General features: G+C 47.1%; 1 protein-coding gene across 2 annotated transcripts; it reads left to right on the forward strand.

Moving 5' to 3' along the window:
- The first annotated feature begins 56490 nt into the window (after window positions 1–56490).
- On the forward strand, window positions 56491–222449 carry slc4a11 (solute carrier family 4 member 11). 2 transcript variants are annotated; one of them, XM_085975597.1, is made up of 20 exons: window positions 56491–56668; window positions 77144–77188; window positions 89145–89300; window positions 96528–96571; window positions 123301–123523; window positions 127681–127762; window positions 132846–132969; window positions 154916–155119; window positions 179128–179212; window positions 185334–185459; window positions 192469–192582; window positions 195489–195621; window positions 198770–198843; window positions 201663–201855; window positions 204477–204583; window positions 206447–206615; window positions 207189–207362; window positions 217701–217896; window positions 219813–219982; window positions 221164–222449. In XM_085975597.1, exons 1-20 carry the CDS (start codon window positions 56632–56634, stop codon window positions 221225–221227), a joined length of 2520 nt encoding a protein of 839 aa, XP_085831723.1. In that variant the 5' UTR covers window positions 56491–56631; the 3' UTR covers window positions 221228–222449. The 2 variants fall into 2 exon arrangements, with proteins under 2 accessions (XP_085831723.1, XP_085831724.1); XM_085975598.1 differs by lacking the exon at window positions 77144–77188.
- Window positions 222450–288358: the final 65909 nt, after the last annotated feature.

The following is a 288358-nucleotide window of genomic DNA, read 5'->3' on the forward strand; positions in this document are numbered from 1 at the left end:
ACGGAACTACGCAAGTTATCGAAGCACTACCAGTTCGGAGCAGGACTGGCAGACACCTTGCGGGATAAGTTTGTCTGCGGGCTCCAGAGTGAAGGAACCCAGAAACGACTACTTTCGGAAAAGGACCTGACGCTAGAACAGGCTTTCAGCGTGGCAGTATCCTACGAAGCAACAGCACGGGGAGCTGCGGAAATACAACAGAAACCACAGGAATACAGCGCTAACGAAATGGCGTATGGAGCAGAAAAGTGCTATCGCTGCGGCAGAACAACCCATGATCAGAAGGACTGCTGGGTTAAGGACAAAGTATGCAGGCAATGTGAGAAAATGGGACACATAGCAAGAGTCTGCAGGTCGGGAAAGAAAACCAACACTACAAGAACTACTAAGGAAAAGTACAAGAAAGTAAAGAAATTGACAGACAGTAGTTCGGAAGATCAGGAGAGTGATAAGGACTCCGGGAGCAGGAGACTAAGTTGTCTAAAGTTACACAACGTGATCGCAAAGGAGGATCACCGAACCATTTGGGTCAACCTCATGATAGCAGGGTCCCCAGTAAAGATGGAATTGGACACAGGATCAGCCCTAACTGTCATGAATCGATGAGACTATGAGCGGCTATTCTCACACACACCCTTGAAGGACACGTTCATTGTATTGAAGACATACACGGGGCAAAAAGTCTACCCCAGAGGAAAAATAAGGGTGCCAGTTGAATACAACGGCAAGGAAACACAGAAACTGTATCTATATATACTACCAGATGGAGGACCACCATTATTGGGATGTGAATGGATCCGAAAAATACAATTGGATTGGCATTCCATTCAGGCGCTAATTGTGACTGATAAAAAGGATGATGACGTCACACCTGGACGACTGTCAAAAATTCTAACTGACGCGAAAGAGGTGTTCCAACAAATCAAAATCAAATCAAAATCAAATCAAATCAACTTTTTATTGTCATTGTTAGTGCACAAGTGCAGTACAACAAAATGTAGGCTTGCGGCTCCCGAGAGTGTACATTTGGATTAAGACATTTAAACATTCAACATACATTTGGCTTGTACTATATTAACATAAATATGACCATAATAAAGTGCATTGGCAGATGTGCAGGCTTTAGAGTTTATTTGTGGAGTTCAGTAGGATGACAGCCCTGGGAAAGAAGCTGTTCCTAAATCTGGTCGTACGGGTGTGAATGCATCTGTAGCGTCTCCCAGATGGTAGGAGGGCGAACAGACTGTGGCTGGGGTGGGTAGGGTCTTTGATGATGGACCGTGACCTCCGTAGACAGCATTTCTGGTATATGTGCTCTATGGTCGGTAGCCGGGTGCCGGTAATGCGTTGGGCAGTTTTGACTACCCGCTGCAGGGCTTTCCGGTCATAGTAGCTACAGCTGCCATACCATACTGTGATACAGTTTGTCAGGATGCTCTCTATAGTGCAGCGGTAAAAGTTAGAGAGGATCAGGGGTGACAGATTACATCCCTTCAGCCTCCTTAAGAAATATAGGCGCTGCTGGGCCTTCTTCACCAGAGAGGAGGTGTTGAGGGACCAGGAGAGGTCTTCCGTGATGTGGACTCCGAGGAACTTAAAGCTGTCCACCCTTTCCACCACAGCACCATTGATGTGGATGGGGGTGTGACTTCTGCCTTTGGACTTCCTGAAGTCCACAATGATTTCTTTTGTTTTCTTGGTGTTAAGGGCCAGGTTGTTATCGGCGCACCACTTCACGAGATGCTGGACCTCCTCCCTGTAGGCTGACTCATCGTTGTTGGTGATCTGGCCTACTACCGTGGTGCCATCCGCAAACTTGATGATGGTGTTGGAACCATTAACAGCCACACAGTCGTGGGTGAAGAGGGAGTAGAGGAGGGGGCTCAGCACACATCCTTGTGGGGCCCCTGTGTTCAGGGTCAGGGGGGGGAGGTGTGGTTACCTAATTTGACAGACTGGGGTCTGTTTGTTAGGAAGTCCAGGGTCCAGTTGCAGAGGGAAGTGTTCAGGCCAAGAGTTTGGAGTTTGGTGGCCAGCTTGTTGGGGACGATAGTGTTGAATGCTGAGCTGTAGTCTATAAACAGCATTCTGATGTAGGTCTCCTTACCATCTAGGTGATTCAGTGCCGAGTGTAGAGCAGTTGTGATTGCATCCTCCGTTGATCTGTTTGCACGATAGGCAAACTGGTGTTGGTCAAGGGAGGCAGGAACACTGGCTTTGATGTGGGCTAAGACCAGTCTCTCGAAACACTTCATTATGATGGGTGTGAGTGCGACAGGTCGATAGTCGTTCAGGCACGTCACAGCTGTTTGTTTTGGCACAGGAATAATGGTAGCGGTCTTGAAGCATGTAGGGACTACTGCCTGGGCCAATGACAGATTGAAGATGGGGGTGAAGACATCAGCCAGCTGATCAGCACATTCCTTGAGTACCCGTCCAGGGATGCTATCCGGTCCAGCAGCCTTTCGTGTGTTCACTCCGCGTAGAACACCCCTTACATCGGAGGTCGACAGAGTGAGCACCTGGTCTTCCGGGGGTGGCAAGGCTTTGGTAGCCGGCTCCATGTTGTCCCTGTTGAAGTGAGCGTAGAAGTTGTTAAGCTCCTCCGGAAGGGAGGCATCGCTAACCGGGAGACTGGTGTTTTTGCCCTTGTAGTCAGTGATGGACTGGATGCCTTGCCACATGCGCCGGGGGTCCGAGTTGTTGCGGAAGTGATCCTCTATCCGCAGTGTCTGTTTCCTTTTGGCAGTCCTGATACCCTTTTTTAGGTTGGTCCTAGCTGCACTGTAAGCCGCCGTGTCGCCAGATTTAAATGCTGCGTCGCGTGCTTTCAACACTGAGCGGACCTCTCCGTTCATCCAGGGTTTCTGGTTGGGGTATGTCCTGATATTTTTATGGGTCGTGACGACCTCGACGCAGCTGTTGATGTAGAATAGCACTGTGGATGCGTATTCCTCGATGTCATTATGGGCAAACATGCCCCAGTCAGTGCGTTCGAAGCAGTCCTGAAGCTCCGATACTGCCCCCTCTGGCCATACTTTCACTGCTCTCACAGATGTTCTCCCTCTTTTGATGAGCGGTTTGTATGCCGGGGCTAGAAACAGGGAGAGGTGGTCAGACTTCCCAAGGTGGGGGCAGGGAATGGCCTTATAAGCGTCTACAATGCTCGTGTAGACTTGATCCAGTGTGTTCGCCCCTCTTGTCATAGAGTCATAGAGTCATAGAGTTTTACAGCACAGAAAGAGGCCCTTCGGCCCATTGTGTCTGCGCCGCCCATCCATCCCTGTCCAGTCTAATCCCATTTTCCAGCATTTGGTCCATAGCCTTGTATGCAATGGCATTCCAAGTGCTCATCCAAATGCTTCTTGAATGTTGTGAGGGTTCCTGCCTCTACCACCCTTTTGGGCATTGAGTTCCACATTCCAACCACCCTCTGGGTGAAAAGGTTCCTCCTCAAATCCCCTCTAAATCTCCTGCCCCTTACCCTGAATCTATGCCCCCTTGTTATTGACCCCCCTACTAAGGGGAAAAGTTCCTCTTTGTCTACCCTATCTATGCCCCTCATCATTTTGTATACCTCAATCAGGTCCCCCCTCAGCCTTCTTTGCTCCAAGGAAAACAACCCCAGCCTGTTTAGTCTTTCTTCATAGCTGAGGCGCTCCATCCCAGGTAACATCCTGGTGAATCTTCTCTGCACCCTCTCCAAAGCAATCACATCCTTCCTATAGTGAGGCGACCAGAACTGCACACAGTACTCCAGCTGTGGCCTCACTAGCGTTTTGTACAGCTCCATCATAACCTCCCTGCTCTTATATTCTATGCCTCGGCTAATGAAGGCAAGTATCCCATATGCCTTTTTAACCACCTTATCTACCTGTTCCGCTGCCTTCAGGGATCTATGTACATGTACACCGAGGTCCCTCTGACCCTCTGTACTTCCTAGGGTCCTACCACTCATTGTGTATTCCCTTGCCTTATTTGTCCGTCCAAAATGCATCACCTCGCACTTTTCAGGGTTAAATTCCATTTGCCACTTTTCCGCCCATCTGACCAACCCGTTTATATCGTCCTGTAGCCTGAGGCTTTCCTCCTCGCAATTGACCACCCCACCAATTTTCGTGTCATCTGCGAACTTGCTGATCATACCTTTTACATTCTCATCCAAATCATTTATGTAGATCACAAACAACAAGGGACCCAGCACCGATCCCTGAGGTACCCCACTGGACACAGGCTTCCAGTCACAAAAGCAACCTTCGACCATCACCCTCTGCCTCCTGCCACTCAGCCAGTTTAGGATCCAACGCGCCAAGGCACCCTGGATCCCATGGGCTCTTACCTTCTTGACCAGTCTCCTATGCGGGACTTTGTCAAAGGCTTTACTGAAGTCCATGTAAGCCACATCCACAGCATTTCCCTCATCCACCCCCCTAGTCACCCCCTCGAAAAATTCAATCAGATTTGTCAGACATGATTTACCCTTGACAAAGCCATGCTGACTATCCCCGATTAATCCTTGCCTCTCCAAGTGGAGACTAATTTTGTCCCTCAGAATTTTTTCCAATAATTTCCCTACCACAGATGTTAGGCTCACTGGCCTGTAATTCCCTGGTTTATCCCTGCTACCCTTCTTGTATAATGGTACTACATTAGCTGTTCTCCAGTCCTCTGGTACATCCCCTGTGGCCAGAGAGGTTCTGAAAATTTGTGTCAGAGCCCCTGCAATCTCCTCCTTTGCCTCCCACAGCAGCCTGGGATACATCTCGTCCGGGCCTGGGGATTTATCCACTTTTTGGCCTGCTAAAACCGCTAGCACCTCCTCCCTCTCGATGCTAATATGTTCAAGTATGTCACAGTCCCCTTGCCCGATTTCTATGTCTGCATCGTCTTTCTCCATAGTGAACACAGATGCAAAAAATTCATTTAAAACCCCGCCTACATCATCTGGCTCTACACACAGATTGCCACTTTGGTCCCTAATGGGCCCTACCCTTTCCCTGGTTATCTTCTTGCCCTTAATATACTTATAAAACATCTTAGGATTTTCCTTTATTTTGCTCGCCAGTGTTATTTCATGGCCCCTCCTCGCCCTCCTAATTTCTTTTTTAAGTATGCCCCTGCACTTTTTATACTCCTCTACGGCTTCTTCCGTCTTTAGTCTTTTGTAACTGCCAAAAGCCCCCCTTTTATTTCTAATGCATTTTTGTATATCCCTTGTCATCCAAGGTTCCCTTTGCTTGTTGGTCCCACCCTTGACCTTTACAGGAACATGTTGGCGCTGTACTCTCTCTATTTCCCTTCTGAAAGTCTCCCACTGTTTTGATGTGGATTTTCCTATAAGTAGCTGCTCCCAGTCCACTTTGGCCAGATCCTGCCTTATCATATTAAAATCGTCCTTCCCCCAATTTAGAACCCTTATTTCCGGGCCGTCTTTGTCTTTTTCCATGACCACCTTAAATCTCACCGAATTATGGTCACTGTCGCCAAAATGCTCTCCTACTGATACTTCCACCACTTGCCCGGCTACATTCCCCAGAATTAGGTCCAGTACCGCCCCCTCTCTTGTAGGACTTTCTACATGTTGGCTCAAAAAGCTCTCCTGGATGCACTTTAAGAATTCTGCACCCTCTAAGCGTTTCACACTCTGACTATCCCAATTTATATTGGGGAAGTTGAAATCCCCCACTATTATTACCCTATTATTTTCGCACTTCTCTGAGATTTGCCTACATATCTGTTCCTCTATCTCCCCCTGACTGTTTGGGGGCCTATAGTACACTCCCAGCAAAGTGCTTGCCCCCTTTTTGTTTTTAAGTTCTACCCATATGGCCTCACTTGAGGAACCCGCTAATATATCGTCCCTCCTTACAGCAGTAATTGACTCCTTAATTAATATTGCAACACCCCCTCCCCTTTTACACCCCCCTCTGTCTCGCCTGAAGATTCTATACCCCGGAATATTGAGCTGCCAGTCCTGACCCTCCCTCAACCATGTCTCCGTGATAGCAACAATATCGTACTCCCATGTGTTCAACAACAACTTCAGTTCATCCACCTTATTTGCAAGACTCCTTGCATTAAAATAAATGCCTTCCAGCCCTGCCATATTCCCTTTTGCCTTCACATATTTGCTCTGCCTTCCCAGCTGACTTGTTTTTTCCTCTGTATTTGGCTGTAAATCACCCCCTACTATAGCTCCACTCTGTGGGGCAGGAGACATTTTGGTGGAATTTCGGTAATACAGTTTTTAGGTTTATGTGATTGAAGTCCCCCGCGACGATAAAAGCTCCGTCTGGGTGCGCAGTTTGTTGTTCGCTGATGGCCCTGTAGAGGTCCTTCAGTGCTAGTTTGGCATTAGCGTGTGGTGGGATGTAGACCGCAGTGATGATAACAGCCGTGAATTCCCGAGGCAGGTAGAAGGGTCTGCACCTTACCATGAGGAATTCCAAATCAGCCGAGCAGGATCTATCAATTATATCAGTGTTAGTGCACCAGGCATTGTTAGTGTAAATGCACAAACCGCCTCCCTTGCTCTTACCGGAGTCTGCAGTTCTGTCGGCGCGGAAGACCATGCGTCCTTCTAGTTGTATGGTGGTGTCAGGGATGCCGTTGTTCAGCCAGGTCTCTGTGAAGATCATGGCACAGCATTCCTTTGTCCTTGGACTTGGGACTCTAAGAGGAGTAATGGCAACGATAAAAATCGAAGATAACGCAAACCCAACATTTTTTAAGGCCAGACCGGTACCTTACGCGATCCGCCCAGCCGTTGAAGCAGAGCTGGAGAGTCTGGAACGTTCGGGTGTGCTGTCCAAGGTGGACTGGAGTGAGTGGGCCACACCCATCATTCCTGTAATGAAGAAATCATTGAGCAGCACGCCTGGGGAACCGAAGAAGGTTCGCATCTGTGGGGACTTCAAGGTAACTGTGAACCCAGTCCTGCACACAGTACAATATCCACTGCCACGGATAGAAGATATTTTCGCCTCACTATCTGGAGGGAAGCGCTTTACAAAGATTGATCTGGCCCAAGCGTATCTACAAATGGAGGTGGAAGAAGCGTCTAGGAAATACCTCACGATAAACACTCACAAAGGCCTTTGCCAGTACAATCGACTGCTATTCGGGGTAGCATCAGCCCCGGCTATTTGGCAGAGGGCAATGGAACAAGTCCTGCAAGGGATCCCGGGGACCCAGTGTTATTTGGACGACATCCTGGTTACGGGCGAAAATGACAGTGAACACCTTGCCAACCTGGAGCAGGTGCACACGAGATTACAGGAATATGGGCTACGAGCCAACCGCCCCAAATGCGAGTTCTTCAGGAGACAAATCTCGTATTGTGGCCACATGGTTGATGAGGGAGGGTTGCATAAGTCGCCGGACAAGATTGAGGCTGTAGTCAAGGCTCCAGCACCAGAAAATGTGTCGCAACTGAGGTCGTTCCTCGGGTTGGTGAACTACCCGTTCTTGCCGAATTTATCTACAATTCTGCACCCACTGAACGCCCTGCTGCAAACTGGAGTAACATGGAAATGGAGTGATGAGTGTAAGCGTGCCTTTCAGAAATGTAAATGCCTAATCACTTCAAAAGAAGTATTGGCCCACTACAATCCAACACTGCCGATTCAGTTAGCATGTGATGCGTCTCCCTACGGCATCAGAGCGGTGCTGTCACACAAATTCCTTGACGGTTCAGAGAGGCCAATAGCCTTTGCATCGCGCTCGTTAACCTCAGCCGAGCGTAACTACGCCCAGATTGACAGGGAGGCCCTCAGCCTGGTGTGGGGGGTAAAGACGTTCAATCACTATCTGCACGGGCAGAAATTCACCCTTCTGACTGATCATCAGCCCCTGGTCTCCATTTTTAACCCAAAGAAGGGCGTTCCGGTGATGACGGCGCAACGGCTGCAAAGATGGTCACTTTTTCTAGGGGCACATCAGTACGACATAGAGTACAAGGGTACGAAACAGCATGGAAACGCTGATGGGCTGTCGCGCCTACCGTTGCCTACGGTAGAGGAAGCACCTGCAGTGGACCCTGTTGAGATATTCCATGCGACCATAGTCGAATTTCTACCTGTTACAAACTCAAGTATAGAGAAGGAAACCCGAAATGACCCGACACTCTCTCGGGTCTATGATTTGACGGTGAAGGGATGGCCAGCACATGGCGACTCACTGTTGCCAGCATTCTCACCAAGGAGAGAACAGCTGTCAGTGTGCCGGGGGACCTTGATGTGTGGATCCCGAGTGGTAATTCCACCCAAGTTGAGAGATAGAGTGCTCAATGAGCTTCATGAGGATCATCTGGGAGGGGTAAAAATGAAGAGCCTAGCCAGGGCGTTTGTGTGGTGGCCGGGAATCGATAAAGAAATCGAGGATATGACCAAGAGATGCACAGGATGCCAGAAGGTCCAAAACGCTCCACCACAGGCCCTGCTACATCCATGGGAGTGGCCCTCATCTCCATGGCAACGGGTACACATTGATTTTGCTGGTCCATTTATGGACTCAATGTTCCTAATCGCTGTGGACGCCCATTCGAAATGGCCAGAGGTCATCAAAATGTCCTCCACCACCACGGAGAAAACTATTGCAGTCCTACGGACCATCTTCGCCAGGAATGGCTTGCCAGAACAGATTTGCTCTGACAATGGGCCACAGTTTGTGTCAGAGGATTTCCGGAGGTTTCTGAGGAATAATGGGGTGAAGCATTACACATCTGCCCCATATCATCCAGCCACAAATGGATTGGCTGAGAGGTTTGTTCAGACCTTTAAAAAGGCCATAAAGGCAATGCATAATGACGACATACCACTACAACACAAGGTGGATAATTTCTTGTTTGCTTACCGGAATGCGACACATGCAGTCACCAACCAAGCTCCAGCCATAATGTTCTTCAACCGAAGGCTAAGATGTCGCCTGGATTTGCTCAAACCAAACATAAGACGAGATGTTGAGGATAAGCAATTCCAGCACATAAATGAGAAGCCAACCAGGAGCTTCAAGATAGGGCAACCAGTCTTGGCCCGCGACTACCGAACAGAAAAATGGCAGCCAGGAACGATATGCACACAGCAGGGACCACTAATGTACACAGTGGACATTGGAGAGAGCATCGTGAGACGCCATGCTGACCAGATTCTAGAGTCACAGGAACAAGCCAAACCCATACCACGAGCAGGTGCACCTGGTAATCAACCCAAGTACAGATTGCGTCTACCTCAGAAGCAGTGGTATTGGAAGCTGACGAACCAACCAATGACAATGAGCCAGAATCGACTCCACCGCAAGAACAGGATACTCGAGAAAGGCGCTATCCAGTCAGGATCAGGAAGCCTCCTCAAAGACTGAACTTATAAATGATTATTTCAGTTGATGTATATAGTACAGAGAAAATTGTAATTGTAATTAGTTATTATTTAGTTGTTAAATGAATGTTATGTACTGTTTATCTAAAAGGGGAGGAATTGTTGTGTATGTGCCTTTAAGAGAAGAACTGATTCTATACTGCAGTACCGGCAGTGACCACCCCTGTATATAAAGCCATAGCAGGCTTCTGTATTTCAGTCTTGAATTACTCTCTGTTCAGTAAATACCTGTTTTATTGTTCTCCTGCAGTCTGAGTATTATTGATCCTCGGATACTACATCCAAGGTCTTCAAAGACTACTGCAAACAAAGAAGAATTGGGTTAGAGCACAGCACGCCACGTCATCTGCAATCAGCGAGGCTGGTGGAACATAAAAACCAGGAAGTAAAAAAGCTATTGGTCAAACTGTTGAGAATCAGGGGAAATAAGTGATCCACCGTAATTCTGGAGGTGCAGCTATCTCTCAATAATATGCCCGCATCTGCGTCAGGGACAGTGTCCACTAAAATTCCATATTATCTGATGTATGGGATTGAGATGCATACACTGCTTACCCATGGTTCTTTTATTGCCTCTACACTCTCTGAGTCCTTGACCCGACAGCGAGTTAGATTTAAAAAAATAAGTAACAGAGGAGGTTCATCAAATTGATCAGAGGATAATCGAGGCAAATAGGCAGAAAAAATTGACAAACAAGGCATGGCAACCCCTAGTAGGGGAATGGGTACAGGAAAAGAAGTTTGAGCAAAAACCTGGTTTAAGACTGAAGTGGAAAAAACCTGTTCAAATACATTCTGTTATTAATGAAAGAACAGTTCAAATACATATTAACCAGCCGAATGGCAAGCATAGTTTTAAAACTGTCTCCATAGACAATATCAAAAGATGGAGGAATAGTACAAGGTGCAGTCATACACTGTCTTTCAAGACCCAGCTTGGAGCACGGCACAGGAAATGGATGCGATCGAATTACTGACGACGGTCAGTCAGACGGTGTCGCCGACTCCTCCACACGATGCCTGGCAACGCCTCAGGAATTGAATTCGCGAAAAGCAACAACTGAAACAAGGAAAAATCAACGAGTTACTTCAACGAAGGAGGAAGACACCGCGGATGAAGAAGGAATCAACTGAGCGCCTGGCAAGGCCTTTACAAAAACAAGAATCTGTCCACACGCCAGATTGAAGGAACAGCGTGTCAAGCTTCAGCTAGTTCCAAATGACGTCTCCTTGACTCGTATGAATAACTCACCTCCACGGAAAGTACATCTGCCGATTGGACATTCTAAGTACATGTTGTTTTGCTAATTGCATGAAAATGTACCTATCATCCTTTTAAATTGTGTTCAATTTAAAATAAGGCAAAACATTTTCCTAGGATGACTTAAAAGGAATTTTCATGTAGCACATGATTGTGAATCTTGTGAAATTAATGTGCTATTGTAACTTTATTTGTAACATTGACCAAACTCTGTCTTGATGCTCCATAGAAGATAGAAGATAGGAGCAGGAGTAGGCCATTCGGCCCCTCGAGCATGCTCCGCCATTTAATGAGATCATGGCTGATCATCCAAATTCAGTACCCTGTCCCTGCTTTCTCCCCATATCCCTTGATCCCTTTAGCCTTAAGAAATATATCTAACTCCTTCTTGAATATATTTAATGAATTGGCCTCAACTGCCGATTGTGGTAGAGAATTCCACAGGTTCACCACTCTCTGGGTGAAGAAATTCCTCCTCATAATAACAACAGAAAAAGCTGGAAAAACTCAGCAGGCCAGGCAACATCCATGGAGAGAAACAGAGTCAATGGGGCAGAAATTCCTCCCCAAACGCGTGAGTACGGAAGGGGTACTCACGCGTCTGGCCGGAGGAAATGCCGGTTTTCAGCATGCACACGCTGAAAACCGGCATTTCCTCTCCTCCAACCCAAGAGTTGAAGAGGCTAGCGCGTGCGCTGTAGGGGGCAGCGCGTGCGTCTTGGATTTCCTCTGTTTTGGGGGATTTGCGCATGTGTAAAGGCCTCCGGTCTTTACGCTTGTAAAAAGCACACGTAAGTATTTATTTTTACAGGTAAGTGGTGTTTTAGTGCAATTTAGAATTTTTTTCCCACAGGTTTATTATTTTAAAGAATCTACAATAAGGTAAGTTTAGTTTTAGACCCTTTTTATTAAAAATTTATTTAAAAAAAAAAAAAAATTATTGTTTAAATTATTTTTTTAAACTTATTTATACTTAATTTAATGATTGGGATGTTTTTAAAAATTTTATTTAAAGTTTAAGTAGTGTTTTGGGGTGCAGTACTTCTCATGAGTTTGACAGTTCTTACTCTCAAACTTATGAATGAAGTTTCCCCTCCCCTGATTGGCTGAACAGTGCTCACCTGATCCCAGCCGGCACATCGCACTAACTACGCCGCTGGGTCAGGTTAGCACAGCGCGCTGACATCAGAACCGGGCCACTGACAGGAAATCCACTGCGGGCCAGGTTTCAGATGTTGGCGCGCATGGTGAGCGCACATCGGGGGCTTGCACGCACGGCAAGCCCCTGACACCAAGTTCTGGGCCAATGTTTCAGGTCGAAACCCTTCTTCAGAACTGAGAAAAAAAAGGCAGGAAATGAAACAGGTTAAAAGGCAGTTTGGGGGCTGGGAAATGGGGGAGGGGATGAAAGAAGAGACATTAAGAGATATTCAAGACGAGACGAGATGGTAATAGGACAGGTAAAAAAACAAACAATGGCTCTGGATGAAGTGTGAAATGCGCTGGCAGAGTGAGAGACAGCTGCCATGTGGGAGAGAGAGGAAAAAAAGGAAAATAAAAATAAAAAGGAAAAGGCACAAACCAGAAGTGTGGATAAAAATTATAAAAATATAATAGGGGCCGAGGTTATGACCTGAAATTGTTGAACTCGATATTGAGTCCGGAAGGCTGTAAAGTACCTAATCGGAAGATGAGGTGCTGTTCCTCGAGTTTACGTTGAGATTCCTTGGAACAATGCAAGAGGCCGAGGACGGTGAGGTCTGAGTGGGAAAGGAACATTGAATTGAAATGACAGGTGACCGGAAGCTCGGGGTCACCCTTACGGACTGAACGGAGGTGTTTGGTCTCCCAATGTAGAGGAGCCCACATCGTGAGCAGCGAATACAGTATACTAGATTGCAAGAAGTACAAGTAAATAGCTGTTTCACCTGGAAGGGGTGTTTGGGGCCCTAGACAGTGGGAAGGGGGGAGGTATATGGGCAGGTATCCAGCGCTTGCACGGAAAGGTGCCGGGCGAAGGGGAAGGGGTGCTGGGGGTGATAGATGGGTGGACTAGGGTGTCTCGGAGGGAGCGGTCCCAACGGAATGCTGAAAGGGGAGGTGAGGGAAAGATGTGTTTGGTGGTGGGATCACGTTGGAGGTGGCGGAAATGGCGGAGGATGATTTGTTGAATGTGGAGGCTGGTGGGGTGAAAGGTGAGGACAAGGGAAACCTATCGTGGTTCCGGGAGGGAGGGGCAGGGGTGAAGGCAGAAGTGCGGGATATAGAACGGACACGGTTGAGGGCCGTGTCAACCACGGTAGAGGGGAATCCTCGGTTGAGGAAAAAGGAAGACATGTTGGAAGCACTGGTGTGGAAGGTGGCATCGTCGGAGCAGATGCGGCGGAGACGGAGGAACTGGGAGAATGGAATAGAGTCCTTACAGGAGGCTGGGTGGGAGGAAGTGTAGCCCAGGTAGCTGTGGGAGTCAGTGGGCTTGTAGTGAATGTTGGTCAATAACCTATCCCCAGAGATGGAGACGGAGAAGTCGAGGAAGGGAGGGGAAGAGTCGAAGATGGACCATGTGAAGGTGAGGGAAGAGTGGAAATCAGAGGCAAAGTGAATAAAATTGTCAATTCAGGGCGAGAGCAGGAAACAGCACCGATACAGTCATCAATGTAATGGAAAAAGAGGTGAGGGAGGGGACCGAATAGGGCTGTCCTACTCCTCATCTCTGTCCTAAATGGCTTACCCCTTATCCTTAGACTGTGACCTCTGGTTCTGGTCTCCCCCGCTATTGGGAACATCCTTCCTGCATCTAGTCTGTCTAGTTCTGTAAGAATTTTATTAGTTTCAATGAGATCCCCTCTCATTCTTCTAAACTCCAGTGAATATAAGCCCAATCGAACCAATCTCTCCTCATACGTCATTCCTGGCATCCCAGGTATCAGTCTGGTGAATCTTCGCTGCACTCTCTCCATGGCAAGAACATCCTTCCTCAGATAAAGCGACCAAAACTGTACAAAATACTTGACATGAATCAGCCATTCATGTGGAAATGACTTATGAAATAATACTGAGCGGCCTGCTGGTGGCGCTGTCCAGAGAGAGTATAAATACTCGGGCATGGGCCCAGCTTGCTCAGGACATTCTTTTACAGGAACTAGTGAAGGACACAACTAGACCTCCATGTTGTAAAACAGCTGATTAAAGCTTTGTTTAACGCTTAGACCAAGTGCCTAGTAGTTTTCTTACATCAATACTCAAGGTGTGGTCTCACCAAGGCCCTGTACAACTGCAGCAAGACATCCTTGCTCCTGTACTTGATTCCTCTCGCTATGAAGGCCAACATACCATTTGCCCTCTTAACTGCCTGCTGCACCTGCATGCTTACCTTCAGCGACTGGTGCACAAGGGCACCCAGGTCTCATTGCACTTCCCCTTCTCCCAATCTATTGCCGTTCAGATAATAATCTGCCTTCCTGTTTTTGCTACCAAAGTGGATAACCTCGCATTTATCCACATTATACTGCATCTGCCATGCATCTGCCCAATCACCCAACCTGTCCAAAGCATACTGGAGTTTCTCGGCATCCTCCTCACAGCACACACGCCCACCCAGCTTTGTGTCGTCTGCAAACTTGGAGATATTACATCTAGTTCCCTCGTCTAGATCATTCATATATATTGTGAATATCTGGGGTCCTAGCACCGATCCCTGCAGTACCCCACTAGTCACTGCCTGTCACTCGGAAAAAGACCCATTTATTCCAAATCTTTGCTTCCTGTCTGCCAACCAGTTCTCTATCCAAGTCAGTACCTTACCCCCAATCCCATGTGCTTTAATTTTACACGCTAATCTCTTATGCGGGACATTATTGAAAGCATTCTGAAAGTCCAAATACACCACATCCACTGGTTCTCCCTTATCTACTCTATCAGTTACAGCCTCAAAAAATTCCAGTAGATTAGTCAAGCACGATTTACCTTTTGTAAATCCATGTTGACTTTGTCTGATCCTGTCACTGTTTTCCAAGTGCTCTGCTATTACATCTTTTTTAATGGACTCCAGCATTTTCCCCACTATCGATGTCAGGCTTACCAGTCTATAATTTCCCGCTTTCTCTCTACCACCATTTTTAAATAGTGGGGTTACATTAGCTACCCTCTAATCCATGGGAGCTGTCACAGAGTCTATAGAATTTTGGAAGATGACCAGCAATGCATCTACTATTTCTAGGGCCACTTCCTTAAGTACCCTACGATGTAGATTATCAGGCCCTAGGGATTTATCGGCCTTCAATCCCGTCAATTTCCCTAACACCATTTCCCTACAAATACTGATTTCATTCAGTTCCTCCCTCTCATTAGCCCCTATGTTCCCCAACATCTCTGGGAGGTTATTTGTGTCCTCCTTTGTGAAGACAGAACCAAAGTATGTATTTAATTGGTCAGCCATTCCTTTGTTCCCCATTATAAATTCCCCTGATTCTGACTTCACCAATCTTTTTCTCTTCACCTATCTATAGAAACTTTTACAGTCAGTTTTTATGTTGCCTGCAAGCGTATACTCTATTTTCCCCCTCTTAATTAATCCTTTTTTCCTCCTTTGCTGAATCCTAAACTGCTTCCAATCTTCAGTTTTGCTGCTTTTTCTGGCCAATTTATATGTCCTCTCCTTGGATCTTATGCTGTCTCTAATTTCCCTTGTTAGCCACGGTTGCGCCACCTTCTTTGTTTTATTTTTATGCCAAACAGGGATGAACAAATTCTGCAGTTCATCCATGCGATCTTTAAATGTTTGTCATTGCCTATCCACCGTCAACCCTTTAAGTAATGTTCTCCAATCCATCCTAGCCAACTCACGCCTCATACCATCATAGTTTCCTTTATTTAAATTCAGGACCCTAGTCTCTGAGTCAACTACTTCACTCTCCATGTTAATGAAGAATTCTATCATATTATGACCGCTCCTCCCCAAGGGGCCTCACACAACAAGATTGCTACTCAATCCTTTCTCATCACATAATACCCAGTCTGAAATGGCCTGATCTCTAGTTGGTTTCTCGACATATCGGTCCAGGGAACCATCCCGTATACACTCTAGGAATTCCTCCTCCACAGTATTGTTACTAATTTGGTTAGCTCAATCTATATTTTGATTAAAGTCACCCATGATAACTGCTGTGCCCTTATTGCACGCATCTCTAATTTCCTGATTAATGCCATCCCCAATCTCCGCATTACTGTTTGGGGGTCTGTATACAACTCCCACTAACGTTTTCTGCCCCTTGGTATTTCTCAGCTCTACCCATACAGATTCCACCTCATCAGAGCTAATATCCTTCCTTATTATTGTGTTAATCTCCTCTTTAACCAGCAATGCTACCCCACCTCCTTTTCCTTTTTGTCTGTCCTTCCTGAATATTGAATACCCCTGGATGTTGAATTCCCAGCCTTGGTCACTCTGGAGCCATGCCTCCATAATCCCAATTAGAACATATCCGTTTACATCTATTTACGCAGCTAATTCATCCACCTTATTATGAATACTCCTTGCATTAAGACACAAAGCCTTCAGGCTTGTTTTTTTTAACACTCTCAGTCCTTTTAGAATTATTATTTACTGTGGCCCTGTTTGATTTACACACTTGATTTCTCTGTCTTCCACTTTTGCTTTTCTCCTTCCTGTCTTTTGATTCTATACTTGCTTCCCTTTCCTCTGTCTCCCTGCACAGGTTCCCAAACCCCTGCCATTTTAGTTTAAACCTTCCCCAACAGCACTAGCAAACACTCCCCCTAGGACATCAGTCAGGGACAGGACGGTGTGACTACGAGTGAGGAAGGTACAGGGATCCAGGATGTAGTGTTGAAGGAGCCACAGCCCTTGCTCTTGTCAAGCAGGATCGAGCTTCTTACTCCCTGAGAGGGCGGGAGCAGGGACTGCAGGGAGGATGAGCAACCTGGCCACAGCTCCATGGTACAGGGGGCCATTCAAGTGGAGGGAGTAAAAAGAAATGTTGTCGTGGTAGGGGATAGTATCATTAGGGGGATAGATAGGGTTCTCTGCAGTCAAGAGCGGAAGTCCCGAAGGCTGTGTTGCCTGCCCGGTGCCAGGGTTAAGGACATCTCTTCTGGGCTGGAAAGAAACTTGGAGTGGGAGGGGAGGATCCAGTTGTCGTGGTCCATGTTGGTACAAATGACGTAGATAGGACAAGGAAGAAGGTTCTGTTAAAGGAGTATGAGCAGCTAGGGGTCAAATTAAAAAACAGAACCTCAAGGGTAATAATCTCTGGATTATTACCTGAGCCACGAGCGAATTTGGCTAGGATAAATAAAATTAAAGAGTTAAATGCGTGGCTCAAAGACTGGTGTGGGAGAAATGGGTTTTGCTTCTTGGGACACTGGCACCAGTACTGGGACAGGAGGGAGCTGTTCCGTTGGGACGGACTCCACTTGGCCAGTGCTGGGACTAGAGTCCTGGCGAATCATATAACTAGGGCTGTAGAGAGGGCTTTAAACTAATTAGTGGGGGGGCGGTTTCTAGAGAGCAAATAACAGAAATGACAACGGAGAAGGTCATAGACTTAGGTAGCAGTGGTGAAATTAAAAAACAGAATGTGTCAGGAAGGGACAGAAGGTATGGAGTAAAAGGTAAAGTAGTAAAAGGGGAAAAAACAGGAACTAAGTGTCACAAAACATATTTGAAAGTTCCTTACCGGAATGCACGTAGCATTCGTAACAAAATGAATGAGTTAACGGCACAAATAACTACATATGGATATGATCTTGCGGCCATTACAGAAACATGGCTGCAGGGTGACCACGACTGGGAATTAAACATACCAGGTTATTTAACAATCAGGGAGGACAGGCAGGAAGGGAGGGGAGGTGGGGTGGATATGTTAATAAAGGAAGGAATCACTATAATACAGAGAAATGATATTGGGTCAAAGGAGCAGGATAGTGAAACAGTTTGGGTAGAGATAAGGAATAATAAGGGGGAAAAAAACACTAGTGGGCGTAGTCTATAGGCCTCCAAACAGTTGCAACTCTGTTGGACGGAGTATTAATCAGGAAATAGTTGAGGCTTGTAATAAGGGAACAGCTATAATTATGGGGGATTTTAACTATCATATTAACTGGACAAATCAAATTGGGCAGAGCAGCCTTGAGGATGAGTTCATTGAGTGTATTAGGGATGGGTTTCTTGAGCAGTATGTAACTGAACCGACCAGGGGGCAAGCAACCTTAGATTTGGTCCTGTGTAATGAGACAGGATTAATTAAAAATGTCCTAGTAAAGGATCCCCTTGGAATGAGTGACCATAACATGGTTGAATTCCATATTCAAGTAGAGGGTGAGAAGGTTGGATCTCAAACAAGCGTGCTGAGCTTGAATAAAGGAGAATATGAAGGTATGAGAGCGGAATTGATTAGAGTGGACTGGGAAAATAGATTAAAGGGTAAGACGGTACATGATCAGTGGTGTACATTTAAGGAGTTATTTTACAACTTCCAAAAAATATATATTCCACTGATGAAAAAGGATGTAAAAGAAAAGATAGCCATCCGTGGCTAAGTAAAGTAATTAAGGATAGTGTCCGACTAAAAACAAGGGCATATAAGGTAGCCAAGTCTAGTGGGAGGATAGAAGATTGGGAAGACTTTAAAAGACAGCAAAAAATAACTAAAAGATTGATTAAGAAAGGGAAGATAGATTATGAAAGTAAATTAGCAAAAAATATAAAAACAGATAGCAAAAGTTTCTATAGTTATATAAAAAGAAAAAGGGTGGCTAAAGTAAATGTTGGTCCCTTAGAGGATGAGACCGGGAAATTAATGGTGGGAAACATGGAGATGGCAAAAATGCTGAACAAATATTTTGTATCAGTCTTTACGGTAGAGGACACTAAGAATATCCCAACACTGGACAAACAGTGGGCTCTAGGGGGAGAGGAGCTAAATACGATTAAAATCACTAAGGAAGTGGTACTTGGTAAAATAATGGGACTTAAGCCGGATAAATCCCCTGGTCCTGATGGCTTACATCCTAGGGTCTTGAGGGAAGTGGCGGTAGGGATTGTGGATGCATTGGTAATAATTTTCCAAAACTCCCTGGACTCAGCAAAGGTCCCGGCAGATTGGAAAACTGCTAATGTAACACCCTTATTTAAAAAGGGTAGTAGGCAGAAGGCTGGAAACTATAGACCTGTTAGCCTAACATCTGTGGTTGGTAAAATGTTAGAGTCCATTATTAAGGAGACAGTAACGGGACATTTGGATCAACATAATTTAATAGGACAAACTCAGTATGGTTTCATGAAGGGGAAGTCATGTTTGACAAATTTGCTTGAGTTTTTTGAGGAAGTAACATACAGGGTGGATAAAGGAGAACCAGTGGACGTAGTGTATTTAGACTTCCAAAAGGCATTTGACAAGGTGCCACACAAAAGATTATTGCTCAAGATAAAAAATCACGGGATTGGGGGTAATATTCTGGCATGGGTGGAGGATTGGCTCTCTAACAGAAAGCAGAGAGTTGGGATAAATGGTTCATTCTCAGACTGGCAATCAGTAACTAGTGGTGTTCCGCAGGGGTCAGTGCTGGGTCCCCAACTCTTTACAATCTATATTAACGATTTGGAGGAGGGGACCGAGTGTAACATATCAAAGTTTGCAGATGATACAAAGATGGGAGGGAAAGTAGTGAGTGAGGAGGACATAAAAAACCTGCAAAGTGACATAGACAGGCTAAGTAAGTGGGCAGAGATTTGGCAGATGGAATACAATACTGGAAAGTGTGAGGTTATGCACTTTGGCAGGAAAAATCATAGAGCAAGTTATTATCTTAATGGCAAGAAACTGGAAAGTACTGTAGTACAAAGTGATCTGGGGGTCCTGGTGCACGAAACTCAAAAAGTTAGTATGCAGGTGCAGCAAGTGATCAAGAAGGCCAATGGAATGTTGGCTTTTATTGCTAGGGGGATAGAATATAAAAACAGGGAGATATTGCTGCAGTTATACAAGGTCTTGGTGAGACCGCACCTGGAATACTGCATACAGTTTTGGGGTCCTTACTTAAGAAAAGACATACTTGCTCTCGAGTCAGTACAAAGAAGGTTCACTCGGTTAATCCCGGGGATGAGGGGGTGGTCATATGAGGAGAGGTTGAGTAGATTGGGACTCTACTCATTGGAGTTCAGAAGAATGAGAGGCGATCTTATTGAAACATATAAGATTGTGAAGGGGCTTGATCGGGTGGATGCGGTGAGGATGTTCCCAATGATGGGTGAAACTAGAACTAGGGGGCATAATCTTAAAATAAGGGGCTGCTCTTTCAAAACTGAGATGAGGAGAAACTTCTTCACTCAGAGGGTGGTAGGTTTGTGGAATTTGCTGCCCCAGAAAGCTGTGGAAGCTACATCATTAAATAAATTTAAAACAGAAATAGATAGTTTCCTAGAAGTAAAGGGAATTAAGGGTTACGGGGAGCGGGCAGGAAATTGGACATGAGTCTAGGTTCGGAATGGTCATGGCCCTGTGTGTAGTGGAGCAGGCCCAGGGGCCGTGTAGCCTGGTTCTGCACCTACTTCTTGTGTTCTAATTCTGTGTTAGATTTCAGGAGATGGTTTTATTCCTGTTCCTGGCTGGGGTGGAGATCGCCTTTACAGAAGGTAAGTACTGTAGAAAATATAGGGACAGAGTGATCTCCTGGAAGAGTTTCGATCGCCTAGATGGGTCGGAGAGGAATTTCCCAGATTTTTTCTCCCAAATTGGCCATTGGGTTTTTTATCTGGTTTTTCGCCTCTCCCGGGAGATCACATGGGTTCGGGTGGGATGGAGAGTGATAGAAGATTGAGGTTAGGATCAGATCAGCCATGATCTTATTGAATGGTGGAGCAGGCTCGAGGGGCCGATTGGCCTACTCCTGCTCCTATTTCTTATGTTCTTATGTTCTTATGTCCTGCCCAGTTGCAAACCGTCCAGTTTGTACTGGTCCCACGTCCCCCAGAACCGCTTCCAATGTCCCAGGAATTTGAATCCCTCCCCCTTGCACCTTTCCTCTAGCCACGTATTCATCTGGAATATCCTTCTATTTCTACTCTGACTCGCACGTGGCATTGGTAGCAATCCTGAGATTACTACCTTTGAGGTCCTATTTTTTAATTTACATCCTAACTCCCTATATTCAGCTTTTAGAATCTCATCCCATTTTTTACCTATATTGTTGATACCTATATGCACCACGACAACTGGCTGTTCACCCTCACCCTCCAGAATGCCCTGCAGCCACTCCAGTTCATTTTTTGGTCAAGAGGGTTGTGTGAAGGAATAAGCCTTATTCAGAAAAATACACCATTCTATAAAATAATTCTGGCTTTTGTAAAATGACAAACTGGGCTTGGAAATCTAAAAGCCTTAACAATGGAGAAGCTGTGAACAGCATGCAGGCTATTGAGATAAGATAAGTTGTTGACACTGAATCAGTAGCCTTGTTGAAACAGGAGGTTGGAGGTTCCTGATAGTCTGAAGCCTTGGAAAGAACACAATGGTATACCCTGTTAAGGTGTTATAATTACACTTCAGAAAGAAACACATGAAAATTAAGAAACATATGCCTTCATGGGAATGGCATCAAGTAGGGGAGGCACCAGCCGTCACATTGTTTTTGTGTTGAACTTGGAACACCTAGGAGGCACGAGTCTGTGTTGCAACCAGCTGAGGTGACTTAAGAATTGCATAGAAGACTTTGGTAAGAATGACATCAAATAAATACACCTGCTGTTACATTTGAACACCTAAAGGAGAGACACGAATCTGCTTGCTACAAGCTGATCTAACTGTAAAAATAGCAGGGGTCAGCAGAAAAATGACTAGAGATAATTAGCTTACATCAGCAGAAAACTTCAAAGGAAATACCACTGAGAAAGGGTATAAAAATTGAACTTTCAAATGGGAAGATAGATTCGCTGTAAAGGGACAAAGTGATTCTTGGCTTCAGAGGCAAGCTCTGTAAGTCTACAACATTTTGAGTCTCGGGGATCAACGGTATTCTATTTGATTTTGGTGGATATCCTGGAATAAACTAAGAACTGTAAAACTAGAGAAGTTAAGATTTGAGAATAAGGATCTCTGATAATAGAATTGTAAGATTTCTGTATTTGGAACTGTTAATGTTGCGATTGAATCACCAACTGTAAATGACATGTCGGTTCTTTAATAAATCTATATATTTTTAGAATTGTCTCACATGGTACTTCTGTATCAAACTCGCGAACTCAATCTCTGGACACTCTTTGTTGAGGAGTTGCAGAATTCTGGAGGAGTTTTCTGAACCCTCATAATATCCAGAATGTTACAGTCTAGCTAAACTTATTAAAAGTGCTATCTGGAGGACGGTAACATCTTCAGGTTGTTCCTTTCCTTTAGGGAGAGATAGTCTGGACCTTTAGACCCAATTAAGCATCTTTAGGGCTTGGCTACCTCTAACTTTAGTTGAAAGTGAATGTCTGGGGAATACACCTGATCTGGGGTAGCCCTAAAGGGGCTAGGACAATTAATTATTGCTTGAAGGTGGACGTAAAAGATCCCACGGCACTATTTTGAAGAGCAGGGGAGTTATCCCTGGTGCCCTGGCCAATATTAATCCCTCAACTAACATCACTAAAAGCACATTACTTAGTCATTATTCCATTACTATTTCTGGGAGCTTGCTGTGTGCAAATTGGCTGCTGCATTTCCTACATTACAACAGTGATTATACTTCAAACGTATTTAATTTACAGTAAAGCACTTTCGGACATCCTGAGGATGTGAAAGGTGTTGTAGATAAATGCAAATTCTTTCTTTCTTGTAAGAGGGAGCTGATAGATTTTTTTTGTCTGATGGGTGTGAGAGATAGTGTGATTATTTTTGAACCTTGAGACCAGCCAGACGGACCACAATGGTCTTTTCCAGTTCTGTATGTTTCTGTACAACATATCAAAGTTTATCTTCTTAAAACCATAGAATAGTACAGCACAGAAGGAGGCCATTCAGCCCATCAAGTCTGTGCCAGCTCTTTCGAAGAGCAATCCAGTTAGTCCCACTCCCCCGCTCTTTCCCCATATCCCTGCAATTTTTTCCCTTCAAGTATTTATAGAATTTGAAGGCTACTATTGAATCTGTATCCACCACCCTACCAGGCAGTGCATTCCAAATCCTAACCACTCGTTGCGCAAAAAAAGTTTTCCTCATGTCGGCTCTGGTTCTTTTGCCAATCACTTTAAACCTGTGCCCTCTGGCTATCGACCCTTCAGCCATTGGAAACAGTTTCTCTTTATTTACTCTATCTAAACCCTTCATGATTTTGAACACCTCTATCAAATCTCCTCTTAGAGTTCTCCGCTCTAAGAAGAACAACCCCAGCTTCTCCTGTCTATCCATGTAATTGTAATCACTCATCCCGGGAACCATTCTAGTAAATTCCTATCTTCATGGAAGAAGATGCAAAAAACCTCCCGGAAATAGTGGACAACCAAGGGTCTAGCAAGAAATAGGAACTGAAAGAAATTAGTATTAGTAAAAAAATACTACTGGAGAAATTAATGGGACTGAAAGCCAATAAATCCCCTGGACCTGATTGGCCTACATTCTAGGGTTTAAAAAGAGGTGGCTATAGAAATAGTGGATACATTGGTTGTCATTTTCCAAAATTCCATAGATTCTAGAACGGTTCTCGCAGATTGGAAGGTAGCAAATGTAACCCCATTATTTAAGAAAGGAGGGAGAGAGAAAATGAGGAACTACAGACCAGTTAGCCTCACATCAGTAGTAGGGAAAATGCTAGAATCTATTATTAAGGACGTGGTAACAGGGCACTTAGAAAATAATAATATAATTGGGCGGAGTCAAAATGGATTTATGAAAGGGAAATCGTGTTTGACGAATCTGTTAGAGTTTTTTGAGGTTGTAACTAACAGAATAGATAAGGGGGAACCAGTGGGTGTGGTGTATTTGGATTTTCAGAAGGCATTCGATAAGGTGCCACACAAGAGGTTATTAAACAAAATTAGAGCTCATGGGATTGGGGATAATATACTAGCAATGGAGTGAGGATTGGTTAATGGACAGAAAATAGAGAGTAGGAATAAACGGGTCATTTTCAGGTTGGCAGGCTGTAACTAGTGGCGTACCGCAAGGATCAGTGCTTGGGCCTCAGCTATTCACAATCTACATCAATGATTTGGATGAGGGGACCAAATGAAATATATCCAAGTTTGCTGATGATAACAAGCTGGGTGGGAATGTAAGTTGTGAGGAGGATGCAAAGAGGCTTCAAGGGGATATAGACAGGCTAAGTGAGTGGGCTGGAACATGGTAAATGGGAATATAATGTGGAGAAATGTGAAGTTATCCACTTTGGTCGGAAAAATAGAAAAGCAGTGTATTTTGTAAATGGTGAGAGATTGGGAAATGTTGGTGTTCAGAGCGACCTGGGCCACGAATCTTTGGAATTCTCTACCCCAGAAGGCTGTGGCGGCTCAGTAGTTGAGTACATTCAAGACAGAGATCGCTAGATTTTTGGATATTAAGTGAATCAAGGGATATGGGGATAGTGCAGGAAAGTGGCGTTGAGGGAGAAGATCAGCCATGATCTTATTGAATGGTGGAGCAGGTTCGAGGGGCCGAATGGCCTACTCCTATTCCTATTTCTTATGTTCTTTAGGGAGAGAAATTCAGTATCGCCCCATTTGGGGCGCAATTATCGGCCGGGCGCAAAGATTAGCGCCTGCCGCTAATTATCACCTCAGACTGCAAACTTGGCTTTTATCGCCCCTGGAGGTGATTGGAGCGCTAAATCAGGCGCTTCACACCTGTCTTAAGGCGCAAAGGCCGAGGAGCAAGGCACTACCTCAGAGCGCTGGCGAAGCTCATGTGATGTCAGTCAGCAATGGAACACAGACACACTGGCGCCAGCTAGTTCTTAAAGGGGAGGGTCGATCTTGCTCTCCATCCACATCCTGCTCATTGGAGCCTTGAATCTCGGCCCGGAGAGACCTGTACATCAAATCTGCTGGAAAGAACAATGGAGAGACCCAGAGAACGAGCTCAGAGTGCAGCCCCCACAGTCCCTTCTAAATCGATGCTAGGAAGGGCAAATCAAAATGAACCTGCAAAGTGCTGCTCAGTACCCAAAACTCCTTCACACAGCATTGAATCTCTCCAGAAGTCTCTCTCTCGCTCAGAATGCGTGGTGCAAAAATGTCACCAACAAAAAAAGGCAGGAAGTGGTCGGCTTTAAATAGCGCTCCCCTAGTCCCTTCCTGACTGCAAAACACTCCCCCTCAACCTGTCGTTGCTAGCGGCAGGCGGTAAGGCAGGGGGCGCCACTCAATATCCAGTGTAGGGTGCTACCAGGGCGTTGCGCACTCGACTGACGTCACGATCTGCCGACGCAGGAGATCGTGACGGTAGTGTTTAGCGCCGCCGCAAAATGTCTAGATAATTTCGTGAGCGGTGCAAACATCGCCACGCACGGGCGCTAGTTGCTTTGCGCCCCATTAGCGCCCTCTTAAGGCGCTAACGGGAGGCGCAAACCAACTGAATTTTTCCCCCTTAATCTCTTCTGCACCCTCTCCAAAGCCTTCGGTCCTTCCTATAGTGTGGTGCCCAGAATTGGACGCAATACTCCAGCTGAGGGCGAATGTACTGCAGGCCCCAATGACCCAGGTACAATTCAAATACAATTCAACCCACACCAACAGGATGGGACCGATCATATTTTAACTGTTAAGGCAGGAGCTTCTGGCCAGTTTTAGTATGGTTGGCCAGCCTCAATAGAATGGTTTTCTTGCTTTGTCTCAGAAGTTTATAAAATGTTTCCTGCCATACAGGGAAACATAATGAGTGAAAAAAAATTAATTCTAATGTTGAGGTAATGCGGCACGAGTTAAAACAAAAGTGATATTTCATCTTAAGTGACATGCCCGATTGTTTGAGACATACTAAACATCATGATAAAGCTCCTGTGAAGTCTCTCATGTGTCTTCTTCTTTTTAGGCAGTCGCTCGGAACCAAGGATGACTTGCTTCCACATTAAAAATTAGTTCTCAGGTGACTGATGAGTCCAATGCGGGACCTACAAGCCTGGATTTTGATTCAGGGGCGGGCTGGGGTCGTGTAATCCGCATTTCGTGTTAGCCACCCGATTGTAAATCGATGTGGGACAATGATGCGATTTTAACTTAATTGGCCAATTGAGTTCCAACGTGTGGGAACCCATGGCAAATGAGTTTTTCCAGTCTGAAAGTCACCACCGATGACGTCATCATTGCTGCTGCATTTAAGGTCTGCAACAAGCCTTGCTTCTTCTGCAGACTGCCAAGCTTTTGGCCTTTGCATTGAGAAGGTCCTGGAGGAAGAATGGTCAGCCAGAGACTTAGGTCTGCACCCCGCTTCGAAGACATTGCCCTGCAAGCTTTAGTTGAGGGAGCAAGAGCACATAAAGAGGTGCTCGTCCCTTCTTCAGGGAGGAAGAAGCCTCCCCAGCAGACCAAGGCTGCGTGGATCCAGGTGGCAGAGGAGGTCAACTCATTGTCAACAACCCGCAGAATCTGGCTTCAGTGCAGGAAGAGATTTCATGACCTTCTGCGCACTGGAAAAGTGAGTATGAATTTCCCATCACCCTCAATCTGATCCCCATTGCCTCTCCTCACCAGCACTCAGCTTTAGCAATGGTCACATTCACCTAACTATTTGACTATGCAGCCCTCACACTCCCTATCACTGTGATGCTATGAAAACAACTGACAACACACAGGGAGGGCCCTTGGTCTTGCCACCTCACTCCATCTTTGTCTCCTTCTAAGTATCTATGCTATGGATTCTCTACACTCACTCCTTCATTCTCACTCAACCTCCACTTGTCTCCCTCATTGCAGGAAAAGAGAGCTTACAATAAGCAAGAAAGAGCGAGGACAGGAGGAGGGCCGCCCTCAGTAGCCCACCTCACCCCCTGGGAGGATGCGGTCCTGGAGATCGTGGGAGTGGAGGAAGATGCGCAAGTGGGGGACAGACAGGTGCATCGCAGCAAGCTGGTGACAGAATAGTTTTCCATCTTGCTCATTGACATTGCATGAGTCACTGATAATGATTCTGAAGCTCTAACAGATGGACTTACGATCATCTGCAATATGCAATGTGCATGTAACCTTGGCATCACATCTCTGACTCTTTCCTTTACTCCCCCACAGAACCATCGAGAGCCCCTGTCCCCACTAGCCAGGAGGAAGAGTCTGAGCATCCAGACTCCTCAGAGGAAGCTGCAACCTCTGAGGGCACAGCGTCAGCAGAATTCACCGCACCCAGCACCAGCGCAGACACTCACACCTCGGTGGGACCATCGTGAGATAGAGTAGTGTTGTCACCTGGTGTATCACAGCTCACAAGTGAGCATCAGCAGATTGTGGAGACAGGGAAAGCAGTGGAGAGTCCTAGTCGGAGGGCGCAGGACTCTGCCAGCTTGGCTCAGCTGCATGTCGACCCTCTGCCTCTGGGTCCATCCATAAGATCAGCGGCGCTGGAACTCCAGGAACAGATGCAGGAGTCTCTGGCAGGTTTTGTCTCCAGGGTCGCTGTGAGTGTGGAGCGAATCGAGGAGTCCATTGCGAACATGAGCAGAGCCTTTGTGGAGTCATTGGCGCATGAACGCATCACCATGGAAAAGATGGCAACCTCCATGGAGGTGATAAGTTGCCAGAGTGCAGAAAACATGGTGAGTGTTCTGAATAGAATGACATCTCTGGAGGAGCGATGGTCATCTATTGAACAAAGAAACCAGACCTTCATGGAAGTCCTTCTGAGTAGGACTGCCAGTGCAGATATGGGTCCCCATGGCCCCCCTGATGTACAGCAAGGTGCTCTCGAGCCACTTGCAAGCGCTGAGGGGGACCTAACCCATGAGAGGGAAGTTGGTGGCAGACATCAAGGAAGTGGGGGCTCCTCTCCAAGTACTCACACTTCCATGCCACTGCAGAGCCCTCGGTCAGAGCCCCACCAGAGTCCACACCCAACTGAGATCGGCGCCTCAACCCCTGCACAGCCGCAGTAGCAGCAGACTGTTGACGAGCCCTCACAGGTTCGCAACCCCAGAGGACGCCCGCCAAAGGTGTCGAGACAGGAGCAGCAGGAAAGTGAGCAAGGGGCCTCCACATCTGCTGAAGCCACAGGGGAAGCACCACGTAGGAGCACGCGTAAGAGAAAGATACTGCACAAATAGTCACAACGGTAGTCACTTGGGTGAAATTTGATGTTTTATGTGAAAAAGCCATCAGATGAATAATGTAAATAAAAAATCTGATGGCTACTGCTGTAGTTGTGGTGTGTGTCATTTCGCAAATGGGACTTTCACATTGAGGGCTTAGGATTACTTGCAAAAGTATGGTGGTCAAATTGCTAGGAATCTGCTGGTCCTTGGCCATTGTCGATGCTCAGGTAAGAAGTTGCGAGGCAAAAGTGCTTGATTGGCTAGGCTAAGCAAATCTGGCCAAGGTGAATGCATTCCTTGCATCCCGGGCAGCAATGTTCTCGCGTACTGCTGTCGCTGGTTGATGGGCCTCTGCAAGATGTTCATTTTCGCTCTCCTCCTCCTCCTCCACATCTGAGGAGGATATCTGACGAGCCACTTGTTCCTCAGCAATCTGCAAGCCACAACGCTGTGCCATGTTGTGAAGTGCGCAGAAAACCACGACGATTCTGGAGACCCTGGCTGCTGAGTACTACAAGGCTCCACCTGATCTATCCAGGCATCTGAAGCGCATCTTCAGCAAACCGATGGTTTGCTCGATTATGGCTCTGGTGGACATGTGGCTGGAGTTGTAGCTCTCCTCAGCTTCATTGGATGGGCTCCTCAACGGCATCATTAGCCATGTCCTCAGGGGATAGCCCTTGTCTCCAAGTAACCATCCGTTAACATAGAAACATAGAAACATAGAAGATAGGAGCAGGAGTAGGCCATTCGGCCCCTCGAGCCTGCTCCGCTATTTAATGCGATCATGGCTGATCATCCAAATTCAGTACCCGGTCCCTGCTTTCTCCTCATACCCCTTGATCCCTTTAGCCTTAAGAAATATATCCAACTCCTTCTTGAATATATTTAATGAACTGGCCTCCACCGCCTTCTGTGGTAGAGAGTTCCACAGGTTCACCACTCTCTGGGTGAAGAAATTCCTCCTCATTTCTGTCCTAAATAGCCTACCCTTTATCCTTAGACTGTGTCCCCTGGTTCTGGACTCCCCGACCATCGGGAACATCCTTCCTGCATCTAGTCTGTCCAGTCCTGTCAGAATTTTATAAGTTTCAATGAGATCACCTCTCATTCTTCTAAACTCCAGTGAGTACAAGCCCAATCGACCCAATCTCTCCTCATATGTCATTCCTGCCATCCCAGGTATCAGCCTGGTGAATCTTCGCTGAACTCCTTCCATGGCAAGAACATCCTTCCTCAGATAAGGCGACCAAAACTGCGCACAATACTCGAGATGTGGTCTCACCAAGGCCCTGTACAACTGCAGCAAGACATCCTTGTTCCTGTACTCAAACCCTCTCGCTACGAAGGCCAACATACCATTTGCCTTCTTAACCGCCTGCTGCATCTGCATGCTTACCTTCAGCGACTGGTGCACAAGGACACCCAGGTCTCGTTGCACTTCCCCTTCTCCCAATCTATTGCCATTTAGATAATAATCTGCCTTCCTGTTTTTGCCACCAAAGTGGACAACCTCACATTTATCCACGTTATATTGCATCTGCCATGTTTCTGCCCAATCACCCAACATGTCCAAATCATCCTGGAGTTTCTCGACATCCTCCTCACAGCACACACGCCCACCCAGCTTTGTGTCGTCTGCAAATTTGGAGATATTACATCTAGTTCCCTTGTCTAGGTCATTAATATATATTGTGAATAGCTGGGATCCAAGGACCGATCCCTGCGGTACCCCACTAGTCACTGCCTGCCACTCGGAAAAGGACCCGTTTATTCCAACTCTTTGCTTTCTGTCTGCCAACCAGTTCTCTATCCAAGTCAATACCTTGCCCCCAATCCCATGTGCCTTAACTTTACATGCTTAGCTCTTATGCAGGACCTTATCGAAGGCCTTCTGAAAGTCCAGATACACCACATCCACTGGTTCTCCCTTATCTAATTTACCAGTTACATCCTCAAAAAATTCCAGTAGATTAGTCAAGCATGATTTACTTTTTGTGAATCCATGTTGACTTTGTCCGATCCTGTCACTGTTTTCCAAGTGCCCTGCTATTACATCTTTATAATGGACTCTAGCATTTTCCCCACTACCGATGTCAGGCTTACCGGTCTGTAATTCCCCATTTTCTCTCTACCACCTTTTTTGAATAGTGGGGTAACATTAGCTACCCTCCAATCCATGGGTACTGTTCCAGATTCCATCGAATTTTGGAAGATGATCAGCAATGCATCTACTATTTCTAGGGCCATTTCCTTAAGTACCCTAGGATGTAGATTATCAGGCCCTGGGGATTTATCGGCCTTCAATCCCATCAATTTCCCTAACACCATTTCCCTACAAATACTGATTTCTTTCAGTTCCTCCCTTTCATCAGGCCCTATGTTCCCCGGCATCTCTGGGAGGTTATTTGTGTCCTCCTTTGTGAAGACAGAACCAAAATATGTATTTAGTTGGTCTGCCATTTCTTTGTTCCCCATTATAAATTCCCCTGATTCTGACTGCAAGGGACCTACGCTTGACTTCACCAATCTTTTTCTCTCCACATATCTATAAAAGCTTTTACAGTCAGTTTTTATGTTCCCTGCAAGCTTACTCTCATATTCTATTTTCCCCTTCTTAATTAATCCCTTTGTCCTCCTTTGTTGAATCCTAAATTGCTCCCAATCCTCAGGATTATTGCTTTTTCTGGCCAATTTATATGTCCTCTCCTTGGATCTTATGCTATCCCTAATTTCCCTTGTTAGCCACGGTTGAGTCACCTTTTTTGTTTTATTTTTGTGCCAAACTGGGATGAACAAATTCTGTAGCTGGTCTGGTAGACTGAATAGCGGAGGCATACGAGACAGGCGCAGTATGAAGGAGTCATGGCAACTGCCAGGGTACTTGGCACAAACATGCAAAATTTCCTTCTTGTGGTCACACACCAGCTGAATGTTAAGGGAGTGGAAGCCCTTGCGGTTGACAAAAATACCTGGTTTGCGATGGGGTGCCTTAAGGGCCACATGTGTGCAGTCAACGACGCCGTGCACCCTTGGAAAGCCTGCCAGATTAGCTAATCCAACCGCACGCACCGTGACACTTGCTTGATCCTTGGTGAAATGGATGTGATTGTGCGCGATGGCAAAGAGGGCATCGGTTCACTGCATGATGCAAGTGTGTGCGGCCGCCTGGGAGATGCCGCTGATGTTGTAAGGGGTTTTAGATCGCAGAGGTTTCTCTCTCTAGAGGCCTCTCTCTCTTGCACAGTAAAACCTTGAGTGGTTCGACCCACTCGCCCCTTTGGGGCAGGAACTACAATGTAGAGAAAACTCTTGTAGACCAAGTTTGATGAAACGAAATGAAATTTTATTGCATATGGAAAAATAAATCAAATGCAAGCAGATAAGAGAGTACATGGGAGGGAAAAACACAAACAAATCATAACGACACAGTACTAACTAAGGCAAATACAGGCATCTTATACTCTACAAAGATCACCATGAAATAAGGAAACACACGGAACATCGAGGGACAACAACTCATGTTAATTGTACCCTTAAATCCACCCCCTTAAACCTATCTAGATCTGATTATGGAGGGCCAGAAACATGCTCACCAATCCAACTAGGAAGTGCAAGGTTTTGAACCAGTCTGCGTTTGATCCTTTCAGGTGTCCCGTCTCCACGTGGATCGTGGAGCCCCAGCGAGCTGCGTCACACCTCTCTCCTGAGGTGGGGGTCGGGGGCGGTTGGACACCGGCTGCTTCTGTTGTTTTATCTTGTCTCTTCTCCTGAGCCGGGAGAGGGCCTCTCGTTTTTGTCAACGGCCCGGGGTTGGTCGATGATCTCCCGATGTTTGACCCCGGGGCGGGGCGGGGCGCCGGCTCAAACGGTCTTCTTGATGATGGCTTAGTCTTCTTCTTCTTCCTCCGATGGTGGAGAGGAGTTCGCTGATCTTCTCCCAAACCAGCTCCTCTTTACCCAGCTCAAAAGCTGGACCGGCTGCCAACGCTCCAGGGCTGAGCTTGAAAAGCTGAGGCTCACCCCACCGCTCCGAAGAAGCTCCGACTCCACTCCAATTCAACTCAGCAACCGCCGAATTCCACTCTTCCAACAACTTCAACTCCTCCAATTATACTTTTCCTTCAGAAGCTTCCACTTCCTGCCCAAAATCAGGTTAGTCTTTGTTTAACTTTTGGCGGGCTGGGAGCACAGCGGGGTAGTTATTATATTTTAAAATATTTTAGATGGCCGGTAAAGGCCCATCTCTGGTCTGGAATGACCTTCATTGTTTTTAATGTCCTGCTGATCTCGTTATCTAGTCCTTGCTGCTGTTCTCATCAACATGAAATTGTCCCCTTTTGTCTGGGTCAACATTTAGATGGCCTCTGTCTCCAGGCCGATCTTGACTGGATCTGCATCTAATCCATATGTATACGTGTGGGTCTGGTTTCGTTCTCTCAGAAACGGCTTCCAGAACTTACTGTGGGTTGAATCCACAAAGCTGTCTGAGGATTCGCAGGAACCATTTAAAAATGTTCCAATAAGCCGGTCACGTGGTATGGTGGCCATTTTGTATGCCCCTTTTTCTGGGCTTCTTTTAAAACAGTCTTTAAAAATCATGGCCTCTTCTGCCATTTGACCCTTTATAATACAAAGTTCAATTTTGCGAATCCTACAATGTCTGCTGCTGATCCCTGGAATGAGCCTGAGGCAAAAAAGTTGAGTGCGGTGGTGACTTTGATGGCCACTGGTAAGGGTTGTCCACCTGCTCCTCTGGCCTGCGGGTGTTGTTGCAGCATTGGGCAGATGTCACCCACTACCTCTCACGAAAGTCGGAGCCGTCTTTGGCACTGCTGCTCAGACATGTTGAGGTAGCTGACTCTGTGTCTGTAGACCCTGTTTGGGGGGTATCTCCTGCGCCGATGGGCTTCCATGCCCTGGCCCCTTCTGGCCTGTGCCGCTTCAGGTGGGTGAGCAGCAGCTTGGCGCTCCTGTTGTTGCTGTTGCTGTTGTTGCTGCTGCTGTTGTTGCTGCTGATGTTGGTGCTGCTGCTGTTGGTGCTGCTGTTGTTCCTGGTCCTGCTGGTGCTGCGGCTGGTCTTCGTCCTCATCTGATGTCCAGAAGGGAAGGAAATAAATGGCTCCCATGCTTCTGGTATATGCCTCAGTTGAGGAAGCGCTCAGTGAAGGTGGCGAGAGGGGTTTCCCAGGAGGTCACACTGGAGATGGGTTTCAGGCTCCAAACTTCCACAGCTGTGGTTATGCCTTCTAAAAGTTCCCCCAGACATGAGACAACAAAGTCCTGCCACCTGCAAATGATGGCTGATCAAATCTCCTCTTTAATGGTTGAGCTGCAGCTGACAGTCAGCAATCCAATTGTGCTCCCGCCAGGATTCACTGTCGTGTTTCAGAACAGGCGTGCTTCACGTGGGAAAAGGGTTAAAATCGCAAAGGCCTATCAAAATGACATTATAGAGGCAATTTAATGCTTGTTGAGGGCCTTAACGGCCTATCCCACCTCTTGGAGGCGGGACGGAGGCGGGACTATTAGACACGATTTAATGAAAATTGCTTGGAGGCGGAATGGAGGCGGGGTTGGGCCCGCCCGCCAGTTTTTGCAATTTTAACCCCCCACATGTCTCCAATCCCACCTCAACGGCCTGATGAAAATCGAGCCCACAGTCTCTGTCACAGGTGGGGCAGACGGTGGTTGAAGGGGCGGGTGGGTGGGGTTCTTGGGTTGATGTGCGCTCCCTCCGCTGTTTGTGCTTGGCTTCTGCTTGCTCCCGGCAAAGAGACTCGAGGTGTTCGGCGCTATCCCGGATGCTTCTCCTCCACTTTGTGCGGTCTTGGGCCAGGGATTCCCAGGTGTCGGTGGGGGATGTTGCACTTTTTCAAGGAGGCTTTGAGGGTGTCCTTGAAGCTTTTCCTCTGCCCACCTGGGGCTCTCTTGCCGTGTCGGAGCTCCGAATAGAGCGCTTGTTTTGGGAGTCTCATATCTCATGTGTAACCTATTGCGCATCCACATCATCCAAATAATCTACCCTTGGTTTACATTACACACGGATATGGGGGTAGGAATTTGAACTCGTTGCACCAGTTTCACAGGCGCAAATTGGGTGTGATGAAGCCCAATTTGTGGGGGGGCGGGGGGGAGGTGCAGCATCTTGTGTCCCAAGGACACCTGAAAGACATCCCACCTGAAATTGGTTCGGGCTGTTTTGATGGCCTCCTTGGCTGCCGCTTAAAACAGGAGCCTAACGCCTCAATTTAGGTTCCCTCACCGAAACTGGGTTGCAATGTGCGGTGCGGGCGTCGGGTTCGCGGGATATCCACCCCTGGAGACCTAGAGGGTGAGGTGCACCAGGTAAAACAAAGAGCACAAGTGTGCCGGACCTGGTGGTGGCACATGAGCTGTCGGGGGAGGTGGTGGCGGTGGTTGGGGGGTGGGGTGATAGACGTTGCTTGCTGGAGGGTCAGGAGCCATTGTTTCTTGGCTAAAGTGTCTTTGGATCTACCATTCACAGAGCCACAACTGTGAAGGGCAATGCTGGCACAATGCCCGTGAAGGCACCCAGAGAACGTGTGACGTAGGTGGCAGCTCGGGTGGATAAGCCCACCAGCAGCATGCGTGACACATTGGAGGACCACTTAACAGCACTCGTGCCCACCATCGAGGTTTAAGAGTTCAAACGTCACATAGAGGCGCCAAGAAGCTTCACAGTGATAAGAAAACGTAGGCACGCACACACAGTATGGGGTGTAGAGCAAATGGTGGCACTATCGTGTGTGCCAGGCATTGTTCTTGGCCAGGCTTGGAAGTGGCATTGATGAGGTGGTCCATTGATGAATCAGAGTTGTGCGAGTTGACGTGCACAGAACAAGGTTATTAATTATTTGTGTTGGGAAAGGGGAAGGATGTAGACAGGACTTACCCTGCAGTGGACAGATGTGGTAGTCAAGAGAAGGTCTCCCATATCAGAGTGGCATGAATGTCTCTTGCAGCTGGAAATGGGTTGTTCTCCGCTTATTCTTCAGCCTGCAGCCCTGCTTGATGATGCACTTGCTCCTGATTGGGGGCTTCCATCCTCCATGGTCTCCAAGAGGCAGCGTCTTTGTAGGGTTTAGTTCTACAGCATGCAGCACATCACCACAATCCTTGAGATCCTCAATGAACTACACTGTAGCACGTCCCTAGATTTATGATGCATATGCCTGTGGTTTGTTCACTGATAAGTCTGGTGCCTGAATGGACCTTGTTATGGTGCTGGGGTCCTGGCAACATGCACCAGTGTCATCGGCTACAGCTGTAGAAGATAACCTTGGTGTCCCAGGAGCCACCCAAAGACTACCGTTTCTTTTAAAATTCTCATCCTCGTGTTCAAATCCCTCCATGGCCTTGCCCTTCCCTATGGCTGTACCCTAGTCCAGCCCTACAATCCTCCAACAACTCGGCATCCTCCAATTCTGACCTCTTGTGAATCCCCAATTTCCTTCGCTCCACCATTGGCGGCCATGCCTTCAGCCGTCTAGGCCCTGAGCTCTAGAATTCCCCCCCTAAACCTCTGCCTCTCTCTACTTCTTTAAAACCTACCTCTTTGACCAAGCTTTTGGTCGCCTGTCCTAATATCCCCTTATGTAGCTCGGTGTCAGATTTTGTCTGATAGCGCTCCTGTGACACAGTCTAAGGATAAGGGGTAAGCCATTTAGGACTGAGATGAGGAGGAATTTCTTCACCTAGAGAGTGGTGAACCTGTGGAATTCTCTACCACAGAAGGCAGTGGAGGCCAATTCATTAAATATATTCAAGAAGGAGTTAGATATATTTCTTAAGGCTAAAGGGATCAAGGGATATGGGGAGAAAGCAGGGACAGGGTACTGAATTTGGATGATCAGCTATGATCTCATTAAATGGCGGAGCAGGCTCGAGGGGCCGAATGGCCTACTCCTGCTCCTATATTCTATGTTTCTATGTTTCTATGTGACGTGCCTTGGGACATCTCGCTGATTGTTGTTATTGTTGTAGAGTGCTTGCACATTGGAATTCCTTGAAACAAAAGCATGGTGACGGTTGCTGGGGAAGTGAGCGTTCACTTGCACGATGGCATGCTGCTGGTTGCTCATCGTGAGTGTGGTATCTCTTCCTGTGGATGTGCGCCTGGCACATTGACGAAAGGAGCGCGCGTGGACGTGTGGCTGCAGTCTGTGACTCCACGAGCCTTAGAGAATCCAGGCACTCCGTGCACTGTCATGTTGCCTCCAGTTCTCCATGGGAAAGGAGATGAAAATGTTATCTCTAGGGGACAGTCCACCTGTGGCTTGCTTAATACATCTGTGCACAGCTACTTGGCTCATTTTAAAGGCGCGCCCAGTGGCAGCCTGGAATCATGACAGGGCATTGCGGTTAAGAGCACTTGTGAGATTTGTGAGCCACTTGTATGTGCTGGGATGGGCATAAGGCCAGTTTGCACCAGCAACAGTCTCCTTTGTAAAGCAAAGCCTCTACAGGCGCTGCTTCTCCACGTTCCCCTCCAAGTCACACAACATAGAAACATAGAAACATAGAAGATAGGAGCAGGAGTAGGCCATTCGGCCCCTCGAGCCTGCTCCGCCATTCAATGAGATCATGGCTGATCATCCAAACTCAGTACCCTGTCCCTGCCTTCTCCCCATATCCCTTGATCCCTTTAGCCTTAAGAAACATATCTAACGCCTTCTTGAATATATTTAATGAATTGGCCTCAACTGCCTTGTGTGGTAGAGAATTCCACAGGTTCACCACTCTCTGGATGAAGAAATTCCTCCTCATCTCTGTCCTAAATGGCTTACCCCTTATCCTTAGACTGTGACCCCTGGTTCTGGACTCCCCCGCTATCGGGAACTTCCTTCCTGCATCTAGTCTGTCTAGTCCTGTCAGAATTTTATAAGTTTCAATGAGATTCCCTCTCATTCTTCTAAACTCCAGCGAGTATAAGCCCAATCGACCCAATCGACACCATCCTAACTTAGAAGTATATCGGCCGATCCTTCATCGTCGCTGGGTCAAAATCCTGGAACTCCTACCCTAACAGCACTGTGGGAGTACCTTCACCACACGGACTGCAGCGGTTCAAGAAGGCGGCTCACCACCACCTTCTCGAGGGCAATTAGGGATGGGCAATAAATGCTGGCCTTGCCAGCGACGCCCACAGCACTTAAAAGAATTTTTTAAAATGCGGGCAGGAGGGTCTCTGCCTGTATACTCTGGTGTCGGGGTTATTGATGGGCCTGCAATGCCATCTGACCACACTGGCATCACTCTGTTCTTCCTACTCTTCTCCCAAGGGAGGATCCTCAGTGGGAAACTCCCTGTGCCCTGTCTGAAAAGGAGTGTGCACGGACACATGGCTGGAGTCTATTACTCCTGTTGGGGGTCAATTGAAGTCCCACAGCGAATGGTAGAAAGACAGAAGATGCCACAGTAGGTGCAAACAGCAAGAAAGCTCCCACAAAAATAACACAGTAATCAGGTAGTAACAGCAACAACTTACATTTATATAGCGCCTTTAATATAATAAAACGTCCCAAGGCGCTGCACAGGAGCGTGATCAGACAAATTTTGACACCGAGCCACATAAAGAGATATTAGGACAGGTGAACAAAAGCTTGGTCAAAAAGGTAGGTTTTAAGAATCGTCTTAAAGGGGGAGAGAGGGGAGAAGTGGAGAGGGGAGAGATTTAGGGAGGGAATTCCAGAGCTTAGGACCTAGGCAGCTGAAGGCACGGCCATCAATGGTGTGGCGAAGGAAATCGGGGATGCGCAAGAGGCCAGAATTGGAGGAGCGTTGATATCCCAGAAGGGCTGTAGAGCTGGAGGAGATTACAGAGATAGGGAGGGGCGAGGCCATGGTGGGATTTGAAAACAAGGATGAGAATTTTAAGAACGAGCCAATGTAAGCCAGCGATCACAGGGGTGGTGGGTGAATGGGACTTGGTGCGAGTTTGGACACGGGCAGCCGAGTTTTGGATGAGCTGAAGTTTGCGGAGGGTAGAAAGCGGGTGGCCGGCCAGGAGTGCAATGGAATAGTCACGTCTAGATGTAACAAAGGCATGGATGAGGGTTGCAGCAGCCGATGAGCTGAGGCAAGGATGGAGACAACGACAGTAACTGAACAAGCTTATCCCTTTTAAACCTATTTCTGCTTTCAGGGCGTAGAGCTCGATGCGAGTCTTATACAGGCGTGATTCAGACTCAGAATAAACGAGGCAGAAAATAGTAGGAAATGGGACACATAAAAACCGGCAGATTCTTCATGATTCATAAAGAACATGATTGCGGCCAATCCGGCAGCTGCTAAAGTGGCTGGGAATCCAGAGTAAGAGATCTTTGCCCTACTTGTCTGATTACTACTCCAAAACCTTAGGCAGGGGGCTTGAACCCACAACCTTCTAGCTTAAGAGGCAAGAGTGCTGGCGCTGAGCCTAGCCGACAGTGGGCAAGTTTGAGCTGGCTATTAGCGGCAACCAGCATAAGGTATGTTACTGGACTAGTAATCCAGAGACCTGGACTAATGATCCGGAGACATGAATTCAAATCCCACCACGGCAGCTGGGGAATTTAAATTCAGTTCATTAAATAAATCTGTAATAAAAAGCTAGTATCAGTAATGGTGACCATTACACTACCAGATTGTTGCAAAAACCCATTTGGTTCACTAACGCCTGGACTCCAGACCCACAGCAATGGTGGTTGACACTTAACTGTTCCCCTGCCACTCAGTAGTATCCCAAGAAGGCAGCTCACCACCACCAATAAATGCTGGCCTTGCCAGCAATGCCCACATCCTGTGTATAAATTAATAAATAAAAAACTTTGACCTTTCAGTTAATTTGGAACGGGTGATATGTACGCTATGCATTGCTACTTATTTCCATTATAATTGTAAAAGGTATGATTGATACTGAAAATCCAGGGTACTTTGGCACAAAGCTATCGTAAGTTCAGTGGATCTGTGCCAGATGGACCAGAAATTAGGCTGGGTCCTGGCCTAACGTTGGAGTATCGAGGAGGGTTTATTAGCACATCTCGCTGCTTCCACCAGGAGGCCTCTTCCTGTGGCATTTGAGCACCATCGAGCTCGATGAAACTTAAAGTGCTTAGGTCGCCTCGAGGATTGGAAATTGGAAGTTGGAGAGGTCAATAAGACCGTTGGTAGTTAGCAAAGCCTGGAGATTTGAGGGAGTTAGCAGAGCTAATTAGAGAGTGTTGGATAGAAACATAGATGATAGGAGCAGGAGTAGGCCATTCGGCCCCTCGAGCCTGCTCCGCCATTCAATGAGATCATGGCTGATCATCCAAATTCAGTACCCTGTCCCTGCCTTCTCCCCATATCCCTTGATCCCCCTAGCCTTAAGAAATATATCTAACTCCTTCTTGAATATAGTTAATGAATTGGCCTCAACTGCCTTCTGTGGTAGAGAATTCCACAGGTTCACCACTCTCTGGGTGAAGAAATTCCTCCTCATCTCTGTCCTAAATGGCTTACCCCTTATCCTTAGACTGTGACCCCTGGTTCTGGACTCCCCCGCCATCAGGAACATCCTTCCTGCATCTAGTCTGTCTAGTCCTGTTAGAATTTTATAAGTTTCAATGAGGTCCCCTCTCATTCTTCTAAACTCCAGCGAGTATAAGCCCAATCAACCCAATCGCTCCTCATACGTCATTCCTGCCATCCCAGGTATCAGTCTGGTGAATCTTTGCTGCACTCCCTCCATGGCAAGAACATCCTTCCTCAGATAAGGCGACCAAAACTGCACACAATACTCAAGGTGCGGTCTCACCAAGGCCCTGTACAACTGCAGCAAGACATCCTTGTTCCTGTACTCGAATCCTCTCGCTATGAAGGCCAACATACCATTTGCCTTCTTAACCGCCTGCTGCACCTGCATGCTTACCTTCAGCGACTGGTGCACAAGGACACCCAGGTCTCGTTGCACTTTCCCTTCTCCCAATCTATTGCCATTCAGATAATAATCTGCCTTCCTGTTTTTGCCACCTCGCATTTATCCACATTATACTGCATCTGCCATGCATCTGCCCAATCACCCAACCTGTCCAAATCAGATAATTATAACTCTCATTCAACAGATGTAATTTGGGATGTGAACAGATTGGAATTGAAGCATTTAACAAAGCTTCGTATCAGAGAGCCACATCATTTCAATTGGTAATCTAAAGGAGGTGCTTGATAAATGGATTGCTTATTTTGTAGATGTTATGCTGCACATCAACATAGAGCAAATATAACGAGAATAGATACCTCCTGGGACTGACTCAGGTGGTTGTAGAGAGTACGAAAGCTATGGGGAATTTGCTGGAGAGGGCAAACCAGAACCTTCTGGTTGTAATGCACACTCCAAACACCCTGGTTTGATGAAGTGATGATTAACTCTGTGGTGGAACATCTGCTTACAACAGGAAAAATGACTCATTTCCAGAGATAGTCCCACCTTTCACTGTGAACAAAAATGTAACCGCTTCAAGTGTCAGCTGTGGCTCCCTCGCCTCTGAGTCAGAATGTTGTGTGTTCACGTCCCACTCTAGAGACTTGAGCACAAACATCTGGGCTGATCCTCCAGTGCAGTACTGAGGGAGCGCTGCACTGTCGGAGGTGCCGTCTTTCGGATGAGATATTAAACCGAGGCCCCGTCTGCTCTCTCGGGTGGACGTAAAAGATCCCATGGCATTATTTTGAAGAAGAGCAGGGGAGTTATCTTCCCGTGTCCTGGCCAATATTTATCCCTCAATCAAGGTCTAAAACAGATTATCTGATCATTATCACATTGCTGTTTGTGGGAGCTTGCTGTGTGCAAATTGGCTGCTGCGTTTGCTATGTTACAACTGTGACTATAGTTCAAATAGTACTTCATTGGCTGTAAAGCTCTTGGGGATGACCGTGAAAGGCGCTGTATAAATGCAAATCTTTCATTTTTTCTTTTCAGTGTAAATGAGTAACCCCAACTATAATCATTCCAATAGGTTTCTAACCAAAGGTCCAGATTCTCTCAATAACAAACAAAATCTTGCTGTTTCCTATAATATGACCTTGGTAGTGCTGCAAATGATAATGATGTCTGGGAGAGAAAGCGCCACAGACAGCACAAGCAGTATGTAAAACATCTCTGCTGGTATTCTGCAGGGACGGTTATTGGGCGGATACAGAATGTTGAGTCGTAGCTGCAACAATCTTTGTGTCGCTTGTATATACATGGAGTTCATCGCCTCCCTCGCTCTGCCCCTGACATTGCAGTGGAGTTCACGGTTCTGGCTACATCTCTGTGACGCCACGCCAGACGGTGTACCTCGAATGACCTTATAAATCTCCAGTTCATGGTGCTCGCTCGGAAGAACTTCATCCAGTCTAAACACTGCTCTGCTTAACCTTGTAAAAATTCATCTACAGACTCTCCTGGCTGTTGCGAGCGGGATCTTAGGAGATGTCTGGCATACATTGAATTTACTGGGCTCTGGTACTGCTCTTTTAGCAGGTCGAGGGCCTCCTCGTATGTAGTAAGGTCCCGGATGAGTGCAAATACTTTAGGGCTCACCTGGGCGGTCAGAACTCTTAGTTTGTTGGCTTCCGATGGCACGCCGGAGGCTACCAGGTAGGATTCAAAGCAGCTCAGCCAGTGGTCAAAGTCGAGGGCTGAATTTGCTGCCTGTGGATTTAGATCCAGGTACGGCGGTCGGAGGGCTCGCAGCCAAGTCGGCTGTTGGGGCTGGTCAGTCATTTCAAAATTTAGCCAATAAAATTGATATACCTATCAATTCATTCCATGAAAAGCGACGAGTTAAGACAGTGGCCTAGAAATTGAGTGGGCTTAGCACCCATTTTGCGGCGCTAGAGGGCATTGCGCTGGACTTACAGCTGGTTTTGAAATTGACTAGGGCCCAACATCGGCGTTACACCGGTAGCGCTGCGCCGGCACCAATGACGTCATCAGTGTGCGCAGCGTCCCGGTTGCCGTGGTGACGGGCCCCAGCGCCGAAATTCAGTTGCGGCCGCCTCGCCCGTGGCAGCCGCAACTAAGACTCTGGCAACAGAGTCTTACACGACTTTGCGCCGGCGCATAAAGGTGGAGCGGCGGCCGGCCGCTTTCCCGCCGGCCGCCTGCCCGCACCTCCCTCCCCCACCCCCACCCCCGCGGAACAGATGCTTCTCGGCTGCGAGCCCGGCACTTCCCCGAGGTGCCGGGCTCATTTTTGTGGCGATTTAACCGGCCAGCGGGCGGGTGCAGGCAGCTCCTCCTTAACTGAAGGAGGAGGCCTGCACTTCCCGAGCCTGCCACACCGCATCGGGCGCCGCAGCGCCGGAATAGCGCCGCAATGCGGCGCGTAGCGCCAGTTTTCAGGTGCAAACAGCCTTCAGTAGCGCCGGCAGCCGTTTGGGCGCGGCGCTACTGAATTTTTGGCGCGCACAGCGCGACTTAGCACCGGCGCTAAATTTCCAGCGTTAAGCCCCGGCGCAGCGCAAACTCAATTTCTAGGCCAGTAACTATAGGTTTTTATTGGCTAAATAACAGAGCCCACCCTCGTGGGTGATCGGTTCCAGCAAGGAAGAATACTAGCCAAGCAATCACCTTTATACCTGGGCAAGCAGGCGGAGCCATGGGCGGAGTCAGCTGAGGTATGCCTAGGTATAACAGCGTGCGAGGCAAGAGGTAACCTTGTGCAGGTGATAACAACAGTGTAACAATAACAGTGGTTTACCACACCCCCCCACAAGAACACTTTAAATAAGCTCTGGACAGCACAAAGGAAGAAATGGAGTTAAGGAAATCCAACGCCCCTTTGAGGAGTTGAACAGGATCGAACCGACAAATACCCTGTTGGAAGACCCAGCCTCGCAGTTGTTATTGGAGAGACAATGAATTATTCCAAGATATCGGCTTAGAAAGTCAATGGGCCGCGCCCCTCTTACAGACGTAAAGTACGGTAGCACAGTGGTTATGTTACTAGATTACTAATCCAGAGGCCTGGACTAATGATCTGGATAACATGAGTTCAAATCCCACCACGGCAGCTGGGGAATTTAAATTCAGTTAATTAACTAAATCTGGAATAAAAAGCTAGTATCAGTAATGGTGACCACGAAACTACTGGATTGTCATAAAAACCCATCTGGTTCACTAATGTCTTTTAGGGAAGGAAATTTGGCCTATATTTGACTCCAGACCCACAGCAATGTGGTTGACTCTTAACTCCCCTCTGAAGTGGCCTAGCAAGCCGTTCAGTTGTATTCAAAAAGGCGGCTCACCGCCACCTTCTCAAGATCAATTCGGGATGGGCACTAAATGCTGGCCTGGTCAGTGACACCCACATCCTGTGAATGAATGAAAAAAGGGCGCCTAAACATTCAAAATGGCAGGAGGCGCACGCACAGCTCTCATTCCATGCTGGAAGTGCGCGCCCGCCATACTGGTAAAGGGTCCTGCATAGGAGTCCATGGCACAGGCCTGAAACAGGCCTGCAAACTGGGGGCCTATCACCTGCTGTTTGAGGCCCTTTTTGAATCTCTTCTTCTTCTTAGGCAGTCCCTCGGGACCGAGGATGACTTGCTTCCACACTAAAAATGAGTTCTCAGGTGACTGATGAGTCCAATGTGGGACCTACAGTCTCTGTCACAGGTGGGGCAGACGGTGGTTGAAGGGACGGGTGGGTGGGGTGCTTGGGTTGACGTGCGCTCCTTGTGCTGCCTGCGCTTGGCTTCCGCTTGTTCCCGGCGAAGAGACTCGAGGTGTTCGGCGCCTTCCCGGATGCTTCTCCTCCACTTTGTGCGGTCTTGGGCCAGGGATTCCCAGGTGTCGGTGGGGATGTTACACTTTTTCAAGGAGGCTTTGAGGGTGTCCTTGAAGCGTTTCCTCTGCCCACCTGGGGCTCTCTTGCCGTGCCGGAGCTCCGAGTAGAGCGCTTGTTTTGGGAGTCTCGTATCGGGCATGCGGACAATGTGACCCGTCCATCGGAGCTGATCGAGCGTGGTCAGAGCTTCGATGCTGGGGATGTTGGCCTGAGCGAGAACACTGACGTTGGTGCGCCTATCCTGCCAATGGATTTGCAGGATATTGCGGAGGCAGCGTTGGTGGTACCTCTCCAGTGCTTTGAGGTGCCTGCTGTACATGGTCCATGTCTCTGAGACATACAGCAGGGCAGGTATCACTGCTGCCCTGTAGACCATGAGCTTAGTGCCGGGTTTGAGGTCCTGGTCTTCAAACACTCTCTTCCTCAGTCCTCTTTGAATAATCAGTCAGTGACCGAATGCTGTGGTCAGTATTCTCAGGCGCTTGGCAGCCAAGCCAGCGATCCTTAAAGACTGCCTCTGCAAAGGTAAGTTTTACATATTTTTTTTTACTTAACCTTATTGTGGAGCTGGGAGCAGCTGGAATGCTCCTTCCAACTCCACATTAAACCAGTGGCCGTTGCCGGGCACTGCTCCTCGTGCCTTCCATTGTTTATTTCCTAATCCTTCCACCTGATTGGTTCAGGAGATACTTTTTGATATATGTATTACCGACCTGTGTATACAGGACATAATTTCAAAGTTTACAGTTGACACGAAACTTGGAAATTGTAGTAAACTATGAGGCGGATAGCAACAGACTTCAGGAGGACATCGACAGGCTGTTGAAATGGGCAGACACATGGCAGATGAATTATAACGCAGAGAAGCGTGAAGTGATACATTTTGGTAGGAGAGGCAATATAAACTGAATAATATAATTTTCAAGGGGGTGCAGGAACAGAGAGACCTGGGGCTGTTTGTACACAAATCTTTGAAGGCGGCAGGACAAGTTGAGAAGGCTGTTAAAAAGCATATGAGATCCTTGGCTTTATTAATAGGCATAGAGCACAAAAGCAAGGAAGTTATACGAAACTGGTTAGGCCTCAGCTGGAGTATTGAGCTGGATATTCCGATTCCCTACAGGTGGGTATGCGCTGTGTACCCACCCACCCGTAGGGACATCGGAAATGCACTGCCCATGCGCTGGAAACCGGCATTTGCGATCTGTCAAGAAAGCTCTTGACAGATCCTCCGGCTGCGCTGGAGAAGGGCCTACTGCGGGCGGAGAGTTCCGCTTTTTGGAGACCCTCCGCCCGCAGAAAACACTTACAATTCTTGCGCCTGGTAAAAGCAGGCGTAAGGCTTGCTTTTACCAGGATAAGGGGGAGTGGGCCTTTGGCGTAGCGGTAGCATCCCCGCCGCTGGGCCAGAAGGCGTAGGGTTTCGAACCCCGCTCCAAACAGTCCCGGCAAGTGGAGTCGGAGCTCCGGCTCTAAATTCTGGGTTGACATCCAGCGGGATACTTGCATCCGTGGGTGTGGGTGGCCCCCCCCCTTGTAAAACCCTCCCGCCATAGGACTAACCACCCTAATGGCTGGTACGAAGATGGTTACGGTCACGGAAGAAGCATTAATCGCGGCCAGAAATCCTTCCACCACTTCATACAGTTCCCCAATGGGAACAGTGTGAAGACATGTACGATGACGGCCAGGATAAGAGTTGAAAAAAGAAAAAAAAAAAAATTCCCACTGATTTATCATTTAAAAATACTTTAAAAAAAGTTAAGTTTATTTTTAGCCCCATTAAAAACTTTAACTATTTTTTCAAAAATTTAAATTTTTGTTTAAAATGGTTAATTTATGTAATTTCAAATCATTTTAAAAATGTGATTTAAAAAAAAATTTATTTGAAGTTTTACTATATTTTGGGGGTGATCTCTATTCATATATTTGACAGGTCTTCCTGTCAAGTGTATGAAGGGAGATTCCCTTCTGTGATTGGCTCCCCATGGCCCACGTGATCCCAGGGACGCTGCGAACTACCTGCGCCTCTTGAATACGTGGGCCCTGCGCACCGGCAGTTTGGAGAGGGCCAGCATCGGAACTCTGCGCCTCCCGGGAGCCCTCCGGTAAGGGCGCAGACTTTTCCAGACCGCAGCCCTCCGCCCGCGGGAGGCCTGCGATCGTAATATCTGGGCCATTGTGTCCAATTCTGGGCACCACACTTTAGGAAGAATGTCAAGGCCTTGGAGAGGGTGCAGAACAGATTTACTAGAATGGTACCAGGGATGAGGGAATTCAGTTATGCGGAGAGACTGGAGAAGCTGGGCTTGTTCGCTTTAGAGCAGAGAAGGTTAAAAGGAGATTTGATAGAGGCGTTCAAAATCATGAACAGCTTTGATCGAGTAAATAAGGAGAAACTGCTTCCAGGGTCGGTAACCAGAGGACACAGATTTAAGGTGATAGGCAAAAGAACCAGAGGCGAAATGAGGAAACATTTCTTTTACACAGCGAGTTGTTGTGATCTGGAATTCACTGAAAGGGTGGAGGAAGCAAATTCAATAGTAACATGCAAAAGAAAATTGGATAAATACTTGAAGGAAAAAAATTGGCCAGGGCTATGGTGAAAGAGCAGGGGGAGTGAGACTAGTTGGATTGCTTTACCAAAGACACAGGCACGATGGGCAGAATGGCTTCCTTCTGTGCTGTATCATTTTATGATTCTATACACAGAAAAGCCAATGAATCCGGCTGTTGCGAGTGTTGCAAGAACAAGTTAAAAAAGCTTAAGGTCCTACTTTGTGCATATACAAACGTGGCAGACGGTTATGTTACTGGACTAATAATGCCTAGAACGTGTGTTCAATTCCTACTGTGGTAGTTTGAAAATTTGAATTCAGTTTTTAACAAGTTGTCACCCCCCAGTAAAAGTGACCATGAACATAAGAACATAAGAAATAGGAGCAGGAATAGGCCACTTGGCCCCTCGAGCCTGCTGAAGCTGTTAGATCATTGTAAAACCCCCAACTGGTTCACTTTAAAAAAATAAGGACTTCCATTTCTATAGCGCCTTTCATGACCTCAGGACATCCCAAAGCACTTTGCAACCAATTAAGTACTTTTTGAAGTGTGGTCACTGTTGTAATGTAGGAAACGCAGCAGCCAATTTTCACACAGCAAGCTCCCACAAATAGCAATGTGATAATAACCAGATAATCTGTTTTTAGTGATGTTGATTGAGGGATAAATATTGGCCCAGGGCACCGGGGATATCTCCCCTGCTCTTCTTCGAAATAGTGCCACAGGATCTTTTCCGTCCACCTGAGAGGGCAGATGGGGCCTTGGTTTTAACGTCTCATATGAAAGACGGCACCTCCGATGGTGCAGCGCTCCCTCAGCACTGCACTGGAGTGTCAGACTAGATTTTTGTGCTCAAGTCTCTGGAGTGGGACTTGAACCCACAACCTTCTGACTCAGAGGGAAGAGTGCTGCCAACTGAGCCACCGCTGACTCTCCAGGCTGCCACTTAGGGAAGGAAACCTACCGTCTGTACCCAGTCTGGCCTATACGTGCCCCCAGGTCCACACCTCTGAATTGGCCGAGCAAGTCACTCAGTTGTGTTAAACCGCTAAACCGCAAGAAACACAGAAAGCTAGCATGCAAGCACAGCAAGCAATAAGGAAGGCAAATGGCATGTTGGCCTTTATTGAAAGGGGGTTGGAGTATAAGAGTAAGGAAGTCTTGCTACAATTGTACAGGGCCTTGGTGAGACCACACCTGGAGTACTGTGCACAGTTTTGGTCTCCTTATCTAAGGACCTAAGGAAGGATATACTTGCCTTGGAGGCGATGCAACAAAGGTTCACTACATTGATTCCTGGGATGAGAGGGCTGTCCTATGATGAGCGATTGTGTAGAATGGGCCTATACTCTCTGGAGTTTAGAAGAATGAGAGGTGATCTCATTGAAACATACAAGATTCTGAAGGGGATTGACACGGTCGATGCTGAGAGGTTGTTTCCCCTGGCTGGAGTGTCTAGAACTAGGGGGCACAGTCTCAGGATAAGGGGTAGGCCATTTAAGACCGAGATGAGGAGGAATTTCTTCACTCAGAGGGTTGTGAATCTTTGGAATTCTCTGCCCCAGAGGGCTGTGAATGCTGAGTCCTTGAGTATGTTCAAGGCTGAGATCGATAGATTTTTGGACTCTAGGGGAATCAAGGGATAAGGAAAGCTCCTATTTCTTATGCTCTTAAATGCAGCGGTTCAAGAAGGCAGCCACCACCATCTTCTCAGGGCAACTAGGGATGGGCAATAAATTGCCAGCGGTGCCTACATCCTGAGAATGAATGTTTAAAAAGGCAGAACACAATCGACTGTCCTCCCCTTAAAGGGGGGAGCACCACTAATACCCAAAGCGAGGACTGGCTTATCCAACGTGATTTTATAGCAAAGAATTGACAAACTAAACTGAAATGGTGCGATCGGGAACATTGAGATGGGAATTCCATGTAAGAGCATCCAACGAGCTGCTACTTGTTTTATATAAGGTTTCCGCGGTGTGTTTTACTGGAGTGTTTGCATTCTGCACTTTCAAACTGCTTCCATGAGTCGCGTTGCTGATTCTGAGGCACCGGCCACACCGTTAAAAAAAAATGATTGGAATGTGGCAAGGCAAGTTTTACCGTCCATTGAATTGTGACATTAGGCTAGACTGGGTGGGGAAGCTGGGTTCCCTTCTCTGAAAGACATTTGATTCTATAGTGATTTTCTCCTACAAATTACCAGATTTATTGAATGCAGTTTCACAACTAGATATTGGCAGGATAGGTGCACCAACATCAGTGTTCTCACTCAGGCCAAGATCCCCAGCATCGAAGCTTAGACCAGGCTCAATCAGCTCCGATGGACGGGTCACTTCGTCCGCATGCCCGATACGAGACTCCCAAAACAAGCGCTCCACTCGGAGCAGCGACCCGGCAAGAGAGCCCCAGGTGGGCAGAGGAAATGCTTCAAGGACACCCTCAAAGCCTCCTTGAAAAAGTGCAACATCCCCACCGACACCTGGGAATCCCTGGCCCAAGAACGCACAAAGTGGAGGAGAAGCTTCCGGAAAGGCTCTGAACACCTCGAGTCTCTTCGCCGGGAGCCAAGCGGAAGCCAAACGCAGGCAGCGCAAGGAGCGCACGTCAACCCAAGCACCCCACCCACCCCTGCCCCTTCAACCACCATCTGCCCCACCTGTGACAGAGACTGTAGGTCCCGCATTGGACTCATCAGTCACCTGAGAACGCATTTTTAGTGTGGAAGCAAGTCATCCTCAGTTCCGAGGGGCTGCCTAAGAGAAGAAGAGATATGTTAAACTTATATTGCACCTTGGCTGGACCACACTTGGAGTGCTGTGCACAAGGTCTGGTCTCCATATTATAAAAAGAATAAGGTGCTAAAAAAAAGGTTCACAAGGATGATGCCAGAACTGAGAGGTTATACTTATCAGGAAAAAACGAACAGGCTGCCGCTCCCTTCTCTAGAAAGGGGAAAGCTGGGGGTGACCTAAGGTCTTTAAGATTAAGAACGGGTTTGATAGGGTAGACATAGAGAATACAAAAACAAAATACTGCGGATGCTGGAAATCTGAAATAAAAACAGAAAATGCTGGAAACACTCAGCAGGTCAGGCAGCATCTGTGGAGAGGGAGAAACAGAGTTAATGTTTCAGGTCGATGACCCTTCGTCAGAATATAGTAGACGTAGAGAAGATGTTTCCACTTGTGTGGGAGTCCAAAACTAGGGGCTATAAATATAAGACAGTCACCAATAAATCCATAGGGAATTCAGGAGAATGTGGAACTCGCTACCACGGAGTAGTTGAGGAGACTAGCATAGATGTATTTATGGGGAAGCTAGATAAGTAAGAAAGTGATAGAAGGATATGCTGATAGGGTTAGAATCATTGAATGACACAGCACAGTAGGAGGCCATTCGGCCCATTGTGCCTGTGCCGGCTCTTTGAAAGAACTATCCAACTAGTCCCACTTCCCCTGCTCTTTCCCCATAGCCCTGCAAATTTCGCCCTTTAAAGTATTTAGATGAAGAGGGATGTGAGGAGGCTTGTGTGGAGCATAAATGCCGGCATAGAATCGTTGGACTGAATGGCCTGTTTCTGTGATATAGATTCTATGTAACTTGCTATGGTGGGATTCTAAACTCTAAACATATAAGATTCTGAGGGGGCTTGACAGGGTAGATGCTGAGAGGATGTTTCCCCTCATGGGGGAATCTAGAATTAGGGGGCATAGTTTCAGAATAAGGGGTCGCCCATTTAAGATGGAGATGAGGAGGAATTTCTTCTCTCAGACGGTCGTGAATCTTTGGAATTCTCTACCCGAGAGCTGTGGAGGTGGAGTCATTGAATATATTCAAGGCGGAGATAGACAGATATTTGAGCTACAGGGGAGTCGAGGGTTATGGGGAGCGGGTGGGAAAGTGGAGTTGAAGCCAAGATCAGATCAGCCATGATCTCATTGAATGGCGGGGTAGGCTCGAGGGGCCGAATGGCCTACTCCTTCTCCTATTTCTTATGTTCTTATGTTCAGGACACTTGGATTGTTTGATCAGTACTACAAGCACCTAGGCTATCCTACACAAATTTATGTGATGTTATCCTTTTAAGGGGAGGCATTTGATTGTTTCCCTGTAGGATTAGGCTTGCGTCCAAACTTGCCTACTTTAAAAACATGGAAACAAAAAAACAAAAAAATCCTTTTGCTAATTCAGCTTAGTTTTATGCTTGTGTGTTACTGGCGCAGTGACAGCTCTGCAAGACCCCTTCAGTGCCTTCCTTTGTGTCCCTTACGTCCCCCTATAGGACTGGAGTAGAAGTGCAGGGAGAGTTTTAAAAAAAAACACCGTGTTCAGTCCCCTGAAGAATAAAAACAGTTTTAAGCATCAAATCTTATCAGACGGAAGCAGATGCTGCACTTTTTGGAGCCCAGTCAACATAACCAAAACAAAACAACCCAGAGTCTTTGGTTTCCTCACCCATTCTACTGCAAGACACTGCACCTTTGAATGCAAACCCTGTGAGCAAGGCAGCATTCCCACAGGTCCTAGTGCCGGCCATGGTAAACAGGCTCTTTGGCAAGTTACATAATAGTTCCTATATGCAACACCATTGAACGATGCAAGAGTATGATATACCTTGAACTTTGGGACTGGCCACGTGGTTTTTCTTGGTCCTGTACATGTCTGTGTTCCTGTTTAAAGTGTAGCATTTGCTATATCAGTTCTGAGTTCATGAAGAGAGACTTGCATTTCTATAGTGCCTTTCATGTCCACCGGACGTCTCAAAGCGCTTTACAGCGGTGCCAGTTTTTGTTTGCTAACGCTCTTGTGAAGTGCCTTGGAACATTTTACAACATTAAAAGGGCTATATAAATGCAAGTTGTCGTTGTGAGTTCTAAACCCTAATATGAACTTCTGTACAGAACCTAAATAAAAACTTGCATTTATATCGCGCCTTTCACGCCCACAGGACGTCCCGAAGCGCTTTACAGCCAATGAAATGCTTTTGAAGTGTAGTCACTGTTGTAATGTGGGAAACTTTGCGCACAGTAAGCTCCCACAAACAGCAATGTGCTAATTACCAGATAATCAGTTTTTGTTATGTTGGTTGAGGGATAAATATTGGCCAGGACACCGGGGATAACTTCCCTGCTCTTCTTCGATCTTTTACGTCCACCTGAGAGAGAGAGAGCAGATGGGGCCTCGGTTTAACGTCTCATCCAAAAGACGGCACCTCCGACAGTGCAGCACTCCCTCAGCACTGCACTGGAGGGTCAGCCTAGATGTTTGTGCTCAAGTCCCTGGAGTGGAACTTGAACTTCTGAACTTCTAGACTCAGAGACTTGCTTTGCAATATAATACGCTGGGTGGAAAAAGCACTTAGATATAGCATAGGAATGTACAGGACCGGAGAATTTATGGCACAGAAGGAGGCTATTCGACCCATGGGGCAGGATTTTCATTGGGCCGTGGAGGTGGGATTGGTGTCGTGTGGGGGGGTTAAAATCCTGAAATCGGGGGGGCACGAACCCATCCCGCCCCAACCCGCCTCCATGCCAGTTTCAAAGGAGGTGAGTACCCGACCCGCACTGGGACCCGCCTTCCTGAGGCGGGAAGGGGATTAGTGCCAATTAACTGCCTGTTAACAGGTAGTTAACAGGCAGTTTTTAGCCTAATCCCTATTTTCATTGGTGAAATGTGGGATTCCCAACGGCTCCAAACCACGCCAAGTTAGCGAGGCGGGCCGTCGGGGTGAAGGGCTTGGAGGGGTCGAGATGTCTGGTGTTCAGGTGAGTGATGGGTGTATGAGTGCAGAGGTAAGTGTGTTTGGTGTGTGTAAAGTGTTTAAAGAAGTTTTACGTACATGTACTTACCTTTACAGCCTTCCTTCCTTCAGGTCTCGGGAGTCCCTCATCTCACCGGCACAGAAAGCAGAATGGCCGCGAGCTGTCAAAAGTTGCAGCATTCAGCTTTCTGTTCCGGAGAGATCTCTAAATCATCCTGAGAGGAAGGAATTAACCTGGAGTACAGGTTGTCAGTGTTTGACAGCTTCAAACAGCTGTCAAACGCTGATATTTCATCTGTCAAAAGGTCTTGACAGATGAAATATCAATCTGTGACGTCATCTGTTGCTGGGTGGCCCTTAATTGGCCTGCTGAGCCCGCTGGGCGGGCTCAATAAGGTCAATCAAGTCAAAATCGCGTGGGTTGGCTAGAACTCGATGGAGGCGGGACTACAACCCCGAAAGTTGTAGTCCCGCCTCCTACCCGCCTCCTCAATGAAAATCCAGCCCACTCATGTGTGTTTCGTTCTCAGAGCTCAAAAGCAGAATACACAGCCCACCACCCAGTAATTTTCCCATAAGACATAAGAATTAAGAGTGGTAGTAGGCCAATACGGCCCCTTTGTGCCTGTTCCACCATTCAATAAGACCATGGCTGATCTTTGACCTCAACTCCAATTTCCCGCCCGATCCCCATATCCCTTGATTCCCCCTAGAGTTCAAAAATCTATCGATCTCAGTCTTGAATATACTCAAGGACTCAGCATCCACAGCACTTTGGAGTAGAAAATTCCAAAGATTCACAACCCTCTGAGTGAAGAAATTCCTCCTCATCTCAGCCTTAAATGGCCGACCCCTTATCCTGAGACGGTGCCCCTTAGTTCTAGACTCTCCAGCCAAGGGAAACAACCTCTCAGCATCTACCCTGTCAATCCCCCCTCAGAATCTCTGGCTGGAATTTTGCCGTCACTCAGGGGGCGGGTTTGGAGGCGGGACATCCCGGCAAAATCGCAAAGATTGACAGCGGGTCGGAAACCATTAATTTGTCACATGTATGCCTTGTGATTGCTGCTAACATGTTGCAAGCAGTTTCTCACCTATAGGTTGCATGTGTATCTGCATCAACAGTTTGTGATAACGCCTCATTAACAGGTTATAAGTGTCCTCTGGGTTTGTGATAATACGTTGCATATATGTCCTCTTCTCCCTATTACAGTAACTGGTTATTTGTTTCCTGGTATCCCCATTATCAGATTACAGGTAAAATGACTTCAACTGTACCCATTAACTGGCTTCAACTGCACCCTTTTATGCGAATAAAGGCAAATCATGTTTAACTAACTTGATTGAGTTTTTTGATGAGGTAACAGAATGGGTTGATGAGGGCAATGCAGTTGACGTACTGCACATGGACTTCCAAAAGGTGTTTGATAAAGTGCCACAGAATAGGTTTGTCAGCAAATTTGAAGCCCATGGAATAAAAGGGACAGTGGCAGCATGGATACGGAATTGGCTAAGTGACAGGAAACAGAGAGTAGTGGTGAATGGTTGTTTTTCGGACTGGAGGAAGGTATACAGTGGTGTCCCCCAGGGGTTGGTACTAGGACCACTGCTTTTCTTGATATATATTAATGACTTAGACTTGGGTGTACAGGGCACAATTTCAAAATTTGCAGATGATACAAAACTTGGAAGTATAGTGAACAGTGAGGAAGATAGTTATAGACTTCAAGAAGACATAGACAGGCTGGTGAAACGGGCAGACACGTGGCAGATGAAATTTAACGCAGAAAAGTGCGAATTGATACATTTTGGTAGGAAGAACGAGGAGAGACAATATAAACTAAAGGATGCAATTCTAAAGGGGGTGCATGAACAGAGAGACCTGGGGGTGTATGTGCACAAATCGTTGAAGGTGGCAGGGCAGGTTGAGAAAGTGGTTAAAAAAGCCTATGGGATCCTGGGCTTCATAAATAGAGGCATAGAGTATGAAAGCAAGGAATTTATGATGAACCTTTATAAAACACTGGTTTGGCCTCAACTGGAGTATTGTGTCCAATTCTGGGCGCTGCACTTTAGGAAGGATGTGAAGGCCTTAGAGAGGGTGCAGAAAAGATTAATAAGAATGGTTCCAGGGATGAGGGACTTCAGTTACGTGGATAGACTAGAGAAGCTGGGGTTGTTCTCCTTAGAGCAGAGAAGGTTGAGAGGAGATTTGATAGAGGTGTTCAAAATCACGAGGGGTCTGGACAGAATAGATAGAGAGAAACTGTTCCCATTGGCGGAAGGGTCGAGAACCAGAAGACACAGATTTAAGTTGATTGGCAGAAGAATCAAAGGCGACATGAGGAAAAACTTTTTTATGCAGCGAGTCGTTCGGATCTGGAATGCACTGCCTGAAAGGGTGGTGGAGGCAGATTCAATCGTGGCTTTCAAAAGGGAGTTGGATAAGTACCTGAAGGAAAAAATTTTGCAGGACTACGGGGAAAGGGCGGGGGAGTGGGACTAGCTGAAGTGCTCTTGCAGAGAGCCAACACGGGCTCGACGGGCTGACTGGCCTCCTTCTGTGCTGTAACCATTCTATGATTCAACTTCATAGGTTGTAAAGTGCTTTGGGAGGTCCCAAGGTCATGAAAGGCACTATAGATATCCAAGTCTTTCTTTCTTTCTCTATCCTCATTAACTAGAACAACAACAACAGCTTGTATTTATATAGCACCTTTAATGTAGGCAAACATCCCAAGGCACGTCACAGGAGTGTCATAAGACAAAAAATTTGACACCGAGCCACATAAGGGGAAATTAGGGCAGGTGACCAAAAGCTTGGTCAAAGAGGTAGGTTTTAAGGTGCGTCTTAAAGGAGGAAAGTGAGGTAGCGAGGCAGAGAGGTTTAGGCAGGGAATTCCAGAGCTCAGGGCCTGGGCAGCTGAAGGCACCATCACCAATTGAGCGATTATAATCAGGGATGCTCAAGAGGGCAGAATTAGAGGAGCGCAGATATCTCGGGGCGTTGTGGGGCTGGAGGAGATTACAGAGATAGGGAGGAGAGAGGCCATGGAGGGATTTGAAAACAAAGATGAGAATTTTAAACTCGATACCCTCATCTGTGCACATATGCCCCTATTGAGTGGCCTCAGCCATGTACTTGTACCCAAATTAATTGGGCCCATCTGTGCCTTAGTGTCCCCATTAACCAGTCCCATCTGTCCTCTGATGTCCCCGTTAACCACTGTATCCCAGTGTTTTCCCATGAACACACGTGTCCTAAGTAACCAGCATCATTTGTGCCTGAGGTCCCCATTAAGAGGTGTGTGTGGTCTTGCACATGATTTCTCCTGGCCTGACTACTGAGGCAGAGAGTTGGTGTGATGTGTAAAGAAGCTGGGTTCAAATACTGAGCAGACCCCGGCAATGGGAGCGGACTGCAAATACAAGGGATGTCACATCGAGTTCCACATTCAAAATATTTCTACTGACCTTACACAAGGAACTGCACCATCTTGCTGTCCGGAGGAGGCCGGGATCCCCGATGAAGGGCTCTCTACGCAGGAGTCCTCCCTTTATCTATTGGGGACTTGGCCTGGAGGGTGTTGCACGGAGCAGTCCCGTGCAATAAGGTTTTAAGTAGGTTCACAGACTCCCAGGCTGCCTGCCTTTTCTGCAGCTTGGAGGAGTCCGTGTTCCACGTATACATGGAATGTGAGAGGTTGCAACCCCTCTTTCATTATTTGAAGGGGCTGCTTCTCGATTTTTGGCTGTGCTTCAGTCACATGCTCCTGATCTTTTGGTCACCCGGTACGGAGGGGAGCGGGCAGATCAGAGGACCTCCTCGTAGGACTGCTCCTGGGCCTGGCCTAAGTGGCCATCAACTGGTCCAGGCAGCGGGCAGTCGAGGGGGTCGTTCGGCCTGACTGCCTGTCTCTCTTCTGTGGCCACGTTCGCGCTCAGGCGACCCTGGAGATGGAGCACGCGGTGTCCGCCGGCACGCTCGAGACCGCCGCAGGGACTGGAGTGCATCATCACCCCTGGCAATGGAATTTTAATTTAATTTATTAAGTTTCCTTTAATGTTTTAAGTTACAGTTTATTTGTTTACAGCTTCACCAGAAGAGTTCACAAGGCACTGAGTTTCCCCCCCAAACAAAGCTTCACAATCCCTGCGACCTACCCTTAATGGTTAATGAAAGATATTTTACAATAATTTTTTTTTTACCCCCGAAAGTTGTAAAAAAAATTAAGTAATTTTTTTTGAGATTTGAAAATGTTTTCACGAGCTTAAATTCCTGATTTGTAATTGCCAACCTCTCCTTCTAATCGCCTATTTCATACAGAAGCAAGACACGTGGTTTATCTATTTTGTTTAAGGTAAATGCATTTTGTTTCCACTCCCCCCCCCCAAAAAAAAACTCTTGTTTATTAACTTTACTATTATGAATTTGTTGATTGGTGAGGGGCAATGGAATAGGCGGAGGTTCGCAGCTCTGGGCGTTGCTCCCTCAGCCGGCAGGACTCGAGTCAGCTTCACGCCGCCGGGGCTGCGTTTAAAAAGCGCTGGTGCAGGAGGATGAGCGGGTGATGGTGAGGGGGGTGTTACTGAAGCACAGAGGATTCACCACAGCCGGCCGGCATGGATTCCACGCGGGTTTTTCATCTGCAACCATGTGGTAAGAAGGATCATTTTAAAAGAAATCCTTTATTATAATAATAGCGGGGTGAAGGAAAAAAAAATGCAAGTAATTTACAGACAATTTAATTTCAGAGGGGGGGGGGTGTGGCGAAGGAGGAACAATTTGCAGATTATTTCAGTCGGGGAAGGAGAAGACTCGAGACCGCTGCTACCGTCGTTTTTAAAACTAGCGTTTATCAAAGGTAGTGAGTAGATGCAACTTAGTCACAATGCAATGTATCGGGAGTTTAAAAAAAAAGATACTCTAAGGTGGTTATGGCATTTTTGCAACAGGCTGGGGGAATCTGAGTCTAGCCATTTTTTAATTTTATATATATTATTTATATATATATATAAGATACTTTCTTGCACAATCGTCGCAGGCAGGTTAATTAGGGTGAGGCAGCTCTCTGTCTTTTAAAGGTATTTTAATTCTGAGCGTTCTGGCGCATTTTGAAGACATTTCAAGTGTGCCGGCTGCACTTGGGGCGCCGCTTTTTTTGGGGAATCGATTAAGGTCTGGCAAATATCGTGATATTTTGGGGGTTATTGGCAGCTGTGAGTGATGCTACCATTTTTTTAAAAGGTTGACCTGATCGAGAGGTCTTTAAGAGCTCGATAGGGTAGAGGTAGAGAAGATGTTTCCACTTGTGGGGGAAGAGACCAGAACTAGGGGTCATAAATATAAGATAGTCACTAATCAATCCAATCAGGAATTCAGGAGAAACGTCTTTACCCAGAGGGTGGCGAGAATGTGGAACTCGCTACCACGGAGTAGTTAAGGCGAATAGTATAGATGCATTTAAGGGAAAGCTAGATAAACACACGAGGGGGAAAGGAATAGACGGGTGAGATGAAGCAGAGTGGGAAGAGACTGGTGTGAAGTGTGAGAGCACCATCAGTTGGGCTGAATGGCCTGTTTCTGTGCTGTGCATTCTATGTAAAACAGCAAATTATTTGTCAAACCCTTTTTTTAGTGAAGAGGGTTTTTAATAGGCTGGATTTTGGGGGAAGGTTATAGCACTCTTTCTGTATGCCTCAGAGACATGGACCATGTACAGGCACCTCAAAGAACTGGAGAGGTACCACCAACACTGCCTCCGCAAGATCCTGCAAATCCATTGGCAGGATAAGCGCACCAACGTCCGTGTTCTCACTCGGGCCAACATCCCCAGCATCGAAACTTTGACCACGCTCGATCAGCTCCGATGGATGAGCCACATCGTCCGCATGCCCGATACGAGACTTCCAAAACAAGCGCTCTACTCGAGCTCTGACACGGCAAGAGAGCCCCAGGCGGGCAGAGGAAACGCTTCAAGGACACCCTCAAAGCCTTCTTTGGAAAAAGTGCAACATCCCCACTGACACCTGGGAATCCCTGGCCCAAGACCGCACAAAGTGGAGGAGAAGCATCCGGGAAGGCGCCGAACACCTCGAGTCTCTTCGCTGGGAGCAAGCGCAAGGAGCGCACATCAACCCAAGCACCCCACCCACCCGCCCGCCCCTTCAACCACCGTCTGCCCCACCTGTGACAGAGACTGTAGGTCCTGCATTGGACTCATCAGTCACCTGAGAACTCATATATTTTTAATGTGGAAGCAAGTCATCCTTGGTGCTGAGGGACTGGCTAAGAAGAGAATTTTTTTAGTGAAGAGGGTTTTTAATAGGCTGGGTTTTGGGGGAAGGTTCTAGCACTCTTTTTCTGTCTGTAGTAGCACCTGGTTGATTTCCCATCTTGAATAGTGAATGTAGTTCATAAACAAGCATATGAGGAGAAACTACATCGATCAGACCCATCAATTAATTGTCACCTGAATCTGTAGACCAAGTACTCAAAGACCCCAACAACTAGTAATGTTCGTTCCTGTGGGAGAGAAAGATTATATATGCAAACAGTGATGGACAGGGAAATACCCACTGGTCCATCCAGCCTGTCCCATTCAACAGGATGCCTTCTGCCCAGGTACCCAGAGTTGATCAAAATGGGGAACTGATCAGCAGTACTAAAACTGCTCTTGAAATGGCATTGCCTGTCTGGTACAACAAAACACATCTGCACCATTTGAACAACATGGGCATGGTAGCATAGTGGTTATGTTACTGTCCAGAGGCCTGGACTAATGATCTGGAGATGCGAGTACAAATCCCACCACGGCAATTGGGGATTTAGTTCAGTTAATTAAATAAATCTGGAATAAAAGGCTAGTATCAGTAATGGTGATCCTGAAACTACTGGATTGTCATTAAAAACCCATCTGGTTCATTAATGTCCTTTTTTAGGGAAAGAAATCTGCTGTCCTTGCCCGGTCTGGCCTATATGTGACTCCAGACTCTCAGCAATGTGGTCGACTCTTAACTGCCCTCTGAAATGGCCCAGCAAGACACTCCGTTGTACCAAACCGCTATGACAGTCAGCACTGTGGGAGTACCTTCACCACAAGGACTGCAGTGGTTCAAGAAGGCTCGCCACCTTCAAGGGCAATTGGGGATGGGCAATAAATGCTGGCCTTGCCAGCGACACCCACATCCTGTGAACAAATAAATTTATTTAAAAAAAAAAAACCAAGCACGTACTTGCATTTATACAGCGCTCCTCACCTAAAAAGCATTGTTTAACAAAGTGGACGGGTGGGGTGTGGCATTAAGAAACGAATGGGAAAGAGACCGAAGACCCACTCAAAGTAGGGCTGGAAGTGAGGCAGTTTGGTTTTGGGAGTGAATTTCCGAGGGTACAGCATAATGAATGAACAATCCAAGTGTGGAACAGGGAATGCACAGTATTGCAGAAGTGAAGGGTATGGGGAGGCTTACAGGGCTGGAGAAGATCGTTTTGACGGGCTGGGGTGAGTCCATGGAGGGATTTAGAGAGTGGCCCATGGATTTTGAAGTCTGTTCATGGGGCATAGTGGAGCCACTGGAGCTTGCCAGGGATGGGGAGTGAATGGGTGTGACGTGGAAAGTGAGTGTTGCTGTAATTTAAGTAACAGCTGCTCAATTGGTAAGAGTTTAGAAATGTGAATGTAGCAGAAGTGTGCTCTGCAAGTTTCCTTGATGCTTCAGTTTGTAACGGCAGTGTGTTGTTGGAGAGTTTGCTCCCCAGTCTGTGGTGAGTTGGTTGAGCTCGCCTAGAGTGGCAGTCAAGGTGCTGTTATTGATCTCGATACCAATGGAGTGGGGAGATCAGCCAAGAGTCCTGCTCCTATTGCTGTTGAGTGATTCTCTCTCAGAGAGGGGGTGGGATGGAGAGATAGATATAGAGAGAGAGAGAGAGAGAGAGAGAGAGAGAGGAAACAGACATTGGCTGAAGATTGGACATGGCTCAGCCATGACATCTCTTCCAGGCAAATAGTCTGCTGGTACCTGCCATTGGGTTCATGCCTGAAGGGTGGTCATTTGGATGAGGCACACGAGAGAGTGCCTGGTATGTGTGGAATTGCTCCCCAACATGAGTTGGTGCCTTCAGGTCATGGTCTTCGGATAGGGTGCTGGCCATTTAGGACTGAGATGAGAGATTTCTTCACCTTTTTGAGAGTTGTGAATCTTTTGGAATTCTCTGCCCCCACAGGGCTGTGGTTGCTCAGTTGTTGAGTATACCCGAGACTGAGATCGATAGATTTTTGGGCACTAAGGGAATAGAGGTATGGGGACAGGTTGGGAATGTGGAGTTGAGATCGATGATCGGCCATGATCTTATTGAATGGTGGAGGGCTTGAGGGGCCGTATGTGCTACTCCTGCTCCTATTATCTTGTGTAGGCGAAAGAAAGACAGGCATGCATTTATATAGCGCCTTTCACAACCCCTGAATGTCCCAAAGTGCTTTACAGCCAGTGAAGTACTTTTTGAATTGAAATCATTGCTGTAGGAAATGTGGCAGCCAATTTACATACCACAAGGTTCCACAAACAGACAGCAATGAGGTAATGACCTGATAATCTGTTTTAGAGATGTTGGTTGAGGGATAAGTATTGACCAGGACACCGGGGAGAACTCCACTGCTCTTCTTTGAATAGTGGCCGTGGGATTGTTTACATCCACCTGAGGGGGCAGACGGGTTTAATGTCTCATCCGAAAGACGGCACATCTGACAGTGCAGCACACTCTCAGTACTGCGCTGGCAGTGTCAGCCTTGCCTTTGTTCCTGTGGCAGCCTGGACAGACTTGGCTTTAGAGTGGGGAAAGAGAACATCAGGGAGATTCTATGCTGGCAGTTGTGCCTACCTCGCCAGTATTGATTTTACCAGACACTAACGATGGAGAATTTTCATAATGATTCACTTAGTCTCATGTGGTTTGTCCACTTGTGAATCATAAATTCACTCCCTGGTGCAGCCATAGTGACTTAAACTGGGGGGAAATGCCTGTCCAGTTCTAGCTGGTTGCAGCATTTATTGCACCAATGAAACAATAACTTTTTTTAAAGCAGAAATACCTGCAGCACATTTGATTATGCCAATATATGCAGAACTTGAAGATGACCAAAACAAATGGTGTGGAATCAATGAGGGGATGGATGGGGTGTGATCTGTGGAAGGTTTGGTAGAATCATACAGAAGGAAGCCATTCGGCCCATCTTGTCTGTGCCGGCTCTTTGGCAGAGCTATCCAATTAGCCCCACTCCCCCACACTCTCCTCCCATAGCTCTGCAAATGTCTCCCCTTCAAGTATTTATCCAATTTCCTTTTTGAAAGTTACCATTGAATCTGCTTCCACCACCCTTTCAGGTAGTGCATTCCAGATCACAACAACTTGCTGTGTTTTTAAAAGAAGAAAGTTTTCTTCTTTTCCCCCTCCTGGATTTTTTTTGCCAATTACCTTCAATCTGTGTTGTCTGGTTAGAGCTTCTCCTTATTTATTCTATCAAAATCCTGCATAATTTTGAACTTGGGTAGGGTGATTGGGCTTTTTAAAATAAGTGGTGTGTGCGCGTGCAGGCACGATGGGCCGAATGGCTTGTTGTCATTCTTGGGACTGTGATAAAAGAAGCTTGACTACCTCAGTAAGTTTCCCCCCTCCATCTTTTCTGGGGACCACTAGCGGAGTAAAGAGCTAGTATTGGCCCGGTGGGCCGAATGGCCTCCTTCTGCGCTCTATTATTCTATGTGAGAAGTATTGCTCTTGGGCTGCTATTGGTATATCGTGATACCCAGGTTATTTTGCTGCTTTCATGTCGCACTCAGCCCTGTCATGGTGGACCTCCTTGCATTTATGTAGCACTTAAATACCAATAAACATTCCAAGATGCTTCAGCGGTGTGAAGAAAATGGATGGCGAGTCACGGGTGGACAGTTGGCCAAAGAGCTGAATCTTCGGCTTGGTAGCGCACTCTCCTCAGAGTCAGAAGGTCGTGGGCTCAAGCCCTGCTCCAGAGACTTGTGTACATGATCTAGGCTGACACTCCAGTGTAATATTGAGGGAGTGCTGCACCGTTGAATGCTGCACCGTTGAATATGCTGTATTTCGGATGAGATATTGGCCCAGAAATTCGGGTCGGTGGCTTCCCGCGGGTGCAAGCCCCCGACCTGCACTTACCTAGCGCGCCGGCCGTTGAGCTGTGGGCCCCCGTGGAATTGCGATCCTGGGCCTCCTCCAACTGCTGGCGCGCAGTGCTTGCGTATCCCAGGGGCGCAGTTCGATGCGTCCCCTGGGATCACGTGGGCCATGGAGAGCCAATGGTAGTAGGGAATGCTTCATAAGTTTGACAGGAAGGGCTGTCAAATTGATGAATACTATAAGCCCCAAAAATCACAATCCTCAAATAAATAAAAAATCCAATTTTTTAAGCTGTAAATTACATGAAATAGCTATTTTAAACAATTAAAATTTTTGAAAATAATTTTATTTTCTAACGGGGCTAAAAATAAACTTGCCTTTCTTTTAAAGTATTTATAAAAATAATAAACCTGTGGGGAAAAAATGTTTTAATTTTAATTAATTCACCACTTACCTTGTAAAAAGCAGGCCTTGCGACTGCTTTTTATATGTGTAACTTCTGGAGGCTTGCCCTCCCGGGAAAACCTGCAAAAAAAAAAAAAAGTAAGTTCGATGTGCACGCGCTGCCTCTCCTGCGCCCGCGTTCGACCTCTGAACCCCTTCTTTCAGGGGAACCGAAGTGCCGGTTTCCCGTGCATGTAGGAAACCGGCACTTCCATTGGCCTCGCGGGTGAGTACTCCGTGCGTACTCACCCGTGGAGACCCGAATTCCTGGGCCAATAAACCAAGTTCCCGGCTGCCCCCTCGGGTGGATGTTAAAAGATCCCATGGCACTCTTCGAAGCAGAATGAGGGGAACTCTGCCGCGTGTCAGCATCACTAACAGATTATCTGGTCATTTTTCTCATTGCTGTTTGTGGGAGCGTGCGGTGTCCAAATTGGCTGCTGTTAATGTACATTTATACCAGTGACAACACGTGTACTTCATTGGTTGTGGTGTGCTTTGGGATGTTAAATGAGCCATATAAATGCAAGTCTTCCTTCAGATATAGAGATAGAGATCATTTAAAAAGTCCCTAACTTTGCTCAGTTCTGAGGCAATCTACTTTTTAAACATTACTTTACACCGGACTGTAGTAATATTGCGGTCAGCGCGAAACCCTGGTAACGTGTCGCTAGAGGTGTTCGCTCACTTCTGTTTTAGTGCAGATGGGAGTCAGACTGCCAACTTGACATCCCAGTTACGCTGCTGCTTTTGCATCGACAGTATAATAACATCTACTTGCCTTTGATGTTCGTTCACGTTTTATCCCACAACCTGGAATGAATGGTCTGTTGAAATTCTTGGCTTTTTTTAAAACACTAGTCAAGCCTGTATTGGGGAGGGGTGGGGACAGGGAGGGAAGAGCAGATGGCCAGGTTTTTTTCTTTTTTTTTTTGTCCCCATCCTGTGAAGGCATTGCTTATTCACGTCCGGTGTCGAGTTTGGTGGTCTGACTGGAAGCTGACGGTGCTCACTGCTGGCTGAAGCTTGCACTCGGAAAGGCAGCTCGCCACAGGTTAGGATGGCTAGATTCCACTACAAATATTGCACTCCCTAATAAAATGACAATTTGCTAATTATTTACTGCGTGGTTTGCGCCCCAAAAATTCCCTTCTGTTCTTCCTTTCCCTGCCCTTGCCTTCTCCCACCCTGCTTGCTTGAGGTACTACTCTAAAGCCTGTCGGCCATTGTCTCCTCTACCTTTTCTCTGCCCCCCGCCCCCCAGCATCAAGAATTTCTGTGTTTTTGTACAGTGTACAGAGAGTGGGTCAGCTCACCTTTTGTGGAGTTTGTATGGTGTATTTTTTTTTTTTTTTTTAAATATCTTTCACAATGGAACAAATAGCCTTTACCTCTGATGCCAACTCTTAAGAGCTGGTTTGGCTGCCACGCGAAGTCTAAAAAAAGTTTTGAAATGAAAACAAACATTTGCTGGCACACGATTACATGTAGACTTTTTTTCTTGTGTCTTTTGGAATAAAGTCCAGAGGCACGAGTGGTGCGTGGCCGGTGGGATTTGGGTTCAAGCGCAGCGTTGATCTGATCTTCTGCTCTGCCACAGAGAGGTGTGGAACAGCGCTAGGGGTCGGCTGGAGAGGGAACGTGATGATAGAGCTGTATTGGCTGAATGTCACCCTTCCCCATCAGCTGGGGCATCATGGAAACATAGAAAAGTAGGAGCCGGAGTAGGTCCTTCGAGCCTGCTCCGCCATTCAATATGATCATGGCTGATCCTCTATCTCCATACCATATTCCCACTCTCTTCCCCATGCCCCTTGATGCCTTTTGTGTTTAGAACACTATCGATCTCCTTCTTAAATATATTCAGTGACTTGGCCTCCACAGCCTTCAGTGGTAGAGAATTCCACAGGTTCACCACCCTCTGAGTGAAGACATTTTTCCTCATCTCAGTCCTAAATGTCCTACCCTGTATCCTGAGACTGACCTCTTGTTCTAGACCCCCCCAGCCAGGGGAAACATCCTCCCTGCATCCAGTCTCTAGCCCTGTCAGAATTTTATACGTTTCAATGAGATCCCCTCTCATCTGAACTCTAGTGAATACAGGCTTAGTCGACCCAATCTCTCTTCATACGACAGTCCTGCCATCCCAGGAATCAGTCTGGTGAACCTTTGCTGCACTCCCTCTATGGCAAGTATATCCTTGGGTAAGCAGACCAAAACTGCACAGAATACTCCAGGTGTAGTCTCACCAAGGCCCTGTATAACTGTAGTAAGACATCCTTGCTCCTGCCCGCAAATCCTCTTGCAATGAAGGCCAACATACCATTTGCCTTCCTAACTGCTTGCTGCACCTGCATGTTTGCTTCCAGTGACTGGTGCACAAGGACACCAAGGTCCCTTTGTACATCAACATGTGAGTGACACGAGAAGCCTGAATGAGGCTAGTCTATCATTTGTGATCAAATCTATGGGGGGTGGTGTGCGGGGTTAGGTGGAAACTGTTTGGGTGCTTGCTGTGCCCCATGCCCCATTTTTTTTCTTCCACGGTTTGAGGCTGAAGCAAATATATTGAAGTCGACCATTTCTAATGTAAAATATCTTGCTGTGATAATGTACATTATCAACTGCAATATATTTACCAATATACTGAATCTACTGGCTTTTTTTAATTTTTGGGCTAATTTATTTCCGTGCAGAGCAACCACAAGTCTTGCCTTGATGCATGTTGTGTGCATTTTGGTCGGGAATGATGCTGTGATGAGGCATTTTACTTGAACACCCAACATGTATCACGCAAATTCTGCGTGTTGCTAATATCTAACGGGATTTGCACCATGCACCTTCCTGTCATTCTCCAGCTGCCAGGTTTGTACCTGCCTCGGGTGATGACTGACATCAGTCACCTGCTAGCATATCAAGATGTCTCCTTTGTCCCCTGCCTGCTGCTCCCTCTTTAATGTCAGCGCTTGTCTCTGTTGGGAGTGTTGCCCAATACTGCCTGGTACAACCCAAGAAAGTTGCCCCCCTTGCACTTGTCATTGGAAAGAAAGAACTTGCATTTATATGGCGCTTTTCATGACCTCAGGATGTCCCAAAGCACTTTACAGCCAATGAAGTACTCTTTGAAGTGTGGTCACTGTTGTAATGTGGGAAACGCGGCAGCCAATTTGCGCACAGCAAGCTCCCACAAACAGCAATGTGATAATGACCAGATCATATGTTGATTGAGGGATAAATATTGGCCCAGGACCCTGGAGATCACTCCCCTGCTCTTCTTTGAAATAGTGGCATGGGATCTTTTATGTCCACCTGCGAGCAGATGGGCTCTCTGTTTAACGGCACCTCTGACAGCACAGCGCTCCCTCGCCACTGCACTGGAGTGTCAGCCGAGACTTTTGTGCTCGAGTCCCTGGAGTGTAGACTTGAACCCCCCCAACCTTCTGACTCAGAGGTGAGAGTGCTGCCCACTGAGCCATGGCTGACAGTGCAACATGAGACCAAATTAAATCAAGTAAATACACACTGGTCATTGGAGTCATCAGATCATAAAATAGTTATGGATGAGACAGACCATTTTAGCCTATCTTAATTCATCCATACAGAGATCCTGGATTTCCATCCCCCCCCACCCCTCTTCCTGCATCTAAAACTATTCCAGGGATTTTCCCCTCCACATTTCTTCTGGAAGTCTGTTCCTCTCCTTTTGTGAAGAATTTCCTGATGCCATCAGTTCTAAATTTTCTGTTTTAGCCGTTTGGACCTGTCTTGCCAGTTAATTTTAAAGTAATATTCTGGATCTACCCTGGACGAGGGACTGAAGAAAATCGGGCACGATCCCTATCCTTTCTCAACTTGTTTGAGATTCGGCATGTTGTACATCTACATCTTATTGTCCCAATTGCAAACTTGAGCGCAGAAGGGGGCCTGTGTAACAGTAGCACTGATCAAAGGCTCCCTCACAGCCCAGGGCACTGATTATAATTTTGGTGGCAGGTATGCTAATGGTTTTTTTAATATAAAAATCATTTTATTTTTAAAGGCATTTGGCTGAATTCCAGTGAGGGATCCCCTTGTGTGCTGGAGGAAGCTTGTGCCTGAGATTGAATGGGAAGGCGCACTTTTTTAGTGGTCATTTTGTACATTAATATTTCCGTGGAACATTTATGCAGCCGTGTGAGATTTTTGTTACCTGTTGCTCGCTTGCTTCCACGCACTGATACTGACCTCTTCATCATCCTCCTGGTACCGTCGGGGCGGGGGGGGCTTGCTAATTGCTTGGCAATCACTTTGCAATAGAGGCAGCCAAAACCAGTGCCAGCAGTGAACTTCACTGCAATATGAGGAAATAGTACACTTATTAATATCCCCAAAGAGGAAGAGCCTTGCTGATTTATGATCTTAAGACTTTGTGATCGTGTAAACTATGAATTTTAATTTGCATGTGTGTGGGGGGGGGGGGGGAGTTTTTTTATTGGTTAAAATATGCTTTGAATATTTCAATTGTTTCAAGTTACAAACCCATGGGAGTTGGATGTCCTGTTCCATGTTTTGAAAGTTGTTTTTCTGTTCAATATTCAATTTACTGCAATGCAGGTAATTGCGATTTAAGACTTGTTTTGGGGATTATTTTCTCTCTGTAGATAGAGAAACTGTTCCCATTGGCGGAAGGGTCGAGAACCAGAGGACACTGCTTTAAGGTGCTTGGCAAAAGAACCAAAGGTGACCTGAGAAATTTTTTTTTTTTTACGCAGCGAGTGGTTAGGATCTGGAATGCACTGCCTGAAAGGGTGGTGGAAGCAGACTCCACCGTGGCTTTCAAAAGGGAATTGGATAAGTACCTGAAGGAAAAAGATTTGCAGGACTACGGGAAAGGGCGGGGGGGAGTGACTAGCTGAAGTGCTTTGGCAGAGAGCTGGCACTGGCTCGACTTGCTGAATGGCCTCCTACAGTTCTGTAACCACTCTGATTCTGTGTCTCAACCCCTTTTCTTTCTCTCCATTGTGTCAGCTGCGGCTCAGTGGGCAGCACTCTTGCCTCTGAGTCAGAAGGTTGTGGGTTCAAGTCCCACTCTAGAGGCTTGAGCGCAAAAGTCTAGGCTGACACTCCAGTGCAGTACTGAGGGAGTGCTGCACTGTTGGAGGTGCCGTCTTTCAGATGGGACGTTAATCCGAGGCCCCATATTCTCTCTCGGGTGGATGTAAAAGATCCCAAGGCACTACTTTTGAAGAAGAGCAGGGGAGTTATCCCTGGTGTCCTGGCCAATATTTATCCCTCAATCAACATCACAAAATCAGATTACCTGGTCATTATCACATTGCTGTTTGTGGGAGCTTGGTGTGTGCAAATTGGCTGCTGCGTTTCCTACATTGCAACAGTGACTACACTTCAAAAAGTTCTTCATTGGCTGTAAAGTGCTTGGGATGTCCTGAGGTCATGTAGAAATGTAAGTCTCTTTTTTTTGCACTTCAGATTTATACTGTGTGTCTCTCTCTCTTCTTCCCCCTGCCCAATTTCTCCATTTTGGACAAGGGTTTAAAATATCAGCTAGATATAAGCCTTTGTGTTTATAAAATCTATTCCTTATGCCTTGGCAAAGTACAAATATCTTGTTGCTTGCTGTGAGTGGGAGGATATATTGCAATATTTGAGGTGCAGTGAAGTAAATATATATGGTGAAGCGCTCTTGGATTTTTTTTGTTCTGTTTGACCGTGGACCACATTTCTTCAGTGAGAAACATGTTTGACTTGTATACAAACCGCTAACTCGTGAGTATTCTCGAGTCTGAGATAACCATGATGTTTAGCAGCTAAATTGACTGCTCCTTAAGGTCAGGGCTCGTACTGTCTAGGCAAATCTTGGCAGTTGCTTGCTTGGAAGCTGACTGGGTCAGAGGCTAATCGCAGTTACTTGTAGAACACACGCTCCAAGTCTCACAGACATGCACTAATGCAAGATATATACCTATAATAAAGTCCTGAATTTGTATACACGTTCTTCCTGTCGGCACACTTTGTTGACTTGGCTCAAAATAAAATCACTGCAAATCCAAATTGGAAGAGGTAGGGAATAGATGAATCCAAAAGCATGATAAACAGCTAGAAAACTGCCCATCTGAAACTACTAAGGACAGGAGGGGGAGGGGGGGGGAGAAACGAGAAGTCTTGATTGACCAGTCAGGATGTGGAGCTAAGACCGGTAAATGCAGTTGAGCTATGGATCAGCCATGATGCAATTGAATGGCGGAGCCGGCCCGAAGGGGTTGGGTGGCCTATTTCTGTTTCTCTGTTCCTATGTACTGTAAAACACTGAGCAATACCATGGAAGATCCGAGTGTTCTAAATGATGGGGTGGGGGGACATTTGACCCATCTAGCTATTTAAACATATGGTGGCCCCATCACTGGGTCTAACTGCCCCTTGAATAACGCCAGACTGTTCCCCTAACCTGCCTAGAGTTTTTCATCAGTCTTTGGGTGACCAAATGGTTCCTGACACATGTTCTGAACTTAACTTTTACTAGTTTGTGCCTATATTTCCTTGTCCTGCACTCCTGGTTTAACTTTAAAACATTGCCCCTTTAGTGCCTTAATATGCCTCAATAAAGATCCCTCTCATTTGCCTCTTTTTTTATTATGTTTTAAAAGACTGAGCCATTCCTCATAACTTGGTTTTCCTACACTACAGATCAGCCTACTGTGCAACCTCTGGACTTTGAAAGTTCTCTTGTGTCTTGGAGTTTCAACATGATGGGGTAGAAATTCATCTTGGCAGTAAACAGGCATTATTGCATCTACCGCCATATATCTATATATATCCTGCCTGACGTTCCGTTCTGTTGAAGACAATGAAGCTGAATATCGGGTGGGGTGTATAACATAAATAGGAGTAGGCCATTTGACCCCCTCGAGCCTGCGCCGCCATTCAATAAGATCATGGCTGATGTGGGCTTGGCCTCAAATCCACTTTCCTGCCCACTCCCCATAACTCCTGACTCCCTTATTGTTCAAAAATCTGTTTATCTCCACCTTAAATATATTCACTGACCCAGCCTCCACAGCTCTGTGGGGTAGAGAATTCCACAGATTCACAACCCTCAGAAGAAATCCTCCTCATCTCCATTTTAAATGGGCGACCCCTTGTTCTAGATTCCCCCACGAGGGAAAACATCCTCTCTGCATCCACCCTGTCAAGCCCCCTCAATCTTGTGTTTCAATAAGATCACATCTCATTCTTCTAAACTCCAAGGAATATAGGCTCATCTCAATAATTAACTTGGTGAACCTTCTCTGAACTGCCTCCAATGCAAGCATATCCCTCATTTTTTAATGAGACCAAAACTGCACGCAGTACTCCAGATGTGGTCTCGCCAACACCCTGTACCGTTGTAGCAAGACGTCCCTGCTTTTATACTCCATCCCCCCCCCCCCCCCCTTGAAATAAAGGCCAACATTCCATTTGCCTTCCTAATTACTTGCTGCACCTGCATGCTAACTTTGTGTTTCATGTACGAGGACCCCCAGATCCCTCTGTACTGCAGCATAACAGGCAGCTGATATGATTGCACTCCCACCCAAGACTAATTTCTATCCGGACGACTTCAGATTTGTAACCCAGTGACCTGGCAGTTTGGCTCAGCGTTCTGTTGGCTTGGGTTGTTGCTCCACAAAAAGTAGACATGCTCATGATATGGAGGTGTTGAGAGTCAAGATTGGAACTTAATTTTCATCAACAAAATAAACATCAGAATTCAAACCACTGCTACCCTCTACCCTGACTTTACAAATGAAACTAAGACTGACTTTCATTTGTATAGTGCTTTTCACAACCTTGGGATGTCCCAAAGTGCTTTACAGCCAATTAAGTACTTTTGAAATGTGGTTACTGTTGTAATGTAGGACAACGAGGCAGCCAACTTGCGCACAGCAAGCTCCCACATAGCAGCATGGGAATAGGAGTAGGCCATTCATCTGCCATTCAATGAGATCATGGCGGATAATGACCAGATAATCTGTTTTAGTGATACTGATTGAGGGATAAATATTGGCCAGGACACCGGGGGAACTCATTGCTTTTCCTTGCAATAGTGCCATGGCATCTTTTATGTCCACCCGAGTGGGCAGACAGGGCTTGGTTTAAAGTCTCGTCCAAAAGGCGGCAGTCCAACAGTGCAGCTCTTCAGTACTGCACTGGGAATGTCAACCTAGACTTTGTGCTCAAGTCCCTGGGGTGGGACATGAACCCATGAGCACTTGACTCGGGTGAGAGAGATACCACTGAGCCACAGTTAACATCTTGCCGTTTCCCGATCTGGCTTTGGCCTTTGCAAAAGTCTCTTTTAAACCCTAGCTGTACATCGGTTTGTAGCTTGACCCCTCTTCGTGTCTGTCTGCTTTTGTTAACCTGCCAACAGCAGGTCTCCATCGACAATAACAACTTGCGGTAATGTCCCAAGGTGTTTTGCGGGAAGGGGCGGGGGACAAAAATCAAATAGGAATAGATAATCGACTGGCTGCTGGGCTTTGGAGGGAGAGATTGAAAGGGGTGACCAAAAGCTTGGTTGAAAGGATGTCTTGGCCCATGAGATGGGTTTTGAGACGGTTTTTGAGGAGAGGTGGAGGGGTTTGAGGAGAGAGTTGTTCTGGATAAATGAATTAAGATGGGGTGAATGGCTTTCCTCATCTGTAAATTTCTTGTGTGGTTGAACAGGTTCACTGGGATTATCTTTTTTTTTTACCTTGCCTTGATTGAAGAGCGTACACAAGTCCGTGATTGTGACTTGGGGATATGTGTGTGATGAGCAGAGAGTCTAATGATTGAGTTTGTTGAACATTTGACAAGGAGACATGATTGGAGTTTATCAAGTACTGTGATGAATGACTTGCACAGTGGACTGTCAGGACAGAACAAAAGGAAATTGGTAACGAGCCTCAAGCAAGACCTGTCACAGTGGCATGTTTAAACCCCAGAGAGCTGCTTGTATAATCGGAAGCAGTTGATGTGTTCATTACCACGTCAGAGCTGAATGAATTAATAATTTTGAAACATTAGAAGATAGGAGTAGGCCATTCGGCCCCTCGAGCCTGCTCCACATTCAATGAGATCATGGCTGATCATCCAAATTCAGTACCCTGTCCCTGCCTTCTCTCCATATCCCTTGATCCCTTTAGTTTGATATTTTTCTTAATCTTGGGAGAAACTTTGCAGGATCTTTCCTCAGAAGGTTAGGTAGATTGTGGCCTAATATCTCTTTGTGGCTCAGTGTCAAATTTTGTTTGATAATGCTCCTGTAAAGCACATTGGGACATTTTACTACGTTAAAGGCGCTATGTATTTCAGTTTTTAAAAACATGCATTGTTTAAAGCTATATTCTAAGACGTGTACGTTGTCTGTCTTTTGGATGAGACATTAAACCGAGGCCCCGTCTGCCCTCTTGGGTGGATGTAAAAGATCCCGTGGCATTTTTTTTTCTCAAAGAAGAGCGAGGGCGTTCTCCCTGGTGCCTTGCCCAATATTTATCCCTCCGCTAACATCAATAAAGGAGTATCCGGTCATTATCACATTGCTGTTTGTGGGAGCTTGCTGTGCGCAAATTGGCTGCTGCGTGTCCTACATTACAACAGTGACTACATTTCAAAAAGTACGGTGGCATAGTGGTTAGCACTGTTGCCTCACAGCGCCAGGGACCCGGGATCGAATCCGGCCTCGGTTGACTGTCCTGTGTGGAGTTTGCACATTCTCCCCGTGTTTGCGTGGGTTTCCTCCGGGTGCTCCGGTTTCCTCCCACAGTCCAAAGATGTGCGGGTTAGGTTGATTGGCCATGATAAAAAAAAAAAAAAATTGGCCCTTAGTGTTAGGGGGGATTAAATACGTGGGGTTACGGGGATGGGGCTTGGGTGGGATGGCTGTCTGTGTAGGGACTGGGTGCTAGGGTTTGGATGATCAGCCATGATCTCGTTGAATGGCGGAGCAGGCTCGAATGGCCTACTCCTGCTCCTATCTTCTATGTTTCTATTTCATTGGCTGTAAAGTGCTCTGGGGCGTTCTGAGGTTGTGAAAGGGAGCTATAGAAATGCAAGTTGTTTCTTTCTTTAAAGCCACGTTATATTGTTTTTATACCATGTGGTACGTTAATACATTCCCGCACCTGACTAGATGGCCCATTCATCAGACTTCGGGGGGAGGGAATGGCTGCCAGGTGAGCCTGCACCCAGGTGGGGGGTGGGAAGCAGGGTTGATGGGCAGCTCAACTGGTCAGTCCCTAACACTAACTGTGGGAGGGTCGGAGATCAAACTTTTAGTTTTCTGTCTAAGGGTGCAGGACAGTCTGCAGAAATTTGGAATGGTGATGGTGGCAGGGGACTCTCTCCTTTTTAAGTTTACAGTCAATCAGGTCAGTGAATTCTGATTTGAAGTGAATCTAGGCCTGCATCAGTTTACATAATTTGTTGTATTACAAGGGGTGATCGATTAAATTTCACTGCAAACTATATTCATGTGAAGCGAACAAGTTTGTTGGTATACAATTAACCTCCTCTTGCTAGTATTCTCAGTCTGCTTTTGGGAAGATAGGAGCGAGAGACACACTAGGGTGTGAGGTTATGGTATCCAGTTCACACAACCAAGGGTTTCCGTGTTACAAACCCCAGGATCACCAGGGCTGAGGGTTTTCAGTTATGTGGCAAGACTAGAGAAGCTAGGATTGTTCTCCTTGGAGCAGAGATTTGATAGAGGTGTTCAAAATGAAGAACAGTTTTGACAGGAGATAAGGAGAAACTGTTTCCATTGGCAGGAGGGTCAGTAACCAGAGGGCACAGCTTTAAGGTAATTGGCCAAAGAACCAGAGGGGAAATTAGACTTTAACGCAAGGAGTTATGATTTGGAATGCGCTGCCTGAAAGGGTGGCAGAAGCCGATTCGATAGTAACTTTCAAAAGGGAATTGGATAAATCTTTAAAGATTTGCAGGGCTACAGGGAAAGAGCAGGGTAGTGGGACTAATTGGATCACTCTTTCAAAGTGTCGGCACAGGCACAATGGTCCGAATGGCCTCCTCCTGTGCTGGATCATTCTATGATCACTCTATCATATGACTTGGATATTTAATAGCAAGAGTAAACCCCTGATCGTAGGGGTCATGGAGTCTATTTACGGGAATGATGGGTGATGCTGAACCTGAGAATATATATCATTTGTTTATGGGATGTGGGCGTCTCTGGCAAGGCCAGCATTTATTGCCCTTCCCTAATTGCCCTTGAGAATGTGGTGGTGAGCCGCCGCCTTGAACCGCTGCAGTCTGTGGTGAAGGTCCTCCCACGGTGCTGTTGGGGAGGGAGTTCCAGGATTTTGACCACGCGACGATATCTACTGCAGACCCAAAATTTGCAACAGTCTTTAAAAGTTTTACATAAAATATATGTTGTGTATTAAATTTTGTAGTGTGCAGAAATAATCAAAGTTTGTGCTTTTTCCGGTTCAGAAAAATAAATCTTGGTCAAAGAGGTGGGTTTTTAAAGTGAGGTAGGGCAAAAAATATCATACAATGTAAATAACTGTGAGAGCAGGAGTGGAGGGAAGAACCAAGTTGCTAACATCTTAAGTTTTGTAAACTAACAACAACTTGCATTTATCTAACTCATTTAAAGTAGCAAAACGTCCTAAGGCGCTTCACAAGATATCGCTTAAACATTTTTGACACTGAGCCACAGGGGAGCTATCGGGACAGATCACCAAAAGCTTGGTCATCGAGATAGGTTTAAAGGAGGGGAGAGAGAGAGAGGCGGCGATGTTTAGGGAGGGAACTCCGGACAAGGCAGCTGAAAGCACGGCCGCAAGTGTTGGAGTCAAGTGAAGTTACAGGTAGTCTTGGTGATGTGTCCAGGTAAATAGTATTACAAATAGTTGGGCCTGTATCTTTCAGTATCGGCAATGTGTTTAGTTTATTTTTACCCTTAAATCATGTGATTATGCCTCCACTTCTTGGAGGCGTAATCAGGCGAAAAATGGATGTTGAGCCACAGGAGGACATATTGGGTGGGGTGACTAAAACCTTGGTCAATGAGGTGAGGTTTTAGAGAGACTTGGTGGAGAGGCTTATTACTTTTCGGGAGCAAATTCCAAAGCAAGGGGGCCTAGATAGCCATCAGTGGTGGGATGAAGGGGTGGGGAGGGGGCTGGGAAATGTGTAAGAGGCCAGAGTTGGAGGAATGGAAAGTTTGGAAGGGAGGGGAGGGAAGAGTTGGGGTGTAAGGCTGAAGGAAGTTGGTGATGGGAAAGTGTAAAGCGATGAAGGGATTCCATTCTTGTCTGTCTAATCGTAACCAGAGAATCACCTGCAACGGCTTCTCTACCTGCATCGTTACCTCTAGTGTTCTCCAAGGATCTATCCTTGGCCCCCCCTCCTATTTCTCATCTACATGCTACCCCTTGGCAACATTCAGTTACCACATGTACGCTGATGACACTCCGCTCTATCTCCTCGCCACTACTCTCAAACCCCCCCCACTGTCTCTAAATTGTCAGACTGGTTGTCTGACATCCAGTACTGGATGAGCAGAAATTTTCTCAATTAAATATCAAGATTGAAGCCATTGTTTTCAGGCCCTGCCACAAACTCCATTCCCTAGCTGACTTTAATCTAAATATAAATTGGGCTAACCAAATTAGTAACAATATTGTGGAGGGGGAATTCCTGGCGTGTTTACGGGATGGTTTCCTGGACCAATATGTCGAGGAACCAACCAGAGATCAGGCCATCTTAGACTGGGTATTATGTAACGAGAGAGGATTAATTAGCAATCTTGTGCGAAGCCCCTTGGGTCGGAGCGATCATAATATGATTGAATTCATTAAGATGGAGAATGAAGTAGTTGACTCGGAGACGAGGGTCCTCAATTTAAACAAAGGAAACTACGATGGTGTGAGTTGGGTAGGATTGATTGGGGAATGTCACTCAAGGGTTGACGGTGGATAGGCAATGGCAAACATTCAAAGACCGCATGGATGAACTACAGCATTTGTTCATCCCAGTTTGGCATAAAAATAAAACAAAAAAGTGACTCAACCGTGGCTAACAAGGGAAATTAGGGATAGCATAAGATCCAAGGAGAGGACATATAAATTGGCCAGAAAAAGCAGTAAACCTGACGATTGGGAGCAGTTTAGGATTCAACAAAGGAGGACAAAGGGATTAATTAAGAAGGGGAAAATAGAATATGAGAGTAAGCTTGCAGGGGACATAAAAACTGACTGTAAAAGCTTTTATAGATATGTGAAGCGAAAAAGATTGGTGAAGTCAAGCGTAGGTCCCTTGCAGTCAGAATCAGGGGAATTTTATAATGGGGAACAAAGAAATGGCAGACCAATTAAATACATACTTTGGTTCTGTCTTCACAAAGGAGGACACAAATAACCTCCCAGAAATGTTGGGGAACATAGGGTCTGATGAAAGGGAGGAACTGAAAGAAATCAGTATTTGTAGGGAAACGGTGTTGGGGAAATTGACAGCATTGAAGGCCGATTAAATCCCCAGGGCCTGCTAATCTACATCCTAGGGTACTTAAGGAAGTGGCCTTAGAAATAGTAGATGCATTGCTGGTCATCTTCCAAAATTCTATAGACTCTGGAACAGTTCCCGTGGATTGGAGGGTAGCTAATGTAACCCCACTATTCAAAAAAGGTGGTAGAGAGAAAACGGAGAATTATAGACCGGTAAGCCTGACATCGGTAGTGGGGAAAATGCTAGAGTTCATTATAAAAGATGTAATAGCAGAGCACTTGGAAAACAGTGACAGGATCGGACAAATTCAACATGGCTTTACAAAAGGTAAATCGTGCTTGACTAATCTACTGGAATTTTTTGAGGACTCTCTCTCTCTCTCTCTCTCTCTCTCTTTTTCTCTTTCTCTTTCTCTTTCTCTCTCTTCCTCTCTCTCTCTCTCTCCTCCTCCAGCCCCACAACCGCTCCCCCCCCCCCCCCCCCCCGAGATATCTGCGCTCCTCTAATTCTACCCTCTTGAGCATCCATGATTTTAATCGCGCAACTGTCGGTGGCCGTGCCTTCTGTTGCCTAGGCCCTAAGCTCTGGAATTCCCTGACTAAACCTCTCTGCATCTCTACCTCTCTCTTGAAGACTCTCCTCAAAACCTACCTCTTTGACCAAGGTTTTTGGCCATCTGCCCTAATTTCTCCTTATGTGGCTAGGTGTCAGATTTGTCTCCTAACACTCCTGTGAAGTGACTTGGGGCGTTTGCTATGTTAAAGGCGCTATATAAATACAAGTTTATTTTTAAGATGATGAGAATTTCTAAATTGGCTCCTGGTCCCCCAACTCCACCAATGTAGGACAGGGGCGATGGGTGAGTGGGACTTGGTGCGGGAGAAGATGCAGGCAGCAGAGTTTTGGATGAGATGAAGTTTTTGGAGGCTGGAGACTGGCCAGGAGAGCTCTCGCAGAAGAGACTACTGCAGCCCTCTCGGATACATGTGACTTTACACTAATTTGTGCTGGAGTTAAAGTCTACTTTTATTTATTTTAATCCAGATACTCCAACCCCAACTGTGAACGGGTATTTCTTCCAAGAAAGTGGTGAGTGAATTAAATGAAGTGTTGCAGTTACCAGATGCGGAATGTAAATAATTTATTTGGACGTTAAAACAATATCTGTTTTTCCGGAGGGGAGGTACGGAAAGTATGCGTATGTTAACTTTAAATATTTAACCCGGCACGTGTAATCCTGGATTCTGGGAAAATGAGCCTTTTTAAAAAAAAATAAAAAAAATATTGGCTTCACTGTTTATGGCTCTTAGCGTTGTAACCTGTTGTAACCTGATGTAGGAATGCATTTGTTTTTCGAAGGGAGATTGATTTGTAACGAGTCTTGCAGCAGTATTTGCTTGCGTTACAGTTGCTGTACTTCAAAGTAGTTCGCTGTATGTGAAGCACTTGGCGATGTTTCTGGAAGTTGTGTGGTGGTGGAAAGGGCAAATCGAGTCTCTAAGCCCAGATTCTCTCTGATAACCAATGATTTAGTTGATTTTAAACTCAAAAGATGTGGGTTGGGAATGTAAACTGATGATTCTCTAACAGTTTTTGTCCTTTTTTGGGGGGCAGGGGAGAGAGAGATCCTGATGTGGACATTTGTTCTTTACATTGGCCAATAGTGGGTGCAAATAACTTCAGAGCAAAGATGCAAGAGCTAAGATACAAGAGAACCAGACAATGGATGGGTTTGGAAAGATTTTATTGAAGCTGGATAAAGAAGTTTCCCCCCCCCCCCCCCCCCCCCTACTGCTTAGAAAGTGAGAACTTGCCTTATGAATAGCACCGTTTCTGCTGCTCCAGAACACTTCAGCCATTTGGTTACTTTTTTATCTTTTTTAAGTGTGGGGAGAAGTGGCGGCTAATTTGTACACAGCAAAATCCTGTAAACAGTAACAACAACTTGTATTTACGTAGCGCCGGTATCTTAATAAGACGTCTCAACGCGCTTCACAGGAGTGTTATCAAACCAAAGTTTGACACCGAGCCATACAAGGAGAAATTAGGGCAGATAACAAAAAAAGCTTGGTCGAAGAGGTCGGTTTTTAAGAAGGGTCTTAAAGGAGAAGTTAGAGGTAGAGAGGTTTAGGGTTTGAACAACCCGTTTAATCTGTTTGGGGGGTAAATGTTGGCAAAGTGATTGTGCCTGGGGATCTTTCTGGCACATGAGGCCTTGGTTTAATGTCTTCATCTGAAAGACAGTGCAGCACGGCACTGAATTGTCAGCGCTCGACTTCTGGAGTGGCTCGGAAGTTTTAAACAAAGCTAGGCTAACGATTAATTTACTCCTTTTTCTGCCCCACTCGCCCAGCAAGTAAATGTAGTTTTTTCCTGGACTCTGGTAACTGCTATTTTGAGTCGCAATTATTTAACACTATCTCCACTGGGATTCTCTGAGTGGCCACTTGAGTATTACAGATTGACCCTCCATGCTGTTCATGAACCTCTGTTGGTCAGTAGGTGTCTGATCTCGGAGACCTTCGCACAGTTGAGTATGCAGCTCTTGCACACTCGTGTTTTTATTTGTTCTTGGGCTGTCTGTGGCACTGACGAGACAGTATTTATTGGCCAATCATTGTTGCCCTGAGGGCATTGAGTCAATCCCATAATGTGTGACTGGAGTCTGAGGTCAGACTGGGCAGGTTCCCTTCCCTGAAGAACATTTAGTAAACAGTTGGTTTTTTACAACCTGGCCATTTTTATTTCTAACTATAGCCCATTGAGTTCGATTTCACAACTTACTGGGATTTGCACTCGTGACCTCTGGGTTGCTAGGCCACCAAAACCCTGTAATATGAAATATTTGACACTTGCTGAAGTAAATACTCAAGCTATATCATTCACTTGCTCTGCTGTGTGCTTTTGAGACTTTGTTTTAAGTGCTATAGTAAAGCATTAGCTCTGTTAATTGCACTCTCCCTCTGAGTCAGAAGGCCGTGGCATCAAACCACACCTTCAAAATCTCACTAAAACTCTTTTCGGTCGAAACCTTTTGAAACCACCCCTGTGTCACCATCTGGGTGGGAAAAATTAATACTGAACACTCTCTGCCTCTTTTTTAATCAAAATCTGCTGATGATCGTCTCCTACGGCCACACTCCATTATTCCACATTTCATTTTCTGTGCTGGTGTGAAGTGCCATAGTGCATTCAGGGCCATGTACCACCGGGCACAGAAGCATAGTGGTTATGTTACTGGACTAGTAATCCAGAGGCCTGGACTAATGATCCGGAGTAGTGAGTTCAAATCCCACGGGAATTTAAATTCAGTAAATTAAATTAAAAAAATCTGGAATAAAAAGCTAGTATCAGTAATGGTGACTATGAAACTATCTGGTTCACTATGTCCTTTTAGGGAAGGAAATCTGCTGTCCTTACCTGGTCTGGCCTATATGTGACTCTAGACCCACAGCACTGTGGTTGACTCTTAACTGCCCTCTGAAATGACCTAGCAAGCCACTCCGTTGTAAAAAAAAAACCTACGAAAAACAATAAGAATAAAACTGGATGGACCACCCGATATCGACCTCCGTACTGGCTACGGACACGACAACGGCACACCCAGCCCAGTTGACCCTGCAAAGTCTTCCTCGCCAACATCTGGGGACTTGTGCCAAAATTGGAAGAGCTGTCCTACAGACTAGTCGAGCAACAGTCTGACATAGTCATACACTCGGAATCATACCGTTTAGCCAATGTCGCAAACTCCGCCATCACCATCAATAGGTATGTCCTGTCCCACCGGCAGGACAGACCCACCAGGGGTGGTATACAGTTGGGAAGGAGTGGCCATGGGAGTCCTCAACATTGACTCTGGACCCCATTTGAAGTCTCATGACTTCAGGTCAAGCATGGGCAAGGAAACCACCTGCTGATTACCACCTACCACCCTCCCTCAGCTGATGAATCAGTACTCATCCATGTTGAACACCACTTGGAAGAAGCACTGAGTAGCAAGGGCACAGAATGTACTCTGGGTGGGGGACTTCAATGTCCATCACACAGTGTGGTTCGGTAGCACCACTACTGACCGAGCTGGCTGAGTCCTGAAGGACATAACTGCCAGTCTGGGCCTGTGACAGGTGGTGAGAGAACCAACACGAGGGGGAAAAACCTACTTGACCTCGTCCTCCCCAATCTACCTGTCGCAGATGCATCTGTCCATGACAGCATTGGTAGCAGTGACCACCACAGTCCTTGTGGAGACAAAATCATGTCTTCACACTGAGGACACCCTCCATCATGTTGTGTGGCACTACCACCATGCTAAATGGGATAGATTTCAGAACAGATCTGTGAGCCATCAGCAGCAGCAGAATTGCATTCCACCACAATCTGTAACCTCATGGCTCGGCATATCTCTCTCTACCATTACCATCAAGCCAGGGGACCAACCCTGGTTCAATGAGGAGTGTAGAAGAGCATGCCAGGAGTAGCACCAGGTGTACCTAAAAATGAGGTGCCAACCTGGGGAAGCTGCAACACAGGACTACATGCACGCTAAAAAGCAGAAGCAGCATGCTATAGGCAGAACTAGGTGATTCCCCCACAATCAAGGGATCAGATCAAAGCTCTGCAGTCCTGCCACATCCAGTTGTGAATGGTGGTGGAGCATTAAACAACTAACGGGGGAAGGAGGAGGCTCCATGAATATCCCCATCCTCTGATGGCGGAGCCCAACACACGAATGCAGAAGACAAAGCTGAAGCGTTTGCAGCCAGAAGTGCCGAGTGGATGATGCATATCGGCCTACTCCTGAGGTCCCCAACATCACAGAAGCCAGTCTTCAGCCAATTCGATTCACTCCACGTGATATCAAGAAATGGCTGAGCTCACTGGGCACAGCAAAAGCTATGGGCCCCGACCACATCCCAGCTGTCGTGCTGAAGACTTGTGCTCCAGAACTAGCCACGCCTCTAGCCAAGCTGTTACAGTACAGCTACAACACTGGAATCTATCCAACAATGTGGAAAACTGCCCAGGTATGTCCTGTCCACAAAGCAGGACAAATCCAATTTGGCCAATTACAGTCAACTGTGCTATCAAGCAGCACTTGCTCACCAATAACCTGCTCCCTGATGCCCAGTTTGGGTTCCACCAGGACCACATGGTTCCAGACCACATTACAGCCTTGGTTCAAACATGGACAAAGGAGCTGAATTCCAGAGGTGAGGTGAGAGTGACTGCACTTGACATCAAGGCAGCATTTGACCGAGTGTGACATCAAGGAGCCCTAGTAAAACTGAAGTCAATGGGAATCGGGGCTGGAGTCATACCTAGCACAAACAAAGATGGTTTTGGTGGTCAATCATCACAGCCCCAAGACATCACTGCAGGAGTTCCTCGGGGCAGTGTCCTCGGCCCAACCATCTTCAGCTGCTTCATCAATGACCTTCCCTCCATCATAAGGTCAGAAGTGGGGATGTTCGCTGATGTTCAGTGCCATTCACAACTCCTCAGATAATGAAGCAGTCCATGCCCGCATGCAGCAAGACCGTGACGGCGTTCATGCTTGGGTTGATAAGTGGCAGGTAGCATTTGTGCCAGGCAGTGACTTTCTCTAATAAGCCAGCGTCTAACCACCGCCCCATGACATTCAACAGCATTACCATCGCTGAATCCCCCACCATCAATATCCTGGGGGTCACCATTGACCAGAAACTTAACTGGACCAGCCACATAAATGCTGTGGCAACAAGAGCAGGTCAAAGGCTGGGTATTCTGCAGCGAGTGTCTCGCCTCCTGACTCCCCAAAGCCTTTCCACCATCTACAAGGCACAAGTCAGGAGTGTGATGGACTACTCGCCACTTGCCTGGATGAGTGCAGCTCCAACAACACTAGAAGCTCAACACCATCCAAGCCCACTTGATTGGCACCCCATCCACTACCTTAAACATTAACTCCCTCCACCACCAGCAACCCGTGGCTGCAGTGTGTACCATCTACAAGATGCACTGCAGCAACTTGCCAAGGCTTCTTCGGCAGCACCTCCCAAACCCGCGACCTCTTCCACCTAAAAGGACAAGGGCAGCAGGCAACTCCAAGTTACACACCATCCTGACTTAGAAGTATATCGCCATTCCTTCATCATTGTAGCTGGGTCAAAATCCTGGAACTCCCTCCCTAACAGCACCACACGGACTGCAGCGGTTCAGGAAGGCGGCTCACCACCACCTTCTCGAGGGCAACTAAGGATGGACAATAATTGCCAGCGACGCCCACATCCCATGAACGAATAAATTTTAAAAATTTTCTTTTTACTCCCCTCGGCAATTTTTGGTTTGGAAATTGAGGTGAAAGATTATATTGTGATGCAAAGTGATAGCTTCCTTTCCCTTTAATACCAACCGCTCTCAAGGGATCTTGATCTTCTCCTGGGAAATCTTCCCATTGTCCTTGATTTAACATGCTGGAATGTCCTGAGCTCCTGAAAGGTGCAATATAAACACACGCCTGTCCTTTTCAAATTTAGACACCCTTCAGTGATCTTCAGCATGGTGATGGTTCTGACATTGAGTACTGGAAAGAGATTGTTCGTCTACTTTATTCCTCCAGGAATTATTGCCATGGAAGGAGTTCAGCGAAGATTCACCAGGCTGATAGCTGGGATGGCAGGAATGATGTATGAGGAGCGATTGGGACGATTGGGCTTGTACTTGCTGGAGTTTAGAAGAATGAGAGGGGATCTCATTGAAACTTATAAAATTCTGGCAGGACTGGACAGACTAGATGCAGGAAGGATGTTCCTGATGGTCGGGGAGTCCAGAACCAGGGGTCACAGTCTAAGGATAAAGGGTAAGCCTTTTGGGACAGAGATGAGGAGGAATTTCTTCACCCAGAGAGTGGTGAACCTGTGGAATTCTCTACCACAGAAGGCAGTAGAGGCCAATACATTAAATATATTCAAGAAGGAGTTAGATATATTTCTTAAAGCTAAAGGGATCAAGGTGTTGGGAGAAAGCAGGGACCGGGTACTGAACTTGGATGATCAGCCATGATCGCATTGAATGGTGGAGCAGGCTCAAGGGGCCGAATGGCCTACTCCTGCTCCTATCTTCTATGTTTCTATTATACAGGCTCGTATTGGCACCACGCAAATGTCCTTGCAGACCTCGACATTTGGTCTCTGGGTCTCGAGGGAGGCTGGAGCTGCTTTGTTTGCAGTGAACTGCTTGGCTATTTTAAGTGGGAAGGGCTGATTTTTTGTATGCAAGTCAAGTAACTCCTGAGGCATAGTGAAGGGGGAAGGAAGGGAGGGTCCAAAGCTGAAGATTGGGTGGAGTTGACGAATCCATTGAAGGTTCATCCACTGCTTTTTGTGTACCACTAGGGGGTATATACAAGTTATACAACAAAGCACAATGCTCAGCAAATAAATCCAAGTCTGATTTTTGGATCTTTTGAGCCAATGTGGTTAGATTTTCATAGATCAATAGAAACTTACAGCTTGGCCCGTCATGCCTGTGCCGGCTCTTTGAAAGAGCAGTCATGCTCAGTCCCACAGCCCTGCATTTTCTCCATAACTCTCATCATCTTGAAAACCTCAACGGTCAACTCTTAACCTTCTCTGTTCCAAGGAGAACAGTCCTAACTTTTCCAACCTCTCCTCATAACTGAAGTTCCTCATTCCTGGTAAACCTTCTCTGTCCCCTTTCTAAAGCCTTTACATCTTTCCTGAAATGTGGTGCACAGAATGGTCCACAACACGCCAGCTGCGGCCTAACCAGTAATTTTATAAAGTTCTAGCATGATCTCTCACTTGAAAGCTCGGCTGCCCGTGTCCTAACTCTCTCCCAATCCCATTTGCCCATCACCTCTGAGCTCGCTGACCAACATTGGCTCCTAGTTAAGCAGCGCCTCGATTTCAAAATTCTCCTCGTTTTCAAATCCCTCCATGGCCTCTTCCCTAACTATCTCTAATCTCCTCCAGCCCCACAACCCCACCCCAGAGATATCTGCGCTCCTCTAATTCTGCCCTCGAGCATCCCTGAATATAATCGCTTAACCATTGGCAGCCGTGCCTTCTGCCTTCAAGGCCCTAAGCTCTGGAATTCCCTCCCTAAACCCCTCCACCTCGCTACCTCTTTCCTCCTTAAGACGCTCCTTAAAACCTACCTCTTTGACCAAGCTTTTGGTCACCTGCCCTAATTTATCCTTCTGTGGATCTGTCATTTTTTGTTTTAAAATAATCCTGTGCCACGCCTTGGGACGTTTTACTACATTAAAGGCGCTATATAAATACAAGTGTTTTTAATTAAAAAAAAAAAAAAAAAAAAAAATCGCTTATGGGATCTGGGCGTCGCTGGCAAGGCCAGCATTTATTGCTGTTGTTTATTCTATCCCTCTATTTTAAAACCCAAGTAACCCATATGCTTTTTTGACCACCTTGTCAACATGCCCTGCCACCATTTTTTTACGGAATTGTGTATTTTGTGGAGTAAAAATTTTTGCGCACTTCTGAGTAGTGAAGCTTGAGTTCAATTAATTAATTAACCAGAAGGCTATGGAGATATCTGCCAGCAAGCAATATACCAGCCAAGCAGTTTTTGAGGAAAGGTAGTTCCATGGAATCTGTAACCACTAGGTTCCTTTTCCTCTCTTCTCCACCCCAAATTAATAAAATCTCCTTTTAATCAAAACAAGGAATCATTGACATTTGAATTGAATACCCTGGAATAGATCAAAGTGTGTTGGTGACATCTAGTGGGAGGGCTTCAAAGTTGCTGCCATCGATTTTTGAGATTTTGTGCATTCCATTTTAATCAGATGGGGTCTGCGCGAGCGATCAAAAGATGCTCTTTAGTCCCTCAGCGCTATTAAGAGCGGGGAGTTCTCTGCTTCCCTGGCCAACATCCCTGCTTCAGTGTAACCAAAAAAAGCAAATTTAACTGGCCTTTCATCATTGGCTGTTTGGGATCTTACTGGAGGGGAATGTCTACTGTGCCTGCGCTCAACCTATGTGAAGTGATCTTTCCTTTTTTAAATAAGTGAAAGTATTTCTCAACTGGATAGATACAAGTCTCCGTATAATGGGTTGACTTCAAAACCTCAATTAACAGGACAGCTTATAATGCACCTAATTAAAGTAGGGGTTAAGGGTAGCTTCTCGGACTGGTAAAAGTGGTGTTCCTAAAGGATCGGTGCTGGCACTACTATTGTGCACAATTTACATGAACGGTTTGGACTCTGGAATTGGAAGTACAATTTCAAAATTGTGGGCAAATCCAAAACTTGGGGGCCTAGATACAAGGTGGTCACCAATAAATCCAATGGGCAATTCAGGAAAAACTTCTTTAGTTGTGCAACTCGCTACCACATGGAGTAGTTGAGGCGAACAACATCGATGCATTTAATGGGAAGCTAGATAAGTACATGAGGGAGAAAGGAATAGAAGGATATTCTGATAGGGTGGGAGGAGGCTCATGTGGGGCACAAAACGTTGGTTTGGACCAGTTGGGCTGAATGGCCTTGTTTCTGTGCTGTAGACTCTAATTCTATAACACATGTACACTTTGACTGCAGCAGTAAAAACTAGAAGTGCCGGTTTGCTGAATGCCCCTTCTCTCTGCTGATCCTATTGAAGATCAAGTTCTTTTGCTGAAATAAACAGGAACTTCCTGCAGTCTGCCAGCTACACAATCTGCTATGTTCTTTTGAGGGTACAGTGTAATAATCCCAAATGCCACTTCTGTTTTGGACCTATGCCGTGTGAGTGACAAATTGCAAGCTAAATAGCCTGTGTGTGTTTGTGTGGTTTATGTCGTCTCCCCTGCGAGAGAGAGCGAGAGAGTTTCCTTGTCAGCCAGTGTCCATGTTGCTTTGTCTGTAGAGTTTTTTTTGCCTTAATCAGTTTCCAGTTCCGGAAGAACTGGCCACAAGACAAACCTGTGTCGACCAAAGCCGTGTGGATTAAAACCCCTTGAGTGTTTCTTTTTTAAACAAAAAAGGGCAATGTTGTTGTGGAGAAAAATATGGCACTTCTTGAAAAATAAAACGGTGTGCTTTATAAAACTGTGCAGAATCATGGTGCCATGTAATTTAGCAATTGTGCAAGTTAGCTCAAGTAGATTTTTCTTACAAACCCAGTGGGTTGGTGGGGGGGTGGTAAATTGCCATTTCCCTCAAGAAGGCTCTTTCCCTTTTAAAACCAAACGGCACCATGCCTGGTGCCAGTTGCTCGTTTGAGCACAAGTGCAGGCTTTTCCCACAGGATTCAGTGGAGTTGGGTTTTTCCTTGAACTTTGATGATTGTGCAGAAGCAATTTTTAAGCGTGAATGTTTTATTTGGGGGGGGGGGGCGCAATGGTGCTTTTTGTTGTGTTGATCTTTTATTGCAGGCTGTTGTCATGGAAACCCAAACATCCACAGATTGGCACCAAGTAGAATGTTTGTTTACTACTGCGCTCTCGCTCTCGCTCTCTGACGGCAGTGGTTCAAGAAGGAAGCTCACCACCACCTTCTCTAGGGCAATTTGGGATTGGCAATAAATGTTGGCCTTGCCTGTGACGCCCACATCCCATAAATGAATTTAAAAAATAAATAAATAAAATCAAATTCTCCCCTGTGTCCTGCCCAAAATTTAGCCCTCAACCAACCTCACTAAAACAGATTATCTGGTCATGATCACATTGCTGTTTGTGGGAGCTTGCTGTTCACAAATTGGCTGCTGAGTTTCCTATATTCCCAAGAGTGACTACATTTCAAAAGTACTTCATTGGCTGTAAAACGCTTTGGGATGCCCTGAGGTTGTGAAAGGCGCTATATAAATGCAAGTCTCTTTTTTTTTTCTTTCTAAAGGCACTGACTGTTGCTGGGCAATATTCCACAAGCAATGTGTGTCATTACTGGGCCTGATTGCAGCATGCAGTGTTGAGATCACACCTTGAATATTGTGTGCAGTTTTGGTCGCCTTATCTGAGGAAGGATGTTCTTGCCATGGAGGGAGTGCAGCGAAGATTCACCAGACTGATACCTGGGATGGCAGGAATGGCGTATGAGGAGCGATTGGGCTTATACTGGAGTTTAGAAGAATGAGAGGGGATCTCATTGAAACTTATAAAATTCTAACGGGACTAGATGCAGGAAGGATGTTCCCGATGGTCGGGGAGTCCAGAGCCAGGGGTCACAGTCTAAGGATAAGGGGCAAGCCATTTAGGACAGAAATGAGGAGGAATTTCTTCACCCAGGGAGTGGTGAACCTGTGGAATTCTCTACCACAGAAGGCAGTAGAGGCCAATTCATTAAATATATTCAAGAAGGAGTTGGATATATTTCTTAAGGCTAAAGGGATATGGGGAGAAAGCAGGGACAGGGTACTAAATTTGGATGATCAGCCATGATCTCATTAAATGGCAGAGCAGGCTCGAGGGGCCGAATGGCCTGCTCCTGCTCCTATCTTCTATGTTTCTATAACTCGCCTCAATCCTCAGTGGCTGGGTTGTGGGCAGATGGAGCTGTGGCTCCTCTCACACCGGAAGGGGTGGGAAATGGGAGTGGGGGGGCAAATGGGCCTATCGAGCGAAATCCCAAAGTTTCTAGGGGAGAGGAAGAGAGCAGTGAACGGTGAAGTGCTGATTTGTACTATAAGTACTGGTTTATTATTAAACACTCAGTTTCACATACAACTATCCCTGGAGGTTTTTGTTTGGGCGGTGAGGGGGAGGGTTTAAAGTGATTTTGTTATCATCCTGTACAAGTAGACACTTTGGGGGGAATTTTGTCATTGGGGATGGGACTACTGCTTGTCGGGCTTCTGTCCCGCCACCAACATCGTCTGGCCAACCCACGCTATTTTTCCTTGATTGACCTTGTTAAGCCCACCCTGTGGGCTTCGCTTAGGCCAATTAAGGGAAAGCCGGTGACAGAACGTCAGCGTATGATGCTCCATCTGTCACAAACTTTTGACAGATGAATTGTCATCGTTTGACAGCTTTGAGAAGCTGTCAAACACTGACAATCTCTGTCCTTTGAGTCCTTGTACCTCAAGACTCACCAAACCTCTTTCCTGAGCAGAAATCGGATGGCTGTTACACCTGAGAACGCAGCAGCCATTCTGTCATCTCTGCCGTGGAGATGAGGCACCTCCGGGTCCCCAACGGTTGAAGCCTGCAGGAAGAAGCAAAGGTAAGTGAACTTTTTTTCAAACACTTTATACTCGCCTCCCATACTTACCTCTCCACACTTGCACCCATCACTCACCTCCACAGCGCACTTTTCGAACCCACTGCTCGCCTCGCGGACCCTGGCGAGGTTTCCTGACGTCTGGAAGCCTGCACCTGTGTTGGAAAAATGGGGATAAGCCTGTTAAGTGGCTGTAATCCCCTTCCTGCCTTGGAGACCGGTCCCAGCACGAGTTGGAGACCCGCCTCCTGGGAAGATGGCACGGGGGCGGGTTTGGTACCCGCTCCAAGTTTCTGCCGTTTTCCTGGCAGTCCTGCCTCCCCAGGGTAGGCAAAATTTCCCCCCTTTGTGTAGTTTGACTCTAGGGTTGCCAACCCTCCAGGATTTCCCAGGAGTCTCCAGGAATTCAAGACTGACCTCTGGAGCACTGCTGCGAGCCAACCAGGAGGCAATTTAAAAAAAAAAAAAAAAATTATGTTAAGAGGGGGGGAAAAAAATCTCGACACTTTGGTTGTTAGTAATGAAATGGTGGGTGGGGAGGAGGCTGTTTGACTTGACTTGATGGGGGGGAAATGATCCAATCTGGTAACGAAGAGTCTATTCACTTTCTGATGGGTGGGGACCGTGAGGATAGACGTGTTGGGCGAACGCTGGCAGGAGTGGGGCACGCCTGGGTGGTTGGAGGCAGGATGCCAGGTGATGACGCCTCCCAGGGATATGTCCGAGAGTTGGCAGCTCCTAGTTGAGTCGCCTGATCTGGGTACTGGCTTTGCACATCCTAAAAAGAGAACCTGTTCCCCGAGTGTGGCTGGCGGCTGCCTCGGGTGTGGGTCAACCTCGCTCAGGAACCTCGCTAACCCAACTTGCTTTATTGTTTTTTAGGTGATATGAAACCTGGGCGAGAAGAAGGCAGCGCGGGTCGAGGGAATGGTGCAGATGAAACTTATGAAACTGTAAATGCATCGACGCTATCTGATGACAGCCTCCAATTCTATGTGAATATGAATGTAAATGTGGAGCTGGAGCCAAATACAGATGGTGAGTATGTGAAGTGCTGCGATCTCCTGGTACAGGAAGGGAGTTTTTTCTTATTTGTTATAATGGGGGCTGTTGACGCTTGAAGCTGCACTTAAACTAATGCCAATGCAACTGAGAATGTGTTAACTTCGAAAGGTATTTCCATATTCAAAAAGGAATTGGATATTTACTTGAAAGGGTGGGGGGGGGGGGAGAAATTGCAGGGCTATGGGGAAAGAGCCGGGCGAGTGGGACTAATTGGACAGCTCTTTCAAAGAGCTGGCACAGGCACGATTGGCTGTATGATTCCAATTCTGTCCAAGCCAAATACAACAGAGCTTTGGACTTGGATCAAGAACCCTGAACACCCTCCCCTCTGGGTGCTGCTACCTCATTCATGGTTCATTCTTCTTGTGAGCCTACATGGACAGTGTCAGGATGTTCAATCATGGGGCCATTTCTGTTCCCACTGCACTTTCAAAGGATTGCAGTAGGGAACTGCCTCTGTGCCTGTGCGCGTACTCCACTCGCCTCCATAAGCATGCAACTCACCCAGCCCAGGTTTGAATGAATGAAATAGGCAAATTACATTATTGGAGACCAATCTGAGTTGTTTCATTATGGAGGGAAGGTTAGGAGGAGAAGAGGAGGGGAAAAGTTGAAGTACACACCAAGTAAATTTGAACCAAATTTAGCACTGATTATGGTAGTCCATGTGGTACTTGTTCTGTCGATAGTGACCCTAATGGTGCAGTTAGTAAAGTTGCTGTCAAGTGTGGAACTGAGCCATGAAACCAGAAAGGGACCTAGTTTAACTGGAGCTGTGGTAGACCCTCTACAAATGGCTTCAGCGATCCCTGTTGGTCAAGTATGAGAGTCTGGACATAGGAACAGGAGGAGGCCATTCAGCTCCTCGAGCCTGTTCCTCCATTCAATGAGATCATGGCTGATCTGTGACCTAACTCCACATACCTGCCTTTGGTCCATATCCCTTGATACCTTTGGTTAACAAAAAGCTATCGTCTCCAATTTTAAAATTAACGATTGAGCATCAATTGCCATTTGCGGAAGAGAGTTCCAAACTTCCACCACCCTTTGTGTGTAGAAGTGTTTCCTAACTTCACTCCTGAAAGGTCTGGCTCTAATTTTTAGACTATGCCCCCTAGTCCTAGAATCCCCAACCAGCGGAAATAGTTTCTCTCTCTACCCTATCTGTTCCCCTTAATATCCTGAAAACTTCGATCAGATCACCCCTTAACTTTCTAAATTCTAGGGAATACAACCCTAATTTGTGTAATCTCTCCTCGTAACTTAACCCTTGAAGTCCGGGTATCATTCTGGTAAACCTACGCTGCACTCCCTCCAAGGCCAATATATCCTTCCTAAGGTGTGGTGCCCAGAACTGCTCCCAGTGCTCCAGGTGTGGTCTAACCAGGGCTTTGTACAGCTGCAGCATAACTTCTACCTCCTTGTATTCTAGTTCTCCAGATATAAAGGCCAGCATTCCATTAGCCTTTTGAATTATTTTCTGTATCTGTTCGTAACATTTTAATGATGGCTGAAGATGGTATCTGGCTTATCTGTGATCCCATAGCCAGAAAAAAGCTGTTGGGGGGTGGGAGTCTTTTTTGACTAGTACGTGAAAAATGGCCATGTGGTAAGGTGCTGGAGGGTGGCAGCCACTGGTCCAATAGCAAGTCAACAGTCCTAGGGGAGGAGCGGAGAAAATGGAGGACAAGGACATACTGTTACGTGAACATAACATAAGAGCCGGAGTAGGTCATTTGGCCCCTTGAAGCTGCTCCGCCATTCAATAAGATCATGGCTGATCTTCTACCTCATCTCCACTTTCCTGCCCTATCCCCATATCCCTTGGTTCCCTTAATATTCAAAAATCTATCGATCTCTGTCTTGAATATACTCAATGAGCCTCCACAGCCCTCTGGGGTAGAGAATTCCAAAGATTCACCACCCTCTGAGTGAAGAAATTTCTCCTCATCTCAGTCCTAAATGGCTGACCCCTTATTCTGAGACTGTGACCCCTGGTTCTAGACTCCCCAGCCAGGGGAAACATCTACCCTGTCAAGCCCTGTAAGAATTTTATGTTTTAATGAGATCACCTCTCATTCTTCTAAACTCTAGAGAATATAGGCCTAGTCTACTCAATCTCTCCTCACAGGACAATTTCTCCACCCCCCCCCCCCCCCCCCCCAATCGCAGGAACTAGTCTGGTGAACCTTCATTGCACTCAAAGAGCAAAGCAGCTCCTGTGAAGCAAACAAAACTCAGACAATTTTACTTGAGGGTATTGTGCCTCCTCGCCATTGCGTCTTGTGATTGGTGGAGTTCCTTGGGGTACAAGTCTATAGTTACAAATGCTGGCCCTTCAAGTGTTGTCTTTATTTAAGAGGATGATGTAATGAAAGCTTTTTTTTAAATGATGGAAGTGAGTAGCGCACCCCAGAGAATGCGGAACGCTTTTGCATTCTTACATTGGCTCCCCACTCGCATAAAGGCTCAGTGTGTTGTGCAAGCCATTGTTTTATGGAGCTACCTTAGTGATTCTTGTTTGTTAACTAGAAAAAGGGACTGTGGGTGAACCTTGCTGGCAGTGGTGCCGATGAATCCCTCAGAGAACTATCCAGCGACAAAAGGTCTCGGGTGAATGTGGATAATTCTGTACACAATGGAGCTGTATTTCCTTATATTGACTCTTCAGGCCTTTTTATGTCTGTAGGCACAATGCTGACCCACAGTCTACATCAGATAGCTTATTTTAGAACTTTGATGTCAATGGGCTCTGGGCTTCTAACCCTTTCCTTCTGGAAGAATGTCTCCTTGATCAACTGTTCGTATGTTTATTAAAGTTGTGCGATCGTTTGTGCTAGGGCGATGTTGACCTCGCAGCAGGTTACAGAAAACTGCTGTCCCTTTTGAATTATTGCCAGGGTTTGAAGGTGGCACACACGAGCTTTCCGGTCACGTTTAAAGGGGAACCGTAGCCGATTTTTAATAAGCTGTGGCACAATTCAAAGAGGAGTGTGGGGTGGGGAAGAGATTTCTCCTGGTGTTCTGGCCAACGTTTATCCCTTAACCAAAATCACCAAAGCAAATTATCTGGTTGTCTATCTCACCTGCTTAAGAAGATAAGAGCATGAGAAATAGGAGCAGGAGCGGGCGCGGGCCCATACTGTCCCTCGAGCCTGCTCCGCCATTCAATAAGATCAAAGCTGATCTTTGACCTCAACTCCGCTTGCCCCACCTTGATTCCCCTGGGATGGCAGGAGTGACTTATGAGGAGAGATTGGGTCGATTAGGCTTATTCGCTGGAGTTTAGAAGAATGAGAGAGGATCTCATTGAAACTTATAAAATTCTAACAGGACTAGATACAGGAAGGATGTTCCTGATGGCGGAGTCCAGAACCAGGGGTCACAGTCTAAAGATAAGGGGTAAGCCATTTACAACTGAGATGAGGAGGAATTTCTTCACCCAGAGAGTGGGGAACCTGTGGAATTCTCTACCACAGAAGGCGGTTGAGGCCAATTCATTAAATATATTCAAGAAGGAGTTAGATATATTTCTTAAGGCTAAAGGGATCAAGGGATATGGGGAGAAAGCCGGGACAGGGTACTGAATTTGGATGATCAGCCATGATCTCATTGAATGGCGGAGCTGGCTCGAGGGGCCGAATGGCCTAATCCTGCTCCTATCTTCTATGTTTTCTATGTGTGGGACTTTGCGCGCAAATATTTTATTTAAAAAAAAAAAAAAAAACAAAACAAAAAAAAACCCTGAGCCAGTGGTGGTGGGCCTTGTAGTGCTGTTGCAGTCTTTATGGCAATGGTGTTGGGCAGGGAATTCCAGCATGTTGATGTAGAGACGATGATTTAGAACATCGATGTCGGGATGGTATTTCTGCTCTTAGCATTGTTTTGGGGTTAGAGGTCGCAGAAGAGGGAGGTATTGTGGCATTAACACTGTTGAACTGCTGTCAACTGTATAAACTGCAGCCACAGTGTGCCAGTGAGGGAGAGGATTGGTATGGAGTCCAGTTGCAGGGGGGTTCAGTCAAGTGACTTGCTTCTGTTCTGAATGGTGTCGAGCTTCATGAGTGTTGTTGCAGCTGCACCAGGCCCAGATGAGTAGCGAGTATTCCTTCAAACTCCTGACTTGAGCCTCTGTAGATGGTGGTTGGGCTTTGAGAGACCCAGAGGTGAGCACTGATTGCAGATTATCCAAACTCTGGCCAGATCTTGTAGCCAAGGTATCGATATCATAGAATCATACAGCACAAAAGGCAGCCATTTGGCCCATCGTGCATGTGCTGGCCCTTTGAAAGAGCGGTCCAATTAGCCTCACTCCCTTGCTCTTTCTCCATGGTCCTGCAATAATTTTCCCCTTCAAACATGTATCCAGTTGCCTTTTGCTGGTCCTGTTAAGCTTCTGGTTGGTGGTGGCTCCCAAGATGTTGATTGGAGACCTGGCGTTCAGGGTCAAGGGAGGTGGCTGGGGTTTTCTCTTGCTCGAGCTGACCATTACCTGGCACTTAGACAGCATCCAGACTTGGGCTAACAAGTGGCAGGTAAACTTCACACCACCCGTGTCCTGGTGTAGGCTGGTATGAAATTGTTCATTATCCAAGGGTGGGGGGGGGGTGAAGGAAGAGGCATATGCATGGGAGCAGGCCATACCGCACCTCGAGCCTGCGCCGCCATTAAATAAACCTGAGAAGCCAAGCTGAGTGACCCGGCACGTCTAGGACAGGTGCTTTGGAGGTCATCGGGAATACCAACAGGGCTGTGGGAGATGATTGACACCACAAGGCCTGAACTCCTAACACATATCACTCAGATTGGTCAATTAAAGTGAGGATTTCTTTGGGAATTAAGCATAAACCAGATGCTGTTTTTAAATCTAAGACTCTGTATTCAGTTTTTAATACTTGGTTTAGTTCTAGTTCTTGTAGCAGAATGTGTAGGAGTTCTTTGTCTAGTGTAGGGGAATCGAGGGAATCCAGGGATATGGGGATCGGGCGGGAAAATGGAGTTGAGGTCGAGGAGCGGCCGTGATCTTCTTGAATGGTGGAGCAGGCTCGAGGGGCCGAATGGCCTACTCCTGTTCCTAATTCTTCTGTTCTTGTATGCCGAAGGTTAACTCTGTAAAATTAGAAAGTGCATCTGTGACCGAGGAGGTTATTGAAGTTAAGATTGTACAGCTATACCAACTGGATACAGGCAGTTATAAGTGTGTCAATTAAAAGTACAACTACCCTGTTCTTCCCCCCCCCCCCCCCTCCCCCCTCAAGATCAAGAAAGGGAGCATGAAACTAGCTAGTCCAGATACATCTACTGGTGTGAGCAGAGGCTCCAGGAGGAATGGAGAGGACCTCTCCGGATGAGGTCAATCACTCTGACATCAAACGCTAGCACTGTCCTCAAGAAGTTTTGAGATTGGAACTGGTAGTTCCATTGCTCTTCAATAATACAGCAAACTCTTTCGTATCCAGCACCGACAGGACTGAAAATAACGGAGAGGTATATTTATCGAGGCTATTTTTAACAAACAAAAATAAAATAAGATTTGAATGCTATTTACATAACATGACCAACTTTTGTCTGGTATAATCCTTATCTGGTCATCAATTTTCAGCTTTCACTGGCAAGTGTACATTGCCCTCCAAGTAACTTATCCACACCAGTGCCTTCTATATAGCTTATCCCCACACTCATTTCAATCTCTACCTAACTCGCCAACAGCCAGTCAGCTTTTTCTTCTGGGTAAGTCCCTGAAATATTTTATTCCCCACCAACTATATTATTCCTATACAACTGAAGATTTCCGACCTATCACCTGACAGCCATGAATCCATCGGGTGGTTAACACGTACCTGTAAACCTCCAAATGGAGAAAATTCAGCTCTTTCTCCCCGACCAGGATTGAGTGCATAATCTGACTCCTTGATGTTAACTCCGCTCTCCAAAAAGTGCTCCATTTCCCAGCACTCATTCTTTACAATGATGAGCAAAGAGAAACAGCAAAAAACAAACCCTCCATGGGTGAAAAATTCAGTTGGTAGCGCCTTAAGAGGGCGCTAAGTGGGGCGCAAACCAACTAGCACCCAGGCGCGGCACTGCCCACACCTCCCGCAAAATTCAGCGGAAGGTTAGTGGTAGCGCTGTGCCGCTGGCGATGACGTCATTGGTGTGCGCAGCGCCCCGCTTGTGCCCCGAACGCGATCTTTGGGAGCACCCCCGGTTTACCGCCGGACACTCTGTCCGACGGGGTCAGGGGGGCGTACCTGCGGCCGGGGAGGCGCAATTTAAAGGTGAGGTGTGGGGCGGCCATTTTTGTTGCTGGCCGCCTTCCAGCACCTGCCTGCGCTCCCATCCCCGGTCTCCTGAACCCCTCACCCACCTGCGAAGTGCCAGCTGCGCTCCAAGAGGCTGGCACTTCTCTTGGGTGCCAGGCTCTTTTGCCTGCACTCCTGATCCCTGGGGGTCCAGCTGGGCCCCAGATCGCGCTGCACAAGGCCCCTCCCCTTTAAGAAGGGGAGTAAGGCCTGCAATACCGCAGCGCGACGTGCCGCAGCGTGTGGCGCTGCGGCACGTAGCGCCACGATATTCACTCGCAGCGCCCCAAGAGGGAGGTGGGGCGCTTCCAGTAGCGCCCCGCTTCCCTCTGGGGCGCAACCACTCAATTTCCGGCACGGGGGTGCTAATTTTTGTGGGGCTCGACTTTTAGCGCAGCTAGCGCCTCAATTGGGGTGCTACTCAATTTTTAGCCCTGCAAGTTTATAAGAAATTTCTCCGCATCCCAAGATTTCAGAAAATCAATTTCACATCAAATCGGCAATAGACCCTGGGATTTCCCTAGTCTATATGACAGCGTAACATACTGAAAAATGAACTCGCCCATGGAGTCTCTGGGAAACGCATTTGATTCTAAAGTAGCTGCCACTCAATATTCTGAAGCAAACAGAAACAAAGACTCTGACTCGGCAACATTTCCAGTTATGAGGTGTTGTTTTCTGAGTGTCAATTTTGCCGGTTATTAGAGAATTCTGGATGATTACGTGCCGTTTAAACAAGAGTTTACTGTAAATCCAGTGATTGGCATTCTCAAAATGCTAATTTTTCATAGGTTTCGATTGAAAAAGCTACATTATTGTCCTTTCACCAATCCAGATATTTTCTTTGTTTTATAATCTGCAATCCTTTTAAATTTTATTTTTTTTCCCCCCCTTACAGAAAATGACAATGCTGGATGTGTCTTGCTACATACTTCCAGAAAAGTAAGTGACCTTTTTATTGTCCCAATTGATATGATATGGGATCATTTTTATCCCACTGTAACCTCCAATAGTGTAAAATCCAGCATACAAATGTTGTGGTCCAGATTGGAAAAGTTAAGTGTGTGCAAAATATGTGGATTGAATGCTGAGAAACAGAAGATATATTAATATTTCAAACATAACGAGTTTGCACTCCCCGTGTTTGCGTGGGTTTCCTCCGGGTGCTCCGGTTTCCTCCCACAGTCCAAAGATGTGCGGGTTAGGTTGATTGGCTATGATAAATTGACCCTTCATGTTAGGGGGATTAAATACGTGGGGTTACAGGGATAGGGTGGGATATGTGTTGGTGTAGGGGTTACGGGGATCGGGTGGGATATGTGTCGGTGCAGGCTCGATGGGCCGAAATGGCCTCTATCTGCACTGTGGGGTTTCTGTGATTCTGTGATAACCTTTTGCAATAGGTGTTCATCGTAGAATCAAACAGCACAGAAGGGGGCATTCGGCCCATCGCGCCTGTGCCAGCTCTTTGAAAGCTATCCAATTAGTCCCACTCTTTTTTTCTTTTTCTCCTCTGAAGTCCACTGAAGTAGACAGGGTTTTTTTTTTCCTGGGGTGTGGGAGATGCCGCCAAGGCCGCATTTTTTTAATGTTGTCTATCTCCAAGTGCCTTGTGAATGTGGTGGTGGTGGGCCTTCTCTTTGAACTACTGCGGCTCTTGAGCTGATGCTGTCCCCATGATGGTGTTTGTATAAAGCGGATTAAAAGGCAACTAGATGTGTGTGATGAAATATGCCATTCATCACTCATCTGTATTCTCTGTGTGCCTGTGACTGGTTTAGTTTCCGTTTCATTTCCCTCACCTCAGTTCCGTTTCCTCACTTGTATTGTATTGTATTGTGTAGGGCTCCGCCCATACCTGGCCCCTATGTAAGCAGGCACAGCGTGTCTCGCATCCAGTACAGCAGACATCTGGATGGGGAGACGCTTCTCTACTGTGTTACCTTCTAAGTTAATAAAAGCCTTGCTTTGTTCCGCCAACATTGAGTCTCGGATTTATTGAGGCACATCAATGTGTTTCTGGGCAGAGCTAAGGGATTGAGAGAGAGTTGGTGAGCAGGTGGGACTAAGAATGGGAGAAAGTTGCAGGGCTATGGAGGAAAGCGCTTGGGGAGTGGGACTAATCGGACCGCTCTTTCCAAGAGCCGGCACAGGCACGATGAGCTGGATTACCACCATGATTCTATGATGAACATTCATTCCAAATCCTAACCACTTGTTGCGTTTATTTTATTTAAAAAAAAAAAAAAAAAGTTTTTCCCTCCTGTCGCTTCTGGTTCTTTTGCCAATTGCCTTAAACCTGTGCCCTCTGGTTATCGACCCTTCAGCCATTGGAAACAGTTTCTCTATATTTACTCTATCTATCTAAACCCTTCATGATTTTAAACACCTCTATCAAATCTCCGCTTGGCCTTCTCTGCTCTAAGGAGAAACCAACCCCAGCTTCTCCAGTCGATCCACATAAGTGTAATCCCTCGTCCCTGGACCCATTCTCGTAAATCTCTTCTGTACTCTCTCTCCTCCCAAGTCTTCACATCCTTCCTAAAGTGTGGTGCCCCGAATTGGAAACCATACTCCAACTTGGGCCGAACTAGTGTTTTATATAGCTTTAGCCTAAATTCCTGGCTTATGTACTCTCTGCCTCTATTTATAAAGCCCAGGATCCCAGATGCTTCATTAACCCCTTTGCTAACCTGTCCTGCCACCTTCAAAGATTTGTGCACAAACACCCCCAGCTCTCTCTGTTCGTGCACCCCCTTTAAAATGATACCATTTAGCTTCTATAGTCTCTCCTCATTCTTCCTACCAAAATGTATCCCATTACACTTTTTTTTCTGGAATGATGACATTGATATCATTGCTGTTTGTGGGAGCTTGCTGTGTGCAAATTGGCTGCTGCGCTTCCTCTATTACAACAGTGACTACACTTCAAAAGAACTTCATTGGCTGTGAAGAGCTCTTGGATGTCCTGAGATTGTGAAAGATGCTGTATAAAAGCCAGTTCATTGTTTCTTTTAAACAAATTTCAATACTGGCCAGCTCTAAATTACAGTACTTTTTATATTTATAAAAAAAAAAAAAAAAAAACCCTTATCCATCCCTCCCCAGGTCAGATGGGTCCATCACTGAGAACTTTTTAATTGTAGAGGCTGAACTGTTTCCCATGTTTAGCTGGAACAATCACTAATAATGGAGATATGTCTGTGGGGCACTTTCCTCTTTCGCACCTCATCATGTTACATAAATCAGCCCTAATGTCCATTCAAAGTCTCTGGCAAGTGTACAGTATAACTCGTAACCTTTTCAGATATACAATTGAATATTGTAGCTTGCCTACTATTCCTAATAGAAACATAGAAGATGGGCGCAGGAGTCGGCCATTCGGCCCCTCGAGCCTGCTCTGCCATTCAATGTGATCATAGCTAATCATCCAAATTCAGTACCCTGTCCCTGCCTTCTCCCTTGATCCCCTTAGCCTTAAGAAATATATTTAATGAATTGGCCTCAACTGCCCTGTGTGGCAGAGAATTCCACAGGTTCACCACTCTCTGGGTGAATAAATTCCTCCTCCTCTCTGTCCTAAATGGCTTACCCCTGATCCTTGGACTGTGACCCCTGGTTCTGGACTCCCCTGCCATCGGGAACATCCTTCCTGCATCTAGTCTGTCTAGTCCTATTAGAATTATAAGTTTCAATGAGATCCCCTCTCATCTAAACTCTAGTGAATATAAGCCTAATATGAACAGTTGTTTTTTAATGTGACCAGTCGAGGCCCATAGTGAACTAAAGACTGGAGAGAAGATGAAAGATGTTGTGAAGCAGTGATTGGGTGCAAAGTTTGGATTTAAAAACAACAACTTGCATTTTATATAGCGCCGTTAACTTAGTGAAACATCTCAAGGCACTTCATGGGAGCATTATCAAACAAGATTTGACACCGAGCCAGAGACTAGGACAGATGACCAAATGCTGGGGGGGGGGGGAAATTGAGGTCTTCTACAGTCCTGTAGTTTATTCCAGGAATACCAATTAATATTGAGTATATGCTTTTCAAGAATACAAGTGCAGAAACTTGTAGCGGTTGTGTGTCCACAGGCAGGGTTCGACAACAAGTTTAGAGAGAGTAAGATAGATAAGCTAAATACGTGGCTTGAGCAGTGGTGCAAGGGAGAGGGATTTAAATTCTTGAGGCATTGGAACCAGTTCTTGGGGAGGAGTGACCTGTACCAAGGGGACGGTCTACACCTGAACTGTGAGGGAGCCGATGTCCTCGGGGTAATATTTTCTAGGGCGGTTCGGGAGGATTTAAACTAATTTGGCAGGGGGATGGGAACCTAGGTAGTGGAAAAGAGGGAAGTCATATGAAGTCAGAAATAGATGGTAGAAAGGTGAGAAGCAATAAGCAAAGGAGAGAAACACAAAGGGCCAAACTAATTCATAATGAGAGTGTGAAAAAAGCAAGCCTGAAGGCTTTGTATCTTAATGCTAGAAGCATTAGGAACAAGGTGGATGAATTAGCTGTGGAAATAGAGGTAAACAAGTATGATTTGATTGGGATTACAGAAACGTGGCTGCAGGGTGGGCAAGGCTGGGAACTTAACATCCAGGGATATACAATATTTAGGAAGGATCGGCAAAAAGGTAGGGGAGGTGGGGTAGCATTGCTGGTAAAGGAGGGGATTAATGCAATGGAAAGGAAGGATATTAACTCGGATGAAACGGAATCTGTATGGGTAGAAATGAGAAATAGCAAGGGGAGGAAAACGTTAGTGGGTGTGATATATAGGCCTCCAAATAGTAATATGGAGGTGAGGGAAGGCATAAAAAGGGAAATTAGAGAAGCGTGCGATAAGAGCACAGCTGTCATCATGGGTGACTTTAATTTACATATTGATTGGACTACCCAAATTAGTAAAAATTCTGAGGAGGAGGAATTCCTGGAATGTTTTCGGGACGGTTATCTGGACCAATATGTCGAGGAGCCGACTCGAGATCAGGCCATTTTAGACTGGGTATTGTGCAATGAGAAGGGACTTATCAGCAATCTTCTTGTACGAGGCCCCTTGGGTCAGAGCGATCATAATATGATCGAGCTCTCAGTCGAGATGGAGAGTGAGGAAATTGAATCAGAGACTAAGGTCCAGAACTTAAATAAAGGGAATTACGAGGGTATGAGACGGGAATTGGGTAAGATTGATTGGGTGGTGTTTCTGGGGGGATTGACAGTGGATAGACAATGGCAAGCATTCAAAGATAGAATGGAAGAATTCCAGAACATGTTTATACCGGTTTGGCATAAAAATAAACCTAAAAAGGTGACTCAACCGTGGATAACGAGGGAAATTAGGGACAGCATAAAATCAAAAAAAAGGGCATATCAACTGGCAAAAAAAAGCACCAGACCGGAAGATTGGGGGCAGTACAGGATACAGCAAAAGAGGACAAAGGGATTAATCAGGAAGGGGAAAATAGAATACGAAAGTAAACTTGCAGCAAACATAAAGACAGACTGCAAAAGCTTTTATCGGTATATCAGGAGGAAAAGACTGGTAAAATCCCAAGTCGGTCCCTTGCAGTCCGATTCGGGAGAATATATAATGGAGAATAAGGAAATGGCAGACCAATTAAACTCATACTTTGGTTCTGTATTCACAAAGGAGGACACAAATAACCTCCCAGGAATATCGGCAAACATAGGGACTAATGAGAGGGAGGAGCTGACAGAAATTAGTATCTCTAGGGATATGGTGTTGGGTAAGTTGAGGGGACTGAAGGCCGACAAATCCCCGGGGCCTGATAAACTACATCCTAGGGTACTTAAGGAGGTGGCCCTGGAGATAGCAGATGCTCTAAGGATCATCTTCCGGAACTCCATTGACTCGGGAACAGTACCCGTGGATTGGAGGGTAGCTAATGTTACCCCAATATTTAAAAAGGGGGGTAGAGAGAAAGCAGGGAATTATAGACCAGTAAGCCTTACATCGGTTGTGGGCAAAATGCTAGAGTCCATTATTAAGGATAAAATAGCGGAGCACTTGACAAATGGGGAAAGGATCGGACAGAGTCAACATGGATTTACAAAGGGTAAATCGTGTTTGACTAATCTGCTGGAATTTTTTGAGGAAGTAACTGGTAAAATAGATGGGGGAGAGCCAGTGGATGTGGTGTACCTTGACTTCCAGAAAGCCTTCGATAAGGTTCCACACAAAAGATTATCATGCAAAATTAAGGCTCATGGGATTGGGGGCAAAGTATTAACGTGGATAGAGAACTGGCTGGCGGATAGAAAACAGAGAGTTGGAATAAACGGCTCGTTTTCGGAGTGGCAGGCAGTGACCAGCGGGGTGCCGCAAGGATCTGTCCTGGGACCCCAGCTGTTCACAATATATATAAATGATCTGGATCAGGGAATTGGATGCAATATTTCCAAATTCGCTGACGACACTAAACTAGGAGGAGGGGTGGGCTCTGATGAGGATGTCAGGAGGCTACAGTGCGATTTGGACAGGTTGGGGGAATGGGCGGATACGTGGCAAATGCACTATAATGTGGATAAATGCGAGGTTATCCACTTTGGGGGGTAAAAACAGGAGGGTAGATTATTATCTAAATGGCAATAGATTGGGAGATGGGGAAGTGCAGAGGGACCTGGGTGTTCTTGTGCACCAGTCACTGAAGGAGAGCATGCAGGTGCAACAGGCGATTAAGAAGGCAAATGGTATGTTGGCCTTCATATCAAGGGGGTTCGAGTATAGGAATAGGGATACCTTACTACAGCTGTACAAGGTGCTGGTGAGACCGCATCTGGAGTATTGTGTACAGTTTTGGTCGCCCCATCTGCGGAAGGATGTTCTTGCCATGGAAAGAGTGCAACGGCGATTCACCAGGCTGATACTTGGAATGGCGGGAATGACCTACGAAGAGAGATTAAATAGTTTGGGCTTGTACTCATTGGAGTTTAGAAGATTGAGAGGGGATCTCATCGAAACATATAAAATTATGGCAGGCCTGGACAGGCTGAATTCAGAGAGAATGTTTCCAATGGCCGGGGAGCACAGAACCAGGGGCCACAGTCTAAAAATAGCGGGCAAATCATTTAAAACAGAGATGAGGAAGAATTTCTTCACTCAAAGAGTGGTGAGCCTGTGGAATTCCCTGCCACAGAGGGCTGTGAAGGCTAATTCAATAAATATTTTCAAGAGAGAATTGGATATATTTCTGAAGGCTAAGGGGATTAAGGGTTACGGAGAAAAGGCGGGGACGGGGTACTGAACTGGTAAGATCAGCTATGATCTCAGACGAAGATCAGCCATGATCTCATTGAATGGCGGAGCAGGCTCGAAGGGCCGAATGGCCTACTCCTGTTCCTATCTCTATGTAACTATGTAAATGTTCTAATGTGCTATCCATTCCAGAGCTGCCTCATGCAGCAAATGGTGTGGAGAAACGTCACTTCTGTCGCAATACGGGCCATCAAGTCTGGGAGCTTTAAGTTGCATCATTGCGTAGAGTCTGAATTGCTAAGAATTCAACCAAGCTGTTTCACATAACTGGGTGCTGCGAAAGGCACCATATTTTGTTTACCCTTTTTGCCATATTGTAAAGATGGATTTTTGAGGGCTTGTATGAGTCAACTCTCAATCTCTGCCTTGTTGGTCACCCCATACTCTTTTAGCAATTCTGTTTTTAATATAAAAAATGACCATCTCTAACAGGAAGGTGCTGGGAGGGGGTGCACTGGCTTGATTTTTGATCAGCTGGGTGTCTGAATAGGCAGAGAGTTTAGAAGCATGAGAGGAGATCTCATTGAAACATATAAAATTCTTTAGAGGAGCTTGATGGGGTAGTTGCTGAGGGGATGTTTCCCCTAGCTGGAGAGTCTAGAACGAGGGGTTATAGTCTCAGGATAAGGGGCCTGCCATTTTAGGACTGAGATGAGACATTTTTTCACTCTGAGGGTTGTGAATCTTTGAAATTCACCTGCTCCGCCATTTAGTAAGATCATGGCTGACCTTCGACCTCAACTCCACTTTCCTGCCCAATTGCTCCATATCCCTTGATTCTTCTGGAGTCCAAAAATCTATCGATCTCTGTCTTGAATATACTCTAGCATCTGCAGCCCTCTGGGGTAGAGAATTCCAAAGATTCACAACCCTTGGAGTGAAGAAATTTCTCCTCATCTCAGTCCTAAAATGGCAAACCCCTGAGGGGCATCTTCTTGAGCCGTGTGGGGGGAGGGGTTAGTTGTACACTGGCCTGCCATGGGTAGTTAAATGATTGGCCGTCCCCCTGAGCCCCTGGTAGAAACAATAGCGGTCCTTGGAACTTTGTCAGCAGTATAAATCCCACAAGCAGGTTAAATGAAGCCTTGTTGCTGACGGGGATAAACCATTGGCAGGATAGGCGCACCAACGTCCGTGTTCTCGCTCAGGCCAACGTCCCCCAGCGTTGAAGTTTTGACCACGCTCAATCAGCTCCGATGGACGGGTCACATTGTCCGCATGCCCGATACGAGACTCCCAAAACGAGCGCTCTACTCGGAGCTCCGGCACAGCAAGAGAGCCCCAGGTGGGCAGAGGAAATGCTTCAAGGACACCCTCCTTGGAAAAAGTGTAACATCCCCATCAACACCTGGGAATCCCTGGCCCAAAACTCCACAAAGTGGAAGAGAAGCATCCGGGAAGGCGCCAATAACCTCCTCATCTCTTCGGCGGAAGCCAAGCGCAAGGAGCGCACGTCAACCCAACCACCGTCTGCCCCACCTGTGACAGAGACTGTAGGTCCCGCATTGGACTCATCAGTCACCTGCGAACTCATTTTGAATGTGGAAGCAAGTCATCCTCGGTTCCGAGGGACTGCCTAAGAAGGAACAATAAAGTAAAGTCGCCAGCGGCACAGTTTTTAACCTGCGAGTTTGAAGAGAACAGTAACGTGGATGTTTTGCCTGGACCAGCCACACACATACTGTGGCTACAAGAGCAGGTCAGAGGCTGGGTATTTTGTGGCAAGTGTCTCACCTCCTGACTCCCCAAAGCCTTTCCACCATCTACAAGGCAAGTCAGGAGTGTGATGGAATACTCTCCACTTGCCTGGATGAGTGCAGCTCTAACAACACTCTAGAAGCTCGACATCATCCAGGACGAAGCAGCCCACTTGATTGGCACCCCATCCACCACCTTAAACATTCACTCCGTCCACCACGGTGTACCGTGGCTGCAGTGTGCACCATCTACAAGATGCACTGCAGTAACTCGCCAAGGCTTCTTCACCAGCACCTCCCAAATCTGCCACCTCCAACAACAATAACTTGTATTCATATAGCACCTTTAGCATAGTAAAATGTCCCAAGGTGCTGCACAGGAGTGTTAGGAGACAAAAAATTGACACCGAGCCACATAAAAAATTAGGGCAGATGACCAAAAACTTGGTCAAAGAGGTACGTTTTAAGGAGTGTCTTAAAGGAGGAACGTGAGGTAGTGAGGCGGAGAAGTTTAGGCAGGGAATTCCAGAGCTTGGGGCCTAGGCAACAGAAGGCACGGCCGCCAATGGTTGAGCGATTTATAATCGGGGATGCTCAAGGCCAGAATTTGAGGAGCGCAGATATCTCTGGTGGGGTTGAGGGGCTGAAGGAGATTAGAGATGGGAAGGGGCGAGGCCGTGGAGGGATTTGAAAACCAGGATGAGAATTTTGAAATGGAGGTGTTGCTTAACCAGCGGCCAATGTAGGTCAGCGAACCCAAGGGGTGATGGGGGAACGGGACTTGGTGTGAGTTAGGACACGGGCAGCCGAGTTTTGGATGACCTCGCATTTACGTAGGGTAGAATGTGGGAGGCCAGCCAGGAGTGCGTTGGAATAGTCAAGTCCAGTCCAGCGGTAACAAAGGCATGGATGAAGGTTTCGGCAGCAGATGAGCTGAGGCAAGGGCGGAGACGGACAATGTTGGAGGTGAAATAGGTGGGCTTAGTTATGGTGCGGATATGTGGTCAGAAGCTCATTTCAGGGTCAAATATGATACCAAGGTTGCGAGCAGTCTGGTTCAGCCTCCGACAGATGTTAGGGAGAGGGATGGAGTCGGTGGCTAAGAGCGGAGTTTGTGGCGGGGACCGAGACAATGGCTTCGGTCTTCCCAATATTTAATTGGAGAAAATTTCTGCTCATCCAGAACTGGATGTCTGACGAGCAGTGTGTCAATTTAGAGACCGTGGAGGGGTCGAGAGAAGTGGTGATGAGGTAGAGCTGGGTTTAGTCAGCATACATGTGGAAACTGACGCAGTGTTTTTGGATGATGTCGCCAAGTGGCAGCATTTGGATGAGAAATAGGAGGCCAAGGATTGACCCTTGGGGGACCTCTGAGGTAACTATGCGGGAGCGGGAAGAGAAGCCATTGCAGGTGATTTTCTGGCTATGATTATCATAGAAATTTACGGCACAGAAGGAGGCCATTCGGCCCATCTTATCCACCCCGGCTGACAAAGAGCTATCCACTCTAATCCCAATTTCCAGCACTTGGTCCGTAGCATTGTAGGTTACAGCACTTCAAGTGCATATCCAAGTACTTTTTAAATGTGATTGAGGGTCTCTGCCTCGACCACTCTTTCAGGCAGTGAGTTCCAGACCCCACCACCCTCTGGGTGAAACAATTTCTCCTCAAATCCTCTCTAAATCTCCAACCAATTTCTTAAAATCTATACCCCCCTGGTTATTGACCTCTCTGCTAGGGGAAATGGGTCCTTCCTATCCACTCTATCTAGGCCCCTCTTAATTATAGACAGCTCAATTAGGTCCCCCCTCCGCCTCCTTTGTTCAAAAGAAAACAACCCCAGCCTATCCAATCTTTCCTCATAGCTAAAATTCCCCAGTCCTGGCAACATCCTTGTAAATCTCTTCTGTACCCTCTCTAGTGCAATCACATCCTTCCTGTAATGTGGTGACCAGAACTGCACGCAGTACTCTAGCTGCGGCCTAACTAGTGTTTTATACAGTTCAAGTATAACCTCCCTGCTCTTATATTCTACGCCTCTGCTAATAAAGGCAAGTATCCCGTATGCCTTCTTGACCACCTTATCTACCTATCCTGCTACCTTCAGGGATCTGTGGACATGCACTCCAAGGTCCCTCTGATCCTCTCTGATCCTCTCTACTTCCTCAGTGTCCTACCATTTATAGTGTATTCCCTTGCCTTGTTAGCCCTCTCCAAATGCATTACCCCTCACTTCTCCAAATGGAATTTCATTTGCCACTGTTCTGCCCACCTGACTAGTCCATTGATATCTTACTGCAGCTGCCTTCATTATCAACCACATGGCCAATTTTTGTATCATCTGCAAACTTCTTAATCATACTTCCTACATTCAAGTCCAAATCATTGATAGGTACCACAAAAAGCAGAGGACCCAGTACTGAGCCCTGCGGAACCCCACTGGAAACAGCCTTCCAGTCACACAAACACCCATCAACCATTACCCTTTTGTTTCCTGCCTCTGAGCCAATTTTGGATCCAATTTGCCATGGATCCCATGGGCTTTTACTTTTGTGACCAGTCTGCCATGCGAGATCATATCAAATAGATAGATAAATGAATACCACCTAAAAGGACAAGGGCAGCAGGCGCATGGGATCCCATCACCTGCAAATTCCTCTCCAAGTCACACACTATCCTGACTTGGAAATATATCACCGTTCCTTCATCATCGCTGGGTCAAAATCCTGGAACTCCCTCCCTAACAGCACTGTGGGAGTAACTTCACCACATGGGCTGCAGCGGTTCAAGAAGGCAGCTCACCACCACCTTCTCGAGGGCAATTTGGAATGGGCAATAAATGCTGGCATTGCCAGCGACACCCAAATCTTCTGAACAATTTTTTTTTTTTTTTAAACAGCAGCACTCTTTTCCCCCCCCCCCCCCCCTCCCTTCAGAGTATTCACCTTGGTGGTTATTCAGTGTTCCTAAAGCTTACAAAAAGACTTTTGTTTTGGCTCCATTTGCAAAACTCCCTGCTGCTTTTGAAATACTGGAGCAAATTAAAGGTGTCCTGGCTCCGTTTGGATCCACACACTCGCTTTAGATAAGTGAGCTATTTTAAATCGACTCTTCTGGCTTGTGCTGGTGCTCGCACTATCTGAATGGACTTCTTTTAGTCTCAAAGGCTCCAGCTGTGTTCGTTCTTCCCTGTTCACTCTGCTTCACTTTACACTGTATGTAACGTGCTGCTTGCCTCGTTCTAAATAGTAGATTGCATGGAGGTTCTTCAGCTCTCACCAAATGGATCATACATTCAGTGTTGGGGGACCATAGGGTGGAGGAATTGTTCTAACAAAGAGCCGACACAGATACTGTAGTTCAAGCAGTCTCCCTCCCTTCTGTGCTGTGAGGTTCCCTGCGGATGGTGTAGCTTCCTGTACATTTGGTCATCTTTTGGCCGGAGCAGTTGACTTGGAAAGAATTTGATTTTGCTGAGTGACAATCTGTTCACTGGCACACCATAAATGACAGGACATACCTAAGGAAAGATGTACTTGCCGTAGAGGGAGTGCAACGAAGGTTCAACTGATTCCTGGGATGGCGGAGAATTGAGTAAACTAGGCCTGTATTCTCCTGAATTCAGAAGAGAGGGGATCTCATACAAAATTATTACAGGGCTTGATCGGGTGGATGCTGGGAGAATGCTTCCCTTGGCTGGGGCGTCTAGAACCAGGGGCCACAGCCTCAGGATAAAGGGTCGGCCATTCAGGACTGAGATGAGAAGAAATTTCTTCACACAGAGGGTGGTGAATCTTTGGAATTCTCTACCCCAGAGGGCTGTGGAGGCCCAGTATTCAAAACAGAAGTCGATAGATTTCTGACTAGTAAAGGCATCAAGGGATATGGCGATAGGGCCGGTCAATGGACGGCGGAACAGGCTCGAGAGGCCGAATGGCCTACTCCTGCTCCTATTTCTTATGACAGACGAGAAAGAAATTTATACAGTGCATTTCATGATCACGGATGTCCCAAAGTGCTTTACAACCAATGAAGTACAGTACTTTTGAAGTAAAAACAGAAAATGCTGGAAATACTTAGCAGGTCAGACAGCATCTGTATAGAGAGAGAAACAGAGTTAACGTTTCAGTTCGATTACTTTTTTTTCTCTCTCTACAGATGCTGTCTGACCTGAGTATTTCCAGCATTTTCTGTTTTTATTTCAGATTCCAGCATCTGCAGTATTTTGCTTTTGTATAAGTACTTTTGAAGTATGGTTATTGTTGTAATGTAGGAAACGGACAGCCAATTTGCACACCGCAAGCTCCCACAAACAGCAATGAGATGACTTTGAAATAGTGCCATAGGATCTCTTGCGTTCATCAGAGAGCAGACGGGGCCTCGGTTTAACGCCTCATCTGAAAGACGGCCCTTCCGACAGTGCAGCACCCCCTCAGTACTGCGCTGGAGCGTCAGCCTAGATCTTGTGCAAGTCTCTGGAGAGGGACTTCTGACTCGAGTGCTACCAGCTGAGCCATAGCTGACACTTGGGGACATAGAAAGCACAGATGGTTCCCCCCCCCACCCCCACACACCCTCTCCTCCTCCTCTTTCTCGCTCCTCCCAATACACCAGCAACAGGTGGGTTTGGTGTTGAGAATGTTTTAATTGGCAGCAAGTAAATATGTGCTTTATGGTGCTAATGACCTTTGAACTGAGAACAAGTACTCTGAGTTATCAATTTGTATAATACAAAAAAAATTAAGTTATTGAAGTATGTTCCAGTCTTGAAACATAAACCAAAATCAAGCCTGTGTGAGAAGAGTCTGGGTCAATTTATTTAAAAAAAAAAAAAAAAAAAAAAAATGTTGTAAATCACCTCCGATTCTAGTGGCTCAATTGATGGGATTGTGCATCCTGTTCTAGAGGCCCATTCATTTGATCCGGGTGTTCACATTTTTGTTTGCAGGCAAGATGACTGACATTACAACTTGAGATTCTTTCACTTCCCTTGCAGTACATTGGCAAAATATCTCCCACTGCATTGGTCAAAAATATCAACTAATGTTAGGCAAAAGAGTGAATAATGTCCGCAGTTATTTGGCAGGTAGGGTAGCAAACCTCGGCCCTGGAGCCCAGCTCCACTGACAGACATGGGGTGGGGCAACACTACCAGCTGCCGGCCTGGCCCGGTATTGACCCTCTTCCAAATCCTGAGGCCGTGTGCCCATGCCATTCACCGTGCTCCCTTTTGGGGTCTGCCAGTGGACGGACAGGAGGATCGCCAGAGAGACACCTTGTTTACTGCCGTGGTCGGCCTTGGCTTAGTGGTAGCATGTTTGCCCGAGTCAGAAGATCGTGGGTTCAAGTCCCACTCCAGAGACTTGAGCACAAAATCTAGGCTGACACTACAGTACAGTTCTGAGGAAGTGCTGCACTGTCTGAGGTGCTGTCTTTCGGATGAGATATTAAACCGAGGCCCAGTCTGCCCTCGGGTGGATGTAAAAGATCCCATGACGCTATTCGAAATGAAGGGGAGTTCTCCCTGGCCTGTGTTTATCCCTCAACCAGTGTCTTGAAAACAGATTATCTGGCCATTTTCACATTGCTGTATGTGGAACCTTGCTCTGTGCAAATTGGCTGCAGTGCTACTAGATTTCAACAGTGACTATACTTCAAATGTACTTGACTAACGCTTTGGGATGTCCTGAGCTCGTGAAACGTGCTGTATAAATCTTTCGTCGTTCATGCTTTTTTGAGGGGCTTGGGTCAAAGAAGTCATTGTTTCTCTTGGCAATAATTGCCATTCAGAAACTGGCACTAGGCCCCCGCTTCAAGCCTTGTACAGTAAGTGTACCGTAGGCACGCTTTAACCTGGCAGCAGGGAAGATGGGGCCAACAGTATTTGGCGGCAGAGGTCACTTTGGCAGTCCAGTCTCCTCCTGATAAAGTTGGGATGGAAAGGAACCAGAAGCCTTGGCCTGCTGGAGCCCCCTCTCCAATCTCCCAGGAGAGTCAGAATATTGGGGAACGGACTTCAGAGGGCTGAGTGGACTCTTCTTGTCCTTATTGCAATTGTTATAATCAGATCCCTTTTATTCTTGAATATGCCAATGCTCCCCTGGCCGGTCTTCCACCTTCCATCAACTTCAGCTCACACCAAAAATTCTGCTGCCTTTATTCAAACTCTCACATCACCACTGTGCTCGCTGACCTACATTGGCTCCTGGTCCAGCAACATCTTGCGTTTAAAAATTCTCATCCTTGTGTTCAAATCCCTCCATGGCCTCTCTTTTCCCCCTCCCCCCTCCTCCTCCAGACCCTTGGAGATCTCTGCGCTCTTCCAATTCTGGCCACTTGAGCATCCCCTATTTTCTTCGCTCCACCATTGGCGGCTGTGCCTTCAACTGCCTCGGCCCTAAGCTCTGGAATTCCCTCCTTAAGCATCTCTACCTCTTTTTTAAGACACTCCCTAAAACCTACCTCTACGACGAAGCTTTTGGTCACCTGCCCTAATGTCTCCTTGTGTGGCTCGGTGTCGAATATTTGTCTGCTAACACTCCTGTGAAGCGCCTTGGGACCTTTTGCTATGTTAAAGGTGCTATATAAATACAAGTTGTTCAGGTTTCAGTGGATGTTGGGAGATTCCATGGCAGAAGAGTTCTGCTGGTGTCATGGCCAAGGTTCCTCCCTCAAGCAATACTGCCAGAAATGGATGAACTGGTTATATATCTTGCTTGTTTATGGGACCTCGCTGTCCCATAAAATGTCTGCTGCATTCCGGTGCGTAACAAGTAACTGCATTTCAGTGGTTCATAGTCTGGAAGCACTTTGGGCTGTTTGAGTTACAATGTGATGCTATATAACTGGAACCCTTCTACCCTGCAGTCAGCCAGTCAAGGTCAAGGTAATCTTTTTTGTTTAAAAAAAAAAAAAAAAAAATCTCCCATTTGCCAAGTTACAGCAGCCTAGTTTTTCCTTTTGTGCTTTCTGCCACCGTTTTCATGCTTGACAAACAGGTCTGCCTTTTGGTGAGTGTTGCTCTCAAAAGCACGTGAACTGAGGAGGTGTTTCGGTTTGAGGGATTAGGCTCCCACATCAGTGAACAATGTGACTGGCCGTTTATGTAATGGACACAGATGAGCGTGAGGTGGGGGCAGTGTGGTGGAACGATTGCTCCCTGCGTGTGGCATTTCCTTTTGGGAACTTGTAGTGCACAAACCTGATTTTTGGTCATGACTCCAAATAAAATGCTGCTGCTGTATTGTGTTACAAGGAGAATAAAGAACACAAATGTGAGGTTATCCACTTTGGAAGTAAGAATGAAAAAGCAAATTATTATTTAAATAGAGTGTTCACTATATGGAGAAAGACGATGCAGACATAGAAATCGGGCAAGGGGACTGTGACATACTTGAACATATTAGCATCGAGAGGGAGGAGGTGCTAGCGGTTTTAGCGGGCCAAAAAGTGGATAAATCCCCAGGCCCGGACGAGATGTATCCCAGGCTGCTGTGGGAGGCAAGGGAGGAGATTGCAGGGGCTCTGACACTAATTTTCAGAACCTCTCTGGCCACAGGGGATGTACCAGAGGACTGGAGAACAGCTAACGTAGTACCATTATTCAAGAAGGGTAGCAGGGATAAACCAGGGAATTACAGGCCAGTGAGTCTAACATCTGTGGTGGGGAAATTATTGGAAAAAATTCTGAGGGACAAAATTAATCTCCACTTGGAGAGGCAAGGATTAATCGGGGATAGTCAGCATGGCTTTGTCAAGGGTAAATCATGTCTGACAAATCTGATCGAATTTTTCGAGGGGGTGACTAGTGGGGTGGCTGAGGGAAATGCTGTGGATGTGGTTTACATGGACTTCAGTAAAGCTTTTGACAAAGTCCCGCATAGGAGACTGGTCAAGAAGGTAAGAGCCCATGGGATCCAGGGTGCCTTGGCGCGTTGGATCCTAAACTGGCTGAGTGGCAGGAGGCAGAGGGTGATGGTCGAAGGTTGCTTTTGTGACTGGAAGCCTGTGTCCAGTGGGGTACCTCAGGGATCGGTGCTGGGTCCCTTATTGTTTGTGATCTACATAAATGATTTGGATGAGAATGTAAAAGGGATGATCAGTAAGTTCGCAGATGACACAAAAATTGGTGGGGTGGTAAATTGCGAGGAGGAAAGCCTCCGGCTACAGGACGATATAAACGGGTTGGTCAGATGGGCGGAAAAGTGGCAAATGGAATTTAACCCTGAAAAGTGCGAGGTGATGCATTTTGGACGGACACATAAGGCAAGGGAATACACAATGAGTGGTAGGACCCTAGGAAGTACAGAGGGTCAGAGGGACCTTGGTGTACATGTACATAGATCCCTGAAGGCAGCGGAACAGGTAGATAAGGTGGTTAAAAAGGCATATGGGATACTTGCCTTCATTAGCCGAGGCATAGAATATAAGAGCAGGGAGGTTATGATGGAGCTGTACAAAACGCTGGTGAGGCCACAGCTGGAGTACTGTGTGCAGTTCTGGTCGCCTCACTATAGGAAGGATATGATTGCTTTGGAGAGGGTGCAGAGAAGATTCACCAGGATGTTACCTGGGAAGGAGCGCCTCAGCTATGAAGAGAGGCTGGACAGGCTGGAGTTGTTTTCCTTGGAGCAAAGAAGGCTGAGGGGGGACCTGATTGAGGTGTACAAAATGATGAGGGGCATAGATAGGGTAGATAAAGAGGAACTTTTCCCCTTAGTGGGGGGGTCAATAACAAGGGGGCATAGATTCAGGGTAAGGGGCAGGAGATTTAGAGGGGATTTGAGGAGGAACTTTTTCACCCAGAGGGTGGTTGGAATGTGGAACTCAATGCCTGAAAGGGTGGTGGAGGCAGGAACCCTCACAACATTCAAGAAGCATTTGGATGAGCACTTGAAATGCCATTGCATACAAGGCTATGGACCAAATGCTGGAAAATGGGATTAGACTGGACAGGGATGGATGGGCGGCGCAGACACGATGGGCCGAAGGGCCTCTTTCTGTGCTGTAAAACTCTATGACTCTGAGTGAGACTACAAAATGCTGCAGTGCAAAGGGATCTGGGGGTCCGAGTACATGAAACACAAAGTTAGCATGTAGGTACAGCAAGTAATTAGGAAGGCTAATGGAATGTTGACCTTTATTGCAAGGGGTATGGAGTATAAAAGTAGGGAAGTTTGGATGCAACTGTACAGGGCGCTGGTGAGACCGCACCTGATGTACTGCGTACAGTTTTGGTCTCCATATTTCAGGAAGGATATACTTGCATTGGAGGCAGTTCAGCGAAGGTTCACTAGGTTGATTCCTAGGATGAAGGGGTTGACTTATGATGAAAGGTTGATCAGGTTGGGCCTATACTCATTGGAGTTTATCCCTTACTACTTAAGGCTAAAAGGATCAAGGGGTATGGGGAGAAAGCAGGGACAGGGTACTGAGTTTGGATGATCAACCATGATCTCATTGAATGGCGGAGCAGGCTCGAGGGGCCGAATGGCCTACTCCTGCTCCTATCTTCTATGTTTAAAAGAATGAGAGCTGATCTTATTGAAACATATAGGGGTAAAAATTTGATTGCTTTGCGCTTCCCGTTGGCACCCTAAGAGGGCGCCAACTGGGTGCAAAGCAACTAGCGCCTGGGCGTGGTGCCGCCCACGCCTCCCGTGAAATTCAGCAGGTGGTTAGCTGTGGCGCTGCACCGCCATCGCCGTGCACAGCGCCCCATTCACTATCTTTGGGAGCGCCCCCTGACTTACCGCCAGACGCCATGTCTGATGGGGCCGGGGGCCTACCTGTGGTCGGGGAGGCGCTATTTTTAAAGGAGAGGTGCGGAGCGGCCATTTCTGTTGCTGGCCGCCTGCCTGTGCTCCCGCCCCCGGCCTCCTGAACCACCCATGCCCCCCACCGCGGAGTGTCGGCTGCGCTCAGAGTCCGGCACTTCTCGAGTGCTGGGCTCTTTTGCCACCTCTCCCGATCCCTGGGGGCCCAGGTGGGCCCCGGATCGCACTGCGCAAGGCCCCTCCCCTTTAAGAAGGGGAGGAAGGCCTGCAATACCGCGGCGCCCCAAGAGGAATAAGAGGGATGCAGTGTGCTTCCAGTAACGCCCCACTTCCCTCTTGGGCGCTACCACTCAATTTCCATCTTGGGGCACTGCTCAATTTTTGGCCGATAAGATTGAGGGGGATTGACAGGGTGGATGCTGAGAGGATGTTTCCCCTAGTGGGGGCATCTAGAACCAGGGGGCATAGTTTCTGAATAAGTGGTCGCCCATTTAAGACTGAGATGAGGAGGCATTTCTTCTGAGGGTCATGAATTTTTGGAATACTCTACCCCGGAGAGCTGTGGAGGCGGAGTCATTGAATATATTCAAGGCGGAGATTGACAGACATTCGAACTACAAGGGGTATGGGGGAGAGAGCGGGAAAGTGGTGTTGAGGTGGTGGTGCGGCTAAGATTGGATCAGCCATAATCTTATTGAATGGCGGAGCAGGCTTGAGGGGTCAATTGGCCGACTTCTGCACCTGTTTCTTATGCAGAGACACACCTGCCATTCAGTGGCTGCGAGACAGTTGAGGGGATCCAATGATGACAATCCATTTCTGCCGTCTTTGAACAATCTTTTCCCCCCTCAATCTTTGGAGCCATTCCCGGCACCAGAATGCCCAGGCCCTTTAGTGACATGCCGTATCCAGGGCAGTTATTCTGGATATTTTTTTTTTCTCGCATGCTTAGTTCTCTTGGTTTTTGGTTCATTAATTCTGCTACTATAGTGGAATGTGCTGCCATCCTGGCTTTTTACCTTTGTTTGATGCTGTGGCATAAATACTAGCAGCAGGATGGCAGGGCCAGGTCAGAGCAGAGGTGTGCCTGGATTTTTAATTTTTTTTAATTTTTTTATTTTATTTTAATCTCGTTTACTAGGGGCACACTGTATCTTATGTACACCATAGGTTTTCCAAGTCTGATTTTTTTTTTAATGTCTTTTCTAGGGCGAGGTTACCCTAATGTATTGAGCTCAGTGTCTGATAAATTTGGTGCTCTATACTGCTTCTGCATCCGCTGATTTCCCTGCCCCCTCCCAGCCCTGTTATTCCTGTGGCTATGTACTAACAAAACTGTGGCGGTGCGGTTTCCCTCTGGCCGGCTGACCTTGTCCTCGAAACTTGCGATAGGGGATCTTCAGGAGTTTATATATTCACACACCGATTCGGAAACCACAGCGCACGCTCTCTGGATGTGCCGCACTTCTTTGTAGCAGTTTCTTTATAAAACCGTTATCTTCTGACCCTATCTCATCTGACTCAGTTTAAAAGATGTTGCAGGAGACCTTGTGTATGCTGTAGGAATGAGCGCTCTTTGTGTGTGTGTGCGTGTTTAGGTTTAAATTGTACTAAAGCACTCTCCCTCTCCAAAGATGTAAACAACATGCCCTCTTGTACAAGTCGTTTCCCCATCAGGACTTTTTTTTTTATTTTTTATTTTTTTTAAAGTTGAGCCATTGCAAGGAATTCTGATTAAAGGGCCTTTTTTAAATATTTTATTGCAGTGTAAGGAAGCTAACCAGTGCTCTGTTTACCAGGACTGTGTTGTGTACTGTCGCTGAGCAATTTATGTGAGGGCAACGCCAGGAATCTGCTTGCATCAGCATTAGATGCAGACTTGACTCTTTTCCAAATGGAAACGTTGTTTTGAATTTTAGGGTAACAATTTAATAAAAAATAAAAAAAAAACCCCCTCGCTTCAAAGTTTGAAAGTAAAACGTTCAAGACCGAACCACAGTTTCCTGCCGCATAGCATCGTAGAACCAGACAACACAGAAGGAAGCCATTCGGTCCATCGTGCCTGTGCCAGCTCTTTGAAAGAGCTATTTAATTTGTTCTTTCACTCCCGCCCCCCCCACCCATAGCCCTGCAATGATGAATGTGAATGATACAATCACACAGAATAAGTTTCTTCCTAATGGTGGTGAAGTCACGAGTCACAATACATGCCAACTATCTGTGTACCATGCCGTCGCTCAGTGTTTTGATATCTGATCTTCGGTTGTGGGCAATGGATATCAGCAGTTCCTTTCCGACGCTGCTATTTCTTCCCTGTGTGTAGAACTGTCTTTCGTACTGTAGTGGAAAATTTCTACCTCGCAGAAAAAGAGGTGACCTGATCGAGGTCTTTAAAATGTTAAAGGGGATTTGATGGGGTAGACGGAGAGAAGATGTGGCGGAGTTCAAAACTAGGAGTCATGAATATAAAATAGTCACTGATAAATCCAATGAGGAATTTAGCAGACTCTACTCCGAGTGGTCAGAATGTGGAACTCGCTACCACACGGAGTAGCTGAGCCACTTGCATTTAAGGGGCAGCAGGATAAACACACGAGGGAGAAAGGACTAAGATATGCTGACCGGGTGCGATGATGTCAGGTGGGAGGGGGCTCGTGTGGAGCATAAATACCTGCATAGACTTGTTGGGTCGATTCTTGCAGTAAATTCTATTCTATGCACATTATTGCAAATTTATGCCCTTAAACCGGCAGCAGCACCTGCGGCGGGTGGTAATGGTGGGGGTTGAAGTGTGTCGGTGTGAACTGGAGGGGAGTGGAGAGGACTGCGAGCAAAAACTATGGGCAGCTAGAAGGAGGTTAGCGCTAGCTTAAATTGAGCGGAAGAGGAGGAGAAAAGTGCCAGATGGATTTGGGGGGGTGGGAGGAAGGAGTGGAGTGTCAGAATAATTGAAGGGGGCAACATCACAGATAAATTGAGAAGGATGGGGTGAGGGATTAGAGTGGTAACATAAATCAGGAAATGGGGGTGGGGTGGAGAAAATGCGTCTCTGAATTGGGTAAGACGTGAGGGGAGTCATTATTGGTGCTTATCCGTGAAAGACTGCAAGTGTTTCCACAAGAAATGAGGGCAATCTCTGCAGTTTTTACCCTAATTTTCTGTGGTAGCAGTGATAGATTTCAGAAGAAACTGCTTTACCCAAACAGTGGTGTGAATTAAATTTAACGTGGAAAAGAGCGAAGTGATACATTTTGGTAAGAACAACGAGGAGAGGCAATGTAAACCTAAAGGGGCTGCATGAACAGAGACCTGGGGGTATATGTGCACAATTTGTTGAAGGTGGCAGGGCAGGTTGAGAAAGCGGTTAAACATAGAAACCTAGAAGATAGGAGCAGGAGTAGGCCATTCGGCCCCTCGAGCCTGCTCTGCCATTCAATGAGATCATGGCTGATCATCCAAATTCCGTACCCTGCCCCTGCTTTCAACCCATACCCCTTGATCCCTTTAGCCTTAAGAAATATATCTAACTCCTTGAATATATTTAATGAATTGGCCTCAACTGCCTTTTGTGGTAGAGAATGCCACAGGTTCTCCACTCTCTGGGTGAAGAAATTCTTCCTCATCTCTGTCCTAAATGGCTTACCCCTTATCTTTAGACTGTGACCCCTGGTTCTGGACTCCCCTGCCATCGGGAACATCCTTCCTGCATCTAGTCTGTCTAGTCCTGTTAGAATTTTATAAGTTTCAATGAGATCCCCTCTCATTCTTCTAAACTGCAGCAAATATAAGCCCAATCGACCCAATCTCTCCTCATACGTCATTCCTGCCATCCCAGGTATCAGCCTGGTGAACCTTCACTGAACTCCTTCCATGGCCAGAACATCCTTCCTCAGATAAGGTGACCAAAACTGCACACAATACTCAAGGTGTGGTCTCACCAAGGCCCTGTACAACTGCAGCAAGACATCCTTGCTCCTGTACTCAAATCCTCTCTCTATGAAGGCCAACATACCATTTGCCGCTTTAACCGCCTGTTGTACCTGCATGCTTACCTTCAGCGACTGGTGCACAAGGAGTGGCGATGCCGGTGTTGGACTGGCGTGGACAAATGTAAGAAATCACACAACACCAGGTTATAGTCCAACAGCTTTATTTGAAATCACAAGCTTTCGGAGTGCTGCTCCTTCGTCAGGTGAAGTGGAGAGATGCATAAAAACACAGCTTATATAGTCAGAGAATAATGTCAGATGTTTACAGGTAATCTTTCTAACTGCCATTTATCACACCTCGGCAGAGAGATAATCACAGCAATCAAAGGTTGTGATTTCAAATAAAGCTGTTGGACTATAACCTGGTGTTGTGTGATTTCTTGCATAGGTGCACAAGGACACCCAGGTCTCGTTGCACTTCCTTCTCCCAATCTATTGCCGTTCAGATAATCTGCCTTCCTGTTTTTGCCACCAAAGTGGATAACCTCTCATTTATCCACATTATACTGCATCTGCCCAATCACCCAACCTGTCCAAATCATACTGGAGTTTCTCGGCATCCTCCTCACAGCACACACGCCCACCCAGCTTTGTGTCATCTGCAAACTTGGAGATATTACATGTAGTTCCCTCATCTAGATAATTAATATATATTGTGAATAGCTGGGGTCCTAGCACCGATCCCTGCGGTACCCCACTAGTCACTGCCTGGCACTTGGAAAAAGACCAGTTTATTCCAACTCTTTGCTTCCTGTCTGCCAACCAGTTCTCTATCCAAATCAGTACCTTACCACCAATCCCATTGATGCGCTATCAATTACTCATAAAAGACTGAGAGTTAAGAGAGTAACTAAAGGCTTTTATTAACAAAAGAATGAAGGTCTGCCTCGAGTGGTCGACCGGTCCAGAAATACAAAGGGCTGGGGAGCAGTCACATTTATACTAGGACTTGTGGGAGGAGTCAGCCGAGGCATGTCCAGGCATGTACATGGTGGAATACAAAGTGGTTTACCACACCCATGTGCTTTAACTTTACATGCTAATCTCTTATGCGGGACCTTATTGAAAGCCTTCTGAAAGTCCAAATACACCACATCCACTGGTTCTCCTTTTATCTATTCTACCAGTTTATCCTCAAAACATTCCAGTAGATTAGTTAAGCATGATTTACCTTTTGTAAATTCAATGTTGACTTTGTCCGATCCTGTCACTGTTTTCAAAGTGCTCTGCTATTGCATCTTTTATAATGGACTCTAGCATTTTCCCCACTACCGATGTCAGGCTTACCGGTCTATAGTTCTCCGTTTTCTCTCTACCACCTTTTTTGAATAGTGGGGCTACATTAGCTACCCTCCAATCCATGGGAACTGTTCCAGAGTCTATAGAATTTTGGAAGATGACCAGCAATGCATCTACTATTTCTAAGGCCACTTCCTTAAGTACCCTAGGATGTAGATTAGCAGGCCCTGGGGATTTATCGGCCTTCAATGCCGTCAATTTCCCTAACACCGTTTCCCTACAAATACTGATTTCATTCAGTTCCTCCCTCTCATTAGACCCTATGTTCCTGACATCTCTGGGAGGTTATTTGTGTCCTCCTTTGTGAAGACACAACCAAAGTATGTATTTAATTGGCCTGCCATTTCTTTGTTCCCCATTATAAATTCCCCTGATTTCTGACTGCAAGGGACCTACACTTGATATATATAGAAGCTTTTACAGTTTTTATGTTCCCTGCAAGCTTACACTCATTCTATTTTTCACCCTCTTAATTAATCCCTTTGTCCTCCTTTGCTGAATCCTAAACTGCTCCCAATCTTCAGGTTTGCTGCTTTTTCTGGCCAATTTATGGATCCGTGGATCTTATGCTATCCCTAATTTCCCTTGTTAGCCACGGTTGAGTCACTTTTTTGTTTTTGTTTAATTTGTTATGCCAAACAGGGATGAACAAATGCTGTAGTTCATCCATGCGATCTTTAAATTGCCTATCCACCGTCAACCCTTTAAGTAACGTTCCCCAATCCATCCTAGCCAACTCGCGCCTCATACCATCGTAGTTTCCTTTATTTAAATTCAGAACCCTAGTCTGAGTCAACTACTTCACTCTCCATCTTAATGAAGAATTCGATCATATTATGATCGCTCCGCCCCAAGTGGCCTCGCCCAACAAGATTGCTAATTAATCCTTTCTCATTACATAATACCCAGTCTAAGCTTAAAGCATATGGGCTTCATAAATAGAGGTGTAGGGCTGGATTTTCATTGGTCCGTGGAGTCGGGTTTGGAAGCGTGGGGGGGGTTTAAAATCCCGAAATTGGGGGTCCCGATCCCAACCCGCCTCCATGCCAGTTTCAAAGGAGGCAGATACCCGACCTGTGCTGGGACCTGCCTCCCTGACGCGGGAAGGGGATTAGTGCCAATTAACTGCCTGTTAAACACGTAGTTAGCAGGCAGTTTTTAGCCTAATCCCTATTTTCATTGAAATGTGGAATTCCTGATGGCTCCAAACCATGCCAAGTTAGCGAGGCGGGCCATTTGGATGAAGGGCTTGGAGGGGCCGAGATGGCCGGTGTTCAGGTGAGTGATTGGTGCTTGAGTGCAGAGGTAAGTGTATTTGGTGTGTTTAAAGAAGTTCTACTAACCTTTACTTACCTTTACAGCCTTCCTTCCTTCAGGTCTCGGGAGTCCCTCATCTCACCGGCACAGAAAACAGAATGGCTGCCAGCTGTCAAAATCTGCAGCATTCTGCTTTCTGTTCTGGGGAGATCGCTAAATCATCCTGAGAGGAAGGCATTAACCTGGAGTACAGCTGTCAAACACTGATATTTCATCTGTCAAAAGGTCTTGACAGATGAAATCTCAATCTGTGACGTCACCTGTTGCCGGGTGGCCCTTAATTGGCCCGCTGGGCGGGCTCAACAAAGTCAATAAAGTCTAAATTGCGTGGGTTGGCTTGAACTCTATGGAGGCGGGACTACAACCCCAAAAGTTGTAGCCCTGCCTCCTACTTGACAACTCAATGAAAATCCAGCCCATAGAGTGCAAAAGCAAGGAAGTTATGATGAACCTGCATAAAACACTGGTTCGGCCTCAACTGGACTATTGTCCCCAATTCTGGGCACCGCACTTTAGGGAGGATGTGAAGGCCTTGGAGAGGGTGCAGAAAAGATTTACAAGAACGGTTCCAGGGACGAGGGACTTCAGTTACGTGGCTAGACTGGAGAAGTTGGGGTTGCTCTCCTTGGAGCAGAGAAGGTTGAGAGGAGATTTGATAGAGGTGTTCAAAATCATGAGGGGTCTGGACAGAGTAGATAGAGAGAAACTGTTCCCATTGGCGGAAGGTTCAAGAACCAGAGGACACAGATTTAAGCTGATTGGCAGAAGAACCAAAGGCGACATGAGGGGGGGAAATTTTTTTTTTTATGCAGCAAATGGTTAGGATCTGGAATGCAGTGCCTGAAAGGGTGGTGGAGACGGATTCAATTGTGGCTTTCAAAAGGGAATTGGATGTACCTGAAGGGGAAAAAAATTTCAGGGCTACGGGGAAAGGGCGGGAGAGCTGTTTTAGGCCCCCTCTCCATTGAAAGTTTTAGATTGTCCAACAAACTGTTCGCATTGTACAAAATATGATTGCAGAGTGAGCGAGCAGGTAAGTGTTGAGCAATGCGGCTGAGCGGAGTCTGGTGTTCATGCCTCTGATGTGGGGTGGGCGTTTCCAGTGACCCATTTCTTTTGGATGTGAGTTTTATTTTCTGGCCTGCAACAGGGAAAGAAATGGTGTGCCTTTTTAAACTTCCTTTGCCACAGTAGGTGATTTTCCCCTCGTGCCAGCCTGTAAATAAACGTAAATTTTGAAAACCTGAAGTATGTAGTTTGCTTGTTGAACTTGTGCTAGTGCCATCAAAACTTGACCAGGAGTAAACCCTTACAGCGTCAGCTTGATCCTCTTTTAATGAGCATAACCTGACCGCTCTTTTCCTCTTGGTTGAAAACCAGGAGATGTAATTTGTGTCCCAGTTCTTGCACTTTTTTCCTTTTAACCTCTCAACATCTTGTGATACTTGGTTTCACTCGTTGTTTGTATGTCCCTGGCATCTGCCTAGTTGCTAAACTCCACACGATCCCAGTAACTTCCTCTTTTTTTTTTTCAGACCCTGCCAGCCAGCAACCCTCGCATCCAAACATCCTTTTTTTTTTTTTAAAACCCTCCATGACCTTGCCCTCTTTCCCCCTCCCCATCTCTGCAACCTCCTCCAGCCCTGTAACCCTCCGAGATCTTTGCGCTCCTCCAATTTTGGCCTCTTGCGCATCCCTGATTCTCACCGCTTCACCGTCGGCGGCCGTGCCTTCAGCTGTCTAGGCATTGAGCTCTGGAATTCCCTCCCTCCGCTTCTCTGCCTCCTTTTTAAGCTGCTCCTTTAAAAACCTCCTTTGAGCAAGTTTTTGGTCACCTATCATGACGTGGCTCGGTGTCAAATTTTGTCTGATTTACGCTCCTGTGAAGCGCCTTGGGATGGCTTACCATGTTAAAGACACTGTTGTTGTAGTCATCGTCGAAGCCTATTTTTCTTCAGTGATGATCTACTGCTGTCTCCCAGCATTGACCCACACACGTCCTGCTGGTTTGGGGAGCAGGGGGGTGGGGGTGGTGGTGAAGGATCGCTGCTTCCCCCTTCCCACCTGTGTCCATTTCTTCAATAGCAGTCTGGGTGTGAGGGGAGGTGCAGCGAATGGTTTATAAAGTGTGGGAAGGGATTGTACATTGTGTACACGTACTTCTTTTCAGAGGTCCTTGAATAACGTTAAAGGTAAAATAGCTTTCAAAATTTTAACCTCTGTTTTGACATCTTTCGAAAGACACCCAAGTGCATGTGACTCCTGACTCTCTCTCTCTCTCTCTCTCTCTCTCTCTCTCTCTCTTGCAGTACCTGAAGTTGAAGAACTTTGAGGAGGAGGTGCGAGCCCACCGAGACCTGGACAACTTTCTCGCGAAGGCCGGAATCCTGCTGGACGTATCTGCCCTGTCCCTTGACGATGTCCTGCGGGAGATGACCAAGCAGATCGCGGAGAACGCGGAGTCCAACTGCAACTTCGACGACGTCATGACCGGTTTATTCACTGATTCAGGCACTTTGAAAGAGGGCAATGGTAATGGTGCTATTGCATTGGCCCATAAATTAGCCCTGAAGGGGGACTTTCTTGATCTAACGTCTTGGCTGATCCTCTGGGTTTAGATTTTGGTTCCTGGATCTATCTTTTTTTACCGACTCCGAACCGGACCTTTTCCTCCGCTGCCTGTTGGTTGCTCAAAGGTTCCTGTACCTTCTCCTCCTCTGCTTCTACTAATCTCAGAATAAAACTCTTCACTTAAATCTCGTTCTCCAATTCCCATTTCCTTGCCTTTGCTCCTCCATGCGTCACGACGACTCTGCCACTGTCGACTTGTTCACTCGTCTCTGTCCTTGACGTTCCAGCAAATCGACCCATGTCTCCACCTCTCGTCGTTGCTCTACTGCAGCCCCCATTTTCTGCTCTTCAAGTTTAGAGGGCTGCAAACTTGCATGTACCTGGTGCATAATGATTTGCACTTGTATCGAGGCTTTACATAGTAAAATACCCCAAGGTGCTTTCCTTGGGACACGTCCCTCTCTCTCCACTTCAACAAAAAAAAAAAAAAAAAATCCAAACTCTACCATCTGTATTCTTCATTTACTGCCCATTTCTAAAGTCTGTGCATGTGTGGTTATGTTGCAGCTCTGTGCACCTCTCTGGGAACTTGTGTTTTGAATGCCTCTAGTCCAGCTTCTCAGCACCAAAACCGTTCTGGCCAATGTCCTCCTCTGGCCATGGTGCATTGCTCCTCCTTGTCCCCCTCTACCTCACTCCAGTGTTTGACCTGTTTAGCTTTCTCCAATGCCTCTCCTGCATGATCCCGTACTGTGGGATTGCTGTTGCACGGTTCCATTCCTACCTATCCGAATGTAGCTAAAGCATCCCCAGCAAAGGATTTTCTTCCCTTCCCTGAGTCCCCCAAGGATACATCATTGTCCTCTCCTCTTCCTCACTTGCTACCTCAGCGATGTCACCGGCAGGGGTAGGGTTGGCTTCTACACGCATGCTGATGATGCCCAACTCTACCTCTGAATCCCCTCTCTCGACTCCACAATAACCTCCGTGTTTTCAGACTGTCTGTCTGACATCAAGTCTTGGATGAGTCACAACTTTGTCCAACTGGATATGATTTTAAACTGCATTCCATCGCCACTGACTCCACCCGCCTCCCAGCCACTCACTCGGGCTTAACCAGACCATGTGAAACCTTGGCATCCTGTTGGACCCAGAGCTGAGCTTCAAACCCCTCATCCTATACATTAGCGAGACTGCTTATTTTCACTCCACAACATTCCCTCCCTCAGCCCCTCTTCTCCATGAATCTGGAACCTCCATACTCAACTTTTTCAGTGTTCTCATCACCGGCCTCCTACCCTCTACATAAACTTACAACTGCTCCAAAACGTAGCTGCCTGCATCCTATTGCAGAGTTGCTGTCTCCCACCACTCCCATCCTTGCTGATCTACAATTGCTAAAAGTCCCCCAGTGCGTCAACTATTAAAATCCTAGGGGGGAAAATTGGTTTGTTTTGCGCCTCCCGTTAGCACCCTAAGAGGGCACTAATGGGGCACAAAGCAACTAGCGCCCGGGCGCGGCGCCTCCTGCAAAATTCAGCGGGAGGTTGGCAGCGGCACTAACCGGTAGCTCCCCGCGGCACTGCGCCACTGGCAATGACGTCCTCACCGTGCCCAGCGCCCTGATCGCGATCTTTGAGCGTCCCCTGACTTGCCGCCAGACGCCATGTCCGACGGGGTCAGGGGGAGCCTACCTGCGGCCGGCGAGGTGCGGGGCAGCCATTTTTGTTGCTGGCCACCTGCCTGCGTCCCCAGCCTCCTGAACGGCCCACCCCACCGGCGTGTCGGCTGCGCTCCAAGAGCCTGGCACTTCTCGAGTGCCTGGCTCTTTTGCCGGCACTCCTGATCCCCGGGGACCCAGCTGGGCCCCGGGTCGCGCTGCGCAAGGTCCCTCCCCCTTTAAGAAGGGGAGGAAGGCCTGCAATAACGCGGTGCGATGTGCCGCAACGCGTGGCGCTGCAGCACATAGTGCCGTGATATTGACTCGCAGCGGCCCAAGAGGGATGTGGGGCGCTTCCAGTAGCACCCCGCTTCCCTCTTGGGGCGCAACCACTTAATTTCCGACGCGGGGGCGCTACTCAATTTTTAGCCCCTAGTCTTCCAATCGCCTCCTACCTTACCTCTGCAACCCTTAGCCTTGCATCCCCTTCAGTCTTCTGATCTTGGTTTTCTTTTCATCCGATCATTGGATGCAGCTTTCAGTCGCCTGGGCCCTACTCTGGAACTTGCTCCCTAAACCCTTCTGCCTCACCTCTGTTCTTTCCACCTTTAAAAAATCTTACGTCAAGTCAGCCTTACTAATGTCTTCGCCCTGTAATTAAATTTATTCCAGAAAATTGGAACGTTCCTTTTTAAGGATTGCAATGACATTTCACACCAGGCTGAAAATGGGAACAATTCCAAGAACGCTGAATTTTTTTAAAACCGTACATTTCTGTAGCTCTAGAAATCCCTACCTAAACCCCTCCATCTCTCCATTCAAGACATTTCTTTAAAACCTACCCCCTTTGACCAAGCTTTTGGCTGTCCTGTCTTTTGACTGATAATCGCTCCTGTGACGTGCCTTGGGACGTTTTACTACGTTAAAGGCGCTATATAAATGCAAGTTTTTGTTACTCAGTAAAACAAGAGAATCTCGCCATCCCTTTTATAAAATGCTGATTCTTGTAACGTTTTAATATTTGTGACCATTTCAAACATTCTGCTGCACTTTCATAGAAACATAGAAACATAGAAGATAGGAGTAGGCCATTCGGCCCTTCGAGCCTGCTCCGCCATTCAACGAGATCATGGCTGATCATCCAAACCCTAGCACCCGGTCCCTACACCGACAGCCATCCCACCCAAGCCCTATCCCCGTAACCCCACGTATTTAATCCCCCCCCCTAACACTAAGGGCCAATTTTTATCATGGCCAATCAACCTAACCCGCACATCTTTGGACTGTGGGAGGAAACCGGAGCACCCCTTTCTGGGCCCAGTCCCCACGAGATGAGATGAGCTGAGATTAACTACATTTTACAAAGGATCCTGCCAGCCAACTGAAGGATGCGGGTGGTGAAGTGATTGTTATTTTGTTAAATTCCATTAGCTTTGACTGGTTTGGCATATGGGTCCCAGTGCTGAAAGGGCAAGGTTCAAAACCCTGCACTAATAATTCCCACCGATTACATGCTTTTTCAAGAAACATTCTATTGATTGTGTACTGTGACTGTAGAGACGATCACATTGCAGGTTCTTTGGTTCTACACATGACACTTGTCACCAGTTCAACTATGCATAAGGACAACTTGCATAGGCTTCCAGGTGGCCCAAGTATAATCTCGCCCCGAGTCAGAAAGTCATGGGCTCAAGTCCCACTCCAGGGATTTGAGCACAAAATCTAGGCTGACACTCCCAGTGGAGTGCTGCACTGTTGGAGGTGCCGTCATTTGGATGAGACGCCAAACCGAGGTCTTGTCTTCCCTCTCGGGTGGACTTAAAAAATCCTATGCCGCTATTTGTAGAAGGAAGAAAAAAGAAAGACTTGCATTTATAAAGTGCCTTTCACGACCTCTGAATGTCCCAAAGCCCTTTACAGCCAATGACATACCTTTGAAGTGTATTCACTGTTGTAATGTAGGAAACGTGGCAGCCAATTGGTGTACAGCAAGCTCTCACAAACAAAGAGCAGGGGCGTTCTCCCCGGTGCCCTGACCAATATTTATCCCTCAACCAACATCACTTAATGACCAGATAATCTGCATTTTTTTTCTCATTGCTGTTTGTGGGAGCTTGCTGTACATACATTGGCTACAATATTTCCTACATTACAACAGTGACTACACTTCAAAAGTATGTAATTGGCTGTAAAATGCTTTGGGACATCCTGAGGTTGTGAAGGCGCTATTGAAATGCCAATCATTTATTAAAAATTAAAAAAAAAAGATGGCCTGTAGCTTCAGTGATTCAGTCCAAAGCAATCTGATGTTTTACAGCAGGTCACTGTAGTATTGCTGAAATGGAAGCTGCCTTAGAGGTATCACATCTAGCACAGCCCAAACACTCAAATCTACGGGGGAAAGCCTATATTGTGCTGAAAAGTGGTTCAATCACAACATTGTATGTTTCTGTTCCAGTGCATCTCCTCTCGAGCACCATTCAAGGGGTCTCTGCAACAACGACCGGTATTCAATACCAGCAGTCTTGGCTCTGTCTTATGTAAGTGGCTCTTGACTCTTGTCAAAGTTCTAACCAGGTGCCCTAACTTGTTACGATTGGGGTGTTCAGTGAGCAGACACCCATAGCCGTCACCCTGGCTGGGTTCTGACCCAGGACAAAAGGGTCAGCGTCTAATCCATGGCTGCTGCCTGACCTGCTGAGGTGTTCCCAGCATTTTCAATTTGTTTGTTTCTAATCCATGTTGCCACGTTGAACCTGGATTGGCACTTTTTCCGAAAGGGTCTGGAAGTGTGGCCGTAACGGAGTTGCAAAGTTTAAATGCTTCATCTGGAGCGGGTTAGACGATCGTACCATGCTGATCTAGTGAATCAGAACAGGATCCGAGACTGCAGCCGGAATCTTAAAGACATAATAAAGCTGCTCCCACTGAGGCTGTTTATGTTGACTCCACGGGTCTCCTATAATGGTTTCACTTTATTGTTAAAGGAATACTCCTGGGATGTTCTGGCAGGGCTCGAGTGCACTAGTCAAAACCGCGACTCTTGATTCATTCCAACATGCGTTGTATATATTTTTTTCCAGTCTTTGTACTGTCTGATGTCCACAGCTACATTGCGTAGCAATTTATTTTCTGTTGGTCTTCCTTACTTCCTGTACTCCACAAACTTCAAAAACCTAAATGTGGCATCACCTAACTCTCTTTTTTCTTTTATCCTTTTACTTTAGCCTTTTCTCTCTCTTAGCCTTGTCGCTCTCTATAGTTGTTGACGGCAGCCCTTTTCAAAATTTTCTTTTTTTAAGAAAAAAACACGTTACTGTTTCTTGAATGTTTTTATTTTATAAAACGGTTAGTGCAAAAGCTGAAAGTTATGACATGGCATGGCAATCAGCCTATTTTAAAAATGGGGAGATATTAAATCCATTGTGAACATAAACAAATGCTACCGTAAGAATTGGGAGCAGGAGTAGGCCGTATGGCCCCTCGAGCCTGCTCCAACATTCAATAAGATCATGGCTGATCTTCTACCTCATCTCCACTTTCCTGCCCATCACAATATCCCTTGATTCCCCAGAGTCCAACAATCTATCTATCTCAGCCTTGAATATACTCAAGGACTGAGCCTCCACAGCCCTTTGGGGCAGAGACTTCCAAAGATTCGCAACCCTCGGAGTGAAGAAATTCCTCCTCGTCTCGGTCTTAAATGGCCGACCCCTTACCCTGAGACTATGCCCCCTAGCGCTAGACACTCCAGCCAGGGGAAACAATCTCTCTGTATCTGTCACTTTTTTAAACAATAGAAAGGGAAGAGGGGTCAGCTCACTGGGTGGGTGGGTGGGTGGGTGGCGGGAGTAAAACATTGGGGGTTGTTGGATTGACCTGCTATGCTGCTGGTTCTCTCCCGCTGACCCAGTTGACCTTGGAAGAGGTCACCAGCTGATGAGATGGTGGTTACTCCCAACATGTGTTCTGCTCACGATACTTCACGTGTGGGCCGCCATTGTTAAACAGGAGAGTATTTAAAGTTGAGCAGTTGGCTGTAGTATGGAGGGTCATGTTTGTCCCCCGAGCTGAGCTTCCGACCCCATATCGCAAAGGTGCCTTAATCCATCTTCTCGCCGTTGCCAGCCTCTGCCCCTACCTCCGTCCATCTGCCACTGAAAATCTGATGATGCCCAGCGTTGGCCCGCTGCCACCAGTTATGACTCCTCAAACACCACTGCGCTTGTCTAACTGCTTGGGGATGTCAAGTCACGCGCACCTGGACTTTCACTTCAGTGCAGCTCTGAGGGAGTGCTCCATTGTCTGAGGTGCCGTCCTTTTCAGATGAGCTGTTCAGCCGAGGCCCCCGTCTGCCCCCTCGGATGGACGTCAAAGATCCCATGGCACTATTTCCGGAAGAGCAGACGGTTCTCCCTGGTGTTCAGGCCAATATTTATCCCTCCTCTAATATCAAAGTAGATTTTCTACTGATTTGTTCAATTGCGGTTTGTGGGACCTTGCTATGAGCAAATTGGCTGCCTACAAAACAACAGTACAAAAGTAATTAACTGGTTTAAGTGCTTTCACATCCTGAGGATGTGAAAGGTGCTGTATAAATGCAGGTTTATTTGTTCATATTGGGCCCAATAAGCCTGTGCCTGTTGATTTGAGCTCTGTGCTACCAAATCCCTCTGTCTCTCCCATTGCCTTTGTTTCAGTGGCCTCCTGGCAACTTGCTCTGGAATTCTGTTGTCCTTTAGGTGCTGCTTAACTTTCATCCTCCTGATTTTTTGATTTGTCCCCCTGATATTTGAAACATTCACTGCAGTGAATAATTCACCGGAATCAATTTTGCTCCCCTTGATTGTAGTCTTTGCTTCAATTAGTTACTTTTAAAGTTTCCTTGTCATTTTTCGGGGGGGGGGGAAAAAAAAAATGAACGGGGGTAATTTTGATATTGATTCAGCCGCCCGTTCTACACACTGCCCAACTTTCAAAGGTCAAGTGAAAATCAGGAAAGATGTGCGGCTGAATCGATATCTCCTGTTCAACACCATCACCCAAAGAAAGAAAGACTTCCATTTCTATAGCGCCTTTCACGACCTCAGCCAATGACTTACTTTAGAAATGTAGTCACTGTTGTAATGTAGGAAACGAGGCAGCCAATTTGCGCACAGCAAGCTCCCACAAACAGCAATGTGATAATGACCAGATAATCTGTTTCTGTTGTGTTGATTGAGGGATAAATATTGGCCAGGACACGGGATAACTCCCCTACTCTTTGCAGTTGTGCCATGGGATCTTTTACATCCAGCTGAGCGAACAGACGGGGCCTCGGTTTAACATCTCATCCGAAAGACGGCACCTCCGACAGTGCAGCACTGCACTGGAGCGTCGGCCTAGATTTTAGTGCGCCAGACTCTGGAGTGGGACTTGCCTCTGTCAGGAGGTTGTGGGTTCAAGAGTGGTACCCACCGAGCCACGGCTGACGAGTCCAAACTGCCCTCAACTTTGGATTTGTGGAATCCTCTTGGCCCGTCGCAGGAACCATCCTTTCTATCGCTGCCATCAGCGTCCCCACTGCCGTCTATCATTGGAGTGTGTTTGAATGGAGTAGCAGGGCTGAGTTCAAGTGGCATGGATTAAAATGCTCGCGCTTTGCTCGGTGTATTTTGTCATCTGGACCCCTCAACGGGTGCAGGCTGCATAATGTGCCCTCCTAGCTATCCCAGTTAACGTCTAGCAAAGTGTTAATGGGAGAGCTCTTCAATGTAGCGTGTGTTGCAGTGTGAATTGATGGTTGCGTTTGATAATCTGGTCAGGCGGATCAAGATGGACTTTTTAATCCTTCAATATCTTGAGACTCCTGAAGCCTTATTACTTGGAAATACTCATCCAACACGGCGCTTATCAGCTCCATTGTGGTGCCTAACCTGAGGCACAGTTTCTTTTATCTGCCCAAGGCCATGCTAAGTAGGTGGCTATTCAAATTTCTCTTGCTGTTGGATCACATATGGATACACTTACTAGGTAAATATTTTTTACATTTACAGATTTTTTCGGGAACAATGTAGGCATTGAACACAGAAGACATCTGTTTGGCATATTCTCTCCTCTAACAAAAACTTGCTCGAAATCTGCTTTGGTAGGGAAACAGGGTTCCGAACCCCCCCAAAACCTGACTTGGTGCCACAACAATGTTGTTTTTTTTTACTTGGAAAAATAAAATTCGAAGCTTTGCAACTTCATGGAGCAGAACTACTTATCAACTGGGAGTAAATAGCAATTTTGCCCCATCCCCTCTCCAAATTTCTTCTGCCCTCCCTGAAGGTGCAGACTGGTGCTGGGGCTTCACTAGTGTCATCTCCGGTCGCTACGAGTCAGCCTAGATGGTAAATGCTGGCACTCTGAGGAGGATTAGAGCTGAGCACGTTCCTGTTTGCATCCGATCACGCACTCGGAGTGCTCCTTCCAGCGCGAGTTGAGAGAAGCGTCGCATTGGATGAGTATTTCCAAGTAATAAGGCTTCAGGAGTCTCATGATATTAAAGGATTTAAAAAGTCCATCTTGATCCGCCTGACCAGATTATCTGAGAGAGAGAAAATTGGTAAATAATGATCATGAGTGGGAACCCAGGCTTTCATTTTTGTTTCATTTATATAGAATTTATTTCAACCAACCTAGCCTAGGAGGCCTGTGGGCAATTGTAACCCTTTCTGCTGCATTGCCTGTCCAACACATCAGTGATCGAACATGTGGGGGAAAATATAGCCATTTAATCGTTGAGTTTAAGTGGGGTTTAGGCTCCTCATGGGACTTGTCACTCTTTTTTCCTCTTCCTGATTCTTTTGGATTGAGCCAGGTAAGGAATTGTTGGCCTTTATTACAAGAGGATTTGAGTATAAGAGTAAAGACATCTTGCTGCAACTATAGGGCCCTGGTGAGACCACACCTGGAGTACTGTGTGCAGTTTTGGTCTCCTTACCGAAGGAAGGATATACTTGCCATAGAGGGAGTGCAATGAAGGTTCACCAGACTGATTCCTGGGATGGGGGGATTGTCCTATGAGGAGAGATTGAATAGACTAGGCCTATATTCACTAGAGTTTAGAAGAATGAGAGGTGATCTCATTGAAACATACAAAATTCTTACAGGGCTTGACAGTGTAGATGCAGGGAGGATGTTTCTCCTGGCTGGGGAGTCTAGAACCAGGAGTCACAGTCTCAGAATAAGGGGTCAGGCCTGAGATGAGGAGAAATTTCTTCACTGAGGGTGGTGAGTCTTTGGAATTCTCTAGCCCAGAGGGCTGTGGAGGCTCAGTCATTGAGTATATTCAAGACCGAGATCGATAGATTTTTGGATATTATGGGAGTCCAGGGATATGGGGGAATAGTGCAGGAAAGTGGAGATGAGGTAGAAGATCAGCCATGATCTTGTTGAATGGCGGAGCAGGCTCGAGGGGCCGAATGGCCCACTACTGCTCCTAATTCTTATGAATTCTGCTTTTCCTCAGACTGGTGTGGTACTTGGGTATTGGCTTGTACGTGACGTGAAGGGGCCTCTGGTCATGTATTACCACGAATGTTGATCGCTTTCAGACGAAGTACTTTCCGATGAATACTTCTTGCATTGTTCCCACAGGTGCAATGTAGCAACACTCCAGAGACGGCACGTGTGCATAAGCCGATTGGGAAGACCTCAGAACTGGGGGGAGAATTGCTGTGAAGTGCGCTACGTTATACTGATCCTGGTGCCGCCCAAAACGGTAAACACTTTAAATGTGCTACATTACGGATGTGTTTTGATTTGGTAGCGGTCGGAATGGCGAGCGGGAGTGTTACGGAGGAAAGAGTGCTTTTGCCCATGCTTGGTTTTTATGAACCCCACCCCACAGGTTTTCCTGCACATAATCTAGACGCGAGACTTCAGTGCTGCGGGAGTGCTGAATTGTCAGAGGTGTCTGTTGTCTTCTGGCTGAAACATTAAAGGTTCATGAAGAGCCAATGTCACTGTTGGGAAAAAAAAGTGTAGGGAGTTCCCCTGGTGCCTTGGCTAATAAACATTCCTGTACCAATGCCACTTTTATTTAATTAAAAAAAAAAACTTTTTTATTTGTTCATAGTGTGTGGGCATCACTGGCAAGGCCAGCATTTATTGCCCATTCCTAATTGCCCTTGATTAGCTAGTCATTCATCTTATTTACTGTTTGTGGGATAAACTTGCTTTGTGCAGACTGGCTGCCTCATTTGCCAATATAACAAGTTACTTTTGAAGCGCAGTAACTATTAGTTGGGAAGCATTTTGGGATAAAGGAAGACTTGCTGACCTACATTGGCTACCAGTTTAGAAACCCCTCAAATTTTCATCCTTGTTTTCAAATCCCTCCATGGCCTCACCCCTGCCTATCTCTCTCATCTCCTCCAGCCCTATATTGCCCCTAGACCGCTCTGCCTTTTGAACATCCCCGATTTTATAATCACTCCACCATTGGCGGCCCTGCCTTCAGCTGCCTAGGCCCCAAGCTCTGGAATTCCCTCCCTAAATTTCTCCACCTCACTTTCCTCCTTTTTTGAGATGCTCCTTAAAATCTATTTCATCGACCCATTTTGGTCATTTACACTAACGCCTCCTTATATGACTCGGTAGCATTTTTTTTGATAACGCTCCTTCCTGTGAGTGCCTTGGGATGTTTTATTACGTTTTAAAGATGCTGTATAAATATATAAGTGTTTCATTTCTGTAGTGCCTTTCACAACCTCAGGATGGCCCAAAGCACTTTACAGCCAATGAAGTACTTAAGTGGAGTCACTGTTGTAATGTAGGAAACGCGGCAGCCAAGTTGCGCACAGCAAGCTCCCACAAACAACAATGTGATAATGAGCAGATGATTTTTTTTTTTTAGTGCTGTTGATTGAGGGATAAATATTGGCCCAGAGTCCCCTGCTCTTCTTCGAAATAGTGCCATGATATCTTATGTCCACCTGAGAGCAGAAGGGGCCTCTATTTACCATCTCCTCATAAACTCGGCGAGTCCGGAGGTGCTATACAGGTTGAGCGTCCTGAATCCGACAACCTCGTGGCTGAGCCAGTTTTCGTGGTTTTTTTCCCGAATTTCGGAACATGTTTCTGATGTACGGAAATATCGCAACCTGGGCTCGGGCGTTTCCGGACTTCGGACATCAGAAACGCGGTCCGAAGTCCGGAAATGCCTGGGCCGCTCCGCAATTGCGCCGACGCCTTTCTCCGCCCCTCCCCTTCTGTTAAAGGGGAGGGGCTCTGCAGAGCATCCGATGGCCCACACTAGGCCACCAGGGCGTCATGGTGCCGTGGCCGCCGCCTGGCGGAAACACTTGGTGGAGCTGCGCAGATTAAGGAGGATAAAACACAACACTATAAAGTTTTATTGCATCACTTGCATTTTTCTTAGGAATTTTCAAAAAAAAAGACAACAAAAGTTGATGGGTTTTTGGAGTACAGCTTGAGTGTCCAAAATCTGGAGTTGCGGATTCTGGAACATTTTACGGATTCCGGACGACCCTGCCACCAATCGGTCTGGATTCCAGAACTCCGGATTTTGGATGCTCAACCTGGTATATAAATGCTAGTTTTCTCTAGTTCTCGTCAGAAGGGTGTGGGCCCCACACCAAGAGCTTGAGGGAGACTTTAGGCCGTTAATGACAAAGTACACTGTGTACATGACCAGTAAAAGAATCGGCTTGGAGCGCTGGCAGGGATTGTATCACGTGATCTAGATTCCAGCCTGGAATATGGCACTGGGCACGTGTATCTCCACTGATCCCGTGTTCATGTTTAAACTGCTCCAGTGTTGCTGGCTCCCACCGCGTGGGTCTCGCACAGCTTCTGACAACCTCGGAGATGATTCTGTCAAACTCACTCGGGCTTGCCCTGGGAAGATCACTTTATTTCTTTTTTAAACTAGCGCATCCCAGCAACTGGCCTTGCATTCTGGCCAGCCTTTTTTTTTGGTGTTGTTGCTGGCCGGGAGTGATGTGAACAAGAGGGGGCAGAACTGGCACGGAGCTAGAGCACTAGAAGAGGCCGCTGCAGCCAATGGAAACGGTTTCGCCTCCCAATTAACGGCCCTTGCCTTGATGTCTGAACAATGTCCTTTTTTTTATCCTTCCACAACCCCCCCTGCCCCACCCTTCCAAAAAAAAAAACTGTCTTTTAATGCACTGACATTGCAGAAAAATCAACAACTGGAAACTGCAGTAAAGGTACAGGCATTAACTTTTTTTTAAATATGATTTGGAGAGGCAGAATAATTTTAACAAAATAGCTCATCTATTCAAATAAAGTAAGAGCTGAGCATCAATTTACATAGTATTAAGTAGTATGACGTCGTATTTACAGCACAAACAGGCCATTCGGCCCAATAGGTCCATGCTTCACTTGAGCCTCCTCCCACCCTTTTTCATCTAACCCCATCAACATATCCTTCGAACATCTCAATTCTCTCCTCATTGACTACATGCAATCAACATTGCATCTCAAAGCCTATTTTTGGATTAAACCATGCTAGTGAGACTCTCTCTCATTCGGGGCAGGACATTCAGTGCTAAAATAAGCAGTCACCATAGAATCCATTTCTGCAATCCTAGGATCTTGCAGCACAGAAGGCGGCCATTATGCCCATCATGCCTGTTCCGGCTCTTTGAAAGAGCGATCCAATTAGTCCCACTCCCCCTGCTCTCTCTTCCCACAGCCCTGCAAAGTTTTCCTTTTCCTATGCTACAGCCTTGGTTAAAATGTAGTGTGATCAGTATTAAGTGTGTACACATCTTCACGCAGTTTGCTACCCAAGTGACTCCAAAAGCTACAACGTGAAGGCTTGCTGACATAATTTAATTAAGTGACGCCAGAATTTTCCCAAGACCTGTCAGAGTGGAAAATTAATTCGGAAAGTATTTACTCTTAATATAATCTTCCCAAAGTCTCAATTGACTGAAAATGAGGAATAAAGATATTTGGACATTCAGTAATGGTTGTATTATGGTTCTCGAGTTTAACTCTTTCCTGCATGCCCATGTTGACTCCACTTGGCACCTCATCACCGTGCCAAAGATCAGATTGGGAGCACTATGTTGGGAAGGACATCCTTTTTTTAAAAATAAGCAGTGTCATGTTTATCTTGTTACAAGTGATCGCCGTGTAGTTTTTTTTTGTCCCAACCAAAAGCTCCTATTTTCCCCCTCTAGTGTCTGGCTGAATACATTACATCCGCCCTTCCTTTACGACAGTATATCTTCTAATCAAAGGTGTTGCTATGGGTATCCGCATGGGTCCCAGCTATGCCTGCCTTTTTGTGGGATATGTGGAACGCTCTTTGTTCCAGTCCTACTCGGGTCCCCTCCCTCACCTTTTTCCGGTACATTGATGACTGTGTATCGGTGCCTTTTCCTGCTCTCGCCCTGAACTAGACAGTTTCATTCAATTTGCCTCCAATTTCCACCCTTCCCTCATCTTCACATGGTCCATCTCTGACTCTTCCCTTCCTTGACTTCTCCGTCTCCATCTCTGGGGATAGGTTTTTGACAAATATTCACTACAAGCCCACTGCTACCTGGACTACACTTCCTCCCAGCCCGCCTCCTGTAAGGACTCTATTCCATTCTCCCCAGTTTCTCCGTCTCTGCCGCACCTGCTCTGATGATGCCACCTTCCATACCAGTGCTTCCGACATGTCTTCCTTTTGCCTCAACCGGGGATTCCCCTCTACAGTGGTTGACACGGCACTTCTGCCCTCACCCCTGCCCCTCCCTCCCGGAACCACGATAGAGTTCCCCTTGTCCTCGCCTTTCACCCCACCAGCCTCCACATTCAGCGGATCATCCTCTGCCATCTCCAGCGTGATCCCACCACCAAACGCATCTTCCCCTCCCCTCCCCTTTCAGCATTCCGTAGGGACCGCTCCCTCCGCGACACCCTAGTCCACTCTATTACCCCAGCACCCCTTCCCTTCATCCGGCACCTTCCGTGCAAGCGCAGGAGAGGCAACACAGCGATTTACTTGTACTTCTTGCAATTTAGTATACTGTATTCGCTGCTTACGATGCGGTCTCCTCTACAATGGGGAGACCAAACGCAGATTGGGTGACCGCTTTGCGGAACACCTGTGTTTAGTCCGTAAGGGGGACCCCGAGCTTCCGGTCGCCTGTCACTTTAATTCACCGCTCCACTCCCACTCAGACCTCACCATCCTCGGCCTCTTGCATTGTTCCACGGAAGCTCAGCGTAAGCTCGAGGAACAGCACCTCATTTTCGATTAGGCACTTTACAGCCCTCTGGACTCAACATAGAGTTCAACAATTTCAGACCATAACCTCGGGCCCTATCTCATTTTTTATCCACACATTTTGTTTGCGCCCCTTTTTTTTTCTTCCCTCCCACAGCGCAATTCACACTTCGTCTAAAGCCATCCTTTGTTTCTTAACCTGTCCCATTACCATCTCCTCTTGCCTTGAAGATCTCTTAATGCCTCTTTACCTCTTTACTTCTCTTGCCTTCCATCCTATCACAGACCTTCCCTTTTGTTCTTTCATCCCCTCCCCCATTTTCCAGCCCCTAAACTTGCTTTAAAATCTGTTCCTTTTCCTGTTTTTTTTTTTTTTTTCAGTTCTGACGAAAGATCTTCGACCTGAAACGTTAACTCTGTTTCTCTCTCCACGGATGCTGCCTGGCTTGCTGAGTTTTTCCAGTTGTTCTAATTTCTAAGCTGCTTGTTTGTGTCTGGGAACTACACTTTCTGGTTCTGAGGAGGGCCTTGGTGTTGACTGTTGATGGTCAAGTTGGGCGCGAGAATTTACTTGATCGCTCCATTGGGATGACTATGCTCAAGGCATAGAGTATCATCCTGAGCGTCATTAGTTCATGGTGAACTGGCCCTAATGTTCAGTAATTTTTTGCCTTTAATTTATGCCTTTGATCTGTACACTGACATTCTACGGCTGCTTGCGTTGCAAGATCTTTCTGTGTAGCTTGTTTGATGGTCTTGTGTATAGAATGTTGAGCTACAAAATGACTGACTTCCTCAACACCCTCTGTCTAATGACTTGTGATATTCCCTTGATTTGCACACACAATTATCAGGCCTTCAGCGATTTAGTTGTAACATTGGGCTTTCAATGACCAGCTCTGGATCCGAGAAGAAGCTTTGGATTGCTGCTTGGGGAATATGGAGATCAGAAGCTGGTGATCTGTAAAGCATTGCAAAATCATCAACCCATAATTATAGGTGGAATTATTGCATAGCCCATATAATTGGCAATTCTTCATGTTCAATCTGGCTGTAATGTTACTCTGGAATTGAGTGAACCACTCTGGACCAAGATATTTTTTTCTGTGAAAGGACTGCCCCTAAAGCAGTCAGAACATCAGTATAGCTCCCCACTGGGCTGCTGATATAAAAATAAGCTGTTGCTGCCAAATCAGATAGTGATTGCTTGATTTGAGGAAGGGCATAGGCCATTCGGCCCCTCGAGCCTCTTCTACCATTCACTTAGATCATGCTGGCCTTCCTGTTTGAAGATGCTACCTTTTTTAATTGTTGGTTCTCAATGGCTCAGTAACTGTAGCCAAATTGGTAATAAAATCGGATCGCTTCCATGCCTAGAAGACTGCAGTTGCTGATGTGTTATTTGGAGGGGTGAATGGTGTTGAGCTGCTTGGGGTGTGGAGACATTCCCTGCTTTGTGAACACTAGGCCAAAATACTCTTGCCAAATTCACACCTTGCTTGTGAGTGTAGAGTTGTTTCCTTGCCGCCTGTGAAAAACGCTGTGAAGGTGTGTATTGTCTTCTGCTAGGCAGGTTGCACGTATTAGAATATTATCACTTGCATTCAAAGCACCTGCAATCCCTTCGATATCTCGTTGAATGGTACACTGAAATACTTCTGCTACTGAAGATGTGCTGAAAGTTAGCCCCTTGTGCCACTTCGGACCAGCACGTCATGCAATATAGTGACTCTCCTTGGCAAATTCTAGTTGGTGACTCCCAGATTTGGGGCCTAGCTTCAAGAAAACACACGATCCGTTTACTTCTGATCTTATCCAGGTTTGGCATACCCAGTCACTCATGCTTTTGTTTGATTTCTGCCTAATGATACAGAAGGATATATAGTTGGGATTCTTGGGATCTACTGAAGATGAGACCCAAGGTATGGGACTGTCCTCAAACATAGGCTTGCCAGCAAAGTTGAAGCCCATGGAATAAAAGGGACAGTGGCAGCATGGATATGAAATTGGCTAAGTGACAGGAATAGTCCACAGTGGTGAACGGTTGTTTATTGGACTGGAGGAAGGTATACAGTGGTGTTCCCCAGGGGTTGGTACTGGGACCATTGCTTTACTTGATATGTATTTTGGACTTGGGTGTACAGGGCACAATTTCAAAATTTGCAAATGACACAAAACTTAGAAGTATAGTGAACAGTGAGGAGGAGAGTGATAGACTTCACGAGGACATAGACAGGCTGGTGGAATGGGCAGACATGCGGCAGATGAAATTTAACACAGAAAAGTGTGAAGTGATGCATTTTGGTAGGAAGAACAAGGAAAGGCAATATTAACTAAAGGGTACAATCCTAAAGGGGGTGCAGGAACAGAGGCCTGGGGGTATATGTGCACAAATTGTTGAAGGTGGCAGGACAGGTTGAGAAAGCAGTTTAAAAAAAGCATATGGGATCCTGGGCTTCATGCATAGAGTACAAAAGCAAGGAAGTTATGATGAACCTTTATAAACACTGGTTCGGCCTCAATTGGAGTATTGTGTCCAATTCTGGGCACCGCACTTTAGGAAGGATCTGAGGGCCTTGGAGGGTGCAGAAAAGATTTACAAGAATGGTCCCAGGGATGAGGAACTTCAGTTATGTGGATAGACTGGAGAAGCTGGGGTTGTTCTCCTTGGAGCAGAGAATGTTGAGAGGAAACTTGATAGAGGTATTCAAAATCATGAGGGGTCTGGACAGAGTAGATGGAGAGAAACTGCGGACACAGATTTAGGGTGATTGGCAGATGAACCAAAGGTGACATGAGGAAAAACTTTTTTACACAGTGAGTTGTTAGGATCTGGAATGCTCGTCTCCTTAGGCAGTCTCTCGGAACCGAGATGACTTGCTTCCACATTAAAAATGAGTTCGCAGGTGACTGAGGAGTCCAATGTGGGACCTACAGTCTCTGTCACCGGTGGGGCAGACGGTGGTTGAAGGGGCGGGTGGGTGGGGTGCTTGGGTTGACGTGCGCTGCCTGCGCTTGGCTTCCGCTTGCTCCCGGCGAAGAGACTCGGTGTTTGGCGCCTTCCCGGATGCTTCCCCCTCCACTTTGTGTGGTCTTGGGCCAGGGATTCCCAGGTGTCGATGGGGATGTTGCACTTTTTCAAGGAGGCTTTGAGGGTGTCCTTGAAGCGTTTCCTCTGCCCACCTGGGGCTCTCTTGCCGTGCCAGAGCTCCGAGTAGAGCGCTTATTTTGGGAGTCTCATATCGGGCATGCAGACAATGTGACCCGTCCATCGGAGCTGATCGAGCGTGGTCAAAGCTTCGATGCTGGGGATGTTGTCCTGAGCGAGAACACTGACGTCGGTGCGCCTATCCTGCCAATGGATTTGCAGGATCTTGCGGAGGCAGCGTTGGTGGTACATCTCCAGTGCTTTGAGGTGCCTGCTGTACATGGTCCATGTCTGAGGCATACAGCAGGGCGGGTATCACTGCTGCTCTGTAGACCATGAGCTTAGTGCCGGGTTTGAGGTCCTGGTCTCCACACACACTCGTCCTCAGGCGACCAAAGGCTGCACTGGCACACTGAAGGTGGTATAACAGAAAATGCTGGAAAAATTCAACAGGCCAGGCAGCATCCGTGGAGAGTGAAAGAGTTAACGTTTCAGGTCGAAGACCTTTTGTCAGAACTGGGGGGAAAAAGCAGGAAATGGAAAGATTTTAAAGCAAGTTTAGGGGCTGGGAAAAGGGGGAGGGGATGAAAGAACGAAAGGGAAGGTCAGATAGGATAGAAAGCAGGAGACATTAAGAGATCTTCAAGGCAAGAGGAGGTGGTAATGTGACAGGTTAAGGAACAAAGGGTGGCTCTAGATGAAGTGTGAATTGTGCTGGCAGAATGAAGGACAGCTGCCATGTGGGAGGGAAGGAAAAAAAGCCAAACAAAGTGGATTAAAAAAATGTATGTGCAGTACTGTGTGGCAGGGGCAGGTTGGTAGAGGACCTTTGTCTTACGGGTGTTTAGTGTAAGACCCATGCTCTCGTAAGCTTCGGTGAAGGTGTTGTTGATGGTTTGGAGTTCGACCTCCGTGAGCGCAGACGCAAGCATCATCTGCATACTGTAATTCGATGACAGAGGATGGGACGACCTTGGATCTGGACTGGAGGTGATGGAGGTTGAACAGTTTCCCTTTTGTTCTGTAAATTAGCACCACTCCAGTGGGGCGCTTACTGAGGGTGAGATGGAGCATTGCAGCAAGGAAGATCGCGAAGAGTGTTGGTGCGCTGACGCGGCCTTGCTTGACCCCGGTTCGTACGTGAATTGGGTCTGTGGTGGAACCGCTCGTTGGATCACGGCTTGCATGTCGTCGTGAAACAGGCGGAGGATGGTGAAAAACTTGAGGGAAGCCGAATTTGAGGAGGACGCTCCTTAAACCCTTACGGTTGACGGTGTCAAAGGCCTTTGAGATCAAAGAAGGCCATATGCAGCGGTTGATGCTGTTCCCTGCATTTCTCTTGTAATTGATGTGCGGTGAAGATCATGTCTATTGTGCCCCTTAGTGGGTGGAATCCACATTGCGACTCTGGGAGGAGCTCTTCGGCCACTGGGAGAAGGCGATTGAGGAGGATTCTTGCGGAATCTGGAATGCACTGCCTGCGGATGGTGGAGGCAGCCTCAATCATGGCTTTCAAAAGGGAATTGCTTAAGTACCTGAAGGAAAAATAATTGCAGGGCAAGGGGAAAGAACAGAGGAAGTGGGACTAGCTGAAGTGTTCTTGCAGAGAGCCGGCCGGGCTCGACAGGCCGAATGGCCTCCTTCTGTGTTGTAACCATTCGATGATTTCTAACATTTCCTCCACACAAGAAAGCTGAGGAAATGCATTTTGTGATGAAGCTCATGAGCAGGAATAATGGGGCATGCTAATGTGCAGTTTGACTTGCCTGTACTTTCAAATGCTTGAGAAAGCTAATTGAAAATAGCAGCTTGGCAGATTGATGCTACAAGTAGGCCAAAGGTTTGAGTGTTTGAACTGTTTGCAGGCCAGATAATTCCTTTTGTGACCAGCTTGTGTTTTATCGGGCTCTTGACAAAAGTATTAAACGCTGAACGAGGTTGGCTTTGCATCAAGTGGTGGTGCTTCACTTTGAGGTAGATTGGTAACTGGATTTGTTGATATTTCGTGGACAACTGGAATCCACAAGAGCTTGAATTTGTACCCCTTAAATTCTCTCTCTCTCTCTCTCTCTCTCTCTCTCTCTAACAAGGGAAATTGGGGATAGCATAAGATCCAAGGAGAGCACATATAAATTGGCCAGAAAAAGCAGTAAACCTGAGGATTGGGAGCAGTTTAGGATTCAGCAAAGGAGGACAAAGGGATTCATTAAAAGGGGGGAAAATAGAATATGACAGTAAGCTTGCAGGGAACATAAAAACTGACTGTAAAAGCTTCTATAGATATGTGAAGAGAAAAAGATTGGTGAAGTCAAGCGTAGGTCCCTTGCAGTCAGAATCAAGGGAATTTATAATGGGGACCAAAGAAATGGCAGACCAATTAAATATATACTTTGGTTCTGTCTTCACAAAGGAGGACACAAATAACCTTCCAGAGATGTTGGGGAACATAGGGTCTAATGAGAGGGAGGAATTGAATGAAATCAGTATCTGTAGGGAAATAGATGGGATTGAAGGCCGATTAAATACCCAGGGCCTGATAATCTACATCCTAGGATACTTAAGGAAGTGGCCCTAGAAATAGTAGATGCATTGCTGGTCATCTTCCAAAATTCTATAGACACTGGAACAGTTCCCACAGATTGGAGGGTAGCTAATGTAACCCCACTATTTAAAAAGGTGGTAGAGAGAAAACGGGGAATTATAGACCAGTAAGCCTCGGTAGTGGGGAAAATGCTAGAGTCCATTATAAAAGATGTAATAGCAGAGCACTTGGAAAACCGTGCAGGATCGGACAAAGTCAGCATGGATTTACAAAAGGTAAATCATGCTTGACTAATCTACTGGAATTTTTTGAGGATGTAACTGGTAAAATAGATAAGGGAGAACCAGTGGATGTGGTGTATTTGGACTTTCAGAAGGCTTTCGATAAGGTCCCACATAAGAGATTGGCGTGCAAAGTTAAAGCACATGGGACTGGGGTAAGGTACTGACTTGGATAGAGAACTGATTGGCAGACAGGAAGCAAAGAGTTGGAATAAACGGGTCTTTTTCCGAGTGGCAGGCAGTGACTAGTGGGGTACCGCAGGGATCGGTGCTAGGACCCCAGCTATTCACAATATATGTTAATAATCTAGACAAGGGAACTAGATGTAATATCTCCCAAATTTGCAGATGACTCCAAGCTGGGTGGGCGTGTGTGCTGTGAGGAGGATGCAGAGAAACTCCAGTATGATTTGGACAGGTTGGGTGATTGGGCAGATGCATGGCAGATGCAGTATGATGTGGATAAATGCGAGGTTATCCACTTTGGTAGCAAAAACAGGAAGACAGATTATTATCTGAGCGGCAATAGATTGGGAGAAGGGGAAGTGCAACGAGACCTGGGTGTCCTTGTGCACCAGTCACTGAAGGTAAGCATGCAGATGCAGCAGGCGGTTAAGAAGGCAAATGGTATGTTGGCCTTCATAGTGAGGATTTGAGTACAGGAGCAAGGATGTCTTGCTGCAGTTGTACAGGGCCTTGGTGAGACCACACCTTGAGTATTGTGTGCAGTTTTGGTCGTCTTATCTGAGGAAGGATGTTCTTGCCATGGAGGGAGTGCAGCAAAAATTCACCAGACTGATACCTGGGATGGCAGGAATGACGTATGAGGAGAGATTGGGTCGATTAGGCTTATCACAGAATCCCCACAGTGCAGATAGAGGCCATTTCGGCCCATCGAGCCTGCACTGACACATATCCCACCCTATCCCTGTAACCCCACTTATTTAATCCCCTAACACTAAGGGTCAATTTATCATAGCCAAATCAACCTAACCCGCACATCTTTGGACTGTGGGAGGAAACCCACGCAGACACAGGGAGAATGTGCAAACTCCACACAGACAGTCGCCCGAGGCCAGATTTGAACCCGGGTCCCTGGCGCTGAGGCAACAGTGCTAACCACTATGCCACCGTGCCCCCCTATGTTCGCTAGAGTTTAGAAGAATGAGAGGGGATCTCATTGAAACTTATAAAATTCTAACAGAACTAGACAGGCTAGATGCAGAAAGGATGTTCCTGATGGCGGGAGAGTCTGCAACCGGGGGGGTCACAGGATAAGGGGTAAGCCATTTAGGACAGAGATGAGGAGGAATTTCTTCACCCAGAGAGTGGTGAACCTGTGGCATTCTCTACCACAGAAGGCAGTTGAGGCCCACTTATTAAATATATTCAAGAAGGTGATGGATATATTTCTTGAGGCTAAAGGGATATGGGGAGAAAGCAGGGTCAGGGTACTGAATTTGGATGATCAGCCATGATCTCATTAAATGGCGGAGCAGGCTCGAGGAGCCGAATGGCCTACCTCTCTCTCTCTCTCTCTCTCTCTCTCTCTCTCTCTCAGTGCTCTGACCGCTTGTAAAAGCTGGTCTAAGTTGAGCTGCTCTTCTCTGGGTGCTCGGACACGCAGCTTTTTCAATGAATTCTTCTGTAATCTCTTTATTTGGATTTCATCATCTGAATCTGGAACCATATTTTACTGCTCATCGAAATTTTCAGAAGGCAGTTACAGATTCATTCTTGGTGTTCTTCAGACCATTACAAAACGATTTGATTCATATGTTGCATTTTACCTGGGAATGAGATGATCAGCTATTGCTTTCTTAGCTGTATCATAGTCTACATCATTTTCGGTATTTGTGCAGTGTGCGGAATTGTATCTTGCACATGTTCGTCTCAATGCAGAAGAATACCATTGGTGATATCGGCGTGTCACAGGACACTCAAAGCACAGAACCCAATTCTCCCACCTTGATGGGAGTGAAGTCAGGTTGTTGTGTAGGTTGAATGGGAATACAGGGGGCAAGCCTAAGACCGGTTTACTAGTGGAGCTGTTTTGCTACTCGGCTTGATCCAGATATATGGGCTACACTGGGAGTATGGTTATTGTGGATGATGGGTCAGTTGAAAATTTCAAGAATTGAGATCGTTAGATTTTTGCTAGCTAAGGATTGTCGGTGACCTGGAGCAAAGGCAGGTAAATGGAACAGAGGTGCACATCAGCGACGATCTAACAATTGCTGAACAGGCTCATGGGGCTGAATGGTCTACTGTTGAGTTGCAATCACTGCATAGTCTTTGTTCCTGCAGAAAACACTTGCTTTCCCCCTCTAGTGGCCGGATGAATACACCGCAACCATTAGAAATAATCCGAATTCTTCTTTAAACTTGTTCCGGTGGCGGTTGCCCACCTTAACTGAACCTGGTGATGTAGGTGGAGTGACCGTATTGCTGGGTTCCTCGATGCCATGTTTACATGGGAATCCCACGCTTAAAATCAAACCTTCAGAACAAAAAAGTCTGTCCTTGCAGAGAAAAGAAATGCTGGATGTAATCTGGCTTCCTTCAATATTCACCAGTGTGCTGCATAACCTTTCTTTCCCTTGCTATGTTCTCATTTTCCTTTTCTGCATTGTGTTTAGTCATTGAGCTTCAGAGAGGAGTTCTGCTAGGCCCCATATCTGGAGGTGAAAGCACTTCCAACTTGCAAAACAAACTATAATTAGTGAGTATTTTCCAATACGCATAAGATTGGGATTCCCTTCTGCCATTGTGGGTTCAAATTCCCTAACCACACTTTCCCCCCCCCCCCCCCCCCCCCATGTGCAAGCTCAACATATATTTTATACACGTTTCCCAAGTGATATACTCTTTTATTTATATAAAAAAAAAAAAAAAAATCTAATTTGAAAAATAAATATTGCCCAGCTGATCTAAGGGCCAATTTTAACTCTGGGTGTGAACCGGGTGGGCAGGGACAGTGGGAGGACTTCATCAGTGTGATGCCCGTGTAATTTAATTTAAAAAAAAAAAAAAAGAAAACTCTTGGGCCAATATGATTGATGAGCTGGCCACCAGATCGCATTGGGAAATGGGCAGCCTGCCCACTTTTTTTTCTGCGCACATGCATGCTAAACAGCAGAACCAGCCTGCTCTAGATGGAGCCAAGTGTTCTTGCAACCAATGGATCCGGCCAAAGCTCTGCAGCCCTGCCATATCCAGTCATGCATGGTGGACAATTAAGCAACTAATGGAAGGTGGAGGAGGAGGAGGCTCCATGAACATCCTTATCTTCAGCGATGGCAAGAGCCCAGCACATGAGTACAAAAGTCAAAGCTGAAGCATTTACAACCATCTTCAGCCAGAAGTGTCAAGTGGATGATCCCCTTTTTGGCCTCTTGCTGAGGTCCCCACCATCATGGATGCAAATCTTCAACCAATTTGATTTACTCCGCATGACATTAAGAAATGGCTGAGTGCGCACTACACAGCAAAGGCTACAGTCCCTGAAGACTTGTGCTTCAGAACTAGCTGCGCCTCTAGCCAAGCTGTTCCAGTACAGCTACAACACTGGCATCTACCCGACAATGTGGAAAACTGCCCAGGTATGTCCTGTCCACAAAATGCAGGACAAATCCAACCCTGCCAATTACTGCCCTATCATCCTACTCTTAACAGCTAAGTGATGCAAGGAGTTGCCAACAATGCTATCCAACGGCACTTGCTCACCAATGCTCAGTTTGGGTTCTGTTAGGGCCACACACCTCCAGATCGCACTACAAATATGGAGATGAAGTGAGAGTGACTGCCCTTGACATTGAGGCAATATTTGACAGACTGTGGCACCAAGGAGCCCTAGTAAAACGGAAGTCAGTGGGCACAAAGGAAGATGGTTGTGGGAGGCCAATCATCTCAGCCCCAGGACATCACTGCAGGAGGTTCACAGGGTAGTGTCCTAGGCCCAACTATCTTCATCTGCTTCATAATGACCTTCCCTCCATCAAGGTTAGAATTGGGGCTGTTTGCTGTTGATTGCTCAATGTTCAGCTCCAGATAATAAAAAATAAAATATCAGCTAGATAAAAGTCCCATACCAGTGTGGTTGATTTAAGTGATCTGAAGTGGCCTTAGCAAGGCACTCTGTTGTATCAAGACCAGCAGCAGTGCAAGAAAAAGGTCCACCACTTTCTCGCGATACCGAGGGGTGGGCAATAAATGCCAGCCTTGCAAGCAGCCCGAGAATGAATAAAGAAAAAAGTTCAATGACCTGAAGAGCAGCAAGGGTGAGTACAGCTCTTCACCTCCCCACCTAAACATCACCCAACAATCCTGTCGTCACCTCACCCACGACTCTCGACAATTCCCTCCCCTCCATCACAAACTGCGCAGTTAAGATGGCGGCGGCTGGCAGCGTGTTGAAGTCCGCGGTGCATACTGCCACTCCTAGAGGAGTACAAAAAGTGCAGGGGGATACTTAAAAAAGAAATTAGGAGATCAAGGAGGGGCCATGAAATAACACTGGCAAGCAAAATAAAGGAAAATCCGAAGATGTTTTATAAGTATATTAAGGGTAAGAGGATAACTAGGGAAAAAATAGGGCCCATTAGGGACAAAAGTGGCAATCTGTGTGTGGAGCCGGAAGATGTAGGAGGGGTTCTAAATGAATTTTTTGCATCTGTTTTCACTATGGAGAAGGACGATGTAGACATAGAAATAGGGCGGGGGGACTGTGATATGCTCGAACATATTAACATCGAGAGGGAGGAGGTATTGGCGGTTTTAGCTGGCCTAAAAATGGATAAATCCCCAGGCCCGGATGAAATGTATCCCAGGCTGCTGTGTGAGACAAAGGAGGAGATTGCGGGGGCTCTAACACATATATTCAGGACCTCTCTGGCCACAGGGGATGTGCCAGAGGACTGGAGAACCGCTAATGTAGTACCATTATTCAAGAAGGGTAGTAGGGAAAAACCGGGGAACTACAGGCCAGTGAGCCTAACATCAGTGGTAGGAAAATTATTGGAAAAAATCCTGAGGGACAAAATTTGTCTCCACTTGGAGAGGCAAGGATTAATCAGGGATAGTCAACATGGCTTTGTCAAGGGAAGATCATGTCTGACTAATTTGATTGAATTTTTTGAGGGGGTGACTAGGTGTGTGGATGAGGGTAACACAGTGGATGTGGTATACATGGATTTCAGTAAGGCCTTCGATAAAGTCCCGCACAGGAGACTGGTCAAGAAGGTAAGAGCCCATGGAATCCAGGGTGCCTTGGCACATTGGATACAAAACTGGCTTAGTGGCAGAAGGCAGAGGGTGATGGTCGAAGGTTGTTTTTGTGACTGGAAGCCTGTGGCCAGTGGGGTACCACAGGGATCGGTGCTGGGTCCCTTGCTGTTTGTGGTCTACATTAATGACTTGGATATGAATGTAAAGGGTATGATCAGTAAGTTCGCGGATGATACAAAAATTGGTAGGGTGGTAAATAGCGAGGAGGGTAGCCTCAGTCTGCAGGACGATATAGATGGGTTGGTCAGATGGGCGGAACAGTGGCAAATGGAATTTAACCCGGAAAAGTGCGAGGTGATGCACTTTGGGGGGACTAACAAGGCAAAAGAATACACAATGAATGGAAAGACCCTAGGCAAGACGGAGGGTCAGAGGGATCTGGGTGTGCAAGTACACAGATCCCTGAAGGCGGCGGAACAGGTGGATAAGGTGGTAAAAAAGGCATATGGGATACTTGCCTTCATTAGCCGAGGCATTGAATATAAGAGCAAGGAGGTTATGATGGAGCTGTATAAAACACTGGTTAGGCCACAGCTGGAATACTGTGTGCAGTTCTGGTCGCCACACTACAGGAAGGATGTGATCGCGTTGGAGAGGGTGCAGAGGAGGTTCACCAGGATGTTACCAGGGCTGGAGCGCTTCAGCTATGAAGAGAGACTGGGCAGATTGGGTTTGTTTTCCTTGGAGCAGAGGAGGCTGAGGGGGGACATGATTGAGGTGTACAAAATTATGAGGGGCATAGATAGGATGGATGCTGAGGAGCTTTTTCCCTTAGTAGAGGGGTCAATAACTAGGGGGCATAGATTCAAGGTAAAGGGCGGGAGGTTTAGAGGGGATTTGAGAGAGAACTTTTTCACCCAGAGGGTGGTTGGAGTCTGGAACTCACTGCCTGAAAGGGTTGTGGAGGCAGAAACCCTCACAACATTTAAGAAGCATTTGGATGTGCACTTGAAATGCCATAGCATACAAGGCTACGGGCCAAATGCTGGAATATGGGATTAGATTAGACAGGGCTTGATGGCCGGCACGGACACGATGGGCCGAAGGGCCCCTCTCCGTGCTGTATTACTCTATGACTCTATGACTCATTTAGCCATCCGCCCCGCCCCCTTCCCGTTACGGACGCGGGTTTAAAATTGGACCTCTAGAATGTTCCCCATCTCTGGGGGCATTGCCACCCTTGCCAGTAAAGGTCACGTTGATGAAATCTTTGGCCCTGTGCGTCAGATTGTTGAGAACTGGAGTGATGCCATTCCTTTTTATATTGACACTGGCCCGGCAGACCGTGTGGATGGGAAGCAACCAAAGGCTGGAGGGGAGCGAGGGACGTATAAGCACAGAGCGTGTAGGCGCTCCATGAAAGTGAGCGATTGTCCTGGTGGAGAGGGACCGGGGGAACATGATGAGAAGCAAGGAAGCATCATTTAAAACCAAAAATATTTCCAGTGCACATTTTTGGAAGGAAGAGAGAATTAATTTTACCTTCAGCACAAAGGGCAAAGTGTAGGGATCTTTTTGCAAGTGAACGTGGACCCTTATGTCTGGAATAAGAGATTAGCGTGCAAAATTAAGGCACATGGGATTGGGGGCAAGGTATTGACTTGGATAGAGAACTGGTTGGCGGACAGAAAGCAGAGAGTTGGAATAAACGGGTCGTTTTCTGAGTGGCAGGCAGTGACTAGTGGGGTACCGCAAGGATCGGTCCTAGGACCCCAGCTGTTCACAATATATATTAATGATCTGGACGAGGGAATTGGATGTAATATCTCCAAATTTGCAGACGACACAAAGCTGGGTGGGAGGGTATGCTGTGAGGAGGATGTCGTGAAACTCCAGTATGATTTGGACAGATTGGGTGATTGGGCAGAAACATGGCAAATGCACTATAATGTGGATAAATGTGAGGTTAGCCACTTTGGTGGCAATAACAGGAAGGCACATTATTATTTGAATGGCAATAGATTGGGAGAAGGGGGAAGTGCAGAGAGACCTGGGTGTTCTTGTGCACCAGTTGCTTAAGGTAAGCATGCAGGTGCAGCAGGCGGTTAAGAAGGCAAATGGTATGTTGGCCTTCGTAGCAAGAGGGTTCGAGTACAGGAACAAGGATGTCTTGCTGCAGTTGTATAGGGCCTTGGTGAGACCACACCCTGAGTATTGTGTGCAGTTTTGGTCGCCTTACCTGAAGAAGGACGTTCTTGCCATGGAAGGAGTGCAGTGAAAATTCACCAGTCTGATACCTGGGATGGCAGGAATGACGTATGAGGAGAGATTGTGTCGATTGGGATTATACTCACTGGAGTTTAGAAGATTGAGGGGATCTCATCGAAACCTATAAAATTCTGTCTGGCCTGGACAGACTAGATGCAGGAAGGATGTTTCTGATGGCCGGGGAGTCCAGAACCAGGGGTCATAGTCTAAGGATAAGGGGTAAGCCATTTAGGACAGAAATGAGGAGGAATTTCTTCACCCAGAGAGTGGTGAACCTGTGGAATTCTCTGCCACAGAGGGCGGTGGAGGCCAGTTCATTAAATATATTCAAAAAAGAGTTGGATATATTTCTTAAGGCTAAAGGGATCAAGGGATATGGGGAGAAAGCAGGGACAGGGTACTGAATTTGGATGATCAGCCATGATCTCATTGAATGGCGGAGCAGGCTCGAAGGGCCGAATGGCCTACTCCTGCTCCTATCTTCTATGTTTCTATGGAAGCCCCCAAAAAAATACCGTCCAGCTTTCCATAGCTACCTGTGGTCGGAAATAATTTTTTCGAATTGGTGGATTAATTTAAGTTAGGCCACTACAGGTAACGCCTCTGGCTGGGTGGGGTGCTCAACAGTTCAGTCCTGGGTATGTCCATAGGCCCAAGGTTTGCTGTGGCCCAAGCCTTCAGCTCCATTAAAAAATTTCAGTCAGATTTTCAACTTCTTTCATACTTGGCATCAGCAGAGTGACCATTCAGAGGAGACTTCTGGGTAATTGGTTCTCTCCGACCAATCCACACACTGCGCACTCTCCCACATCAGTCGATTTTGGCACTTGTCTGATTTCGTGTCTACAATGCATCACAAGCTGTAAACGACTCAGTACTTTTGTTCCTGTATGATTACGCATGGGAAAATATTGAAATGCTGACATTTGGATTTAAGAAAAAAAATCCAACAACCCCTTCCTGCTGAATCAAGCCTGTGTTAACGCCTGCATTTACTGATGATTGATCGAAAGAAAGACAGACTTGCATTTCTATAGCGCCTTTTCCAGACATGCCCAAACGCTTTACAGCCAATGAAGTGCTTTTCGAAGTGTAGCCACTGTTGTAATGTAGGAAACACAGCAGCCAATTTGCCCACGGCAAACTCCCACAAACTAATTTATGTTGGTTGAGGGATAAATATTGGCCAGGACACCGGAGATAACCTCCTTTGCAATCGTGCCACGGGATCTTTTATGTCCACCTGAGAGAGTAGACAAGGCCTCGGTTTAACGTCTCATCCGAAAGACGGCACCTCGGACAGTGCAGCACTCCCTCAATATTTCACTGGCGTGTCGGCCTAGATTTTTGTGCTCAAGTCTCTGGAGTGGGACTTGAACCCACAACCGTCTGACTCTGAGCTGACCGCGTTACCCACTGAGCCACAGCTGACGCTGGAATTCCTGGCCACTGCCCGAGTTTAAATAACAATTGCAGTAATTTTAACTTTAACCCACCGAGCGGGAAACTGGTGCATTCGGTTTGGCCCTACATGATTTTTACTTTACATTGACTTCAATGACTAGCAAGACTTTTTTTTTGTATAGCAGAAAGTCACTTGTTGGACTCCTTTTTTAATCTTTTCTAACCAAGACCCATTTTGCACATTATTGACTCACCCGAACAATCGTTCTGTCCTCTTTTTGAATTCCAGTAATTGATGTCATTGCAATGCGCTCCGGCCCCCAGTGGAGAACCTCCGCCTTTGATTGATTGTGTGATGTGGTAAACGTTGGAATTCTGGTTGTTTTCCATTTATAGAAATGACTAAGACCATGGGCACGAGAGCAACGCTGTAAAGCTTGCTGATGGCAAATTGGGGCGCATGGCAAACTGTGAGTGAGAAATGAAGCCGAATGCATGAGAGTTTAAAATTCTCATTCTTGTTTTCAAATCCCTCCACGGCCTCGGCCCTCCCTATCTCTGTAGCCTCCTCCAGCCGAGATCTCTGCGCTCCTCCAATTCTGGCCTCTTGCTCATCCCCTATTTTCATTGCTCCACCATTGGCGGCTGTGCCTTCAGCTGCTGAGGTCCTAAGCTCTGGAATTCCCTCCCTAAACCTCTCCGCCACTCTACTTTTCTTTCCTCCTTTTAAGGCGCTTCTTAAAAGGTACCTCTTGGGCCAAGCTTTTGGTCATGTGCCCTAATATCTCAGTTTGTGGCTCGGTGTCAAAATTTTATTTGATGTCGCTCCTGTGAAGCACTTTGGGACGTTTTACTGCATTAAAGGTGCTATATAAATGCAAGTACAGGAAACTCTTTTTATCCGGGACCGGCGTGGTGCCGGTTGATCAAAAAGTCTGGATTAGCGAGGTATACTTGCCAAGGTATGAGAGCCCCGTACACGGCCACAGGTGCAGGAGCCCCGGCTACACAGCACTTGTGCAGGAGTCCCGGTAACACGGCCACAGGTGCAGGAACCCCGGTTACACAGCCACTAATATAAAGTAAAACTTAGCTGAACCTACTCCCTGAATTTTGCCGGTTGAGAGATTTCCGGTTATTTAGGTGCTGGTTAAAAGAGAGTCTCCTGTAGTTGTTGTTGATGGAGTGGGCAGATAGACTTTTTTTTAATTGCCCGATTTCTTAATAAAGCAGAGGAACCAAGACAGGTAATGTGGAATTTATACAAAGCGTTGGTTAGGCCCCGCGCATAGGAGTATTTCCTGTAGCTCTCTGCACCCCATTATAGGAAGGATATCGCAGCCGTGAAAAGGGGACCGTGAAGATTCACTAGAATAATCTCGAATAAGCAGTTACAACTGTAGAACAGAGAAGGTTGCTAAGAGCAGACAAAAGAAAGAAAGATGTGCATTTCTATAGCGCCTTTCGTGACCACCGAACGTCCCAAAGTGCTTTACAGCCAATGAAGTGCAGTCACTGTTGAAAAGTAGGATGTAATAAGGTTTCAAAATTGCAGGTTTTGGGCGGTTGAGTGATGAAGATTGTTTCCCCTAGTTGAATCTATATTCAGAGGGTGCAGACTGAAGATTATCACTGAGAATGGGGGGGGGGGGGGGGGGAAGCTCGCAAATGGGAATGCTTTACCACAAGTGACTACTGAGGCAGAGACCTTCTCAACATTTGAAAGGTGACTGAATAAGTATTTTAAAAGGAGCAGGTGACTTTGGACCTATGGTTCCCCAACCTCTCCACCACTGGGGTTTTTTCCTCGCCTCATGTCTGAGTCTGTTGTAGACTCATTGATTAGAGATTGATGGCTATGATTAGTCAACAATTCCATTATCGTCATATCGTGCGACTACCAGGATGGTCGAAGGCGATCTAGGTCTTTTATCATCTAACAATTCCTATGTACCATCTACAAGATGCACTACAGTAACTTGCCAAGGCTTCTTCGAACCACCTCCCAAACCCGTGACCTCTTCCACCTAGAAGGACAAGGGCAGCAGGTGCATGGGACCACCACCACCACCTCCCCCTCCAAGTCACACACCATCCCGACTTGGAATTATATCGCCGATCCTTCATCGTCACTGGAAATCCTGGCACTCCCTCCCTAACGGCACTGTGGGAGCACCTTCACCACACGGACTGCAGCGGTTCAAGAAGGTGGCACACCACCACCTTAAGGGCAATTAGGGATGGGTAATAAATGCTGGCCTCGCCACCGACGCCCACATCCCGTGAACGAATTTAAAAAAAAAATAATTAAAAGGTTACAGGGAAATGGGATTCGAGTAGATGTCTTTAGTCGAACACACAATGGGTCAAATTGAGATCTGTGCTGTAATTGCCATTATTCCACCGTGTAGGAATTGAGTGCGAGCCCATGCCATGTGAGTGTGCTCCGGATATCTAGCACAGTGCAGCCCGGTCATGTGCTGACCCCTACAGGACTTGCAGCTTCAGTAGCTGTTTAGCTCCTCCTTTTCAGCTGTTTGCTGATTCTGCCTGGTTTTATTCTCTTTTTTTCCCCCCTCATTACAGAAAAGTACAAAAACCGCTCTTGAAATTGGAAGGACCTTTGCCACCATGTTTGCCGACATAAACTTCCGCCAGAAACTATTGGAAGCCAAAACGAAGGAGGAGTTTAAAGAGACTCTGGCTCTTCAACGACACCTGCTGACCGTGATCCACAGGGAACCAGCTAATAAAGATGATTCCAAGGACTGGGAAGATAAAGTCCCAAAGGTAACAGAACTTCCCTTGTACGCATGTCAACTTGACTCGGATATAGGGTTGACTTCCCCCCACTCCCGGGATGTCCTGGCGTCTCCAGGAATTAAAGATTAATCTCCTGGGCACCACTGTGAGCGACCCTGGAGAAAAATAATTGGGGTGTTTTTTTTGAATTTATTTTTTCATTTTCGTGGAACACCTTCATAAACTTGCTCATCCAAAACTCTGCAGCCTGTGCCCTAACTCGCACCAAGTCCCGTTCACCCATCACCCCTGTGCTCGCTGACCTACATTGGTTCCCAGTTAAGCAACACCTTGATTTTAAAATTCTCATCCTTGTTTTCAAATCCCTTCATAGCCTCGCCCCCTCCCTATCTCTTTCATCTCCTACAACCCTGCCGCGCCGCCCCCCTCCCCTCCCCCACCGAGATCTCTGCGCACCTCCAATTGTGGCTGAGAATCCCCGATTTTAACCGCTCCGTCGTTGCCGTCTGTGCCTTCAGCTGCCTGGGCCCTAAGCTCTGGAATTCCCTCCCTAAACCCCTCTACCTGTCTCCCCTCTTAAGGTGCTCCTTTTTAAAACCTACCTCTTTGACCAAGCTTTTGGTCATATGTCCTAATATCGGATGAGATGTTAAACCCAGGCCCCGTCTGCTCACTCAGGTGGACGTAAAAGATCCCATGGCATGGTTTCGAAGAGGAGCAGGGGAGTTATCCCTGCTGTCCTGGCCAATATTTGTCCCTCAACCAACACCACTAAAACCGATTATCTGGTCATTAGCACATTGCTGTTCGTGGGAGCTTGCTGTGCACAAAATCAGATGCCGTGTTTCCTTCATTGCAACAGTGACTACGCTTCAAAAAGTCCTTCATTGGCTGTAAAATGCTTTGGGACACCCAGTGGTCGTGAAAGGCGCAATATAAATGCAAGTCTGTCTTTCTTGTAGGTGTGAGTTCACTGGACAAAATTGCCTTTTGATTTGCTAATTTAATATTGATATAAAGATGATTTAATATGGAAAAAGCCTCCCTGGCGCAGTAGGTGGTACTCTATTGAGATTAGGGAGATTTGCAGTGTAAAGGGAGATGTACTAATGGAATAGGATGTATAGACGGAATAGTAGAATAAAGTCCAACAGGAGTTATACAAAGGCTTTGCAAGGCCCTGGTCGGACTGCAGTTAAAATACTGTGTTGAGTCTCGCTTTCTCTCAAAAACTGGCTACAGAATGGAGTAACCAGACTGATCACACGTTTAAAGGGTATGGGCTATGAGGAAAGATTATAGCTTAAACTGTACGCCTAGAGACACAGAATTTCAGACTATAACCTCGGCCCCTATTATTTTTTTTCTGCGAATCAACCCACCTGCCACTGGAAATGTTTCCCTTTTTTTATTTACTCTTCAAAAACCTTTCATAATTTTGAACACCTCTTTATTAAATCTCCCTTTTAATCTTCTCCTATTTCTTATGTAACAGAGGAGGCCATTCAGCCCCTCGAGCCTGCTCCGCCATTCAATAAGATCATGGCTGATCTTCTACCTCCTCTCCACTTTCCTGCACTATCCCCATATCCCTTGGTTCCCTTAATATCCAAAAATCTATCGATCTGTCTTGAATATATTCAACAACTGAGCCTCCACAGCCATAGAGAGTCAGTTATACAGCACAGAAAGAGGCCCTTCGGCCCATCATGTCCGCGCCGGCCATCAAGCCCTGTCGATTCTAATCCCATTTTCCAGCACGGTCCATAGCCTTGTATGCTATGGCGTTTCAAGTGCTCATCTAAATGCTTCTTGAATGTTGAGGGTTCCTGCCTCTACCACCCTTTTCAGGCAGTGAGTTCCAGATTCCAACCACCCTCTGGGTGAAAAAGTTTTTTCCTCTAAACCTCCTGCCCCTTACCTTGAACCTATGCCCCCTGGTTATTGACCCCGCTACTAAGGGGAAAAAGTTCCTTTCTATCTACCCTATCTATGCCCCTCATATTTTGTACACTTCAATCAGGTCCCCCATCAGCCTTCTCTGCTCTAAGGAAAACAACCCCAGCCTGTCCAGTCTCTTCATAGCTGAAATGCTCCAGCCCAGGTAACATCCTGGTGAATCGCCTCTGCACTCTCTCTCTAACGCAATCACATCCTTCCTATAGTGTAGCGACCAGAACTGCACACAGTATTCCAGCTGTGGCCTTACCAGCGTTTTGTACAGCTCCATCATAACCTCCCTGCTCTTGCCTTCATTAGCTGAGGCATAGAATATAAGAATCCTATATGCCTTTTTAACCACCTTCTCTACCTGTCCTGCTGCCTTCAGGGATCTATGTACATGCACACCAAGGTCCCTCTGATTCTCTGTCCTTCCTAGGGTCCTAACATCCATTGTGTATTCCCTTGCCTTGTTAGTCCTCCCACAATGCATCACCTCACACACTTTTCAGGGTTAAATTCCATTTGCCACGGTTCTGCCCATCTGACCAACCCGTCTATCGTCCTGTCGCCTGAGGCTTCCCTCCTCGCTATTTACCACTCCACCCATTTTTGTGTCACATGCAAACTTACTGATCATACCTCCTATATTCATATCTATAAATTATTAATGTACACTACAAACCGCAAAGGACCCAGCACCGATCCATGCGGTACACCACTGGACACAGGCTTCCAGTCACAAAAACAACCTTCGACCATTACCCTCTGCCTCCTGCCACTAAGTCAATTTTGGATCCAATGTGCCAAATTGCCCTGGATCCCATGGACTCTTACCTTCTTGACCAGTCTCCCATGTCAAAAGCCTTACTGAAGTCCATGTAGACTACATCAACTGCACTACCCTCATCCACACAGCTAGTCACCCCTTGCAAAATTAAATCAAATTGGTCAGACATGATCTCCCCCTGACAATGCCATGCTGACTATCCTTGATTAATCCTTGCCTCTCCAAGTGGAGACTAATTCTGTCCCTCAGAATTTTTTCCAATAATTTCCCTACCACTGATGTTAGGCTTACTGGCCTGTAATTCCCTGGTTTATCCCTAATGTCCTTCTTGAACAATGGTACTATGTTAGCTGTTCTCCAGTCCTCTGCCCCCTCCCCTGTGGCCAGAGAGGTTCTGAAAATTTGTGTCCGAGCCCCTGCAATCTCCCTTGCCTCACACAGCAGCCTGGGATACATCCCGTCAGGGCCTGGGGATTTATCCACTTTTAAGCCCGCTAAAACTGCTAGTACCTCCCTCAATGCTAATTTGTTCAAGTATATCACAATCCCCTGCCTGATTTTCTATGCCTACATCGTCCTTCTCCATAGTGAACACAGATGCGAAATATTCATTTAAAACCTCACCTACATTTTCCGGCTCTACACACAGATTGCCACTTATGTCCTTAATGGGCCCTACTCTTTCCCTGGTTATCCTCTTGCCCTTAATATACTTAAAAAAAATTAAAAAAAACACCTTGGGATTTTCCTTTTATTTTGCCTGCCAGAGTTTTTTCATGCCCCCTCTTCGCTCTCCTAATTTCTTTCTTAAGTACCCCCCTGCACTTTCTATACTCCTCTAGGGCTTCCACTGTTTTTAGTCCTTTGTATCTGCCAAAAGCCTCCCTTTTTTTTGCTAATTCATTCTTGTATATCCCTTGACATCCCAGGGTTCCCTAGGCTTGTTGGTCACACCCTAACCTTTACGGGAACATGTTGGCATTGTACACTCTATTTCCTTTCTGAAAGAGTCCCACTGCTCTGATATGGATTTTCCTACAAGTCGCTGATCCCAGTCCACTTTGGCCAGATTCTGCCGTATCATATTAAAATTGGCCTCCTCCCCCCCCCCCCCCCCCCCCCCCCCCAAATATGGAACCTTTATTTCCAGTCCATCTTTGTCCTTTTCCATGACTACCTTAAATCTCACTGAATTATGGTCACTGTCACACAAATGCTCTCCTACTGCCACTTCTACCACTTGCCCGGCTACATTCCCTAGAATTAGGTCCAGTACCAACCCCTCTCTTGTAGGACTTTCTACATGCTGGCTCAAAAAGCTCTCCTGGATGCACTTTAAGAATTCCGCACCCTCTGAGCCTTTTACACTCTGACTATCCCAGTTAATATTCGGGAAGTTGAAATCCCCTACTATTATTATCCTATTATTTCTACATTTCTGAGATTTGCCTTCATATCTGTTCTTCTATCTCCCCCTGACTGGGGGCCTATAGTACACTCCCTTCTTCTTCTTAGGCAGAACCGAGGATGACTTGCTTCCACATTAAAAATGAGTTCTCAGGTGATTGATGAGTCCAATGCGGGACCTACAGTCTCTGTCACAGGTGGGGCAGACGGTGGTTGGGGTGCTTGGGTTGACGTGCGCTGCCTGCGCTTGGCTTTCGCTTGCTCCCGACGAAGAGATTCGGTGTTCGGCGCCTTCCCGGATGCTTCTCCTTCACTTTGTGCGGTCTTGGGCCAGGGATTCCCAGGAGTCGGTGGGGATGTTGCACTTTTTCAAGGAGGCTTTGAGGGTGTCCTTGAAGCGTTTCCTCTGCCCACCTGGGACTCTCTTGCCGTGCCGGAGCTGCGAGTAGAGCGCTTGTTTTGGGAGTCTCGTATCGGGCATGCGGACAATGTGACCCGTCCATCGGAGCTGATTGAGCGTGGTCAGAGCTTCGATGTTGGCCTGAGCAAGAACACTGATGTTGGTGCGCCTATCCTGCCAATGGATTTGCAGGATCTTGCGGAGGCAGCATTGGTGGTACCTCCAGTGCTTTGAGGTGCCTGCTGTACATGGTCCATGTCTGAGGCATACAGCAGGGCAGGTATCACGGCTGCCCTGTAGACCATGAGCTTAGTGCCGGGTTTGAGGTCCTGGTCTTCAAACACTCTCTTCCTCAGGCGACCGAAGGCTGCACTGGCACACTGAAGGCGGTGTTCGACTTCGTCGTCGACGTCTGCCCTTGTTGACAGTAGGCTCCCGAGGTATGGAAAGTGGTCCACGTTGTCAAAGGCCTTGTCGTGGATTTTGATAATTGGGGGGCAGCACTGTGTGGCGGGGGCAGGTTGGTAGAGGACCTTTGTCTTACGGATGTTTAGTGTAAGGCCCATGCTCTCGTATGTTTCGGTGAAGGTGTTTACGATGGTTTGGAGTTCGACCTCTGAGCGCAAACGCAAGCATCATCTGCATACTGTAATTCGATGACCGAGGATGGGACGACCTTGGATCTGGACTGGAGGCGACGGAGGTTGAACAGTTTCCTGTTTGTTCTGTAAATTAGCTCCACTCCAGTGGGGGAGCTTACGGAGGGTGAGATGGAGCATTGCAGCAAGGAAGAGCGTTGGTGCGATGGCACAGCTTTGCTTGACCCCGGTTCGCACGTGAATTGGGTCTGTGGTGGAACCATTGGTCAGGATCACGGCTTGCATGTCGTCGTGAAGCAGGCGGAGGATAGTGACAAACTTTTGAGGGCAGCCGAATTTGAGAAGGACACTCCATAATCCCTCATGGTTTACAGTGTCGAAGGCCTTTGTGAGATCAAAGAAGGCCATGTACAGTGGTTGGTGCTGTTCCCTGCATTTCTCTTGTAATTGACGTGTGGTGAAGATCATGTCCATTGTGCCCCTTAGTGTGCGGAATCCGCATTGCGACTCTGGGAGGAGCTCTTCGGCCACTGGGAGATGGCGATTGAGGAGGATTCAGCAAAGTGCTTGCCCCCTTTTGTTTTTAAATTCTACCCATATGGCCTCATTAGAGGAACCTGCTAAGATATCATCCCTCTTTACAGCAGTAATTGACTCCTTGATTAATATTGCGACACCCCTCCTCTCTTGTACCCCCCTCTGTCTCGCCTGAAGATTCTATACCCTGGAATATTGAGCTGCCAGTCCTGCTCCTCCCTCAACCATGTCTGTGATGGCAACAATATCATACTCCCATGTGTTCATCAACACCTTCAATTGATCTGCCTTACTCGCAAGACACCTTGCATTAAAATACATGCCATCCAGCCTTGCCATACTCCCTTGTGCCATTACATATTTGCTCTGCCTTCCATGCTGACTTGTTTTTTCCTCTATATTTGGCTGTGCATCTCCCCCTACTATAGCTCCACTCCATATCCCATCCCCCTGCCAAGTTAGTTTAAACCCCCCCCAACAGTACTAGCAAACCTCCCCGCAAGGATGTTGGTCCTGTTCGGGTTCAGGTGCAACCTATCTGACTTGTACAAGTCCCACCTTCACCAGGAGCAGACCCAGTGATCCAGGAAGCTAAAGCCCTCCCTCCTGCATCAACTCTTTAGCCACGCATTCATCTGCTCTATCCTCCTATTCCTATACTCACTAGCACGTGGCATTGGGAGTAATCCAGAGATTACAACCTTTGAGGTCCTGCTTTTTAATCTGCTACCTAGCACCTTAAATTCTTGTTGCAGGACCTCATCCCTCTTTCTACCCATGTCGTTGGTACCGATGTGAACCACGACCTCTGACTGTTCGCCCTCCCCCTTCAGAATGCCCTGCAGCCATTTAGTGACTTCCTTGACCCTGGCATCAGGGAGGCAACATACCATCCTGGAATCACGTCTGCGACCACAGAAACTTCTATCTGTTCCCCTTACGATAGAATCCCCTGTCACTATTGCTCTCCCACTCTTCTTCCTCCCCTCCTGTGCAGCTGAGCCACTCATAGTGCCACGGACTTGGCTCTTGCTGCATTCCCCTGAGAAACCATCTCCTCCAGCAGTATCCAAAACGGAAAATCTGTCTGAGGGGGAGATGGACCCAGGGGACTCCTGCACTGCCTTCCTAGTTCTTTTACTCTGTCTGGCGGTCACCCATTTCCTGTCTGCCTTTAGCCCTCTGGGGTAGAGAATTCCAAAGATTCACCACCCTCTGCATGAAGAAATTTCTCCTCATCTCAGTCCTAAATGGCCGAGCCCTTATTCTGAGACTGTGATCTCTGGTTCTAGACTCCTCAACCAGGGGAAACATCCTCCCTGCATCTACCCTGTCAAGTCCTGTAAGAATTTTGTATGTTTCAATGAGATCACCTCTCGTTCTTCTAAACTCTAGAGAATATAGGCCTAGTCTACTCAATCTCTCCTCATAGGACAATCCCCCCATCCCAGGAACCAGTCTGGCGAACCTTTTAGAGCATAAAGCAAGAATAGGCCACTCGGCCCCTCGAACCTGCTCCGCCATTCAATAAGATCATGGCTGATCTAGGGCTCAAAGCCACTTCCCCGCCCGCTCCCCCATAACCCTTCACTCCCTTGCCTTGCAAAAATTTGTCTATCTCCACTTTAAATGTATTTAATGACCCAGCCTCCACAGCCCTCTGGGGCAGAGAATTCCACAAATTTATGACCCTCGGAGAAGAAATTCCTCCTCATCTCAGTTCTAAAAGGGCGACCCTTTATTCTAAAACTGTGCCCCCGAGTTCTAGATTTCCTCACGAGGGGAAACTTCCTCTCTGCATCTACCCTGTCGAGCCCCCTCAGTATCTTATGTTTCGATAAGATCACCTCTCATTCTTCTAAATTCCAATGAGTACAGGCCCAGCCTGCTCAACCTTTCCTCATAAGTCAAACCCCTCATCTCTGGAGTTAACCTAGTGAATCGTCTCTGAACTGCCTCCAATGCAAGTATATCCTTCCTTAAATAAGGAGACCAAAACTGTACGCAGTACTCCAGGTGTGGTCTCGCCAATACCCTGTACAGTTGTAGCAGGACTTCCCTGCTTTTATACTCCAACCCCTTTGAAATAAAGGCCAACATTCCATTTGCCTTTTTGAGTACTTGCGTGCTAACTGCACAAGGACCCCCAGGTCCCTCTGAACTGTAGCATTTTGTAATCTCTCTCTATTTAAATAAGTTTGCTTTTTTATTTTTCCTGCCAAAGTGGATAACCTCGCACTTTTCCACATTATACTCCATCTGCCAAATGTTTGCCCACTCACCTAGCTTGTCTATATCCCTTTGCAGATTCTTTAAGTCCTCTGCATAACTTACTTTCCCACCCATCTTTGTATCATCCGCAAACTTGGCTACATTACACTATCCCTTCATCCAAGTCATTAATGTAGATTGTAAATAGTTGAGGCCCCAGCACCGATCCCTATGGCACCCCACTAGTTACCGTTTGCCAACCAGAAAATGACCCATTTATCCCGACTCTCTGCTTTCTGTTAGTTAGCCAATTCTCTATCCATGCTAATATCTTACCTCCAACTCCGTGAGCTCTTATCTTATGCAGTAACCTTTTATGTGGCACCTTATCGAATGCCTTCTGGAAATCCAAATACACCACATCCACTGGTTCACCCTTGTTCCCCCTGCTTGTTACATCCTCCAAGAACTCCAGCAAATTTGTTAAACATGATTTCCTTTTCCTAAAACCATGCTGACTCTGTTTGACTGCAGTATGTTTTTCTAAATGCCCTGCTACTGTTTCCTTAATGAAGGACTCCAGCATTTTCCCAACGACAGATGTTAGGCTAACTGGTCTGTAGTTTCCTGCTTTCTGTCTCCCTCCTTTCTTTAAATAGGAGTGTTACATTAGCGGTTTTCCAATCCACTGGGACCTCTCCAGAGTCCAGGGAATTTGGGTATATTGCAACCAATGCATCCACTATCTCTGCAGCCACTTCTTTTAAGACCCTGGGATGCAGGCCATCTGGTCCAGGGGACTTGTCATCTTTTAGTCCCATTATTTTACCAAGTATTTCCTATAGTGATAGTCTTTAGTTTCCCCCTCTCTGTGGCCCCTTGATTATCCATTATTGGGATGTTGTTAGTGTCTTCTACAGTGAAGACAGATACAAAATATTTGTTCAGAGTCTCTGCCATTTCCCTGTTCCCCATTATTAATTCCCCAGTCTCATCCTCTAAGGGGCCAATGTTTACTTTAGCTACCCTCTTCCTTTTTATATACCTGCCGAAGCTCTTACTATCTGTTTTAATGTTGGCTTACTTTCACAATTCACCCCCCTCTTTAGTCATCCTTTGCTGGTTTTATAAAATTTCCCAATTTTCTGGTCTCCCACCAATCTTGGCAACATTGTATGCCTTCGTTTTCAATTTGATACCATCCTTTACTTCCTTAGTTAGCCACGGATGGTGCCCCCTTAAAATCAATTTTTCTCACTGGAATATACCACTCCCTCTATGGCAAGTATATCCTTCCTTAGGTAAGGAGACCAAAACTGTACACAATACTCCAGGTGTGGTCTCACCAGGGCCCTATATAATTGCAGTAAGACGCCTTTACTCTTATCAAATATCTCCGCAAACTTGGATAGATTACATTTGGTCCCCTCATCCAAATCATCGACCTAGATTGTGATAATTCCAGCTTCTCTTGTCTCTTCACATAACTGAAGTCTCATCCCTGGTATCATTCTATTAAATCTCTGCACCCTCCCCAAAGCCTTGACATCCTTCCTAAAATGTGGTGCCCAGAATTGGACACAATACTCCAGCTAGGGCCTAACTAGTGATTTATAAAGGTTTAGCAAAACCACCTTGCTTCTACTGAGATTGCTGGTCCAAAGGGTTATATCCATTAGTGGTACTTGAGCTCCTTACTGATGCAGGTAGACTATCCCTTATCCGCAATTCCGAAATTCGAAAACCGAAAGTTTTTTCGTGGAGCGTAACTAGAGTATTTATGGTCTATTTATCCCACTATTTAATTTACCAAATTATTACTGTACAAAAACTAATACTATTTATAGTCTTTATTTATCCCACTCAGTGTGAATATTCATAAGGTTCGCTGCAGAAATATTAATGTGTTTGCTTACGGGGTGCTGCCCAGACCCCCGCTAGTGTGTTACACACTGATTCTGAATACCATTCTGAAATCTGAAAAATTCCGAATTCCGAAAAACATCTGGTCCCAAGGGTTTCGGATAAGGGATAGTGCACCTGTACTTGATTCCTCTAGATGCTGTCTTAATTCAATGGAGATCAAAAGTGTGGTCTAACCAAGGTTACATAAGAACATAAGAAATAGGAGTAGGCCATTTGGCCCCTCGAGCCTGCTCCGCCATTCAATAAGATCATGGCTGATCTTCTACCTCAACTCCACCTTCCCGCACCATCCCCCTTTAGTTCCCAAAAATTGATCGATCGATCTCTCTCTCTCTTGAATATACTCAACGACTGAGCGTCCACAGCCCTCTGGGGTAGAGAATTACAAAGACTCACCACCCTGTGTGAAGAAATCTCTCCTCATCTCAATCCTAAATGGCCGACCCCTTATTCTGAGACTGTGACCCCATGTTCTAGACCCCCCAGCCAGTGGAAACATTTTCTCTGCATTAACCCTGTCAAGCCCCTTAAAATTTTTTATGTTTCAATTAGATCACCTCTCATTCTCCTAAACTCTAGAATATAGGCCTATATAATTTTAACATCTCTGCTTTTCAATTCTATTCCTCTAGAAATGAATTCCAGTGCTTTGTTATTTTTTATAGTCTTGTTAACCTGGGTTGCTACTTTTAATGATTTTGTGAATCTGTACCCCAAATCTCTTTATTTCTCTGCCCCATTATTCCAAGGAGTAGGTGGCCTCATTATTTCTCCTACCAAAGAGCACCATCTCACGCTTATCTACATTGAAATTCATTTGCCATTTGCACGCCCATTCTGCAAGTTTATTTATCCTCTGCATTATCATGACCACCTACTTCCACCTCTAACATCACCCAACTCTGCCCCTGCCTCAGCCTCAGCCTATCTGCTGCTGAAACCCTCATCCATGTCTTTATTACCTCCAGACTCAAACTATTCCAATGCACTTCTGGCCGACCTTCCACCCTGCGTAAACTTCCAAAACTCTGCTGTCCGTACCCTAACTCGCACCAAGTCCCGTTCTCCCATCACCCTTTTGGTCACTGACCTACATTGGTTCCCAGTCCACTGATGCCTTGATTTTTAAAAAGGGGAAAAAAAATTCTCGTGTTCAAATGCCTCCATGATCTTGCAGCTCCTTATCTCTGTAATCTCCGCCAGCCCTACAATCCTCCCAGAACTCTGCGTTCCTCCATCTTGGCCTTTTGCACGTGCTCCACCATTGGCGGCCGTGGCTTCAGCCTTCTAGGCCCTAAGCTCTGGAATTCCCTCCTGTTAGATCCGGGTATCTTAATGTTGTGTCCTTCAATAATCAGACAAAAGACTGCTGGGAACGATCAACAGGTGTTTACTGAATGAGGGTTCAAACTGCAACTGACTGTACAGATCATTACTCAGGTTTATATACAGGTGTGGTCACTGGTACTACAGGATACAGGAGCTGTAAAAAGTAGTTCTCCCCCTTAAAGGTACATACATTACAATTCCTCCCCTTTTAGATTAACAGTACCATAACACTCTTAACAATTAAATATCAAACTAATTACAATTGACACTTTTAACATGCAACATTAACTGAAAATAGTCTATTTATAAATTCAGTCTTTGGGGAGGCTTCCTGATTCTTTCTGGATAACGCCTTTCCCGAGTGTCTCGTTCTTGGTGCGGAGGCGATTCTAACACCCTGTCGTCAGTTGATTCATCAGCTTCCAATGCTATTGTTTCTGAGGTAGATGCGACCTGTACGTCGGGTTCCTCACCAGGTACGTATGGCCGAGACATGGGGTTGACTCGTTCCTGTGACTCTAGGATCTGGTCAGCATGGCGTCTCACAATGTTCTCCCCAACATCCACTGTGTACATTAGTGGCCCCTGCCGTGTGCATATCGTTCCTGGTTGCCATTTCTCTGTTCGGTAGTCACGGGCCAAGACTGGTTGCCCTACATTGAAGCTCCTTGTCGGCTTCTCATTGATGTGCTGGAATTGCTTATTCTCAACATCTCTTTGTACATTTGGTCTGAGCAAATCCAGACGAGATCTCAACCTTCGGTTAAAGAACATCATGGCCGGGGCCTGGTTTGTGACTGCATGTGTCGCATTTCTGTAGGCTAACAGGAAATTGTCCACCTTATGCTGCAGTGGAATGTCGTCATCGCACATGACCTTTACTGCTTTTTTTAAAGGTTTGTACGAACCTCAGCCAATCCATTTGTGGCTGGATGATATGGGGCGGATGTGTAATGCCTTACCCCATTCCTTTTCATAAATCTTTGAAACTCTTCGGACACAAACTGTGGTCTGTTATCAGAGCAAATCTGCTCTGGCAAGCCGTTCCTGGCAAAAATGGTCCGTAGGACTGCAATAGTTTTCTCCGTGGTGGTGGAGGACATTTTGATCACCTCAGGCCATTTCGAGTGCGCATCCACGGCTATTAAAAACATTGACTCCATGAATGAACCAGCAAAATCAATATGCAACGACATAGGTAAAAAGAGGGATGAGGTCCTGCATCAAGAATTTAGGGAGCTAGGTAACAGATTAAAGAGCAGGACCTCAAAGGTTGTAATCTCTGGATTACTCCCAGTGCCACGTGCTAGTAAGTATAGGAATGGGAGGATAGAGCAGATGAATGCGTGGCTAAAGAGTTGGTGTAGGGGGGAGGGTTTTACTTTCCTGGATCACTGGGCCTGCTTCTGGGAAAGGTGGGACTTGTACAAGTCGGACGGGTTGCACCTGAACCAGAGCGGGACAAATATCCTTGCGGGGAGGTTTGCTAGCACTGTTGGGGGGGGTTTAAACTAACTTGGCAGGGGGATGGGATACAGAGGGGAGCTGAAATAGGGGGGGATGTGCTGCCAATTATAGAGAAAAAAACAAGTCAGCTTGGTAGACAGGGCAAATATATAAGGGCAAGGCTGGATGGCATCTATTTTAATGCAAGGAGTCTTGCGAATAAGGTGGATGAACTGAAGGTGTTGATAAACACATGGGAGTATGATATTGTTGCTATCACGGAGACATGGTTGAGGGAAGGGCAAGACTGGCAGCTCAATATTCCGGGGTACAGAATCTTCAGGCGAGACAGAGGGGGAGGTATAAGAGGAGGGGGTGTCGCAATATTAATTAAGGAGTCAATTACTGCAGTAAGGAGGGATGATATATTAGCAGGGTCCTCCAATGAGGCCATATGGGTGGAGCTTAAAAACAAAAAGGGGGCAAGCACTTTGCTGGGAGTGTACTATAGGCCTCCAAACAGTCAGGGGGAGATAGAGGAACAGATATGTAGGCAAATCTCAGAGAAATGTGCAAATAATAGGGTAATAATAATGGGGGATTTCAACTTCCCCAATATTAACTGGGATAGTCAGAGTGTGAAAGGCTCAGAGGGTGTAGAATTCTTAAAGTGCATCCAGGAGAGCTTTTTGAGCCAGCATGTAGAAAGTCCTACAAGAGAGGGGGCGGTACTGGACCTAATTCTAGGGAATGTGGCCGGCCAAGTGGAAAAAGTGCTAGTAGGTGAGCACTTTGGTGATAGTGACCATAATATGGTAAGATTTAAGGTGGCCATGGAAAAGGACAGGGATGGGCCGGAAATAAAGGTTCTAAATTGGGGGAAGGCCGATTTTAATAGGATAAGGCAGGATCTGGCCAAAATGGACTGGGATCAGCTACTTGTAGGAAAATCCGCATCGGAGCAATGGGAGGCTTTCAGAAGGAAGATTGAGATCATACAATGGCAACATGTTCCCGTAAAGGTCAAGGGTGGTTCCAAAAACCACAGGGAACCTTGGATGTCAGGGGATATACGGGAATGGATTAGGAAAAAAAGGAGGGCTTTTGGTAGATACAAAAGGCTAAAGACGGAGGAAGCCCTAGAGGAGTACAAAAAGTGCAGGGGGATACTTAAAAAAGAAATTAGGAGATCAAGGAGGGGCCATGAAATAACACTGGCAAGCAAAATAAAGGAAAATCCGAAGATGTTTTATAAGTATATTAAGGGTAAGAGGATAACTAGGGAAAAAATAGGGCCCATTAGGGACAAAAGTGGCAATCTGTGTGTGGAGCCGGAAGATGTAGGAGGGGTTCTGAATGAATTTTTTGCGTCTGTTTTCACTATGGAGAAGGACGATGTAGACATAGAAATAGGGCGGGGGGACTGTGATATGCTCGAACATATTAACATCGAGCGGGGGGAGGTATTGGCGGTTTTAGCTGGCCTAAAAATGGATAAATCCCCAGGCCCGGATGAAATGTATCCCAGGCTGCTGTGTGAGGCAAAGGAGGAGATTGCGGGGGCTCTAACACATATATTCAGGACCTCTCTGGCCACAGGGGATGTGCCAGAGGACTGGAGAACCGCTAATGTAGTACCATTATTCAAGAAGGGTAGTAGGGAAAAACCGGGGAACTACAGGCCAGTGAGCCTAACATCAGTGGTAGGAAAATTATTGGAAAAAATCCTGAGGGACAAAATTTGTCTCCACTTGGAGAGGCAAGGATTAATCAGGGATAGTCAACATGGCTTTGTCAAGGGAAGATCATGTCTGACTAATTTGATTGAATTTTTTGAGGGGGTGACTAGGTGTGTGGATGAGGGTAACGCAGTGGATGTGGTATACATGGATTTCAGTAAGGCCTTCGATAAAGTCCCGCACAGGAGACTGGTCAAGAAGGTAAGAGCCCATGGAATCCAGGGTGCCTTGGCACATTGGATACAAAGCTGGCTTAGTGGCAGAAGGCAGAGGGTGATGGTCGAAGGTTGTTTTTGTGACTGGAAGCCTGTGGCCAGTGGGGTACCACGGGGATCGGTGCTGGGTCCCTTGCTGTTTGTGGTCTACATTAATGACTTGGATATGAATGTAAAGGGTATGATCAGTAAGTTCGCGGATGATACAAAAATTGGTAGGATGGTAAATAGCGAGGAGGGTAGCCTCAGTCTGCAGGACGATATAGATGGGTTGGTCAGATGGGCGGAACAGTGGCAAATGGAATTTAACCCGGAAAAGTGCGAGGTGATGCACTTTGGGGGGACTAACAAGGCAAAGGAATACACAATGAATGGAAAGACCCTAGGCAAGACGGAGGGTCAGAGGGATCTGGGTGTGCAAGTACACAGATCCCTGAAGGCGGCGGAACAGGTGGATAAGGTGGTAAAAAAGGCATATGGGATACTTGCCTTCATTAGCCGAGGCATTGAATATAAGAGCAAGGAGGTTATGATGGAGCTGTATAAAACACTGGTTAGGCCACAGCTGGAATATTGTGTGCAGTTCTGGTCGCCACACTACAGGAAGGATGTGATCGCGTTAGAGAGGGTGCAGAGGAGGTTCACCAGGATGTTACCAGGGCTGGAGCGCTTCAGCTATGAAGAGAGACTGGGCAGGTTGGGTTTGTTTTCCTTGGAGCTGAGGAGGCTGAGGGGGGACATGATTGAGGTGTACAAAATTATGAGGGGCATAGATAGGATGGATGCTGAGGAGCTTTTTCCCTTAGTAGAGGGGTCGATAACTAGGGGGCATAGATTCAAGGTAAAGGGCGGGAGGTTTAGAGGGGATTTGAGAAAGAACTTTTTCACCCAGAGGGTGGTTGGAGTCTGGAACTCACTGCCTGAAAGGGTTGTGGAGGCAGTAACCCTCACAACATTTAAGAAGCATTTGGATGTGCACTTGAAATGCCATAGCATACAAGGCTACGGGCCAAATGCTGGAATATGGGATTAGATTAGACAGGGCTTGATGGCCGGCGCGGACACGATGGGCCGAAGGGCCTCTATCCGTGCTGTATTACTCTATGACTCTATGACTCTATGCACCCTTTGCCATGGAGATGAGGGCCACTCCCATGGGTGTAGAGAGGCATGTGGTGGTGCATTTTGGACCTTCTGGCATCCTGAGCAGCTCTTTGTCAGGTCCTCGATTTGCTGATCGATCCCCGGCCACCACACATAAGCCCTAGCAAGGCTTTTCATTTTCACGCCTCCCAGATGACCTTCGTGAAGCTCATTGAGCACTCTCTCCCTTGGGTGGAATTACCACTTGGGATCCATACATCAAGGTCCCCTGGCATACTGACAGCTGTTCTCTTCTGGATGAGAATGCTGGCAACAGTGAGTCGCCATGTGCTGGCCATCCCTTCACCGTCAAATCATATACCCGAGACAGTGTCTGGTCATTTCGGGTCTCCTTCTCTATACCAGCGTTAGTTACTGGCAAGCATTCAATTATAGTCGAATGAAATATTTCGACAGGATCCACTGCTGGTGCTTCTTCCGCAGTAGGCAGTGGCAGGCGTGATAGCCCATCAGCGTTTCCATGCTGTTTTGTGCCCTTATACTCGATATCATATTGGTGCGCCCCTAGAAAAAGGGACCATCTTTGTAGCCGTTGCGCAGTCATCACCGGAACGCCCTTCTTTGGATTAAAGATGGAGACAAGTGGTTGGTGGTCAGTCAGCAAGGTGAACTTCTGCCCGTGCAGATAGTGATTGAACTTTTTCACTCCCCACACTAGGCTGAGGGCCTTCCTGTCAATCTGGGCGTAGTTACGCTCGGCTGAGGTTAGTGACCGAGGCGCAAAGGCTACTGGCCTCTCCGAGCCGTCCGGGAATTTGTGCGACAGCACCGCTCCAATGCCATAGGGTGATGCATCACACGCCAACCTAATTGGTAGTGCTGGGTTGAAATGAGCCGACACCCCTTTCGATGTGATCAATGCTTTGCTCTTCTGGAAAGCTCGTTTACATTCGTCACTCCACTTCCATGGTACCCCCGTTTGCAGTAGGGTGTTCAGTGGGTGTAGTACGGTAGACAAATTCGGCAAGAACTTATGGTAGTAGTTCACCAGCCCGAGGAATGACCTCAGTTGTGACACATTTTCCGGTGCTGGAGCCTTGACTACTGCCTCAACTTTTCAGGGGACTTATGTAACCCCTCTTCATCAATAACGTGGCCACAATACGAGATCTGCTTCTGGAAAAACTCGCATTTGTGGCGATTAGCTCGGAGCCCATATTCCTTCAATCTAGTGAGCACCTGCTCCAGGTTGGCGAGGTGATCACTGTCATTTTTGCCCGTGACCAGGATGTCGTCCAAATAACACTGGGTCCCTGGAATCCCTTGCAGGACTTGTTCCATTGCCCTTTGCCAAATAGCCGGAGCTGATGCTACCCCGAACACCAGCCGGTTGTATTGGTAGAGACCTTTGAGTGTTGATCGTGAGGTACTGTTTCGAGGCTTCTTCTACCTCCATTTGCAGGTACGCCTGGGCCAGATCAATCTTAGTGAAGCGTTTCCCTCCAGATAGCGAGGCGAAAATATCTTCAATCTGCGGAAGCAGATATTGTACAGTGTGAAGGACTGGGTTCACTGTCACCTTAAAGTCCCCACAGATGCGAATCTTCTTTGGTTCCCCAGGTGTATTACTCAACGACCTCTTCATTACAGGAACGATGGGTGTAGCCCACTTGCTCCAGTCCACTTTGGACAGTGCTCCTGAATGTTCCAAACCTTCCAGCTCTGCTCCGACGGCTGGGTGGATCACATAAGGTACCGGTCTGGCCTTAAAAAAAAAAAAAAAAAAAATCTTTGGGCTTGCATTTTCCTCTACTATTTTGATCGTCGCTGTTATGCCTTTTAGTGTTCCGAGTCCCTGCTGGAACGCTTCTTGTGCGTCGGTTAGCATTTTTGACAGTCGTCCAGGTGTGACGACGTCATCCTTTTTGGCATCTACAGTCAGTGCTTGTATGGAATGCCAATCTAGCTGTATCTTCCGGATCCATTCACGTCCTAGTAGTGGTGGTCCTCCACCTGGCAATACATATAGGTCCATTTTTGGTGTTTCCTTGCCGTTATATATAACGTTCACCCTTATTTTTCCTTTGGGGTAGACTTTATGCCCCGTGTACGTCTTCAAGACAATCTTTGTATCTCTCAAGGGTATATGTGTGTGGTAAACCACTGTTCTACCTGTCTGTCTGTATGTGTATTCCAATAGGTACAGGTCTGGACATGCCTCGGCTGACTCCTCCCACTATTCCAGGTATATAAGTGACTACCTCCCAGTCCCTTAGTATTTTGGACGGGTCGACCACTCGAGACAAGACCTTCATTCTTTAGTTAATAAAAGCTAATTGTTACTCGCTCAACCTCAGTCTTTTGAGTAATTGATGGCGCATCAATTTTATTAACTAAATTTTTTATAATGGAGAAGATCCTCACACCAGCATGCCTGGACCTGGACAGTCGGGAAGCGGACGCTTCCACCAAGTTTGCTCACTGGCTCACGTGCTTCGAGACATTCCTGACTGCCTCCACTGCGGTCGAAACGGATGCGGACAAACTGTCCTGATCTCCAAGGTGAACCACCGAGTGTACTCAGTCATCCGGGACGCGACCTCGTACACAGCCGCCCTCCAGCTCCTCAAGACCCAGTACACGCGCCCTGTGAACGAAGTATACGCTAGGCACCTTCTGGGGAGTCGCAAGCAACAACCTGGGGAATCGACTGAGGAATACCTCCAAGCACTGTCCGTGCTTGGCCGGGCCTGTGGGTGTAAGGCGGTAACGCCCACTAAGTACACGGAGGAACTGATCCGGGATGCCTTCGTAGCAGGCCACAGGTCCAACTACACCCGACGGCGACTGCTGGAGCAGAGTGACCTCACCCTCGACAAAGCCTCCAAAATTGCAATAACGCTGGACGCAGCCTTCCGGGGCACGGATGCCTACTACTCTGCACCGTGGACGCCGCAGGGAACGACAACCTGGGACACAGTAAGACAGCCCCATCGCACCGTGCCACCCCAGCCACAGCCCAACAACGGCCCAACTACCACAGCAGTGTGAGAATAGCTGCTTGTAGTCCCTTCGGTTTATGACTGTTAGGGCTGATCCTGTGTCCAATTCTATTTTCACTTGGTCTCCTGCTATCTGGAGCGTGACCCAGATAGTTTGGTGATCCTCCATTTTGATCACATTATGTAGTTTCAGACAACCCAGCTCCTTGCTTCCAGAGTCTGTATCACTCTTCTGTTTGTCTGAACTACTCTCCGTCACCTTATGTACCTTCTTGTGGAGATTTCTTGCTGCTGGTTTTCTTTCCTGACCTGCAGACTCTTGCTATGTGTCCTACTTTTCCACACTGTCTGCACACTTTGTCCTTGAACCAGCAATCATTATGGTCGTGTGTTGTTCTGCCGCAGCGATAGCACTTCACTGTTCCGTATGACATTTCATTTGTGCCATATTCTTGCGGTCTCCGTTGTATCTCTGCAGCGCCCCGTGTGGCTGCTTCATGTGATACTGCAATGCTGAAAGCCTTGTCCAGCGTAAGATCCTTTTCTGATAGAAGCCGTTTCTGGGTTCCTTCACTCTGAAGCCCACACACAAACTTGTCCCTTAAAGTATCTGCTAGTCCCGTTCCAAACTGGCAGTGTTTCGATAGCTTGCGCAGTTCCGTTAATGCTGGTTCCTTTTGTGAAACTTAAATCTTTCTGCTATCAGCAGCGGTGTGGGGTTTAAGTGGTCCTGTAGGATTGACACTGTTTTCAAAATCCTTTTCTACTGGCTTCTCTGGGGTTACTAGGTTTCGTAGTAAGCCATACGTTTTTGCACCCATTGAATTCAACAATACCATCGCTTTCTTGTCATCTGGCACTTCATTCGCCTTGCAGTATACTTCTATGCGTTCGACATATGTCGTCCAATCTTCGACTTCATTGTCGAACGCCGTGATACTGCGCCACTTCGGCATTTTTGGGTGTGGCTAAACTGGCTTAAAATGGCGTCTCCCGCGCTTTCCTTTCCTTCCCCGCTGCGGCTTAAAATGGCGTCTCCCGCGCTGCTGCCAACGCCGCTCTCGGCGGTCCTCGTGGCAAATGGCAATGCCCTGTGGGTTTCGTGCGCTGCTCCTGCGCTGCTGCCAATGCCGCTCTCTGCGGTCCTCGTGGCAATGGCAGCACCTCGCGATTTCCTGCGTGCCTCTCTACCCCGTTGACGCTGCTCGGCCCTTGAACACCGGCTGCGCTCTGCTCTCTCTCGCCTCTCTACCCCCGTTGACACTGCTCGGCCCTTGAACACCGGCTGCCCCCTGTGCGCTCTGCCTTCTCTCGCTCTCGCTCTCCCGTCGACGCTGCTCGGCCTTTTTCTGTGCCGCTCAGTCAGCTCTAGCCGCCGCTGTCCGGGAAGGGTCTGCGCAGTACCTGTTGCCAGCCCGTTTTGCTGGACCACCGTGACTGGAAAGCCAAGCCTGGCTCGCGACAGCCTCCCCGCGATGCCTGTGCTTCTGGACTCGACCTCCTTCCACTGTTCTCCAGGAGCGAATCCCTGGGAGGTGATGCAGAGTTGCAAGTAGGTTCGAATCTTTGTCGTCGCCAATGTTAGATCCGGGCATCTTAATGTTGTCCTTCAATAATTAGACAAAAGACTGCAGGGAACGATCAACAGGTATTTACTGAATGAGGGTTCAAACTGCAACTGACTGTACAGATCACTACTCAGGTTTATATACAGGTGTAGGAGCTGTAAAAAGCAGTTCTCCCCCTTAAAAAATAATAATCAACTTTATTGTCATTGTTAGTGCACAAGTGCAGTACAACAAAATGTAGGCTTGCGGCTCCCGAGAGTGTACATTTAGATTAACACATTTAAACATTCAACATTCATTTGGCTTGTAATACATTAACATATAAACATAATAAAGTGCATTGACAGATGTGCAGGCTTTAGAGTTTATTTGTGGAGTTCAGTAGGATGACAGCCCTGGGAAAGAAGCTGTTCCTAAATCTGGTCGTTAGGGTGCGAATGCATCTGTAGTGTCTCCCAGATGGCAGGGGGGCGAACAGACTGTGGCTGGGGTGGGTAGGGTCTTTGATGATGGTCAGTGACCTCCGTAAACAGCGTTTCTGGTAGATGTTCTCTGGTCGGTAGCCGGGTGCCGGTAATGCGTTGGGCAGTTTTGACTACCCGCTGCAGGGCTTTCTGGTCATAGTAGCTACAGCTGCCATACCATACTGTGATACAGCTCGTCAGGATGCTCTCTATAAAGGTACATACATTACACCTCCCAAAACCCCTTCGCTTCTCTTTCCTCCTTATGTGGCTCGCGTCAAATTTTTGACTGATGATCAATTCCTGTGAAGCGCCTTTGGGGCGTTTCACTACGTTAAAGGCTACTTTTAAGGGAATAATTTTACAGAGCTATTGGGGAATGGGTAGGGCAGAGTGGGACTAATTGGATTGCTCTTTCAAAAGGGCCGACACAGGCACGATGGGCCGAATGTGCTGTATGATTCGATGACGATACGGAGCCATTCTCCCAGTTGGGAGAGTCGGCATCGTCGGGAGAAAGCGAGAGAAAACCTTTTTGCTTCAGTTTGTGGACCATCTTCTTGTTCTGAATGTGCTGGGTCCCAGATGTGTATGTTTGAAGATGATTGCAACCTTGTTAACATGAAAGAAGAAAAGCAAACAAACTTTGGCAAAGCTTTTGGACATTGAGAGTGCATCTTGAAGTAATTGCTCATCAGAAGGTGCTGTACAAATGGTCTGAGGGGGGCCAAGTCTATTACAAGAGAGATGTTTGTTCAGTAGAACTGAGCACTCCATATTTTTTTAATGGTGTGTGTTCTGTAGGTCGGGCAAAAGGAGATACAGCAACATAAAATAAATTGGGTTCCCAGATAACCTGGAAAACACATGGTCAAGTGCCAGAGTTAATTGATAGCAGGCTCCAGGTATCTGGTGCTACGTCAGCTTTGCTGGTATAAGGTGGGTATTTGGGGGAAGTATCTGCAGTTTTAACCCCTTTACACTTTCCATATTTCTGTAGTTTGAACAGACACGGAAGATTCTTTCTGATCAGCCACTAAATTTTTTTGGCCTCCAGAAGAAGAGCTGAACAGGTTAACGAAGCCTTGCGCTGCACTTCACTTGGTCTTTTGCGGCGTGACTTGGGTGTCGGCCTTGCGGGCAGTGGGTCGCACTCTCGCCTCCGAGTCAGAAGGCTGTGGGTTCGAGTCCCACTCCAGAGACTTGAGCACTGACGCTCCCAGTGCAGTGCTGAGGGAGTGCTGCACTGTCGGAGGTGCCGTCTTTCAGATGAGACGTTAAACCGAGGCCCCGTCTGTCCCCTCGGGCGGGCGTAATAGATCCCGTGGCCACGATTTGAAGACGAGCAGGGGAGTTCTCCTGGTGTCCTGGCCAACATTTATCCCTCAACCAACACCTAAAACAGACAAACTGGTCATTTATTTCGTTGCTGTTTGAGGGGGTCTTGCTGTGCGCAAATTGGCTGCCGCGTTTCCTACTTCTTCTCCTTAGGCAGTCCCTCGGAACCAGGGATGACTTGCTTCCACATTAAAAATGAGTTCTCAGGTGACCGCTGAGTCCAATGTGGGACCTGCAGTCTCTGTCACAGGTGGGGCAGACGGTGGTTGAAGGGACGGGTGGGTGGGGTGCTTGGGTTGACGTGCGCTCCTTGCGCTGCCTGCACTTGGCTTCCGCTTGCTCACGGCGAAGAGACTCGGTGTCAGCGCCTTCCCAGATGTTTGAGGACCTGGCCTTCAAACACTCTCTCTTCCTCAGGCGACCGAAGGCTGCACTGGCACACTGAAGGCGGTGTTGGACTTCGTCGTCGACGTCTGCCCCACCATTACCACAGTGACTACACTTCAAAAGTACTTCAATGGCTGTAAAGCGCTTTTAGGATGTCCTGAGATCGTGAAAGGCGCTAAAGAAATGCAAGTTCTTTTAGTAGAGCCTACCTCATAACCTTGCAGTACTGAGGGAGACTTTGAATAAAAATGACTGGATATGAGATCATTAGTTCAAATCCCAACATGGCAAGTTGTGAAATTTAATTGAATAAATCTGGTGATTTTTATTTTTTATTTTTGAGGGAGCAGTAGCACCAGAACATAACCGTAAAAGCTGCCGGATTGTCGTAAAATCCTGACTCGCTCACTAACGTCCTCCTTCTTTCAAGGTAGAGGACCTGCACCTGTTTTCTGGTTTGGCCAGACTCCAATCCCACACTACAAAGTTGGCTCGTAACGCCCGCCAGCTAGGAATGGTCAATAAATGCTGCTTCGCCAGCGTTGCCCGCATTATAGAATCGTACAGCACAGAAGGAGGCCATTTGACCCATTGTGTCTGTGCCAGCTCTTTGAAAGAACTGTTGAATTAGCCCCACTTAGGACTGAGATGAAGGTGGTGAATCTTTGGAATTCTCTGCCCCAGAGGGCTGTGGAGGATCAGTCGTTGACCGAGATCGATAGATTTTTGGGCACTAAGGGAATCTAGGGATACGGGCAGCAAAGTGGAGTTGAGGCCGAAGATCAGCCATGATCTGAACAGTGGAGCAGGCTCCAGGGCCTGTATGCCCTGCTCCTATTACTTATGTTGAGTGTTGGCATGTTAACCTACACCATGGAGTGTGAGACTCTTGTCCTAATCTGAGCTGAGGCGCGTGTTGGTTGGAGGCTGTGGCACCCCCTGCTTCCCCCCCCCCCCCCCCCCCCCCCAAGTAGGGCAGGAGGAGGCAACAGAACATGCAGGTGCCCTTGGTAAGTCTCTGGCACCTGTTGGTGGCTATTTGCAGGGACACATTGGTGGTGGTCTAGTTTTGGTTTTCTTGGTTCCAGGAATGAGGTAGACAAATGCGAGGAATGAAATTACTAAATTTTAACTGGAACCTCCCCACCTCACCTTTTAATGAGAGAGCACCAATCTTTCTGTTGAAGATAAAGTCGAACCAATTAAATAGAAATAAAAACTTTCCTAAAAAAAAAACCCCCCAGAAAATGCTGAGAATACTCAGCAGGTCAGGCAGCATCTGTGGAGAGAGAAACCGAGTTAACATTTCAGGTCGATGACCTTTCGTCAGAACTGGAAGACGTTTGAGATTTAACCGTCTTTTAGCAAGTAGAGAGCCTGGGGGAAAGCACAAAAGGGAAGCTCTGAGGAAAGAGACGTGGCTGTGAAAACCAGCTTTAGTAGATACCTGATCAAACGCGAGAAGGGAAACCGCAAGCAATGAAGGTGAACACGGTGGGAGTCAGACGGAAATCCCGCCTGAGAGGGGAGCAGAACTTGTTCGAGGTGGGGCGTTCCCGGAAGAGAAAGCGGGAAGAATTTCCTGCTGGGTAGTCGCAACGTTCTAATCAAGTTCCCTTTTCTCCCCAACAGGCTCGCGACTTCCTACACATGGGAAAGGGAATGATGAAGGACTTGCGGCGCAGGTTGCCTTTGTACCTGTCGGATTATACTGATGGTGAGTAAACGTTCGTTTTATGATTGACCTATCAGCACTTCAACCACAGCATTACTACTGCCGAGTCAGAACACATTGAAGTGTGACGGGAAGAAAGTATGACGCCTCCGTGAAGTGTGTGCTATACACGAGGCGTTTTAATGCATCGCTACCAGCTGTTCAGTTCTTAATGGTGAATTGGAAGTTTTGTACGAACAAATAGTGACCACTAGTCATGAGAACATAAGAATTGGGAGCAGGAGTAGGCCATATGGCCCCTCGAGCCTGCTCCGCCATTCAATAAGATCATGGCTGATCATCTACCTCATCTCCACCTTCCCACCCTATCCCCATATTGCTTGATTCCCTTATTCAAGTACTATTTACTAGGGACACGGTATTGGGGCTTGCCCTGGGACCAGGGAGCACTGGGATGGAAGTCCAGGTTCCAGTAATACTGACATGGGATGAGTAAGTTGGTTCCATGATCTGGGAGGGCTGGATAGGGAGATTCTAAACACTGGGGCAAGTATTAATAGGATCTGAGATCACTGGGAGAGAGATCCTGGAATCTAGAGGCACTGGAGAGGGGAGGCTTCAGGGTTGGAGATCAGGAAGTTTTGGGAATTTAGTTTTGGGGATCGAGAGCGCTGAAGCGATCTTGGGATCTGGGAATGGATGGGGAAAGTCTGTGGAGGTGGGGGAATGGGTGGGTTGGGGTCCAACAGGACCCGAGGGGGGAGGGGTTTTGGGAGCATGAAAAGGTAGGACCAAGTCTAGCAGTATTAGGATTGCTGTGACCTGGCAGTAATGGGAGGTGCAGCGTCCAACAACCTTTGTGGGAGTGGGCCCAAGGAGAATGGAGCCCAAGCTGCCATTGGCCCTCACCCCCGCCCACCCTACTGATGGCTTCTGACCCCTCCCCCACTGACATCCACAGCCATTTTAGTGCATTCAGATTCCCCATTGCCTGACCCTTCCTGTCTTTATCCTCCAGCCTTTTGATGAAAATTATGGGGTAATTTCCTGATGTACACTTCTGGAATGTCCCAAGTGTGCAGAAGCTGGAAATTCAGAGCATTATTAAGAAGTGTGCTGATTTAATACAGGCGCATCGATAATCAAACAGAAATTACTTCATGAAATGGTCATTGTTCATGCAATTTCCAATTCCATAAACCTCAACAACAACAAAATGTTCAGAAGAGAGATACTTTGCATTGAATTTTCAGATTCACAGAATTCTTTGTTCACAAGTTGTTCATGAGGATTATTAGGCTTTGAGCACAATTGTTAATCCATTGATCATAAACACAAATTCACTTGCCTGAAATGGGAGCTTTAACAACTTAATCTCCGGTTTCTTTCAAATTGTTTTGAGGGGGAAAGCAGAATCTTTCAAATCATCAGAAGGTTCCCTTCTACCAAAAGACTTGCATTTATATAGCACCCTTCACACCCTCAGGATGTCCCAAAGCCCTTTATAGCCAATGAAGTACTTTTTGAAGTCTAGTCACTGTTGTAATGTAGGAAACGCGGCAGCCAATTTGCGCACAGCAAGCTCCCACAAACAACAATGTGATGATTGACCAGATCATCTGTTTTTTAGTGATGTTGAGTGAGGATAAATATTGGCCCCAGGACACTGGGGAGAACTCATAGAAACATAGAAAATAGGAGCAGGTGTAGGCCATTCGGCCCCTCGAGCCTGCTCCGCCATTCAATGAGATCATGGCTGATCATCCAAACTCAGTACCCGGTCCCTGCTTTCTCCCCATATCCCTTGATCCCTTTAGCCTTAGAAATATATCTAACTCCTTCTTGAATATATTTAATGAATTGGCCTCTACTGCCTTCTGTGGTAGAGAATTCCACAGATTCACCACTCTCTGGGTGAAGAAATTCCTCCTCATCTCTGTCCTAAATGGCTTACCCCTTATCTTTAGACTGTGACCCCTGGTTCTGGACTCCCCCACCATCGGGAACATCCTTCCTGCATCTAGTCTGTCTAGTCCTGTTAGAATTTTATAAGTTTCAATGAGATCCCCTCTCATTCTTCTAAACTCCAGCGAGTATAAGCCCAATCGACCCAATCTCTCCTCATAACATCATTCCTGCCATCCCAGGTATCAGCCTGGTGATTTCTTTGCTGCACTCCCTCCATGACAAGAACATCCCTATTAAACTCCCCTGCTCTTCTTCAACATAGTACCATGTGATCTTCTACTGGAGAGGGAAGTTTTCTGTTTTAACGTCTCATCCGAAAGACGGCCCCTCCGACAGTGCAGCACTGCACTGGGAGTGTCGGCCTAGATTTTTGTGCTCAAGCCTCTGGAGTGGGACTCTGCTTTCTGACTCCGAGGTGGGGCTGCCACACACTGAGCCACGGCTGACTCAACTTTAACTCCTGTTGAAGCACAGCTTGCATTCTGGGAAATTCGGCAAAACTGGGCACGCTCCGGATGCAGAGAACGCCATTGAAACTGTTGAGTTGAAGCCCAGGCATTTGAGAGGCACTGAAGCCTTGCGATTAAAAACCTTTTATTGCAAAAGACAACTCGATGGGAAAATTTACTAGCCTCATTCTGAAATATTGGGAGGGGGTGGGGTAGGGCGGCAGGGGTAATTGTCACCCTTCGCTTGGGTGTTAATTTGGAGGAACAGGTCACCCGCCCATTGTAGAACCCGCCTGATGTTTGTTTCCAATCAGGCTGGTTCTACAAAAGGTGGACAACCAGGTTACTGCCCAACTGTGGAGATACAAATGTCCCCTCTTTTTTCTTTTCCCCCACCACCCCCCCCCACCCCCCCCACAATGTAATTATTAAGGCTGTATATAGTGACGCCACAAGTCACCACCAGAATGGAGATAATTGAAAATGAGAATTTTCGCGATGAGGAAAGATTGGATAGGCTGGGGCTGTTTTCTTTGGAACAGAGGAGGCTGAGGAGAGACCTTTATTGAGGTGTATAAAATTGAGGGGCCTAGATTGAATGGATAGGAAGGACCTATTTCCATTAGCAGAGAGGTCAATGACCAGGGGGCATAGATTTAAAGTAATTGGTCAGAGGTTTAGAGGGGAGTTGAGGGGAACTTTTTTCACCCAGAGGGTGGTGGGGGTCTGGAACTCACTGCCTGAAAGGGTGGTAGAGGCAGAAACCCTCATCGCATTTAAAAAGTACTTGGATAGGCACTTGAAGTGCCAAAACCTACAGGGTCATGAACCAAGAGCTGGAAAGTGGGATTGGGCTGGATAGCGCTCTTTTTCAGCCGGCTCAGACCTTCTGTGTCGTAAATGTCTATGATTGAGTGTCATGGGTAATTCCCCTGTCGGTCACTGCTGCGAGTGACTGAGATCGACTTTACACACGTGATTTTGTATCGTGCAACTATCCACCTCTCACTGCATTTTGCTGAAGAAATCACCCGGCTGTTATCGGGAGACTTTCAGTCATAAGTTCTGTTTGCTGTAGTTTGCACCGACTCTTTTATAAAAAAAAAAAAAAAGACGATAGCAAAATACTGCGGATGCTGGAAATCCGAAATAACAACAGAAAACGCTGGGGAAAAACTCAACAGGCCAGGCAACATCCGTGGAGAGAGAAACTGAGTTAACGTTTCAGGTCGAAGACCCTCCTTTGTCAGAACTGGGGGGAAAAAAAGCAGGAAGAGGGATAGATTTGAAAGCAAGTGGGGGCTGGGATGAACGAACAAAAGGGAAGGTCCGCGATGGGATAGAAAGCAGGAGAGATTAAGAGACATTGAGATATTCAAGGAACAAAGGATGGCTCTAGATGAAGTGTGAATGGCGCTGGCAGAATGAAGGACAGCTGCCACGTGGGAGGGAAGAAAAAAGCCCAGACGAAAGTGTGGATCAAATAGACTCTGTTTGCTGTAAGACCCACCCAGCCTCCAACTCACTGGCTGACACCGTGGTGTCAACAGATGCAGCAAATTATTATTTTGTTTCTAAATGTGAATGACATTTACTGAGGTGGGTTAAAAACGCAGATGCAAATATTTCCAGAAAGCACTTTTGAGTTTTTTTTTGGGGGTGGTGGAGAATGACAATGCAGTGCCACCTAGTGACAGAGCAAGGAATTGTTACAAGTCAGTGTTGTTGTCAACTGGAATTCCTGTTAAAGCCTCACCTAGTGAGTTACAGCTAATAGTTGGAGTCAAACGCCTTCTATGCATCTTGTTTTTTTAACTTTTTTGTAATTCTCCTCCATTTGAGGGAGGATGCAGAGAAACTCCAGTACGATTTGGACAGGTTGGGTGATTTGGCAGATGCAGTATAATGTGGATAAATGCGAGGTTATCCACTTCCGTGGCAAAAACAGGAAGACAGATTATTATCTGAACGGCAATAGATTGGGAAAAGGGGAAGTGCAACGAGACCGGGGTGTCCTTGTGCACCAGTCGCTGAGTAAGCATGCAGGTGCAGCAGGCGGTTAAGAAGGCAAATTGTATGTTGGCCTTCGTAGCGAGAGGATTCGAGTACAGGAGCAAGGATGTCTTGCTGCAGTTGTTCAGGGCGTTGGTGAGATCACACCTTGAGTATTGTGTGCAGTTTTGGTCGCCTTATCTGAGGAAGGATGTTCTTGTCATGGAGAGAGTGCAACGAAGATTCACCAGACTGATACCTGGGATAGCAGGAATGACATATGAGGAGAGGTTGGGTCGATTAGGCTTCTATTCGCTAGTTTAGAAGAATGAGAGGGAATGCAATGAGACCAAACGCAGATTGGGTGACTGCTTTGCAGAACACCTCCGTTCAGTCCATAAGGGTGACCCCGAGCTTCAGGTCGCCTGTCATTTTAATTCACTGCCCCATTCCCACTCGGACCTCACCGTCCTTGGCCTCTTGCATTGTTCCACGGAAGCTCAACGTAAACTCGAGGATCAGCACCTCATCTTCCGATTAGGCACTTTACAGCCTTCCGGACTCAACATCGAGTTCAACAATTTCAGATCATAACCTCGGCCCCATTACATTTTTATTTATATTTTTTATCCACACCTTTGTTTTGGTTTCTCTCCCTCTCCCACATGGCAGCTGTCTCCCATTCTGCCAGCACATTTCACACCTAATCCAGAGCTGTCTTTTGTCTCCACTAGCCCTATCAAGTCTCATTTTGAATACCTCTCAATGTCTCCTCTTTTGTTCTCTCCCAGCCTGGCCTCTTAATCTATTTCATTCCCTGTGCCTCTTTAGTCTTGATAAAGGGTTTTGACCGGAAACGTTGACTCTAATTTGTCTCCACGGATGTTGCCTGGCCTGCTGAGTTTTTCCAGCATTTTCTGTTATTTCGGATTTCCAGCATCTGCAGTATTTTGCTATCGTGACCATATATCTTGCTGTTTACAAATTAGCTGCCTCATTTGCTGATGAAACCATGACTAAACTTAAAGTGAAGTACTGTGGGGTGTCTAAAGGTGCTGTATAAATCCAAGTTTGTTTTGTTTGTTTTTGTTTGTTCTTTCCTAATTCCCTCAATTTCTAATTCCACTTGCCTAACTCACTATATTAACATTACTAATGTTATCTGCCTCCACTCCCTCCCTGGGACATTTCACCGTTCACTTTGTGATTATAATACCTAATCTGTCCAGTCAGTTTCAGACTCCTCTCTCTCCTTTTAAGATGCTCCTTAAAACCTACCTCTTGACCAAGCTTTTGGTCACCTGCCCTACGGTCTCCTGATGTGGCTCGGTGCCAAGTTTTTGTCCGATTGCGCTCCTGAGAAGTGCCTTGGGATTTTTTTCACTGTTATAAGGCGCTATATAAATGCCAGTTGTTCTACTCCCTCCACCCTCTTGTACGCAGAGCCACACAACTTAAAAAGCATTCGTTCTAGCAATTCACTGCAACATGATGCAGAGGGTGAAGTTCCTTTCTCTGTGGTTTTGTCACGTCACCCCTGAAACCTTAACCCATCGTTTTCCCTTTCAGATGCTGATCGAATGCTGGAAATCTAATATAATTCAGTTTGTGCGACGCCAGCATTATTTTAGTGATGGTGCTGGATCAAGGCTATAGATCTGGTCTTAAGGTTTTTTGAGTCTGGTTTTGAAAGTGATGATATTGACTTGTGTGGAAATGCCTGTCTTGACCTTTGCACTTTGCTTTTGCTGCAGGTATAATTGGTCGCAATAAATCCATCCGGAAGTACATCACCACCATCTTGTTTCTGTACTGCATCTGCCTGCTGCCAACGATAGCTTTTGGTTCTTTGAATGATGAGAACACCAGAGGATCGATAGGTAAGATCTCCAAAGCTGGTTTTGATCAATAGGTGCTCTCGACCTCCCTTGCTGCCTAATTGGAGTTTTATCGTTGGTGAGAAACTGAAGTCAAAATGCAATGTCCCACCAGTGAAGAGCTGCACCAAGGTTGAAAGGAATATGCAAGAATACATAACATAAGAACTAGGAGCAGGAGTCGGCCATACTGGCCCCTCGAGCCTGCTCCGCCATTCAAATAAGAGCATGGCTGATCTTCGACCTCGACTCCTTTCCCGCCCAATCCCCATATCCCTCGATTCCCCATGAGTGCAAAAATCTATTGATCGCTGCCTTGAATATACTCAACGACTGAGCCTCCACAGCCCTCTGGGGCAGAGAATTCCAAAGATTCACCTCCCTCTGAGTGAAGAAATTCTTCCTCATCTCGGTCTTAAATGGCCGACCCCTTATCGTGACACTATGCCCCCTCGTTCTGGACTCTTCTGCTAGGGGAAACAACCTCTCAGCATCTACCCTTTCCATCCCCCTCAGAATCTTCTATGTTTCAATGAGAATCACTTCTCATTCTCTCTCTCTCAAATCCAGAGAGTATAGACCCATTCTATTTGATCTCCTCATGGGACAACCCTCTCCTCTCGGGAATCAATCTAGTGAACCTTTGTTGCACCACCTCTAAGGCAAGTATATCCTTCCTTGGATAAGAAGACCAAAACTCTGCACAGTACTCCAGGTGTGGTCTCACCAAGGCCCTGTACAGCTGTAGTAAGACTTCCTCACTCTTGTACTCCAGGCCCCTTGCAATAAAGGCTAGCATACCATTTGCTTTCCTAATTGCCTGCTGTACCTACATGCTAGCTTTGTGTTTCCTGTACGAGGACACCTAAATCTCCCTGAACACACACATTTAATCGTTTCTCACCATTTAGAAAATATTCTGTTTTTCTACTCTTCCTACCAAAGTGAATGTTCACTGTCTTGTGAGGTTAGAGAGGTTTGATGCCAAGCCCACAGGTTGAACGAGGCAGTTGATGATTAGGGGAGTTCCAGAGCGTTAAACTCCTGGGAATGATGAAGTTCGAGGAGCAGTAGGCGGTGCAGTGGGATAAATTTTGCAACACTTGCACAGGACGTAGAATCGGACTCTGGGCAAGATTTTCATTCAGGAGTCGGGTGGGAGGCGGGACTACAACTTTCGGGGTTGTAGTCCCGCCTCCATTGAGATGCGGCCAATCCACGCAATTATAACTTGATTGACTTTGTTGAGCAGGCTCAGCAGGCCAATTAAGGGCCACCCAGCAACAGGTGACATCACAGACTGAAATGTCATCTGTCAAGAGGTTTTGACAGATGAAATATCAGCGTTTCACAGCTGTTTGAAGCTGTCAAACACTGATAGTCTTCTAACCTGAGTCCTTCTCCACAGACTCGGTTAGAAATCTCTCCTGCACAGAAAGCTGCAGCTGTCACTTTTTGACAGTTTGCAGCCATTCTGCTTTCTGTGCCGGTGAGATAAGGGACTCCCAAGACCTAAAGGATGGAAGGCAGAAAAGGTATGTAAAACTTATTTAATCACTTTAGACACACCAAACACACTTACCTTTGCACTCATGCACACATCACTCACCTGAACACCGACATCTCGACCCCTCCTAGGCCTTCAACCCGACGGCCCGCCTCCTCTAACTTGGCGTGGTTTGGAGCCGTCGGGAATCCCACACTTTAACCTTTAAAAATAGGGATTAGGCTAAAAACTACCTGTTCACAGGCAGTTAATAGGCACTAATCCCTTCCCGCCTCGGATAGGCGGGTCCCAGTGCGGGGCGGGTACCCGCCTCCTTTGAAACTGGCATGGAGGCGGGTTTGGGTGCGTGATGGGGTCGGGACCCCTGATTTCGGGATTTTAACCCCCTGCACGCCTCCAATCCCGACTCCACATCCCAATGAAAATCCTGCCCTATATGTTGGTGCTTTCAATTCATTGCGTGCTGCATTTCTCAATGAAGACGCATGCTGCGCCGGTGATTGACGTGAGCCTCATTTCAACTCAAAATTGGGCCAGATTTTACCCGTTTTGCAAACCCCGTCCCCTCCATTTAAATAAAACTGGTGTATGGCTGGCTGACCTGGTCTTTGGTCAGCCTTTACCAGTTAACTTAAGTGTGTTTTGGAACTTTCAGTATTTGATTGCAAAGCTGGATTTATTTTTGACTTTTATGACGTCGTTTCATTGGTCCTTCACATGCCTGACATTTGGCATTGCCTGTCTCTTATTTATCACTTTAAGCTCGGCAGCCATCTTGCTTGCAGCTGCAGTTTCCCTTGTGGACAGCAAAGGTGTTGAGGGATGGGAATTCCCTTTGGGGGTTTCTTTGGTGCTCCACGATTTGATGGAGTAAGGTCACTTCACGAGAGCACCAGTACGATTTGGACAGGTTGGGTCATTGGGCAGATGCAGTATAATGTGGATAAATGCGAGGTTATCCACTTTGGTGGCAAAAACAGGAAGACAGATTATTATCTGAACGGCAATAGATTGGGGGAAGTGCAACGAGACCTGGGTGTCCTTGTGCACCAGTCACTGAAGGTAAGCATGCAGGTGCAGCAGGCGGTTAAGGAGGCGAATGGTATGTTGGCCTTCATAGCGAGAGGATTCGAGTACAGGAGCAAGGATGTCTTGCTACAGTTGCACAGGGCCTTGGTGAGACCACACCTTGAGCATTGTGTGCAGTTTTGGTCGCCTTATCTGAGGAAGGATGTTCTTGCCATGGAGGGAGTGCAGCGAAGATTCACCAGACTGATGCCTGGGATGGCAGGAATGACTTATGAGGAGAGATTGGGTTTATTAGGCTTGTATTCGCTAGAGTTTAGAAGAATGAGAGGGGATCTTATTGAAACTTATAAAATTCTAACAGGACTAGACAGATTAGATGCAGGAAGGATGTTCCCGATGGCGGGGGAGACTAGAACCAGGGGTCACAGTCTAAGGATAAGGGGTAAGCCATTTAGGACATAGATGCGGTGGAATTTCTTCACCTAGAGAGTGGTGAACCTGTGGAATTCTCTACCACTGAAGGCAGTGGAGGCCAACTTATTAAATATATTCAAGAAGGAGTTAGATATATATTTTAAGGCTAAAGGGATATGGGGAGAAAGCAGGAACAGGGTACTGAATTTGGATGACCAGCCATGATCTCATTAAATGGCGGAACAGGCTCGAGGGGCCAAATGGCCTACTCCTGCTCCTATCTTCTATGGTTCTAAGAACGGCAGATGCCACCAAACCACAAGGGGCAGGGAGATGGGCATTTACAAATGGCTACTAATGTGGCGCACTGGAAGGCCGACGAATCATTCCCCCTCTGTGTTCCGTCACAGAAGAGAAGGTGGAACTGCTGCTTCAGTTTTTCTTTTTCAAGCCAAACTTCCACGAGCAGCAGAGATATAAAAAAAAAAACACACACTTTTTGGCCTGGAATTTGCGGTGGGTAACAACAGCGAACATACAGCACTCGCTGTTATTACCCCTTTGAAACTGTCTGCAAATTCAGGATATAACGTGTGCGCATATTAACGCAGAAATCCTGAGGTTGCAGTCAGTCATTCACTGCTCCGACACTGGCTGCGCTGTGGAGCCCTAACCCGGAGTCGGAAATCCATGCAATCGGAAATCCGTGGAACTGATAAACTTGGGGTTTTCCGCGATAATATCGCTACTAAATACCCCATTAAATGTTGAGCCTTGTTGGAATAGGTGTGACTGGGGTTTTAACAGCCTCTATTGATTTGGTAAACAAACATTCTGGCCCTGAAGATCTAATTTTTATATTTGTTAATTATGATAATTACAATTTAAAAAAAACTTCAAGCGTGTTCATGATATTTCAGCTTTTACCTTATCCCTGTGTGAGAGTCCCAATCTTTATTTCGCTCTCTAACTTTACAAAAAAAGTCCGGATAAAAGCAGCTTCTCGTTTCCTGTCTGAGTTCTGCAATCTGATTGGCTTCGTAGACCGCTTGTTGACGCCACAGCAGCATCGCACTAGGAATTCCCATTGCAGAGCGCTGAAATCAATTGAACGTCAAATATGGCAAACTTTTCGCCACAGCAATCTCTCTGGGCCACTTTCTTCGGAGCCGGCGACGAACGCCTTTGCTTCTCTGCCAACCGCAAATTGCAGGCCGTTAATTCTCTGGATGTGGGTGTCGCTGGCACATCCGGAATTTATTGCCCATCCCTAGTTGCCCCTTGAGAAGGTGGTGGTGAGCCACCGCCTTGAGCCGCTGCAGCCTGTGTGGTGAAGGTGCTCCCACAGCGCTGTTAGGGAGGGATTTCCAGGATTTTGACTCGGCACAAGGAACGGCTGATATATTTTCAAGCCTCTAAATGAGCTCCTGAAGTGGCAGCAGATAGAAGTTCAGATTTGTGCTCCGTTCCAGTTAGACATTGTGGCCTTAAGAGCCGGGCAAGTTAAAATTCTTAAATTGGATATTTAGAACGCAATAAATGAAAGCGGCTGATGATCTACAAGTAGAACAAAATTGGGCCATTTCCTGCAATGCAACACTATAGTGGTGGTGAGGAAGAGTTCTGTGTTTTTGTTTTTGGTTCAGTATTTAGTTGTCATTTGTTGATATTGGTGCTGGGGGCTGTAATGCGTCAGGAAGTGCGGCCAGATTGTATTCGAGTGGAGAGTGTTGAGAAGGGTGATCTGACCCATTTCTATCTGTTGTACGTCTTTTTCATCATTCCTTCCAGGCCCTCGCTGAAAACTAAGTGTTCGGGAGGTCTTTCCAAGCAAGGAGCTGTAATAGTACTGGTGTATACATTAGCTGCTGTTGTTGGTTGGCTGGGGACTACTGTGGTGGGAGGGGTGAAATGGAAGCTCCCTACTCCAATCCCTGTCTGACTAGGCAAGTGAGTAAACTGCCTGTGATGCTGCCTATAGTCAGACGTTAATTATGAATCCAAAACCAAGTGTAATATTGGGGCCGTGCTGCATTGGCGGCTGCAGGGGTAATGGGATTCTGGGAAAGGGGAGGAGGGAATAGGAGAGGAGTAGGAAAATGTCAGAGGGAATGGTACAGAAGTGGGGTTGAGGTGCAAGGCTAGCAAACACTAGGCAGGGTTGGGTTACAAAATATTGGGCAGGATTTTCATTGGGCCATGGAGGTGGGATTGGAGGCGTGTGGGGGGGGTTAAAATCCTGAAATCGGGGGGCATGAACCCATCCTGCCCCCAACCCGCCTCCATGCCAGTTTCAAAGGAGGCGGGTACCCGACCTACACTGGGACCTGCCTCCCCGAGCCGGGAAGGGGATTAGTGCTAATTAACTGCCTGTTAACAGGCAGTTTTTAGCCTAATCCCTATTTTCATTCTTGAAGTGTGGGATTCCCGACGGCTCCAAACTACACCAAGTTAGCGAGGTGGGCCGTCGGGCTGAAGGGCTTGTAGGGGTCGAGATGTCCGGTGTTCAGGTGAGTGATGGGTGCATGAGTGCAGAAGTAAGTGTGTTTGGTGTGTTTAAAGTGTTTAAAGAAGTTTAACTTACCTTTACAGCCTTCCTTCCTTCAAGTCTCGGGAGTCCCTCATCTCACCGGCACAGAAAGCAGAATGGCCGCGATCTGCCAAAAATTGCAGCATTCAGCTTTCTGTTCCGGGGAGATCTCTAAATCATCCTGAGAGGAAGGAATTAACCTGGAGTACAGATTCAGTGTTTGACAGCTTCAAACAGCTGTGAAACGCTGATATTTCATCTGTCAAAAGGTCTTGACAGATGAAATGTCAATCTGTGACGTCACCTGTTGCCGGGTGGCCCTTAATTGGCCTGCTAAGCCCGCTGGGTGAGCTCAACAAGGTCAATCAAGTCAAAATCGCGTGGATTGGCCGCATCTCGATGGAGGCGGGACTACAACCCCGAAAGTTGTAGTCCCGCCTCCTCAATGAAAATCCAGCCCGTTCTCTCAGCAGGGAAAGGGTCCACAGTTCATGCAGAGTGAGGGGATTTCTGTGTTTCATGCTTAGTAAGGAAGAGGTAGTTAATTGCTTTGGTGGTACTTTACCGCTGTCATTTTCAATGCCAAAGACCCTTGGATGCTACTCTGACTCGCTGTCTTCAATTCCTCCAATTCCGTAGAGTTTTGCATGTTCTCAGTTTTCCATTTTTCTTCCAATGTCTCTCGTTCTCTTCCATTTGGCATCTCCGGTTTCCACTTCACTTCACTTCACACTGTGTGCCCACCTTTTTATTAATTTAATATTTTTATTAATATAATGGACTTACCTTGATTCTGTAAAGGCTGTATATATGTGGAATTTAGTTATGAGGAAAGGGGTTGTTTTCTTTGGAACAGAGGAGGCTGAGGGGAGATTTAATTGAGGTTTATAAAATTATGGCGGGGCCCTGAGAGTGGACACGAAGGACCTATTTCCCCGAGCAGAGGGGTCAGTAACCAGGGGCCATAGATTTAAAGTAATTGGTAGAAGGATTAGAGGGGAGTTGAATTCTTTTTCACCCAGAGGGTGGTGGGGGTCTGGAACTCACTGCCTGAAAGGGTGGTAGAGGCAGAAACCCTCACCGCATTTAAGAAGTACTTGGATAGGCACTTGGAAGCGCCGTAACCTGCAGGGCTCCGGACCAAGAGCTGGAAAGTGGGATTAGGTTGGAGAGCTCTCTTTCGGCCGGGACAGACACAATGGGCTGAATGGCCTCCTTCTGTGCCGTAATTTTCTATGTTTCCTAGCATGGATGCCACCCATATCCTACAGAATAATTGAACAGAAACGTGAGGCATTTTAAGTTGTCGCGGGGGCGGTTGGGGGGTGTGTCAAACTGGTTAACTTGACAATTCTGTGGGTTGAGGTTATAGCTTGAAAGCGAAAAAAATGTAATTCTCCACTGTCCTCTTCTTTTATGTAAGGCACAAGTACAAACTCTTGTGTGTAAATAGAAAGCCAGCTGACTTTGAAGGATATCTTCAATCTCGATTTACAAATGCTGCTCTAACCTCGGTGGTGGTTGTTTTGCAGATGTACAGAAAACCATTCTTGCCCAGTGCATTGGAGGAGTGGCCTATGCCGTCTTGGCGGGACAGCCAATGGGTATCGTTTTAACAACGGCACCCCTGGCCTTGTACATCCACGGTATGTTGTGTCGTTCCCCCCACCCCCCCCCCCCCCCCCCCCCAATCTAGTACAACTTTAACCTTTAATGTTTTTAATTGTTATGTCTTTTTTTTAAACGAGACCTTGTCCATGTTGACCACTGTGGAAGGATTTGAGGCAGCCTGCTCCCAGCGTTTGGCTTATATTCCTCCTAGGCTGCTAGGGGGTGTGGGCGAAGATCTGGAGAAGTGCCTGACCAGATGGATTCTACTGCACAGATAGATGTCTTTTAATCTTGGATGCCTTTTAAGGGGAGACTAGATAAGGGAGAAAGGAATAGAGAGTTATGGTGATGGGGTTTGATGAAGTAGGGTGGGAGGAGGCTCGTGTGGAGCATAAACACCGGCGTAGACCAGTTGGGCTGAATGTGCTGTGCTGTAAATTCTACGCAAGGCTGGTAATATGCTGTGTGGAGAATTGGAGTTGCAAAGATGTGTTGTACTGCAGTGTGCTACAGCTTGTTAGAATGCCGTTGCGTGTGAATGGCTACTTCAGAAAGATCCAGTTGTGCCAATCTCACGGCACTTGATGGCTGCAGCCCTGGATATTCCTCCTTATTTACCTAGGAACATCCTCTTTATTTATTAGAATAATGGCTGTATTTAAGGTGGATTATTTTGGCTGGGCTAACTTAATTCAGTACCCAGTGGGAAGGTGGTGGGGGTTGGGGAGGGGAGAGGAAAAGACTTTGGCACAAATATGGTCCCTTTAACTGATGTCCAAAGTAGCACTAGTGTATGGATGAGACTAAAGTAAGACCTGTGTTTCTTCACCTCAGTTCTTGGGGGATTGCCCAAGTAACCTTAGTCCAAAAAGTCCACAAGACCACAGAGTCCATGTCCATGTGTACCCCTGCATGGAGTGTGCCTGCTTCACACGAGTTCCATAAATATATTTTGGATAATAGTACCTGTCTTTAGGTCATAGATCAATGGGGTAATTTGTCCCTTCAATCCATCTCCTCCTGTACCATCCACTTAATCACTTGGGCTCTGCCCTGCCCATTTAATCTCCTGCAGGAAAGGTGATTGAACAAAACAGCAGATTTTATCACTCTTCAATCCTGAATAAGCTTTTCGTAGATGCCAATTCCTTGGTGTCAGAAACATGGGAAAAAATCATGTTCTGTAGAGCATTTGGTCATCGCTATCCATACTTATCCCTCAACTTCAACCTAGATATTTATTGACTCTCTTCCTGCCCCTGTTTTTATTTATAAAAAAAAAAAAAAAAAAAAAAAAAATATTTATAGAGATAGATATATGTGTGTGTATATATGGTCCAACTAATCAGTCCCTCATTTAGAGACTAGTAACCTAGGTTTTGACAAATGAACTTGCTATTAAATAGTGTCTTTAATGTAAAAGAATGGCCCACGGCATTTCACAGATGTGAGGGAAATGGATTGAGCCTAAGTAGGGATTAAGAGGAGTGACCAAAAGCTTGGTGGAAGAGGTGGCTTTTAAGCAGTGCCTTAGAAGGAGATGAAGAGACAAGGATGTTTAGGGAGGAGATTCCAGAGAGAGATCTAGGTGGCAGAAGGCACAACCACCAACTTATTGCAAGAGAAGGGCAAGGCACAAGAGGCCAGAGAGAAAAGATTATACTTGCTCTCGAGGCAGTTCAGAGAAGGTTCACTCGGTTGATTCCGGAGATGAGGGGGTTGATGTATGAGGAAAGGTTGAGTAGGTTGGGACTCTACTCATTGGAGTTCAGAAGAATGAGAGGCGATCTTATCGAAACATAAGATTGTGAGGGGGCTTGATCGGGTGGATGCGGTGAGGATGTTTCCACTGATGGGTGAGGCTAGAACTAGGGGGCATAATCTAAGAATAAGGGGCTGCCCGTTCAAAACTGAGATGAGGAGAAACTTCTTCACTCTGTAGTAAATCTATGGAATTTGCTACCCCAGAGAGCTGCGGAAGCTGCAACATTAAATAAATTTAAAATGGAGATAGACAGTTTCCTAGCAGATAAGGGAATTGGGGGTTACGGGGAGAGGGCAGGGAAGTGGACGTGAGTCTAGATTTGGATCAGCCATGATCCTATTGAATGGCGGAGCAGGCCCGAGGGGCCGTATGGCCTACTCCTGCTCCTACTACTTATGTTCTTAAAGGAATGGATAGTTTGAGATGTGAGGAGGGTCATCGGGAGAAGAGGAGATTACATAGATCAGGAGGGGTGTGACCATGGGAAAATTTAAAGTCAAGGTGAAGAATTTTATATTTGAGATATTGGAGGACGGAGCCAACATGGGTCGGTGAGGACAAAGGGTGATGGGTAAGCAAGACTTGGTGTGGGATAGGATATAGAGAGCAGAGGGCCCTTTTTAAAACAAAACCACAATTAACTACTGAAATGACTTCATTTCCTGTGTTCTACAAAGGAAACATATTCCTGTATATTGTATGTCTAATGGATTTTTCTTTTGTATCTGAAATTAAATAATTTACTTTCACTTTCAATAAATACTTGCAGGAAAGTCAACTAATACTTTTGAAAATATTGCATTTTAACAAAAAAAAAAGTAATACAAAGTCAAACTTTGCTTCTTCCGAATAGACCAACAATGCTTTATTTCAGTGCATTCAACACCCAACCCAACACACTTCCACTTCTGGCAGAGAAGACACTTGTTGGCCCCAGGAGTTCACAATTGAGGCTTTGAAATTTTATGACTGGTTCCTAAAATGAACAAAGATGTGCACTGCAAAGGCACTTTCTCTATTGAATTGCCTTGTTTAATGTTTTATAGTTCTTGTGGTTTGTATTTTTATAATTGGCGTTAGAGATTGGCAGGAAGAGAACTTTTTCAACCCCCATCTGTTCCTTTCTCGACACTGCCTTCTGTTTCATTTGTGACCAATATCCTTTTCCCTTTTCAGTAATCCAGGGCGTCTGCGATGACTACAATCTGAATTTCTTTGCTTTCTACGCCTGTGTTGGCTTGTGGAATTGTTTCTTTTGTATCGTCTATGGTGTCTTTAATTTAAGTTTATTGAAGAAGTTTTTCAAAAGGTAAGCTGCAATAGACCAGTTGCTGTCAATTCTTAACTTCATTGTGTACACCTTGGTTAATCTTTTTTCCCCTCTGAAGATGACGGTTAATACTGGGATATTGTTCTACAGATCCCAGGAACCTCGCCAGGGCTTCACCTTTGTACTCCAGCTGTGGGCAATGCTGGTAATTTATTGCCCCTGCATAGTTGACCAGAGCAGATGGTGGTGGGCTTTCTCCTTGAACCACTGCAGTCCTTATGGCACTCATACAATGGAGTTGGGTAGGGAATTCCAGGATATTGACCCAGTGACATTGAAGGAACAACAATGTATGTCCAAGAAGGTGCAAAACTTGGAGGTGGTGGTGTTTCCAGAAACTCTTGTAGCTATTCTTTGTGGCGCCTAGGTAGTGAGTGTCAGTGGGCTATACATTGCAATGAAGTCTGAGCCTGACCTAACCTCACAAGCTGGTATTAGACAGCTTCATGGTTACTGTTACTGATTGTCGTTAAAAACCCAACTGGTTCGCCTAAGGTCCTTTTTTTATGGAAACAAACATAGTCATAGAGTTATACAGCACAGAAAGAGGCCCTTCGGCCCATCGTGTCTGCGCCGGCCATCAAGCCCTGTCTATTCTAATCCCATTTTCCAGCACTTGGTCCGTAGCCTTGTATGCTATGGCGTTTCAAGTGCTCATCTAAATGCTTCTTGAATGTTGAGGGTTCCTGCCTCTACTGTCCTTTCAGGCAGTGAGTTCCAGATTCTAACCACCCTCTAGGTGAAATTTTTTTTCCTCAAATCCCCTCTAAACCTCCTGCCCCTCAACTTGAAACTATGCCCCTTGGTTATTGATCCCTCTACTAAGGGGAAAAGTTCCTTTTGTATCTACCCTCATAATTTTGTACACCTCAATCAGGTTCCCCCCTCGGCCTTCTCTGCTCTTAAGGAAAACAACCCCAACCTGCCCAGTCTCTCTTCCTAGCTGAAACCTGCCGTCCTTACCTGGTCTGGGCTTGTATGTGACTCTAGTCCTACGCTAATGTGGTTGACTCTTAACTGCTCTCTGAAGTGGTCTAGCAAGCCACATGGTTGCCTTGAATCACTGCAGTGTAGCGGTTTGATACAAAGGTCCATCAGCACCTTCTCGAGGACAACTAGAGATGGACAGTAAATGCCGGCTTTGCTAGCGACGCCCGCATCCTGAGAATGAACAAAGGGGAAAAAAAAACTTGATTTGAGTGGTGACGCGCGACTAATGCTTACAATCATCTCTATTGCTCAGAGGCAACATATCAGATATTAACCTGACCTGTGACTGAAAATCTCATGACCAGGGGGGTTTCAACCAGTGTTGATGGTTCTGCTTTCGCTGTGACAATAGAACAGAGATGATGAACAATCTGGTCACTCTTCATTGCACCTTTTTACCTTAAGTCTCAATGTGGTTTTTTCTTATTAAAAGCAATTCTCCCTTTGACTCTCAAGGGTAGCTCAAGGTTGTTTAGACTGATGAAGGATTTTTGTGCCACAATGTCAGTAGGAAATCTGCTGCCCCTTTTAGCAATGATTCTGTTTGTCTGACTGTAACATTTCGTTGTCAAAATAAGTGTCGTATCAGATCAGAGAGAGTTTAGAAGAATGAGAGGGGATCTCATTGAAACATATAAAATTCTTAAGGAGCTTGACAGGGTACATGCTGGGGAGGATGATTCCCCTGGCTGGTGAGTCTAGAACCAGGGGTCACCGTCTCAGAATAAGAGGTCGGCCATTTGGGACTGAGATGAGGTGAAATTTCCTCACTCAGAAGGTGGTGAATCTTTGGCATTCTTGACCCCAGAGAGCTGTGGAGGCTCAGTCGTTGAGTATATTCAAAGAGATCGATAGATTTTTGGATCCTAAGGGAATTGAGAGATCTGGGGGTGGGGGGAGGAAAGTGGAGCTGAGGTAGAAGATCAGCCATGATCTTATTGAATGGCGGAGCAGGCTCAAAGGGCTGACTCCTGCTCTTATTTCTTATGTTCTTGTATTGTTTATGACCTAATTCTTTTCAATAAGGGCTGTTCTCATAGAATCTTACAGCACAGAAGAAGTCCATTCAGCCCATCGGGGCTGTGCCAGCTCTTTGACAGAGCTATCCAATAAATCCCACACCCCTGCTCTTTCCTCATTGCTCTGCAAATGTTTCTTATATTTAGTTCCCTTTAGAAAGTTACTATTGCATTTGCTTCCACCACCCTTTCAGGCAGTGCATTCCAGATCATCACAACTTGCTGCGTTTTATATAGTTTTTAATTCTCCACATCTCCCTTCTGGTTCTTTGCCAATTATCTTAAATCTGTGTCCTCTGGTTACCGACCCAGCCACCAGCAGAAACTGTTTCTCCTTTATTTACTCTTAATCAAAAGCCTTCATAATTTTGAACACCTCTATTAAATCTCCTCTTAACATTCTCTGCTCTAAGGAGAACAATTCCAGCTTCTCTAGTCTCTCTACATAACTGAAGTACCTCCTCCCTGGTAAATCTTTGCTGCACCCTCTCCAAGGCCTTGACCTCATGTGGTGCCCAGACTTGACCACCATACTCCAACTGGGGCCTAACCAATTTTTTATAAAGGTTTAGCATCGTTTCTGGGCTTTTGTTCTTTGTGCCGCTAGTTATAAAGCCAAAGATCCCGTATGCCTTTTTTAACAGCATTCTCAACTTGTCCTGCCACCTGTCTGTTCCTACACCCCCTTTAAAATTGTACCATTTTAGTTTATATTTCCTTTCCTCATTCCTCCTCCTAAAATGAATCACTTCACATTTCTCTGCCTTCACAATTAATCTGCCAATTTCACCACTGTCTGTCCTGAAGTCTGCTACGATCCACCTCACAATTTACTACATTTCCAAGTTTTGTGTTGTCTGCAAGGTTTGCCTCTACTTTCAGTTAATTCTCCTACAACCACCCTCCCAACCCTCTCTCTCTCTCTCTCTCTCTTACATGCAACACCAAAGGACATTTGTTATGTTTGAGCTAAATAAATGCAAGTTTTTAATCGACCTTTTATCTTTCTCTCTCAATCTTACACAAACTGGCTGTGCATTACTAGCGTGTGTGTGTGTGTGCCCGTGCGTGTTTTAAATCTTTCAAATAATAGTGTTCTACTCCCCTGCCTTTTACAGATCAACTGATGAGATCCTCGCGGTCTTCATATCCATTGCTTTTGTGGTGGATGCTTGTAAAGGACTGGCCAAAAGTAAGTCTGTAAAGATGATGAAGATAGTGTATTTTTTTTTCCTCTTCGCCTCCCTTTTCCACCTGCCACCTTTTCATCTTTCACCCCACCCAAGAGGGCCAACCATCCTGTTTCTCTACCAGAGAACCCTAGAATGATACAGCACAAAAGGAGGCCATTCAGCCCATCGTGCCTGTGCCAGCTCTTTGGTCGAGCGATCCAATTAATCACACTTCTCCCCCCTGCTCTAATTGGTTTTTCCCTTTTCAGGTATTTATCCAATTCCCTCTTTGAAAGTTACTGTTGAATCTGCTTCCACCGCCCTTTCAGGCAGCGCGTTCCAGATCACCACAACTCACTGCGTTTATATAAAAAAAAAGTGTTTCCTCATGGTTCCCTTGCCAAACACCTTAAGTCTGTTGTGGTGTGTAACCAGCTATTGGGCCATGCAAAGGTGGCTCTTGGGGATCTGGTGCTTCTTTGGTTTGTTCTGGTTATTTTTGAGATGATACAGACAGGAAAAACAATGATGGTTTCAGGTGGTGGAAGCAGATTCAATAGTAACTTTCAAAATGGAATTGGATAAATACTTGAAAAGGAGAAAATTACAGGGCTATGGGGAAAGAGCAGGGGGGTGAGTGGAACTAATCGGACAGCTCTTTCAAAGAGCCGGCACAGGCACGATGGGCCCAATGGCCTCTTTCTGAGCTGTAAGCTTCTATGATTCTATAATGAGGAAGGATTAAGGAAATTAGGCTTATTTCCACTCTCTAGCGCTCTTATGGTGCGAGCTTGCTTGACCTAGGGAGTTGGAAGGGAATTTCTCAAAGCTTTTCCTGATGTGGCCACAGATTTTCTTTTGTGATTGCTTCCCCTGGGAGATTGCAAGCTTAAGGGGTCAGTGTTGTACATGACACTATTGCGCCTGAACAGTGAGGGATTTGGGCCTGATGGTCCTTTTTGTATGTTCGGAGAAGACTTTTTAAGGTGACCTAATTGAAGTTATGAAGATTGCGAAGGGGACTGACGAAGTTAATCCAGACAAACTATTTATTTTTCCATAAGGGATTCAAAAACAAGTTTTAAAAATTTGGAAAGTTGAGGGTTGGAAAGAATTTTATCACCCCATGTTTCATGAGCTTGTGGTATAATTTAGCAGGAAAGGTTGTTGGAAGCATACAGTACAAATGGGTTTAAAAAGGTACTGAAATATTTCTGGACTGTGAAGGGATTGAGGGGTATTGTGGGCAGGGCAGGTAGGTAGGAAAGGATGTACTTATGGGGCTTAATGGTCTTTTTCTGTTTCAAAAGTGCTTGTTCTCGCTCCCCCTCTTCACCTGCCTCTTCCCTCTGGTAAACAACTTGACCTCTAGTTAGCATCTCCACCTGATGCCACATTTGATCTGGAACTTGGCACCAATAAAGAGAGAGAGAATTTGTTTTTATATTGTGCCTTTCATGACCCCAGGACATCCCAAAGTGCTTTATAGCAATGATGAAGTACTCTTGAAGTGTAGTTGCTGTAAGCTCCCACAAACACCGATGTGATAATGACCAGATCATCTGTTCTTTGTGATGTTGGTTGAGGGGTCAATATTGGCCCGGACACCGAGGAGGACTCCCCCTGCTCCTCTTCGAAATTGTGCCATCGGATCTTTTACACCTACCTGAGAGGGTAGACGGGGCCTCGGTTTAACGTCTCATCTGAAAGACGGTACCCCCGATAGTGCAGCGCTCCCTCAATACTGCACTGGGAGTGACCGCTGAGATTCTGTGCTTGAGACTCTAGTGTGGGACCATGCTGCCAATGGAAGATTCTATTCCATCTAGACTTAATGGAAAAGATGAAAGCTATACCAAGGGGCTTTGTAGTCAGATGCTTCACTAAACCCTCAAAGGTTGATGACTTACTAATGCTGGGTCCTAATTAACGTTCTTTGGTTTATCGTTGTGCTTTATGATTTGAGAAGTGTACTACATGGGAAGATCTTAAACTAGCTTGTGTGCAAGCCTCTGGAACTCGCTCTCTGTATTCTGAGGTGGTTCATCTTGATGGTCACTGCTGAGTATCCAACATCTACCACTTCTTATCTTTTGGCTCTACCTTTAGCCCCATCATCCATTTCACACCCGTGGCCTCACTGTTGCCTCTCTGAAGCAGAGCTTCCTCTTTCAGGCTTCCTTTTTTCCCTCCATGGCAATTCCTAAATCTAAACCCCAAGTTCGCTCGAGACTTGATTATTCCCACATCTAAAGAGACTTTCCTAATGCCTCCTGCGCAGGAAGCAAGGAACAGCTCATTGTCTGTCTGAAAGACGCGTCTTCTCGAACCTCTGCTCTCTCTTGTGACTTTTTTTTTCTTGCCCATCTTATTATGATCACTGCTCATCTGAAGTTTCCTACCAAGTTCCAATACGCTAACCTACACCATCTCATTTCCTTTTGCTTGAACCCTCGCTCCGTTGAAATCCAGATTGGCCACACAGTCATCTCCTTTCTCAACACATCAAAAGGAACTGCTAACATAGAAGATAGGAGCAAGAGTAGGCCATTCGGCCCCTCGAGCCTGTTCTGCCATTTAATGAGATCATGGCTGATCATCCAAACTCAGTACCCTGTCCCTGCCTTCTCCCCATATCCCTTGATCCCTTTAGCCTTAAGAAATATATCTAACTTATCTGCCTCGCTGTTACCTTCCATCTACACTTCTCCACTGTAGGCCTCGGCCCTTCAATGTAAAATAATACATTGAAATCCCTTTTTTATAATTGGGGGGTGGGGTTTGTTCTTGGAAGAAAAGCTTACAATATTGATTCTTCACCACCACTTTTTTATCTTAGTTTTTCAGGATTATTACTCCTGTCCTAAAATACTGACAGACCATCTGGATTTTGGCTCTTTTACCGCCAACTCTTCGATCAATACTACGGACCCTGAGGCCCACCCCTGTGGGCGAGACACTGCTGTCCTCAGTCTGCTGCTGATGCTCGGCACCTTGTGGCTGGGGTACACCTTGTTTCAGTTCAAGAAAAGGTAAATTCCATAACGCTCGCTAATCCCAGATAGATGGTCTCCCAAGGTGATGTCGGTCAGCTTGTGCACCCTCAACCCAGCTAGGCTCCTCCCCTGGCCAGGTAGATTGACCCATCCTAGTATTGCCCATCGCCATGGTTAAATTGTAGCGTGGTTTTTAAAAAAAAAAAAAAAAAAAAATGTTCATTTGCATTTCATTTATATTAAAAAAACAAATACTTGTTTGCTGCAGGCAGATTATTCAGGTTGAGTTTGCAGCAATGAATCATGGAAGGAGTTCAGCGAAGATATACCTGGGATGGCAGGAATGACGTATGAGGAGAGATTGGGTTGATTTGGGTTTGTACTCGCTGGAGTTTAGAAGAATGAGAGGGGATCTCATTGAAACTTATAAAATTCTGACAGGACTGGACAGACTAGATGCAGGAAGGATGTTCCCGATGGCCGGGGAGTCCAGAACCAGGGGTCACAGTCTAAGGATAAGGGGTAGGCCATTTAGGACAGAAATGAGGAGGAATTTCTTCACCGAGAGTTGTGAACCTGTGGAATTCTCTACCACAGAAGGCAGTAGAGGGCAATGCATTAAATATATTCAAGAAGGAGTTGGATATATTTCTCAAGGCTAAAGGGATCAAGGGGTATGGGGAGAAAGCAGGGACAGGGTACTGAATTTGGATGATCAGCCATGATCGCATTAAATGGCGGAGCAGGCTCGAGGGGCTGAATGGCCTACTCCAGCTCCTATCGTCTATGTTTCATGATGTCTGGCGGAGGTGAAGGACTTGGGCCTAGGCAGAGTCAAGTGGCACTGCAAGGCGTTTAGTGATAACATCCAGGGCATCACCAGGATCCATGAGCAGAGACACCTGGGGGTGTAGGTGCACAAATCTTTGAAGGTGGCAGGACACGTTGAGAAGGCCGTCAACAAAAGCATGTGGGTGCCTTGGCTTTATCGATAGACGAATAGAGTACAAAAGCAAGGAAGTTATGCTTAAAAAAGCACTGGTTAGGCCTCGGCTAGAGTATTGTGGTCAGTTCTGGGCAGCACACTTTAGGAAGGATGTCAAGGCCTTGGAGAGGGTGCAGGAGAGATTTACTAGAATGGTACCAGGGATGAGGAACTTCAGTTACGTGGAGAGACGGGAGAAGCTGTGGTTGTTCTCATTTAGAGCAGAGAAGGTTAAGAGGAGATTTGATCGAGGTGTTCAAAATCATGACTGGTTTTGACAGAGTAAATCAGGAGAAACTGTTTCCAGTGGCAGAAGGGCCAGTAACCAGAGGACACCGATTTTAAGGTGATTTGCAAAAGAACCGGAGGCGACATGAGGAAATAGTTCTTTACGCAGGGAGTTGTTATGATCTGGAATGCACCACCTGAAAGGATGGTGGAAGCAGATTCAAAGTAACTTAAGAGAATTAGCTAAATAATTGAAGGGGAAAGCATTAGAGGGCAATGGGGAAAGTAATTGGATAGCTCTATCGAGCCAGCACAGGCAAGATGGGCCGAATGGCCTCCTCCTTCTGTTCTGAGAGATTCTATGATTATCAGCATTGGGTTTGATACCATGATTCTACCGACTGTCTCTCACTTCAGTCCGTGCTTACCATGATTATTTTTGGAGCCACGACCTAATTTCTTGCCCATTCAGTCACCTCCTGACTCCTGTGCCTAATTGGCTTTCCCTTCATTTGGCACCACTGCCTACCCAGCTGAAAGTTGGTGGAAGTGACCATCTGTGATGCTGAGGAGGAGAGGTGTGGTTAAAATGAGAAACACAAATCAAGTGAAAACTAGTCTCTGATTACGACTGAGTGAACAGTGTGTTTTCATTTGTCTGTAGATGTCTAGACACTAAACTTGATTGTAATGTTGTCAATTCAAATATTTTTTTCATCTAGCAATTTTCTACGGTCCGTCTAGTTCACCTCCAACCATCCTGGTAGTCGCATGCTACAACGGTAATGGAGTTGTTGATTTAATCAGAGCGACCAATCTCTCTCAATTTAGTCTACGACAGACCCAGATGTGAGGCGAGGAAAACCCCCAGTGGTGGAGAGCTTTCGGAATCATGGGTCCAAAGTCACCTGTTCCTCCCGAGCACTTAGCACATGTCGTAGAACGGTACAGCACAGGAGGCCATTCGGCCCATCGAGTCTGCGCCGGCTCTTTAGAAGAGCAATCCAGTTAGCCCTGCTCTTTTTCCCCCCCCCCCCCCGCTCTTCCCCCATATCCCTGCAATTTTTTTCTCCTTTCAAGTATTTTCCGAGTCCCTTTTTGCAGGCTGCTATTGAATCTGTAATCCACCACCCTATCAGACAGCGCACTCCAAATCCTAACCATGTTATGTCATGTCTCGCATCACTCCTATACTGTATCCCTAAATGTCATTTTCTGAAAAATCTATATGATTGGTAGAGCTGTGAGGCAACTAGCCTTGAGAGATGAGACATTAAATATTTTATGTATTATTGAACAATAATAATGGACTCTGCCAGTTTTAATGTCATTGTCTAATGATTTGACTGGCCCAGTAAAGGTTCATTATTGCTTTACTTTTTTTGTTTAAAAGTCCTTTTTTTTTTACGCGGGTGTACTTTTTAAAATTTTATTTTCTTTACAGCCCTTTTCTGCATGTCAGGGTCCGTGAAACCCTGTCTGATTGTGCCTTGCCAATATCTGTGGTGGTGTTTTCATTTGTGGGATCGTACCTATTTAGAGATATAAAGGGTACGTTCATTCTTTTACCTCATGAAGCCTGTATTGTTTTAGCTTTGTTCTGGGATTATTCAGCTTGGCTCCATTTCACTGCCTTTCAATTGGATCATTCCCCGGTTCCCACTGCTTTGGCCTGCTTTCTGGGGGGGTTGACAGGGTAGATGCCGAGAGGCTGTTTCCCCTGGCTGGAGAGTGTAGAACTAGGGGGCACAGTCCCAGGATAAGGGGTCGTCTACTTAAGACTGAGATGAGGAGGATATTCTTCATTCAGAGGGTTGTGAATCTTTGGAATTCTCTACCCCAAAGGGCTGTGGATGCTGAGTCGTTGAATATATTCAAGGCTGCGATCGATAAATTTTTGGTCTCTGGGGGAATCGAGCGATTATGGAGATCGGGCGGGAAAGTGGAGTTGAGGTCGAAGATCAGCCATGAACTTGGAGCAGGCTTGAGGGGCCATATGGCCCACTCCTGTTCCTAATTCTCTCACACTCCGGACTAAAATAAACTTGCCGTAGAATTGTATTCCATTTATCAGCAGTAGTTACTAGTGAGGCATCATTGCTGAGGCATGAATGTTGATGTAAGCATGCAGGTGCAGCAGGCGGTTAAGAAGGCAAATGGTATGTTGGCCTTCGTAGCGAGAGGGTTTGAGTACAGGAACAAGGATGTCTTGCTGCAATTGTACAGGGCCTTGGTGAGACCGCACCTTGAGTATTGTGTGTAGTTTTGGTCACCTTATCTGAGGAAGGATGTTCTTGCCATGGAGGGAGTGCAGCGAAGATTCACCAGACTGATACCTGGGATGGCAGGAATGACGTATGAGGGGAGATTGGGTCGATTGGGCTTATACTCGCTGGAGTTTAGAAGAATGAGAGGGGATCTCATTGAAACTTAAAATTCTAACAGGACTAGACAGACTGGATGCAGGAAGGATGTTCCCGATGGCCGGGGAGTCCAGAACCAGGGGTCACAGCCTAAGGATAAGGGGTAAGCCATTTAGGACAGAGATGAGGAGGAATTACTTCACCCAGAGAGTGGTGAACCTGTGGAATTCTCGACCACAGAAGTCAGTGGAGGCCAATTCATTAAATATACTCAAGAAGGAGTTGGATATATTTCTTAAGGCTAAAGGGATCACTGGATATGGGGAGAAAGCGGGGACAGGGTACTGAATTTGGATGATCAGCCATGATCTCATTGAATGGCAGAGCAGGCTCGAGGGGCCGAATGGCCTACTCCTACTCCTATGTTCTATGTATCTTCTATGATGTCTTCAATAAGATTGTAGGAGGTAGGGAAAATTGAGGTTGGTGAAGAATTCCACTAGTTTGAGGTCTTTGACCAAGCTTTTGATCACCTGTCCTAATATCTCCTGAGTGGCTCGGTGTCAAAATTTTACTTGTTGATGCCCCTGTGAAGTGCCTTGGGACGTTTTACAAAGTATAAAGTGCTATATAAATGCAAGTTGCAACTTGAGGAGAAACCCATTACAGAATAAAACTGCTAGGACAGCGGAGCAAACTATGATCTCTTCCAGCCTTTTGGGAGCTTTCTGTTTTTCTAACACAGAACATGTGACTGGCTTATGATTGCACCTAACAGGAAGGAGGGCCCAGCAGGGTTGGAGTGCACAAGAATAGGCTTTTGGCTTCATTAAGTGCCTTGAATAGCTTTTTAAAGGAATTTAAATGCGCATTCTCTCATTTTAAGTAAAAGCTTGTTTTTGAAATGTGATCAGGTGTTTAAATATTGGAAATAAACACAAGGCAATAATTTGTTTTTTATATTTCCACATCAGAGAGTTTATTATTCATTGAAGTGTTTGAATGCTGGGCATGTTCCATACCTAACTTTGGTTTTATTTCTCTCTCCTAGTTGCCACATTTAGTTACAATCCCAATAAAGGCTTATTCAATCTGGCCCCATTTCACCTCCTCTCTGTTGGAGCAGTGTTTGGTGCGATGGGTTTGGGCTTCCTTCTCTCAATGCTCTTCTATTTGGAACAGAACATTGTGATGTCATTGACAAATTCCCCTCAGAACAGGTAAGGTGTCAAAAGTAATGACCTCTCCTACTTAAGGTGGTGTCATGCACTCTAGCCTTGCTCCCCAGTTCCTGCTCCTTCACTCTTCTGACTCCGGCCTTCTACTCATTCCCTTGGCTCCCCCATCAGTGGTGGGGGGCCTTCAATCAGTGGGGTCTGTGCTCTGAAACTCGCTCTCTCCCTAAACCCCTGCACTTCGATTCATCTTTTCCCTGCTTTCAAATACCTTCTTGAAACTCGCCTCTTGCCTGTTCCTTCTGTCACCTTTCCTAACTCATTTTCCCCAGTTGCAGTTTAAAATGTTGCCCTCAATCTGCTGTACAAATCTTTTGGTTAGGCTGCAGTTTGAACACTCTGTCTGCCTAGTTTTAGAACACCCTACTTTAGGAAAGATGTCCAGGCCATGGCGAGGGTACAGAAGAGTTTTATAAAGGTGATACCAGGGGGATGTGCATTTAGTTATGAGGAGAGCGATTAGAGAATGACCTTCCTCAGCGGTATCTTGTCTTTTGATCTGAGGAGTTAAAAGTCCCCACCTGCTAACTTTTTTTTTCTCAAATTTTATCTTTGCAGATTAGTGAAAGGCACAGGTTATCACTGGGACATCTTCCTTGTGGGCATAATCAACATAGCGCTGTCTATCTTTGGGTTGCCATGGGTGCACTCTGCATTCCCCCATTCTCCCTTGCATGTCCGAGCACTGGCCTGCGTAGAGCAGAGGGTGGAGAACGGTCACCTGTGCGAAACGTAAGTTAACGGTGGCTTCTAGACCACCTTTTTTATTTATTTTGTGACCAGGTTATGTTTTCTGAGCCAGTTTTTGTAAATAAATTAAATCCAGACAAAGCAGTAAATGTTTAAACCATAAAGTTGGATTTACCGGCAGGGATGCGCTTGAGCACAAACACTTGGACCATCTGCCGTATAAGTTGCAGCTTTGTTTTTATCCCTAGACTTCAGCAGAAAATCTAGGCCGACGGTCCCAGTGCAGCACTGAAGGAGTGCTGCACTGCCCAAGGTACTGTCTTTTAGATAGGCGCCATTAAACCGTCTGCCCTCTCAGATGGGCGTAAAAGATCCCACAGTACTATCGTGAAGAGGAGTAGAGGAATTCTCCCCATTGTCCTGGCCAATATTTATCTCTGTCAGCATCACTAAAACAGATTATCTGGTCATTATCACATTGCTATCTGTGGGAGCTTGCTGTGCGTAAATTGGCTGCTTCCTCTTAGCATGTTGACCCATGTTGGTGTAAATTCCAAAACTGGACGACTTGATGTGTGAACTTCGTGGACTGTCATCGGGCTAATGGCCCATGGGGGACATCGCAACCAACCCTGGTCGCCGTCTTCCCTTATGTCCACGTAGGTGCTTTTACTAGGTGACAATCCGAGGTGGGAGTCCTGGCTATCTTTTGTACTCCCTTACCAACCCAGAGGTACTGAGGCAAATTCCAGTGTCTCTATCCTCACCATGTCAGAGATCAGCTAACTCGGCAAAGACCAGAGCTTGAACCTGGGATCTTTCTGGTCTGTATGGCCTGGATGAGTGCAGCTGCATCAGCAATCAAGAAGCTCACTGCTATTTGGACAAAGTAATCCACTTGATTGGCACATAGAAACATAGAAGATAGGAGCAGGAGTAGGCCATTCGGCCCCTCGAGCCTGCTCCGCCATTCAATGAGATCATGGCTGATCATCCAAATTCAGTACCCTGTCCCTGCCTTCTCCCCATATCCCTTGATCCCTTTAGCCTTAATGGAAAAAAAAAAAAGCACCCCATCCACCACTTTAAACATTCACTCCTACCACCATGGACATACCGTGGCTGCAGTGTGTACCATCTACAAGATGCACTGCAGCAACTCGCCAAGGCTTCTTCAGCAGCACCTCCCAAACCCGCGACCTCTACCACCGAGAAGGACAAGGGCAGCAGGTGCATTAGAACACCAAAACCTCCAAGTTCCCCTCCAAGTCACACACCATCCTGACTTGGAAATATATCGCCGATCCTTCATCATCGCTGGGTCAAAATCCTGGAACTCCCTCCCTAACGGCACTGTGGGAGCACCTTCACCACACGGACTGCAGCGGTTCAAGAAGGAGGCCCACCACTACCTTCTCCAGGGCAACTACGGATGGGCAATAAATGACAGCCTTGCCAGTGACGCCCACAACAACAACTTGCATTTATATAGCGCCTTTAACATAGTAAAACGTCACAGGAGGGTTATAAAGCAAAATTCCTGATAACGTGAATAGAAAATGCTAAAAATGCATTGCTGGTATATTGCCATCAGGGGAGGCTGGTTAACAAGTTTTTAACTTCACGTGAGTATTTCCCAATGAGCTACTTGGGGGAAAATTGTTCTATTAAAATGAGATAACCGTACTTTTTGTGCCAAGTAATACATTGAAAAATCATACTGCATTCTGCTTGGCAAAAGACTGAATTATATAAATTTTCACTCGCGCTTAAAAATGTCAGTCAACATTCTCCAGGTGTGTGGTGTGTGACCAAAAGCAAATGTACAGGGGTAGTGTGTATAGGGACAATCATTCATTAATTTTGTGTGCAAGTAATCTGCTGTGTTTGCTCAGAAGATGACAGTGATTGCAACTTGAAAGTAATCCATTGGCTGTATATTAAAAAAAAAAAAAAAAAAGTTATTCATTCATGAGCGTCGCTGGCAAGGCCGTCATTTATTGCCCATCCCTAGTTGCCCTTGAGAAGGTGGTGGTGAGCCGCTGCCTTGAACCGCTGCAGTCTGTGTGGTGAAGGTGCTCCCACAGTGCAACGTGCTTTGGGATGGCTTGAGGATGTACAAGTTCAACATGTTTGGCCTTGTAGAACAAGAACGTGTATTTAAAATGGCCTTTTAATGTAGTCGGGGGGAAAAAAGAGACGAGATGCTTCAGGGGCATGAGGAAAAGCAGAATTTCCATTTGGCAACTGGTGATAAAGAAGTAACATTGAACACTATTTGTCACTTAAGCAGCTAAGGTCCCACAAACAGCTGTAAAATAAATGTACCAGATTATCTATTTTAGGGAAAAATATTGGTCAGGACACTGGGGAGCACTCTCGTGCTCCTCTTCCAATTGTGCCAGGGGATCTTTTACGTCCCCCTGAGGGGGCAGACGGGGACTTGGTTTAAAGTCTCATCTACGAATGTACGAAAACGACGGGCAAGAAAAAACCAGCTGGTCCACCATGCCTGCCCCACACATGATCGTTGAATCATCATGGCCTGTCATGGTGTGGGGAAAAGCTGTGGATCATTAAACTGCTGAGAGTCGTATTCTTGGGTAGGTTTCAGGAGAGCAATTGCCGCTACTAAAGAGACTCCTCAACCTGTGGTCTCCAAAGCCTGCCTATCTCAGTCCGTTAAGGACCGCTCGAGGCTGACCTTCCCAGAGGGCAGTGCCAAATAATAGTTGCATAAACAATATTATTTCTCTCTCTTCATTCCCTTAACAATTGTTCTCCTGCGCCCCACGTCAAGGATCTCCAACCACATGTGGCCTCCGAGCTCTGGCAATTTGCCCTGGAGGCCCAGAGAATTCGATCCTGTTTGTCTCATTTCTTAGCTGTTGCTTCGAATTTCATGGACCTGTAATAGTGTCAGCTGTTGCTCAGTGGGTAGCACCCTCGCCTGAGTCAGAAGGTTGAGGGTTCAAGTCCCACTCCAGAGACTTGGGCACAAAAATCTAGGCTGACACTCCAATGCTGCACTTTTGGAGGTGCCGTCTTTCAGATGAGACGTTCAACCTAGACCCCGTCTGCTCTCTCAGGTGGACGTAAAAGATCCCACGGCACTATTTTGAAGAAGAGCGGGGGAGCTCTCCCTGGCGTCCTGGCCAATATTTATCTCTCAATCAACATCCCCAAAACAGATTATCTGGTCATTATCACATTGCTGTTTGTGAGAGCTAGCTGTGTGCAAACTGGCTGCTGCGATTTCTACGTTCGAACAGTGACTACACTTCAGAAAGTACTTCATTGGCTGGAAAGTGCTTTGGGACATCCAGTGGTCATGAAAGGTGCTGTATAAATGAAAGTCTGTCTCTCTTGCATATTTAGAAGGAGCTGCTTTGCAGCCTTGTTGTCTCACCGGTAGGTGATTCATTACTCGGAGCACCAGATTCTGTATCGGCAACTTTTGAGATGTATTGAAATTAGTGGGAACACCGAGCCCTTAGGATTCAGTGTGCAGCCTCCAAAGACGAAAGATTGTACAACTGCGCTCTTGGGTGAATGTTGCTTTGAAAGGAAACTAAATGATCTTTGCTTGTATTTACTGCACCATGATGTTCGAAAACAGTTCACAAGGTAAATTACTTTTGAGGTGCTGTGACTCTTGTAATATATAGTACCTGACATAATTTCTACAGAAGTTGGAATAAACGGGTCTTTTTCTGAGTGGCAGGCAGTGACTAGTGGGGTACCGCAGGGATCGGTGCTAGGACCCCAGCTATTCACTATATATAAATGATCTAGATGAGGGAACTAGATGTAATATCTCCAAGTTTGCAGACAACACAAAGCTGGGTGGGTGTGTGTGCTGTGAGGAGGATGCCAAGAAACTCCAGGATGATTTGGACAGGTTGGGTGATTGGGCAGATGTATGGCAAATGTGGATAAATGCGAGGTTATCCACTTCGGTGGCGAAAACAGATTATTATCTGAACGGCAATAGATTGGGAAAAGGGGAAGTGCAACGAGACCTGTGTGTCCTTGTGCACCAGTCGCTGAAGGTAAGCATGCAGGTGGTTAAGAAGGCAAATGGTATGTTGGCCTTCATAGCAAGAGGATTCGAGTACAGGAGCAAGGATGTCTTGCTGCAGTTATACAGGGCCTTGGTGAGACCACATCTTGAGTATTGTGTGCAGTTTTGGTCACCTTATCTGAGGAAGGATGTTCTTGCCATGGAGAGAGTGCAGCAAAGATTCACCAGATTGATACCTGGGATGGCAGGAGTGACGTATGAGGAGAGATTGGGTCGATTAGGCTTATATTCGCTAGAGTTTAGAAGAATGAGAGGGGATCTCATTGAAACTTAAAATTCTAACGGGACTAGACAGATTAGATGCAGGAAGGCTGTTCCTGATGGTCAGGGAGTCCAGAACCAGGGGACACAGTCTAAGGATAAGGGGTAAGCCATTTAGGACTGAGATGAGGAGGAATTTCTTCACCCCGAGAGTGGTGAACCTGTGGAATTCTCTACCACAGAAGGCAGTTGAGGCCAATTCATTAAATATATTCAAGAAGGAGTTGGATATATGCTAAAGGAATCAAGGGATATGGGGAGAAAGCAGGGACAGGGTACTGAATTTGGATGATCAGCCATGATCTCATTAAATGGTGGAACAGGCTCGAGGGGCCGAATGGCCTACTACTCCTCCTATCTTCTATGTTTCGAAGTGCTTTTGAGCACTGTTTATCCCCGTGTATATTGCCTCAAGCAGCTAAGGTACACCGTTAGACTGGTTGTATGCTGTCCAGTATTGGATAAGTAGATTTTTTTTTCCTCCAACTAGATAATGGGAAGACCAAAGACATTTTCTTCCGTCTCCACCACAAAAAACATTCTCCAGCCATCGACTCCGTCCCCCAGCCGCTGTCTGAGGCTGAACCAGACTGTTCGCAACCTTGGCGTCCTATTTGACCCTGAGCTGAACTTCCGACCCCATATCTCCTGCGTCACCAAGACCGTCTATTTCCATCTCAGTGCCATTGCCCTTCTCCGCTCATCTGCTGCTGAAACCCTCATCCATGCCTTTGTTACCTCTAAGCTCGACTATTCCAACGCTCTCCTGGCCGGCCTCCCATCTTCATCCTCCATAAACTTGCGATCATCCAAAACTCTGCTGCCCGTGTCTTAACTCTCAGCAAGTTCCGTTTCCCCCATCACCCCTGTACTCGCTGACCTACATTGGCTCCCGCTCTGGAAATGCGCCGATTTTAAAAATTCTCATCCTTGTTTTCAAATCCCTCCATGGCCTAGCCCCTTCCTATCTCTGCAACCACCTCCAGCCCTCCGAGATCTCTGCGCTCCTCCAATTCTTGGGCATCACTGATTTTCAGCGCTCCACCTTTTGACGGCTGTGCCTTCAGCTGCCTGGGCCCTAAGCTCAGGAATTCCCTCCCTAAACCTCTCTGCCTCTGTCCTTTTTTAAGATGCTCTGTAACGCCTACCTCTTTGACCAAGCTTTTGGTGGTCTGTCTTGACATCTCCTTATGAGACTCTGTCAAACTTTGTTTGATAACGCTCCTGTGAAGTGCCTTGGGATGTTTTACTACATTAAAGGTGCTGTATAAATACAAGTTGTTGTCAGTGCTGACCGACCTCAGGCCATGTGGCTGCTGGGTCCTGGCAAACGGCCCCTCACCGATGAGCCCGGCCCTATTTGTGCTTGTATTTCTTACTGGCTTATTTGAATCTTGTGGGCCTGAAGTTTGGGGGGGGAAAAAGCCTCATGCTAGTGCTGTTGTTTTATTGGTGGAGCGATATTAAATTTTGAACAACGAGATCTATTGATGGCAACTTGGCATAATTGCAAATTAATGGGAGCGTGGATTTCAACTTTACATGTGGCTCTTGAGACTCCGCGCCATGTATTATGCAGCACATGAAGATAAAAGCTTTGACACATTAACACAAATTTACTCCTGAATAATGTTGAAATACCTAAAGATGAAATTGAGAGAGACCCTGGAGTCTTGGTAATCTCGCTGCTCAACGTTTCCACCCAATGGAGAGCAGCATTCAACAACAGAGTAAATCCAATTCCGAGCTATAAAGGCAAAGTAGTACAATACAAGTCTGAGAAAGTTGTGATCAAACCACACCGGTCTCTGGTCAGACCGCAACTAGAGAAATGTTGCGTTTTAATTGTTTTTGGCTGCGCGGCTTCAAAATACTGCGCTGATGCAGTTTTTCTTATTTAAAAGCCGGTGAGCTGGCTGCGCGGGAGTTGCGTGACCACGCAGCTTAAAGGGAACATTGAACTAGAGTATGTGTCCGTTTCTGGTTACTGATGCACAAGGGGGACATTCCAGAGAAGAGCCACAAGACTGATTCCCAGTCTTGCAGTCTACGTTATGATGACAGATTGGAGAAACTGGGCCTCTTCTTTCAAAGTCGATGTTTGAAAGATAAAGGGGGGGGGGGGGTGGAAATCCGTTCACACTGCTAGGCAGCCACTTAACCAGGCGCAGAGAACGATCTTTGCCCTCTGAGGTAGGCCTGAGGCCCGGTCGATATTGGTCCTTTGGCCTCATTTTAATGCTCGCTGAGCTCCTGACTCTCTCGCCGCCTGTCCCCAGGCAGCTCGCCAGTGAAGTGAAAGGTCAATTGTGGGCAGCTACCCCGGGGGGAGGGGTAGGGAAGGAGAAGGGGGAGGTGGCTAAGCGAGGCCTTCAGGAGGGCCACCGCATCCAGCGGTCACTTTAGGCTACATGAGCAGAACGGGGCCCAATGCCTGCTCCCCTCAGAAGCAACAAATAGCGCTAAACGGGCAATAGGCCTCTCGATATAATATTCAGAGGGCCGACCACCTGTTTTTGCCACTCGGGTCGCCTGCAAAGCTGCCGTCTCCAATGTGGCGGCACCCGTAACATAAGCACAGGACGTTATGCCTGGAAATTGGTCCTTTTTACACCCCGCCACCCCCCCCCCCCCCCCCCCCCCCCAGATTTCAGTCCACCATACAAAAAAAAATGAATAACACATGGACCGGACTTCTGGATAGAGTCTGGAGGACTTTCGGGCCTAGTTTTAGTCGGATGGATGAACTAAAATGGGTCGATGACCTTCCTCATCCATAATCATCATAAGTCAACAGCAGTGGACCAGGTAACACGCCGTTGAGAGATGTGTGGATTTGTGTAAATGGAATTTTTCAGCTGGATAATAGTTCAGTGGTTTTTCCGACAAGCCTCATTGCACAGGGAGACTGGATAATTCTTTTATTGGGGAAAGTGAACTCTTGAGAGTAACATTATTCTATACAGAGTGCAATTGAATTAGAGTTACAGTATGCAGACGATGCTTGCGTCTGCGCTCACTTGGAGATCGAACTACAAACCATCGTCAACACCTTCACCGAAGTGCACGAGAGCATAGGCCTTGCAGTAAACATCCGTAAGGCAAAGGTCCTCTACCAACCTGCCCCGCCACACAGTACTGCCCCCCCCCCCCCCCCCCCCCCCCCGGATTATCAAAATCCCCGACAAGGCCTTGGACAACGTGGATGACTTTCCATACCTCGGGAGCCTACTGTCAACAAGGGCAGACGTTGACGACTAAGTCCAACACCGCCTTCAGTGTGCCAGTGCAGCCTTCGGTCGCCTGAGGAAGAGTGTGTTTGAAGACCAGGACCTCACACCCGGCACTAAGCTCATGGTCTACAGAGCAGCAGTGATACCTGCCCTGCTGTATGCCTCAAAGACATGGACCATGTACAGCAGGCACCTCAAAGCACTGGAGCGGTACCACCAACGCTGCAAGATCCTGCAAATCCATCGGCAGGATAGGCGCACCAACATCTGTGTTCTTGTTCAGGCCAACATCCCCAGCATCGAAGGTTTTACCACGCTCAATCAACTCCGATGGACGGATCACATTGTCCGCATGCCCGATACGAGACTCGCAAAACAAGCGCTCTACTCGGAGCTCCGGCACAGCAAGAGAGCTCGAGGTGGGCAGAGGAAATGGTTCAAGGACACACACAAAGCCTCCTTTGAAAAAGTGTAACACATCCCCATCGACACCTGGGAATCCCTGGCCCAAGACCGCACAAAGTGGAGGAGAAGCATCCGAGAAGGCGCCGAACACCTCGAGTCTCTTCGCCGGGAGCAAGCGGAAGCCAAGTGCAAGGAGCGCACACCCACCTGCCCCTTCAACCACAGTCTGCCCCACCTGTGACAGAGACTGTAGGTCCCGCATTGGACTCAGCAGTCACCTGCGAACTCACTTTTTTAATGTGGAAGCAAGTCATCCTCGATTCCAAGGGACTGCCTAAGAAGAAAAGGTTTTTCCGACAAGCCTCATTGCACAGGGAGACTGGATAATTCTTATTGGGGAAGGTGAACTCTGGAGAATAACATTCTATAGAGTGCAATTGAATCAAGATTATACACGCGGGTTGTACACATTAACCATCTGCTGCACAGTGGGATTATGTAAACTGATGAGTGCATAAAACAATAAGACCTGCAGTAAACCAAATATAACACTGGAGCATCAACAAAAGCTCATTCTGGCCGTTTCTTTCACTGGGACAGAACCAGAAAACACATCCTTGAGTTTTGAATTTTTCTTCCTAGTTTTCCCCAGATGTCCATTGTGATTCAAACTTTTATGGCTCACCAGCCATTATCCGTAGAAATCACAACATGGAATCGGGCCATTCGGCCCAACCAGTCTGTGTCGGCCTTTACCCTCCTGTGCGAGCAAATGGTCCTAATCACATTTACTAAAATAAAGATTTGCATTTATATAGCACCTTTCATAGCCTCAGGACGTCCCAAAGCGCTTTATAGCCACGAAGTGTACTCGCTGTTGTAATGTGGGAAATGCGGCAGCCAATTCGCGCACAGCAAGCTCCCACAAACAGTAATGTGACCATGACCAGATAATCTGTTTGTGATGTTGACTGAGGGATAAATATTGGATAACTCCCCTGCTCCTCTTCGAAATAGTGCCATGGGATCTTTTACATCCACCTGCGAAAAGTCGGGGCCTCGGTTTAACGTCTCATCTGACAGACGCCATCCCTCAACACTGCACTGGAGTGTCGGCCTAGATTTTTTTTTTTTTTACTCCAGTCTCTTGGAGTGGGATTCGAACCCACAACAATATGACTGAGGCGAGAGTGCTGCCAACTGAGCCACAGCTGACACAAAATAACATTTCCCATGGATATTTAGGCTTAACGCATCCTGGTTTTAATTAGATTTAAAACAATCAAAACTTCAATGGGACCACACGAGGTGAGGGCAATGGACTCCTGAGAATATCTTGAAGTGCTTCTACCTGGATTCTGACATGGTGCCAAATGGCCCCTGGAGCTCCTGTTTCTACAGGCAGGCAATGGGGAAACTGACCCAGAGCTGGGCTCATGCCCTCTCGTGGCCAGGTTTAACATTAAACCCCACCTGTACAAACTGAAGGGTGAGGAAAGGCTATAAGGCTCATCAAACCTGCCCCGTCTTGTTGCTGTCGGTAGGTCCTTGTGCACAGAATGGCAGCCAACGTTTGCCCACGTAAGCACCGCACTTCACATCTGGTTCGTTCTACGTGAAGCCCTTTTGGGTGTTTGAGTGATGTCGCCTTCTTCTTAGGCAGTCTCTCGGAACCGTGATGTGATGAGGTACTATATAGCAAGGCAATGGGACTAAATGGGTAGCTCTTTTTCAGAGAGCCTGCACAGGCACGATGGACCGAATGGCCTCCTGTGTTGTAGGATTCTATAAATATACTTTTAGACTTAAGATAGCTGCCAAAAGAACCAAGGGGGGTGCGAGATGAGAATTTCTTTTACGCAGCGAGTTATGATGATCTGGAATACGCGGCCTGAAAGGGCGGTGGAAGCAGATTCAATAGTAACTTTCAAAAGGGAGTTGGATAAATACTTGAAGGAAAAAATTTGCGGGGCTACAGGGAAGGAGCAGGGGGAGTGGGACTAATTGGATCTCCTCTCTTTTTCAAAGAGCCGGCCCAGGCACGATGTGCCATGTGATGCGGAGCTGCATGATTCTCTGAAATGTCTTTCAAGTCCTTCCGCGTCTTCTGCTTGCAAAGAGTCACTGATGGCGTTAGCAACACTCTTCGTTAAAAACGACGCCTCTGTTGAATGCCTTTTTCAGGCAAACCATTCGCATTGTTCGCACGTCCTGTAGAGAGAATGAACCTCCGTCAACTTGTTCAGACCCGCGAAATGGGTGACTTAATTGCCGGAGAGTTTATTAATGTGTCTGGATTTGAATTCCAAATGTGGCTGCCATGTTCAGTACGTAAAAAAAAACCTTGCCCATTTCCTGAGCGGAGCCTCACCGGTTTGCTTTTTTTTTCTCTCTCAGGATTGTTTGTGTCCGGGAGACCCGTGTGTCGGCACTTGTGGCACATATATTAGTGGGGATCTCGCTTCTGATGTTGCCCATTCCTCTGCAGTGGATTCCAAAACCTGTCCTGTATGGGTTGTTCCTCTACGTTTCTGTGACCTCCATCGACGGCTGTCAGTTCTTTGAGAGATTGGCCCTTCTATTTAAAGAGCAGGTACAGTAAATCTGGAAAAGCCTGCACGTGTGTAACACATGAGACGGGAGGAACCACCTTTGAGCCAGAGTCCTCCTTCCCCTTGAATCGCTGCAAAGAGCCTTTGTCCCAAGATGAAGGTGCCGCAACAAATGCTAGTTTTACTATTGGTAACCGTATGGCACAAAGATGCAGGACCACTGGCAAACGGAACAAAAAATCAGATCCATAATGACACCAGGGTGCGCCTTTCAAAATGGTGTGTGGTCGGTGTCCCTTTTTTTTAAGAATGAATTTGAAATATTGAATGAGGTAGATGAACGCACCACCCTAATACGGCCCGAACTATACAGACCCAAGAGGCCCCAAGTTCAGCCTGTGGTTTGTGCTAGTGTTGGCCAATCTTGACCAGGCCAGTACACCGACTGCCATTGATATCCCTGGGTTGAGGGTGGTCCCGAGGGCTACTCCCTGCTCCCCTGCTGGGAAGTGGACGCCATTGGCCGGGATTTGCTGGCGCAATTTGCTGTCGCCCGCAATGCACAAAATCGACCCGCAGCTTGTGGCGAGGAAGAGGACCCCCCCCCCCCCCCCCCCGGTGTGAGTCGCGGATCGCCACAAGCTGCTGGCCGATTTGCGCCGCTCCGCTGTTAGCCTCACGAAAACGGCATCCCGATCTTAACTCCCCGTGGTTTTCATGAAGTTGCCGCACTTGCACGTTAATTGCCCATTAAACTCACTGCAGAAAGTAGAGTCTAGTAATTAATAGCGTAAGGACCCTCTTAGCGACATGATGATTGTTGATGTTCTGACCCAAAAAACTGAACAATTATAAGTGTGGCGTCTCCTCCCTTCAGGTTGTGAATTGTTGGAGATTTTTTAAATGTCAGATCTCACATTTTTATGCTTTTCTTTCTTTTCCTTTGTCTCTTCTCTCTAGCTCTCACTCAATCCAATCTTTTTCTCTCTACCTAATTTGACATTGAATTCGCCGTCCCTCCTCGGTTAATTTCTCAATCCTTAAATCTCATTGGTTAAGGAGATGCACTGTTGGTCCCGTCGTTCACCAAGGTCCCAGATGCCCTGTTGCCCTCGCCGTGCCGTTATCGGCTCGGACTTCCAGTAACTTGCAAGGCAAAACATTTTTTGAGCCGAAGAGCGAGGGGGAAAGGTCTTAACTAACTGGGCGCGATGCCCCGATCCAGCAAATTCCGGCCCTCTGATGTCTCTCAATGGTTGCAAACACACTGGGCTCATTCCTGAAACATGGTCACTTGGGTGAAGTGTGGTTGGGGAGGATGAGGGCGTCGGAACCTGTGGAATTACACCTCTAGTGCAAGTCACCTTTTTCAGGTGTGATGCACGCATCAGTGAAACTGAAAGGTGCTTCAAGCTTCTGCTTGAAGTACCTGGTCAAAGTGACATTGCAATCATAACATCCTGTACTCTCACTGATACACAAACATGTAGCAGAGATTGATGTTGATGGAGGGTGGAGAAGAGGAATCCGATATTGGTTGGTTACACCTTCTAAATACTTGCTGCAAATAATCGAGTCAAATTTATTTCTGGAATTAAAACACACTCACTCACTCACTCACACTCACTCACTCACTCACTCCCGTTCCCCCCCCACCCCTCCAGGAAAACGTGGAGTATTCGAGACTGAGAACGATAGATTTTTGTTAGATAAGTGTATCCAGGGACATGGATCAAAGGTGGGTCCGTGGAGCTGAGGTGCAGATCAGCCATGATCGCATTGGCTTGAGAGGTGAAATGGCCTACTCCTGTTCCTTGTGTCCTAAGAGGGGGGTTTTTATCAAACTTGGAAACTGATCCTCTTTCTGCTCCCCTTCCACCTGCGCCCCCCTCCCCCTTCAGGCTATGGAAGCTGCTTTTATAATTATCTTGTGTGTCTTTTTAAAATTCTGGTGTAGGCATCCTATCCCCCCACCCACTACGTCAGGAGAGTCCCGCAGAGGAAGATTCATTACTTCACTGGTGTACAGCTGATCGAGGTCGCCATACTCTGTGGCTTTGGAATGGCCCCAATGCCGTACTTGAAGATGATCTTTCCGCCCATCATGCTCGCAATGGTCCCAGTCAGGTTAGTCGTGGATTCCGACTCTCGGCAGTGCAGTGGGGTGGCCCTTCTGGAACTCCTTTCTCCTCTGGGATTCTGGGCAAATTGCAACGCTTATCTTCGAAAGAGTTGGATTTAACTTGAGAAAAATGGATGTCCATGAGTGAGTTACAGGCTGGAATCTGTTCGGATGGTTTATATATAGAATAACGGATACCCGGGAGTGAGTTACAGGCTGGGATCTAATCGAGGGGTTTGGGTGGTTTATATATAGAATAACGGATACCCGGGAGTGAGTTACAGGCTGGGATCTAATCGAGGGGTTTGGGTGGTTTATATATAGAATAACGGATACCCGGGAGTGAGTTACAGGCTGGGATCTAACCGAGGGGTTTGGGTGGTTTATATATAGAATAACGGATACCCGGGAGTGAGTTACAGGCTGGGATCTAATCGAGGGGTTTGGGTGGTTTATATATAGAATAACGGATACCCGGGAGTGAGTTACAGGCTGGGATCTAATCGAGGGGTTCGGGTGGTTTATATATAGAATAACGGATACCCGGGAGTGAGTTACAGGCTGGGATCTAATCGAGGGGTTCGGGTGGTTTATATATAGAATAACGGATACCCGGGAGTGAGTTACAGGCTGGGATCTAACCGAGGGGTTTGGGTGGTTTATATATAGAATAACGGATACCCGGGAGTGAGTTACAGGCTGGGATCTAATCGAGGGGTTCGGGTGGTTTATATATAGAATAACGGATACCCGGGAGTGAGTTACAGGCTGGGATCTAACCGAGGGGTTTGGGTGGTTTATATATAGAATAACGGATACCCGGGAGTGAGTTACAGGCTGGGATCTAATCGAGGGGTTCGGGGTTTTTTTTGCTGCTTCTCCAGTTGAAGACGGCTAGGGTTATCCTGGCTTCCATCTAACAAGGACCCTGTTGGATGATGCATTGATCCTATAGTTTGTGTTCCACTCCCCCTCTCGCCTTGGAGATGCTTCTGGACTCCAGTTGGCAAAATGATCACAGTAATGGGATAGCGGGGGATTGCGTCCCTTTGTTTCATGGTGCAGCAGCTTAGAAAGCGCGGCTCGATTTCAAGGCACCGAGGCCCCTCGACGAAAGGTTAAGTGAGCGATTTTGCTGGGTTTTCGGTTCCTGGGTTTCATTCCTTTCCTCTCGCCTTGTACACAGGTGCCACATACTTCCCAAGATAATTGAAGCCAAGTATTTGGACGCGATGGATGCGGAGCAGTAAAGGACACCACGCGTACCTCGTGCTCTGGATCATGGGGACGTGCCTGGAGGAGGGTTTTTGTGTGTCGCTGCTTGAGGCTCGAGGACCAACCGAAGCGGCTGAGCACCAGATGAAGGAAGTGTCACCCAAGGACTGCCGTCTTATCAAATTACCACAAGCCAAGGGGGCAGTGCTCTGTGTTCCTGTTCACATTACGTATTTGCACCAAACTTGGGAAATCTCTCTCTTTGGAAAAGTTTGCACAGCGGAGAATGTGTCTGTGGTCGGGGGAGACAGACTATAAAAATAGCATTTTGTACTTTTTGGTTAGTGTTGCTCCAGCACCCACTGCCCACCCACCCCACCTTTCTTACTACCACCCCCCCCCCCCCCCCCCCCCCCCACAGACTTCCCGTTACAAGGAATTGCAAGATAGAATATCTTGGCTTGTATCACTAGGACAACTGGATGGGTTTGGTTTCTGAGCAGAGCATACAGTATCTAGATCCGCCACACTAGCTCTAATGTAATGAGTTGTGGAATATTGTTTAGACGCTCATTATTATTATTATTATAATGTGTTTCTACGCACATCCCCATCATATGTACTCTGATGCAGAAGATTCAAAAGGGTGTTTTTTTTTTTAATATTCCAACTTTTTAATATTTTCACAGGTGTCTCTCTGTCGGGGCCTGATTTAGCTTTTCTTTAAATGGGCAAGGCGGCCATAAATTGAGGCCTATAAGCTTCACTGGACGTTGGTCATGAGCTGATGACTGAGCTGCTGGTGGTGGAATGGGGTGGGGAGAGAGCGGCAGTGCGCCTTTTACGCTGTGTTTGTTTAATAATCAGTCTGACCAGGATCAACCCTTCCTCCGCTTGAACTTGCCCATCCCTCCCCCCCTCAGCTGCTTCAGTTTCCATCCATCTTCCTCCTGATGGAAGCCACACAGCAGAACTTGGAGATGTCGATGGTCCTCCCCTTTCGTCCCCCTACCCCCTCCCCACCAACCAATGATCATACTGTGTGTGTGAGTTTCATGGTGCACCCTCTATTTCTGTAGAGTTGTAATATAAATGGATTGTAATGTAAATGGTTTGCTCCTGTATCACAATGTTATGATCCAAAGCCTATCGGTCACTTGTTTCATCTTGTGTAACATGTATTTGACGTCTGATACTTGGTGAGCGAATATTGCTGTCGGAACCGAAATTAAAATTCCTGAGCTGTTTTCTAAGGTACTCCTATTATTCTGTATTTTATTGGGAGGTAACTATTGGACATCGTGCAATTTGACGAGCAATGATGGGAAATAACATAAGGACATAAGAAATCGGAGTCGGCCATTTGGCCCTTCAAGTCTGCTCCGCTGTTCAATAAGATCATGGCTGATCTTTGACCTTAACTCCACTTTCCTGCACTATCCCCATATCCTTTGATTCCCTTAATATCCAAAAGTCTATCGATCTCGTTCTTCAATATACTCATCAACTGAGCCTCCACAGCCCTGTGGGCTAGAGAATTCCAAAGATTCACCACCCTCTGAGTGAAGAAATTTCTCCTCATCTCCGTCCTAAATGGCCGACCCCTTATTCTGAGACTGTGACCCCTGGTTCTAGACTCCCCAGCCAGGGGAAACATCTTCCCTGCATCAACCCTGTCGAGCCCTGTAAGAATTTTATGTTTCAATGAGATCACCTCTCTAAACTCTAGGGAATACAAGCCCAGTCAATTCTAGGGAAAACAAGCCTAGTTGTCTTCAATTCTCCTCAATCCCCCTCTTCCATCTTGGGCACCCAGTACCTGTGTCAAGAACACTCTGGTCAGGTCCAACTTGAGTTAGTTGGAGAATAACATCCTGCGAGACTGACCCCCCAGGTTAGCTACAGCGGGACGTAGACACCAATTACATCTCCCTTTCAGCATCCCAGTAAATAGCTGTTCAGGTAATGCTTGGCAATTTAACTGTTGGAAACATCACTGCCTCACCTGACATGCGTGTGGATAGATTTCAATGAGGGGTCATTGACCAGGGTTCCTGCTGCTGACTGCTATGCAATCAGTTAGTTTGACAGAGATTGGTGAATCATACCCTGGAGTACTCTCCACTTGCCTGGATGGGTGCAGCTCGAACAATACTCAAGAAGCTCGACACCATCCAGGACAAAGCAGCCTGCTTCATTGGCACCCCATCCACCACCTTGAGTATTCGCTTCCTCCACCACCGGCGTACCGTGGCTGTCGTGTGTACCGACTACAACATGCACTGCAGCAACTTGCCAAGGCTTCTTCGAAGCACCTCCCAAACCCGCGACCTCTTCCACCAAGAAGGACAAGGGCAGCAGGCACAATGGGAACACCACCACCTCCAAGTCACACACCACCCTGACTTAGAAGTATATCGCCGATCCTTCATTGTCGCTGGGTCAAATTCCTGGAACTCCCTCCTTAACCGCACTGCGGGAGTACCATCACCACACGGACTGCAGCGGTTCAAGAAGGCGGCTCACCACTGCTTTCTCGAGGGCAACTAGGGCTGGGCAATAAATGCTGGCTTCGCCAGCGACACCCACAACCCATGAATGAAAAATAAAAACTAAATTGCCTATGAAAAGTCTTGCGTTTATGTAGCTGCATCGCAATTCTCCAAATAAGAGGAGTTGGCCATACCACCCCTCGAGCCTGCTCCGCCATTCAATAAGATCACGGCTGATCTTCGACCTCAACTCCACTTTCCCGCCCGATCTCCATATCCCTTGATTCCCTTAGAGTCCAAAAATCTGTCGATCTCTGCCTTGAATATACTCAAAGACTCAGCCTCCACAGCCCTCTGGGGCAGAGAATTCCAAAGATTCACAACCCTCTGAGTGAAGAAATTCCTCCTCATCTCGGTCGTAAAAGGCCGACCCCCTTATCCTGAGACTATGCCCCCTCGTTCTAGACTCCAGCCAGGGGGAAACAACCTCTCAGCATCTACCCTGTCAATCCCCCTCAGAATCTTGTATGTTTTAATGAGATCCCCTCTCATTCTTCTAAACTCCAGAGTATAGGCCCATTCTACACAATCTCTCATCATAGGACAGCCCTCTCATCCCAGGAACCAATCTAGTGAACCTTTGTTGCACCGCCTCCAAGGCAAGTATATCCTTCCTTAGATAAGGAGACCAGTACTCCGGGTGTGGTCTCACCAACACCACGTACAGTTGCAGCAAAGGGTGGTGGCTATTGCTATCTCCGCAAATACGGCTGCTGTTTTGCGCGGGGGAAGATCCCGCAGACCACAATGAGATGAATGACCAGTTGACCTTTTTTTTGTGGCGCTGGTTGAAGGATGAATGTTGCCTAAAACATCATGAGAATTCCTTACTCCTCTTTGAACAACGCCATTGGCTCTTTAACGAATGGGGTCTCGTCACCTCTGAACATAAGAAATAGGAGCCATTCGGCCCTTCGAGCCTGCCCCGCCAATCAATGAGATCATGGTTGATCTTCTGCCTCATCTCCATTCACCAGCCCTATCGCCATATCCCTTGATGCCCTTACTAGTTAGAAATCTATCGACTTCTGTTTTGAATATACCCAATGACTGAGCCTCCACAGCCCTTTGAGGTTGAGAATTCCAAAGATTCACCACCCGTGTGAAGAAATTTCTTCTCATCTCAGTCCTGAATGGCCTACCCTTTATCCTGAGGCTGTGGCCCCTGGTTCTAGACCCCCCAGCCAAAGGAAACATTCTCCCACCATTCACCCTATCAAGCCCTGTAATAATTTTGTATGCTTCAGTGAGATCCCCTCTCATTCTTCTGAATTCAAGAGAATACAGGCCTAGTTTACTCAATCTCTTCTCATAGGACAGTCCCGCCATCCCAGGAATCAATCTCGTGAACCTTTGTTGCACTCCCTCTATGGCAAGTAAGGAGACCCAAATTGTACACAGTACTCCAGGTGTGGTCTCACCAAGGCCCTATATAATTGGAGTAAGACTTCTTTACTCCTGTACTCAAATCCTCTTGTAATGAAGGCCAGCATACTATTTGCCTTCCTAATGGTTTGCTGCACCTGCACATTCACTTTCAGTGACTCATGTACAAGGACACCCAGGTCCCTTTGAGCATCTGCATTCCCCAATCCTTCACCATTTAGGAAATACTCTGCCTTTCTGTTTTTTCTACCAAAGTGGATAACTTCACATTTATCCACATTATATTCCATCTGCCATGTTCTCGCCCACTCACTGAACCTGTCGAGATCCCCTTGAAGCTTCTTCACATCCTCTTCGCAACTGACACTGCCACCTAGCTTTGTATCATCAGCAAATTTGGAAATGTTACATTTAGTCCCCTCATCCAAATCATTGAAAGAGATTGTGAATAGCTGGGGCCCAAGCACCAATCCTTGCGGACCATGTTATTCCAGGAGTGCGTTAGGTGAAGGGGATGGGAAATATATAGACACAGTCACAGAGAAAGAAACAGAATGACCTCTAAAATGGAGAATTGGAGGTGATTAAATTGCAGAAGTAATATTAGGATGAGACAATAGGAGTCATAATGAGAGAAATCAAAGAGATCGAAGTCACAGAAGATGTGTGAACAGCTTAAAGAGATGGCTGATAGGCAGGGGGGAAGGGAAGCACGAATGGCAAAGCAGAACTTGCTCCAGTGGCCCAGGAGCCTGTAATGAGGGAGTGCTGCATTGTCAGAGGTGATTAACAGCCTCGATTATGTGCTTCAACCCACGGCCTTCTGACCCAGAGAGAGCACTAGCAGCTGAATCACACCGCCGCCGCAACCCTTTCTACATTTATTTGACGTGGATGATTTTTTTTAGTGGCATTTTTCAGGATGGTTTTGTGTTTCAATGCCTTCCTGTTTGGGACCTGCGTTGACGTCGCCCAGTAATTATTGCACTTAGACCCTCGCATCAAGAACACTTAACGTCAGCGGTCTGCACTGGGTTTGATGCCAGGTCCCAGAAGTACTTGCCAAAACGCCACAGTTTGCTCTCCGTCTCCCTCCTACCCCCCCAGCTAACGGCTTTAGAAATTAATCTTGGCTCTCGGTCTCTACTGAACTATTATGTAATCCCCCTACATGTTATAAAGGACCTTTTCTGTACTTGTATCGGGCGGAGTTCTTGAGGCGCTCCGGAATCGGCCATTTTGTGCAGCGCTCCCCCTGATGTGACCTGAAGCTTTGCTCCCGTGCAATCCAGAATGAAAGAAGAGCGAGCTGCATTTATATAGCGCCTTTCATGACCTCAGGACGTCCCAAAGTGCTTTGCAGCCAATGAAGTACTTTTTGAAGTGTAGTCACTGTTGTAATGTAGGAAACACGGCAGCCAATTTGTGCACAGCAAGCTCCCACAAACAGCAATGTGATAATGACCAGATAATCAGTTTTAGTGATGTTTGTTGAGGGATAAATATTGGCCAGGACACTTCGAAATAGTGGCTGTGGGATCTTTTATGTCCACCTGAGAGAGCAGACGGGGCCTCAGTTTAATGTCTCATCCAAAAGATATTTTGATAGATGGATAGATAGATAGATAGATAGGCAGACAGACAGACAGATAGATAGATCTCTGTCTCTCTGTTTCTGTCTCTGTCTATCTGATTCTGATAATCTGGTTTTTTTGTTACGTTGATTGAGGGATAAATACTGGCCAGGACACCGGGGAGAACTCCCCGGCTCTTCTTCGAGATAGTGCCATGGGATCATTGGTGGCAAAAACAGGAAGGCAGATTATTATCTGAACGGCAATAGATTGGGAGAAGGGGAAGTGCAACGAGACCTGGGTGTCTTTGTGCACCAGTCACTGAAGGTAAGCATGCAGGTGCAGCAGGCAGTTAAGAAGGCAAACGGTATGTTGGCCTTCATAGCGAGAGGTTTGAGTACAGGAACAAAGATGTCTTGCTGCAGTTGTACAGGGCCTTGGTGAGACCACATCTTGAGTATTGTGTGCAGTTTTGGTCGCCTTATCGGAGGAAGGATGTTCTTGTCATGGAGGGAGTGCAGCGAAGATTCACCAGCCTGAAACCTGGGATGGCAGGAATGACGTATGAGGAGAGATTGGGTCGATTGGGCTTATATTCGCTGCAGTTTAGAAGAATGAGAGGGATCTCATTGAAACTTATAAAATTCTAACAGGACTAGACAGACTAGATGCAGGAAGGATGTTCCCAATGGCGAGGGAGTCCAGAACCAGGGGTCACAGTCTAAGGATAAAGGGTAGGCCATTTAGGACAGAGATGAGGAGAAATTTCTTCACCCAGAGTGTGGTGAACCTGTGGAATTCTCTACCACAGAAGGCAGTAGAGGCCAGTTCATTAAATATATTCAAGAAGGAGTTAGATATATTTCTTAAGGCTAAAGGGATCAAGGGATATGGGGAGAAGGCAGGGACAGGGTACTGAATTTGGATGATCAGCCATGATCTCATTGAATGGTGGAGCAGGCTCGAGGGGCCGAATGGCCTACTCCCTTACTAGCTCCTACTATGTTTCTATGTTTCTCCGTCCACCTGAGAGGGCAGACGGTTTTAACGTCTCATTCAAAAGACGGCACCCCCGACAGCGCAGCACTCCCTCGGTTTTGCCCTGGAGTGTCAGCCTAGATTTATTGTGCTCTAGTCTCTGGAGTGGGACTTGAACCCACAACCTTCAAACTCAGGCGAGAGAGAGTGCGACCCTCTGGGCCACGGCTGGGGACGGTGAGAGGAAATAGCAAGAGCAATGGGACTTTGAACACATGATTTGTTCTATTTTTTAAGGTTAGTTTTATTTCATTACTTTGAAACTGTTTGTAAAAACTCAACTAATAGTGATATATCTGAATAAACACTCAAGCTGGCCTGGCAAACAGCTTTTAGTTCCGCTATAGTGCAATACACTAAATGCCCTGTTAGTGGCGCTGCTGAACTAGTATCTATTGCCCTTCTCAACAGCACCACTAGCAGGTAGGCAGTGGTACTGCAGCCATATTTTTAAACTGGGTTTCTGAATTTATGGGGCTCAATTTTCTTGCTGTTTTCAGCTCATTAACGGTTTATAAGCAGCGTAGGATTTTTATTTTAGCAAAGCAATTTAGGTGGAAGTCATTTCTGCTGCTTGTGCGCCTTTAAAACGTGTTCCAATCCCTCCATGGCCTCGACCCTCCCCTCCCCATTTCTGTAACCTCCTGCAGCCCGACAACCCTCTGTGATCTCCTCCAATTCCGGCCTCTTGTGCATTCCCCAATTTCTTCACCTCACCATTGGCGGCCATGCCTTCAGCCGTCTAGGCCTAAGCTCTGGAATTCCCTCCCTAAACCTCTCCACCTGTCTCCTCCTTTAAGACACTCCTTAAAACCCACCTCCCAAGTGGTGCAAGGGTGCACATGGGGGTGGAGGGGTTGGGGGGGGGGCGGTGGGGGTGGTGTGTCTTCGATTATGCGCCCTACCCCTTTACAACAGAATAATGCCTTAAGTTGAGCCTGTGCAATTGTGTATGAAAAGCATTTTGAGACCTTTCATAGAACCATAGAAGATAGGAGCAGGAGTAGGCCATTCGGCCCCTCGAGCCTGCTCCGCCATTTAATGAGATCATGGCTGATCATCCAAATTCAGTACCCTGTCCCTGCCTTCTCCCCATATCCCTTGATCCCTTTAGCCTTAAGAAATATATCTAACTCCCTCTTGAATATATTTAATGAATTGGCCTCAACCGCCTTCTGTGGCAGAGAATTCCACAGGTTCACCACTCTCTGGGTGAAGAAATTCCTCCTCATCTCAGTCCTAAATGGCTTACCCCTTGTCCTTAGACTGTGACCCCTGGTTCTGGACTCCCCCGCCATTGGGAACATCCTTCCTGCATCCAGTCTTTCATCTCATGTAGAGCTGTAGGGCTTTAGCCAGTGCTTGATTGGACAGTCTGTTTAGATGCATGGCTGTTTCCCTGTTCTAGGCTGTGGCCTGGACGTAACGCGGGCCACATTCTAGAGCACCAAGAGGCCCCACGCATTGCAGAGCCACATCAAGTGCAAGCTGTTCCACAGTATACACAGGTACTGTGTAGACGGAGTTTGGCTGAACTGGTGGCACTCTCACCTCTGGGTTACAAACCTAAAGTCAGTTTATGGTTGTGGCCCAGAGGTGAGAGTTTTGCTGCCTCGTATACTCCGAATGTGATGCAGCTTTGCGTTAACACGGAGCTTAAAATTTCTTCCAGACCTTTTCGCAGTGCACCCGTCCTGTCTGATTTCTGATCTCCCATGAGCTTTGCAAGCCCAGGTTCACACCAGGATTCGAGGGCTAATCTAGATCGGTACTCCAGCTGAGGGCACAGGCTGTGTTGCACCTCTTGAGCATCCCCGAGTCCCTTCACCCCACCATTGGTGCCTTCAGCTGTCTGGGTCCTAAGCTCTGGAATTCCCTCCCTAAATCTCTCTACCTCTCTCTTCCTATGAGTTGCTCCTTAAAACCTACCTCTTTGGCCAAGCTTTTGGTCACCTGCCCTAATATCGCGTGACTCGGGGTTAAATTTTGTTTAATTACGCTCCTGTGAAGTGCCTTGAAAGAAAGAAAAAAAGACTTGCATTTCTATAGCGCCTTTCACGACCACCGGACGTCTGAAAGCGCTTCACAGCCAATGAAGTACTTTTTGAAATGTAGTCACTGTTGTAATGTGGGAAACGCAGCAGCCAATTTGCGCACAGCAAGGTCCCACAAACAGCAATGTGATAATAACCAGGTAATCTGCTTTTGTTATGTTGGCTGAGGGATGAATATTGGCCCCAGGACACCGGGGATAACTCCCCTGCTCTTCTTCGAAATAGTGCCAAGGGATCTTTTATGTCCACCTGAGAGGGCAGACGGGGCCTCGGTTTAACAAAAGACGGCACTTCCGACAGTGCAGCACTCCCTCAGCACTGCACTGGAGTGTCAGCCTAGCTTTATGTGCTCAAGTCTCTGGAGTGGGACTTGAACCCACAACCTTCTGACTCAGAAGGCAAGTGTTCTACCCACTTTTTTTTTATATACTTCATTGAACATTAAGAACATTTACAACATCTTGATCATTTCATTGTATCATACAAATCAATTCCGCTGCTCTGCACAGCCATTCCACCACCACATTTTAACATCAAAACCTGAAGTTTAATTTGTCTCCTGTAACATATATTAATCGATTGTACTTTAGAAATTGATTGTAAAATACTATCTTTAAATTCCTTTCTGAATAAAACATCCACAGAGCCTTATAATGATCTTTTAGCTTATATTTAAAATACTCTTTTAGATTGATTCTCCTCCTCTTAAAAAACAGAGCATTCCTTCTTTGCACAATCACGAATCTAGCCAAACTGAACATTAAATTAATTGCCGCTCCGCTAGACTCGGGCAGACTCTCCTGCAATCCCCATCTCAAAATTGAGTCCCACGGGATTCCCATTCTCGCTCTTCGGTCCCCACCCAGGAAAAAAACTTCACACAACTGTCGAACATAGTACTTAAAATCATTTAACTGCGGACATAACACCAGTAAATGGGACAGAGTCTCATCCTGTGTCCCACACATTGGGCAAGTTGCCCCCTCCACTCGTCCAATCTTGCACAAGATCGTCATGGTAAAAATCCGGTTATGAGCCAATTTGAAATCCAGTTCACTCCACTCTGGACATTTAAAATTCGCCCACACTCCCTTCCAAATCCTGTTGAAGTCCAGCTGTGGGTATATACTCAGCCAAAACTCCTGACCAGCAGGTGTCTTGAATCTCCATTCTCTGAATACCTCATAGAAATCTCGAGTATTACAGTTGTCAAATTGGACCAACTCTCCCCCTTTCTCCAGTACAAAGCTTGGAAAAGCAGGACGCGTTTTACTTCCTTTGGAGATTTCCGCATTTATTTCTTCCATCCAATCCTGTGACATTGCCCTCACAATCTTCTCATACATGATCCCTATTGCTTTTTCCTCTACCTCCTGATCCTCCTCCCATACCATCTCCCTCACTATCGCTGCCGGCAACCAACCTGGAATTACCTCGTATAATATACCTTTCACACATATAATACCAGCTTTTATAAAAGCTTGATTAAATAATACCTCTCCTTCAATGTTGACCCACCTGTTCAAAAACAAGGGCTGTTCTAAAAATTCCTCAGCTCCCTTGGGCATAAACTGCACACTTTTTAAAATTGGGCCCAAGTCTCTACAACCCCCTTATAAAACCTAGGGAGAAGTTTAATCGATTTCAAAAACATATTGTATTCCATATACAATATCCCCTGCCCTCCTATCCCACTTCGTTTTAAAAAAAATGCTCAAAACAACTCTTCCAAAAACTTGTATTTGACTTCTGAAGAAATCTCTTCACCCATTTGATTCTAAAGGATTTTTTCTTCAAATCAATATCTGGGAAATTGATAGCAAAATACTGCAGATGTTGGAAATCTGAAATAACAACAGAAAATGCTGGAAAAACTCAGCAGGTCAGGCAACATCCGTGGAGAGAAATTTGAGTTGACGTTTCGGGTCGAACCCTTCTTCAAAACTGGAAAGAAAAGAAATTAGATCGAAGGCAGGGCTGCGATCGGACAAAAGAAGTGAAAGAGCTAGACGAGATGGTAATAGGCTGAGATTAGGTGTGACGTGTACTGGCAGGGCAAGAGATAGCTGCCAGGTGTGAGAGAGAAACAAAAGGAAAGGGGGAGGGGGGGAAAGGAGTGGAAAGATTACAAGCCGAGGTTATGATCTGAAATTGTTGAACTCGAGATTGAGTCCCACTCAGACCTCAGCGTCCTTGGCGTCTTGTATTGTTCCACGGAAGCCCAACGTAAACTCGAGGAACAGCAAATCATCTTCCGATTAGGCACTCTGCAGCCTTCCGGACTCAATATCGAGTTCAACAATTTCAGATCATAACCTCGGCCCCTATTACACATTTTTTCTTGTAATCTTTCCACTCCTTCCCCCCCCCCTTTCCTTTTGTTTCTCCCTCACACCTGGCAGCTATCTCTTGCCCTGCCAGTACACTTTACACCTAATCTCAGCCTATTACCATCTCGTCTAGCTCTTTTACTTCTTTTGTTTCTTTCACTTCTTTTGTCCGATCGCAGCCCTGCCTTCGATCTATTTTCTTTTCTTTCCAGTTTTGAAGAAGGGTTCAACCCGAAACGTCAACTCAAATTTCTCTCCACGGATGTTGCCTGACCTGCTGAGTTTTTCCAGCATTTTCTGTTGTTATTCTGGGAAATTGAGTCCTCCCTGATTTCTCTGTCCAATGATGGTATTGTAAGCCACCAAGGCTGGTTTCCCTTCCCATAAAAACCTCACACAAGCCTCTCGGATGGACTTTTCCACCCACTCAGGAATATCCTCCACCATCAATAAGTACCATAGCTTAGATAGCAGGAGAGCAGACACCACTGTCGCTCTTCCTTGCACTTTCAACCACCTTCTTTCCCATCTTCCCAAAATCATTTTAATTTTCATAACCTTCGGTGCCCAATTTAATCGATCCACTTCATCCCTGTCTTTCTTGCACCCCATATGCACCCCCAGAACTTCCAAAACCTCCACCACCTTAAAGGGACTTTCCCCCAACCATTCCCCCCTACCCCTTCCTGCAACCAGGCATTGGGACTTACTATAATTCACTCTGGCTCCTGAAGCTCTAAAATATTCCTCCACTACCTCCATAGCTTTCCTCACTGACTCCCCATTTCTCAATGTTAAGGTTGTGTCATCTGCATATTGGTGTATCACCGACACCAGCCCAGAACTGGGGACCACAATCCCAACTACACCTTGGGGTCAATTTTCATTAAGCTGTCGGGAAGGAGGCGGGACTACAACGTTCGGGTTTTAGTCCCGCCTACATCGACGTCCGGCCAATCCACGCGATTTTCAGCAGGCCAATTAAGGGCCACCCGGCAACAGGCGATGTCACAGACTGAAATTTCATCTGTCAAGAGAAATATCAGTGTTTCACAGCTGTTTGAAGCTGTCAAACACTGACAGTCTGACTTCTAACCTGAGTCATTCTACACAGACTCAGTTAGAACACTCACCGGCACTAAAAGCTGAAGGCTGTCACTTTTGACAGATCGCAGCCATTCAGCTTTCAGAGCCGGCTGAGTGATGGACTCCCGACGCCTACAGGAAGAAAGGCTGTAAAGGTAAGTACAGGTAATTTAAACTTCTTTACACACTTTAGACACACCAAACACACTTACCTTTGCACTCATGCACCCATCACTCACCTGAACACCGACATCGCGACCCCTCCAAGTCCTTCATGACACCCCTCAAAATAGGGATTAGGCTAAAAACTGCCTGTTAACTACCTGTTAACAGGCAGTTAATTGGCACTAATCCCTTCCCGCCTCGGGTCGGCGGGTCCCAGTGTGGGGCGGGGGCGGGATGGTGTCGGGACCCCCGAATTCGGGATTTTTGCCCCCCACCCGCCTAAAAGCCCGCCTCACGGCACACTGAAAATCTAGGCCCTTGTTTCTTTCGCATCATGTTACCTAATGGTTCTGCTACCAATGTGTACAACAATGGGGACAGTTGACAACCCTGTCTCACTGATCTCTGTATCGGAAAATACTTGGATAAAAAATCATTACATTTAACACAGCTAAATATGTTTGAATAAAAAATCCTTATCCACTCAATGAAATTTCCCCCGAAACCAAATGCTTCCAAAACCTTCAATAAAAACTCATGAGAGACCCTATCAAAGGCTTTCTCTTGACCTATCTTTAATACATAAGCCCCCCTCACACTCTCTTCCATGAGCACTATCACATCTCGGATTGAGACCACAGAGTCTGCGATGTCTCGGCCTATGACTCCATAGGACTGAGAGGGCAAAACTATCTGCGGCAACACCTCCTTCAAATGATTTGCCATAACCCTCGCCAAGATCTTATAATCCACATTTAATAATGTGATGGGCCTCCAATTCTTCAGATCCCTTCTATCCCCTTTATTTTTATAAGCTAAGCTTATGAAACCTCTCCTCATAGATGGGGCCAGGCTTCCCTCAATTTTAACTTCCTTAAAAACTCCTAAGAGCAATGGACTTAAAATCTCGAAAAATTCTTTGTAAAATTCTGCACTTAGTCCATCAGACCATGGGCTTCCCCCTCCCCCCTTCATTCCACTTATTGCTACTTTTATTTCCGCTAATCCTACTTCTTTGTCACACATGCTTCTCTCATCCTCCTTTAAACCCTCTTCAATAAAAGCAGTAACCTTCTCCATCGCCAAATTGGAAATATCTTCTTTTGTATATAACTCTTGATAAAAGCTGCTAGCCGCCTCTAAAATCGCTCCACTTTCATGAATGATCTTCTCCCCAAACTTCAACTCTCCAATTAATGAAAATCTCTGTCGCAGCTTCTCTTGCTCTAGAAAATATCTAGTGCATCTTTCGCCCTCCAATGCATCTCTAGCCTTTGCACGAAGAATGGCCCCCTTGCATTTTTCAGCTTGCAATAATTCCCACTCTTCCTTTAGCACCCGGAACTTAGTTTCAGCTCCCTTATCCCCTCCGTCAACTGCTTTACAGACATCTGTAAACCTTTTGTTTATATTCTCTTCTCGACGCCGGTTAGCTGCCGCTCTCTTTTTCCCATAACGTACCGAAAAAACTTTTACCCCATATTTGAAATTGTCCCACCAAACTCTTCTTTCTTTCAAGAACAAAGGTTCCTTCTGAGCATTCTTTATTATATTTAAAGTCCCTTCTTTATAAGCAATTTCTTTCAGGTATTGATTGTTTAAAATACACAACCCTGAACCGATCTTAACTCCGTTGTTCCTAATTCTAAGAACCAAAGCCGAGTGGTCTCTAAAAAATACCTTTTTATAATAAATCTCCATCACCTCAGAACTTAACCCTTCCCGCATTAACACAATGGCCCAGAAATTTGGGTCGGGGGCTTCCCGCGGGTGCAAGCCTCCGACCTGCACTTACCTAGCGCGCCGGCCGTTGAGCTGTGGGCCCGCGTGGGATTCCGATCCTGGGCTTCCTCCAACTGCCGGCGCGCAGTGCTTGCGTATCCCAGGGGCGCAGTTAGTTTGATGCGTCCCCTGGGATCACGTGGGCCATGGAGAGCCAATGGTAGCAGGGAACGCTTCATTCATAAGTTTGACAGGAAGAGCTATCAAACCTATAAATACTATAAGCCCCAAAACATCACTAAAACCTCAAATAAATTTTTTAAAAATCACATTTTTAAAATAAACTATAAATTACATAAAATAACTATTTTAAACAATAATTTAAATTTTTGAAAAAATTAATTACATTTTCTAACGGGGCTAAAAATAAACTTAGCTTTCTTTAAAGTATTTAAAAATAATAAACCTGTGGAAAAAATGTTTTAATTTTAATTAATTCACCACTTACCTTGTTAAAAGCAGGCCTTGTGCCTGCTTTTTAAAAGTGTAACTGCTGGAGACTTACCCTCCCGGAGAAACCTGCAAAAAAAACATAAGTTCAATGCGCACGCGCTGCCTCTCCGGCGCACGCGTTCTACCTCTCAACACCTTCTTTCAGGGGAACGGAAGTGCCGCATGCGCAGTTCATGCACGAAACCGTCACTTTCGTTGGGGCTACGCGTGAGTACCCCGTGCGTACTCACGCGCTGGGACCCGAATTTCTGGGCCAAAATCTGTTCGGCTCTGTTTTAAAACATCACCCACCCAACCTGTTCTGGAGAACTCCCTTTTTATGGGGTTCCGGTCCCTCCATAAGTCTCTCAAATTTAAATTGGCCATCATTTTTACAATCATCCCTCTGGAGTTATCATCCTTAAAGGTCATCTGGGCTGAAATGTCCATCCGAGATAAAAATACATTGAAATCCCCCACTATACAAGGATTTTCCACTTCTGCCACTTCAGTGAATAACCCCCGAAAAAACCCGCGACGCTTGCAATGGTCGTTTGGTGCATAGATATTAAAGAGATCGCAATTAAATTCCTCCATTTTTACCCTTAGCCATAAAAATCTCCCCTCAGTGTCCCTGTCCACCAAGACAATGTTCTCTTTTATGGACGGACTCACCAAAACAGCCACCCCTCTACGGTGACTAAATGCTGCGGATGCTGGAAATCCGAAATAACAACAGAAAATGCTGGAAAAACTCAGCAGGCCAGGCAGCATCCGTGGAGAGAGAAACAGAGTTAACGTTTCAGGTCGATGACTCTTCGTCAGGACTAGAAAAAAAACAGGAAAGGGGATAGATTTTAAAGCAAGTAGGGGTTGGGAAAAGGGGGAGGGAATGAAAGAACAAAAGGGAAGGTCAGCGATAGGATAGAAAGCAGGAGAGATTAAGAGACATTGAGGGACATTGAGGGACATGCTTTGAGAGCCCCTACTTGCTTTAAAATCTATCCCCTTTCCTGTTTTTTTCCAGTTCTGACGAAAGGTCTTCGACCTGAAACGTTAACTCTGTTTCTCTCTCCACGGACGCTGCCTGGCCTGCTGAGTTTTTCCAGCATTTTCTCTTGTTATTTCACCCCTCTACAGTTATTGTTTGCACAACTTGCAAACGCCTCTCCCTTCCAAACCTTCTGAACTCTTTCTAGGATATCCTCATCCCAAAAGGTTTCTTGCAGACACAACAAGTCCGTACCTTTAAAACCCTGCAACAACTGCTGCAATTTCTTCTCACCCCTCAGTCCGTTCACATCAATCGAGACCAATGTAATCATGGCTTCGAAGAAGGGAAGTATGCCTGATAATCTCTGGCCCTTCCCTCCTCTCATGCTCCTTCCCAACTTTTCGACCAGCTGTTGCTTTTTCCTGCAGCCTCCGACTCTTTTTCACCTCCTGTTTGAACCTTCCCTGCTGTTTCAGCCTCTTCCTTGCATTAAGTTTCGGGCAAGGAGCTGCCCTTTCTCCCTCCTTCTGCCCCTCACTAACCTTTCCCTTTCCACATGATGCCATCCCACCCCCGACTTCCATGTCTCTGTCCCCCTCTAATTCCTCACTCTCAAGCTCTTCTGTAACCCTCTGTGCCTGCTCCCCGTCAGATACATAATCCTGCTCCCCGTCAGATACATCATCTCCCATAGTCTTCCTGCTATCGCGGTTTCTCCAACAGTGCCGCTCCCTTTGACCTCATCTCCACCTCTGACCCTTGCTCCCTGATCCTTCTCTCTCTGGGACAATGGCGCACCTATATTGCTCTCTTCTGGTGTCTTTGTCTCGCCGCTCCCATCCTGCTGCCCCTTTAAGGCTCCTGCCTCTTGCACCCTCTCCTCGTCTTGCCCCCTCCTGCTCACCGAGATGTCCGACTCCCCGTCTTTCTTTGGAGTACTTACATTTACCACGCATCCCACTCCCGTCTCCTCTCCCCTCGTGGACACCAGATTCTTTAGGGAGAGCTGAACCGTATTAAGGCTCGAGTCTGCACTCAACCCTTGCTGCCCTCTGCTGTCTTTGTTCTTTTCCACTGTACTTGGTGTGTTTTCCACTCTCTCCATCCTGTTCTCTGCTCCGCAATTTTCTGCCTCTTCCTGTGCTCTTTTCTCCATCAATTTACCAGCTGTGTCCTCCGACTGCTCTGCTCCTCCGGCCATTCCACTCACACTCCTGCCCCTTCTCCAATCTCCTCGTCACTTATAGAGCTTCCTTCTGCCTCACACTCACAGCGGGTCGGGCCTTTGTGACACACCCCACAACTCTCTGCCTTGCAGCTCCGAGCGATGTGTCCAGACTCGCCACAATTATAACAGTACAAGTCTGGACAGTTTCTTACAAGATGGTCGTGTCCAAGACAATAATAACAAACCTTCATAACAACAGAAAATGCTGGAAAAACTCAGCAGACCAGGCAACATCCGTGGAGAGAGAAATAGAGTCAACATTTCAGGTCAAAACCCATCGTCAGGACTGAAGAAACACAGAAAAAAGCCATTTCCCAGCCACCAAACTGGCCTTTTAATCTGTTTCATTTCCTGTGTTTTTTTTAGTCCTGACGAAGGGTTTTGACCTGAAACGTTGACTTTATTTCTCTCTCCACAGATGTTGCCTGGCCTGCTGAGTTTTTCCAGCATTTTCTGTTGTTATTTCGGATTTCCAGCATCCGCAGTATTTTGCTATCATAACAAACCTTCACTTGGTTATCATGCAGTACTCGGAAGTACTGCACTCCTTCCATTGTCTTGAATTTCATGCTGTATGGTAATGACTTCACCCCCTCTGGGAACCACTTCTTTACGTAACGGGTTCCATCTGCTACCCGTGTTCCTGGATAGTACCTCCTTATTGCTGAGCAAATTTTAATGTCCCACGACTCCAACTTTTTGATTAGCGCATCGTCCTCAATATAAACTGGCACGTTTAAGAATGAGACCACCACCTCTTCCGAATATAGCAGAGATACCTCCAAGAACTTATCGCTAACCTTCAAACTGAGTAAAAGTCTTTTCACCTCCTCTCGGCCACTGACCGTCACCGCGAACCCAACATTCGGCTTTGGTCGGCAGGCAAAGCAGTTTGCCTCACTACAGTCCTCATGTACCACTTAGATAATATCCCAAGCTCGTATCTCCTTATCCTCGCACTGAACCACCACCGTGTTTTCTTTTCCAAACCTCCTGGGGTCCCGGCCCAAATCTTTGGGCCTTTCTCTTTCCCTTCCAACCACAGTTTCTCCCCTAATTAAATTCATCTTGGGAGCACTGTCATCTGAGGGGCCCAGCACTCTGGACCCCTCAGCAGCCATCTGGCTGTTGTTTATGGGCCAAAAAGGCCCTAAAACCTGAAAAAAACCCACCACCAACTTTTTACAAACTCACTCCAACTCCCTGCAGCAATCAGGCAACCAGTAACATCTGCTCACTCATAGCCCCTCCCACCTAGAGAGTGCTACCCACTGAGCCACAGCTGACACGTTTTACTGGGACATTTTACTACCTTAAAGGCGCTATACAAATGTAAGTTGTTGTTGCATTGTTAGAAGGGTTGTGCTTCAGACTCCGCTTACCCGTTGAGAAGGATTAAGGATCCTAAGCAATGTTTGAAGAGCAGGGCGTTCTCCTGCTGTGTCAGCCAACATTCCTCCCTCAACCCTCGCCACCAAAGAAGACACATTGTCTGGCTATTGATCTCTTTGTCCGTTTGTGGGATATTGTTGGCACAGTGTGGGTCGCTGCATTGGCTTAGGAACTGTATTTGAAGTGTGAGCAGGGGCTCAGTGAGTAGCACCCTCGCCTCTGAGGGCAGAAGGTTGTGGGTTCGAGTCCCACTCCAGAGACTTGAGCACAAAAATCTAGGCTGACACTCCCAGTGCAGTGCTGAGGGAGTGCTGCACTGTCGGAGGCGCCGTCTTCTGCTCCCTCAGGTGGACGTAAAAGATCCCGCAGCACTAATTCGAAGAAGAGATGGGGAGTTCTCCCCGGTGTCCTAGGCCAATATTTATCCCTCAATCAACAACACGATAACAGGTTATCTGGTCCTTATCACATTGCTGTGTGTGGGAGCTTGCTTTGCGCAAATTGGCTGCCACGTTTCCCACATTACAACAGTGACTGCACTTCAAAAAAGTACTTCATTAGCTGTAATGCACTTTGGGATGCCTGCCGATCACGAAAGGCGCTATATAAATGCAAGTCTTTCCTTCTGTATTCCAACCAAAGCCCGTTATGTGAAGAGCATTTGAGATGTGTTGACACGATGAAGCAAGTGTATTGCTGTATTAATTCATGCCCCAAGTTGTGATGCAATCCACCCACCCACGGTTACATGGCAGACACTGCACTGCAGGGGCAACTCCCCGTGTGCGCAGCCCTCTCAGACAGTTCAAAGTGATGGAGTGCTATATATATGAAAATGGAAATTATAAGTATTTATATATTTGAGTCATACGGTGCACTTTTGAAGATGCAAATCCTCCATGGACTGACAGCAGCTGAAATCAGTATGCTACATAGAACAATTAGCAGACCAGCACTAATTCATTTATTAGTTTCTTATTTATTAGTTATTCATCACTGCAATGTCCCACTCATCTCGAAAGGTCAAACTCTTGACAGATTAGTCTCCCCTCCGCCCGCCCCCCCAGCCCCCTCCTCCTCCGCCACCTTCCTATTGGTTGGGGTTGTGAGCTCAGACAGGATTCCCGGAGATGGAGGCATCAAAATAGACACTCTGTGGCAGCAAGAACCACGCACGCCAACACTGAAGAGCAAGAGATCCACGTGGAATTGGTCCCCGTGCGTCAGCAGGAGGCGGTCGACGGATGCTGGGGGCGCTACTCATGCTCCAAGAAGCAGTGCGCCGGGCGCCAAGAGGAGGAAAGTCAGCCGGCGGGTGTGCCGGGGAGTGGGGTGGCAACTGTGGTGGGGAGGGGGGTGAAGGTGTGAGCAGCTCGCAGTTTCAACGTCGAGCCAGGAGGAGCACGTCAGCTCCTCCTAGCTCCACAGTCAAAGAAAAACTTGCACTTATTTAGCACCTTTCACAACCTCAGGACCTCCCACAACGCTTTACAGCCAATGAAGTACTTTTTGAAATGTAGTCACTGTTCTAATGTAGGAAACGCAGCAGATAATTTGTGCACAGCAAGCTCCCACAAACAGCAACGTGATAATGACCAGACAATCTGATTTTGTTACATTGTTTGAGGGATAAATATTGGCCAGGACACCGGGGAGGACTTCTCCTGCTCCTCTTCGAAATAGTGCCGTGGGATCTTTTATGCCCTCCTGAGAAGGCAGACGGGGCCTCGGTTTAACGTCTCATCTGACAGTGACGGCACCTCCGACAGTGCAGCACTCCCTCAGCGCTGCACCGGGAGTATCAGCCTAGCTTTATGTGCTCGAGTCTCTGGAGTGAGACTCAGGGGTGCTGGGTGAAGGGGACTTGGTGCCAGTTAGGATAGGGACAGCAGAGTTTGGGATGAGCTCAAGTTTACGGAGAGTGCAAGCTGGGAGGCCGGCCAGGGGAGCGTTGGAGCAGCATTGGACCCTCCCCACTTCTGAACTAACGGAAAGTTTAATTGATAACATGAGGTGCAATCATTAACGACAGATGCTAGTTGGTTTAAATGCAATTGCAGGCTGCTCCAATCACTGTCATTCTATTTTGAAGGCCCTAGGAGGCGAGATTAATGATTGTTTAATTGCTGTTGATGGGTGATAATGACTATTGTTGGAGGAATGGGCAGTGTGTAATGTAGCTTTCTTTATGATTGAGATGGTTGCCAGGGTAAGATGATGAACAATGCGTTGCAGATAATTAGAGTAATTGATGAGATGGTTCACAGGAAGAGGCCCACAAGTGCACCAAGAGCGTTGCCAAGACATTGCGGGGCCTGATTCTGGTCGCTGTTATCGGGCTGGAATGGGGCAGCGGCTGGCCTGTACCCGCCGACGTCTAGCCCGTCACAGTGGGCCAGGGAACAGGCGAGCACAGAGATCTCACGCCCGAAATAGGCGGGAGCCTACTTAACAGAAATGCAAGGTTATACCCATCAGGAAAGGATGAAAAAAAAGGCCGAGGGGTGACCTAATAGAGGTCTTTAAGATTGTGGAAGGTTTGTTTCTATTCGTACACGGGATGTGGGCGTCGTTGGCAAGGCCAGCGTTTATTGCCCATCCCTAATTGCCCTTGAGAAGGTGGTGGTGAGCCGCCTTCTTGAACCGCTGCAGTCCGTGTGGTGAAGGTACTCCCACAGTGCTGTTAGGTAGGGAGTTCCAAGATTTTGACCCAGTGACGATGAAGGAACGGCGATATATTTCGAAGTCAGGATGGTGTGTAACTTAGAGGGGAACTTGGAGGTGGTGGTGTTCCCATGCGCCTGTTGCCCTTGTCCTTCTAGGTGGAAGAGGTCGTGGGTTTGGGAGGTGCTGCTGAAGAAGCCTTGGCGAGTTGCTGCAGTGCATCTTGTAGATGGTACACACTGCAGCCACAGTATGCCACTGGTTGAGGGAATGAATGTTTAAGGTGGTGGATGGGGTGCCAATCAAGCGGGCTGCTTTGTCTTGGATGGTGTCAGGCTTCTTGAATGTTGCTGGAGCTGCACTCATCCAGGCAAGTGGAGAGTATCCCATCACACTCCTTACGTGTCTTTGTAGATGGTGGAAAGGCTTTGGGGAGTCAGGAGGTGAGACACTCGCCGCAGAATACCCAGCCTCTGATCTGCTCTTGTTGCCACAGTATTTATGTGGCTGGTCCAGTTAAGTTTCTGGTCAATGGTGAACCCCAGGATGTTGATAGTGGGGGATTCGGCAATGGTAATGCCATTGAATGTCAAGAGGCGGTGGTTAGACGCTCGCTTGTTGGAGATAATCATTGCCTGGCACTTGTGTGGCGCGAATGTTACCTGCCACTTAGCAGTCCAAGCCTTAATGTCGTCCAGGTCTTGCTGAATGAGGGCAGGGACTGCTTCATTATCTGAGGAGTTGCAAATGGCACTAAACCCTGTGCAGTCATCAGCAAACATCCCCACTTCTGACCTTATGTTGGAGGGAAGGTCATTGATGAAGCAGCTGAAGATGAATGAGCCTAGGACACTGCCCTGAGGAACTCCTGCAGCGATGTCCTGGGGCTGTGATGATTGACCTCCAACCACCACAACCATCTTCCTTTGCGCTAGGCATGACTCCAACCAGTGGAGAGTTTCCCCCCTGATTCCCATTGACTTCAGTTTTACTAGGGCTCCTTGATGCCACACTCGGTCAAATGCTGCTTGATGTCAAGGGCAGTCACTCTCACCTCACCTCTGGAATTCAGCTCCTTTGTCCGTGTTTGGACCAAGGCTATAATGAGATTGGGAGCCGAGTGGGCTTGGCGGAACCCAAACTGGGCATCAGTGAGCAGGTTATTGGAGAGTAAGTGCTGCTTGATAGCACTGTCGATGACACCTTCCATCACTTTGCTGATGATTGAGAGTAGACTGATGGGGCGGTAATTGGCCAGATTGGATTTGTCCTGCTTTTTATGGCCAGGACATACCTGGGCAGTTTTCCACATTGTCGGATAGATGCCAGTGTTGTAGCTGTACTACAACAGCTTGGCTAGAGGCGTGGCTATTTCTGGAGCACAAGTCATCAGCACGATGACTTTGATAGAGCAGATACAGCGAGAGTATTTTCACTTGTGGGGAAGAGCATAACTAGAGGCCATCAATATAAGATAGTCACCAAGAAATCAAATAGGGAATTCAGAAGAAACTGCTTTACCCAGAGAGTGGTGAGAATGTGGAACTCGCTACCACAGGGAGTGGTTGAGGTGAACAGTATAGATGCATTTAAGGGGAGGCTAGACAAGAATATGAAGGAAAAGGGAATAGAGGGTGTAGGGATTTCGCAATAATTTCAAATTTCCTACAGTTCTGAAGATTGAATTTTGATTAAAGAATACCTGGGTAATATACCTTTAAAAATCCAGGGATCAAAATGGCCACCAGACCGCATGGCAGAAGACAAAAAGGACTTGAAAAGGCAGCCTGCTGTGTCTGTGAAAGAGGTTCAATGGAGCAGTCAAACTGCCAATCAAGGCAGTTCAGGGAGTTCCCCTCCCTGCAGCAGACAATCGATGTGTTTACAGAAACTGCTACAATGTTTACACAAAGGATTACTGCGGTTTCAGTCTGACCACAAGGACAATGACTCTGTTTACTCAAGCAATCAAGGAAATAGACATGCTTTTTTTCAAACCACGGCAGCTTTATTAAAAGCACATCACAGACAATGAGGACACTTTTGAACTGCAGCTTTATTCATAGCCCATCACAGACAATGAGGACACATTTAAACTGAAAAAACCCAGTTTAAACGAATGGGTGATTCATCCAAACCCATTACAAGACAATGGGGACAGTTTGGATCCCTTTTGTTTAGCCCAGATACATCCGGATTTGGGCAGGCCCCAAATGGGGTATAAAAGATAGCTTCTCAGAAGCCTCTCTCTCGGTGTGGCCTCGCCTCCGTGCCCTCTACAACATGGGAGCCTGCCTAAAGGAGTGGAACACCAGCAGTTTACTTTTAAAATACTGGGGTGTTTTTACTTCGGGGCAGTGAAGATCAAAGATCGCAGGGCACGGAGCAGGCGGTTTTCATTGGTGAGCATATATTTTTCTGGCCCATTACAAGGCAACTTAGAATAGGTATAGGGGTGGGAATTAAGTGGGAATTTTGTTAGAACTGTGATTTTAGTCAATTTTCCCTCGTTGTGTCCGTTCTCTCCCCTATTTAAGTAACAGTGTTGCACTAGCAGATAAGGCTGTAGTGAACACTGAGAGTAGCTGTATTTAAAAGTGTTGTTTTTAAGTAAAAGCCACTAAGCAAAGGTGCTGTAGTGAGCAAGGTGTTTCTATATTAAAAGTGCTATTAAAGAGGTGTTGCACTAGCAGATAAGGCTGTAGTGAACACTGAGAGTAGCTGTATTAAAGTGCTGTTTTTAAGTAAAAGCCACTAAGCAAAGGTGCTGTAGTGAGTAAGGTGTTTCTATATTAAAAGTGCTATTAAAAGGGTGTTGCACTAAGGAGAGAAGTGCTTCAGTGGACACTAAGGGTTCTGTATTAAAGTGCTGTTTTTAAGTAAAAGCCACTAAGCAAAGGTGCTGTAGTGAGCAAGGTGTTTCTATATTTAAAAGTGCTGTATTTAAATAAAGGAGTGTTGCACTGATCAAAGAGCGCTCTAGTGGACACTAAGTGTAATGCATTAAGCAAGAGTGCTGTACCCGGCACAGGTGTGCTGTATCGATTATTTTAAGTTGTTTCTTTCTTTTTGTTTCAATAAATGCTGTTTTGCACCCAAACCACGAGTCACATTTTCTGTCTACATCGCTACCGAATAAGTCCGGCAGTCAGAACCAGGAATAGGGGAGCGCTTCGAAACCACACGGGGGTCCCTGGAGCAGCTCAGAGGCTTCTGTCTGGCCAGAGACAATAACCCCAACCCCGCTGTTAATTCCTACAAGGGTTCTGCTGATAGAGTTAGATGAGGAAGGATGGGAGGAGGCCCGACTGGAGCAGAAATGCCGGCATGGACTGGTTGGGCCGAATGGCCTTTTTCTCTGCTGTATATTTTACGTAATCCTATGTAACTATGCAAATCAGCCTTCTGTGCTGTGTGTGAGACCCCGTTGCAATTTTGTCGCTAACCTACATGAGATCCCCGTCTAGCAACGCCTCGATTTTAAAATTTGCATTCTCGTTAAGGGGTGATTTGATAGAGGTGTTCACAAGCATGAAGGGTTTTGATAGAGTAAGTGAGCAGAAACCATTTCCAGTGGGAGAAGGGTCAGTAACCAGAGGACACAGATTTAAGATCATTGGCAAAAGAGCCAGAGGCGACACAAATCTTTTGCACAGCCGGTTGTTATGATCTGGAATGCACTGCCTGAAAGTGTGGTGGAAGCAGATTCAAAAATAACTTTCAAAAGGGAATTGGATATCAAAGAATGGGGATCGAAGTTTTCAAGATATTAAGGGGAACAGAGGGTAGATAGAGAGAAACTATTTCCGCTGGTTGGGGAGTCTAGGACTAGTGGGTATAGTCTAAAAATTAGAGCCAGACCTTTCAGGAGTGAAGTTAGGAAACACTTCTACACACATAGGGTGGTAGAAGTTTGGAATTCTCTTCCACAAACAGCTAGATCAATTGTTAATTTTAAATCTGAGATTAATAGCTTTCTGTTATAAAAGGGAAATATAATTAAACACTTTAACAGGAGTTGCGACTTTAATCACATTTCCCTTTTATATTGGCCCAGAAATTCGGGTCTCCACGGGTGAGTACGCACGGGGTACTCACCCGTAGGCCGAATGGAAGTGCAGGTTTCCTGCATGCACTGCGCATGCGCGGGAAACCGGCACTTCCGTTCCTCTGAACGAAGGGGTTCAGAGGTCGAACGCGCGCGCAGGGGAGGCTGCGCGTGCGCTTTGAACTGAGGTTTTTTTTGCAGGTTTTCACGCGAGGTTAAGCCTGCAGGATTTACACATCTAAAAAGCAGGCGTAAGGCCTGCTTTTTACAAGGTAAGTCGTCAATTAATTAAAATTAAAACATTTTTTCCACAGGTTTATTATTTTTAAATACTTTAAAGCAAGGTAAGTTTATTTTTAGCCCCGTTTTTTAATAAAATTATTTTTTTCAAAAATTTATATTATTGTTTAAAATAGTTATTTAATGTAATTTGTAGTTTATTGAAAAAGTGTGATTTAAAAAAAAAATTATTTGAAGGTTTAATGCTGTTTTGAAGCCCGTAGTATTCATAAGTTTAGACAGGTCTTCCTGTCAATCTTATGAATGGGCTTTTCCCTCCTCCGATTGGCTGCCCATGGCTCACATGATCCCAGGGGACGCATCGCACTAACTACGCCCCTGGGACACGCAAGCACAGCGCGCCGGCAGCTGGGCCAGGCTCCAGAGCAGAATTCCATGGGGCCCTACAGCTCAACTGCCGGCGCGCAAGCTAAGTGCAGGTCGGGGGCTTGCACCCGCGGGACGCCCCCGACCTGAATTTCTGGGCCATTCTTCCTGTTCTCATACTTCCTTTTTAAGTAATGTTATCCTCTCTGCCTCAGTAACCAGTGGTAAAGTATTCTAATAATCCTCTATGTGAAAACACTTGTTCTAACATCCCCACCAGTGATAGTCCAGAGTCTACACTCTGTTGTTTCACTATTTGCCCTCTGAAACCTTTCATAATTTTGAAAGCCCTTATTAGGTCTCTCTTAACGTTGTCAGCCGTGGCTCAGTGGGTAGCACCCCCGCCTCTGAGTCAGAAGGTTGTGGGTTACGAGCATATGAACATACGAATTAGGAGCAGGAGTAGGCCAATTGGCCCTTCGAGCCTGCTCCGCCATTCAATGAGATCATGGCTAATCCGATTACTCTACATTCCAGCCTACCCCCGATAACCTTTCACCCCCTTGCTTATCAAGAATCAATCTACCTCTGCCTTAAAAATATTCAAAGACTCTGCTTCCACCGCCCTCTGAGGAAGAGAGTTCCAAAGACTCACGACCCTGTGTGAGAAAAAATGTCTCCTCATCTCTGTCTTAAATGGGCGACCCCTTATTTTTAAACAGTGACCCCTAGTTCTAGATTCTCCCACAAGGGGGAACATCCTCTCCACATCCACCCTGTCCAGACCCCTCAGGATCTTATATGTTTCAATCAAGTCACCTCTTATTCTTCTAAACTCTAGCAGATACAAGCCTAGCCTGTCCAACCTTTCCTCATAAGGCAATCCGCCCATTCCAGGTATTAGTCTAGTAAACCTTCTCTGAACTGCTTCCAACGCATTTACATTCTTCCTTAAATAAGGAGACCAATACTGTACACAGTACTCCAGATGTGGTCTCACCAATGTCCTGTATAACTGAAGCATAACCTCCCTACTTTTGTATTCAATTCCCCTCGCAATAAACAATAACATTCTATTAGAGTCATAGAGTCATAGAGTCATAGAGTCATAGAGTTTTACAGCACAGAAAGAGGCCCTTCGGCCCATCGTGTCTGCGCCGCCCATCCATCCCTGTCCAGTCTAATCCCATTTTCCAGCATTTGGTCCATAGCCTTGTATGCAATGGCATTTCAAGTGCTCATCCAAATGCTTCTTGAATGTTGTGAGGGTTCCTGCCTCCACCACCCTTTCAGGCATTGAGTTCCACATTCCAACCACCCTCTGGGTGAAAAAGTTCCTCCTCAAATCCCCTCTAAATCTCCTGCCCCTTACCCTGAATCTATGCCCCCTTGTTATTGACCCCCCCACTAAGGGGAAAAGTTCCTCTTTATCTACCCTATCTATGCCCCTCATTATTTTGTACACCTCAATCAGGTCCCCCCTCAGCCTTCTCTGCTCCAAGGAAAACAACTCCAGCCTGTCCAGCCTCTCTTCATAGCTGAGGCGCTCCATCCCAGGTAACATCCTGGTGAATCTTCTCTGCACCCTCTCCAAAGCAATCACATCCTTCCTATAGTGAGGCGACCAGAACTGCACACAGTACTCCAGCTGTGGCCTCACCAGCGTTTTGTACAGCTCCATCATAACCTCCCTGCTCTTATATTCTATGCCTCGGCTAATGAAGGCAAGTATCCCATATGCCTTTTTAACCACCTTATCTACCTGCTCCGCTGCCTTCAGGGATCTATGTACATGTACGCCAAGGTCCCTCTGACCCTCTGTACTTCCTAGGGTCCTACCACTCATTGTGTATTCCCTTGCCTTATTTGTCCGTCCAAAATGCATCACCTCGCACTTTTCAGGGTTAAATTCCATTTGCCACTTTTCCGCCCATCTGACCAACCCGTTTATATCGTCCTGTAGCCGGAGGCTTTCCTCCTCGCAATTTACCACCCCACCAATTTTCGTGTCATCTGCGAACTTACTGATCATACCTTTTACATTTTCATCCAAATCATTTATGTAGATCACAAACAATAAGGGACCCAGCACCGATCCCTGAGGTACCCCACTGGACACAGGCTTCCAGTCACAAAAGCAACCTTCGACCATCACCCTCTGCCTCCTGCCACTCAGCCAGTTTAGGATCCAACGCGCCAAGGCACCCTGGATCCCATGGGCTCTTACCTTCTTGACCAGTCTCCTATGCGGGACTTTGTCAAAAGCTTTACTGAAGTCCATGTACACCACATCCACAGCATTTCCCTCATCCACCCCACTAGTCACCCCCTCGAAAAATTCGATCAGATTTGTTAGACATGATTTACCCTTGACAAAGCCATGCTGACTATTCCCGATTAATCCTTGCCTCTCCAAGTGGAGATTAATTTTGTCCCTCAGAATTTTTTCCAATAATTTCCCCACCACAGATGTTAGACTCACTGGCCTGTAATTCCCTGGTTTATCCCTGCTACCTTTCTTGAATAATGGTACTACGTTAGCTGTTCTCCAGTCCTCTGGTACATCCCCTGTGGCCAGAGAGGTTCTGAAAATTAGTGTCAGAGCCCCTGCAATCTCCTCCCTTGCCTCCCACAGCAGCCTGGGATACATCTCGTCCGGGCCCGGGGATTTATCCACTTTTTGGCCCGCTAAAACCGCTAGCACCTCCTCCCTCTCGATGCTAATATGTTCAAGTATGTCACAGTCCCCTTGCCCGATTTCTATGTCTGTATCGTCTTTCTCCATAGTGAACACAGATGCAAAAAATTCATTTAAAACCCCGCCTACATCCTCTGGCTCTACACACAGATTGCCACTTTGGTCCCTAATGGGCCCTACCCTTTCCCTGGTTATCCTCTTGCCCTTAATATACTTATAAAACATCTTAGGATTTTCCTTTATTTTGCTCGCCAGTGTTATTTCATGGCCCCTCCTCGCCCTCCTAATTTCTTTTTTAATTATGCCCCTGCACTTTTTATACTCCTCTAGGGCTTCTTCTGTCTTTAGTCTTTTGTAACTGCCAAAAGCCCCCCTCTTATTTCTAATGCATTTCTGTATATCCCTTGTCATCCAAGGTTCCCTTTGCTTGTTGGTCCCACCCTTGACCTTTACAGGAACATGTTGGTGTTGTACTCTCTCTATTTCCCTTCTGAAAGTCTCCCACTGTTTTGATGTGGATTTTCCTATAAGCAGCTGCTCCCAGTCCACTTTGGCCAGATCCTGCCTTATCATATTAAAATCGGCCTTCCCCCAATTTAGAACCCTTATTTCCGGGCCGTCTTTGTCTTTTTCCATGACCACCTTAAATCTCACCGAATTATGGTCACTGTCGCCAAAATGCTCTCCTACTGACACTTCCACCACTTGCCCGGCTACATTCCCCAGAATTAGGTCCAGTACCGCCCCCTCTCTTGTAGGACTTTCTACATGTTGGCTCAAAAAGCTCTCCTGGATGCACTTTAAGAATTCTGCACCCTCTAAGCCTTTCACACTCTGACTGTCCCAATTTATATTGGGGAAGTTGAAATCCCCCACTATTATTACCCTATTATTTTCGCACTTCTCGGAGATTTGCCTACATATCTGTTCCTCTATCTCCCCCTTACTTGCTGTACCTGCATAGTAACCTTTTGTGATTCATGCACTAGGACACCCAGATCCCTCTGCATCTCAGAGCTCTGCAATCTCTCACCATTTAGATAATATGCTTTTTTATTTTTCCTGCCAAAATGGACAACTTCACATTTTCCCACATTATACTCCATTTGCCAGATATTTGCCCATTCACTTAACTTATCTATATCCCTTTGTAGCCTCCTTATGTCCTCTTCACAATTTACTTTCCTACCTATCTTTGTGTCATCAGCAAATTTAGCAACCATACCTTTGGTCCCTTCATCCAAGTCATTTATATAAATTGTAAAAAGTTGAGACCCCAGCACTGATCCCTGTGGCACACCACTTGTTACATCTTGCCAATCAGAAAATGACCCATTTATGCCTACTCTCTGTTTCCTGTTAGCTAGCCAATCTTCTATCCATGCCAGTATGTTACCCCCTACACCATGAGCTTTTATTTTCCGCAATAACCTTTGATGTGGCACCTTATCAAATGCCTTCTGGAAATCTAAGTACAGTACATCCACCGGTTCCCCTTTATCCACAGCACATGTTACTTCCTCAAAGAACTCCAATAAATTGGTTAAACATGATTTTCCTTGCACAAAACCATGTTGACTCTGTCTGATTACTTTGAACTTTTCTAAATGCCCTGCTATAACGCCTTTAATAATTGAAGTCCCACTCCAGAGACTTTAGCCCATAATCCAGGTTAACACTTTGGGAGTGCTGTACTGTTGAAGGTGCTAGCTTTTGGATGACATGTTAAAACTGAGGTCCCATCTGCCTTCTCAAGTGGATGTAAAAGATATAATGGCACTATTTCAAAGAAGAGCAGGGGAGTTCTCCCCAGTGTCCTGGCCAATATATAATCCCTCAATCAACATCATTAAAATATCACGTTGCTTTTTGTGGGAGCTTGCTGTGTGTAAATTGGCTGCCGCGTTTCCTACATTTCAACAGTGACTACACATTAACTCTGTTTCTCTCTCCACAAATGCTGTCTGGCCTGCTGAGTATTTCCAGCATTTTCTGTTTTTATTTCAGATTTGTTGATATAAGTTTAGCAGAAGTGATTACATCTATTTTCAAAACCTAATATCAACAAATCCAATTTAGTCCATTCTTGCTCAGCTCCCCCAGAGTCAAATCCGTACATAATGCGGAATAATAACGGGAATTATAGCATAGTGGTTATCATAGAATCATAGAAATTTACAGCACAGAAGGAGGCCATTCGACCCATCGTGTCCATGCTAGCCGACAAAGAGCTATCCGCCCTAATCCCACTTTCTAGCACTTGGTCCGCATCCTTGTAGGTTACAACACTTCAAGTGCATATCCAAGTACTTTTTAAATGCGATGAGGGTTTCTGCCTCTACCATCCTTTCAGGCAGTGAGTTCCAGACCCCCACCACCCTCTGGGTGAAACAATTTCTCCTCAAATCCTCTCTAAACCTCCGACCAATTACTTTAAATCAATGCCCCCTGGTTTTTGACCCCTCTGCAAAGGAAAATAGGTCCCTTCTATCCACTTTATCTATGCCCCTCATAATTTTATACACCTCAATTAGGTCCCCCCTCAGCCTCCTCTGTTCCAAAGAAAATAACCCCAGCCTATTCAATCTTTCCTCTTGGCTATAATTCCCCTGCCCAGGCAACATCCTCGTAAATCTCCTCTGCAACCCCTCTAGTGCAATCATATCCTTCCTGTAATGTGGTGACCAGAACTGCACGCAGTATTCCAGCTGCGGCCTAACTAGTGTTTTATACAGTTCAAGCATAACCTCCCTGCTCTTATATTCTATGCCTCGGCTAATAAAGGCATGTATCCCATATACCTCCTTAACCACCTTATCTACTTGCCCTGCTACCTTCAGGGATCTGTGCACATGCACTCCAAGGTCCCTCTGATTTTCTGCCCTTCTCAGTGTCCTACCATTTATAGTGTATTCCCTTGCCTTGTTAGCCATTCCCAAATACATCACCTCACACTTCTCCAGATTGAGTTCCATTTGCCACTGTTCTGCCCACCAGACCAATCCATTGATATCTTCCTGCAGTCTGCAGCTTTCTTCTTCATTGTCAACCACACGGACAATTTTTGTATCATCTGCAAACTTATTAATCATACTTCCTCCATTCAAGTCCAAATCACTGATATATACCACAAAAAGCATGTTACTGGGCTAGTAATCCAGAGGCCTGGACTAATTCAAATCCCACTGTAACATTTGCATGTTGAATTGTCATTGGCCCGCAGGCATCTGTAAGGAATACCTATTATATTCACATGTGATCACATGCTGAGTTGTCATTGGCCTGCAGGCATCTGTAAGGACTGCTATTGTTTTGGAGGACCCAGGGTCCTGACTCCATCTTGTCCACATGGTGCTGTATTGATTGAGAAAGCTTACAGACCTGATGCTTCATTAAAAGAGTTTAAACTGTAATACTCCGTTGTCCTGCAATTTATTATTTTTGTACAAAGTGTGCAATGAAGTTGTAGTGTATGTACCTTTAAGAGAGAACTACTTTTACAGCTCCTGTATACTGTAGTACCGGCAGTGACAACACCTGTATATAAGCCTTGAGCATGCCTCTGTACTGTTAGTCTTTAGACTACCCTCCTCCAGTAAACACCTGTTGATTGTTAACTTACAGCCTCCGTCTAGTTATTGGGAAAACATCATACTTTAAGAATCACGGATTCAACAGTGGTGACGAGGTCGATTCGAATCTACCTGCAACTCTGCATTTACTTTCAAGGATTCGCTCCGGGAGGACGGTGGAAGAAAGTCAAGGCCAGAAGCACGGGCGTCGACCACGAGCAACCGCCCAGTCATCCGGCAGAGAGTGAACATCGCAGGGGAGGCTGTTGAGAGCTGGGCTTGGTTCTCCAGCCATGACGATCCAGCAACAGACTGGCAACAGGTACCGCGCAGACCCTTCCCGGACAGCAGGTGGCTGGAGCCGACCGACGGCACAGAAAAGGCCGAGCAGCATCGATGCGGTAAGAGAGAGGATGAAGCACACAGGGCGCAGCCGGGGGTTGAAAACCGAGCGGCGTCGACGGAAAACAAAAAGAGAGAGAGAGGGTAAAGCAGCAGCCAGGGTTCAGGACCGAGCGGCGGCAATGAGAGAGGCGCACAGGAGAACGCGCAGAGCACAGCCAGGGCTCAAGGGCTGAACAGCGTCCGCGGGGGAAAGAAAGGAAGCATGGGAGACGCCATTGAGCCGCGGAGAAGAAGGGAGAGTGCGGGAGACGCCATTTTAGAAGCCGCAGCGGAGAAGAAGGGCGAGTGCGGGAAGAAAGGAAAGCGCGGGAGACGCCATTTTGTGCCAGCGGAGAAGAAGGGAGAGCGCGGGAGATGCCATTTTAGACAGTTTAATCACACCCAGGGATGCCGAAGAGTGGCAGTATCACTGCATTCGACAATGAAGTCGAAGATTGGGCGACATATGTGGAACGCATTGAGGTGTACTGCAGGGCGAATGAAGTGCTAGATGCTACGAAAGCACTGGTTTTGTTGAATTCCATGGGTGCAAAAACTTAAGGCTTACTGCGAAACCTAATAACCCCAGAGAAGCCCGTGGATAAGAATTTCGAAAGCATAGTGGAAATCCTACAGGACCATTTAAACCCCACACCGCTGCTGATAGCAGAAAGATTTAAGTTCCACAAAAGGAACCAGCATAAAGACGAAAGTAATGCTGAGTACATAACGGAACTGCGCAAGCTATCGAAACACTGCCAGTTTGGATTGGGACTAGCAGATACGTTAAGGGACAAGTTTGTGTGTGGGTTTCAAAGTGAAGGAACCCAGAAATGGCTTCTATCAGAAAAGGATCTTATGCTGGACAAGGCTTTCAGCATGGCAGTATCACACGAAGCAGCCGCACGGGGCGCTGCAGAGATACAATGGAGACCGCAAGAATATGGCACCAATGAAATGTCATATGGAGCAGGGAAGTGTTATTGCTGCGGCAGAACAAAACACGACCAGAAGGATTGTTGGTTCAAGGGCCAAGTGTGCAGACAGTGTGGAAAAGCAGGACACATAGCAAGAGTCTGCAGGTCAGGGAAGAAAACCAGCTGCAAGAAATCTCCACAGGAGAAGTACAAAAAGGTACATAAGGTGATGGACAGTAGTTCAGACGAACAGAAAAGTGATACAGACTCCGGAAGCAAGGAGCTGGGTTGTCTGAAACTACATAAGGTAATCAAAATGGAGGATCACCAGACTATCTGGGTCACACTCAAGATAGACGGAGTCCAAGTGAAAATGGAATTGGACACAGGATCAGCCCTAACAGTCATAAACCAAAGGGACCACAAGCGGCTATTTTCACATATACCCTTGAAAGCTACAGAGATTGCCTTGAAGACGTACATGGGGCAAAAAGACTACCCCAAAGGAAAAATAAGGGTGAAAGTGATATACAAAGGCCAGGAAATACCTAAAATAGACCTATATGTATTGCCAGATGGAGGACCACCACTATTAGGACGTGAATGGATCCGGAAGATACAATTAGATTGGCATTCCATACAGGCACTGAAGGTTGAGGTCACAAAGGATGACGACGTCACACCTGGACGACTGTCAAAAATGCTAACTGATGCACAAGAAGTGTTCCAGGAGGGACTCGGAACACTAAAAGTCATAACAGCGACAATTAAAATAGAGGAAAATGCAAGCCCAAAGTTTTTTAAGGCCAGACCGGTGCCTTATGCGATCCGACCAGCCGTCGAAGCAGAGCTGGAAGGGTTGGAACGTTCAGGAGTACTGTCCAAAGTAGACTGGAGCGAGTGGGCTACACCCATCATTCCTGTAATGAAGAGGTCATTGAGTAATACACCTGGGGAACCAAAGAAGGTCCGCATCTGTGGGGATTTTAAGGTGACAGTGAACCCAGTCCTTCACACGGTACAATATCCACTTCCACGGATTGAGGATATTTTTGCCTCGCTATCTGGAGGTAAACGCTTCACCAAAGTTGATCTGGCCCAGGCGTACCTGCAAATGGAGGTAGAAGAAGCCTCGAAACAATACCTCACAATCAACACTCATAAAGGTCTCTACCAATACAACCGGCTGGTGTTCGGGGTAGCATCGGCTCCGGCTATTTGGCAAAGGGCAATGGATCAAGTCCTGCAAGGGATTCCAGGGACCCAGTGTTATTTGGACGACATCCTGGTCATGGGCGAAAATGACAGTGATCACCTCGCCAACCTGGAGAAGGTGCTCACTAGATTAAAGGAATATGGGCTACGAGCTAATCGCCACAAGTGCGAGTTTTTCCAGAAGCAGATCTCATATTGTGGCCACGTTATTGATGAAGAGGGGTTACATAAGTCCCCTGAAAAGATTGAGGCAGTAGTCAAGGCTCCAGCACCGGAAAATGTGTCACAACTGAGGTCGTTCCTCGGGCTGGTGAACTACTACCATAAGTTCTTACCAAATTTGTCTACAGTATTACACCCACTGAACTCCCTACTGGAAACGGGGGTACCATGGAAGTGGAATGATGAATGTAAACGAGCTTTCCAGAAGTGCAAAGAATTGATCACATCAAAAGAGGTGTTGGCCCATTTCAACCCAGCACTACCAATTCGGTTGGCATGTGATGCATCACCCTATGGTATTGGAGCGGTGCTGTCGCACAAATTCCCAGACGGGTTAAAGAGGCCAGTAGCCTTTGCGTCTCAGTCACTAACCTCAGCCGAGCGCAACTACGCCCAGATCGACAGGGAGGCCCTCAGCCTAGTGTGGGGAGTAAAAAAATTCAACCACTATCTGCATGGGCAGAATTTCACCTTGCTGACTGACCACCAACCACTTGTCTCCATCTTTAATCCAAAGAAGGGCGTTCCAGTGATGACTGCACAACGGCTACAAAGATGGTCCATTTTTCTAGGGGCGAACCAATAAGAAATAGAGTAAAAGGGCATGAAACAGCATGGAAACGCTGATGGGCTATCACGCCTGCCACTGCCTACTGTGGAGGAAGCACCAGCAGTGGACCCTATCGAAATATTTTATTCGTCGATAATTGAACGATTGCCAGTAACTAACGCGGATATAGAGAAGGAGACCCGCAATGATCCGACACTGTCTCGGGTATATGATTTGACGGTGAAGGGATGGCCAACACATGGCAGCTCACTGTTGCCAGCATTCTCATCCAGAAGAGAACAGCTGTCAGTATGCCAGGGGACAGTGATGTGTGGATCTCAAATTAAGGGAGAGAGTGCTCAATGAGCTTCACGAAGGCCATCTGGGAGGGGTGAAAATGAAAAGCCTTGCTAGGGCTTATGTGTGGTGGCCGGGGATCGATCAACAAATCAAGGACCTAACAAAGAGCTGCTCAGGATGCCAGAAGGTCCAAAATGCACCACCACATGCCCCTCTACACCCATGAGAGTGGCCCTCCTCTCCATGGCAACGGGTGCATATTGATTTTGCTGGCCCATTCATGGACTCAATGTTCTTAATAGCAGTTGATGTGCACTCGAAATGGCCTGAGGTGATCAAAATGTCCTCAACCACTACAGAGAAAACTATTGCAGTCCTACGGACCATATTTGCCAGGAACGGCTTGCCAGAGCAGATTTGCTCTGATAACGGACCACAGTTTGTGTCCGAAGAGTTTCGGAAATTTATGAGAAGGAATGGGGTAAGGCATTACACATCCGCCCCGTATCATCCAGCCACAAATGGATTGGCTGAGAGGTTCGTACAAACCTTAAAAAAGGCGATAAGGGCCATGTACGATGATGACATTCCACTGCAGCATAAGGTGGACAATTTCCTGTTAGCCTGCAGAAATGTGACACATGCAGTTACCAACCAGACCCCGGCCATGATGTTCTTTAACCAAAGGTTGAGATCTCGTCTGGATTTGCTCAGGCCAAATGTGCGAAGAAATGTTGAGGATAAGCAATTCCAGCACATCAATGAGAAGCCGACAAGGAGCTTCAATGTAGGACAACCAGTCTTGGCCCGTGACTACCGAACAGAGAAATGGCAACCCGGAACGATATGCACAAGGCAGGGGCCATTAATGTACACAGTGGATGTCGGGGAGAACATTGTGAGACGCCACGTCGACCAGATCCTAGCGTCACAGGAACGAGTCAACCCCATGTCTCGCGTACCTGGGGATGAACCCGACATACCGGTAGCATCTACCTCAGAAACAGTAGCAGCGGAAACTGATGAACTAACCGACGAAAGGGGGCCAGAATCGCCTCTGCACCAAGAACAAGGACCTCAGGAAAGGCGCTATCCAGAAAGGATCAGGAAGCCGCCCCATAGACTGAATCTATAAATGGACTATTTCAGTTTAATGTGCATGTTTAAGTGTTAACTGTTATTTGAATGTTATGGGTACTGTTAATCTAAAAGGGGAGGAATTGTAGTGTATGTACCTTTAAGAGAGAACTACTTTTACAGCTCCTGTATACTGTAGTATCGGCAGTGACCACACCTGTATATAAGCTTTGAGCATGCCTCTGTACTGTTAGTCTTTAGACTACCCTACTCCAGTAAACACCTGTTGATTGTTAACTTACAGCCTCCGTCTAGTTATTGGGAAAACATCATACTTTAAGAATCACGGATTCAACAATGGTGTCAGAACAGGGATTTGAAATGGACATCGTTGGAGCTCCCTTACCCCGAATGAATTGGGAATCTTTGAACTTACCTAGAGAATGGAGCAAGTTCAAGCAACACGTGGAGTTGATGTTTTCGGGTCCGTTGAAAAGCAAAGGGGAGGAAGAAAGATGCAGTTATCTACTCCTGTCAATTGGAGAAAAAGGGAGAGACATTTGTAACACATGGTCTCTCACCGCGGATGAAGCAAAGGTACTGAGAAGTTATTTTGACCGTTTTGAATCATATGTGATGCCCAAGACAAATACGATATTCGCTAGGTACAAGTTTCAGGAGAACTTGAGGCGCTGGAGCTGCGGATGGATGGGTTGTGGAGCATTCACGACGCTGAGAGGGTCGTGGATTACACGTTTGATGAGTTGGTCATGCCGCAGGGTAGGGCTGCACAGGCAGGAGGGAAATGGGTGACCACCAGGCAGAGCAGTAGAAGCAGGCAGGTAGTGCAGGAGACCCCTGTGGCCATCCCCCTTTCAAACAGGTATACCAATTTGGATACTGTTGAGGGGGATGGCTCACCAGAGGAAGGCAGCAGCAGCCAACTTCCTGGCGCCGGGTTGTGGCTGCTGCTCAGGAAGGGAGGAAAAAGAATGGGAGAGCAATAGTGGTAGGGGATTCTATCGTAAGGGGAACAGATAGACGGTTCTGTGGCCGCAGACGTGACTCCAGGATGGTTTGTTGCCTCCCTGGTGCCAGGGTCAAGGATGTCACTGAACGGCTGCAGGGCATTCTGAAGGGGGAGGGGGAACAGGCAGAGGTCGTGGTTCACATTGGGACCAACGACATAGGTAGGAAGAGGGATGAGGTCCTGCAACAAGAATTTAGGGAGCTAGGTAGCAGATTAAAGAGCAGGACCTCAAAGGTTGTAATCTCTGGATTACTCCCGGTGCCACGTGCTAGTGAGTATAGGAATAGGAGGATAGAGCAGATGAATGCGTGGCTAAAGAGTTGGTGCAGGAGGGAGGGCTTTAGTTTCCTGGATCACTGGGCCTGCTTCTGGGAAAGGTGGGACTTGTACAAGTCGGACGGGTTGCACCTGAACCAGAGCGGGATAAATATCCTTGCGGGGAGGTTTGCTAGCACTGTTCGGGGGGGGTTTAAACTAAAATGGCAGGGGGTTGGGAACCTGAGCAGGGAGACAGAGGAAAGGGAAACAGGGATAAAAGCAAAAGATAGGAAGGAGAAAAACAAAAGTGGCAATCAGAGAAATCAACAGTTTAAATCAAACGTGGCCACAGTAAATAATAATTCTAATAGGGCTAAGAGCGTTAAAAAAACAAGCCTGAAGGCTTTGGCCTAGAAATTCAGTTGGGCGCGCCAGCCGTTAGCGCCTTAGGAGGAGTAGATCTTGAGCGCTAGGCGCTTAGCGCCCGGGCGCAGTGCGATCTGTGCCTCGCCCCAACTTCAGTACACATTTAGCACCGGCGCAAAGTCTTAGCGCGCGCCCTGCTGCGCGCGCAGATCATGACGTCATTTACTAGTGCAACGCCCTTTGTGCGCCCCGAACCGGAACTTCACTCGCGCCGCCCCATTGTGCGCCGGGCGGCCCGAACGACTGTGAAGTGGAACGGTACACAGCCGAGGCGGGCCGCGGGGAGCGCTAATTAAAGGGCACTTACCCTACACTATAAAGGCCAGCCATTTTGCAGCATTCACTCTTGTGCAACGGTTTTTTGGAGAGAGACCAAGGAGGAGAGCTTACTGGTTTGGACCAACACTAGGACAGGTATTTTTGGCTCAGGCCAGAGCTTAGCAATTATCTTTGCCTTCATTGAGAGCTCATTGTTTGCCAGCATATAATGGGGGCTGCATTGGGTGCCAACGCTGACTTTCAGCCTTATGCCAGAAGGGCTTACAGACGCCGTGAGAGAGTGGCAGCCCTGGCTAGACGCAGAGGGGGCAACAGGCGTCGCCAACTGAGGCCTTACCCACCCAGGGTATACCGCCAGCAGTCCTCCTATCTGACCATGTCTGCCGCGATATGTGTAAGGAGGCTGCGATTCAGAAGGGAGGTCGTTGCAGACATCTGCCGACTGCTTCAGAGAGATCTGCAGCCACAGCTGATGCACAGGACGTCTCTGTCGGTGGCAGTGAAGGTGACGGTGGCTCTCAACTTCTATGCCACCAGCTCCTTCCAATCCGCTGCTGGGGACATCGCTAACATCTCCCAGTTCGCCGTGCATTGCTGCATCCGCCAGGTGACCGAAGCCCTTTTCACAAGGAGACATCAATTCATCTCCTTCCCCATGACCCTGGACAAGCAGCAGCAGCGTGCAGTGGGATTTGCAAGAATAGCGGGCTTCCCCATGGTGCAGGGCGCCATTGACTGCACGCATGTGGCTTTGCAGGCACCTCTGGAGCATGCCGAGGATTACCGCAACCGGAAGGGCTACCATTCCCTCAACGTACAGCTGGTGTGTGACCACAGGCAGCGCATCCTAGCTGTCAATGCCCGCTTTCCAGGCAGCAGCCACGATGCCTTTATCCTGCGACAGACAACTGTGGCTGACATGTTCCAGGCACAGCCTCCCCCAAGAGGATGGCTTATCGGGGACAAAGGCTATCCTTTGTGTACCTGGCTCATGACCCCGCTCCGCGCGCCCACGACCCCTGCTGAAGAGGCATACAACGAGAGCCATCAAGCGACTAGGAACATCATAGAACAAACAATCGGCGTCCTCAAGCAACGGTTCCGCTGTCTCGATCGCTCCGGGGGAGCCCTCCAGTATTCGCAGGACCGAGTCTCCCAATTCGTCGTCGTTTGCTGCATGCTGCACAACCTGGCTATCCGCAGGACTCAGGCACTGCCACCTCACGTTGGACCCCCACCTCAGGAGGAGGAGCAGGAGGAGCATGAGGAGGAGGAGGACGAGGAGTACCAGCCCAGGAGGGAGGCACAAGGTCCAAGGGCCGCCCGTCGGCGGCTTATTGAACGTCACTTCTAGGCCCCCTGTCAGGGAATGGCTTGTGCCAATGATAGAACATGATTGCAGCCGCTCCGCAAGCCCTCAGCCGGTTAAGGCAACAAACACTTCAAAGATCAAACATGGACAATGTTAATAAATAAAATGCTTTATTGTACAAACTCAGGGCCCTTCCCACATGAAAACCAAAAACAGACGAAACCCCCAAAAAACACTCAAACACATTACTCGCTCCCACAACCTGGAGAGGATTAACAAAACAGTGCAACTAAAATGGCCATCATCCTCGGCCTTCGTAAAAAACAAACATCACATCCTCGGCCTTCAAAAAACAAACATCCAATTCTCGGCCTTAAAAAACAAACACAACTGGCCACACATTCGACCTTTTGGCCCGCTAGGGCGATGCCTTGGCCATCTTTGTGTGGCCCCTGCCCACCCTGCTGCTCCTCCTCAAAGTAAGGCCATTGGCTGCTGCAAGGCTGGGGGCAGGCTCCAGAGGGGCACATGTCGTGACGGCAGATGCCCTTGGGGGTCGGCCTAGTCGAGGTCTGGCCGTCGAGCGGGCGGCTGTTGAATGCTGCAGCTGTGGCTGGCCAGCATCAGTCGCTGCAGCAGCTCCTGGCAGCTCCACTGGGGGAGTGGCAGTGGCGGCTGGAGGAATGGGGGCAAGCTGGCGCATGGCAGGCGCTCGCTGGTCGCCTGAGACACTGGCACTCGCCCGGGCCAGCACTGCAGCATGCGCACCAATCTGCCGAGGGACAGACCGCTGTGCTGCTGCAGCGCGCCGGGTGCCCTGGCGATGCCTGGCTGACACAGCGAGTGTGGCAGCAGTGAATGCCCGTGTTGACCTGTTCAGTGACCTCATCAGAGCACCCAGTGACTGCACGGCACCACTGATCAGCTGCCCACTCGCTGCCTGAGCTGCCCCGAATGCCGCACGACTCGCTGCCTGATCTGCCCCGAATGCCGCCCGACTCGCTGCCTGCTCTGCCCCGAATTCCGCCAAACTGATGGCCTGTGAGGCCCCGACGTCGGTGATACTCCGAGAGAGGGACTCGATGGCCTCAGGCAACCGTGCCACTACCCCCATGAGCTCCGTGTGCCGGCGCTCCGAGTCCGCGGACAAGTCCTCGAGGCGTTCCATCTCCTCGGCGAAGACCATCTCCGGACTGGAGGCCGGACTCTCCCTCTGGGGAGAAGGCCACCGAGCTGGCCGACCCTTCCTGCGTTGCTGGAGGCCGCTGGGCCCAGCAATTGGACTCCCCTCCGACCCTTCCCCCCTCTGGGGAGAAGGCCGCCGACCTGGCACCCCCCTCCCGCGGTTCTGCAGGCCGCAGGTCCCATGAGCTCCCCTCCCCTCCGACACTTCCGCCACGCTCCCCTCCAGGGAAGACGTGTCCCCTACATTGGCATGGGTTGCCACAGCTGAGGGTTCCCCTGATGGGCCGCCTTCCTCTTGCTCCTCCTCCTCCTCCTCCTCTGAGGGGCTGTCACTGGCAAGTTCAGGGACCTCCTCCTTACCATCTGAAAGCAGGAAGGCACAAGAGTAGCTTTAGAGTGAGGAGAGGGCGTCAGCGAGGGATGCATGAGTGGTGGCATTCAGCGCATTGGTCGGACAGTGGCAAAGGATGTAGATCTGATGCGCAAGTGGGATGAGAGAGGTCCAAACGTTGATGTCCTTACCATTGGTGCCCAGAACAGGGTCGGCATCTCCACATGCAACGGGGCCAATCACCCGGGCACCCATGATGCGCTCCACGCGATGTTGCAGCTCGGTGAGCGGCTGGATCTGGGGTCGGCCTCCCCCGGTCGCAGTCCGGCTCTTCCTATTATTAGCCAGCTTGGCCTGCAAGAGAAAGGACGGCCTCTAAGTACAGTGTGTCGCCCTGATCTTGTGTGCACTGCCTCCCATGGTGGAATAGCCTGGCCAGTGTGTCGCCCTGATCTTGTGTGCACTGCCTCCCATGGTGGAATAGCCTGGCCAGTGTGTCGCCCTGATCTTGTGTGCACTGCCTCCCATGGTGGAATAGCCTGGCCAGTGTGTCGCCCTGATCTTGTGTGCACTGCCTCCCATGGTGGAATAGCCTGGCCAGTGTGTCGCCCTGATCTTGTGTGCACTGCCTCCCATGGTGGAATAGCTTGGCCAGTGTGTTAAGTGCAGAATGTGCAATTGATGTTCATGCCTGTCCCATAGCTGCTGGATGAGGGCTGGCCATTAGGGCTTTCAGGTCCCTTTGCCCATAATGTGAGGTGCACATGCAAGGATGAGGAGGTCACTGGAAAGGGTACTCACCCTGACAATCCGCGTGAGGTCATTAAACTTTTTGCAGCATTGGACACCGGTCCTGGGGACCTCGCTGTTGGCTGACACCTTGCTGGCGACATGCCTCCAGGCTCTCCGGTAGGCGCGGACCGGCGCCTTCCTGCCATTGTCCGGGTACAAAATATGGCGCCTCTTCTCCACACCACCAACCAGCACACTCAGATCACGCTCTGAGAAGCGCTGCGCTCGTTCACGGGCCCTCTGCATGGCTTCAGGCGCTATTTGGGTCCAGCAGCAGTGTTCAGGCCTAGCTGGAGGGCTCCACTATCCAGGGCGTGGCAGCAGACAAAGTCGACCCTTCCCCCTTAAGAGCTGGCCGGCGCCAGGGTGTCTGCTGTCAATCACGAGATGGCCGCACCTGCGCTGAGCCCGGCCTGGGCGCTCTCGCTCAGCACCTCCGGCTTAGCGCCTAAAGAGAGGCATCCAGCACCAGTTTTAGCGCTCGAGCAAACTCTTAGGGCGAAGCTAATGGATATCGCAGAAGTGGCCTCGATTTGGCGGCGGGCGCAAACTTTAGCGGCCGCCCGACTTTAACGCCCCAAAAGTGGCTACAATGAATTTCTAGGCCTTTGTGTCTTAATGCGAGGAGCATTTGTAATAAGGTGGATGAATTGGCTGCGCAAATAGAGGTAAATGAATACGATTTGGTTGGGATTACAGAAACGTGGCTCAAGGATGGCCAAGACTGGGAACTCAACATCCAGGTGTATTCGATATTCAGGAAAGATAGGCAAAAAGGAAAGGGAGGTGGGGTAGCATTACTGGTTAAAGAAGGGATTAATACAATTGTAATGAAGGAGATTAGCTCTGATGATGTGGAATCTGTATGGGTAGAATTGAGAAATACTAAGGGGAAAAAAACATTAGTGGGAGCGGTATATAGACTTCCAAACAGTAAGGTGGAGGTTGGGGATGGCATTAAAAGGGAAATTGAAGAAGCGTGCAATAAGTGCACAGCAGTCATCATGGGTGACTTTAGCCTACATATAGATTGGGCCAACCAAATTAGTAACAATACTGTGGAGGAGGAATTCCTGGAGTGTTTACGGGATGGTTTCCTGGACCAATATGTCGAGGAACCAACCAGAGATCAGGCCATCTTAGACTGGGTATTATGCAACGAGAAAGGATTAATTAGCAATCTTGTTGTATGAGGCCCCTTGGGTCGGAGCGATCATAATATGATCGAATTCTTCATTAAGATGGAGAATGAAGTAGTTGACTCAGAGACAAGGGTCCTCAATTTAAATAAAGGAAACTACGATGGTCTGAGGAGCGAGTTGGGTAGGATTGAGTGGGGAATGGCGCTCAAAGGGTTGACGGTGGATAGGCAATGGCAAACATTCAAAGACCGAATGGATGAGCTACAGAATTTGTTCATCCCAGTTTGGCACAAAAATAAAACAAAAAAGGTGACTCAACCGTGGCTAACAAGGGAAATTAGGGATAGCATAAGATCCAAGGAGAGGACATATAAATTGGCTAGAAAAAGCAATAATCCTGAGGATTGGGAGCAGTTTAGGAGTCAACAAAGGAGGACAAAGGGATTAATTAAGAAGGGGAAAATAGAATATGAGAGTAAGCTAGCTGGGAACATAAAAACTGACTGTAAAAGCTTTTATAGATATGTGAAGAGAAAAAGATTAATGAAGTCAAGCGTAGGTCCCTTACAGTCAGAATCGGGGGAATTTATAATGGGAAACAAGGAAATGGCAGACCAACTAAATGCATACTTTGGTTCTGTCTTCACAAAGGAGGACACAAATAACCTCCCAGAGATGCCGGGGAACATAGGGTCGGATGAAAGCGAGGAACTGAAAGAAATCAGTATTTGTAGGAAAATGGTGTTAGGAAAATTGATGGGACTGAAGGCCGATAAATCCCCAGGGCCTGATGGTCTACATCCCAGGGTACTTAAGGAAGTGGCCCTAGGGATAATAGATGCACTACTGATCATCTTCCAGAACTCGATAGACTCTGGAACGGTACCCATGGATTGGAGGGTAGCTAATGTTGCCCCACTATTCAAAAAAGGTGGTAGAGAAAAAGCGGGGAATTATAGACCGGTAAGCCTGACATCGGTAGTGGGGAAAATGCTAGAGTCTATTATAAAAGATGTAATAGCAGAGCACTTGGAAAGCAGTGACATCATGCTTGACTAATCTACTGGAATTTTTTGAGGATGTAACTGGTAAAATAGATAAGGGAGAACCAGTGGATGTGGTGTATTTGGACTTTCAGAAGGCTTTCGATAAGGTCCCACACAAGAGATTAGCGTGCAAAATTAAGGCACATGGGATTGGGGGCAAGGTGTTGACTTGGATAGAGAACTGGTTGGCGGACAGAAAGCAAAGAGTTGGAATAAACGGGTCGTTTTCTGAGTGGCAGGCAGTGACTAATGGGGTACCGCAAGGATCGGTCCTAGGACCCCAGCTGTTCACAATATATATTAATGATCTGGACGAGGGAATTGGATGTAATATCTCCAAATTTGCAGACGACACAAAGCTGGGCGGGAGGGTAAGCTGCGAGGAGGATGTCGGGAAACTCCAGTACGATTTGGACAGGTTGGGTGATTGGGCAGAAACATGGCAAATGCACTATAATGTGGATAAATGTGAGGTTATCCACTTTGGTGGCAAAAACAGGAAGGCAGATTATTATTTGAATGGCAATAGATTGGGAGAAGGGGAAGTGCAATGAGACCTGGGTGTCCTTGTGCACCAGTCGCTGAAGGTAAGCATGCAGGTGCAGCAGGTGGTTAAGAAGGCAAATCGTATGTTGGCGTTCGTAGCAAGAGGGTTCGAGTACAGGAACAAGGATGTCTTGCTACAGCTGTACAGGGCCTTGGTGAGACCGCACCTTGAGTATTGTGTGCAGTTTTGGTCACCATACCTGAGGAAGGACGTTCTTGCCATGGAGGGAGTGCAGCGAAGATTCACCAGGCTGATACCTGGGATGGCAGGAATGACGTATGAGGAGAGATTGTGTCGATTGGGCTTATACTCACTGGAGTTTAGAAGATTGAGGGGGGATCTCATCGAAACCTATAAAATTCTGTCAGGTCTGGACAGACTAGATGCAGGAAGGGTGTTTCTGATGGCTGGGGAGTCCAGAACCAGGGGTCATAGTCTAAGGATAAGGGGTAAGCCATTTAGGACTGAAATGAGGAGGAACTTCTTCACCCAGAGAGTGGTGAACCTGTGGAATTCTCTGCCACAGAGGGCAGGGCGGTGGAGGCCAGTTCATTAAATATATTCAAGAAAGAGTTGGATATGTTTCTTGAGGCTGAAGGGATCAAGGGATATGGGGAAAAGGCGGGGACAGGGTACTGAGTTTGGATGATCAGCCATGATCACATTGAATGGCGGAGCAGGCTCGATGGGCCGAATGGCCTACTCCTGCTCCTATCTTCTATGTTTCTATATTTCTAAGTACAAGGAGCTAGTGAGTTGTTTGAACAGTTCGTGACTGAGTTAAAACTACTGGTAAAAGACTGTGTATATGCACATAAAGTTGAGATGGTCAGAGACCGCATCGTGTTTGGAATACATTCAGCTAAAGTGAGAGAGAAACTTTTGAATGTTGGGTCCGGGCGAACGCTGGACAAAGCTATGGACATAGCTAGATCACGCGAGATAGCCCAAGCACAGTTTAAAACCATAACCGGCACCACGAACAGCTCGAGTGAACAGACAGTGCACGCACTTAATAGACACACACCAAAGAACACTGCCCTGAGAGCGTGTTTCAGAACAGAAAGAACAGCGAGAGTTCTAAAAATGGGTGACACAGACATAAAACGCTTCAAAAACTGTGGATTTTGTGGAAACAACTGGCATGGAGAAAAGGAGAACTGCCCTGCCAAAGGTAGGCAATGTACTAAATGTGGTAAACGGAACCACTTTGGTAAAGTTTGCAAGACTGTTTTCGGAAAAACAGTCCACACAGTGAGTGACAGCCAAATGCCAGATAGAGAGCCAAATGCAGAGGAACTGTTTATTGATTCTGTGTCACAGAAAAAACAGATTTCAGAGACTGAGCAAGCCTTTGCCGATATTGAGATAGAAAACAGGGCAAAGAGCTTAAGTTTACACTAGACACTGGATCTCAGGTTAATGTAATTCCTCTGAGTGAGTATCACAGCTTGAAGGATGAGTGTGAGCTACAGCCCACCTCAAGCAGACTGACTGGCTATGGGGGTGAGCAGCTCATTGTAAAAGGCACATGCGTGATGAAATGCAAGTACAAAGAAAGTGACATGATGCTGGACTTTTACATTGTTGACACTCAAGCACCTCCAGTGTTAGGTCTAAAGGCATGTTTAGACATGGATCTCATCAAGCTAGTGCTATCATTGACAGCACCAGTTGATAAGCAGACAGTCATGGAGGAGTTTGCTGACGTTTTCAAAGGAATCGGACTATTCCCAGGTGAATGCACTATTCACCTTGACACAGCAGCAACCCCTGTGGTTTGCCCACCGAGAAGGATACCCCTTGCTCTATGTAGTCGCCTGAAGGAGGCGCTGCAGAGCATGGAGAATACAGAAATCATCATCCGGGAAACAGAACCGACAGAGTGGGTCAACGCGTTAGTAGTGGTTGAGAAACCACGTACAGGCAAGCTCAGAGTCTGTCTCGACCCCAGAGATTTGAACAAGGCTATCAAACGCCCTCACTACCCTCTACCAACGCTAGATGACATCACACCCAAGCTAGTGGGAGCACGTTACTTCAGTGTAATGGACGCACAATCAAGATACTGGACTATCAAGCTCACGGAAGAGTCATCTAAGCTAACAACGTTCAACACACCATTTGGACGCTACCGATTTCTGCATTTACCATTTGGTCTTATCTCAGCTCAGGATGAATTCCAGCGGAAGATCCACAAAACCTATGAAGGCCTCGACGGAGTAGTCGCAATTGTAGACGACATCCTCATCTATGGCAGGAATAGAGAGGAACATGACAGGAACCTCCGTGCGATGCTACAAAGATCACGGGAGAAAGGTATTCGGCTCAACCCCGAGAAAAGCATAATCGGATCCACCGAGATCAGTTATTTCGGGCATCGCCTCTCAGCTGATGGCATTAAGCCGGATCCAGAGAAAATCTCTGCCATCAAGAAGATGGAGCCGCTGAAGAACTGCGCAGAGCTAGAGACAGTACTAGGCATGGTTAACTACTTAGCCAAGTTTGCCCCGAGCCTCTCCGAAATCAACGCACCCATGTGTCAGTTGCTCAAACAATCCAATGAGTTCCTGTGGGACAAACAACATGACACAGCATTTCAGAAAATGAAAGACCTAATCACCAGAGAACCAGGACCAGTTCTTGCCTACTTCGACCCCAACAAAGAGCTCAGACTACAAGTGCACGCGTCAAAGTACGGACTAGGCGCAGTATTACTGCAAGATGGAAAGCCCATCGGCTACGCTTCCAGATCTCTCACAGACAGTGAAATCAACTATGCTCAAATCGAGAAAGAGCTATATGCAATTCTGTTTGGATGTAAGCGTTTCCACCAATACGTCTATGGCCGACAAGTCATTGTGGAATCTGACCACAAGCCCCTTGAGTCAATCATGAGGAAACCACTAGCCGCAGCCCCACCAAGGCTACAGAGAATGATACTTCAGCTACAGCAGTATGACTTCACAATCATTCACCGTCCAGGCAAAGACATTCCTGTCGCAGACACGCTCTCCAGAAAGTCTCTTAGCTACCAGGACAGCAGCCTCAGTGAAGGCATAGATGTGCAGGTGCACATGGTGTACAACAGCTTACCTGTGAGTGACTCAAAACTGAAGGAGATCCGAGCAGGGACAGAGAAGGATGCACAACTCACACTGCTGAGCAAAGTCATACATGAAGGATGGCCTGAGGAAAGGAGGAAATGCCCTCAGAGCATATCTGAATTCTGGAACCACAGAGACGAAGTGTCACAAATCAACGGAATCATCTTCAAAGGGGAGAAAATCATCATTCCTACCAGTCTCAGAGAAGAGATGTTGACAAAAATTCATGCTGGACATATGGGCATGGAAAAATGCAAACAAAGAGCACGTGACATTATGTTTTGGCCTGGAATGTGCAAACACATTGAGGACATTGTTGGAAAATGTTCCATTTGTCTAGAACGCCGCCCATCAAATGTCAAAGAGCCCATGATACCTCACCGTATCCCAGACAGGCCCCGGCAGGTCGCGGCAATGGATCTGTTCACATGGAACAACGAGGACTACATAGTGACTGTTGATTACTACAGTAGATTTTTTGAATTGGACAAGCTTCACAGCACCACATCTGCAGCCGTGATCCACAAGCTAAAGGCAGCCTTTGCCAGGTATGGCATTGTAGAGACCTTAGTCTCAGACAATGGGCCCCAATACAAATCAAAAGAGTTCGAGTCGTTTGCCAAGGCATGGGATTTCACACATGTCACATCAAGCCCACATTACCCTCAAAGTAATGGCCTTGCTGAAAAAACTGTCCAGATTGCAAAAACACTCACGGACAAAGCCAAAGCGGACAAAAGAGACCCCTACATCAGTCTCCTTGAGTACCGCAACACTCCGGTTGACAACTTCAAGTCACCAGCACAGCTGTTGATGAGCCGCAGACTCCACTCAATCCTTCCAAGCACCAACCAGCAGCTGCAGCCAGAGGTCGTCAGCTGCAAGCAAGTGCATGTAAAACGTGTACAGAGACAGCAACACCAAAAGAGATACTATGACATGTCAGCCAGACTACTGCCGCCGCTGCACAGAATCCAGGAGCATGACTACTGGAAGCCAGCAGTCATCATCCAGCCAGCTGACACTGAGCGATCATGTCCGCACCCCAGAAGGACAGGTGTACGGCCGCAATCGCAGGCACCTCCTGAACACCAAGGAACAACACCATCATTCCAACGAGAGGATCAGTTCAACAGAGTGTGATGAACAGAGCAATACACAAAACGCATCATACTTACCTGAACCTAAACCTGAACCTGATTTATTGACCGATTCAGGAGCATGCTCAATTCGATACCACACAAGGTCGGGACGAGAGGTGAAGCCTAGAGTTATCCTTGACTTGTGAACTGTCAAAGGGTGTAGGCGGTTTGCTGCCCTAAAAAAAGACTGTACATCGTTATTGAAACGTTGAGATGTTTTCAGTGCTTGTTAAATGTTGAGTTTACTTATATGTTGATGCTACTGAGAACATTATGTAGAAGAAAGGTTCAAAAGTAATGCATAAAATTTTTCTTTTAAAAGAAAGGGGATGTAACATTTACATGTTGAATTGCCATTGGCCCGCAGGCATCTGTAAGGAATACCTATTAAATTCACATGTGATCACATGCTGAGCTGACATTGGCCTGCAGGCATCTGTAAGGACTGCTATTGTTTTGGAGGACCCAGGGTCCTGACTCCATCTTGTCCACACGATGCTGTATTGATTGAGAAAGCTAACAGACCTGATGCTTCATTAAAAGTATTTAAACTGTAATACTCCGTTGTCCTGCAATTTACTATTTTTGTACAAAGTGTGCAAAACAAGACACCCACCATGGCAGCTGGGGAATTTAAATTCAGTTAATTAAATAAATCTGGAATAAAAAAAGCTAGTACAGGTAGACTATCCTTTATCCGAAAACCTTGGGACCAGCCGTGTTTCGGTTTTCGGAAAATTTCGGATTTCGGAAGGTATTTTATAAGACTGGGAAATTTGTCGGGGGTGGGTCGGCGGGAGTCGGGGTCGGCGGGGGGGTCGGCGAGGGGGTCGGCGGGGGGTCGGGGGTGGGGGTCGTCGGGGTCGGTGGTGGGGGTCGGCGGGGGGTTGGGGTCGGCGGGGATCCGCGGGGGGGTCGGCGGGAGTCGGGGACAGCGGGGGGGTCGGCGGGGGTCCACGGGGGGGGTCGGCGGGGGGGTCGGCGGGGGTCCGCGGGGGGGGGTTGGCGGGGGGTTGGCGGGGGGGTCGGCGGGGGTCGGGGTCGGCGGGGGTCCGCGGGGGGGTCCGCGGGGGGTCGTCGGCGGGGGTCGGGGTCGTGCGCCACTCTGGTCATGTCGTGCGCACGACTTACGCTGAACGAAAAAACCTTCGGTTTTTAGAGGGTTTCGGTTTTCGGAACTTCGGATAAAAGGTAGTCTACCTGTAACAGTAAAATGACCATGAAACTATCGGATTGTCATAAAAACCCATCTGGTTCACTAATGTCCTTTAGGGAAGGAAATCTGCTGTCCTTACCCAGTCTGGCCTATATGTGACTCCAGACCCGCAGCAATGTGGTTGGATCTTAACTGTCTCTCTGAAATGGCCTAGCAAGCCACTCAGTTATACCAAACCACTCAGTTATACCAAATCGCTACGAAACACAATAATAAGAATAAAACCGGACGGACCACCCGGCATTGACCTCGGTACCGGCTACGGCACACCCAGCCCAGTTGACCCTGCAAAATCCTCCTCACCAACATCTGGGGATTTGTGCCAAAATTAGGAGAGCTGTCGCACAGACTAGTCAAGCAACAGCCTGACATCGTCATACTCACAGAATCATACCCTTCAGCCAATGTCCCAAACTCCTCCATCACCATCCCTGGGTATGTCCTGTCCCACTGGCAGGACAGACCCACCAGGGGTGGCAGCACAGTGGTACACAGTCGGGAATGAGTGGCCCTGGGAGTCCTCAACATTGATTCCGGCTCCCATGAAGTCTCATGGCTTCAGGTCAAGCCTGGGCAAGGAAACCTCCTGCTGATTACCACCTACCACTTTGGGTGGGGTACTTCAATGTCCATCACCAAGAGTGGCTCGGTAGCACCAGTGAAGTACATAGCTGCTAGTCTGGGCCTGTGACAGGTGGTGAGAGAACCAACACGAGGGAAAAACCTACTTGACCTCGTCCTCACCACTCTACCTGTTGCAGATGCATCTGTCCATGACAGTATTGGTAGCAGTGACCAGCGCACAGTCCTTGTGGAGACAAAGTCCCGTCTTCACACTGAGGACACCCTCCATCGTGTTGTGTGGCACTACCACCGTGCTAAATGGGATAGATTCAGAACAGATCTAGCAGCTCAAAACTGGGCATCCATGCGCAGTGGGCCATCAGTAGCAGCAGAACTGTATTCCACCACAATCTGTAACCTCATAGCCCAGCATATCCCTCACTTTACCATTACAATCAAGCCAGAGGACCAACCCTGGTTCAATAAGGAGTGTAGAAGAGCATGCCAGGAGCAGCACCAGGCGTACCTAAAAATGAGGTGCCAACCTGGGGAAGCTGCAACACAGGACTACATGCATGCTAAAAAGCGGAAGCAGTATGCTATAGACAGGGCTAAGCGATCCCACAATCAACGGATCAGATCAAAGCTCTGCAGTCCTGCCACATCTCGTCGTGAATGGTGGTGGACCATTAAACATTTAACGGGAGGAGGAGGCTCCATGAATATCCCCATCTTCAATGATGGTGGAGCCCAGCACGTGAGAGCAAAAGACAAGGTTGAAGCGTTTGCAACCATCTTCAGCCAGAAGTGCCGAGTAGATGATCCATATTGGCCACCTCCTGAGGTCCCCAACATCACAGAAGCTGGTCTTCAACCACTTCGATTCACTCCATGTGATATCAAGAAACGGCAGAGCGCATTGGATACAGCAAAGGCTATGGGCCCCAACAACATCCCGGTTATGTGCTGAAGACTTGTGCTCCAGAACTAGCCGCGCCTCTAGCCAAGCTGTTCCAGTACAGCTACAACACTGGCATCTATCCGACAATGTGGAAAACTGCCCAGGTATGTCCTGTCCACCAAAACCAGGACAAATCCAATACAGCCAATTACTGTCCCATCAGTCTACACTCAATCATCAGCAAAGTGATGGAAGGCGTTTATCAATAGTGCTATCAAGCGGCACTTACTCACCAATAACCTGTTCACTGATGCCCAATTTGGGTTCCGCCAAGACCACTCGGCTCCCGACCTCATTACAGCCTCGGTCCAAACATGGACAAAGGAGCTGAATTCCAGAGGTGACGTGAGAATGAATGCCCTTGACATCAAGGCAGCATTTGACCGAGTGTGGCATCAAGGAGCCCTAGTAAAACTGAAGTCAATGGGAATCAGGGGGAAAACTCTCCACTGGCTGGAGTCATACCTAGCACAAAGGAAGATGGTTGTGGTGGTTGGAGGTCAATTATCACAGCCCCAGGACATCGCTGCAGGAGTTCCTCAGGGCAGTGTCCTAGGCCCAGCCATCTTCAGCTGCTTCATCAATGACCTTCCCTCCAACATAAGGTCAGAAATGGGGATATTCGCTGATGACTGCACAGTGTTCAGTGCCATTCATAACTCCTCAGATAATGAAGCAGTCCATGCCCGCATGCAACAAGGCCTGGACTATGTTCAGGCTTGGGCTGATAAGTGGCGTTAAGGGGCCTTACACTAAACATCCATAAGACAAAGGTCCTCTACCAACCTGCCCCCGCCACACAGTGCTGCCCCCCGATTATCAAAATCCACGACAAGGCCTTGGACAACGTGGACCACTTTCCATACCTCGGGAGCCTAATGTCAACAAGGGCAGACGTCGACGACGAAGTCCAACACCGCCTTCAGTGTGCCAGTGCAGCCTTCGGTCGCCTGAGGAAGAGAGTGTTTGAAGACCAGGACCTCAAACCCGGCACTAAGCTCATGGTCTACAGGGCAGCAGTGATACCTGCCCTGCTGTATGCCTCAGAGACATGGACCATGTACAGCAGGCACCTCAAAGCACTGGAGAGGTACCACCAGCGCTGCCTCCGCAAGATCCTGCAAATCCATTGGCAGGATAGGCGCACCAACATCAGTGTTCTTGCTCAGGCCAACATCCCCAGCATCGAAGCTCTGACCACGCTCAATCAGCTCCGATGGATGGGTCACATTGTCCGCATGCCCGATACGAGACTCCCAAAACAAGCCCTCTACTCGGAGCTCCGGCACGGCAAGAGAGCCCCAGGTGGGCAGAGGAAACGCTTCAAGGACACCCTCAAAGCCTCCTTGAAAAAGTGTAAACATCCCCACCTGGGAATCCTTGGCCCAAAACCGCACAAAGTGGAGGAGAAGCATCTGGGAAGGCGCCGAACACCTCGAGTCTCTTCGCTGGGAGCAAGCGGAAGCCAAGTGCAGGCAGCGCAGGGAGCGTACGTCAACCCAAGCACCCCACCCACCCGCCCCTTCAACCACCGTCTGCCCCACCTGTGACAGAGACTGTAGGTCCTGCATTGGACTAATCAGTCACCTGCGAGCTCATTTTTAACGTGGAAGCAAGTCATCCTCGGTTCCGAGGGACTGCCTAAGAAGAAGAAGAAGATAAGTGGCAGGTAACATTCATTCCAAACAAGTGCCAGGCAATGACTATCTCTACAAACGACAGTCTAACCACCGCCCCTTGACATTCAACAGCATTACCATTATCGAATCCCCCACCATCAACATCCTGGGGGGTCACCATTGACCAGAAACTTAACTGAACCAGCCACATAAATACTGTGGCAACAAGAGCAGGTCAGAGGTAAGATATTCTGCGGTGAGTGTCTCACCTCCTGAATCCCCAAAGCCTTTCCACCATCTACAAGGCACAAGTCAGGAGTGTGATGAAATACTCTCCACTTGCCTGGATGAGTGCAGCTCTAACAACACTCAAGAAGCTCAACACCATCCAGGATAAAGCAGCCCGCTTGATTGGCACCCCATCCACCACCTTAAACATTCACTCCCTCCACCACCGGCATACTGTGGCTGCAGTGTGTACCGCCTACAAGATGCACAGCAGCAACTCGCAAGGCTTCTTCACCAGTACCTTCCAAACACGCGACCTCTTCCACCTCGAAGGACAAGGGCAGCAGACGCATGGGAACACCACTACCTCCATGTTCCCCTCCAAGTCACACACCATCCTGACTTAGAAGTATATCGCCGATCCTTCATCATCGCTGGGTCAAAATCCTGGAACTCCCTCCCTTACAGTACTGTGGGAGTACCTTCACCACAGGGTCTGCAGCGGTTCAAGAAGGTGGCTCACCACCACCTTCTCAAGGGCAATTAGGGATGGGCAATAAATGCTGGTCTCACCAGCGATGCCCGCATCCCATGAACGAATAAAACAAATGTAGCTGGCTCTGATTGCATTTTAGGTTCAAAGGCATGTGCAAATGAACAAAGGTCATTCATCCATACATCCCTCTGACCCTTGAGGCCATCTCAGTCCTGTGGATAACATTAGCGAACTTGCCATTGAAAACAGGACAGCTCATCTAGCTGAAGAGCTTTCTGTCGGTATTTCTCGTTCTTTCTGTGTGTGGTTGGATTGTTCATATATTCTAGAAAGCAACTTTAAAAATCTTGTACAAAAGCCAACTACTGTGGAGGCTGGAAAGCTAAAATAAAGAACAGAAAATGCTGGAAACACTCAACAGGTCAGGCAACATCTGTGGAAATAGAAACTGCGTTAACATTTGATCAGAACTGGAAGGTGTTTGAGATTTAACAATGTTTAAACAAGCACAGCGCCTGGGAAAAAGGTGAGGGAGGGGCGGGGAGAGGTCTGTGATAGGGTGGATGGAAAGAGTGATCATTTGGGGTGGGGATCCCCAATCGGTACACAGCCAGCAGGGTGATCCGCACCCCTGGAGGGGTCTACAAACCTATCTCCGCCACATTCCGGGGCCACAGCACGCTTTGAAAGAATTTCCATGATTCCCTCCCATTCCACCGTCGGCAGCAGTGCCTTCAGCTGCCTCGGCCCTGAGCTCTGGAATTCCCTCCCTAAACCTCTCCGCCTCTCTATCGCTCTTTCCTACTTTAAGACGCTCCTTAAAGCCTACCTCTTTGACCAAGCTTTTGGTCACCTGCGCTAATTTCTCCTTATGTGGCTCGGTGTCAAATTTGATTGATAACGCTCCTGTGAAGCGTTTCATTACGTTAAAGGTGCTATATAAATGCCAATTGTTGTTGTTATTCTGCAGTGCCCATTTACACCTCCTCTGGACCTAGCTTTTGTTTCTTTACTTTCATTATCTCTCACTATTTGGTCACTTTTTGTCATTTAATCATCCCTGCCCTGTCACCGACCTCTCCCATTTGTCCTTTTCCTGCCCTCCTTTCCCCTGACTCCACACTCGCTTGAAAGCTGTCCACCGCTGACATCTTCCAGCCCGGGCGAAAGGTCTTCGACCTGAAACGTTGACTCTATTTCTCGTTCCAGAAGATGCTGCCGGGCCTGCCGAGTGTTTCCAATGTTTTCTGCTTTTATTTTCTTTTAAACTTATGATTGACGATCAAACCTCAACGGAATAAGATTCTCCCCGGTTCTGGAGAATTCCCCTGCTGTCCAGCCTCGTGTCCTGCTTTGGAGAAAAAAATCAATGCAGTAATCTTAAGTACAAACTAATCATGCGCCTTTTATAATTAATGTCTATTATTAATATGGTTGCTGCTTGATCAGAGACAGATTGCCCTCTTTGCATTCACTGTACCATTGTATTTGTATTACTACCACTGGGAGTATTATAGTGAAGGATTACTGTTGTTGAAATGGAGTGATGGGTTTATAGTAAATCCCTTGATGATCTAATCCTCCCCTTCCCTTGGAGCACGCTACTTCTAGTAAACACCCTGGTTTGGTTTGATAGTATTACATAGGCCCAGAAATTCGGGTCCCCATGGGTTAGTACGCGCTGGCTACTCACGCGTAGCCCCAGCGAAAGTGCCGGTTTCGTGCATGCACTGCGCATGCGCGAGAAACCAGAATTTCCATTCCCCTGAAAGAAGGGGTTGACAGGTGAAACACGTGCGCCGGAGAGGCAGCGCGTACGCCTGGAACTTACGTTTTTTTTGCAGGTTTCTCCGGGAGGGTAAGTCTCCAGCAGTTACACTTTTAAAAAGCAGTCACAAGGCTTGCTTTTAACAAGGTAAGTGGTGAATTAATTAAAATTAAAACGTTTTTTCCACAGGTTTATTATTTTTAAATACTTTAAAAAAAGGTAAGTTTATTTGTAGCCCCGTTAGAAAATGTAATTAATTTTTTCAAAAATTTAAATTATTGTTTAAAATAGTTATTTCATGTAATTTATAATTATTTTAAAAATGTGATTAAAAAAAAAATGTATTTGAAGTTTTAGTTATGTTTTGGGGCTTATAGTATTTATAGGTTTGACAGCTCTTCCTGTCAAATTTATGAATAGAAACATAGAAGATAGGAGCAGGAGTAGGCCATTCGGCCCCTCGAGCCTGCTCCGCCATTCAATGAGATCATGGCTGATCATCCAAATTCAGTTCCCTGTCCCTGCCTTCTCCCCATATCCTTTGATCCCTTTAGCCTTAAGAAATATATCCAACTCCTTTTTGAATATATTTAATGAATTGGCCTCCACCGCCCTCTGTGGCAGAGAATTCCACAGGTTCACCACTCTCTGGGTGAAGAAATTCCTCCTCATTTCAGTCCCAAATGGCTTACCCCTTATCCTTAGACTATGACCCCTGGTTCTGGACTCCCCAGCCCTCATAAACATCCTTCCTGCATCTAGTCTGTCCAGGCCTGACAGAATTTTATAGGTTTCGATGAGATCCCCTCTCAATCTTCTAAGCTCCAGTGAGTATAAGCCCAATCGACACAATCTCTCCTCATACGTCATTCCTGCCATCCCAGGTATCAGCCTGGTGAATCTTCGCTGTACTCCTTCCATGGCAAGAACGTCCTTCCTCAGGTAAGGCGACCAAAACTGCACACAATACTCAAGGTGCGGTCTCACCAAGGCCCTGTACAGCTGTAGCAAGACATCCTTGTTCCTGTACTCGAACCCTCTTGCTACGAAGGCCAACATACCATTTGCCTTCTTAACCGCCTGCTGCACCTGCATGCTTACCTTCAGCGACTGGTGCACAAGGACACCCAGGTCTCTTTGCACTTCCCCTTCTCCCAATCTATTGCCATTCAAATAATAATCTGCCTTCCTGTTTTTGCCACCAAAGTGAATGAAGCATTCCCTGCTACCATTGGCTCTCCATGGCCCACGTGATCCCAGGGGACGCTTCGAACTAACTGCGCCCCTGGGATACGCAAGCACTGCGCGCCGGCAGTTGGAGGAGGCCCAGGATCGGAAACCCACGCGGGCCCACAGCTCAACGGCCGGCGCGCTAGGTAAGTGCAGGTCGGGGGCTTGCACCCGCGGGAAGCCCCCGACCTGAATTTCTGGGCCATAGTGTTTACAGCACAGAAACAGGCCATTCAGCTCAACGGGTCCATGCCGGTATTTATGCTCCACACGAGCCGCCGCCCACGCTTCCTCATCTCACCCTATCAGCATACCCTTACATTCCTTTCTCCCTCGTGTACTTATCTAGCTTCCCCTTAAATGCGCCTATGCTATTCGCCTCAGCCACTCCCTGTGGGCGAATTGCGGGTCGCGACCTCTTGCGCCGAGCTCCCCCCACAACTCCCAAGTGTCCAGGGCACCCGCCTGAAACAGGTTTAGGCCCTTTAAGTATGCAAATTACACGGGGAACATGGGAATCGCCAGATGGAAAAAGACCAAGGTCCACCTAGTTCGTCTTCTACGATCCTGCTAGTCACATGATACAACGATAATGGGAGTTGTTGACTAACCATAGCAATTAATCTCTTATCAATGAGTCTGGTGCAGACCCAGACACCTGACGAGGGAAACCCCAGTGGTGGAGAGCTTTGGGAGCCATCAGCCCAAAGTCACCTGTTCTCAAACATGTTACACTTACCACCTGTCATGCCTCAAATGTCCTGTTTTAGGATCCCACTCGAAATTGGTCTAACTAAGATGTTCTTAAAGTAACTGCTGGAGGTCTAACCTCGTTCTATTCCCCTTTGTCAATATATATTAATGATCTAGACGAGGGAACTAGATGTAATATCTCCAGGTTTGCAGATGACACAAAGCTGGGTGAGCGTGTGTGCTGTGAGGAGGATGCCGAGAAACTCCAGTATGATTTGGACCGGTTGGGTGATTGGGCAAATATATGGCAGATGCGGATAATGTGAGGTTATCCACTTTGGGGGCAAAAACAGGAAGGCAGATTATTATCTGAATGGCAATAGATTGGGTGAAGGGGAAGTGCAATGAGACCTGGGTATCCTTGTGCACCAGTCGCTGAAGGTAAGCATGCAGGTGCAGCAGGCAGTTAAGAAGGCAAATGGTATGTTGGCCCTCATAGCGAGAGGGTTCGAGTACAGGAACAAGGATGTCTTGCTGCAGTTGTACAGCGCCTTGGTGAGACCACATCTTGAGTATTGTGTGCAGTTTTGGTCACCTTATCTGAGGAAGGATGTTCTTGCCATGGAGGGAGTGCAGCGAAGATTCACCAGACTGATACCTGGGATGGCAGGAATGACGTATGAGGAGAGAGTGGGTCGATTGGGCTTATACTCGCTGGAGTTTAGAAGAATGAGAGGGGATCTCATTGAAACTTATAAAATTCTAACAGGGCTAGACAGACTAGATGCAGGAAGGATATTCCCGATGGTCGGGGAGTCCAGAACCAGGGGTCACAGTCTAAGGATAAGGGGTAAGCCATTTAGGACAGCGATGAGGAGGAATTTCTTCACCCAGAGAGTAGTGAACCTGTGGAATTCTCTACCACAGAAGGCAGTAGAGGCCAACTTATTAAATATATTCAAGATGGAGTTAGATATATTTCTTAAGGCTAAAGGGATCAAGGGATATGCGGAGAAAGCAGGGACAGGGTACTGAGTTTGGATGATCAGCCATGATCGCATTGAATGCCGGAGCAGGCTCGAGGGGCTGAATGGCCTACTCCTGCTCCTATCTTCTATGTTTCTATGTTTCTATGCTTAGTTTCATTTTTACCCTTATCTATTTATTTGTCCGTGTTGTCCCATTATTGGCTAGTTTATTCTTGTTTTTTAGTGGAATATTTTTCTCCTGAACGCTATTGATCATAATTTTAAGTATTTCCCACTGCTGTTCTATCTCTTTGTCTGTCAATATTTTTTCCCAGTTTAGGAAGAGGAGGAGGACACCAGTTTCCTTAAAGGAAGCGCTGGAGTCAACAAAACGGTAAGTATTTTTTTTTGATAACTTTGTTTCACTGGAGCCAGATGAGCAATGAGCTAATTTATTTTTTATGGTGTTGTCTGAGGGAGGAATGCTGGATAGGACACTGGGAGAACTTCCTGCTCTTCTTCAGATGTCTTTCACAACCCCTTATTGATTTAATGTCTTATCAAAAGATGGCACCTCTGACAGTGCAGCACTCCCTCAGTACTGCCCTGAAGTGTCGGCCTAAGTTACCTGAGCCAACTGCCCATCCCCTGACCATGCCTGTTCTTTGTTCTCAGTGAGCACTGGCTCTTCACTTAAACTTAGCTCCCAAATTCCCAGGCCTCTCCGCCGTCAAGACTACGCTTCTCCACTGGACTAGTGATCTAGTGACTAGTGGATCGCGAGTGGAGCTCGGGACCAGGGATCGCGAGAATATCAGTGCTAATTTGATCCTGTGAGAGACAACATCATTCATGTCCGAGGCCGGGACCCAGGAATGAGGACGAGCCCAGCAGCGAGGTCAAGGCCCAGGAGTGGCGCAGCGTGGACCAGCAGCGGGGTCGGGGCCCAGGGAAGGTGCGGCATGGGCCAACAGTGAGGTCGGGAGGACCACAATGCATCCTACAAAACACAAGCAGAGAGGACCTGCGGGAAGGAGGGAGGAGGACAGTAGCAGTATGTTTGTGTGTGTGTGCTGGGCTGTTGTAGCAGAGCCTGGTCTCCAATCGTCTTGGATCCCCTTGCCATTGGACCAAGACCTTGCTCTGTCAAGCCCGTGTGGTAGCTGGTGTGCAACGGCCACCCCACGTTAAAAGAATTCACGCACAGGCATCTTCCACCCTTTAAAATGAAGTTCGGGACCTGGAATGTCAGGACCCTCATGGACAACCCCAACAAGAGAAGTGTTGGCCTCCTAAGGTTATACATTCAAGTCCTGGAGTCCAGCTTTGACCCACAACCAAGGGGTGCCATGAACTGACCAGTATCTGGTCATATGATACATGCAATAAAAAAAATGCTTTTGATAAATAAGAAAACTTATAAGAAAGTATCGCTTATTATGAGGCAATCTGACTCGCAATTCAGGAGCGTCAATCTAGTCATTTGGCAAACATTGCCCCTGATATTTTTATCCTTCCAGTTCTCTCTGAGAACTGCTATTTTTGATGCCTCCAGGAACATTTCATGCAAAATTGAGATGCTCAGTCTGCAAATTCTAACTATTATCCTGCTGGGCCAATTACTTGCCCCACTCAATATAACAGCTTCATCTCACAAGAGGCCCCGTTGACATGTGAGAGCAGTTCCAAATTCAGTAGCTCATATTAGTCTACCACTGGCATTGTTTAAATAACACTTCAGGAGAATGGGTACGATAGTGCAGTTGTTATATTACTGGACAAATCCAATCCGGCCAATTACCGCCCTGTCAGTCTACTCTCAATCATCAGCAAAGTGATGGAAGGTGTCGTCGACAGTGCTATCAAGCGGCACTTATGTAAGATTCGCAATTTTCAGCAAAAATCACGCAAGAAAACTGGATAAAATAAGACTGTTTATTGACCAAAGTAAGCTTGCACAGAAAAACCTTTGATAAAAGGGCATACAAAATGGCCGCCAGGCCCTGTGATCAGTTTATGAACCATTTTATTTCTGTTACTGCAAGCCAGACAGGCTTGTGGATTGAAGACAGTGAGCCCACGAAAGCCAGTCTCTGGGAACCGAAACTCAGAGCAACAGCATACATATTCAATGGATTATAAGTACAGGATGGGGCCCATCAAGATATGGGCGGACAATGTAAAAACACTTATACCCATTTATCGTACAAAGGAAAAACCGTTTAGCAGCCATCAAGGAAAATGTCCGGACCGATCAATATGCGAACCGAGCCACGGTGACAATGCAAAAGACATTGAAAGACATTATCGGCCAGGAAGGCCAGTTTAAGTTATCACCGGCTCCGTTACAAGACAAAGCGCCCCTGCAGAGATTTCTGCCCGCCAAAATTAATACAAAGACAGGACTATGATTTGGCGGGAGATAAGACTGTCCCAAAAGAGTATAACTATGGATTGAAAGTCCATCTAGAAAAAAACTTCGGACTCCGGGTTACTTGAACAACTTCTTCTTCGCTGCCACGGCTTCTTGTTGGGCGACTTCAGGCTTCCATTTCTTCAAGAACTTTCTTCTACGAGGAACGAACGAAGGGCGGACGGTGCCCGGATCGGCGCCTCTTCCACTTCGGCAGATCGATGAAAACGTTTTCGTTTTTTTTTAAAGACGGACGGTTTCGGTAAAAGGACAACGTGGTCGGTGTTCAGCCAAACAAGGCTCGGCCACGACGAGAAGACGACGAGGGTGGCCCGGGTACTGGGGTCGGGAGATCATCGACGACCCAGGCCGACGGAGAAGAAACCCTCTGGAGAACCGGCGATCGATGCCACAAGATTCTCCCAAGTGCATAGCCTGCATCTGGGTCTGCTCCATGAACCCAAATTGACTTGGTGGATCTCAACCTTAACGAGCGCTCATCGAGGCTGGGTCTACCCCACCGCCTCGAGGGAGGAGAGAATATCGACTGCGCCAGAAGTTTCCAAATCCACGTGACGACGGAAAGCGGTGCCAAAAAGGCTGCGAACCCCCTTTCTCGCGATTTCGAGAGTGGTGAGCATGATCCCAAGTTCCCCAGGTCGAAACTTAGTTTAGGTATAGGGGAGGGAGTTAAGGGAAATCGTAATGTGTTTCCCCTTTTTCGATGTGCCGTGTGTTCCCCATTTCCATAGAGTCAAGTTCATAAATTTGTGCATGATTGTAGTAACTTTAATCTGTGCCTTTGACATGTATTTTGTAATGCTTCAAACTGTTTAAAAATAAAAGCATCCATTTCGTGCTATTCAACCTGGTCTATTGAGTTCTTTCTCTGCACTACTGTTCTCTGCACCTAAGTCCAAGGTCTAGAACCGTAGGGGGGGAGTGGGTCGAACCACTCAAGGGCAATTATTGCACGAAGCCTGGCAGGAGACCAGAAAGAGCAAGAGAAACCCCCTACAGAAATGGCGACCGCGGCAGGACCTTGGCAGCAGGAAAGTAGTGTGTTAGATCAAGATCTGAATAGACGAAACGTGATGGATGAAAGAATAGCAGATTATGTTTTCGGAAAAGTCAACCTCACAAAACAATGGATATCTGATCTACTAAGGGATAGGCGCCCGGTAGACGCAGCCATCAAGTGGACAGCGGGTAGAGAGCATAAGAAATCTGTAGAAAAGGCGGTCTGGCTGATGTGCTACAAGAAACAAGTCCAGCTTTTGGACCAGGTAGTTGCAGCACAGACAGTCCAGATCAACGGCTTGCTTAAAGGCGTGGAGGAAAAGGTTGCGGGAGGTCAAAAACTGATTGAATCGCTTGACGCGCTGAACCAGGAACGCCGCTCTGTAATTCGCTGCCACGAAACCCGGGTAGAATATTTAAAATGTCAGGTCGTGGAGGCCAAGGCCAGTGAAGGTAGAATGAGAGAGAGGTGTTCCCGTCTAGCCAAACAAGTAGATGCCCAAGAGGAAAAGCTCCTGGGAGCCAGGGCAGCATATAAAATGGCCATGGAGGATAGATCTGAGAACACCGACCACAGCACTTGCCGCCGGGAGCTAGAGGACCTGAGAAAGGCCCTAGCGAAGGCAAACGGGTTGGTGTGTCTCATAAATCCACCAGCGAGTCAGCTGTTGCTAGCCAAGGAATCCAAAAGACCGATTCCACAAGAGGCAGTTGGGGTACCAACCCCCGAACCTTCTGCGCCTCCTGCCTATGAGGAGTCTTGGACTCTGGGACAGGAGACGGAGATGGTAGAGGAAAAGAGCCCTGAGGTAGAGCAACCCCAGACAGTAGAGTCGGGGTCGGCGCCAATGTGTCCAACGAGACACCGGAGGATCGGTCCAAATGAAGAAAATGGCGATGACGGACCCCTTGAGAGTCAGATCATAATGCCTCATAGCGCACGACAGCTAAGAGAGATGATAAGTCACATCCCAAAACTCTCCGAGTCAGGAGATCCCTCCGTGCATTTCAGGGACGTGGAGCAGACCGCAGCAGTCAATGACTGCGACGGGGTTGAACAGTCTAAAATGCTGCTGTTCTCCCTGGACAGTTCACTCCTCCAGTGTCTCCCTGACGAGAGCAAGAGAGGGCACAGGGACTATGAGTTGCTACGGGATGAGATTCTGGAGATCATGGGAGAGGGGGACGGAACTCCGTTCCTCCATTTAGAAAAGACAGTGCAGCTAGAGGGAGAACCCCCACGGGTTTTCGCCGACAGGTTGTGGCCAGTGTATCGGCGCAGCTGCCCGGGCGGGCCGGCCCGGGCCGGACTGGATGGCGAACAAAGGGCTCACTGGCTTCGGTGCCTGGTAGCAGGTTGCCTGCCAGTAGTGAAGGAACAGGCCAAAGCATGGTTTGACCCCACTAACGCCCGCTCCACGGAGGAAGTAGTACTAGATCAGCTCATGATCAGTTATAGAAACAACAAGGGCAAGAAAACGCCTGTTGTGAAAGGAAAGGTGCATGAGGTGAGACCCGCAGCCTCTGCTAAAAAGGAATGGCGTCAGGAGGGAAATCGCCATCCCCAAGCAAATAGCAGTTGTTACGGGTGTGGGAAGGAGGGTCATTGGCGCAAGGACTGTAGGAATCCTTGGAAGGATAAGAGGGAGAGAGAGTTCGCCGCAGCCCAAGATCGAGCCCAAGCCCGAGTCGCCAACGGCCCGAGAGTTTCCCCAACACCAGCACAACCACAAGTGCAGGCCGCTGCCCCAACACCAGTCCAGAACCCAACCGTAGCCTTTGCCCCGAATGAAGGGGGTGGTGCGGTTGTGGACCCCGCTGCGATCGAGTCAGTCTTGGAGACTATGCGGTCTCTGATGACCTGGCAGGGGAAGGTAGCGGTTGCTAACAGCCCTATCGCCCCCGAGACCCCAGCCGAAACACCTAAATGACTGACGCCCGCGCAGCCCATCTACTTGTGTCCGCTCCGCTATGACGCTTGGAGAAGACCTGTGGTGGAGATGGAGGTGGAGAAACAAAGGGGTAGTTACCTGTTGGATACGGGAGCTTCGTGTACCTTGATCCACATGGACAAACCTTTTGCCTCACCTCTGTCCGCCCAGGCTCCATATTTAGTAGCGGGTTTCACGGGTAGAGCACAGGCTGGCGCGCACTCCCTCCCGCTCTCCATTCAGTTGGGAGCGCTCCACACCACATGGACGTGCATCCTATTGAAGTGGAAAGAGGGGGGGGGGGAAGGCATCCTCGGGGCTGATTTCTTGGTGGAACACGGGATCCTCGTGGACCTGAGAAATCACTGTCTCTGGGGAGCCGAGGGCGGTTTAGGTAAGGTAGTCGTAATCCCGGGGAAGGAAGAAAAGGGGGCCCTGTGCACTATGAAGCCATCAGGAGGTTACGATCTCGAGCTCATGATAACAAACGTCCCAACGGACTTGCAGGCGCGTGTGTCAGAAAATCTGACCGCGTTCGCCACCCACAAGCACGACTGCGGGAGAGTCACTGGGTTCGAAGTCAGCGTAGACGGGGACCCCATGATCCGACCCCAAAAGCAGTATAATTTCCCCAAGGAGGCAGAACCCGACATGGAGACAGCAATATCTTCATTGGTACAGCAGAGCGTATTGAGGACGATAGCCACCCACGTGAACTCCCCATTATGGCCGGTAAAGAAACCGGACAATTCGTGGAGAGCCACGGTGGACTATAGAGTCCTCAATAGTAATATCCCAGCCTGCGCGCCCACGGTAGCAGCAGTTGCAGACTTAATAGGGAGTATTCCAGCATCGGCGACCACATTCACGGTGCTGGACATCTCGAACGGTTTTTGGTCCATTCCGCTGCGGCGGGAGGACCAGTACAAGTTTGCCTTTACTTTCAAAGGGCAACAGTACACCTGGAACTGCTTACCACAGGGTTTTCACAACAGCCCCAGCATTTTCCATCAGTGTATGGCGGGGAGTTTGAAAGAGTTCAGCCAGCCCAACCAGATAGTGCAGTATGTGGACGACTTACTCCTGTTCACAGATACAAGGGAGCAGCACGGCCCACTGTTAGCCGAATTGTTGGAACTGTTAGAAAGGAAGGGTTTCAAAGTAAACCCAAAGAAAGCCCAGATCGGCCAGCAGGAAGTTAAATTCCTGGGTCTGGCCATCCGCGCTGGGGAAAGAGCCATAGATAAGGCCAGACGGGAATCTATACAAGATCTGCCGATTCCCAACACAGTAACGGGTGTAAGGTCCTTTTTGGGATTGACCGGGTACTGCAGAGATTTCATCGAGGACTATGCTGCCACAGCGGCCCCGCTACTTCGACTCTTACACAAGGGAGTCGAGTGGTCTTGGGACGAGGGGTGCCAGGCAGCATTCGAGAAGTTGAAAAGAGATCTGCAGACCGCGCCAGCCCTAGGGGCCATAGATGGGGGAGAGGAGTTCTTTCTGGAGGTAGCCGCTAGTGGGGACAGCCTGAGCGCAGTACTGCTCCAAGAGCGGCACGGCAAGCTAAGACCAGTAGTTTATTCCTCCAGGGTGCTCACGGATGTGGAGAGGAGTTTCTCCAATTGCGAACGGCATCTCCTGGCCACGCATTGGGCTGTGAACAGATCAGTGATCTTCACAGGGACCTCTCCCATTACGCTCCTCACCCATCACACCCCCACGAAGATGCTTCTGGACGGGAGGATTAAGGATGGGACCGTAAGCAGCGCTCGGATTGCGCGCTGGACCCTCCTCCTTTCCCAGATGGATCTCAAAGTTAAAGGCCTCTGCGCGCCAAGGCTCGCAGCCAATATGGCATATCCCGGGACAGCCCATCAATGTTCCGTAGAAGGGGTATGGGAAGTTAACATAGGTTTACGGGCCGGGATACATCCCACGGGCCGCGAGATCTACGTAGACGGTTCTAGCACTGTAGCTGACGGCAAGCGACTCACAGGGTGTGGAGTTTATGACCCTGCGGCAAACATTGCCCTGGCAATTAAGCTCCCCAGCACTATGAGCGCGCAGCAGGCTGAACTGTCCGCGGTGGCGTACGTGGTTACCCACCCCGAGATTTTCCCAACCCCATACACGATTTGCTCAGACAGCATGTTCACGTGCAATTCGTGTACGGAGTACCTCGCCATCTGGTCCCGACGCGGGTACACCTCCGCGGACGGGCGGCCTTTAACAGTTAAGCCCTTGCTGGAGAAGATCCTAGCAGCTGTGGGGGAGAAAGGAGAGGTGTTCATCCATAAGGTGAAGGCTCACTCCATTACAGAACCCCGCAGTCAGGGCAACCAGCAGGCGGATGCGCTAGCCAGGGAGGGTGCCCGCAGCGGCATTCTCTGGGACCCATACGAACCCGGACCCGTGGTGGCGATCCAAGGCAGGGAGGGAATTCCCGGGAACACAGGGGTGACACCGCCCCCAGACCTAAAGACCGTCCAAACCCTGGATCCCGCCCTAAAAGCAGTCCTAAAAGCCATCACAGAGGGCAAACAGGTAGAAGGTCCGTACAGTACGGCAGCCCTCACAGTCAAGGAAGGTATGCTGTTCCGAAAGGAGCAGTGGGTTGTGCCGCAGCAGCACCGAAGGGAATTCCTGCAATTGGCCCACGAGGGTCCAGGAGCGGGACACCCCGGACCTGAGGTCACCTGGCAACGGGTGGAGCAGGCGGGATGGTGGCCGGGACTTCGGGACGATGTCCGCGAGTTCTGCGCAAGCTGTCTTGTGTGTGCTGCTAACAACCCAGACCCCCACAAAAGGAAGGTGCCCATGGGGCACATCAGGAGGGTAGAGGGACCATGGCAGTCGATTCAGGTCGACTACATAGGGCCCCTGCCCGCCACCCAGGGAGGCTATAAGTACTGCCTTGTCCTGGTAGATGTGTTCACCAAATGGGTAGAAGCCTTCCCGTGCAGAACAGCTACGGCACTGGGTACTGCTAAGATCTTGATTCGGGAAGTGTTCTCACGGTGGGGACTCCCCCGTTTTGTAGAGTCCGACCAAGGGAGTCAGTTCACCGGTCAAGTAATGCAGAACGCCCTCAGGCTCTTGGGCATTGAGGGAAAGTGGCACGTAACATACAATCCCCAGTCATCCGGGATTGTTGAGCGTATGAATCGGACCCTCAAGGAAAAGCTGAGGAAAG

This window comes from Somniosus microcephalus, chromosome 2 (genome assembly GCF_052327205.1).
Source record: "Somniosus microcephalus isolate GS21.2 chromosome 2, FLI_Smic_1.0, whole genome shotgun sequence".
NCBI lineage: Eukaryota > Metazoa > Chordata > Chondrichthyes > Squaliformes > Somniosidae > Somniosus > Somniosus microcephalus.

Coding starts and splice junctions, on each gene's coding strand:
- slc4a11 (XM_085975597.1), top strand. CDS start 56,632: ATGGATTCCACGCGGGTTTTTCATCTGCAACCATGTG. Junction 132,970..154,915: donor TCCTGGTGCCGCCCAAAACG/GTAAACACTTTA, acceptor CCCTCATTACAG/AAAAGTACAAAAACCGCTCT. Junction 195,622..198,769: donor TTGAAGAAGTTTTTCAAAAG/GTAAGCTGCAAT, acceptor TGCCTTTTACAG/ATCAACTGATGAGATCCTCG.